Source organism: Thunnus albacares, chromosome 13, assembly GCF_914725855.1.
Source record: "Thunnus albacares chromosome 13, fThuAlb1.1, whole genome shotgun sequence".
Taxonomy (NCBI): domain Eukaryota; kingdom Metazoa; phylum Chordata; class Actinopteri; order Scombriformes; family Scombridae; genus Thunnus; species Thunnus albacares.
The window spans coordinates 15405741-15647369 of NC_058118.1; the positions used below are offsets into that span (position 1 = coordinate 15405741).

The 241629-nt window shown below is 40.7% G+C and overlaps 7 protein-coding genes across 28 annotated transcripts; 1 reads left to right on the plus strand and 6 right to left on the minus strand.

Annotated features, from left to right (window-relative positions):
- Positions 1-6458: 6458 nt before the first annotated feature.
- On the minus strand, positions 6459-54262 carry LOC122995548 (serine/threonine-protein kinase DCLK1-like). 5 transcript variants are annotated; one of them, XM_044370849.1, is made up of 17 exons: positions 53848-54262; positions 52895-53290; positions 51867-52216; positions 35820-35919; positions 31565-31672; positions 23491-23585; positions 15513-15594; positions 14371-14543; positions 14138-14257; positions 12697-12843; positions 11318-11451; positions 11135-11212; positions 10915-11011; positions 10705-10785; positions 10470-10583; positions 10136-10209; positions 8738-8902 (listed from the first exon to the last, which is right to left on the minus strand). In XM_044370849.1, exons 2-17 carry the CDS (start codon positions 53253-53255, stop codon positions 8845-8847), a joined length of 2172 nt encoding a protein of 723 aa, XP_044226784.1. In that variant the 5' UTR covers positions 53256-53290; positions 53848-54262; the 3' UTR covers positions 8738-8844. The 5 variants fall into 5 exon arrangements, with proteins under 5 accessions (XP_044226788.1, XP_044226784.1, XP_044226785.1 ...); XM_044370850.1 differs by lacking the exon at positions 53848-54262 and having other exon boundaries at positions 52895-53825; XM_044370853.1 differs by lacking the exons at positions 10136-10209; positions 53848-54262 and having other exon boundaries at positions 6459-8902; positions 52895-53826.
- A 3861-nt stretch (positions 54263-58123) lies between these two features.
- ccdc169 (coiled-coil domain containing 169) lies at positions 58124-63336 on the minus strand. Its single transcript, XM_044370753.1, has 8 exons — positions 62999-63336; positions 62829-62911; positions 62484-62594; positions 61947-61987; positions 60853-60951; positions 60251-60304; positions 59743-59816; positions 58124-58616 (listed from the first exon to the last, which is right to left on the minus strand). Exons 1-8 carry the CDS (start codon positions 63073-63075, stop codon positions 58421-58423), a joined length of 735 nt encoding a protein of 244 aa, XP_044226688.1. The 5' UTR covers positions 63076-63336; the 3' UTR covers positions 58124-58420.
- A 795-nt stretch (positions 63337-64131) lies between these two features.
- Positions 64132-71108, minus strand: sparta (spartin a). 2 transcript variants are annotated; one of them, XM_044369566.1, is made up of 8 exons: positions 70914-71108; positions 69257-70060; positions 67476-67670; positions 66850-67006; positions 66477-66671; positions 66135-66296; positions 65577-65667; positions 64132-64751 (listed from the first exon to the last, which is right to left on the minus strand). In XM_044369566.1, the coding sequence occupies exons 2-8, from the start codon at positions 70034-70036 to the stop codon at positions 64481-64483; spliced, it is 1851 nt and encodes a 616-aa protein (XP_044225501.1). In that variant the 5' UTR covers positions 70037-70060; positions 70914-71108; the 3' UTR covers positions 64132-64480. The 2 variants fall into 2 exon arrangements, with proteins under 2 accessions (XP_044225501.1, XP_044225502.1); XM_044369567.1 differs by lacking the exon at positions 64132-64751 and adding an exon at positions 64903-65351.
- A 717-nt stretch (positions 71109-71825) lies between these two features.
- ccna1 (cyclin A1) lies at positions 71826-75453 on the minus strand. Its single transcript, XM_044370628.1, has 9 exons — positions 75228-75453; positions 73902-74060; positions 73567-73786; positions 73350-73465; positions 72958-73184; positions 72596-72800; positions 72381-72494; positions 72135-72268; positions 71826-71935 (listed from the first exon to the last, which is right to left on the minus strand). The coding sequence occupies exons 1-9, from the start codon at positions 75228-75230 to the stop codon at positions 71884-71886; spliced, it is 1230 nt and encodes a 409-aa protein (XP_044226563.1). The 5' UTR covers positions 75231-75453; the 3' UTR covers positions 71826-71883.
- A 9392-nt stretch (positions 75454-84845) lies between these two features.
- Positions 84846-92534, plus strand: LOC122995891 (serine-rich and transmembrane domain-containing protein 1). The gene is made up of 2 exons (XM_044371276.1): positions 84846-84997; positions 91591-92534. Exon 2 carries the CDS (start codon positions 91596-91598, stop codon positions 91935-91937), a length of 342 nt encoding a protein of 113 aa, XP_044227211.1. The 5' UTR covers positions 84846-84997; positions 91591-91595; the 3' UTR covers positions 91938-92534.
- Positions 92535-94381: 1847 nt separating this feature from the next.
- On the minus strand, positions 94382-193953 carry nbeaa (neurobeachin a). Of its 15 annotated transcripts, none has more exons than XM_044370427.1 (61): positions 193254-193953; positions 162295-162526; positions 159617-159717; positions 156890-156985; positions 156495-156616; positions 152907-153033; positions 151422-151541; positions 149505-149651; positions 144282-144479; positions 143171-143304; positions 142311-142419; positions 140256-140408; positions 138256-138424; positions 133398-133477; positions 132939-133001; positions 132435-132532; positions 131461-131553; positions 129471-129579; positions 129242-129323; positions 128846-128969; positions 128528-128720; positions 125697-126383; positions 124994-125443; positions 124648-124865; positions 124230-124383; positions 123626-123649; positions 123100-123183; positions 122202-122382; positions 121295-121419; positions 121108-121173; positions 120814-120982; positions 120090-120475; positions 119423-119559; positions 117625-117779; positions 116536-116662; positions 115187-115306; positions 113576-113709; positions 112806-112867; positions 111112-111176; positions 110564-110672; positions 109931-110097; positions 108708-108832; positions 108464-108613; positions 107878-108014; positions 107542-107659; positions 106860-106962; positions 106654-106769; positions 105173-105285; positions 104739-104879; positions 104506-104625; positions 103777-103929; positions 103476-103640; positions 100767-100856; positions 99709-99901; positions 98526-98597; positions 97927-98082; positions 97500-97670; positions 97213-97314; positions 96632-96828; positions 96355-96506; positions 94382-96060 (listed from the first exon to the last, which is right to left on the minus strand). In XM_044370427.1, the coding sequence occupies exons 1-61, from the start codon at positions 193587-193589 to the stop codon at positions 95970-95972; spliced, it is 9171 nt and encodes a 3056-aa protein (XP_044226362.1). In that variant the 5' UTR covers positions 193590-193953; the 3' UTR covers positions 94382-95969. The 15 variants fall into 15 exon arrangements, with proteins under 15 accessions (XP_044226362.1, XP_044226363.1, XP_044226364.1 ...); XM_044370428.1 differs by having other exon boundaries at positions 113582-113709; positions 121108-121176; XM_044370429.1 differs by having other exon boundaries at positions 99709-99886; positions 121108-121176.
- An 8005-nt stretch (positions 193954-201958) lies between these two features.
- On the minus strand, positions 201959-229527 carry LOC122994902 (stAR-related lipid transfer protein 13-like). Of its 3 annotated transcripts, none has more exons than XM_044369667.1 (14): positions 228979-229527; positions 214190-214261; positions 213085-213166; positions 211352-211415; positions 209220-210538; positions 208463-208633; positions 207683-207842; positions 207280-207478; positions 206649-206862; positions 206081-206195; positions 205135-205386; positions 204539-204756; positions 204049-204225; positions 201959-203960 (listed from the first exon to the last, which is right to left on the minus strand). In XM_044369667.1, exons 1-14 carry the CDS (start codon positions 229100-229102, stop codon positions 203843-203845), a joined length of 3285 nt encoding a protein of 1094 aa, XP_044225602.1. In that variant the 5' UTR covers positions 229103-229527; the 3' UTR covers positions 201959-203842. The 3 variants fall into 3 exon arrangements, with proteins under 3 accessions (XP_044225602.1, XP_044225601.1, XP_044225603.1); XM_044369666.1 differs by lacking the exon at positions 228979-229527 and adding an exon at positions 223761-224570; XM_044369668.1 differs by lacking the exon at positions 228979-229527 and adding an exon at positions 216106-217040.
- Positions 229528-241629: the final 12102 nt, after the last annotated feature.

The window sequence follows — 241629 nt, forward strand, 5'->3', positions numbered from 1 at the left end:
ACTACTGTTTGGACTTCCCACCCATGCCTGTGAGCTTTTTAATCTTCTCTTTTGCCAATAAACTCACTGAACCATTCCTGCCTGCCCCTATTGTCTGCACCTGGGTCCACCTGCCTGCACTCCACCGTGACAGTCCTCCTCCTTTCTATTTCTATTGCTTCCTCTCATTTCTCCTACTCTTCCTTGGATGCTGTAGTAGTACTGGCCCTTATTTCTTCTATCCCACTCTTCCTGCCATTTCCTTTTCATTTCGGTTTTGATTATACTTTTAACCTCAGCCTTGCTATAATTTACAACCATACCTATTTCTCCTTTTCTCGTTGCCCCCTTTGCATATTTATCTGCCAGCTAATTTCCATCTACACCAATATGTGCAGGAATCCACATGAATTTAATTTCTATTCCTTAATTCTGAATATTGTTTAAGCTATGTCAAGGACTATGTCATGCCTTGTATCCGATTGCATGTATTTAATACTTGTTAGTGCACTACTGGAATCAGAACCCATCAAAACTATGATCGGTTTGACTCCTTGTATATACTGCTAAGTCATCACTAACCCTTCTACTTGATATTACATGTGATTTTTGAATGATAAATGCTATCCCTACTCTATTGTCCAATGTTTTAGACATCAACTATATATACTTTAACATATTCTGAATAATTTCCTTTGACGTATTTCCGAACTTCATTTTTGCCCGTATTTTTTTTCCTTTTTCCTTCTTTAACAGGTTTAAATCGACCTTTGCTGCTTCTAGGGTCCATGGTGGGACAATAGAGAATGGCACAGTGGGGCTTAACATTTTATCAGCTATTCTTATCTCATTGACCTTAACTACCAGGAGTAGTTTATATGGCCCCACAGCACAGTCTCAAAACTCAATACTGGATTGTGTCCAACTTTTTTTCAATAATGTCTTTGATGGTGATTCATAGATTATACATCCATAATCAAAAATTGACCTGATTAAACCAATATACACATAGGAGACCTTTTGCTCCCCACTCTCTGCTGCTCAAACATCTAATTATATTCAGTATGTTTTTACATTTTCCCACTATATTTTTCCAAGATGTGTTTTTCAAATGAGCTTCTTGTCAAACCAAATCCCCAAGTACTTAAAACAATCTACTCCTTCTAAGTTTTCTCCATATAGTTTAGGATTGATTCAATTATCAATTTTTGTTTTCGTAAAAAAAAATCTACTTTCCCATCATCTGAAAATGAGACCCCAACAGATCTATCTACATTACTAAACATTTCATTTATCTTAATTGAAAGCAATATTGGACTTATTATACTACCTTGAGGGGATCCATTTTCAACTAAATAATTCCCACTAAAATCTTCTCCTTCTTCTTACTGAGATCATCCTATCAGTTAAAAACTTTGATTCCATCTTTACATTTTTTCTCTTATTTCCAATTGATGCAACTTGACTATTAATCCCTCTTTCCACATCATGTCATATGACAAAAAAAACAGCCACTACATTCTTTGTTAACGAGCTTTCCTAATTTCGTGTTCTAAACACAGAGCAGGATCTATAGTGCTTCCTCCTTTCCTAAATCCACTTTGGTAACATTTTATTTCTACTTCAATTTCTAAACAATAAACTAACCTTTCAATAGTCATTTTTGGCCTACATGAGATGATAGAGCTATCGGTCCAAAACTTTCTGCCAAGCTTGGATCTTTACCTGGTTTACAGATAGTGGAAATAATCTATAATTATCCCTGAGTGGGGAAGGATCCCACTTCCCATATCTTATTATACAATTTTAATAATACTTCTTTACTCCTATCACTAAGATTATTTAACATAAAATGGCTTCTTTGATCTTTCCCTTGAGTTGTCTTTCCATATTTCTTTAACATATTATTCAATTCTGTCATTGAAAACATATTAATTGTATTTCCATATTGCTTTTCATCCTGCAGTGCTTCTATGTTTCTCTCTATTGTTCCTTCTCTCCCTCCTTTTTTCCTCATTATTCAAATTTTCTATACTATGTACTTTAACAAAAGTCTGTGCCACTAATTCTGCTTTGTTCTTATCATCTATTATCATATGTCCACCATCTTTCATTATAGGATATCCATATTCTTTCCTATTACCAGACATTCTTTTAATCATACCCCAAACTCTTTCTAATGGTGCATTTCTACCTAATGAATCACAATATTTCCTCCATTACTCTCTTTTAGCCCTCTTAATTATATTCCCCACTGCTGCCTGCTTTCTCTTTAAAATTAATCAAAATGTTTTGGGTTTTTTTTTTTTTTTTCAAAAACTTTGAAAGCCTTATTTCAATTTGTATTGCTTTAGTGTATTCTTGTGTCCACCATGGAACTAACTTTGACTTTGATCAACTCTTTCTGTGCTCCTAATATAATTCTACTGATTTCAGAATTCAAGTCATTAACTGACTAATTCATATTTACAACTTTCAATTTTCCCCTCACTTAATATTTTAAATTTGCTCCAATCTGCTTCCTGAATTTCCATCTCCCTTTTCTTTTATCCTGTTCCACATCACTTGCCATTCCTTTATTAACAGATATTGGATTGTGATGACTACCTGCAGTGCTTCCTTTCAATACCTTCCAACCACTTATTCCAGCCAAAGATTGTGATACCAATATGAGATCAACTGCTGATTCTCTACCCCTCACCAAATTCACCCTGGTATCTGAACCATCATTTAAACGCACCAACTCCTTTTCATACATTATATCTTCTATAGTTTCTCCATTTGAATCTTCTTGGTCCCGCCATGTGTGCAGTGACGTCTCCACACCAGATTACTTTCCCTCTACAATGTTCCGAAATTGATTCTAATTTTTCTTTCTCTAATTGTTTGCATGGGTTATAGAAATTTATTATTTTCTTTGGTCCATATGTCGATAACTATTCATTCTAACTCTTGTACTGTTAGTTGTCTATATTTTACTCCTTGTCTGATAAATATTACACACCGTCCGCCATTTCCACTGGTTCCATCTTTGCGTACGCTAGAATATCCTTGAATAATAAAATCTAGAGCTGGTTTGAGCCATGTTTCCTGTATGTATATAACATCTGGTTTTGTATTCAGTGTATTGATATATCCTTTAAACTCCTGTTCATTTGCAATCAGACTTCTAGCATTGCACTGAAGTATAAACATTATGGGATAATTTGAGGACTTCCCTCTGAGGTTCCTTCTCCTTGATTAAGATCTGCATGTATTTTTTTCTCAAGACAAGCCTTTCATGTTGTGACTGAAATGTTGACTTCTCACATATTTGACTTTATGTATGCAATATGTATTAATGTTTTAACATTAATATGTTTTAATGTAGATTTGTGAAACCACAGCAAGATTGCAGAAGTGAATTGTGTTCTGACCTTTTACTTTGCAGTATGGGTTTCATGTGATCAGCGCCTATGAGTCTGAGACAATGAACCTATAGATTAATTCTGCTTTCTGATAATCATGCTTTAACAGATGCATTCTTATATTCTACAATGTGTAAGTTGTTTTGAGAGTTTCCTATAGGAGATTCATTGTATAGAAGCCTCATATGTTTGTCATATGGTGAGGTTGCTTTAATAATGAGTATAGAGAAAACTCCGGCATACAGTAGGTAAACTGAAGCACGAGACTTGGGGCCCCTGGAGGAGTCCCCTGTCCAATGTGTCTTATGGCATCATGTGATATTCTCCTGATAGCTTTAACACAACGTCTGTTGTGCTATTCTTAACTGCTATTCTAGGATGTGAGTATGAAGCTATAAAACGGAGGTGCTCAGCTCTGTTCTCGGTCCATTAGCTCACAGTGGCTGGTGGTCCCACTTTGTGCACAAGGTGAGAATTAAAACTCTGAAAGAAGTATCTCTGTTTTATAATCCATACTTATTACAGAAATTTCCACAACAATGTTCAAGAACTTTGTTCCTGCCTTCACTATAATTTTGATTTTTTTCTGTTTTGGTATTTGCTTTCTCTGAGCAGTTGATAATAGGCTAGAAACAGGACTCATCAGTCCATTGTGATTCCTGTTTGGTAGTTATGTGACAGTCCTAACCCTGAGCTTGCTTCCTTACTTTGGATCATACTTCAATTTCTTTTTCCATTATCCACAATCTTCTGCCTGTTTTCTCACTGTGCATCCTCCTAGGCTGATGTGTGATTTCCCCCACAGTTGCAACATTTTACTGTACTATTACTCCAACATGCTCCATAAGCTTGTTCTCTTCCACATCTTCCACATATCTGCTTTCCCTTGCACACACTAGCAGTGTGGCCATATCTCTGACATTTAAAGCATCTGAGAGGAGGAGGAACATATGCTCTTACATTAAAGCTCATATATCTAACCATCACCTTTCCAGGAAGAACTTCATCTTTGAATTCCAGAAATACTGATGGACTGTCACCTTTTTCACCATTCCTGAATGCCTGCAGCTGTCTAATTCCTGTTATTGTTCCTCCTTTAAGCATTTCCACTTCCACGTTTTCTCCCAGGGAAAATCCCAATATCATTCCCCTAACTCTGCTTCTCTCACCAATTGTTGTTCTTTCTGCTATTTCTTTTTTACATACTGTTTGAAGTTTAAGCACATTATTTCTCTGTTCAGCATTTTTGCACTTCACCAACAAACTGCCATCTCTTAAAGGACCAGTGTGTAGGATTTAGTGACATCTAGCGGTGAGGTTGCAGATTGCATCCAACTGAATACCCCACCCCTCTCCTCCCCTTCCAAGTGTGTAGGGGAACCTACAGTGGCCACGAAACTTGCGAAAAACGCAGAAGGCCCTCTCTAGACCCAGTGTTTGGTTTGTCCATTCTGGGCTACTGTAGAAACATGGCGGTGCAACATGGCGGCCTCCATGGAAGAGGAACAGCTTCCTATGTAGATACAAAGGGTTCATCCTAAGGTAATGAAAACACAACTATTCTCTTTTTCAGGTGATTAAAAACTAATTAAAGCATACATAAGAATATTATATTCCATTCTGCTAGATGCCGCTAAATTCTACACACTGCACCTTTAACAACTTAGCCATTTCGATATCTCCAAGTGCTTTCCTCAATCCATTTGTTAAGGCATGGACTTACAGGCAATATTTCATGTACTGCTTTAAATTTAAGAATGATCTTAAACTCTTCCGTCATTAGTTTTTTTAATGTACATCACATCTTTCCTCAACATCTTAGAGTGCCCGTTTGCCTGACATCACCAGGTTACTGTTCTTTTCCTTCCTTCTTGCTCCTTTCCTATCACTCACAATTCTTGTTCATTGAAGATCCATATCTTCATCCTCAGACATCCCACCACTACTCCTTGCTATTCTGATCCAGTCACAATCCAGATTATGCCAAAACCACCAATTCAAAAATGAAGCTCAATAAACACCAACAAGGATTGTCTTTTCATTATTATTCATCATTATAGTGATAAATCTGAATTACTCTGTTATAACTTTGGACCAAAACGATCAATTATCAGCTAGGTGACCTATCTGCTGTTGTTCAGTAGTTATTCAGCCAACAGGCACAGGGCGTGCATGTTCTTTAGGCTGCCAGGCACCGGAAAGACGATACTCTTCAAAAATATTTGAGACGTACAGCATCTCAGAAAGTTGAAAGTTATGCAACATCTGAGAAAGTTGGACAGCTTTTCTACAGGCAGATATATTTTACAGTTACCAAAGTGTTCAGACCTAAGATATCTCCCGTTCCTGCAGGTAAGAATAGAAATAAACTGTCAAGGTCTGGGAATATGGCTGGTAAAATCACAAGGAAAGCACAGAGGCAGCTGTCTGAGATGCTGCATTTGCTCTGTAACAGGCAGAAACCTGTGAAGCACACTGTGAAGAGTTTTATATTCTTTTTTCATTGAACTTGCAAGCTCCCATCTGGAAGACCTTATAGGATATAGGGGGAGAAACATTGTTATTACTATTGTTGATGCCACATGTGACTTCCCAGTTTCTTCAGATATTACCTGTCCATCTTTTATAACTGATGTACTTGAAGCTGAACTGTACATTGTGCTGTCCTGATTTTATTTATTTATTTTTATGTCACTGTAAAGCCAAAAGTAAATTTGCTTGAATAAATTGGCCTGATAAAGTCCCTCTATTCTATCATCCCACCTGTGCACCTGCCATGTCAAGTACACAAAATACACATCTCTGACCACAACTGTTGTGGGATTCATAACAACATATCGAGTACTCTTCTAATCAAGTGTCACTCCAGCAGATAACAGTTAATAATAGCAAACAAAGCCTCATGTTTCACTGCATTTTTGGTAATCCAGTAATTCTGCAACTGGACTGCAAAGTCACTGAACTCTACAGGCTGAAGTTTCAAAATCTAACAGCGCACCCTCTGAATGTAATAGGAATGGGAACACAACATAGAAATCACACTTAAGCTCTATGAAAGACACAGACAATTAGTTTTTGAAACATATTTTAATTATTACTATTAGTATTGATAGACCATTGTTGAACAGAGGTACAGGTATTGGTATTGCAACAGATTGTAATATTGTGGTGCAGCTGTGAGAGCACTTTGGTAAACCACATGTGCCCATGTGCTGTAGTGTGTGGATTTCAGCAGCACGGCTAATTCATATTGATCAGGTCAATATGGCGGCACATTACTGTATGTGTGTGATAATGAGAATATGCTAAATACAGAAACTTACAGACACGTGTGACGACTGCAGGGAGATCATCTGCCAAAACTTGAAATTACTCTGCATTTCTGTCACTCCTCTGGCTTCTCCTGTTTTTTTTTTATCTTACATCAGTTACTGGAAACTGGTTGCTTTTGCAAAGGAAGTGACATCATTCCCAGTTTTCTAGCAAGAAGCAAAGGTGGCGTCTTCCTCTCTTCTGTCTGTGTAGATGCATCTCATTCATCCAGGTGCTTCAACAGCAGGTTGAAATAGTGACAGGTGAAACATCTTCAACAAAACTGTATTGTTTCATTTCGACCTGATGATCTCCTCTAGGTTATTATTTTTCTTTGCTGACTGATACACATGTAGGACTGATTGTTTTTTTTTAAGTTCTCATAGACTTACTACTAGTAAAGAAATATACTGTATTGTGAACTATCAAAATAAATAAAATTATGTTATTTACATAACATATAAACAATACTTCATCACTAAACTGTTTTTATAAGAATAGGCTACTGTATGTCTGTCATGCTTTCATCTGAGAAAATGAAGCTATGAATGAGGTTTCAGATAGACTTGTACAGAGCTGAAATAAATCCTCCTCCACTGTACTGCTGCTGGTTCTCCGATATCCATACTGTCTTCCTCTCAGACCTGTTTGACTGCACCTTAACTGCAGTACTTTGTGCAAATAGGCCACTCATAAGCTGTTAAATGTATACATTTACCATCTAAAATATTTCCCCAAACCCATACAAGTGGTACACCTGGGCTGCAACAATTATATATTTCTTTACTGCTGGAATATGTAGGTGAAATATGCCTTTAAAGTTGGAAAAAAAATGTAAACAAGGCTCCATGTGTGTACATGAGCATCACAAAATATCAAGAATGGTTGTAAAATGTTGAGGAAAAAATGAGTTGAGTTTGCTACACAAGCACCTGAATGCTGCAGAATTTTGTGTTTCAAGATCGAATGAAGCGGTTAACAAAATTACAAGGAGCAATCAAATGCACCATTATTGTCTAAATAGCAGTCTGTGTAAAGTGTAAACTGTAATACTGCAATCCAACATTACAGCAAGGCAATGCCCAAACTGTGTGGAGCACAGAATTATAGCACAAGTGCTTTCTTTGATCGATTTCTGTCAATTTTCTTTCCCCTTTTCAATGAACACACATTTTGTAAGAAAAAACTTTTCCTCTACATACTGTAGCTCTCATTTCCCCACTATTCATCAAGTCCACGGTAGCCTACTGCAAAGTTTCTGAGCTCTACTTCTACACACTTTTCCATTATTCTCATTACACCAAGCTCTTAGGACAAGTCAAACAAAAACATACCCTTTATGAAAAAGGGAAATACATATAAAAAATGCAGTGAATAAAGAATGAATAAATAAGGTTCAATAAAACATGAACATTGGTCCATATTCTCATATTGCCTTGTAGAGCTGTTCCACCATAAGGAAGTTTCCATGTCGAGCCCAGATCATCACTGAAGGGTGAACAACACTGTCGCCCCTTTTTTGCTCCTTGAGGTCTGCAACATGTGCTCAGATGAGAGAACGTTAAAAATAAACAAAAGTCTTTCACCTCATTCTGCCTTTTCCCTCTGCCTTGTGATCCCTGTTTCTTGTTGCCTCTGAAGTCTCTCTCCCAATCTCTCTACCCTCTTTGTCCTCTATCCACCCTTTGATCGATCTCTCCTCCTGGTTTGGAAAGATGGATTCAGGAGAGCAGAAAGTTCTCTCTGATTCAACTTTTTTGTTTTTCCCTTTACAGTTTTCCCCTGTAGACCCTAGACAGGAGAGTGTGGGGAAGCGTACGTCTCCTCCTCCTCCTCCTCCATATTGAGGGAGGAGCTGGATGAGGATTTTTTTCCCTCCTCACTTCCTCCTCCCCCTCCTCCCCTCCGCCTCCTTTCTAGAAGGGCGAGCTGGGGGAGCAGACGGTACTGGCTGAGCTGATGGAGATGTCATCAGAGTCAGATGGGAGGCTGGGGTTTGGGGAAGGGTCAGAGCAAGTGTCAGGGGTCAGAGAGGGAGGGGCCACGGGCAGGCTGGGGAGGCAACTGGGAGGCTCCGCCCAAAGTCTTTTTGTTGTTGATGATGTTAGCGTTGTCACTGTCTGCATCATCTGCAAAGGCAGCGGCTTCACATCCGGGTGGCGTCCTCGTCTGAGAACCTGCCCCTCCTTATCAAGAGGGGTGGCCTGAATGTGGGAGCAAGAGAACAACATTATTAAATCCTTTGATGCAGATATCCAGCAGCACAGCGGATCTAATCTAGCATGAAGGACCAGGAGAGCCCTGCACACATTTACTAAGTGATTCATTGATATTTAATTGGACAGTCAGAAGACGGATTAACAAACGTAAAAATGTAAATGAAGCAATTCAACATCAACGTTTTAAAATAATTTTTATATTTACATTTTTCATTCTGATCATAAATCTATTTTATTGTTTCTACCTCCAAACTTCTATTTTTTTATGGGAAAAATTTGAGTCATTTTGTTTGTTTGTTTGTTTCACCAAATGTTGGTATTCATTAATGTATTATTAATTATATTAAGTGCTTTATTTTATTATTCCTAGGTAGATAGATCTATTTACGACCTTTAAATGCTAGATTAATGCATTCAATTGTTGTGTTTATTCATGCATTATTTATTTGTTTGTTATTAATTTAATCAAGTCTCTTGTTAATCAATTCCTCTTGTCTGTGTCCAATTACTTTGAATATCAACCGATAAAAGGCTTTAACCTTTAAAACCATGAACCTCCTGGTCCTCCATGAATCATAATGGATCATAATCCATAATGGATAAAGTCACACAACAGGAGCTGAATAGCAAGCCGTGGTATTAGTAGAGGCAGCCAGGTGGGGAGCATCACATCAGGCAAATAAATAAATAAATAAATAAAAATCACTGAAAATCAATGCAACAAACACAGGAAGAGGGTTATTTCTTTGGGAAGGCAGCATTCACAAAGAAATCGTGTGAACAAACTGTTACTTTGTGAAAATCTCAATTTTTTTGCTTAGTTTTCAAAGAAATGGCTTTTATAGAAAATGGAGAAACATTTACAAGGGTAATTTTCAGGGTAACTTGCACTTCCTTATTCATACGCTCCAAAATCCAGGAGACAGTGATATACAGCGACACAACGTAGAGGACAAGGCTTTAGACAGATGACAAGAGATGCATGTGCTGTATGAAATCTGTGTTCACAGCGAGCGAGGGATGAAAGGAAAGAAGCAAAAAGCCAAAGAACAAAGACCACAGAGCAGGGACAACATAAAGCTGTCAAAGCAGCACAGCAGCAGCCAGTCAGCAGGGCGGTGCGAAGAGACGGGAGGAGGGGAGACATCAATGTCAGAGACACTATTTTGGATTGTTTTGATTTCTTGCGGGTTTGTGTCTCTATGGAAACCTGCGTACCTTATCCAGTACATGGCCGGGTGCTGGTAGAAATCCAACGACCCAGATCTCTGCATAGAAAAGCTGTCATCCAACTGAGCACAAAGAGAAACCAGCAAAATCAATCTAAACACCAGTTCAATTGAATAAAGAAATACCAAAAGACACAAACTTAATTGAAAAAGTTGTATCTGTCTGTCTGTCAGAGGCGGAGAACTGAAAAGAAAATTGCAGAAAACTATCGTAGACTTCTGTAAAAACCAGTTAAACAAAAAGCTACAGCTTCAGATGAATCAATCAATCCCTCAGACCAGTTGGTTTATGGGTACTGTAGTTTATAAAGGTAGTGACTTACAGAAATGACTGACACTCCTGCAGTGGTGTCGTTGACCTTCGGACTGGTGTTGAAGTGCTTCTTTATCTTCCCTGCTACTGACAACTGGTGATCATTTTCACATAGACCCTCATCCTGTATCGTGCATGGAAGAAGAGTGGAGGAGAGGAGGGTTAAAAATAGACATTTTCATGGGAAAATATTTCAACTGGAAACATACAGGAAGCTCAATAAGCTTAATTAACACTGTACTTACAGTGACCCAAGGGTGCTCTAGCACCTGGAGGGCAGTGTATCTCTGATCCACCTCCACCTCCAGCATGGATCGGATCAGCTCCTGCAGCAGCAAGTAAACATTGTTGAGTTTTTATCCCCTCCATATAAGGTGAACATAAAGAAATTCCCACCAACGTGTGACTGGATCCAGCTCACACTACAAACACAACAAACAGATGCTGATATTCACCTTGGCTGTATCTGACACATTGTCCCAGTACGGTAGAGGAAATTCTAGTTGTCCCATTAGTATCTGATCAAAAAGCACTTCTTGATCGTCACTGCTCCTGCAAAACAAAACATTTCCACATGAATGTGTCCATATAAATAAGACACTGATGCATTATTATTGACAACCATTAGGGGGACTCAGACAAACAAAAGTGATGGTGGGATTTCATGGAGCTTACCCTCGGAACGGTGGAAAACCACACAGCAGGATGTAGGTGATGACACCAGCTGCCCAGATGTCCACCTTAAGGCCGTACCTGCGCAAAGACAAAGAAATAAGATTAATTAAAGCAAAATATGGAGAAAAAGATGGTTATTGTAAACATACAGAGTAACCTAAAGTCAGCTACTGTTGCACTTACCCTGTTTCTGCAATGATTTCAGGTGCTACATATGTCGGGGTCCCGCAGACAGTGTAGAGGGGTCCGTCCACCACAGTTGCCAAACCAAAGTCTCCCAGCTTCAGGCTTTTGCTGCCGTCTGCATGCTCATACACCTATAGGCACATGAGAAAATACATACAGACACATACAACAAATGCTGTTGAGTGTTGGGTCTTAAAGAGCTGCAATGAGATGAGCATAATCAAGACTGTGTGTAGTATAAACAACTCCTCTGTCTGCAGCTGAATAAACAATGGTTGTAAATCTTGCCGCATTTGCGTGTGTGTAATGCAAAGTCTCCCATAAGGTGTGTGTGTGTGTGTGTGTAAATAATCTAAAGCCTCTATGTGTAGAATTGTATGTGATTATAGTATCTTTCAAATTATTCTGGTGGCATAAATTTTGTTGGGGAAGATTGATGCAGATTGATGCAGTTGGAAATGTTCAAATCCTACACATAGAGACTTTAATCTAATCCACACTTCAAGAGATTAACATTCACCAGTCTCACTGGTATGTGTATGCAACAGGCGGTGGGAAAAAATATTATGTAGCACTTTATAATATAACTTCAAAAAAATGATCTTAAAAATGACCATAAAGTTGCACAAATTCCTTTCTGACAATACTTCATGGAGGTCGTATTTATTGTTCAGCTATTGTATTTGCTTCCATACATAGTTCAGTAAAGATGCTCTTGTTATTTTGTCCACCTGCTACGTGTATTCATGCTAAATCTCCACATCAGGACATTTGACATTAAAGAAAGAGCACATCTTTGTGAAGATAGCTGACAAAGCAGCAGCACTTAGAAGTGTAAGCATCACTCTTTTGGCAGCCCACTCAACCTATTTAGCACTGCTTATTTAACTGAAACAGGTGGAAAGCAAAGACGTGGAGACGGAGTAACAGAAACACAGAAAAAAAGAAGCTGGGAACCCATCTGAGGTCAGCAGGGGTGAATGTGGAACAAGAGGCCACTCAACAATGTCTGGAGTGGTATATTTGTAAGTCTTGCCCCGACTATGGCTTGTACGGGGTTACTCAGGGTGGTAGAAAGGGCAAAGGAGGGGATTAAGAACAGCAGTTGGAGGAAGAGGACGAGGGGACAACTAGGAGGTCGACAGAAGGGAGAAAGAGAGAGAGAAAGCACGAACGAGGGAAGCTAGAGAAGGAGTGTGCAGGAGAAGTGAGGGCAGCAAGGATGAGTCATCTCTCTCTGTGAGAGTGATATTAGTTCACTGTTCATTCAGAAAGGAGGGAGGAAAAACGAGAGGAAGAGGGAGTCTACACTGCGGCAAGTTATATGACCATGTATACAGATGCATGCAGTAAAGACCCACTTTGTGTGAACTCACCAGCAGGTTTTCTGGTTTGATGTCTCTGTGCACAATGTTGAGGCTGTGGAGGTATTTGATGGCGTTGGCCAGATTGTAGAGCATGCCGCTGGCGTCTCTCTCAGTGTATCTGTTGGCAGAGGTGATGGCGTCGAACAGATCTCCGCCCTGTGGACAAATCATGATGGATGGGTGGGTTGTCACAGGAGTTAGTTTGGCGTTTTCTCACACATAACCTGACAGATTAATTTCCACAGTTGCTCATCTTTTTTCAGCTGAGAATAGTTTTCAGCTAAAAAAAAAAAAGTTGATTTAGTTGCGAGGGGTTTTCATCTATTCAGCAGCTGCGGGGGTATACTGTGTTCTCATTCCACATCTTGGTTGAAACATCTCCTCCCTCTGTCTTTAATATTTCCTTTTCATTTTAATTTTCCCTCCCTTTAATTCACCCTTTTCTCTTTTTCTCTCAGGCTTTTGTCTGTCTCGGTTTCTCGTATTTTTCATTCTGTCTGAATCTCACCCTCCTCTCACCTCTCTCTCTTCTCGCTCTCTCTCTGTGTCTCTCTCTCCCTGAGTGGACTAAGTGGGACATATAGGGCTGAATCTCTCTCTCTCTCTCTCTCTCTCTCTCTCTCCCTCTCTCTCTCTGCATAGACTCAAACACACTGTCAGCCTCCAACCTGCACAGCAGCAGTTATTTAAATATGAGAGCTGTCAGACACCACAGCTCATTAACCAATGCAAACATTTCATTATGGGTCTCATTCTGTCATTTTGATACAGGAAAGGACCTTCCGCAAAATGCCTTTCCTTGACTGGAGCTTCGGGACCAAAAACAGCACCAGGCAAAATAACATACAACTATATGGACACCATACTTGTGACTATATTGTGTATCATACTGCCTCCCCTTCCAATGCATTCATCTGTCTCTCCCTCTCTCAGTCCCTGTCATTCTTGAAGTGCCTCATTCATACACACAGCCTCCTCTCGATCCTCCTACTTTGGGCACGCTCACACGTACGTTTCTCCCACAGATTGCCTCTCATCTACATTCTGTAGTACTCTACGCCGCAACACGAACAGATGGATCACATTCCTGGCTCCTGAATTATGCACAAACATTTCTTGACTCAGAGAGCAAGAGAGAATGAAGAATGTGAACACACGAGCGCTCCAGGCCACAGACCGATTCTCTCCATCCTGCATTGTGTGACTGGTTGGAATTCATCATTTGCTTTACCGGTTGAATGGCGCTGCTCTGTGTCTGTCACAGTTTCTGCCTCCCTGCTCCTCTTTGGTGCTATCAAATTGGAGATAATGATGCCATCATACATAGAGAATATATCTATCTGTTATCTGAGTTTGGGAAAAATCTGTCAGCCTGTCCTTAAGCAGAGCAGATGACGCATAAACACATAAAATAAACCTATAATTACAGTATACAAACATGAACACACACCTTGACCAGCTCCATGACCAGATAGAGCTCATTGTAAGTGTCCACCTCCTCTATAAGCAGGACAATATTTGGATGTTTGACCCTGCGGAGGATGGCCACCTCGTTCTGGATCATGTGCTCCTGGAATAAGAATTGAATTAGATTTTAAAGCCAACAGAAACAGAATAATTAAAGAAGAAGTAATGTCATTTTTAAGTTGGGTATCTTCTTGCGGTACTCTTTTCACTGTTTACCTTGCCTCTGCATTTGCCCTTGTTGATGATCTTCAGAGCGTACTCCCGTCCTGTGGAGTGCTCCACACACTCCCGGACGACTGCAAAGTTCCCGTCACCCAACATGCGTCCCACCTTGTAGCGGTCCGATATGTAGGACGGCACAGCTGGAACCTCATCGACTAGAACCTCGGCTGCAGGGAGGAAGCATGACGTTTAGAGCCACTGAGAGACTCAAGAAGTTTATGCTTGTTCAGTTCAGTTCCATGTATACAGACAGGTAAGTACAGAGCCTTGAAAAGGGCTATAGCACAGGCTGAACAACTACAGTATAACAAAAAGGTGAGATTTATAAAACAATTAACAAATAAATAATACTTAAATGAATAATGAATAAATGAATAAAACTAGAAGCAATTGTAAAGGGACCAAAAAACTTCAATAAATACAGATACACAGATACTAAAACATCTAGATAATTAAAAACAGATTTAAATGTAGAACCATTATCATATATGAATCTTTTTTTAATTAAGTTTCAGTGCCAGTGAGGGCTCTTATTACATCCAATGGTTGACATTTTGTCACACTAAGGCTCTGCAGAGTGCTCTGTAAATGATACAGCTGGCAAATGGGAAAGTATATGTGAAACCAAGTGGTGAATCAAAATGCAAATAAATGTTCATTTTAATATTAATTCATTAATTGATTCATGACATTTGAGACTACCTGAGTAAATAAAATCAGTTGAAAATGTCAGATAATATTTCCCTGACTGATCTTAATAGAGATTTATAGGTATTTCTTTAGTTCAGATGAGTGGCTTTTTTTCCTTCATGATGTCACCAACTCATAGTTTGCCAACCTTCATAAGATTTACCAGCACATCAAAGTTTGTCGTGTTACTAAGTTTTATAGAGTCAGAGGTGTGAAATAAGACGCCCGGGGTGGGGAAAGGTGTGAGAAAACGAGGTGCTGAGAACAGGATGTACAAATCAGAGGAACTAGACAGAGACAGTCGAGATAGCAGCGAGAGAGAGAGAGAAAAGAGATGCATCAAAGGTCATGAACATGATTCAGACATGCATGATATTTGCAAGTACATCGCCTTTGCTCACTGACGGATCGGAGGGGACGTTCTTGTAAACGCTAACTTTCCTCACCTTCAGTAACCAGTCCGTTGCTATCTTCCACTGAGCTGGAAACTTTGGCGGAAGACAGAGAGGTGGAAGAACCCTGGGACCCCTGCAGAGAGGGAGAGAGGTACACAGAGAGCCAGATGTCAAGAGGGGAAAGGGTTATTTCAATCTGTAGTTTTACAGTATTACCTCAAATGCTTTGTAATCTGCTTCTCACTCAACATAATACAATGAAACAGCCCCATGAGCCACAAACCCAGCTGAAACAAATACACATGTCCAAAAATAGACAAAGGGACATTGTGCAATTCATCCTCAAAACATCCCTAAGTCTGTTTTTGTGTTTGGGTGCCTCTCTGTTGTATTGTGCTGGTACATCATGCTCACGAAAAGAGCCGCAGCAGATTTACTTAAGCCTGTGAGCTGAATATAGAGCGGTTACTTATTCACCAACCACCTGTGTGTGTGTGTTTCTGTGTGTGTGTCCACATTGGACAGACGCGCGCATCCCAATGAGCTCCTCTCCATTCACAGAGCTTGAAATAATTGCTGTTTCATTGCACCTTGCTTTCACTTCCCACTACTACCTTTAATAAAGCATGAAAACACAGGTTTTGGTGACACTAATAAAGGTGGATGAATACTGCCTTTCATCTGAATTGGTAAGTAGGAGGTCATTAAGGGGGAAGAGAGCAGCTGAGATGCAGCGTCTGCATCTATCTAAAGACAAAAACTCATTACGCCCTCCACCTTGTAACCTCCTGTCTGGTTGTCATGGAAGCAACAAGGACGGTGGAGCGAGGATCTAGATGGGACTGTAAATGAGAATCTGCTGCTCTCGTTTTTTTCTGCGCTTTCCCTACTCCAATCTGTCTCTCTGTTCTCATCCAAGATTATTTGTCGGCTTCAAATACTTGATTTGGACTTTTGGATTATACTTCCTTTGTTCTTATTCTGGCTTTCCACTTTCCTAAATCGTCTCCTCTCTCCATTTCTCTGTCCCTCTCCTCCTCTCAGCTCAAATCCCTCTATCAAAGACTCTCACAGTCACCTCTGAGGACACAGCAGTGACGGATCTTTGGGGGGTTTGGGGGGTTTCCAATGCTGGAATAAACCCCACAGATGCAACTGGCACATGCAGCCAGTAGCCAGTGATGGGAGTGGACCTTGTTACAATTTCTCTAAAATATAAGCGGAGCCCCCTGGCTGCTGTGAATTATTAACATGCAGTTTATACTGTGCTATGTCTGCGCTATGTGTGATGCATGAGCCCATTTCAGTGTGCAATCTGTTTGAAACGTTGAACCCAAATAGAGTTGGTGACCAGCTCTAATTGATGTCGGCTAGATGTTGGTTTTCCCTTTCATCTCTCAATTCAGCGCAGGTGTATTTTTGAAGTTCCCTCATATCACATAGTATAAATCACACATCAATTAGGCCTGACTGCTTGGCAGAGATGAGATCTAAACAGTCTTGATGAATTAATGGATGAGGGATTATGATAATAACCCAGCCAGCATTTGAAATAGGCTGCAAACAGAGTGAAACAAGTGTAGAAATTCAGCGATGCATTATTATTTCATGGTAAAAGTTCATGAAACAAAACTTCTTGAAACGGCATTTGAAGCTGTCACATTAAATCAGATGTTGTGTAACAAAGTGGGTTCTATTCAATGTAAAAAATATTTGCTGGGAACTTATCTTGGCTATAGTCTGAAGAAAAAGGTCTGTGCATGAAATAAAAGTATTTTTTTCATTCTCTGATTTCAACATCTCACCTCATGTGAACCACTAATTTGTGTGGTGTCCAGTCAGACTGTGACACTGTCTGGCAGAGAGAGAAAAGGCCACCCATCGTAAAGACTCAGATCTGAAAACTATTTACAGAGCTGAGCTGTCCTATATCTCTGCTCGAATAGCTGTCAGCTCTTTTACTCATCTCTTCTGCTGCGACCTGAAAGCCACCCAGGTGAATTTAGCTGTGAGTCAGGCTGAATTTGGTTTATGTAACATTGTTTTTGGTCGGGCACTCGTCCCAGAACAAGAAATCCTACTTAATACCCGTAAAACCAATGACCCTCCTGCGCTTTATCTGCAAAACATCCTTCTTCTGCTCTTTTTATTTTCTCATTGGTATATTTACCTCTCCTGTGCCCTTATCTCACATCTAGCTCTGTCCTCTGCTCGCTTTCTCATTTTGAACTCCTATCTCTCTTCCTGCCACCGAGGGAAACAAAATGCTGTTGCTATGGAAACTGCTCAGAGAGGAGAGAGGCAGCTTATGAGACTTCCAGTGTGGAGACAGAAGCCTATATATGGCCATTTCCTGTCTGCGGGCTGGGAGGTGGATTCAACCTTCTATGAACATTGTGTCTTTCTTTCCTGTGTGAAAAAAACTATCAGACAGATGGAGTGACAGACAGAGTGAGAAACAGAGAGAGAGAAAGAACGAGAGACGGAGAAAGCGAAATGAAGAGACAAGAAGAAAGACGTATGGAGTCTGGTCTGGTTGATATTGATCATTAGATTTGGCAAGAAAGGCAAGAACTGTCTTGTTATTGTTAGACCATCCAGCTTTCTCCCTATTGCACAACACAACGTCGACTATTCCTAACTCTACATCTCTATATTTTTTGCTCTGGCTATGACTCACAAGGCTAAAAAACACACTGACAAACCTTTTGCATCACGGCTGCAGCCACTGCTCTTCAAACCCGCAAGGGCAACACTCAGCATCTGAATACTGATCAGTACATGAATATGAATTAAACAGGATGTCCATGATTAACCTAAAACATAGAGTATCATCTCGAAGGCGGATGTGGAGCAGCGCAAATAATGCTTGACTCTATGGTTAAAAAGGAAGTCTGTCAGCTGTAGAATGCAGCATTAAAAATGCACTGTGCATTTACATAACCAACTTAAGTGTAATGCTAGGCTTGTCCTCAATGCCCCCTGTGTGAATCTGATTACAAGACACATCCTAAAGCCTTCTTCCTCTCTGTCCCTCAGGCTGGGAAGAGCTAAACCTCTTCTCCGGCAGCATTTCTTGTCACTTTGGCTGTCACGCAATATCCAGCAAAAAGGCAGGATTTATTAGTATTTGCTTTTGTGGGCAAAATCTAATATGACATGATAGAAACAGGATACTTTGTTTTGTCCCAAGTTGCTACTCTGCCTCTCATAAGAACACGAGGTACAGGAGATAATATTTCTTTGCTCATATTTTGGTGTCTAGACAGAGAGGAAACCTAATCTGTTTGACTCTCATCAGAAGAGATCAGCACTGTTTGGGGATTCAGTCTTTCTGCTCTGCCAGTTGGACACGGGGGGAAGTTTTCTAATCACCAATGTAATCATCAATCCTTATGGACTGCAATCCTGGGGAATCACAGGAATGTGATTAAATGCTTCAGGGAAAATTTAAAAATGCGAGGGTGACTTGGGCACTCCTAAAAAAAAACCCAATCCAGAATAGAAGCAACGGGACAGGGAGATTAACGCACCTGTGGGACTGCGTTTGTGTTGTAATCTCTCCTCTGCAGGATACAGAAGTAAGTTTAACAAAACAGCACCGTTGATAAGTAAGTATATGAAGACAATCATCACCATCATCATACTAATCCTCTCTGATCTCTGTATTTGTTGATACGTGAGGAACATGATGAACAGACACTTTGTTGAGATGAAATGAGGAGCATGAGGGGGGGAAAAAAAAGAACACAAAATGAAAATGAAATGACATTGAATTTAATGATGACATCAACAAATGGAAATTAATACATCAAGCAAAGAAAATACAAACAGAAATGAACGAGCCGAGAAGAGCTGGCAGCCTTACATGGGAAAAATCACAATATGCAGATGACTTGCCTGTGAGTCAAGCACACAGGCGATTATTTACATATCTTTTATGTATGTAAATGGGAGTGCAAGAAAAAAACTTAAAACACCCTGCAAAAATCTGATGTCACCAACGTTTAGATGCATTAAAGATATGTAAATACGAGCCGGATTTGAATTATCTGTGACCAATTTAAAGGATTTTTTTGTTGGGTAGGAAAGTGACTTCAACCAAACACCTGCAGTTTTCCCATGCGATGCCGCCAGTTTCTTTTGGCAGGTATAGAAACAGAAACTGGACAAGCCATTCTAATGACATCAACACAACATGAAATAAGAAATATAATACATCCAAATAACAAATACAATCTTAAGTTACAACACACTCACATGGATGAGATGAGACAATAATTAAGTTCAAAATACACACTTTTTTTCTTTAGTCTGCTCTCTGTGTGTCTCTCTCTCTCTCACACACACACACACACACACACACACACACACACACACACACTCATACACATAATTTAATTATGAATCACCCAACACAAAATATGGATAAGAATGAGAGATGGAGCATGCAATTCAATGGATGATGAACACAGATGAGTCAATGGTGAGAGGAGGATGTAGGTGACAATTAGCACTTTCTTCCTCTCGTACACTCACACAGTCAGCCACCTGACTGTATCACAGCTGTTGCATTGGCATCATAACCCCTCTGTTTGCCTCGTCTTCAATCTGTCTGTCACTACTCTCTGTGTATTGTCTGTTTTTTTTAGTGATTTATTTCCCTGTCTGTGTTTTTAACATCTAATGGCGTCAACATACAGAGAAAAGCAGTGACCTTGCTATCTCATTCAATTTATATTGACAGATATTAATAGAAAAGACTGTGTTTCTGCATGTGGTTGTAGGTTAAATATTAAACCGATATAAATTTAGAAAACTATGGTGCTCTTAGTGAGGCGGGTTGCCCTGAAAGGACTAAAAGGAGATGGATGACCTCATGAATGTAGACCACTCTTTCATGCTTCTGTTGTCAATTCATGAAAATGGGTCACTCTAGCGTGCACCAAACGTATAAAACATAACACGTGCAAGTCCGCATCGAGCTGCTGTCTACCGCCAGTGTGCAAATGGCGATTTCATGTATAAAAGTGTTTTTTTTTCTGAAGCATACATGAACGTGTAAGTGATTCTGTGCATATTTTCTGCGAAAATGTAATGTCTTTCTGCTTGCAGTCATGTATGTGTGAAAGCGAAAGGGAAAAAGGCATGGCGCAATACTATGTCTGTATATTCTGCTCGAGGAAATAGGTTATGATGGACTGAGCTGTGTGAGCAACCTACTTCAGGCAGCAAAGTGCCTTTAAGAGTTTAAATGTAGGGTCCAGCGAGGTGAATTGTTTAAACGCAGTCCTCGTAGTAGGTCACTAAGGCTCTGTGGATGCTTAGGAAAATAGATTCATGGCAACTTTCATGACTTTATTAGCTGAATTTTCATTTTAAACTGTGATTTTTTAAAAATATAGATGTATTTTAAGGAAAAGGGTCATTTCTGACACGAGTTATGTCTTTCAAGTGTGAGGATGATCGCCAAGGATTTGAATGTGTGTACGCCATACTTATGAATATTCAGGCATGTTTAGACAGAGGTGACACAAAAGGAGCAAAAATGTGCAAATATAGTGCTAGAAACTTGGCGCCCTCTCCTTAAAAGAAGCTTAGAATTGATCTACAAGGGAAATGATGGAATATAATTTCTCTCTGTGAAATTAATACCTTTTCATATGGGGAAGAAGGGGGGATGGGGATGGGTGGAAGATGAAGTGAGGGAAGGGACAGAGGGAGAATCGCTAGCAGGGCGGATAGAAAAAGTAAGAAGTGGGGGGGAGAGAATTACATTGTAATATAGCTGAAGAGTGTGAAGCTGCAGCGTGGAGAAGAGAGATAATGGGCTGTGAGGCTTCCTCCCTTCCTTCCAGCCAAGCCATTGCAGGCTTAGTATAGGGTGTCAAGATTTTTATTCCAGTGTCAAAGACTGGAATAATCCCTTGCCGTTCTGTGTTCTGTAAAACTAGAATTTAATCCCAAAAAAGTCAGTGTGAAGGCTAATGTTTGATGAGAATTTAGAAGCGAAATGACAGGCATTTTGGAGCAGATGGGGCAATAAATCTGTTTCTTTTTACATCTGGTTACTCCACCTTCACCTCTTTGACTTTTCAGGATCTCGTTCTGAAAATGCAGAAAAGATCTAGGAGGAAAGAACAGAGCAGCAGAAAGGGAGCACTGTAATTGTCTACGTTATCTGCCCCACATTTATTCATTCAGAGGGAAGTGGACAGAGAGAAAGAGGGAGTTTATAAATGTGTGTGCACTTCCCCACTTCTTTCCTTTTCAACACTGCAATCTACAGTGACCCACTTCCATTACCAATGACTGAAGAGGGTCTGATGCACCTTGTTCTGTTAACAACCCAAATCTGATCTGTTTCTGTTTCCCTGGCTGACCTTCATATCGCATCGATATAACCTCGTCACTGGGTCAGACCCTTCAACATCCATTTATTTTTCCTTGCACATTAAATGTAGCACAAGACCGAAGCTACTGAGCCCAAGAAATTAAATCTTGATTCTTGGTTTTTAGTGTATACAGCCACTCGTACACAAAGCCATACACGCCTATGTCCTATATTTGTGGTATTGACTCCAACCATGTGCCTTTTCTTCCTACAAAAAAAAAGCTTTGTGAATGCACCAATAAATAGCTAAATAATTACAAGATAAATCATAGCTGCACATGAGTGTATGAATATATGAATGCGTTAGATGCTGCAGGTTTCAGCGAGTATGTGTGACAAAACACAAGAGACATGCAAGAGGCAGCCCATATGAACACATGACAGGTTCAAATATACTGCTGTGTCTGCCTGTGACTGTAAGAAGCTTGAGGTGAGCTGAGCGTGTGAGTGTTTGTTTATGAGGGAAGTCAATCAGCAGCAGGCTTAGAGCTACAAATTAAAAAAGCTGCTTTGAGAAACGAGGGTCTGATTGGGATTGAGACCGATATTAAAAGCTCACCATCATCTCTGTCAAGGACTGGATTAACGAATACTTGATACTACTTGATCTTGAACACACACACACACACACACATACACACACACCGTACATGAACTCAGCCTCTCTAATGTGGAATTCAAGGTTTTCCATTTGAGTTGCATGCTCCCCCTCTGCACAGTAGTATTTTCTCTACAGTAACGAGCTTTACAGTGTACATAGTGAGTTTGCATCTCAGATCCTCTTTCTCCCCAGTTAGCTATAGAAAACAGATTATTATTCTTAGTTTGGGAGTTTGAATGGGATTTTTTTTATAACTCAGGCCAAGCACTGAATACTTGACAAAAAGAATAATGCCTGAAATAATCTGATTTGCTAGTATAAAACATATTTTCTGAATTGTTTGCACAAAAGTACATGTACAAAAAGACATGACTTGATAAATAAAAGCAATCTTAGATCAACAATAGGTTCTGATTGGGTCTCTTTTTTTGCAAAAAGATACTAAAATGCAACACACTGCTTGGTGGCTAACAGAGGATGCAGACCAATTTTAGCAGAATAAAAACCGCTTGGAAGATTGGAGCGGGCCGCTCACAAAGCCAATCATCAGTCTCATCTTTAAATCAGATATTGCACAAATTGACAGATCAGGTCATCTCTAAAAGTCAGTGATAGCTTAGCTACCAGAGACAGATAAGAGTTCTCCATGAGGATCAAGGAGCTATGGGTCAGCATATGTTGGAACATGACAAAGTATCAGCATGAAAGGAGGAAATGCCCTTGAAAACTATCAACACTGGATATAAGAGTTGTAACATTTAGAGGATCCTAACATGAGCCTGCAATTCTCAGAATCCCAGATCAGCACTGCGTGAGGTCAAAGGTCAACGCCCCGCCCCCCTCTGAGACACTAAAGATGTTGGGATGTTGTGGTTTCTTCGGTTTCTAGCGACTCTAAGATGTAGTCGGCCTATGCTCAGTCACGGCTTTGTCCTTTTCCTGAGAACATAGAAGGAATGTGTTATAGATTTAGTGTCACTAAATGTTTTGTGTGCGTGTGTGTGTGTATGTGTGTCTGTGTATTCTGGTCTTACCCGACGTTGGTTGAGGCTGCCCGGGCTGGTCGGGGAGGGACTGGGAGATTTTCCCGAATGAGGAGTGGACAGCTGACTGGCCGGTGTCCCATTCACTGGAGGAAGAAAAGAGATAGAAAATGGAGCAGGGTGGATGAGAGGAGTAAGACCGAAGAGGAGTGAAATATTGAAATAGACAATCCTTTAAATGTATGTTTTCTAAAACTGTTATATTTCTGAGTGTCTAGTAGCTGCCCACACTTCCGCCCTCAGCATCCATCCATTCACATGAATGAGGCAGAGGAGGAGGAGGAGAAGCGGAGGAGTAAGAGAAAATAGAAAAGAGCACTGAAGTCCACATTGCTCTTTTTTGCTTTTTACTTTAGCCAAAATACAAATCCTGTTCTCTCTGAAACAAGCCAGTTACACCTGAGCCCTTAAAACATATGTCCACCCAATAATTACATCATGTTCCATGTGCATGGCTGGAAGACAACATACACAACACCAGGCTGTCCTCATTTTCAACCAGATCCTCGAATTCAATGCACTTCTGACCTCAGCTCGGTCTACTTTTCCAGCTGCAGCACAGCAAAAACCCAGCGGCATAACCTCATTAAACAAGAACATTAGATTAACTAACACATGCACCCGGATCCTGTGTGCGGTCAAGCATCAAAAATACTGAAAACATGGATTATTGTCTCTTGGCTTCACCTCAAGTCAACTCAAGGTAGCCTTAAATGATCTATAAAACTGCAGTAATCATAAAATACAGCTGTTAGATGAATCAACTCCTTGACAGAGATTCAGCCAATGAGTAACTGGAGAAATATGGAGGTAGGCAGGAGGTAGATCAGCAGCTTCTTTTTAAATAAATAATGTGACTTCTAGGGTGGGGTAAGGTATTTAAAGTAACTCAGATATGGCCGAAAATGTGACTCCTCCTTAAGAATTTAGGGGGACAAATCCAAATTAAAAAATAATCCAGTGTAGAATTCAGAAAACATGTCATCAGATTCATTGTTTTCTGCCATTTCCTAGTCCTTTTTTTTTTTTTACCATAATCTTTGCCATTTCCCATCTTTTCTTGTATTAGCCTAAATAATTGCTGCATGTAAACAACATTTCATTTGTAGCCTCTAATTACATTTTCAGAGACTGTCCTGATGCAGCAGAGAAGTGAAACCTGTGGGAGTCGTCCAACCTTCACGTAATGTTTATTCCCCTGCTGAGATCAAAGAACTTTCTGAATTATTCAAGACAAGGAGATAAAGCCCACAGCGGACTAAAATAACACCGGCTGCCACATAATTCTTTTCATTGTTTCAAACGCGCCATGAAAAAAAAAAACGAAATACAGTAGAAGAAAGTGCCATTGTTTAAAGAATGCCTGAGCATCTTCATTGATGAAATTCAGCATCACCGTTACGCACACGGACAGACACTCCTCCCGGTTACACAACGACAAGCATTAACATCTCTCATTGACTTCACTCTACAAATCACAACACGGCAAAGTCGAGCAATATGGTGCTCAAAGATACATCCATGGCAACCGGCGAATCGGAAAGAAACCGCATACATCCCAAACATGATCTGGCTAGGCATAGATAAAAGTTGTCGAGGGGGGAAATGACAAATAAAGCCGAATAAAATGTCGTTTTAAGATCCTACCTTCCACTTCCAGCATGATGAAATACACAGTGATAATCCAAAAGCGGGGTAAAAGAAGAAGAAGAAGAAGAAGAAGAAGAAGAGGAGGAAGAAGAACAGCACCTCTGTACGCGCTCCGTCTGTGTGATAGTAAACTGTGGTGAATGGGAGAGACGGAGCAGCGCTGTAGTACACAGACGGCTCAGAGGCGGAGAGGCTGCTTGCGCACGCTCTGACGCGCACCGGGGACAGAGAGAGGAGGAGGAGGAGGAGAGAGAGAGAGATAGATAGACACAGGAGAGGGATAGAAAAGTAGAAGAGAAAAATACATTTTTATATCTGGCGACTTATGCCAGGAAATAACGCTGAGAGTAAATTACTTGAACTAGGAGAGAAACGGGGAGAAGGAGAGAAAATGAGATATATAGGCCTAAAAGTGGGGCGGTCAAAGGGGAGGCAGCCTGTCAATGGATTCTGAAGACTCTATTGTTTGTGGTCCAAACATCCTCAAGAATAACAACTGCTATTTTTGAACTGTAATCTCACCCAAAGCAGTAAGCTAGTGGCAGCATGCTCATGAAAGGCTCACGTCCTTTCTTATTCTTGCAATTAGCTGGCCAAACTAGAAGATGTTCAGTAATCTGAAACATCACTGGTGCATAATTAGTGTTATTTCCCCAAAAATCAAAGAACAGGTGAAGCAGGTCAGCCATCATTCATAGGCTCGGTGGTTATAGGTCAACTGCTCCTCCTGTCCTTATGTAGGTCCTGGGCTTCAGTGTCTTGCTCAAGACATCAAACCTGCTCCCAGTGTGTGTGTATGGGAGGTAAATTGCTTTGGACAAAAGCATCTGCCAATCTACCAATTAGACCAGAATCCAGTGCAGCCACAAGAGACGGTGTGTTTCAACTTCTTTCACACCTACTGAGTTAAACACTGTGGTTCTGCACAGCTGCGTGATCAACGATTCCATAAAGAAAAGAGATTTCCTCACAGAAAATTGTTGTTGATTGTGGAGTACTGAGTAGATATGAAGCAAAAATTACTCATGACCTGGCAGGCACATCTTTATTTTTATTTAGCCTGCAGTTAAAGTAAAGTAACACCTACCTGTCAATTCAAGCATTTTCAATGCAAAAGCAAAAAACAACAATACCAAGATACTAGCAACTCTGTGAGGCTGTGCTTTGGTACAGTGGTTGTCAGCACACTAACATGCTCACAATGATAATGATAACATGCTGATGTTTAGTAGGTGTAATGTTTACCATGTTGGTTCACCATCTTAGTTTAGCCTGTTAGCATGCTAACATGTACTAATTAACACTAAACACATAACAGCTGTGGCTGATGGGAATGTCATTAGTTTTGTAAATATTTAGTTATAAACTAAAGTATTAAACATATTTAAACTTTTATCTGGCGCTAGATGAAAGTTTAAGGGATCACCAAAATTATTACAATTCATCTTCTTGGGACAGTGGATATTTGTAACAAATTTCATAGCAATCCATCCAATAATTGATATCTCAATATATATCAACAATATTTCAGTCTGGACCAAAGTGGTGGACTGGCAGACCGAGAGTGCCACTCCTAGAACCACAGAGCTAATGTGGCTAAAAATCCAATATATGCAACACTAACATCAAAACACTAAATAGTGCCAACACAATTCTTTAATGCGGCAGCAATGTGTATTTTCATGGGAAACAAACAAAATGCTGTTGGCAAGCAACACATTCAACACTTCAGCTGTGAACAAAAATAAAATCTACAACACACATATGCAGAAGTTTCTATTTAATATTGTCAGAATGCAGTCTGTTGGTATTTTTTGTTCTTCTCCATCTTGATAAGACTTAATATGTAATCGCCCTAACGAGTCTAATGATCGGTCGAAATGATCTTATCACATGTGTTCAATATCACACATGTATATTATCACACGTTTATTTTAAGAGCAACACCTCATCATACATATACTGTATAATTGAAATGAAACGTGTCATGATACACAGATGGTTCTTAATATAAACATATATGGAAGTTCATGCATGTTTTCTGAGGGCTGTCAAAGGTAAAGGAATTTTACTTCATGACATACTGAGGGACAACTGCTACTACAAAACAGAAAAAACAGTGTCAGATATTACAAATATATGATGGTTGAAAGTATATGAGGGTGTAATTCAATGCACTAACACAAAGCTGCCTGGAGGCATGTCATTATATTGCTATTAGTGCAAATATCAATACTGCCTCGGTCATGAATTTATTTTTCTTCCACTCTCTGTTATTTGGTTTGGTCTCTGTTATTTGTTACACTGCCTGTGCTTATCATTTTTCAGAAACTACATTTGTACCCTTCATGAGTAGATTTTATAGAGCGGTAAAAGTGGCAAAGGCTTCAGATATCACACGATCACAGTTCAGAAAGTGTCACTGCCAGCAGCTGATCCACTGTGAGAAATACGGGATTGATTTGTGGGTTGGCTGCCCCACACACCGCAGCATAAAGTCTCTCCTGTCATAAGGAGTTACCCGTGACAGATATTGAAAGGTGAGACCTTCAAGTATCAGAGTGATGCTTGCTGACACCATCCGCAGTTCCCCGCAGTTAATTTTAGCTGACATGAGGCATCGGTGGAAACCGGAGAGACAGATGGTGAGACAGGGAGAGAAACTATGAGTGCAAATTGTTTTCTCACATTATTTTGGGTCTGTATGTGCAGACACTCAGTCAGGGTTGTGAGATCATCACAGAATGAAGCTCAAGTGATGACAATGTCAGGCTGACATGCAAGAGCCTTCATCGCCCCCCCCCAACACACACACACACACACACACACACACACACACACACACACACACACAAACAGACATATATCCAAAAGTGAGAGCGCCTAACGCCACATCACCCTCCACTTCTCATAATATACGGTGGTATTTCAATTAACAAGGAAACATTTCTTTCACATTACCTTGAAACTGTTAGGTGATTGCAATTGTACTGAAAAGTTGAAATTTCATCAGTTGTCGTAATCATCAATGGTCAGTCAGAAAGAGACGTGATTTGTATCTTAAGTTGTAGATGTAGTTAATTCTCTGATTGCAGCTTCTCAAATGTGAATATTTTCTGGATTCTTTATTCTTCTATGATTGTAAACTGAATATCTTCAGGGTGTGGACTGTTGATCAGGACAAAACAAAACTTTTGAAGATGTCATTGGCTTAGGGAAACAGCGATCAACATTTTTCACCATTTTCATTTACCACACAACTAATCGATTAATCAAGAAAATAATATCGATAAAGACAATTATCGTTTGTTACAGCCCTAGACTTAGATTCATAAACAAATGATTCATTTTAGTGTGACTTTTTCATTAGCAGGCAATTATTTGATACTTTTAATTTATAGCAAAATTATTATTTGATTAGTTCTTAGTGCTGAGAAGCACACATCAGATAAAAATGTATGATTCATGCAACATATACGTCTCTGAACAAGGAAGGAGAGGTAAACTCTATCTGTGCTGGGAAGCAGCCTGATAAGTTGTTTATTATTGCTGTGTTTCGGAATTGATTTGGCTTATTTCTCAGAAGGCTAATGTTCCTGAAACAGACAAGACGAGACAATGTTTTTGTCTAGTCTAGATGAAGCAACACTGAAGAAAAAACATTTGACCAAAAAGATTCTTAATCCTCTTTGTTCCACATCATTGGACACAAATTGCTTATGAAATGTTTTCCTATAATTTACACTTTTCCCCCTTGGTTTATGTAAAATACTTTATTACTGTATGTAATAGTTTACATGGAAACTTTTTACACATTTGTCACTGTGTGATACACTAATGGGCAGAAATACTAACAACACAACACATTAAATGTGTGATTGCTTAGTTTAATAAGCAATAATCTTTCACTTCTGTCAGATATTTATAGTTTTGCAAAGTTTCTTTTAGGTTAAATATCTTAATGATGTTTACTACATTCATATCTACTTTAGAATTCTGCATGAAACACAACAGAAATAGATGATCTGTACACTGAAAAAATGGCAATTTTTTCTGCTATTTCTCATATTTGGAACATGTTCGTTTAATTGTAATTGTACATGAACATATGTTGCAGTCTTACTGTTTAATCCAAGCATGAAAATCTAGTATAGTGGCAGAATTGATAAGTTAATACTTTCCTACAAGCAAAAATAATCTGTCTGAGCTATATGTTGGCAGTCCACTTAATTCTCTTTGAGACTAATTATATCAGTATGTTGTATTTATACCCTGTGGACAAAGTTTTTGAGACTTTCAGTGAAATTAATTAACTGTTTGTGATTTTCTATAATTGTCTGTTCTTCTAGAAACTACAAACATTTACCAAGTGTAAACTTGTACAGCCTTCAAGCCAAGTACTAAAAAACCTTTTGAGACATCTTCTTATGTATTCTGACAGATACACCTCAGTGATTAAAATACTCCACAACCAGTGATACTCACCATCCCAACACTGTCATAATATAAAATAATTTGCTCCAGCTTATTTTCATTTTCATTATCAGTGGTGAGACTGAACTGTTAGGCCTTCTTATTAACACATAATAACAGAATGGACGCCTACTGTATATAAGCCATGTGATACAGCACACAGAATCAATCAACTGCTGTTCACTATTAGCATAATTCTTGGACAAAATGTCCTCAAGGGAGGTGGGCATGGTGTGCTTTTAAAGTGGAAAAAAAAAAACCCTGAGTAAAAACAGTCAGTACAAGTTAGGGTCAAACAGCGGATCCATCAATTATTTGTCATGTCGCTCCACTCTTAACTCTGCTGGTAGAAATTGATGATGTTTTAGGGAATGAGTACAGTGCAGTACAAAACAGCAAAACAGTCAACAGCGATATGGGAACATTTGATGATGTTAAATGGCAGAAGCAGTGCCAGAAGGGGAACATTTCTCAGAAGTGAAAACGCCGAGATGGTCTGACTCAGGGTTCCAGCGAGGACCGAGCGTCAGTCAGCTCCACTGCAGGCCGTTTCACAGGAAGTTGGTGCCATATATGGGTGTCACAGGCTATTATGTCTGTAGCTACATGCTCCTACTGTGCTATGTCTCCATGGCAACCAAGACGAGTCAGTCTCCCCCCCCCCGTCTCAGTCTCTTGTTTTCTCTCTCTCTCACACACACACACACACACACTAGTACACATCTTCCTTTCCAGACTGCCTCAGCCAACAAGATCAGATAGTGTATGACTCACTCTCATAACCTTTTCCCCAAAGTTTCCTTGCCATTAGCATCCAGAACTTTCTCTGTTCACCCCAGCTGTTCCCCATCAGCTCAACACAAAGCATACGCCTATTAACAACAGCTGGTTTTCCATTCTGAAATGATACATAGCTGTTTTGAGATTAAAAACAATAAACATGTGTCCGTGCATTCTTCCGTGCTTCAACAGCAGGTAGAACCACTTCTTTCTGGGGAGTTTCTGTGTGTTGCATCATCCCGTCGAATCATCCCAAACCCAATAAGACAGCAAAATCACAAAATAATAACACCTAGGATGAAAAGTCAAGTGCGCTGTTACATAACTAGGTGTTTTACACACAGCCAAAGCTCACGCTGTGCAATCACGAAAAAGAACAACGTGACATTTGTTGAAGTTCCAAACTAATCACCAAGTCCTCAACAGCTTGGAGCCAGACTGAATGTTTGGCACACGCAAACTGGTGCACGCATTAATGAATGAATCTCAGTACATTCGGTTGTTAGAATTAATACTCATTTTTTGTGCTTTGTTGTAGCCTCAAAAGGGTTTTTTGAGACATTTATATGAGCATCATTATCAGGCACAAACAATGCGGCAGGTACCGGTGCAAGCTCTCACCATTTTATGACATTTCATTAGTATGTCAGGTGAAGAACGGCTTGTGTGGAGCTGCAGGATTGAGTCACCAATCCCCTTCCCTCTTTTTTCCCTCTCATCTTCACACCAGCTCCCCATTTTTTTCCTTTTTTTTTTACCTCTCTCATCCCCCCGTTTGCCTATTTCTCCACTCCCTTGTGAAATCATTCTCATTTGAATTCATACTCTGCATGCAACGAAACACAAATCGTACGCGGGTGCATGCGCATGCACGCACACACACACACACACACACGGTAAACACCACCAGACACTCCGCAGAGCTCTGATTTCATTGCAGTGTTTATTCATACTGTTTTCATTTGCTGCAACACTGATTGAGTAATGAGCTGGAAAATACTAAGCAATCATATGAGGAAGTATTAGGATACTGTGTCCATCAGGTGTGAGACACTGTGTGCACTCTTCATGCAAATACACACAAATGCAAGGATACACAGACAAACACAGTCACAAGGAGAAGGAGATGAGAAGAAAAAAGGAACTTCATTTATTGTCTTACCGGATGCTGGGGACTTGCTGCGCCGTGTTTGGATGATAGTCCTGGGGGAGCCTCGGTTCAGAGAGCCAGAAATCTTTCCATAGGTCACCGACTTCATCACACGACACTCTGCAAGCACAAAAACACAGAGAGGTATTCAGAAGTTATTTGGAAACCCATTTATTTATTCATCTACTTAAATAGTCTCCGAAACTTCAAGGGTGGGTTCAATGAACGTTGAAACAGTTTGTGTTTGCTGTAATTATTCCTCCTGCTCATACTGATCATTAGAAGATCCCCTCCAAATGTGCTTACAATGTAAGGGATGGGTATCTAAAAGTTTAGCTGCAGGTAAATAATGATATGTCAGCTGTCTGAGTTAATCAAGTAAAGTGGATATCTTACAGTCTTTTTCTCTTTGTGTTGCAACATGCAGCGTTCAACAAAAAGAGGGAATTTAGCAATAAAAGGAGTGTAACTTTGAAAGATATCGAATTGATTTTATTAGCTTCAAATAAACTTTTAAATACAGCTTTGCACAGAATGAGGGCTGTGGATTTTGTCCCCCATCACTTACATTAAAAGTGCATTATGAAGGAAATCTCTTATTGGTCAGTATGAACAGGAAGAAAAACATGTGTCAGTGTTTATTTGGGCACCTGACTGTTATTTTAGGACACTTGAAAAAATTGGAAAACCTATTGTTTAAGAGTTTTGGGAAAAGAGTGTTAAATCAAATAGTGTTTAAATCAAAATCCAAGCAACTAGACTGCTACAGCTGGTCAAATAAAGGAAGGGAAAACTGCTGCACTCAAACAATATGATGCACTGTAGTGGTGACGTGATATTGTGTTTTGTAATATAGCTTTAACGCAGTAGCATCTTAACAGATCAAAATTTAAATTGTATGGGTTCCTAAGCAACTATTGTTTTAATATTTTTGACTGACTTTGACCTCTTGTCATGCAAGAAAACAGCAAAGTACTAATGTATCAACAGCTGTAATTGGTTTTAGCCTCAGGTGACCTGCAAAAATGAGTTCTGACCTTCACTGGGCTCACTTTCATAAACACTATTGCTGTGATGTTTCAGGACACACACACAGTCCTGATAAATGAGCCATGTGATGGTACTCACACATCCTCCTTGCCTCATTCATCCCCAAAACATTGCTCCTCTCCTGTTCATTAACCCAGCCCCATTATAGCTCATTACCATTTTAGACCAGCGATGTGTGTGTGTGTGTTGCTGTCTGCACGTGTGTCTATCAGTGTGTGTGTGTGTGTGTGTGTTATTTGCTTGTGCGGCAGTCGTTGTTGCCCAGTGATTAATGTACAATGCAGAGTGTTAACATGATGACAGTGTGCCAGAGCTGAGGCAGAGGCGATAATTATAGTGATGCTGAGAGGAGGCGAAGTTGTCTGCAGCTCTGATTCCAACTGTCTCTCTGCTCGCTGTCTGTTTCGTTTCTCGATCTGCTTTCCCGCCTGACTATTTCTGCCTTGTGCTTTCTGCCCTCTGCCTTTTGCTCCATGCCTCCCTGGGCAAGAAGAGGTGTCAAATTGTGTTGTCTGTCTTCTGGAACAACGGAAAAAATGCATGTGTGTGTACTTGCACTGTATTTATCACATTGTGTGGGAACAAAAATGTGTTCTTAGACACATTTTGGGGATTTATTGTACCTCACATCTGAGGAAAAAAAATCTAGCATTTACCTTAGGGTTAAGGTTAAGACTTAGCTTTTGGTTAAGGTTGGGGCTAGACATTTAGAAGTTATGGTTAAGGTTAAAGTAAGCTTCCAGTGAAGGAATGTAAATCAGCATAATGTTCTCTCACAGGAACAAAAACAGAAAAAGAAGAAAGAAAATAAAGATATATGAGGAGACTAGCTGATACTTTCTTTAAATGTAAGACTAAACTGTTCTCAAACTGCTTATTTCAAAATAACACATTTTGCTGTTTAATTATTAAGTTAAAACAAAACAGATTTCTCCATAATATGCTATTAACAACTTATTAGATGTCTATTAAGGGGTCATATCTGTCACACATCAAGTCTAAATCATCCACTAAGAAATGCCTGAGCAACTAGACCAATGAGCAAACCATGAAGAGTGTTTAGAATACGTTGGTAACTCGCCACATCTCGAAATTTCTAAACCGACTTTTTTCAACTACATGTTACTAAGTCGACATGAAACACACTCCAGCAACTGCACGGCCTATTTTGAGTCTTAAAAACAGATTTCAGTGGAAGTAAAATTCAGCCCTGGAGCCAAAAACCAGGCAAATAAGACACAATCATGCAATGTTTTTCTTACTTAATGAGTTGGTGAGGAGCCCCTATTGACAAATGAACAGCATGCAATGATTAAAGTGGATTATGAGACACTGAGGGCCATAAAAGACACACTGGTTGTCTTCCCAAATTCAGCAAAAAAAAGAATGCCGAATGGCAGACGTGTTCATGTATAGTCTGTGCACACAGTCCTCGCAAACAAGACCAGATGATGATATTACATCATGCAGACCCTTACATGGATAAGGAAAGTATACTTTAAGCATAAATGGCTGACCATAAGAGGTGCTCCACTTCTTAGCTGTAGCTGGTTACTACGACAAACCTCTTATGAGGGACTATCATCAGTAACTAATAAAAATGCAGATACCCCGGAAACATGGTCTTTTAAACGCCTTGATACATGTACGAGCATCGTCTCTCTTTCAAGAGTAAAGAAGGTTACCAAAGGGGAACTGGCTAATGTAACAGATAGCCATTATATTTTTCAAATGAAAGGAGAGTAGGGTGGGAAGAGAGGGAGGAAAAAAGAGAAAGAGCGACAAAAGGGGGAAGGAGGTGGAGGTTGGCGACCCAGGTGGGATGGCTATTATGAAGGGATGAAGGGATACAAGGGAAACAAATGAATTTAATAAACCTTTGAACAAAAGCCAGCACACACTCATTCACGGGAGACAGGAAGATGAGAGGCTGCGAATGCAGATGAGTGCTAAATGGCAGGAGTCTTCAGACAGCAATGGAGAAGGGGGAGAGAGACAGCGAAACACAGATGGGTGAAGTGAGAACAGAAGTGCCAACGTATCCTCAGTAGACCGCAGAGGGGACAGGAAGAGAGGAGGAAGAGGAAGAATTGTACAATAGGTTAGACGATGGCTTAAGTGCAGGAGAGTCGTTCTGAGAGGAGGAGAGGAGAGGCAAGAAACCATGGAGCGTAATGAACTGGACAGCCTACACAATCCTTTGCCACCTGAGCCAAGGAAATGTGTTATACAGGGAAGACAGGGGGACACTGTGCAAAGTGCAAAGACATGATGAATGGGGGGAAAGTACAGAGAAAGACAGGAAACAAGTCAGACAGAAAATAAAGATTTTGTTTTACCAGTAAAAAAGGAAAGATCTATATTCTGACTAATGAACAGAAAGCTGATATGGACAAAATGAACACTGAATCTCAAGACATTCATTTGATTTTGACTATTTGGTAACATATTCATTCGAAACCATGGCTACTTTTCATACTGGTCTACTACTGGTCCATGTGTGAGGCAAATTCACAGATGTCATTTTGTGTTCTGCTTGTAGTCTGAAGAAAAAAGAGCAATATGAATTCAACTTAGTTCAATTCATGAAGTTTTCCTCAAACAGGATGTGGGTAAATAAAGTTTAACCATTGATGAGGGTTTAAAATATTTGCACACCAGCACCCTAGAAAAGCCTGAACTCCTTTTTCCAAAATGTGCGTAGTCATATTCATCAGCTGTAGCACATTGGTGCTTGTGCATGTAAACAGGAGGTAGAAAAGATGTCGGATATCATGTCTAAGTTAAGAGCGAAATTAGCAACCTTATAATTATGTCAATTACAAGAGGTGCTTTGCTTCAATTAAACTGTCCATTAACCTTTAGAGTGTTTTAGCAGTGTATTTCTCCAAATTAGCTCTTTTTGGACAACCTTTAAATAGCCAAATTGTTAAGCTAGTAATTAAAAACTAATCATTCCCTAATTTGTAGAATTATAGAGACAACAGATTTGTGTAGCTCCTATTTTATCACAGTGTGATTGATTTAAATGATAAGTTGCTCAGCCATAGCAAATAGAACATACAAAAAAAAACAACAACTTTTAAACGATCAGGAAACACAGCTGGGAGCAGGAATGAAAGGACGAAAGGAAAGGAAGAACATAAGAGGGTCAGACTGAACACTCTAATATGAAATGTCAGCATGGAAATGTCAGAGAATCTACTAGTCGCCTCACCACTCTCATCCAGCATCAAGTCATCTTGGTAGCGAAACTTCTCTGGTCCACACGCCACAAAAATGTCCTCGTCTCCAAAGAAGTCTTGCAGACATGCCACCTGGGGAAAAAAAAAGACACACACAGAGGAGTGAAACCTTTATTTATCCAGACATTGACCTCTGGGAGCTGCTAAGAGCAATGACAGCTTTTTGCTGTTAAGGGGCTAAATGTCTTACTCAAGGGCACCTTTTGTTTGGGGAAAAAAGAGAGATTTTTGCAACACCTGATTCCTAGCTGGTCTGTGGATTTTTAAATGAATTCTTTACTTCTAGGCAACCACATATACACAAAGCATCCTGTAGAAGACACCACACATACTCTGTTCTGCTATGCACTTCACAGTGTTCACAAAATTGACTTTCCCTTCCTGAGCTCAGGTGAAAAGGCACATACGCCGAGCCCCAGGAGACGGATCAGGACAACCAGGGATGTGTCTGTTTGTACGTGTTTTTGTTTGTTCATCAGTGTCTGTGAATATCTGTGCGCACGCCTGACAAGTCCCTGAGCTACAGCACTGTTTTGTTTCTGCAGTTAATCAGTATATCAGCGACTATAATGAGACCTCGCTGACTCACTAATTTTCTGAGGCGCTGCAGCACGTGCACCAGACTTCCAGAGAAGAAAGTGGGGAGGTTTGTCCCCACCCCCCCCCCCCCCCCAAAAGACCAGCATCCTATAAATAGCAATGAATAGCAGAAGAGATGAAACAAAGACAAAAGAGAGAGAGCGCATATATGACTTACAGGAGAGATAGCAAGTGTTATGAGAGAGAGGGAGGGAGGCAGAACATTGAAAGTAGAGATTAATGTAGAATAAGTAGAGCTGACTAAGTCTATATGTGACTCACAGAAAAACAGCCACTGTCTTAATGAGTCACTGTCATTCTTTTACAGATTATACTGTGAAGCTAATATCAAAGTGATTTTAAAAAATGCCATAATTTGAAAATTGAGTCACTAAAGGCAACGAAACTGGAACTAGAACATTAAAGAAGACAGGTTTTTGGTGAGAAGGTCTGCAGAATGTTAATTATTTTGTGTACAGGTACCAATTCACAAATCTTCAACTTATGGTCTTTTCATTCTGTCTACACAGGACAAGTTTTTTGATCTGTAAACTCACCCATACCTGTCTGGCAGGAAGAACTCTCAGCCATAGGGTGTTCATTGTGATGAATACGTTACTAAATACTCTGCTGTTCATTATTTTCTATTTGATTTAGTCGACAGCTAATTCTATATCTGATCTAAACTATCCATGATTTACTCAGACAACTTTCATTACACCCCACAGGCCGATATTTCAATCCCAAACCATCAATATTCCAAGTTATATTTCACTATAGGCAACGGTACAGTCAGAAAGGGATTTACGGGAAGACAATAGCTCATTCATCCACTATGACAAATCTCCCACCAAAAACCTATTAAGAGCTATTGCAATTTAGGCTGCACGCACGTCTAGCACCGCCTGGAGTTAACACATAAACACAAAGCTACCGTTATTGCATTTTCATGGCAATTAAGATCCAAGAATCCATTTAGATTCCTATTAGCTACCGATCAACAGCCCAAAAGAAAGTCACAGCTGATGTAACAGCATTATCGACAGCGAAGGGGCCATTCTGAGTGTGTGTGTGCGTGTGTGTGTATGTGTGTGTGCGTGTGTGTATGAGGGGAGATGGGAGCCACCCTATTTCACCCCCCATAGTCTCCAAATTTGCCAACGGGGAGACAAACAACAAGTTAAATCTGAGACAGACTCTCTGTGGTGTATGGATTGTTTTCCTTTTCAAATCAAGGCTCTGCATCTGTGTGTGTGTGTGTGTGTGTGTGTGTGTGTGTGTGTGTGCGTGCGCATTCAGCCACACATCACTCGAAGATACACGTGTCTGCACAGGCACACATGGATACTTTTGGGTGTGTGTATGTGTGTGTGAAGAAGTGATATTATTCTAGTTTCATAACAGGGTGCATATTGCTTTGTTCCCTAATATCCCCTGATAGTGTGTTGGTGATTATTTCAGGAGCGAGAACAAGATGGCTGTGATACAGATACTGGCGCCGTTAACATTTCCCCAGAGTGTCAGTGCTGACAGGTAGACATGACCTCTTTTACCTCTTTTCTTATTTCACTGTAATTTCACATTATTTTCATCTTTATATCATTTTTATATTACTTGCTACTGTATAATTATTGTGTCTGTTGTACTCTGTCCACTGAGTGCAGTCATTTTACTTGTCAAAGTGTAGAAAGTATTAGATTATGTTGTTGTTAGCTGTTCTTTTCTTCTAAATTCCACATATTCATATACAGGTTCCCCTTCAGTAAACCAGGCAATTTGAATATGTCACATTGTGTTGAGCATTTCTAACTATTCATGAATTCATTTATTAATAAAAGGAAAAAACCCACAGATGAATCGATATTTAAAACAACAGTTAGTTGAAGCCCCGGTAAAAGCCATAAATAGTTCATCATTCTTCCAATGGGAGTTTATTTATTTTCTCATTTAGGATTGAGGATTTGTTTGATACCAGCATGCCTTGCCAAACAAGTACAGTAACGATAGCTGTGAGATATCATTACTGTCTGAAATGTAGTGAATGGAGTAAAAGTCTATATTCTAAGTTTAAGGTGTCAGAAACTCAAAGTAGCTCTTTGATACACTGTAAAATGTAATTTGTTGTTTCAAATTAAAAATATGAGTGAAATGACTGCCTTAAAATTTTAGCTGAAGTACTGAATACCAATACTTCTTTTAACACCACCAAACATTTAAAAATATAGCATGTTGTATAAACCCTTGTCTTCTGTTAATTTATTGAACCGCTCAGGTTGTTGTTTGACATTGTAAATCTAATTCAGATTAAATTTAATTTCATTCAAACAAAGAACAAAGAGCTATAAATGCTACTGTTGCTCTGAGGCATCAGCACAAAGACAATGTGCAATACTGATCTTGGTGATGTTATTATTATGAGAGTGTACGGGGGTAGGCACTCAATTCAATGCTAACCTTCATCAGGGTTTGCATTGTTTTCATTATTATGAGAAGAAACAATCACTTACGTGTATTAAAGACACGCAGCAAGTTTCCATCATATATAGTTTTTCTTCAAACTACAAAAAAGAAAAGTCTTTGGAGAATTTTAATTCTCAAACAATACATGCTGGGAAATTTGCTAATATGCTGATAATTTTTCTTTAGAAACTTAATTTAATGAGTTGAGTGAATTAGCAGCTTCACATTCATTCAACTCATCATTTCAAGTCAAAGGACTTCAAGTCAAAGGAACTTATAAATATGAGTTCTGAAATGGTGCTGAAATAAAAACTAGAAATTTTAGGTTGAATTAACTTGAAATTATAAAATTTATATATTTAAGTTGTGTTACTGACAAAGTATTAGTTGATTCCACTGAATTCCTGTATGATGTTTTACAGTGTACAGTACATCTGTACGTCTACTTTTTAACCACAAAGACTGGTATAAACTTTTTAAAGAATGCTAACGTGTTAGCTAACAACATTATCACACTTTCATGAATTCATCAGATCACCAGAGAGTAAACAAAATAAATGGTTCATCTAACAATATGAAGAAATCTACTACATGTGGTCTTATATGGTGTTATCTAAACACCTCTCTGAGGCTTTACAAAAGACAACATTATCAATCGATCTATTATTTTTCAGTTCATCAGTTAACTGTTTATTCTATAAAATGTCAAACGGTTTTGACCAACCAACAGGCCAGCACTCATATTCATTAAATTTACAGTGATATAAAACAGAGCAAATAAGAAAATTCTCACATTTGAGAAGTTGGAGCTGGCAAATATTTTGTATTTTTGCTTGAGAAATATCAATTATCAAATTTGTTGTAATTTCTTGCTAGCCAACTAATCAATTAATCAAATAATCATCCTTGTAATGATACAATAAATCTACTTTATAGAAGTGTTGTTTTTGTCTGAAAGGCCCATGGGTTTTTGCTTCCAATAAATACATTTTTGGATGTTTTTTCTCGAGACACTCCTGTCAAAGAGGATTTCTGTTGGATGTGTGTTTGTTGGTCTGAGTCAGTCTGGCTATGCGTCCTCAGGCAAGGACTGCTGCAGCTGCTGCTGCTGCTGCTGCCGGAGTAAGAGGAGATTGCTAAAATGAGGCCCTTTGAAGCCGCTTATCCAGAGATAGAAACTGTAGCACACCAGAAATGTCAGGTAAAGAGGGAAGAAAGAACACATGCAGAGTATGAGAGTATGTGATGAGGACGGAAAAAGGAAACAGGAGGGAAAGAAGGGCAGTCTTCATGTAAGCCTTTGAGGGCACCTTTAAGCTGAGGGTAAACTACTATGGAGCAACCCACAAACACATACTGTACCGTATACTGAGAAGGGTGTGAAAAGTATGGTTGCCATGGTGATAATGCCCTCCAGGCATGGCTGGTGCGTGCCACTGACTCTCACTACCCCCCTGATAGCATGCCGTGCGCACTGTGATAGAGAGCTCGATCATTCATATTTTATCTACTATGGGCACGATACTCTGCAGAACTGTGTCATTCACGCAAATCCACGCACAAGCACACAAAAGTGGCACATGGTTTATACTGAAATACTCATATGACATCTCCTGTTCAAAAAAGATGATGTTAAGAAGAAGAGCTCTCCTGAAAGTCTCGGAAAAGACAGAAGGGCAAATACATGATGGAACGGAAAGGAAGGGAGCTGGTAAAGGTGAAAAAAAAAAAGTCACAGATGAAACCAGCTCACCATATCCTCCGACTTAGAGAGGAAGCTGACAGACAGAGGGAAAAGAGCAATAGAGGAGGAGATCTATTCCTGACTGCTGCTCTGAGCCCTTCTTCCCAGTGACAAAACCAGCTGCTTTGATGTCTCTGGCTCCACTCTCACATAGAACCAGTGCAGTTACACAACATCTACCGCTAAAACAAGCACAGGCAGAAACAAACAGAGGAAAAAGAGGGACTAAAATAAGATGATGAGGAAAGAGCAGAGGAGTGTGGAAATTGGCAAATTTCACAACCTCTCATGCATCTTTATTGATTACAGTGAGAAATGGGCTTTAAGACTGGGTGACAATGATTGAAGCGCTACCTCACATTAAACTGGATCTTTAAATTTCTGTAATCAAGTGTATTCAGGCATTATTTTTGGTTTAGAGCAAAACAAAACCAAGACTCCAGGAGTGAGGTAGAAGGTTAACAAGTGCACTGCTTGTGTCACATCTCACATATGTGACAAACATCAATCCCCTTCTCTTATTGTTCACTGCTACCATGACTGACAGGTCATGCAGACAGGAAACAGGACAGTTTATTATTTATCAAGGTACTAAACATAACAAAAAGGGGGAAAAGGACAGTGTTTGATATTTTCAAGAGGTTACAAAACAGTAAATCCAGAATTTCATAGAAAGGCTTTTACAAAAATACATTACTGCATGATGAGGTGTGACTCTTAGAAGAATCTCAATGCTACCATCATCCCCTCCTTATACAACAAATGATTGTTCCACATTAATATTTCTCAGTAAACTCATTCATGTTCTCACTACGCCACCTAGTGTAGATGCACCAAACACTGACTAGAGTGTCAGTTTCTCGCTTTCACATCAGCACTCCTCCTCTTCACACTTTCTTTGTACTTCTTCTCCTACTTTAAGGTTAAATACAAAACACATTCAGACCACCTGCTGGTTTCGGTCAGATACCATGTTTCAACTCATATAATCTCAGTTTGTGATCTACCTTTGCAGCAATGTAATGAGACAGACAAATCACTTACACCACAGGGTGGCACTGTTTAATAGCCTCATGATGTGGAGAGACTGATAAGCCATTCCTGGCAACAAGAATTCAACAAGCCTTGTTTTTATAACAGTATATACCAGGAAAGAAGGGTGATAGAGATACTAAATGTCCACTTTTCTGGAGTTGTAGACAGTCAGTTTGGCTTCAAAATGCAGCAGAAATTCCAGAAACTATAGTATTTGGATCCAACTCTATAGAAATACAGTGAGGCAGAGAGAGCTTTATGTAAAGAAAAGTAATGGTAAAGAGGTAAATATTTTGTCTTCAACCTAGATGCTCAATTACCAACACGTGGAACACGGAGGGACTTAAAAACTGTGTTGTTATTTGAGCAGAACAGCAGCAGGCAGATTTAAACATTTTAAATCTAGGTCTCTGCAGAGCAATACTTTTGGTCGATAATATCTGAGTGCCTCTTTGTTTGGGGCATGTCATGAGGGATGACTGTGGAGCTGCTGTGCAGATAATTAGTTCAGGACACATGGGGAAATGTGTTGAATGAAAGCAACAGCTGTAATAGTACAACAAGCCTACAGGGACACAATAAACATACTATCTGATCCCACTTTTTATGAGAGGACACACTGGCATATAATCATATACAATCTTAGTTATTATTTTGTAAGGACATGCACACACACACACATCACCTTCTGAGCAACCTGGTGGTGCAAAATCTTAGCTTTTTGTGTTCAAACAGTCTGTCTGGTTCTCACCAGCAGCTCCTGTGAATCAGCTGCTGGGAACAAATGACAGCGACAGTGACAACACCACTCACTCTGCTCATTTAGATCGGCTATTCCTGTCTCCCTGTCAGATTTCAGGTCTACTTGACGACTGAGCTGTCAGCTCATCGCTTTTTAGTGGGAGTTTATCCGCATTTACTGACAGCCACTCAGAGCTAACTGAAGTATAAGTGGGCACATGTAAGTGTATTTACATTTGGAGAATAAGCAACAGAGAATTTAAAATGCTGCAGTGGTTCAGTCTAACTGTTGTGTGTGTTTGGTATTTCTCTGATAAGAAACAGAGGGGCAATTCTCTGAGACTGAAACAAACAGACAGGGGGGAAAAAAAAACAGAAAAAGAGATTGGAGACTCAACCACTAATCTGCTGCACCACAATAGACTCACAGTGGTAACATAGAGGACACAGTGAGGTCAACATAATCCTGCCCACAGAAAGACCACATTTTGGAGAGACGAGCTGTCGCTGCACTCTGCCAGGGGAGCTTAGCTCAGTGGAGCTGTCCACGGTGCTGAATCAACTGCAGCTGGCCGATGGGGCCTGGTGTGCTAGCTCTGCAACACTTAACACAGAGAGACTGAAGAGACAGGCTGACAGAGGAACAGATGGATGTATTGATGCAAGATAAAGCGAGACAGAGACACAAAGGGCAAAGTATTTGTTGCAAATACACAGAGCAGGTGATGTGAATAAATAAAATTAGCAAAGGGATGAAAAAACTAAGAAACAGATTGGTAAAGCCTTAATATTTTAAAAGTAGCAACATGTTGAGGCTACAACACACATCATCAGGATTTCAGAATAGCATGCAGTATGTGGCCTAAGGGTGCGATCATAATCAATATAACTACATAGGTTTGACATTCATCTCAAAGAACATGACATTTTATATTAACTAAGAGTCATGTTGTAGTAAGTAGACCAATCAAACCTGGGCACAGGACTTAAAAAGGCTGTCACCTGGTACTGGGGGCATTACAGTTAAAATCCCAAAAGGCACAAAACCCCTTTCCGTCTCATTCTCGAAATGAAACAGCCAAAATGCATTTTCTTCCTCTCTAGGGGAATTTAAAATAAATCTCCCCTCTCCTCGAGACACAGAAATAGGCACTCAAAGAGCCACACCAGCTGACATGGGGAAAGGTGGACTGAAATCGATCTGAAAGAGGCAAGAGAGAAGGATAAAACCATCTGTGTCCCAAAGAAGAAGTCAGACACCGCATGACCTCACACTGCCTCAATCAGCACGCTGCGCACTGCCCAGTTTCATCAGACAGCTGACAGGGGATGGGAAATGACAGAGAGGACCGGGAAGTTAGAAAGATAAAAAAACAAATAGAGGGAAAGAGAGCAGCGGTGACATGAGGCCAATTAGCTGTGCAGCGGGCTGAGTTGGCACTGGTGTTACTGCGTTCACCTCAAACCGGTGCAGCAGACTGCCTGGCTGGCTGGCTGGCTGCTCTGTTGCATAACAACTTATGTAACAGCTTCTGCACTCCACAGGGGCATAGCAAACTTTCTTTTGGAACTCTATCTGTCTGTTTCTCTGAGTGTGAGTGCCTTTTCCTGTCCTTCATGTGTGTAAAGGGAACTGAATAAAAAATGACATAAGGACATATTCCCTGAAGGACATAAATCTGACACGATATAGCATCACAACACGCATTTCATTACCCTCAGCCTTTTCTCTCATCTCAACCTCATCTCTCTTGTCGCCATAAACATCTGATTTGTCAATTTATCTCATCCCATCTTGCTTTATCTGACTCCCCCTCTTTTCTCTTACCCAAATCACCCAGTCCTTCACTTGTTTCCTTTCATCTCCCCCTTATTGATCTCTTTCCCCCTTTAATCTGTAGGCTTAAATCAATTTTCAAGCATGAGTGTGCGTGCACTGGTGTGTGTGTGTGTGTGTGTGAGAGTGAGCCTAAGCATGCATACAAATGTATAAGGAGCGTGCTGAATTAAGGAGCCAAACATGTTAGTACACGTGTTTCTAGAGCGGGTATTGACAGACAATGTACACAGTGTAAGTGAGTGAGTGAGTAAGAGTGTTTATGACATACATGGGCAATTCTAGGATCTGTTAAATGGGCAAGAAGCAGCCAAAACTAACCTGAAGGGGTCCTAAGACCTACAGTAATTGGGTTTGAGAAATAAAACTAGAATTTGAAGTAGTCTGTATTAAAATAAATTGTGTGGGCCATGATTCACCTATGAAATGTGTACATGGCCAGAAACTTGCAATAAAAGATGTTATTATCCAGTAATGATTTAGGTGGTAAATATAGAGAGAATCAAAAATCAGGTAGTTGGTTGATTAGTGAGTGATTCAGTATACTTTTTAAGTTAGTTTGTTAGTTTACTTACTTCAATATAAGAATACAACAAAGGCCAGCTCTGAAATATGGTAAGATTTTAACTCTTGATGATTTTGGTCTATACATATAAAACTGATTCAACATGACTTGACTTAATCTGTGAATTACTTTTTGACAAACAAAGGAATATATATTTATATCATATATGTTTTATATTATATATATGCTGTATGTATAACATAGAAAACATGAAACATTACCTTATTTGGTGTAATAATGTTTTGTGGTCATTTTGTCTTTTGTTTTAATTTGTCATCTTCATCAAATGTGAAAGCCCAGTTTGTGGCAAAGTGAAGGATTACTACTTCAATACTTTCAAAACAGAGAATCTATACTCATATTTTGGAAAGTGGTTTGATGGCTCTGAGCTCAGAAAACAAGAAAACAATAAATCACTGGAAAAACAATGAAATGGCTCTTTGGGGTGCTTTTTAAATTTGATGATGCAGTTACTTTTGTTAGTTCAAAATGGCGCAGAGTACTTTGTATCAACACGGGACACAGTTTACATTAAATTTTAATTCTAAGATGGTGCCTCTAACGTATTTGTTAGCAATGCACAACAATCCTGCCTTCCAATCGGCTTGGGGACGTGTTGGTCCTTCTAATGTTTACAACCTGGCTTCTCAGTGACTCCCTTCACCCAGTCATGACTGAATAAAACCTCTGGCAGTTAAGAGATATGCTGCTGGTCCCACTCTTTAAGCAGCATGAAGCAGGGACAGAACCTTTCAAATGCAGATTTACTTGAGAGAGATTAGAGAGTGAGTAAGTCAGGAAGTGCATGAGTCAGACAGTGTGTGTGTGTGTGTATGTGTGTATGTGTGTGTGTGTGTGTGTGTGTGTGTGTGTGTGTGTGTGTGTGTGTGTGTGTGCATGTCTGTGTGTGTGTGTGTGTGATGAAGTTGGGGTGTGACTTTTCAACAGTCTGCCAGTGCTGGAAACGTCTGCCATCGATCCTAATTTGGCAGCAGATCCTCTGACAACAGACAGCCCTCCAATCTGCCACAATCACTCTCAGCCGGTAGACACAGTATCAAGCTAAATGACTGAGACACACACAGACAGAAAAATACAGTTAAACAAGCTGTTTCCACATAATAACAGCAGTTAAAGCATAAGATTTCTGCCGACGAATGCTCTACATGCCATTTACTGAAAATGTATTGTAACTGTATAGTAGCAAATACATATACAATACTGTATACTACTGCATGGCACACACTCACACACAAACCTACACACACACGCACACACACACACACACAGTGCTGTGCTGAGTAACTGTGACTCAGCAGATCAGCAGGAGGAAATGGACTTTGCTTCCCACAATCCTCCTATGCAGAACAAAAAGTGACATCATCGACATACAATCCATCAAATAAAGATTAAAAAACAGCCTAATGCTTTGCATATGAGCAGAGCATAATCCCTGCTCTTCATAATATGACATTTTTTTCAAGTGATGTTGCTGTTGGACCCTCTGTGCAGTCCCTGCAGAGCTGGATACAGACCAAAGAGAATAAAGAAAATTAAAAATTAAAAAATGAAGAAGGAGTGAGTGTAGAGGGATACACAGAGTAACAGAGAAAAGGGGGAGAGGGGGGAAGGAGGGAGAGACAGAGAGTGGGGACTGGGGGAGAGAGATGCCATATGTTACAGCTCTTGGATTTGGGGGTGCATGCCGAGTGTGCTAATTAAATGAGGACTAAACAGCCGTAAAAACAATGGCGTGTTGACAGAAACCACAAACAGACAGAGAAAAATGTCCAGGAAGGAGAGAAAGAGAAGATCAGAGGATGCAGGGATGAGTTGAGGATGCAAATGTGTTGACAGGAGGAAAAACAAACATTGTATAACAGGAGAAAGAATTATGCACAGAGAGAGAGAGAGAGAGAGAGAGAGAGAGAAGCAGAAACAGTATAGGTGGAGAGAAAAGTAAATGGGAGACAGAGAGAAGGCGGCTGCAGAGGAAGCAGAAGAGGGAGATAAAAGGATATTAAAAGCTCTTCAGCCTTGCCAACAAGGAGAAGAACAGGCCTACAATGCGGTTTGAGAAGTGAGAGCTGCACTGCAGATAGTGAACAAGTGGTTCATCCACACTCTTCTCCTACATGTAGCCTCTATTTAACATGTGCCATTGAATTATGAAAACATGCCACAGTACTATGAGTACTATGAGTGTCATATTGAAAAGAGGTAGACAAAGTCATGTAAATAATACAGAAAAGGACATGAACTCTGAGGTAACTTGTTTACAATTTGAAATGTTGTTATAAAGATCGTATTAAGCTGGATGCCAAGTAGCAGCATAATGACAATCAGTACTTCAGAGTTTGTCAAGCAACATGAGGCAAAAAAAACAACTCCAAAGAGGCTCAGTCATCTATGCCCATGTTATCAGGTGCATCAGACAAACAAAAAAAGTAAATTATTTGATATGTCGATAGGAGAAATCTCAAAAATCCAGATAATATAGCTAATACACAGACAAGCTGCACAACAGAACTAGAACAACAGTTGCAACAGGATAGGATAGTAACTGTGATGGCACGTGCTGTAATAAGTCCCACCTTTGTAGTCTTGATTGCAATGGTGATTCGGTTAACTCCAAAGTTAAAAGGTTCACCTAGATTATAAAAAAACCTGCATCTTTCAAAAAGCAATGTCTTCAGTTTCAATGAAAACTGCTTATAGCATGTTTCAACTGGTTGGACGTTGTTTTTGGAACAAGATTAAATATTTTTTCAAAGGGGTGCTACTCTGTGACAAAAGTTGTATGATGTCTTCTGTGTCCAAAGCTTCAGAAAATAAGCCTGATGATAGCTTTGAGATTTAAAGTGTGTGAGCTTTTAGGATGCAGAGGGAGGGGGGGTTTATAAAAAAAGCTGTTGAATTGCATTAAGGAAGTTTCGTGATGTTTTTCGAGCTTGACCCAGAGACTAAAAAGTCTCTAGTATGGGCCTCTGCTGCTTCAATTTGAATTTTAAATCACCAGAGTACCCCTTTAATGGTAATTTCTGATCAAAACTGGAGCAAATAAAACCAAAAGTGTGAAAATATGCTGTTGGTCATTTGGATGAACTGACCTTTCTTAACCCTTTTCATAAGTTTTTACATTGTTTTCTCTGAGCCCTGTATTTTTAGCATGGATGGTCAATGTGGGAATCAAACCTCTTGCCCTTGCTCGACCCACTGAGATACATACGAAAAGAGTTTATTAATGAGACACTCAAACACAGAACGCAACCAACCTTAGGGATGACTAAGTGGCATCGCTTCATGCACTGGTTGATAATTGCCTGCAGTTAATGGCTAGTGATGCATGAGCAGAAATCTAGATGAGTCCATTAAAAAGAGTGTGTGTCGCTATTGGTGCCTAAGTATGCGTGAGCCTTGCACAACTCAAGGCCGACAGCTGGGGTCCCACATAAAGGTGTGTGTGTGTGTGCATGTCTGTGTTTGTGTCTGTGTGTAAACAGAGCTTAGATGTATTAATAGGCCAGCCATGTCCGTGTCCTAAGCCACTTACGGGCCGTCTATCTTCTTGATCAGAACAATCCAGCCGCACCATCCCGCGCTGCGTTACTGTGGGACATCATCGTTCCGCTCGTTCCTAGGCAACTAGATCAAATCATCATAGAAACTGGACAAATTGAAGAGCTCGCTGAGAAATATGAAGTTGTGATAACCCCAAAGGAGAGGGGGGTGGAGCTAAAAATACCACCGATCACATACAGTGAGACCTGAGACAGTGGGACAAACAGTGTAGTGGTGGGGGTGGAACTTGATATATTCTTCCTCACTCAGTTGCTCGTATTACAGAAATATGATATCCGAAATGGTCACAGCAGAGTAAGCTCTCAGTGGGCAAACTGAGTATATGGGACATATCAGATGCTCAAAGAGACATGTTCACAGCCTTTTATATGTTGTATCTTCTCTATCACCATCTCATTAGCATCATCAGTTCCACAAACAGTATAGTTTTTGGTATCAAAACCAAAGATTAGTTATCAGCAATAGTGTTGAAAAGCCCGACCAAATACTGATACACATAAACACATACACATAAATGAAGAGGCGAAAAAAGAGGTCGGACAAGCAACTGTAGCTGAAAACAGACTCTCTGCAACTCTTAACCCAACTTCAGATGCCAAAAACATAATCCATTATTCATCTCAGCATACTTTTGCTGCAGTATTTTTAACTCAATTCTACTTTTGAAAAAAAAAAAAAGAGAGGAGCAATTCTGAAAAAGAAAATCAATGTAAACTGTCTTGTAGGCTGCTGCAATCCTCGAGAACGATTAGAGACAAAGAGAGAGAGAGAAGTAAGAAATGGGCTGTGGAGATGTAGGTATACATCCTGCCCCACTGTCTCTGGCCTCATTACAGGGGTTAATGAAGGCAAAGAGCCTGAGCTCCTGTTCTCAGATGCTCTCTCTCTCTGTAGGCTCTGCGGCTCTGCTGGGACTCAGAAAGGCCCAGAAACCTACTTCAGCCGAAGGCTCAATGACTGACACAACTCAGCTGACGGCAGCGGCCCACACACACACAAAACCATGTACGCACACAGTCACACACACACATACTCTACTTAACCCTTAAAGTAACTTTATCCTAGTGTGCACTCAGGTAATTACCTTTAGCATGCTCCCGATATTCAATAATGTATATTCAAGTGAACATACACTTTGTTCACTAGTCATCCTATCCTTCCTGCCTTCACTCATTCATACAATATTAATTTTTTTTTTCAAACATTCATTTGAATTATATCAGACATAGTTTACTTATTTGTTAGTTCATCTTAATTGATTTTGTTATTCTGTCTTACAGTTCTTTCTGTTATAAGAGTCCTCTTATAAGCCTGATTCTCTCTCTATATATAATAGTCAAGTGAACATGGATTAACCACATTTCATAGGGGGTTTACATTTGCTACAAGCTTATCTAGTGTTTTCTGGGACCTTTCACCTATTCAGAAACAGGAGACTATTCAGGTTTTGTACAGACGTGTCTCTAATGCGTGAAACACGTACAGACACACTCAGTCCTATATGCAAAGCTGCTCCGATCTAGTCTGCTACCTAGTTTCCCCATCATTAATTCCCATCTTGCTTTAGCATCCATCATTCTCCATTTTTCTGTTCTCTCCATTATCACCAACTCTCCCACACGCATTAACCCACGCCTGCACACACAATCACACATAAAAATGAGACAGAGTTGCTTCTGCACTCAGCTCAGCGCAGCCAATTTGGCAGTAAGCGTGTTACCATGCCTACAGGCCCCAATCAATACCATGTCTAAAAATAGCATAAACCATAATAGTCTTACTTCCAATCGCAGAGGGGTGAACCGGGCGAGAGCAGCATTTATTAAGTAATCTCCAAGATAACTGTAACCAATGGCGACCACAGAGTTAGTGGGCATTGTACAAAAGCGTGAGTTTAATCCCCAACAGGAGGTTTCTCAAGGAAAACCTGATCCTGGGATTTTATTGGCTGGTGCTGGGATCTAACAGCAGGTCAGATCAGGAAATCTGGAGTGACTTCCTGCTGGGCTAACAGTGGATCATTAAATAGACGGCATGGCTTCAGACACAGGACGGCTTGCCAGCGCCACTGCCACCACATGAAGATTACTGTGTAGTACTGGGATGAACGGTAACACAATAGTACTAAAATGGCAATTAAGAATGAAAAGCCCACAGGGCAAAGACCATATTCATAAGAATGAGTCACAAATTGGCCATTTAGGAAACGATTACTGTAGCATGACACAAAATGGCAGGACGCCCTTGACGTCAAACGCAATCTGTTTCAAAATAACGGTGTCATTCTGATGGTGCTGCCAGAGGAAGAGTGGTTCTGTGTCGCTACATTCAATAACTTGGAGCTACAACATGATCTAGCGAGAGGGGAGCAGACAGACAGAGAGAGACAGAAAAGACGATGATGTGGAATGACATGAGAGCTGGGTAGGTGACATGTAGGCAAACAGGAAGAGACTAGTAAGCTAAAGCACGTCACAAGTATAACCTGAAAACCCTGACATCCTGGCAGAGACGCCGACTTTCTCTTTGTGTCTTCCCCACACTGACAAATATACCCAAAAGTGAACATGTTTTAACACACCTCATGGCAGCAGTGAAGAATATATGCATGGATCTGTACATGTTTATGCGTGTGTGTGTGTGTGTAAGGTATAGCAGTTTTGTTTAGAGTGAGCAGGCACGTATGGTTTGAAGCTAGTTCTTTTTATAGTGTCTCCCTCCTCAGCTGAGAGAGGGAGCAGAATAGGTGGGTGGACTGTCAAGGGGGCCGTGACTCAGTTTATTTCTGTGTTCGAAGGCAAAGCACTGGCACGTATCGCTACAGCGTGGGTGAGAAACCCAGACTCCATTCATAGATTTGTTTAATCTTTACCTTCTCTTGACCTCTTTCTTGTCTCTGTGTGTCACTCTTTCTCTCTCTACAGCTCTGGCTGTGAGAAGGGGACACAAATGTTCTTCATTCATGAAAGCAAAATGAGAGTGTCGTCATTAAATATTTAGCTATTTTGATCCTTGTATCAGCCTGCTGATCTTTTTTCCCCTCTTCATGTAACACCAATACAAAAGCACCACAATGATGGCTTTTAATTGCTATGATTTTGAATCTTTCTATAAAACCATGACCAAACAGCAATAGAAAATGTGTCTCTTAGTTCAGCGTCTGGTCTACTTCCTTCAATGAAACCACTTATCATGTGCAACACTTGCAACAAAACATCTGTTTCCACTCACTGCATTGCCAGAGATTACATTTAGCCCACAAGCTTTAGAAACAACTTGAATGCAGGCAAACAACCAGCAATGGTAGCCATAATAAAATCAAGTTATAGACATGTTTGATGTCATTTTATACCACAAAAACTGTGCTTAGTGTTGCCCTCCCAAACACTACCAATGTTTATAAGATTTGTTGCTACGAAAACCATAAAAACGTGCAATCTCATGCTTTTGCTGAGAACCTGAGGAAGATTTCTCACCAGTTTGCCCTCCAGCGTGTAGATCTTCTTAACCACTCCAGAGTCGAGCTTGATGGCATCGGTGATGTCGGTCAGGACTTGTTCGTAGGAATGGGCCGTTTTCTTGTTCAGCAGGATCCTCACAGCTTTGCGGGGCTTCACTCCGCTCCGCACCACTGTCACAAGCTTTGGACGTATGAAGTCCTTGGTTTCGCGGCTCTCCGGGCCACCGGCTTTAGCGCTACCCAGGGAAGGAGGCCCACGGGAGGCCGCCGCCGCAGCCTTGACATTCACCGACCAATTGGGGTTCACGTTTTTTGTGTAATCCACCTTTTTGTAAGCTTCAATGGAGCTGCACACATAGCTCTCACCTGTTGGGGTTAGGGAGGTCAAGAAGAGGAAGGAGAGGAAAGCAACAAGAGATGACTGATAATATGTTGATATAGGATATTTTGCTGCTTGCTTTTCTTCCTTTTTTTGGTATATATCTTCTATATCTCAAAAATGATGTCAACAACGTATAGCTCTTTCCACGTCACTCTCATGACGTAATGATACTGGCATTTAGTAGAGTAAAACAGATCAAGAGAGAGCTAATCTGAGTTTAGACATATGTCTGTATCACCATATGGTCATCAAATGAGTGATATAATCTACATAATATTAATCTACAGTGTGTTTAATTGGATTAGCCAGTTTTATAGAGCAGCGCCCATAAAAATATCTTGTTGAGCCTTATTTCAAACCAGCCTGTATATATGTAAGTGGGTCTAATGTTGCTCATTTTTCAGAGTCTTTTGTAACAGGGATCATCAGGGAGAGATCACATAAAATGGCAGCTGACAGGCCATTAGGCCTGGCAGTGTTCTTGAAGACAGAGGAAGAGATGTACAGACACACAATTAGATTTTGGATAATATTATGGATGCTGGTGGATGAGAACAATAACTGTCTTGCAAAGCTTTCATGTCAAGCATTATGTGATCAAACATAGACCTGCAAACTTAAGTGAGGTACTCCAGGTGTGCTGTGTGTAACAGTTTACTCACCTTCTATCAGCTGGTCAATACTGGAGATCTTCTTGGAGCCATCCAGGGTGTAGATGGTGCGGACTCCCTGGGGCAGGTTGACGTTATCGGACAGGGAGCGGGTCAGGTCCGCCAGCAGGGCGTCAAAGGTTCGGAATCTATCTGTGGAAATGGCGTAAACAATCCCGTTGAAGTAGCGGTCTCCGTTGCGGTAGAAGCGTACTTTCTTGGCTCTCTTCTCCGCGCTCAGAGTCTTCAAGGTCCGGGTCCGGTACAGGCTGCAGTGGGCGCTGTGTGTGGGGCTCAGAACCCCGTTCATCTTGCCACTGGACCGGCCGTGCCTCTGACCTTTGTCCCGGTCGTCGAAATGTTCCATCTCCATCTCACTGCTCAGGCTCACAAGTACGGCTGTACTGTCTGCGACACACACACACACACACACAAAAAGTTTTCACTACCGGATAAGTAAACAAAAACAAAAGGTTGCAGACACCTCTCGAAAGGAAGAACCGAGGAGAGGTTTGGACGTCTGATACAAGGTAGCCAGTCGATGTCCGTCGCTAGTGCACGGTCTCAAAATAACCCCCTAATGACAGATTAAGTGCTCTTAAGCCGAGCAGCGGACAGCATGCTTCATGACGACCCACACTGTCTGTCAGAGTGCGGCTGACTTGTTCAGAAGCGCAGATGGATGGAGAGAGAGCGACAGTCACGAATCGATAATTTATTTCCCTCTTTATAAATATTCAGAAGCTCCGCGTGCACCCACACGAGCAAGTCTTCATGAGGAGTTGCCCAACACGAAAAAAAACCCGACCTAAAATAACGATCACTTAAAACAATTATTAAAAATGTGACAGATGTTTCTAGTCTTGAGATGAAGAGGCGTGAATCGTACGACCGAGAAGTGTTTTAAGACAATGGAGCGAATGAAAGACTTGTGCTGATGAAGAGGAGCACATTGACAGGCTTACCTACGTGAGCAATTAACGCTTCTGTGACGGTCACCTCCAGTATGACTGATTCTTTATTTCCCAATAGATGTGAAAATGGAGTTCAGTGAGCTTGTCGCTGAACCTTGGATGCTGGTAACGTGTGATGCTGTCCTGTGCGCCCCTTTGTTGTCCGGTTGTTGTGCTCCACCACCGACACCAGTGTGTGTTGGCTGTTTTCGTGTGTGTGTGTGTGTGTGTATGTGTGTGTGTGCGTGAGCAAGAAGCAGAGGCTGGACTAGAAATGAACTGGGTAGCAGCTGCTTCCCCTCCCATTCTCTCTTTTCACCCACCTCCTCTCTCCTCCTCCACGTCACTCTGTCGTGATTTTCATTCAGCGCCCCCCACCCCTCATTAGGATGCAGACCCACGCTTCCCACCCGCGCTGGGGATGCTTCTGGTCCTGCACCCCCAGCCCCGAGGACACCCGTCAACTAGAAAGGGGGTCGATCCTGGCCCCCCACTTTTGTGACCATTTAACAGCCTTTCTTTCAAAGCAACATCACTTGCTGCTTAATCAAAAGGAAGAAAATTTACTTTTTTTTTCTTTGATTTGTTTTAAACCTATAATGACAAAAATACATTTCTGGAATATTCACTGGTCATAGTGGTTACCAGACTCATCAATCATACCTAACTGATCTGGGATATATACTTATTTCATTCTCATACAGGCTAAACATACGGTTAATATTAACCACAGTGCAGAGTTATGTTTAACCCACAAGAATATTTGCATGTGGCATGTTATGTAATATACACTTACTCTATTGTATACACTAGGGGTCTCATGGAAACTGAAACCTACACTTTTGCATTCAAATTGCAGTGCAGCTCACAGTGATCAAAATGCTGTATGCAAGGCTTATTTTTTTCTTTTTTTTTTTTACCAAATCACATTTTTTTATATCTTGTATGAAGACTCAGTTGGGATTATATGTCTAAATTATTTAGACATATAACATAATACGTTGAGTTACACAGGACTCCATAAAGCGGCATAAAGGCAGAGAACTATGCTTCTTCTGCTCTTTTTCAAAACCTTGTTTCTTCCTTTAAGCTCTGAAGTTGTATGTGATGGCAGGAAATGGACTCTCCGAGCAATGGAAGCGATAAAGACTGACCCACATCCTGGCCCCCAGAGACCATCCAATTCCGCTCCATCATCCACTCCCTGGTGAACCATATGTGTGTGTGTGTGTGTGTGTGTGTTACCCAGCACTTATCTGTGCCAGTGCTGATGAAAGTTGCAGCCCCAGTCTCTTACAAAACTGCCATTCTATCATTGTATTAACAGTGTTTTAGGTGTTGAATGTGTAAAATGTTTACTGCTTGTTTTAAAAGGCCACATACCATCCATCCAGTTCATCTTATCCAGAACTTACATGACTATACAAGAAATTTTAACAGTCAAATACAGTATGTGATTGCATCTTTTATGGTGTTAAGTGCTTCCGTGAGGAGACCTGCATGCGTAAATATGCACATCAGAATATGTGAATTACAGGAAGACATTTTTTCCCCCCCTGTACAGACATTTCTATTTTGGGAGGACACACATAAGTACCCAGTGTGCGTCACAAACTGTGGGCTCACAACGTGTTCCTGTCTAAATAAATTCTAGGGAAACAGGGCAGATGTGGGGGTGAGTGTCTTTGGACCAGCGCAAGAAAGATGGAGGACAAGGCAGGACAAAGATTTAAAAAGCAGGGTCATGGTCTCATTTCCTTTTTTTAGGCCTAACAATTTGCAAGTCAGATCTGTTATTTGTCAATGTCCACATATATTTGCATCAATATAAGTAATAAAATGTGCACAATGCTTCATAGAGATCTTCTTTGCATGACAAGGCAATTTCCTGTAATTCAACTGACTTGTATATAGTGAGATGGAGAATTTTGGCAGTAAATTTTACATTTAAATTACAATATACAGAGTAAATTCCATGTGTATTGGACAAACACTAAACCGTCTCTCATAAAAAAGGACAGGGATTACTTCTTTATGCCATGACTCTCAGTTACTTATCCCCTATCAAGGGAGTTTAAGTTGCTCCCATCTGGCCGCAGATACAGTCTGCCTACATGCAGGACCAATAGGCTTATGCATTCTTTTGTTCCGGCTGCCATTGGCCTTTTAATACCCAACATGTTTTGTTGTATTTATTGTTTTGTCTGATGGTTGTGTGGTACTGCTGGCTGTACAACAAATTGCCCCCTGGGGATAAAAAAAAGATTTCCTTGACCTTGATCTATGACTGCCACTTTTTTGACTCTAACTTTAATAGTTCTTACAGAGACACTAAGCACACAAACAGGAGCGTAACTGAGTGCATCGGTGGTATTTCTGCGGAGTGAATGATAATAAACACACAAAGTTGAGGCTCATACAGATGTTGTAAGATGGTCTTATGCTCTGTATTGTGGTGAATCCCATCAGGAATCATTCTGAAAATTACATTCAGCTTAATTTCACAGCCCAGAGGAGAAATTTAAAGACCCACCTACTCATACTGTTGACAGATCCTACAGAGAGACTCTTTCCATTCATCCTCTTTATGCTAAAATCATTCGTTTATAATTTCACACAACATAGTATGGTGTGTGAACATAGTGATGGCCATGAAAGTCCTTGATTCTCTCAAATCTTGTAGGTGTTAAGGCAGAAGCTGACTCACATGAATGCATATGCATATTTAGCTCACGTGTATGCATGTGAATATTCGCATGCACACTTGCAAATGTGTCTCTTATACAAGCACGGACAGATATGCGCTTGGACGTACACTACATTGTTTGCAGCAGAAGTGTGATTCATGGTGTTTTGATAGATACTGTAGTGATTTGTCAGTGTGTTTCACCTGTCACCAGAAGTTGTCTAGGTGGTTACTCAGTGGCTGTGATTCATGGGCAGGATGCAGCGAACTGCACTAAAATGAGTTTGCGCACAAAAACAGAGAGAAAAAAAAGAGAGGAGATGGAGAGAGAGGCAGAGAGTGTGGTGCACTGTGAATGTGCTCACTCTTTCATAAGGCAACGTAGACTGGCTATCCTTAAATTAAGTCATTAATCTGAGACAAACAACCTGTCACTACAGCACATTTAGGACCGTACACCAAGTCAGCCAGCCATATCAGAAATATGAGAGGACCTGTAAAGGGAAAATGCACCTAAAACAGAATTCACTGTGCTGCTGTACCAATGATTTTAGACAGTAAAGTCAATACCAGCAACATGTCCCCCTCAGCTGGAAATTAGACCATTATAACCTGAATTAATGATGTCATCAGGTGATACTCTTTGTAGTAGTAGTACAATATCACAGCTCAATTAAATGTTTGCATGGACATTTTCTTTAACTGCAAAATCAGGTTGTTTCAAACCCAGATTTGTAAAAAAAAAATTAAATGTTTTCATTCATTCATGTAAGGACCATTGATTGTATATACATATCTTTATATACAGTCAATGGTAAGGACATTGTCTTCACAGCAAGGTGAAGATGATTGGCCTTCAGTGTTATGCTTAAGGACAGATCAGAAGGCCTGATGCTTGTTGACACCAGGGTGTACGACTTAAAAGCCAGTTCCCTTGTCACTACAACACGTTACCATGCCAGGCTTGGACACAAAGTCATGCATAATTCACCTTTATGAATTGCTCTTCGCCCCATAACCAAAGTTTGGGTCACAAGCCATCACAAGCATGAATTAATATGATGTCACCGCACTTACAGACCGAGCAGTGAACAAGGAAATTCACAAGATAAAGCCAAAGAGACAAGACAAAATTAAGAATTCATGCTGTTCTTGCCTTCAACACCACATCCTTTGTTATGGGATAATGTTTCAATTCAGTATTGTGAGGCTGACAAGAACTGAACCCATCCTCCACACTTCTTCACAATCACGAATGAAATAGCTTCTGGCAACTTTCATATTCACTACTGCGTGTCATGTGGATACAGATTTCTTACACCCACATTTCTAAAGGCGGTCAGTGGGTGGGATGGGGGTGATTGGTTGCTCATGTAGATGAACCACATACGGAGAAAGTGGTGGATTTACGTAAATGCGAGCCGTAGGAGGCGCTTCAAAAAAAAAATCGCAGTGACACTAGAAATGTCAGACTCAGCAGGCTCTGAAACATTAGGTGATGACCTCACTGCACTGAAAGCCTGTTATATTCCTCCCTCTTAAACTTCTCTCCTTATAGCTACGTTTTTTTGTTGAAACATGTAAGAAAACAATAATGCCAGATTTCATTATAAATGTAACATTTTATAACATGAGATTAGTGTAACACTGTATTTGCCATCAGTTGTAAAATAAACACTGGATTACAACACTGACTGTGGCACAGAAACGCTACAAAGGAACTGCACTGTTGCCTCACAACCAAGCTTTGAGGAATGTGAACAATAAAAAGCTGAAGGACATACTGTGTTCTTGTGCTGAAAATATAAATATATGTCAATTTTCAATCATTCCAGCATACCCAGAAGAGAGGAACATTACCACTTTATAAAAAAAAAGGGGCTAAAACACCAGGCTGAGTTAGGGGTTGTGTTTCAGGTAGTGCTTTAAGGTGGGCAACCTGCTTCCTTGTTGGGCTTTCTTCTCTTCTCTTCTCTCCGCTGTTGTTCCTTCACCACCACCACCACCTCCTCCTCCTTTCACACGTACTCCATCTTCTTCTCTCTCTTTTCCTTTCTTAGTATCAGCCTCCGACTTCCTGCTGGTCTGCTTCCCTCTATGCCAGAGATAACAGGGAATGATGATCATATGTGAATGATGATGAATGATGATCATATGAGTAATGAAAAAGTATTATTAGTTTAGCAGAAACATGCAGAAAATAAGTTTTCTATTAAAGTGCTTAACAATAGCTTGAGAGCTGAAATACCACTGAATCATTTCTCAGTTCAAATGTTGTAGCAATAATAGTCTTAGAAGATACATCTCAGAATTTATTCATTTATTAGTTCGGTGTTAATTTATCCACCACCAGCGGATGTCATCCGGTGTCACCACTTTATTAGCTACAAATCAAGAGCTTGTGCATGAAAATTAAGTCTGATCCCAAAGCAAATAAATTATGTCAAATGGTGAATGTAGTTTAAAAAAGTCTGGGGGGGGGGGGCTACAGTATAGACTGATTTTAGTCTGTTTTGTGCATAAAATTAAAATCAAACTATTACGGTTTCTCTTCTGTTTTGTGACTTTGTTTCCCTTCATTGTGAGGGAACTGTTCCCTTTTGTTTCACTGCACTTGGGGAGTCAACAGTGTTGCAGTTTTGACATTCAATTTAAAGCCAAATTAAAATTTGGTTCAAAGCAATAAAAAAAACTCTGCTTTCTACAGGATGTTTGCACTATATGCACATTTTCTGGTTTTTAACTTGGTTAATATCAGCTTCATGTTGCATTTGTAAGGGACGGAAGGGATATAACAGTTTACACAGCTTAGTATTATGTGTCCTGTATGGTTTTAGTCAAGCGTGTCATTAGTGTGTATATGTTTTATTGTGATCTGCCAATAGACAGCACATGAACATTATCTCTCTGCTCACTGTGTCTCTGCCTCACAAATACATTAGTTTGAAGCCTTTACTATATGTTGCATATCATATTGTACATGGCTCCTTTTAAATAAATCTAATAAAAAAATGAAAATAAATTTAATCTGGTACCAATATAAGGCATTCAAACACACTGAAACACTACCTATGCAGTTTAAAATGTTCTGTTTTTGAGATGTTAATACACCTTTAAGGTCATTTTTGAGGACATAGTTTGTTGTGTTGCACTGACTGCATTTATTGCACAGTTGTTCATATTTCTGTGTCCATCACCTGTAGGTGCTGTGTCACACTGACCTCTGTTTGCTCTCTATCCCCCTCTGTGGCTGAGTGGAGTACTGTCTTCTTTGGGCATCGAGCGTTGAGGACAGCTGTGGCAGTGATAATGCATGAGTAATTACAGTAAGTGTACTCCAGACACATAAACATTGTGTTTAGCTGAATGCACATGTATGTGTGTTTGTGTGTTCACAGCAGGCATAAATCAGTCACAAGCTGGAGAGAGCTACTTCAAATGTAGAGATTTGTTGCAGCAATGTTTCAAGAGAGAAATGTAGCTGAGTTTCCATGAGATTGCGTTTGTTTGAGCCCTGCAGGAACCAGAGTTGCTGCAGCATAAGCCAGAAAGTCCTTGACACACTTTTTGGTCAAGTTAACCTCTTATATAACAAGAGAGAACAGCACTAGATGATGAATGAGAAATCATAACTACGCCTGAAAGAGAAGAGATGGAGAGCACACTTATTTAACTTCCCAGTATTTATGAGAACTAGTGTCGACATGGATGATGAAAGTGAATGCTTACCTTAGCAATTTCTGAAAGATATGCCCGTCTCTCATCATTGGTTTTATGAAATGCCTGATATTTGAAAGAAACATAGGACTATGTTGTTACATTTTTCCATTCATGGACTATACTCATTCTGGCTGTCTGTGATAATCTGTCCACTCATGAGTGTAGTGCTTGTTGTGTGTTTGCTGCGTGTGTATTAGTGTATTTCAGCTGGTCTTCAGTGGTAATGAGCAACAGATTATAACAAGGATTACTGGCTGCACATGCTGCCTGTTAAACCTTTTTTCAACTAATATCTCTCTGTTGGCTGAGCAGAACAATAAACAAAGAACCAAGTTGCTAAACTAACAGCGCACTGGCCCACTCGCAGCAGTAGGGACAAAGGTTAGAGTTTGATTTTGCGTGTAAAAAATAAAAGAATGTGAGACAAAATCATCAGCCAAATCTTTTTCAATCCTTTGTTAATGGTGGTAATTTGTAACTGGAATATTTACAAACTGGAAAATATGTAAAGCTGCTTGTCTGAGAAATAATAAAACTAGACCAGCAGACATCGTGTCAACAAAATCCCTCTAACTGTGTGTTATATCAGCAGGAACGGCTGAGATCCACACCTTTCCTTCTTGTTCGATCCTTCGATGACAGTCCATCAGCTGACTCTGGAGGTCAGACTTCTCATCAGTAAGGAGCTTCAGACGCTGTCTCAGTGTATCCTGCAGCAAAGAGTTTCCATTAATCAGCTCATTATATAACAAAAAGTCCACAGAGTATAAAGATGTTGCACTGCTGATGTCTAATTACAAATCAATGTGTACTCAGATTGCACTCTGCTATTAGCCATGATCAAACGATTCCACAACAGTTCATGCTGGAACATGGATAAGATTCATAAATTATTCCGTTTCCACATAAACACATAGCAGCTGAGATGAGACATGAGATTTCTAATAAAGAGCTGAGTTTTGAGACTTAGTATATACTGTATCTGGGTTCGGAACAGTTTTATCCTTCCCAAAATAAGACATGTAGCCAGCTTTAGGCAGCGTGTTTGCATGTGTGGTGTTACATTTTGAGGAATTAGTCCGGCGCTAATGGATCACTGCGTCATTAGAGAAATGTTCAGGTCTTTCTTTGGAGATGTAAACACTGCGGCATGCTCTTGTTTTGTCACTGCGCTAATTAAAAATGATCTATATCCTTCTTACACACTCAGGCTATCTCAGCTTCACATTCGCAAATTGTCTAAAGATCTTCAGTCCAAAATCTCGCAGATCAAAGTCACTCCTCGGATACACTAATGAGCATCTGTTAGTTCTGTCTTAAGGCACATGAACACACACATATTTAGACTGTACGATGCAACATTTCAGCGTGTGTAGGAGTGTTAAAGCATTGTAATTAGAGTGCATTATTCTCCCATGGTTTGTAATCCCATGATTACAGTGCTGTGATTAAACTCTGGTTTATTTAGCCTGTATCAACGGGAGGATGGAGAGCAGCTGGCATCACAATCCTCTGCCCTACCCGCCGTCTCCTCCAGCTACTAATTCTGTGTCTCTGGCTCTCTCTGCTGGTATGTATGTATCTTGAATATACTTTTAGCTCTCCCTTAATCTGCACTTGCAAAAAAAAAAAAAACTCACTAGATAACACTAATACAACAAAAAATATTGAGACCTCAATAGAAAACGAACATGTTTGCACTCACTACTGGCATGTCGTCATATGATCGGATAGAGGCCAATCGATCTGTGAAGAACAATAGTGAAGAAGAGTCAGTGCGTGAGAGGGTTATGTGTGTGCTAGTTTGAGATGGGTGAATATATCACATTGTACATTTTGTCATTTTATTTTTTTAAGTTATGTTGTTATTATGTGCTAATACAGTTGAAAGGTGAGGTTGCTTTGAATAGCTCCGACATCCCCTACTTGTCTACAGGAAGTATGTGCCAAAAACAGAATAATTTATACAGTTTCTTTCAAAATAAATGGCCTGTTGGGCCATGCTACATTTGACTGTACAGCTTAGGTATTTATATACTTTTATATGACTCGCATAATATACATAGTTCTGTAGGAAAGCAGCAGCCTGTTCTAAACACTTTCTATCATATTTGCCTTTTACATGGAACAACCTCCAGCCAGAGAGGCCGAGCATCAGTCCTTAGCTGCGTCATGTAGGTCTTTAGCTTCAAATAAAACCCAGCAAATGTACTTAAAATCTGGCAAAAGCCTGTAAACCTACCCATGGGGTTTCCTCGTAGGTCCTCCAGTCTCTCATGAATGAGTGAGATCTGTCTTTCTAACTGTCCGTTCAGCTCTCTCTGTGTCTCAAATCTTGTCTTCCACTCATTTCCTGGTGCATCATAATAAAACAGGAGGACGATGTCAGACCATTTGTCAAATTTGGAGCAGGAGAAGATATTACAGACATCAAAACTACATATATATATATAGTGACTGGGCTGATAGAAACCAGTGGATACAACCTGTACTGGGTAACATGTTGCCACTGTGGGTCAACGTGACAGATTTTTCAGATATTTTCTGAAATCACTCAACATCTGTGCCAAATAAGACTTTGACTCACCTTCCCCATCAACACTGTGCAGTCTTTCTTGCAGTTCACACATGGTGCTCCGCAGATCAGACACAGACTCCTCCAGCATTTCTCTAGAATCAAGAGCCAAACAATGCTACGTTTGCTGTGGAAAATAACATTTAACTTTCAAAGTGTAAAGTCACTTCTACAATACTTACTTAAGTTCCCTTTCTTGCTCAAGTTCGGCCTGCAGTCGTGCCAAATCGTATTTGCTGTAGTCGCTGTCTCCTGTCATGTTTCTGAACAACTAGCATCAACTGGAAAAAAGTTTGTGCCTCAGCGTATCCATGGAGACCGCTGCTTCCTGCTTGTTCAAGAGGCGTCGGAAATGATGGCGCAGATAAGCGGGAGGTTTGAAAATAAAACCTCCTCCTCGAGGCGATATTTTTTTTCCTAGGATGGCGAAGTCATGACCAGCCCTTCTCTGCCTCTAATTGGCTTACCCGGATGTTTTTACCCTTACCCTAACCAATCTCACTCCTCATGCCTAAACCTAACCAACCCAACCAACGAAGGCAACGAGTGCTAGCCAATCAGAGACAGAGTAGGGCGGCCCTTGATTTCGCCATCCTAGGGGGAAAAAAATTGGCCTCCTCGATTTGCAAGGAAAGCGCAGGAACATCCGTAAATGAGACCATCTTCACATGTAGTAACTTTGTTGCAAGTAGCCATTTTATTAAGCTAATTTCGTGCTTAAAGGACCAGTGTGTAAGATTTAGTGGCATCTAGCAGTAAGGTTGCAGATTGCAACCAACTGAATACCGCCCTCACACACACACACACACACACACATAGACACACACCTTGCCATCCCCTTCCATGTGTGTAGAAGAACCGTGAAATTCGTGAAAAAAAATAGAGCCAGTGTTTGATTCTTCCATTCTGGGCTACTGTAGAAACATGGTGGTGCAACATGGCGGACTCCATGGAAGGGGACCTGCTCCCAGATATAAAGGGCTCATTTGAAGGTTACAAAAACACAATGATTCTTATTACTTCAGGTGATTATGCACTAATTAAAACATACTTATGAATATTATATTCCATTTGTGCCAAGTCCGTTCCACTAGATGCCACTAAATCTTACACACTGGTCCTTTAATTAGTTCTAAAAGTTAGCGTCCTCCATACCGAGTTCTTCTCATTGTGTGCATGTGTGAGAGCATTTGCAAAGGCCTATAATATGTTTTTTGTTCCCCCTCTAAGACCTTGTTCCCTCTCTAAGACCTTTCTTTTTTTTTGTATTTTTCTTATGGCCACTTTCATATAGATCTCAACATTATATCAGGCTATTGTCAACTCTGTTGTTTACTGGAATGTTTGGTCAAAGAATACAAATTATATTATATGTTAATATAGAGGCTATAAATATATAATGCTAGCATAAAAATAAAGTTATATGTGAAAGTGTATACAATCATGTACAAAAAGACAAAACATTGCCAACCTAGAGAGACTTGTGAAGTTACACTTTGACTTGGACTACTCCCAGTAATCAACAACTCCCATTACATCAACAATTAATACAACAAAAAATCTACTTCAGGAATGAGTGGCCTATATTTCCTTTCAAAAGGAAAGAAATAAAGAGGTGAGCCATCAATTTAACAGACAAAATTAGCTTAATGTACTGTGGAAACTTATTTTTGCTTCTCTTCCTCCTCTTTCTTCTGCACATTCATCCTCTCAGTCTCTGTTTCATCTTCTTGTTTCTGTGTCTCCTCCATGGATGTCTCCTCCCCCTGCGTTTCTGCTGGTTTTCCACTCTTCAACATAACCTTGGCTGCTTCCTTGCCTGTAGTCTTCAGGATGGCTCTGAAGCGCAGATTGTCAATGTTGTATGCAGTCAAACCAACATTGGCCACTGACTGGAGAGCAATGTCTGTGGCTTGGCCTGCATCACCACCATGCCTTTACCATGAATAATATGGTGGAGTTAGGGAGGAATTGGTGTGAGAAAATAAATGAAGATGTGTACAGAAGTGACATGCTGGAGCAAATATGTGATATTGATACTGTTGTTAACACACCAGAGGTCAAGAAAACACATTTCATAGTCATATTTCACTTCGTGGCATTTTTATTAGTAACAAACCAGGAAAAAGGGATACAGATCAGCATCAACAGCAAGACCACTACCACCCACCACAAGCAAGCATTTACATCTAGCTGCAGTCGACATGGACAGATCAAGAAAGACATACAACAGAGGTTTAAACTACACCAAGTCAAAAAACAACCCAAAATATTTTATTTGTCCAGTTATAAATTAATCACCAAAAGTCAGTATGATGAAACAAAATGTTTTAAAGATAATTATGTGCTAGCAGTTGCATTAGATTTGGAATAAATCTTATTTAGGGTTATTTTCTGATTTAATTAGAGTTAGTAAAAAGAGTGAACATGAAAGGGTTGAACAGGGTCAGTTGTTAGTTCACAGGTCTTTGCCTTTTCTCCCCATGCAGTCATATGTTGGTGGACATGTTTAATAGATTCTCTAAGCCCTTAAATCTGAAAAGACATAGGTGTGAAAACAGATCAGCTCCCCAGCGCACCAAGAAGAAGGCAACATTTAGGGAAGAGTCAGGCTAGTTTCTGAATCCAGCGTTCTACTGTGGTTTAAAGTGATCAAACAGATTCAGGAAATGGTTGGGATCAAGATATGGCAATGACATTAACGATCAGAAAATTTCTGTCAACTAAATAAAAACAGAAATGGGAAATGTCTGAACTTACTTGTACTTCACAGTTGTGACAGTCTCTGCTGCGACACTTTTGCCAATAAGTTTTGCTCCGGTCTCCAGACTGGACCAAACAGTAGAGAAACCTGGTTTGGATGAGAATGAAAAAATATTTTTTTAGTACTTTAAAAACACTTGGATCACCATCTTTAATCACACATTTCAAAAATATTTTTGACATTTTGTGTTAAGTTGGATCTATACTTCTGCATTGCAGCAATTTGCGTAGGCTCAGAGGTTGGTGGCGACGGATATACTACCACATGGGGATCACAAGAACTGTGATTGATCAACATGGGCTGCTTGTGTTTTTAAGATGAGTTATAAAGGAGTTAAAGACTCACAGTAGTCTTTTCCTTTTCAGTACTACAACAACTATAAATCAAAACCTATGCCACAGATATTTGCAGTGGTAACCCTTTGCACCAACTATAAATCCACCGTCAGATAGAGATAGCAAAAATATGAGAACAGCAAAAGGCAATGTACAAAAATATGTGTAATAATATAACTTTAAGCTTGATCCTGAAGTTTCCATTATACTGGTACATACCTTGTACACTGCTGGCTGCCACAAACTTGGCTCCATCCAGGTTTGAAGCGTGGCCGTCTTTGCTCGTCTTCATAGACTCCGGGATCAGCTTAGCGCCATGTTTCTTCACATGGGGCCCCAGCTTCTCTGCCACATGTCCTGCCACCATGCTCACACCATTGACTGTAAACATATACACAATTATACAGTTGAAGCATACACATAGGTACATGACCATATTAATATACAGTACAGGAAAATAATGGCATGCAGTTACATGAAAGAAAATCAAGGGTTTGTATGAATAATTACATCCTCTTTTGGCTTATGTCTAATCCTTCCCATATTGGTTTCAGTCCTTACCCAAGAACTGGCTGACTCGCATGGCACCACCGCTGGCCTGTTTAGCCACCTGCAGACCTTTGGTGACACGGGGGCTGACCTCTGCAGGGGTTTCCTCAGGCGAGATGTGGTCCCGCATCTTGGATGCTCCTTTATGGATGGCCCTACCAGTGACCTCTGCTCCTTTTGCAAACCCCTGACTCAACCGTGTAGCGCCTAAAGAGAGATAAAATATCAATTCCAGGAAAATGAAGAGGTGGTTGAACATTTTCCCTGCAGTACTGAATCCTGATACTTGATAAACAGCACTCTCTAGTGGTCCTTTTTGTAGAAAGAAGAACATTTACTGTATACATAGTCTGTGTACAACAGTAAGTCACACTAACAAACATACCTGACAAGATTCCTTGGGCCATCTTCTCACTCCATCCTGGAAGTGGTAGTTTTTCTTTCTCCTCTGTTGCCACTGTCAGTCCTGTTTGCTCCTTCGGGAGACCAAGGGCGACTTTCTCACTCAGGTTGATGACCTCTGACCCTGCCCCCTCTGAACCCTGTCAGAGAAATCATATGTAACACAGTTATTATGAGAGGACACACAGTAGGTGCTTTTAAAATATATATGCACCCAAACAGATAACATTCCTGTATGTCGCTCAGCTGGTTCAGAATGTTTTTACCCACAATATAAAAACTGTTTTGTTCCTCCTGAAGTGTGTGACAAGCACTGTGTGTCGAAAAACACCACTGCATCTAGTTTAACAGCTTTATCACACCACAACATGAGCTTTCGGAGTCAACAAAACAGCAGCATGGATATTTTTAAGACAGAAAAAGAAGGTTACGAAGCAAATGGAAGGCTATGTGGAGCAGTCAGGAAAATCATCAAATATTGTTAAATTTCAACCAACAACCCATGACTTCCTTTTTTCTCCAAACACAGAAAAATGCCCCAAACATTGTTCTAAAGCACATACATACGTTCATTCTTACATTTTTTCCATACTGACAGTTAAGACTGACCTGGATCCTGAGTTCAGCCAGCTGCAATATGAGGTCCTTAAATGTCTCACGGTGAGCAGCAGGCAGTTCGGAGGACAACACAATGCCCACGTAGGACCCTGGTGTCTCTGCCAAGGTGTCAGGGAACATGAAGATCCCAGAGTTAGCCAACAGCACTGGAGTGTCTGTTGTCAGCGGGTACAGCCAGTCACACACCTTGAAAGCACACAGACACAAAAAAAAATAATCCTTGATATGTGCCTTCATGTAAATCCCTCGACGGCAAGCGGGCAAGAAAGTGGGGGATGGTGAAGTGAGAGGTCATTGTTACCTAATTAAACTGATCATGGTGGTAGTTGGTTCGAATTCAAACTAATGGCAAACAAGTCAGATCTTTGAAATTAGAAAAGTAGGGCATGATGGCCTCTGTTGAGTCCTTCTTTGTTTCTCCGAACAGCAATTCATAAAATGGGAACTGAAAATCATCCCATGTACAATTAACTTACAATTCATTTCTTATGTAAGTTGTGGTTTCTTGTGTATTTCTCTTTTAAGGCACAAAAATTCATTGTCATTCCTCAGCAAGGACAGTGTCCCTTGTTCCTTTTGACCCAATGTTTTTCCAGTCAGACACATTATGGGATTTTAGCCCCATCAGGACTTATGTCAGTCATCCACACAGACATAATACAGATACAGATTTGCCGCTGCATCGTGCCCTGGTATGCCGCCTGACCGAATGACCCCTATGAGGGTGCAGGACACTGACCAGCAGCACAACAGAAGCGCAAAGTCATCTGTTAATGGGACCATTGTCTTGCTGGGAAACAAAGCAGGCCAGAATACAGGAGAGCAGCCAACCAGCCTGGACGGGTGGGAACAGTCATGGGTTGAACTCCAGTATACAGCACGGAATAATACGCGCTTTGTAGAGGCGCTAAAATACATTATTGTTGTTTGTAAGTTTTATATTGACTGAATACAAAAATTGTCACCAGCTTGTCAAAAGGCTCTCAATGAAAAGGTCACACCCAGGGTCAGAGCATGTAATGTCATGCTTTTGGATGTGAGTGTGTGCCATAAAAGTCATACAACTTTTTTTTTTTTTTTTCAAAAAACTATAATTGTTTTTTAGATAGGTATTAAGCAACTTATATCCATTTCCTTGAATATTGGCATAGTTTAGAGTAATATTGCTCAAACATAAATATAACAGATTTGCATCGAGACAGCTTAATGTCATCAATTTAAGCCTCAAACATGGCAAGTTTCATATCACTCAAATATATTTTAAACACTGTTAGAAAAAAAATAAATAGTGTTTTAGCATCTGGCCAAACAATTCTCTGGAGCTTAAATGCAATGAAGTCTCAAAATTCAGCACAAATAAATGCATTTCAAGAAAATAAATTAGAAAAACGATACATCCAAGTCAACTTTTAACACTCAGTTTTAACATATTTTATCGTAAGATGAGCATTTTGTCGTCAAACTCACATGATTCCATATAAGGATATATCACCAGGATAACATCATCATTTGTGGGCAGAACATTTGTTTGTGACTAGTACTCAATATACAGCAAAATAATGACCCATAGTTAGTTATAAAACTGGTCTGATGGTGGTGAAGTGGTTTCATCTGGCCTACTGTGATCACTGGAGACTGAAAACTATTCACATTCAAGTCTATGTTCATGTTAATAGAACACTTTGCCATTCACACCTACTCACCTCTAGCACACACACCCGACGATCACACGCTTAACATACCCACACTTGTTATACATACTCTATACTTACATGTAGAAAGGCTGAGGGACTTCCAGCAGCAGAATCCTTGCACTGACTATCAAAAGCAATGATGCGAAGGAACCCTGGATAAGACAGGGAGCTGACCTGCCCATTTGGTGCCACAAAAAACATCTGCACCCCTGAGGGGATGAAAAGCAGCTCGTTTCCATCTCCTCCTGCTGTTGCTGCTGCTGAACCGAAACCACCTCCAGCAAGACCATAAGATAGGCTGCGATGGCCGTCTGTGGGCTGTGGTGTGTAGGCTGGAGGCTGGTCCCCTGGGTTAGCCATGGCTATAGATCCTGGAGCCGCTGCAGGGAGCATTTGTGTGTGTGCAGCGGCAGGGAAAGCTGTATTTGAGGTTGGCCTTGTGTCCTGGGTGGTAGCAGGTAATGTGGGGTAGAGATGGTGGAGGGCGCTATGGGGTGGCTGACTGTTTGGCGCCAGGTCTGGATAGAGATTAGGAGGGAGATTCAACAGCAGTTGGCCTCTCTGGCCTCCTGTTGTCAGCTCAGAGGTCTCCAGGTCAGAGAGGTGGGTGCTGACAGTCCTCAGAGTGTCCCTCATCCTCTGCTGAAGCTGTCTGGCTGTGTCCCAACTAGTTCCCTGCTGCCTCTGCCCCCCAGTGGGCACTTCCAGTCCTTGCGTAAGGTGCTGTTGACCCTTCCTGTAATACTCCAGGGCCTCTGCTCTTTTACCAGCCTCCTCAGCAGCCAGCCCGCGGCTCAGAGAATGAAATGCTAACTCATACTGGTCCTTGATGAGCAGCAGCTCAGCAGGCTCAGCCATACTGAGGAGTTGATCAGATAGAGACTAGAAGGGAAAGAATAGAGGGAGAGAGGAAATTGTGCTATCTCCAAAGTGATACAAAGCTGCTGTTTCAAAGCTTTTACAACACAGTAATTAGATATTGAGTTACTGGGGGGCCTGTTTGCTTTTTGTCTTAATGGTTTTGAAAATGAACACTTCGGGTAGTTGGACAGGAAAAACGAAAAGGAAACTTAATTAGTAGCATTCTATAAACCAGTGGCTCTCAAACCTTTTCACATTAAGGACACCTAAACTGACACAAATTAGACCACTGACCACTATTTAATAAGATTTTGTCCCAGGGTCCCCCCCTTTGTGATTTCAGATGTTTTATTACAGAAAGTGTATGAAACCCATGTTCAAAGAAGTCATGCATTCTGTCATTGTGTTATTTATGGATGGAAATATAGTGAAAATAAATTATTCCCCTTTTTGCTGCAGACCCCCTGGAACACCCTCAAGGACCCCTGGGGGTCCTCGGACCCCGATTTGAGAACCATTGCTATAACCTAACTAAACTAACTAGACTAAAAAAATATATAACTTCTGCATTAATTCTCAACAGTAACATAAGACAGTGACGGAAGAGAAGATGAGTTAATGTGAGAAAAATCTCTGTAATGTCGGTCCAGTTGTTGGCGGCTGTAAACAAGTTGGGCGCAACAGGTTTAACCTGAATAACCAGACCAGGACCTGCGTATGAGCTTTAACAAGTCCTCTCTACACAGATTTATATTTAAAATATGGCTTATATATTTATTATTTATGTCAGAAACAAATGTATCAAACAACAAATGCGGGTTACTTTTTCAGATATTATGTCAGACCATTGAAAGAAAAAGTTAAACTGTCTTACCTTGACAGCCAAAATTTAATATTCCCGGGGGGCGGGGCGGAGACAACTAACAACAAAAAGCTGGTTTCAGTGTGTCCTTACTTCAGTTTCCTACAGTTGTCTACTTTCATTAATGTGAAAATGCTGTCTCATATAAATGTCTTCACTTCACTCTGCTTCAATGTGACGCACCTCAGCAGGGAAACACAGCGTCAACAAAACCAGTGACAACACTGGCTTCCGGCCAACACTTTCAAAATAAATCCCACAAACTACACGCGCTGATTTTTATAAACGTCATTTATCTCTCAGTAATCTGAGATAAATGAAAACATGTTTCCTCTTAACTCCAGTAATTTGATTTTATGGTGAGATCTTTTCCTTGTGTCAAACAAATTTCTTTTGAGATATTATCAGTGAAATTATGACATGAAAAATAAAGCACATAAAAATGCTTGAACATGTTTTTGAATGACCTTACAAGATATTGAGGATGTTGCAATTCATTATTTAAAGGCAACATCTGGACAAAATATAAGTATACTGTATAATACAACTGATGACTTACCAGTTTTAAAGGAGCAGTGTGTAGGATTTAGTGGCATCTAGTGGTGAGGTTGCAGATTGTAATTGAACAAAAACACGACTCTTATTTTCAGGTAATTATACACTAATTAAAACATACTTAGGAATATTATATTCCATTTCTGCCAAGTCTGTTCCGCAGGATGCCACTATTCTACACACTGCACGTTTAAAAAAAAACTTTTGCAGGAACACCTGCAAGTATTAAAATTCATAAGTCATTAAGTATGTTTTTTTAAAAATAATTTTATTGTATTTTCATACCATTAGAAGAAAATTTCAAGTTCATAAATTGTCCAGGGGGGTGTGGCACGTGCGGTACTGATAGTATGGCTGTTTTTTTAAAAAAAAAAAGAAATCTAATTATGTTCTGGCAGAAGCATGAGAAGAAGAGTGGAGCAGTGATTCATAGGGGTGGCAGAGCAGCAGGTGGAGTGAGCCAAGAAACACAGCAATATCTGTAAATGGAGAGATAAAAGACACTCATTTAGGGATATAAAATTATGTCCTGGAAGCATTTACAACCCGGAGAAACAGCACATGAAAGAACCCAAAAGGCCTGTAGTTTATGTAAGATATAAAAGCTGTTCATCTGTTAACTTGTCTCAATATATATTTAAAAAACACATTTAAAAAAACCTATAAGCTATGCCTTACTTTGAACTTTTATACTTTTCCCTGATGGCCTGTTGTGGGCGACTTTCTGCACTAATGTAAAGCTTGTGGAGGTCAGTCAGGCAGGGCGCAATTTCAGCCAGGGCATAACCAGTAAAGGTATGTAAGACTTCAGGCTACAATATGAAAAGATTGGGCTTGTTAAGTCTGATTTTGGCAAATTCTTTCAAATGAAATTGTCATAAGAGGATCTTTTATCACTCAGAACAAGGATCTGGACAAACTTACCCAGAGAGATTTGTTTACAGAATAGTTGGCTAGACAGAAAGCTCCAGCTGCAACTATAGATGGGCTGTATTGTAGGAAAGGATTGATTTCCAGCAGGCTCAACTCTGCTACATACTAGAAAAAGGAGAATAAAACACATCACCAAATCAAAATATGATCAAAGGACATGGAAAACTGTATTTTCAAAGGCAGTGGCCATGAGCTATTTTACTCACCAGGGCAAGGTTCTCTGTATTGGCACAGACAGAGTGGATGGACATGAAAAGGCGAAGGAAGTGGTTTGTAGTGGGTGCTGCCATCTTGAAGGCCAGCACTCTTAGGAAAACATGTTCCATCCGAACTAACTGCTTCTTAGTGTAGGTACTGTCTGTGATATACACAAACTCATTCAGCTCAGGAGGGAAGATCTCCTCATATTTTCTAAAAGGTGACAGATCAGGTTGTAAGTTGCTGTAAAACATCCAGTTGATGCTACTACATGAGGTAGATTCATAGAATGACCACAAAATGTTTTTGACAAATTACTGACAGGATTGGACAGGAACAGTATCAAGTCTTTTTCGACACATTTGCTTACGCAGCAATCAGTAATGCAGCTGTGCCAACCAGCTGCAGCTTGCCCCTTTTCACATATGCTGTGCAGGAGAGAAAGCGGTCCATGTAGTTGACAGCGAGGTGCAGGGTTTCAGAGCGAAGCTTGTATTCCTGGACAACCTCTACCAGCCAGTCCACCAGGATGACCCGCATGCCATTGGTGATCTCTGGGTGTTTCTCTAAGTAGCCTGGCCTTGACTTGAACTTCATCTGACATTAGAAACAAAAGCAGTTATCATGAGGTATTTGCAGCAAACTGAGCAACAATACGTCACAGCTACAGTTCATTTAATGCAGACAAAACACAGTAATATAGGCACAGGCAGAAATAGTAAAGTAAATTATTTAGTGGTTATAGTTTGGATAATTTCGCACTTCACTCTCCCTCAAGTGCCGGTAAATGTCCTCTGCATACTGTGACACACACAGCATGTCCTCTGACATCAGGGATTCATCTGGTTCAGACCTCATAGAAGCATCCTGGCATGAACCTACAAGTGTAAACAGCAGTTGGGTGAAGAATAATAAGGCATAAGAATAAGTAAAAGTAAAAGTCTTGCATGGTAGATGTTTTTGTGTAGGCCAAACTCACTTGAACTCAGCTGCAGCAGGAATCTGAGATCTTCATTTTGCAAGGCAGCAGCCTCATTATCTAGATAATAGCTGTCTGAAACCACTTCTTGACCAGAAGCTGCGAGAACAACTTCACAAGCCTCTTCGACATACACGTCGTAGCAGGAGCTGGATGGACAGCCAAGGAAGGTGAGCTGAGAGTTGTCTGAGACTGAACTGTGTTTGGAAAATTGGCTTCCCTGTAGAGAAAAATGAGTCAACATGATTGCCACATTAAGTTGAAACGTGAATGTTCTGTGAAGTGCAACTCAATTGAAAATCACTCAAAATCAATGTGGTGCCTCTCTCACCCACCTGGCTGAGGGATCGTCCCCGCTGCTCATTTTCTGACAACACGCCGAGCACTGTCCGCTGCTTGGCCCTCTGGACCTGCGATGCATCTACTTTGCTTGAAAGTGGAATATTGTCTTTGCCAGTGTGACTGCCACAATGGGCGTTGGCGCTGACGTTCATCTTTAAACAAGGAGAGAAGGTAAGATAAAGTAAAAAATTGGAAGAAAGCTGGCCAACATGGTATAAACGAAAGGCAAAATAACAGAAAAAATAACATTGAGGTACCTAAATCATTACATATGCACCTGAAAGATGGACTATAATAAGGTGCATTTGCAATGCTTGTCAGTCACTTATATGTATGTGTATGTAAGTAGGCCTTTGGTTTCCAATATGGGGGTCTGGACCATCCAAGGGGTCGCAAGATGATTGAAATGATAGTAAACAAGACAAAAAATTGATACAACACACAAATACAAAACTGATGCAACAAAATGTTTATTTTTTTCAAAATTTTCCATAATCTTTTTTGTGCTGTAAAACTGTTTTAACTCCCAATGCCCCTAAAACCTAAAAACTTTTGTTCCTCCTCTGCATATTGGCCCTGAAGAGATTCATTTATAATGTGATTCCAATGTAAGCCACAGGGAAGAAAAGCATAGAAGGACTTTTGACTGTTTTATACTAAAAAACAAAGCCACTTTGTTTGACTAACTAAGCTGAAGCCTCATTTTAGCTTCTACTGAATTTAAGATTGCATTTTTGTGCAGAATGAGGATTTTGGATTTTTTGGCCCATCTTACAGTTGTGTTAGAGAGCGATCTCTGCACAGCCAGAATGTACAGGAGGAGCAATTACAACTACCAAACACTGTTTCAATGTACATATGTGCGTGTGAGTATTATTTTACAACAGACTTGAAAAAATGTAAACCTATCCTTCAAAGGGTCATGAAACAAAAAGGTTGGGGAATACTGAAGCAACCAGTATAATTGATGTGGCTCATTACCACATCAATTATACTGGTTGGTTTCCCAGACACTGGTACAAAACCAAACCACAAAGAAACAAAACATATTTGTCAACTTAAATAGTTGTGAGGATCAACAGTGTGACTATCAAGCGTGCAAATAAAGTCTTAAAGTCTACATGAAGTCAGAGAAGAGTGAGAGAAACATCATCACCATGGTTACAAGAAGTCCCTCCATCACAAGCACACACAAACTCAGACAAACAAGGAAGAAAAACAAAAGGCTACAAATAAGAGCATCACTTCAGTGTATCACAGTGCACAGACCAACTGTGGTTTCCTGTCGGTTTCAAATGTGTTTCTACCTGCTAACTCACCATAATCTGGATCAGCGTAGTTAACTGTTTCACGTTAGCAGGTGGAATCGAGAAAATTGTACATTCCAAAAAACCACCTAACCGGATGAATTATCACCGACTTTGTTGCTTATTTGTAGACAAACAGCGACCTCTCGCTGCGTTCAAGCGACTCAAAGCAGCTTCTTGGATATTTGTCTAGCTGGGTAGTTTTCTTCAGGTTGCCTTGTAAACTAATCAGCTGTTTCCACCGAACGGCTCTCTGTCCAATCACGTGCCAGAACGTAATGGATGACAGCCGAAGACGTAATGCGTCACGAATCCCCAGATTCCTAGTGCTCCATTGGACTCCAATTTTAAATGAATAAATCTTCTGTTTGAGCATTTTTAACATGACCACCTCGAGTACACGTGGTATTTTTGCACTTATTGGAAGGAGGAACAATAACAATATTTGATAAGGGATTTAATGACAGGGTTGTAAGATAATAGCTGAAAAAGAAGCCTCTAGTCAACTATCAATTTTTCCTCATCATTCAAGCAAAAAAGTACTGAAGACAGATGCTGTAATGAAGTCCTCCCCAAATATAATCCTGATGTCAGAAGCAAGTTATTATCTAGAAAATGATTCCACAGAGCACATATTTATTAGCTGTCCACATACTGAGAAATTATGAAAAGCTACATGTCAGAGAAACTCAGTGTCAACATATAAGTTAATGTTGATATCTTATTCTACTGCTCTCTGAACAACTCCAGACTTCAATTCATAGTAAATATTTAAATAATTCTTAGCAAATTCTTCATTCATAACAATGAAAAGCCAAAAATAAATAAATACAACTATAAAAACTAAATGAAATACTATTTAACACATGAATATTTATCATAAGGTGGTAATCCTCTTCTGGATTGTATTTGAAGTATGTACCTCTGGCTAAATATAAAATATATTAAATTATTTTTTAAAATCTATTTATTTTCCCTTTTTGTGTCAGTATAATTTGTCTTTCTTGTACATATTTGTATGCCAGTACACAGTTCTTCCCCTCTACTCTCTGTTCTTGAGAATCCAATGATCACAGATTATTGGCCATACAGACCGTTGTCAGTTGACTCAAGAGTAGAGTCAGTATTGTCACTGCTGTCATCATAAACACTGGACCTGTTTATGATGACAGCAGTTGCTTTGTTGCTTTGTGCTCAGCCATTCTTCTCTTAGCCAATCCTGTCAGCACCTATTCCAGTTTTGACGCTGTCCTTCAAGCCTAACAAGTCATCCTCTGCCTACCAACAGTCTATATGTCATTTCATCACATGATGACAAATACTCTCCTCACATCAGTGTTTCTAAACAGACTCACCATCCACCGCCACACCCAAAAAACCTCCTTTCCCAGCTTTCATTCTCTCTGGCTCTACAATAGAACCACACTGTACACATTTCATCACAATCAATGATGGCGGCTCAGTTCTTGAGTAATTCTTTGCTGTACATTCATTAATTACAAAGTGGGAGACTTAATGATTATGCTTAAGCTTCTGCTGTAAATCTGCTGATTTCTGGTCACAGCAGAGTGAATGTTTCCTCTATTCAAAACCAAAAGAAAATCATCAATGACACCATTTTTTTTACTTCCTTCTTTTATGGCCAGAACAAGATCAGTTTTCACTGTATAAATACAACTTTGTAATATCGTGACAATTGTGAATGTTGTTGTTATTTAGACTTTCTGAGGCTATTGCATGGTGAAATCAGTTAATTTTATTTTATGAAAAAATTTGCCCCCTGGCATTTTTTACCAGCCCCATCAGTCACTTCATCCTGCCACCAGCTTGGTGAAGAGTAACCTGCTGACTGCCTGTAAGTTCTACATTGTCCATTAGATGGCAGACTTTCCCTTCAGTGATAATAGTCTGAAGTTTTTCAGACTAATTCAAGCAGACATGTTATTATGTCAAATGCACAATTTATCTAGAGCTTGTCAAGTTATGTAAACATATAGATGTAGAGTCTAATCATGTGGCTACAACCCCACCAAAAAACAAATACCAACAGGAATGTTTGAATGAAATTATAACTGACCATTTGACGCATATGCAAACCTGTTATGTGGATTCTTACAAATTACCAGACAGAACCTTTGCTCAGTCAGACTCCTCAGGGATCAAGATGGTGCAAAGCAGTGAAATGCTCTGCTGATTAAAATTCCAAAGTGACTCAAAGTAGTCAAACTAATATTTATTTTTACAGGCTGCACCAGGTTTAGATACATAGTGCATAGAATACATAGACTTATTATTATGATAATAATAACAATTATTATCATTATTTCTTAGTCACAGCAAGAACTACTGGAGATAAACTGAAGAGGCAGACATGTGAACATGGAGACATCCAGCAGCATTAACTGCAGTCTTGTCATGCTGCTGCTGCTGCTGCTGCTGATGCTGAGCAGCTCCAGCGGAGCAACCAGGGATTAAGGATTCCAATTTCCAACCTTTTGGTCACAAATGTTGCTTCTTGAACTTTCAACCAATCATCACTCCTAATACTTTCCTGATGTCTGTGTTTGATGGAAGATTATTTCACTTTTTGTACACATTTTTTTATTGGTGTTTTATCTTAATCTATCCAGTTTTATTTTAGTTTTATCTTAATTCTTGCCAAGATGTGTTGACTGAGTTTTTTAAACCCATCACTGAGGAAATCTCCCTGGTCAAACAACACATACTAATCTTAGGGAAGGAAATATAAAGAGGATATTCTTGTCTATGTGCTTTTGTACTTATGTACTTTAAAAAAAAAAAACCCATAGAGTATATCAGGTAGTAAATAAGTTACCCCCAAAACATTAAAACATTACACTTATACTTTGTATGAGAAACTATGTTTAGGTATTTACAAGGTCATGACTCAATAGAATGTTTCATTTTAGATCAGTTTCATTCAAGATTACATATGCCTTTATCTCGACAGGAGATACAGGCTGGAAGAGCCCTAAATGTAATTAAGAGAAAATTGTATAATTTACAAATTCCAATAAAAATCTGTCATCATAGCTCTACCTGTCGGGACAAACATCCAATAGAATCATGCTGAATTCTGCAGATACATTTTACACATATACAGAGAAACACCAGCAAATGCAGCAGAGCAGAGCCTGGAAAAGAGTCCCCTATGTCAGCTGGTCCTGAGACTCACTGCCCCCTCTCAGACACACTCTGAACAGTCTCACAGCAACACTGCTTTCCAAACACCAACCAGAGTAAACCAAATATAACAAAATGCAAAGAAACCAATTTGAAACATTGGAAAGAAGAAACCAAAAGCCAAAGTAGATTAGAATGTTATCTGGCCTCAAACAGAGATTATAAATTGGCAGAATATCTCTGTACTGTCAGAGATAGAAAGCAGAGACAGATCATCACCAAGTACAAGCTCAATGACCACAAACTGGCAAACGAAAAAGGACGACACAAAAAATCATGGCAACCAAAAGAAAACAGAATATGTTGTCACTGTTTGACAGGTGAGGCTGAGACAAAGATTCACTTCCTCCTACAATGGAAAGGAACATTTACTTTAACAAGTTCAACTCTAAAATGTCAGATTTCAAAGAGCTTAACAACCTCTTAAAATTAAAAAAAATACTCCTAGGAGAAGGAGACAGGGCAGATCTTGCTGCCCAATATGTATTGGCATGCCATGCTGAGGGACAGTGAATGACCTAGACACACACACACACACACAAATACCTGAATAGGATATACTGTATATATACAGTTTTGCACCCTACTATATACATAAATATATTGATATACTATATATAATTAATATATATCAGTCCTAATATTTTGTAAATGTTATTGCCAATCAAGCAAATTTGAATTTGATTTTAATTTCATGAATACAGATTAAGATAATGAAGTCATTTTTCTCAGTCCCACTGAATCTTTTTCTAACGCAGCTGCAGATGCAAATTTTCACTAACTTGTGTATTTATTCATCTGAATCATTCATGTAAAATTTCATAATTTGTAAAGCTGAGATAGATGTCCAAAAACTTTCCGGGGGCTGGGGAGAAACAAATACCCAAAAAAGGAAGGATGAAAAAAGACAAGTTACAGTGAAGAACAGGAGCAATTTTCTCTCTGACAGATAAGATGCATTGGATCTTTGTTCTACCACAGAAACAATGAAATATCCTCACCTATTTGGTCCAGTAGAGATAAGGGATAAGGTTGCCTGCTGTGGCTATTTTCTCCTCTCAAAACAAAATCGATATCAGTTCACACTGTGCTGAGAGGCATGAACACACACACGTGTTCATACTCACAGTCTGAGTATACACAGACACACACAAACACAAACATGGCACCTGCTCTCAGTCTCTCAGTCTTTTTTATATCTCTTTCTCATTTCCGTTCAGTCCCATAAGCAGATGCAGATCGCTTATGACAGATAGCATTGGGCTGGTGCCATTTCATTAGCATGATGTATTGCCGGTGACAGGCCCGGGCCAGATGGGCTGGCGGTTTAAGCTTCACCTCTAAAATACTCTTCCATCCAGCCAGGAAGAATCCTCCCAGCTGAGGATGGAGGCGTCTCATCTCTCAGCAGCACCCTCATCCAGCGGTGTTATCCCCTGATGGGAGGGATCACAGCTGAGATTGTCTCACACCCTGAGCACGGAGAGATAGGCCTTTCGGTGTTAATTCAAAAACTGCAGAAAAGCTGAAACAGGCTACTAACTAGGAGGATGAAGAGATGGGAGTAAGTAACATAATCTGCTGAAGGGTCACTCATGTTGAACAGACATTTTCCCATCACCAAATTTAAGTCAAATGAGTGTCTCAACTGGTGCTGTTGTGCAATATTTTATGGCAGATTTAAATGCCAGGAGAGTCACTGTGATATCCACTGATATATCACTGTTATCGCTTTTTCTTTTCAGTCTCCACTCCTCCACTTTATCATCCATAATTCCACTGACATGATGACTACTCAAAGCGAGAGTGAGTAATAACCAGCCAGGTTAGTAAATTGTTCAGGAAAACGCACCATCATAGGAGCTTACAGCTTTCAAACACCATCAGTGTACAGTTTAATTGGCTGATAGCAACTTTTATTGGCAACTCAGGCAGATTCCCATGAGGAGTCTGTTGTACACTGATTGGTTGATAAATCTGTAGTATGGTGCGTGTGTGTGTAGTCTAGACGAAATACTGCAAACACCCCATGAAAAATACTCTAAAGTTTGTTGCAATTACAAACACTGCGACATGGATGGTTCATATCAGGTTGAATGCCAATTAGTAGCATCTACTGGCTCTAAAAGACAGTTGGCAATCAGCACTTTGATGTCAAAGCTTTCAAAGCAACATGAGACAACTAACAGAAGCAGAGAAATCATCTGTGCAGAAAACAAGAACTACAAAATTATTTAAAATCTATTTTTCTCATTTTCTCTCGTATTACGGTCACATTTTTCACATAGTTTTTGTAATATAATAATGTCTTCTTTAATGACCCTCATTTGGATCAAAGGGCCTTTTATTAAGGAATATGATGTAAAAATTTGGTGCCAATCGACTCCATTAAAAGGCCCATCACTGTAATGAGCCAGGGGCATGAAAAGAAAATGAGCTCCGAGATGGAAGGAGGGGTTGGGTGGGTGGGGGGGTTGTGTCAAGACTGGAGCACTTATTGTTTGTTTCGTACGATGGTGGACTAATTATGCTGCTTAAATCGTAACACCACAACACACACACACACACACACACACACAGACACCCATACACACTGTTTAACCAATTTATAGCTATAGGGCAACACTTTATAGAATATCACAGCATGTGGCTCTAACCATAATGATGTGACAAACCTTTGATGAAAGTTTAATTGTTTACTTTTTTGGGGGTTGCTGCCTTTTTTCTTCTCTATTCATTAACTATTGAATCAGAGGGGAAGACAGTGAGAAAGAGAGAGAGAAGTAATATCCACTGACTGAAATGTAAAGACATACTGTAAACTGAAAGCCTCGCAGCTTTGTCCTTGTATCCTCCATGCATTCTGTGGTTAACTTGTGTATCAAATCTCTTCCCGTCTCTCCACGCCTGAACCATGGAATGTATGAATTATGAATGTGTGAAGAGTAAGGGCTTTTTTTTATTTGCAATTTAAGGGCCCCAAAATCTTTTGGTGCACTAAATTATTCATATATTCAAATGAATCTGACTTTGAGGACATTTTTTCCTTTCTTCTCCTCTTTCATGAATTTAGAGTATACCCTTCAGAGGGATAGGGCAAATTGCCAAGACTATTAGTGGTAAAGGTTTTAGTCGAACAGTGATTTCCAAAGATTTTAGTCCACTTTTGGGCGTCTCGCTCAGACATGTGTTCTTGTATATGGGTGCTGTCGTTTTTGCCTGTTTCTCCACTCGTGGGGATATTTTTGAGACAGTGCCAATATCGTGTTGCCATCTATCTCATTGTTATTCCAAACAAGTACGGGCCTGTCAGGCTTCTGTCCTGTGTGTGTATGTGTGTCTGTGAGTGTGTCACTGCTCTGCCTCAGTCTGTTTTCTTGGCTCCGTGCCCTCAGATCTGTGGAGATCATCTTGATTGGCATGACACTGCCATGAGACCAAAAGCTGGAGTGAAGCGCACATTTATTGGCCGATGTCTGATTTTCAAAATCTTTGAAACCGAACATCACAAATAATTCTGCGGAACATCTTGGAGATAAAATATATTATATTTTAACTGTCTCTCCAAGATTAGGGATGCAAAGATGGTCTCTCCTGCAATAAGGAGAAGAAAAGTGCAAACATCAGCTTTTCTGCGCTCATCAAAGTCTTAAAATTTGCTTTTGTGAGCCTTTCACTCGGTAGGGTGCTTGGCAAATTAGTTCACATTACCTTGGAGATATGAAGCATATCTGACAGTACATCTAAAATGCACTGCACATATTTGCAGCTCATATCTTGACACTTTCCCGTCATCTCAGAGTTTAAAGTTGTTCGCACGAGATTAGCACGATGAGATTGGCAAACAGGCACGCTCACTCTGGCCCAAAGTAATCCCCAAATGCAGTTGTAACCCCCCCCTCCCACCCACCCCACCCCACTCCCCATTGCTGCATGCCTCCCCCTCATTAACATGCAGTGCAGAGACTGGTGTTCTCACAAGGGCAGCGCCAGGATGGCATGGAGTCAGAAAAGGCTGGAATATCAGGGAATGACATGGAATCGGCGGCCACTTCTTCGCCTTCTGGGATTAGTGACAAAAAGCCAGCTGAGGCCAAAGCTCTTATCTCTATCCTTCAGTCCTCTCTCGCTCTCTCTCTCACAAACACACAAACACACACACACAAAGGGAACACAAAAGCACACAAGAATACTCAAGTTTGCACAGAGACAAGCACACACACTCACACAGGCCATTATTAGCTTTGCCAAACATATTTCCTCTTTTGGACAGTAAGGAATCATGTGAGTGTAACATTTATGTGATATGTTATGAAATGGTCCTGCAGAGTGATTATAAGAGTGTAGATTAAGGGAAGAATTAAATGATGTGCTAAATTGTTTCCCACTGTCCTTTGGTTCTCCCTCAGCAGAATCAACACAGATGAAACTGCCTACATCATCTAATTAAAATATTTATTTAACTTTTTTTTTTCATTTGGGTGATTCAGATTAAGAAAACATTCACAAACGGATATATGCTCATCACATCCATCCCAGACCACTTCATGGCCGTCAAATTTTTTTGTGTGAAGTACACATGAAAATCAGCCATACGATGTCAGTGAAGGCTGGATTTGGATGTGAAATAAAGTCATCTTCCTCTCATCTCTCCTCTCTCTGTTCTCCACTGCCGATATTTCCCCCTAGTGCCCATGTCAGCGGGCAGATGGTAGAAGATGGAGGCATCTGTGGAGGAGGAGGCGCCTTTTTCCCCTTCACAGATCAAGGACAGGTGTCATCTGCCATACAATTAACACCTTCATGAATACAATTAAGGTGCTAACAAGCTCATAGAGGAGATTCAGAATCAGGAACACATTTATTTTAGTGTTTCAAAATGAGCCATGTACTCTTACAAACATTTGCACCATTAAAGTTAAGCACTTTAAAGGGTTGGTTCACCCAAGTTACAAAATATATATATATATATATATATATATATATATATATATATATATATATATATTTTTTTTTTTTTTTTCTCAACTGGAACTACTTTTTACTAAAGAAATTATGCAACCTGTTGACAGCATGTTTTGTGGATTATAGAAAGAGATGTTGCTGTTACATTTTCTAAAATGTAATCAATGCTTTGAGCATCAGGAACAAATTCCACTTCCATTCACCTCCATTGCATTGGGCTGGAGGCAGAAGTTGCAGATGCATAAATCCAAAAGTATCTGCATGGCTGGATATTAAGATGTGAGAGAGAAAATATGTTTTTCTGGCTCTCTTGTTGTTGTTTTTTTGTAATTTGAGCAAACTGACCCTTTAATGACGACAGTAAAATGTTGAGTTACCGATGTTTCATGCTCACACGACAGTTTTTGAGTTCTGTTGACTGCTGAATTTCAGCCCCAGTTTCCTTCCCCAAAAGTATGCAAAACATTTAGTAAAAAAAAAACTGTTGTTTCATATGTAAGTATACTCTATAAAGGTTCAGTTCCTATAATGAGATTTGTGTACTTCTACAGAGCATTTGTGCTTAGCTGCTGTTAGCAGAAATGCAGTTTGGAAAGGGGATCAGAAGGAGAGAAAAAGAGGGAAGTGCAAAGACAAGATAACAGCTTTAAGATGAAGACAGGCGAGGAGAGCTGCGCAGAGAAATTGAGAGGTGTTAAAGGCTGTTTCTTTCTTCTCAGGCCGCCCTTTCTCATTTATCTGCCGGTTTGGGGTCTCATCTGAGCAGTTCAGTTCCGCCAGCACAATGGCAGCAGGTTATTGCTCACCACTGGATACTGCCGACTGACGCAGTTTGCAGAGAGCAGGGAGCAGAGAGCAGAGAGCGAGGCCGAGTCACTCACAGAAAACACAAGACAGATGAAAACCGAAGGAGTTGATTGTGTGTAGAGTGTGTGGGAGGGTGTGCACGTAATGACAAATATTGATTTATTGGTAAATTCATCAAACCAGTTATCTGACTGAATGTCTATGGATTTAACTATTTGTCTGCCCCTGTTAACTAAGTATTGAACTGCTCACTACAGTGCACTACTCACTACAGTGAAATTAGTGTATCAGAGAAAGAAGACAAAGAATAGATGTGACTGTGGACGTGATCATTATTGAAAGGTGATGAGCAACAGAGAGAAAAGTGGGAAGGCGGAGACAGAGGGGGTCACAGAGAGAAGGGATTAGAGTGAACTCTATCTCCTCTTCACTACTTCACTACTAAAAAAAAACATTCATTATCTACAGTCTCTCAGGTACAGGCTTTGTGTGTGTGTGTGTGTGTGTGTGTTCCCTTTTGAATGTGAGCTCATTCACAGGAAAGATCCACATCTGACAATGTCTACTCCAGCTGTAGTGCCTGTGGTGTGTGTGCCACACTGAATGACAGACAGGAGAGAGAGAGAGAGAGAGAGAGAGAGAGACAGAGAGGGAGGGAGAGAGAGGGAAAGAGAGAGAGAGAGCGGACAGGGAAGATCTCAGGGGCAACAGATCTGGTTTGCTCGGCTGAAAGACCAAACACAACAGGATGGATTTCTGCGCGACGTGAACGCAGTAGAGGAGCAGCTGCCTCACACATAAAAAAGGTCTGTAACTGTTCCTGTTTTCAACAGTTTCATGCTTCAGGCTCCTTTTTATAAAATTGTTTTGTTTTTTTTTTTTAAAAAAAAAAAAGGGGAGACAGAGTGAGGAAAAATGTTAATCTGATCTGTGAGAGGGGATTCTTTTTATTACTATTCACCTCTTTTTAGTTGCTGGCAACTTTATTCACTGCTTTATTGCTGCCTGCAGAGCAGTAGCGAGAGAACAAATACTGTTATACTTATGTCAGAGGGAAAAAAGATGGAAAGGGAGAAGTGAAAGGGGAGATGAAATAGTAAAATGTAAGAGAAAGACAAATGTGAGACTTTTCAACAGTGGCAGCATGCAGTAAACAAGGTTAATGGCGGAGGGATGAGAATTCATGTGTACATCCATCTACCAACTTGCTAAATGAGCGGGCTTCCTAAGTGGCAGTTGAGAAAAACAGGGAAGGAGGAAGTGATGAGTGGAGCAATTGTACCCCCAGATTGAGAGAAAAAGGAAGAGGACATAAAAGTGTCTTTTGAGGGCAATGAGAACAGGGGAAGGGTTTGTTTTCGCCTTAAAACGATGCATGACTCACCCTTTTCATCACAATAAACACATAGTGAGGGAAAATGAGCTGCACAGACACAGAGTCCGGATCAAATTTTTTGGCAACTGCGCGACCAGAAGTATCAGGAGTAATTCACAGATTTGAGAATGAGGTGTAGAAATACACTTACACCACAGGGATGAACCAACAGCCACACACACACACACACACACACAGAAAAACTAAGACATCAAAGCAAAAGAGCTCATTATCTACATTGGCCATTGACCAAAAAAATCTTCAATACATCTATTCATCACGATCACTATTTCTGACCGCCTGCTTGGGTTTTTAACTGAGGTTACCTTTCTTTCGGTCATAACAAGCTCTTTGTAACACTTTTGAGATCTCCCTCTTCCAATTTGGCCTTTTAAAATCCTCACTTTCATGTGCTGAATATCTGAGAGAATCAGATAACAGTTGAACAGCGGTGCTCGACCCCTGGCGTGGCTTCGAGTGCACTCAGGTGTGCCGTGGGATTTTGTCATTTAAATTTAAAAGCAATGAATAAAAACATTAGATTAGTGTGCTCAAGACTCATTCAAATGCCACCTCTTTTCCTAATTTGGTCATTATTTATTGTCATACGTTATCTGCACACAATCTTTTAAATGACATTGTTTTAAAAAACTAACCAAACTGGAGAGATCTACTGGGAATTGTTTTGTGTCTTGCTGAGAAACTGGCAAACTGGTTGAGAGCTTCTGACGCAGATTGAAACATCACTTTCTCTTTCTCATCACATACTTTCATCATTCCTGCATATCTTTGACCCATGCATGGGTTATCTGTAGTATTCGGGGTTACAGAGGCGATTTGGAATTCATGCAGTAGAGCCGCAGGTCTGTTTTCAGCTGATCTGGCTCAGAATATGAGATACTTAACATGTTTGAAATTCAGGATGATTTTATCTCCTGGAAGGCTGTTGTTTGAGCTTGAATTGTACGTGCTTGTGTGTGTGTGTGTGTGTGTATGTGAAAAATCCTTGGTGTGTAACGCATATGTGTATGTATGTGGAAGAATATCCTTGGTATTTAGCTCAGCATGTCTCAGCTTTGTCTATTCAAGTATGTGAGATGAACAGGCTACAGTATGAGAAATGTATGCACACACACACACACGCACACACACACACACACACACACACACACACACACACACACACAAGAATATAGCCCAAATGCCATGACATTTTGCCACATGTAGCTGTTGTCCATTATTCATGAGGTGAAGAGCTAAAACCGATGGGAATGTGTCTCTCTGGGAAGTTTTGGTCTTAGTAAATATTTGCATATGCTGCATGGGCCGTATAAAAAATATGATAATATTCAGGGCAAGAAACAGTAGAGAGTCCAAGGATAACCATGTTTGGCCAGTGAATGGACAAATTACTGTGAATCCCAGTCTTACAGTGCATAAATGATACATAAAAATGATACATAAATTTGAGACATAAAACCATACTCACAACAAGCTATATACAGAATCTATACATGAACTAATAGGGTAAATGTGTTTCAGCTGTGCAAAATTCAAGGAAATTTTGAAAACAAGCAACATTTGCTTTGTTTTCTGGTTTATTGTGGTATTATTATAGCTGAATGGCCATTTTCTAACACTAATAAATGTGAATTAAACAAATTTCAGAGTTTGAATTGAGTTTATTATCACAAACGTGCATGACATGCAGAAGAGAGTGAAAAACTATGTAATGTAATCCCTCAACAATGCAGTACAAAAACTCAATATGCAGATAAAAAATACACAGTGCACAAAAAACATACATACATACAAATACACATTAGGCAATAAAAAACTATGCAAAATATGCTCAGGACCTCCATGCTGTGCACATGATATCTTTGTGGACAATACACAATAGATGAGAAAAAATGTGCAAAATATACATGGATAGAGGTTGAGGAATAGATTGAAAAAGCGGAGCAGAGGAAGCTACACGGCACAGCAGTTTAGGAGGAGCTTGGCTGCACATACTCCCAACAGCAGAGCCTCCTCTGCTTGTTTGAGTAGTGACTTGCAGAGATTGTGCAGCTCAAGAAGGAGCTTCTGGAGTCGAAGCTCGCTGCCTATAGATACAGACTAGTGGTGGACAAAACACACGCTCGAGTCAAGACTGAACAAGCAAAGGTGGAGCAGGGAGAGAAGAAAGATATGAAACTCATGAAGAAAAATTTGCTCAAGGCGGCCCGGAGTGTGCCGTAGAGATAGCAGAGGCTATACAGAATACATTAAAAACTCTTGACATAGCCGAGAGGGCAATGCTGACGTTGAAAAAGCTGACAAAGATAATCAGGGGAAAAAAAAAATTCATGGCTGAGAGTGAAAAAGAAAGACACCTCTGCAAGACACCACTGATGGTGGGAGACTGAAGAGGTAACGGGAGAATGAGGAGACTGAAAGGCAGAACAGTCTCAGTGATTAAACTTCACATGGCCCTGAGAGTGAGAGGAGCATCTAAAATTCCTTTATCCAGGTCTGACAGTTTAACAGAGAAGCCGTTAGATTATTTCACGCTTTCAAAAGAGTAGCTGAGATCACATCTGAGTGAGTTCAAGAATAAACAAGACTTCTTTACCAAACAGAAGTAGTGTGTCATTGGTGTAGATCTCTGAAACACAGCATCCTTTCAGAATCAGGTTTGTAAGCAATTCTCATACAATCAGGAAAATTCATGAAGTATGCTGTTGGTAAAACATGTTAAGTATGTTTTTGGACCCTGAACAGAACATTGGGTTAAGCAACAGCTGAAGTCAAGCCACGCAAGCTCTAATTACAGAGTCTAAAGAACAGATGAGGCAAAAACAGCACGACAAGTGAAATCAAATTAGTCCATTTTCAATAGCCAGAACTTTATTCTCTCAGTCTCAGAACAGAAATGTTGGGAGGCTCTGGCTCAGCTGATCCATCTCAAGCCAAAGACCGGCTTTGAGATGGAGAGAGAAGCAGCATTGATTCCGAGGATGAGCGGAATGAGGAGCGAGACAAGCATGATGGTTTGAACTCCTCGAGAAAAAAAGTGACAGAAATAGACATCTTAGAGAAATGATCCACAGGAAATAAATAGCCAGGCGAAGATTGTTTAAAGAGTAACTAAACCCCTTCTGAAAATCTTGTTTTTGCTGACATCCAGGGTGTGTCAGTACATCATGGTATCACTGTTGGGCGTGGTTACAGGTGCGATAAAGCAGGTGAAACAGGCTTGAAACTGTCAAGCATCGAGGGAAACAATATTTTTAGCTTGTTAAGTTATTCTGTAAGATGGAAGCAAATGAGAAAGAACAGATCTGTGGTTTTTGTTGCTTGGCAGGAAACAGGATGCAGAAGCTTTCTGACCATTTAGAGGCAGGAATAAACTACTCAGAGCCAACATGTCTTACTACCTAAAAGTCAAGTGTCAACATTTATATAATTTTCCTCAATACAGAAGCACCATTTTCCCAATCAGCTTTTATTGTTCTCCATATTATTCTTGCATCATCTATGCCTACAAGAAAAACTACCCGTAACTACTGGTATTTATTATACGTAGGCGGGCATGTGTGTTTGTTTGTGTGTGTGTGTGTGTGTGTGTGTGTGCATGACTATGTCTGACCTCTTCAGCCTCAGCGGGACTGCATGGCCTGCCCTCTTAAAGTAGATTAGCTTGAAAAAGAACCGAACGTACCTTGTTGCCTGGATACAAAAAGCATCATTAAGCACAATTATCAGCCACTTCAGCTCACAATGAACAAGCTTGATCACAGATTTCAAAACAACATATCATTAACGACAGCAACCTATACCGAGCAGGAAAGAGTAGGAGGGAATGACAGGAGAGAGACAGCGGATAAGATGTGGAAAAGGTAGCGGAGGGAAAGTAGAGCAGAGATGTCGAATGAGCAAGCGGGTGAACGTTCAAGGTCATGTTCAAGGACATCTCAGAAAGATTGACACATTTTGAGCTGAAAACGCTTGAGGTGGAATTTGGGATTATAAAATTACAAGTAGATCTTGTTCTCACCATCAGCAATTTACACTTTTGCTAAAATCCAAATGATCAACTCATTTCAGGGAGGAAGGGAGGATGGCATAGAAAACAGGACAGATAAATTGTTAGAAGACAGCAGGATGAGGGAATGTCTGCGCAGTGAATATCAATTCTTCAACTCAGGAGAGTTGAGAAAAGTTGCAGGAGAGAAAGAGACAATATACAAGTCAGCAGATGTGGCGAGACACTTTTTCACTGGGCTGGCAAGACCGCTGGGAGTATTTGATAAAGAAAAGAGAGTTGGGGCAAGAGCGCATGCAATCACAGAAAGAGAGGAGCAAGTCGAACTCATCCCTCCTCATTATTGTATGCTGCGTATCTCCCTGAAGGTACAGTGTGGCTGTAAATTAAAGAGAGCAGAGTTCTTGTCAGCTGTACCATCCAGAGAGAGAAGGGGGGAAAGAGTATGAAAGGGAAGTGAATAAGCGGAGAAGAAAAGAGAAGGAGAAGATAAAGAAAAGTTTTGTACCAACAAGACTAATAGAAGAGGGTACAATGAATATTTTGTAGTTTTTAAATGGCCAGGCACACATATGGTGCATGGAGAAATGTATAAGCATGAAATGGGAAGAAAGGAGGTAGGGGGGGGAACTGGCAGATAAGACAGAAATGAGCACACACCACTGTGAGATGAAGAGTGTGTGCGCTGACCTCTTGCTTTCATTCTGGTCATGGTCAATTATTTCTTCCTTTGAAGTGTCTTTCTCCGCTGTCATAGATCAAGTCGAGACACAAGGCTGGCCTAACCCAAATACAAAAAAAAACAGCCTCACTCTCCCTTTCACTCTGTCCCTCAAAGACACAAAGACTGAGAACCTGTACCGCATTACAACGTTCAATCACGGCTTCCAGTCAGCTTTGTGCTATGCAGTAATTTGCTTTGGAGCATTATTAGCAGTATTAATATACAGTGGAGGAGGGTTGGCTCTGCGCTGTCTTTGTGATAGCTGATTATGAGGAGTTTAATTTCATCAGATAAGGATGCCTTCGTTTATGAGCATTTCCAGCTCCAGGCACCAAGCCTGACAGGCATTCAGTGAGACAAGCACTCCCCCTGCTGTTACTGTCCGTTACAGTCTGGTCAGTGCGTTTAATAACAGTCATGTTTGACGACCGCAGCAGACCGGGATCCATCGGATTTTTACATTTTTTTTATCAACCATAAATTCATCCTTATATATTATATATTTTCTCATTGCACTAACTTTTAGCGAATCACCCCCAACCCCAACATCCAATTATAAAGTCAACAAAAGTTACATTTTCCCTTTTATACTTTGTCTTACAGTGTTATTACACAACTATGACTATGTCATACAGATTTTATACATTATATTATACTTGTTGATTGTGCTGAAGCCTGTTTCTTTGCTGCAAACATCAAAGTCTTTTTTCAATGTATTATAATCTGCTTAACCCCCCAAAGAACCCAGAGTTTTCAGACGATGATTCGTATTTGAAGTGCCAGATGGGTAAGGTTAGGCATCTAGGGCAATGCATTAAAATGTTTTTTTTTGTCAATAATAGTTGAGTCTTTGTGAGTCAATTTTGTGGGCCGCAGTCTTCCTGAACTCTCCATCTGGTGCTCCAAGAGGGCTAAAAAGAAATTATTATTATTTAAAAGTCATCATTTGATAGAAGTCTGTTTCTGGGGCACTTGAAGTACAGTGCATGTTTGGCACTGAATCAGAATAGCTGTCTGTATTCCTTTTAAACTTAGCCAAAGCTGTTAGGAGGCTCTCTGAGGATGTGGGTGAAAGCTCTTGTGTCAGCAAGCATCTGCCATGTTGAAGTGTCCTGGAGGGAGATCAAATCCCTGGCAGCTCCAGCAGACAAAAGAGAAGTTCTGCAGCCTTTTAAATAATGAATGTTGAAGTTAAGTGTGTTTCTTTTGTCTTACAATAAATCTCACTCATCTTTCTTTTTCTCTTTTTGAAACCCATATGAAACACCAGCCAGGATGTCAGGGATGGACATCCCACTGGTGGACCACAACGAGACCGTAATCTCTCCAATAGACAACGGGACCTTCCTTCGTTTCTCCCCAACCTCTGCTTCCACATCCGCGGCTGCCTCGTCACCAGGACGACAGGGCAATGTTTATGTTTACGTGTGGCTCTTCCTCGGCCTGCTGGCGTTCCTGCTGACGCTGCTCATCATCTCCCTCCACAGGCTGAAGAACATCATCTCCTCCTCCTCCTCGGTCCCTGACTGCAGCAGCGAGGGAGGGAGCTCCTTCACCAACATGGAGATCTGTAGCATCTCGTCTCAGAGGTCCACCATCTCCTCACTGTCCACCTGAGGGAGATGGGACATGCAGACACATACAGTACCAGTCAAAAGTTTGGACACACGTTCTTATTCAAGAGAATGGGAAGGTGTGTCCAAACTTTTGACTGTATGTTCATGTGCATTTCCTTGTGCGTGCATGCTTACAGCACATGCAAACAACAGGCGAGCATGCACACACGCACACACACACAAAGCGCACAGAGGTCCAGCACTTCCTCACTGTGACATACAAACACAAAAACACACAATCAGCCATAAAGGAGCTGAGTGTGTGGCATTATTCTCCATGCATGCATATTCTAATCCCAATGGTCCAGCGAGTCAGGTGTGTCCATGCAATTTGCAAAGGCACATGGGAAACATATCTCACAATGTGATGAAAAGGTCTTGAGGGGTGAGAGTGACTGAGCCCTTCCTACCCTCATTTCAATGATTAAGACAAATGAACCTAAGAAACTGCCTTCCCTCTGCAGGACAAAGCATAATGAGGAACTATTATCTCTCCTCGTCTTTTTTGTATTAATTCATTTCTTGTACTGTACATGTCATATTTACAGTTGAACAAATGAGTGATGCTTTGTACATTATGTGTCATAATGTGTGTAGACTACACTGCAAATAAATATTAAAAATAGTATTGAAGAACATTACTTTGTGCAGAAATGCATGCTTGTGTCTCACTAAGGATTTGAGAGGCTTTCTTTTACCATAAAGGGTAAGATACCTTAAAAACGTCATGACTCCTCAAAGTCTGGAGAAAAGAAGATTGCACACAACGGGATAGCAGGCATTCTGTTGTAGATGTGAAGGTGAGAAATGAGGAAAAGACAAGGAGGTTGTATTTTCTCTTGACAGGAAGGCAGTTTCTGCCTGCAGCTACAGACAGTCCAGGTCAAAAGTGGCACAAACTACACGATGAAATTCTCGTCCGGAAAGACAGGTCTCCTGGCGTAACGGATTACCCTCTCTTGCGTGTCAGCTCATATGGTGTCTTATCGCAGTCTCCATAGTGATTGAAGCATGAGAGCCCTGTGCAGCTGTCAGTCTTGTCTGTATTCTAGGCTTTAACTACAGTGATGGTTGTTTCGGCGCAAAATACATCTTTTATGTTTTAATATTGGGAGATGTAGTTTCTTTGGCATGGCAACAAAAATCCACCACACATTCAGAACAAATTACTTGAAAAGGTGAATTCATCTTTGTTGTGCTTTTTCCACTGTTCTCGCAATAATCTGTGCATGTCAGGTGGTGGTTCTTGCTAGTATAATCTGCTGGAAAGCATAAATCATGAAATCCTCACAGTTTCTGTAAGGATTGGCACATAGGCTAAATCATAGTATCTGCTAGGCAGTAGATAAGGTTATAGTTTTGTTTATACTTTGCATTATAGATCAGATATTTTAATGGTTGTTTGTCATGTAAATTTAGTCAAACACCTTAAAGGATTAATGTGCTATAATCTATAAATTAAAGTATTGAATCACCGACTGCAAGTGTATACACACTGGATTTAATTATTAGTTATGTTTATGTTATGTTTGCAATTTCAGAAAATGGTTGTAATCCAAGATTTAAGCGAGTGACATTATGATCTTTTTCTGTTACCACTGACAACTGGTTCATTATTTCCGCTGAGGATGAATAGTCATATAATTACTGTTTTAGTTTCGTGATTTAAAAAAACAAACAGACTGAATCCCCCTGATTATATCGTTTTGCAACACAAACACAGATACGTTGTGCAGTGCAGAGAATGTTTTTCCATACAAAGATTAAAATTATTTTAATTTCCCTATTGGGTGAATTGTTTCTTTTGCCGTCTCTGCTCTTTAAGCATCAGCAGCTTTTATACTTACATGGACTGTTACCTCGGATGACTTACTGTACTCTATGGCTTGTGACTGAAAATCTAACTGTTGTCCACTAATGATTTCCTCCTCTCTTGCACACTGAACATGTATTTTAATGCTTGTAAGGTGAGTCTAGTTAATTACTGAATCTGTAATCAATATCTTGTTCTGAAACTTCCTGCAACAAGTTAACAACAACTTGTGACTTTACAGGCAATAAGCCACATTCATACCTGGAAGAGACACAGCTCAAGTACATTTTAAAAGTGTTTTCCACAAAAGTTTTATGGGTTTGATTTCGACAGGAGACAGTGCAGGACCAGACCCTACAGATGAAAAATTAGGATGCTGGTGCTGGAAATGGAAAGTGGAAATTTTGTCTCAGGAAGTGCTCCAGAATAAGACTAATAATAAACAGACATCTGAAATGAAAATTAATTGAGGAAGGAAGATTCCTTCCGAAGATGTCCTTGATGTCTCACACTCTCTCTCTCTCTCTCTCTCTCTGTGCAGCAGCGCTACTGCCATGAAGCAAAAAAAAGAAACCTTTAGTGAAACAGAATATGTGACCAATGAAAAGTCAAGTCATCAAATTCTTTGCATATTTTATTTTTCTTATGATTTTTTTTTCAACTCACACATGTCATATTTTACATCTTTGCAATAAAACATGAATACAATAGTTTTTAGGGTTTCATAGATCCAAAAATATTTAACCTTTTTTTTGGATACGTAAGTTGAACCTGTCGATAGAGTATGTGCATGTGCGCGTTTGATCAAGATGGCTTCACACATACAGTACATCTCACATCTCATCCTCTCTCCTCCCTCCTTCCCACCTCTATCAGCTACAGAATCATGATATTGCTTACAACTGTGAGGTTGTAAAACTTAATAATCACACATGAGCTCAACGTTTTAAATACAAACATCAATGCACAAATAATCCCGTAGGGAAAATGGACCTAAACAAAATGGCAGCCGACCAGAAAGAACCAAGCTAATAAATAATGATATGTGATTGGTGCAAAGTGCAAATACAAAACAAACTTTTACATTGATTTGATTCTCTTTTTTTAAATAATCAACAAATGTGGGTAAGTGAAGGTTTCCTTTGCGCTTTCAGTCTTAGTCAGCTGATTAAGTCTCCCACCAAGCCTGAACCAAGACTATATGTACATATTTGACAAAACAATCACCAAATATACAAAGGAAATCATGTTCGTCTTGTGGTTTTCATCCTTGGTGGCACTGGCAACATCTCTTTATCGTTACCATCTCCGGCAAAACAATCACCATCCTTGACACCGCCGTTATTACCATCAGTCTTGTCAACATTATAATAATTATTACACAATATTTTACATACAGCAAGTAAATTAAAGCATTAATAAATTAAAGGTGATAAGCGCAGTTCGTGTAGTGAAAGAACAAGTGTAGACTCCGAAGGAAGCAGAGCCTTATTTACATTAAAATTCAATTTAACCCTGCTGCGGGTAAAAGAAAGAATACAAATTATCTTTAAAATAAAATAAAATGAAGTCAAATAAAATAAAATAACAACCCCAGGCAATTTTTCAAAGGTAAATTTAAGATCAAGCCAATAGCACCGGTTTTTGAATAGTGGGTGGGGCTGGTTCATTTCTGACCATTTCTAATCAGTTTAGACACATTGAAGGAGTCTTAATTTATTTTCCACCCAAATAATTCTCCTCAAACCAAAAAAAGTACAGAATGAAACTGATAAAGAAGAGGAAGAAATTAAAAAACAAAATTTAGGTTCTTTGTCTGTGAAGCATTAAGCGTACCAGGAACAGCAACTGCGCCAGTCCTGTGAGTGGTACGGGTATGTTCGACCTCTACAAGGTCTGCTTGACTTTGCTCTTTTCTCCATTCTGCAGTCTGTCTATTTTATTAGCAGGTTTTGGTGTGTATCTTCGGGGTGTTATGTGTCTGTGGTTTACACACGTGTGTGTACGTACACGTGTGCACAGAGGAAGTATTTCCATCAGCGCTGCAGCAATCCTCAAATCATGTTAACATCCCCCTTGTACTGTAAGGTACTTGTTTTTCCTTCCTCTCGGTACCTGTAGTTTCCCCGTGTTGCAGATACACAGCAGAATGCATCACCTCCTCTCCCTCTTGTTCTTCTCTCCTCCTCACCAGCCCTCCTCTTCCTCACACGGTCCACCTCAGTACCTGTTCTGGTGTTCGTAGTGCCAGCGGTTAAAGTCTATGTTGAACGCCACGATGCTGCCGGACGCCATGCCAGTGATCAGAGTCCTGCAGGGAGAGAGAGCACACAGAGACTTCATCAGTAAACCCGACTATACACATACTCCATGAAAAACAAATCACAGTTTACTCATTACACATTTCCCCGGGCCTGGGACAACATTTGAGGTTTGGGTAAAATAACTTCATCATCCAGTATTCTCTGCAGAGGTGACCCAGTTTCTCTAACATCAGTAGTCCTCAAGAAGATGCCGCCCCAGTTTCGGCTGGCCTCTTACAAATAAATCGTCATACTGTCTGCATCTTTTTCTGTTTGTCAGAGTGGCGACCCGACTGTTTTACCTCTGGTCATGTGAGAGGTCCATGGCACGGATGCCGGCGTCACAGCCCGGGTAGATGTAAAGCTGTTTGAAGTCACATGCCTGCCACACCTCCACAACTCCGTTATCACCTCCTGTCACCAAGTTCTGTCCGTCACTACTCAACAGGATCGCCTGGAGAGAGAAGAGAGAGAGAGCTCCAGTATGTTGTATTGTTTAAGAGTAAATAAGTACAGTATTCATGCATAAATATCCATCAAAAAGAAGAGTGTAAAACAGTACAGAAACAGTACACATACCCGTGTGGAATCGTTGACCTCCATCTGGGCCAGCAGTTTTCCATTTATGCTGAAGTTGCAGAAGCGGCCTCTCTCATAGTAGATGATGCAGTGGCCCTCGCTGGACACGGAGATGAGGCGAGGCCGTTGGCACAGCTCTGGCCCCTCCAGAGCCCTGAGCAGGTCCCCTGTGATAGTATGGACCAGGCACGGGCCCTCTGAGGAACAAGACCAAAGCAAGACAGTGAAGAATGAATTCAGAAAACAAATTTTGTGGAAAAATGTGAGAAATGTATCATTTCCAGGATGATCTTGTTTTTGCAGTTTTTAATTTTGAGACAGACCAGTGACACGTTCATCCAATAAGGTTTTAAAAATGTATCAGGTGTGCAAGCAAAAGAGAGAATTTTTTTATTGTCATTCTATTTATTGTATAGTTAATATGAAATGATAACAGTCTTGAGAAAAAGGCATTTGAGGGTTTTACCATTTTAAGATTTTATCATTTAGTTTTTTTCTAATTTATAATATGTACTATCCAAATAATCTAATAAATCTAAAATGTCTCTAAGCCACAGACAGACATGTGAAGACACACTAACCTTTAGCTCCACTGATGACCAAGCCCAGTTCTGCACAGACGGACACACACACCACCTCGTGGTCATGTCCTGTCAGTACTGCCCTGGGAGCGGGATAATCACCTGGAGGAGAAAACACAGTAACAGAGACATCACCATAAACCTCCAGATTAATTCTATAAAGCTGTGCTGTTTTCTCAACTAGTGTTCAGTGGCTCACAGAAAGCGCACACACTGAGACACAACAAACAGACAGAGAGACAAGCAAACATTCACACACGCTGGTTCCACAACATGTCACCACTCACTGTTGTTTGGGTTGTCCCCTATAATGTGGTGTCGTCCGCTCCAGTACCACAGAAGTAGAGTAGCGTCTCTGGAGCCTGACACGATGTAGCAGTCTCCTCCGATGTAGGACTCTGATCGGGCCAGACATGTCACCACATCCCAGTGGCCAAAAACTATCTGGGTCAGCTTTCCTGTGGAGAGGAAGGAGGAAGATGGCAGCGTGTTCCCTCCACTCATACTTTTGAAGGCCATGGTTTCTTAACAACCAGGATAAAAATACACTTCACTGAACCCCCACAGGTTAAACAAACAGATTAAACTGTCTGGAAATGCATGACATGGTCCACATGCTAATTGAGGATTTAATCATTAAAACACTTGGCATCTAAATGTAAATCCCCACAGCACTTAATGCTCAACATGTCTGGTAAATAACACAAAACCTACCAGTTTCAGTGGAGTAGACACGGAAGCTTTTGTCCCAGAAGCCACAGACCAGGATATAGCGGTTGTCAGCGGTAACCACAAAACAGTGTGTGTTGATTTGGATACTCTGGTCCACCAGGTCAGTGATCTGACGCTTGTTCATGCCTGAGTTGTTCGCTAGATAAGAGCACAGAGATGTTAGTGAGTTCACGAGGGCATACAAATGCAATAAGGTTAACAAGCTGTCGGCTGAACTCTAACCTCTCTCAATCATTCATCACTTAGTGTTTTAAGTGTTGACAACAAAGCAGTCAACCCCAATATTGTACAGCCTGTGTCTCAGTAATATATATATAATCCCCAGTGTATCATGTTGTATATTGACTTCAGCCCCACCAGGCTACCCTCATTATTTGCTCTCATTATCTGCTAACAGAATAATTGTATCCTTAATACTATTATTGATGGCTGTTCGTAATGCTGTAGACAATTTAAGCTTTTTCTACAGTTGGACTTTATAAACACATGTGGGTGCATGTCCTGCATCATCCTGTATTATCTTAAGTTCCAAAAAAACATGAAACCAATACAATCTATTGTGGAGATGTCTGTGCACTGACCTATGAGAGGGTCCATCTCAATGGGCAGATGATGAGCCTGCTCTAGGGAGTATCCCGGAGCTCCACGGAGCCCTGAAAGGTTAAACATTACAGGCAGTCATACACACAGGTAAGAATGTACATACAAACATCGTAAAACATTAAGGGATAAATGTTAAACTGCACCCACTCACATAATCCCCTGGTTGAGTGCTCCATGATGAAAGCGCTGCCAGCATCACTCTGATGCAGGCTTATGTTCAAACATAAGAGCCCCATGTGGCAATCGATAACAAAAGGTCACTTGAGCCGCATCATGACCCACCCCCATAATCACATTAACACAATTAATTACACCTAGCTTGTTGTGGTAATGAGGTCATTAATGAGATTAATTGAGGCTTTAATTAACAAATATTTCTGTGTCGACATCCAGGGTGTGAACTAAATCAGAGCACTGATATGCAATCCAACACAACAAAACCACAAACAAAGGGTTTAATTACTACCACTGAGTTAAGCTGCCGTTTCACTGGCATTATAAGCATCACAGGCTTTTTACACTTAGTCTTTGTTGCGACGCTGCTCATAATATTTTCATTAACTGATTAATAAGAATATTTTTTCATTAATCATTGAGTCTGTAAAATGTAAAAAAAGTGAAAAATGCCAATGACAAGTTGCAAAGCGATAACTTCAAATTGCTTTTGTCCCACAAACTAACTAAAAAAACAAAAGTTATTCAATTTGGAAAACAGAGAAAAGCAAATCTTCACATTTGAGAAGCTAGAACCTCCAAGTGTATGTTTTTTTTTTTGATAAATGACTTAAACGACTAATTGATTATCAAAATTGCCTGATTAATTTTGATTGATTGATTCATCATTTCTGCCCTACTATGAACTGTATTTTACTAGTACAGTTTCAGAAAGGTGCTGGTCAGATCATCTCCTACACTGGGGAAAGTTATGGTGTTAAATGTTTGTAGTTAAAGAAGAATGCGTCTACAGACACAGATGCTCCATTTGCCAACTTTTTGGTGTATCTGAAGTTTTTTTTTACCATGTTTCAAGGGATTTCATGGAAGCTATGGGTGCAAGTTATATCAGAACACTCATCATATCGAAATGACAGGAGATGAAATGCCACGTCATGACAATAACAGGATCCCCACTGCGACACTTGCACACTGCATTCCACTCACCGACTGTGTTGTGCCAACGGTTGACGGCAAACAGCCGGCTACATGTGACGGTGACGGCTGCTGGTATGCTGAGGTGGGGGAGTGTGTTGGCTGCGACGTGTGTGACGGGGGAGTTGGAGGGGAACTTGAGCACCATGATGACATCCTGCTGCATCTGATCCTTAAACATCAGAGGGCTCTGGGGAAGGAAACACTGGTGAGACAGACAGAGAAAGAGAGAGAGAGAGGGACAGAGGAGGAGAGAAGAGAGAAGGGCAGAGCAAGGAGGGAAGGTCAGGTGGGGGGGAGAGAGGGAGGGAGGAGGGGGGGGGGGGGGGGAATGGAGACGGAGGAAGAGGGAGAGACAGAACAGATGGGACAGAGAAGGAAGCGGGAGAGAGGGGGGAGGGAAGGGAAAAGGTATATTAGTGGGAGAGCAGGGTCAGAGCAGGTACACACACTGAGGGTGGCTCTAGGCCTAGGAGAGGAGGTGGAGGCACTGATTGGTCGGGGTTCAGGACTGACAGGTTTGGGTTGACATGGATGGCTCTGATGTGGAGACACAGAGGCCTCGTTCTGCTGAGGGTAGCAGGGAGGACAGAGAGGCTAAAAAAATACATCATTACATACACTTGCATGTAATAAAATCTCACGAATCCATACACTTTGGTAATGGAATTCATTCATATCTGTGTGGGAATGACTAAAATGAATATATATATACATATATGGGACTGAAATGTGTTAAAATGTGAAAAATGCACACAATCCAGATTCTAAGCAAAAATATGTCACAGGAAATGTCTTCAAACCCCTAAACCTGTCTACAAAAAGAAAAAAAACATTGGAAAAACTATCTTTATGTTCCCAATGTGAACATTTTCTCAATGAAATAACTTAATGACTAATTTCTATTCTATATTTCACTGGCTCTGCAGCTGAGGTCTGAGATGTGAGCACAGTTGACTTGGTGATTCTCGCAGTAGTCTTAAGTGAGGAATTCTCTGCATATGTAAGCATATAATACTCTTATGAAAATTAAATCTAAAGATTTGATCAGTCTGTTGATGTAGTCTTACCAGGTGCATGGCAGAGGAGCGAGGTGGGTGTGGCTCAATCAGAAGCTGGGAGGGTATCTGTCCACAGACCTGAATCTGGGTCTCAATCACCTACAGTCAGAAAGACAGAGATGGGGTTAACTAAAGCCATATATTAGTCTTTTATTCAAATTCAAATAAGCTTTATTGGCATGGCAGATCAGAAATCTACATTGTCAAAGCAGTACAGAAAATTATAAACATTGACAGATGATTAATAATTATACAATAATATGTAAATATAAACAATATTAAATACAATATAATAAAAGGCATTTTTACAGATGTAATCATACAGAAACATTCACTACAGAGCTTATTTCTCTCAGATTATGACAAGACTTAATATATTTTGCTATTACTGTACATTGACTTTTCTCCCCACATAGATAGAGACAGTTTCTGAAGACCAGGGAGGTGGATAAATTCAGGATATATATGACTTATTTTTTCAAAGAAAACTTCTCTCAAATCTTTATATTTGTCACAGTATAATAGGAAGTGAGATTCTGTCTCAACTTCTCCTTTATGACAAAATGAACACAGCCTGGCCTCCCTGGGGAGCCTGTTCTGCCTGTGACGGCCTGTTTCTATGGCCAGGCTGTGTCCACTCAGTCTGTACATTGTCACTGTTTTTCTCACTTTTCTTTCAGTCACGGTGGTCAGGTGCTCTGCCACCGTGTACTCTCTATTTTTAGGGTCAAATACAATTCTAATTTACTTACCAATATTTGATATAATTTTCTTTTTGTTTTGAGATAATTTGGTTGGGCCAGATTGTTTTTGGTGTGTGTGGGCAGAGCTTCAGCAGCAGCTGGCAAAGGGGACTCTGATCTTTGTTCAACTCGTGGCACTGAAGGGCTTTGTAGTGGTAGGACTGGGGGTCGCTAGATTGGAGGTGTTTATAACATTTGATGGCTCGCTTCTGAATTTCGATTATTAAAGGGTATTGGCCAGAAAGCGCTTCTTGCCTTCTCCTTCAGCTCATTCACAGCCAGGCCAAAATGTTCAGTGGAACTGATATTCAAGCCTAGATATGTATAATGTTTTGTATGCTCAATTTCCTAATGTGAATATATTTTTCTGAGAGTTGGATTTTTTTTGGAAAGTCAATATTTTGGTCTTGTTCATATTTACAGTTAGGGCCCATGTTTGACTGAACTTGTGGAGGACATCCAGGCTCTGCTGTAAGCCCTCTATGGAGGGAGACAGGAGAACCAGGTCATCAGCAAACATCAGACATTTGACCTCTGTGTCCTGCAGGGTCACACCAGGAGCTGTGGATGTTTGCAGTTGTTCTGCAAATGTATTTATATATAGGTTTTACCCCCTATGCCACTCTCTAATAATCCATAAAGGAGCCCTTCATGCCAAATACAATCAAAGGCCTTTTTGAAATCTACAAAACATGAATAAATTTTATTTTTATTTTGGTGCACATGTGTGTTAATGAGAGTGGTGAGGGTAAAGATATGGTCAGATGTGCAATGGTTAGGCATGAATCCAATCTGACTTTTATGCAGGACATTGTGCTCATTGAGGAACTTAACTATACAGGGGTTGATGATGCTGCAGAGCAGCTTGCCCATACAGCTGCTGACACTTATCCATCTGTAATTTTGAGGGTCAAATCTGTCTCCACTTTTAAATATAGGTGTAATTAGACCATTATTCCAACTCTCAGGAAAATATCCCACACTCAGAATTAAGTTGAATAATTTTAGAATAGCCATTTGGAATTTTTCTGCACTGTATTTCAGCATTTCGTTTAGTATCCCATCAGGCCCACACGCTTTTTTGTTTTTGAGGGTCTTCAGTTTTGTTTTCAGATGGTTGATAGTAATGGGGAAATCTAGGGGGTTCTGGTGGTCTTTGAATATCAATTCCATATTTAGTATTTTTTCCAGTATTTGTTTGGTTTGTAAGTCAGTTCCTGGTGGTTTTGGTCCAAATAAGGTGTGAAAATGTTGAGTCCATATGTCTCCGTCTTGTATGGCCAGCTCCTCAGTTCCACTGGTCCCAGAAGGAGTTAGACTTTATACTCTCTTCAAGTAGGCACAGCTGTTTTTCACTATGCTTTATCTTTTTGCTTCTGATTGTATTTTTATATGTTTTAAGTGCTTCACAATACTGAAGACGTATATGATTATTTGTAGGAGCTCTTTGTTTCAGGTTAGATAATTTTCTAACTTGTTTTTTCAAGTTTTGACATTCTTTGTCAAACCAGTGGTTCTTTTTTTGTTTTTCTTTTATTTGTACGCAGTTTCAATTTAGCTTTATTTGCTGTTGTGTTGAAGATGTAATTTATATTGCGGACAGCCTCACATATGCCTTTAGTAGTGGGAGGGTAGGGGTATTCTATAAACTCTTCTAGTAATAATGTAATCTCCTCACTATTGCTGGCCTCTTGGTATTGCTCGGTGCTGTCTGGGGCCCATCTGTATGTCATCCCTAAGGAGAGCTATTTGAAAAGCAGAATACTTTTCTCAGCCATAAGGAGAGTTGTAATTATCTATAGTTGTAACTATTTATATCAGAGCTATAAGCGCTACATCAATCTGACGCAACCGTGTGACCTTGAAGAAAGCACTCACCATCACAGCATGAGAAACTCATGAAGGGAGTGAGCTCCGCACTGTAATAATCAATCTGTGAATCAAACAAGAGGGATGTGTTGTCATGGAAACCGACCTCACGTTGCGCAGCATCTAGAACGTCTAGGTTGACTGCTCCCTCATAGGACAAGAAGTTGAAGACGTTGAGAGCTCGGACTGCTTCGGGCCCTCGCTGCTTGTAGCCAAATATTAGATCGATCCACTGGTGAAGCTGGCATGACACAAACTCGCTCTCCAACGCCTGGACAGAGTAGCAGGTGCAGAGAGGAGAAAAGAAGTCAAGAATTTGTGATCTCTAGTGTCTCTCAAGGGGATTTAAAGGCGGAGAGAAAAGCTATCAATTTAGCTCTTTATATTTCAGCGTGTGTAACTCTCACCATCCGGTTAATGCGGACAAAGTCTTCGGGTTTCTTGGCCCAGGCAGGAAGCTCCACGTCACACACGGGAACTCCATCCTCACGCAACCCCAGCTCATACTCGTTGCTGTTGACAAACATCTCGGGCAAGTAGTAGAACTCTGGGATCAGCTCCTGATGGACATGGCAGCAACACAATGTTCATTATAACACCACTGTTATATCCTTTTATTTATGATTGATTTTTTTTTGTTTTTAATCTGTAAAGTCAACTTTTTGAAATTATGCCATTCAGTATGAGCTGACAATGTTTAGGGTACTTTAAATAACTTGTTCTGAATCTTTTTGAAACTAATACCTGCTCATTTACTCGCTGCCCTTATTTTTTATTTATTTCATTAAGCCATCAGAGAAGGCTTACAGCTAAAGCAAAATTTCAGTCTTTATAGTCTTTATGATACATTTTTATATCAGAAATGTGTTATTTATGATTGTGTGACCAAAAATTGTTGTATGTCACAGCCTGATGTGGAATTCTGACTCTTGGGTAGAAACTAGAAGGACTAGCAACATTAAGTTTGACATTAGGTCAAACTCTAAAACATTTTCAACCAGTTTAACTAGAAAAACACTATTTTCGTTGCTACTGTGCCTTCAGTTATGTGTCTCAATGCTGATCGATTTCAGGCTGACTCTATTGTTAACTAATCGCTTCAGTGGCTCATTTCTTCAGCCCACAGGAATAGTCACCTTGACATCGGCTGTGTCCCTCTGGCAGTTCCTCCAGGCGCGGCCGATGCCAGAGAAGGCTCTCTCTGGATGGTCAAACTTGCTATCGTTTGCGTTGAGGAAAAATGTGGTGAAGGGCTCCTACAGGCACAAGAACAGACAAAATTATTTCAAAAGAAGCCTTTGGTGTAAGGTCTGGCATGCGTTCAAAAGGCTGCTGAAGGTTTCTGTAAGTGTTTGAAGCAGGTGCTTACTATTCTGAGCATCCACATCAGTGTTGAATGAGCAGTGGAGTAAAGGGTTGTGTAGTGGTCAGGAGGCGTGCCGTCGTCATCCCATGTCTCGTAGCGCTCTGCGTAAAATGCTGCCCGCTTGGGATTCAGTGCACCGATTGGCTAGAAGAAAGCAGAGAGAAATAATCACAAATGATTACAAGAAAAAAACACACATGCAGTTTTCTGTTTTTCCTCAGAGAGCATAATACATGACGCTTTCAAATGGTTAATGTTAATAAAACTAAGAAGCTCATGTTCATTGTGATTCCTCTGATGGGAATGCAACGAGGAGAGAGAGGAACTGCATGACCTGTATTTTACCTTTCATTTGGGTTTATAGCATCTTCTTAATAGCATGCATAAAATTAATTGGAGAAAATATGTTACGTGTTTGTGTGTGTGAGTGGTCTCACCTTGGAGAGGTCTCTGAAGTTTCCAGGTAGAGTGAGATCGAGCTCCTCTGAATCGTAGTTGGTCAAGACCCAGGGGAAGATAGGGTACTGGTTCAAATCATTATAGGTCCTCCCTGCAGGGGGCAAAAAAGGACAAAGTGGATGTATAAATATGATGATATTCCATTATTTCTGACACCGGATGGTCCCGTAATGTGACAACATGCTACAGTGTTGGCCTGTCTCTGTGTTTGTTTTGCTATTTTAACAGATACTGAGCTGGACCATGATATATATATACAGCATGTTTACTTTTGCAACTTGACATAACAGTGTTCTGCTACATCACTTTGAGTTTTACATTATCAGGGTATAACATAGTAGCGTATTGTTTTCTAACTGTAAAAAAAATGTCAGTTACAGCACTATAATTTCCACACCTAATCAATCGGCTCTTGCTCTAATGTTTATTTAGTAAGAATACAGTAACTTCCTGATGTGAGTACAGATTACGTGCTAGATTGGTAGTAGAACTGATTAAATGAGGTTTTATGTTGCTGTGATTTTCAATTTATTATTTAAGAGGTGCAAAGATTAATTGATTGACAGAAAATTAATAAGTAACTATTTTGATAATTGAATAATCATTTTAGTCACTTTTTAAGCAAAAAAAAGCCAAATATTTGCTAGTTTCAACTTCTCAAACATGAGAATATGAAGCATTTCTTGATTCATGATTGTAAACTGAATCTGATCTTTGGGTTTTGGACTATTGGTTGGTCATTTAAAAATGTAATTTTTGGCTCTGGGGAAATTATGATCAGCATTTTTCACATTAACCGATTAACTGAAACCAATAATCGGCAGATTAATAGATAATGAAAATAATCCTTAGCTGCAACCCTACATTATTTGCATTACTTTGTACATAGTCCATTGTCATTCTGGCTGCATTTATTCATATATTTTTGGTTATATATTTACTAGTCACTGTTATTATGCAAACATCAGCTGAGCTGGCAGTGTGGCTGACAAATATTTATCTTAATTCAAATCTTCCAGGTTCTTTATCTAGTCTTTTCAATAAAGTCTCTTTATGCGTGGGCTTCTTTATTCATGTGCATGGAGAGAAATACAAACAAGGTGAGTCTGCAGTTTCTGGCAGTGCAGTTATTTTTGCACAACGCAGCACAATAGAAGCTGTCAGAGCAACCACATTCGTTCAGATCAGTAAAATTCTCACAACAACATGCTGGAAAATATCACTATCACACAGTTGAAAAGCAGTGATGAGGAGAAAGTAGCGCCAAGGTTATATGTGGTCACATAAAATCTCCCACACAGCAGAAGAGGGAAATGAAGGGAAACAGAAAGTATTATTTCAGCTCATTCAAATATTTGGTTTAAGAGCGAGACAGACCACATTAGACAAAGTTGTGTGTCTGACCACTAACCAGTCCATATATTATTATGAGGGTAACATCCATTATAACAGACTTTACCTGCAATAGTGTTGAGGAACATGAGGTACTCAAAGTTGGAGATCTCTCTCCTCTGCCAGCGCTGCGTCATGTTGGAGGACTTGAAGAGCTGACGAGGGGTAGCCAAGGAAATCCGCCTGGGACGCACACAGACACGTTGTAGGAAAATAATGTTCAAATTCTCAAACAGAACAGTGGCGTGGCAGCTGACTAAACCCTGCACCTACCTTGCCTGTGGCAGGCCGTAGCTCGTTCCTACCCCCACCCGTGGGAGGCTGTAGACCACCCTTTTGACTGTGGCCTGGTCAGGGAAGTTAAACATCACAGACGCTGTGGAGAGGAAGAGACAAGATATAGTCAACAGATATAAAACAGAAAGTCAGTCGCTCACTGGGACATTATATTGAGTGGTTGTAATGGGAATTAAACCTAGAGTCAGTGTTAGTGCTCTTTATTCTTAACTATAGTAGAAAATAACAAAGTACTCCACTGCAGAAGGAAAGAGATGAGACGAGTTTGATCATATTTGAGAGGCTATGAAGAGGCTATACTCCAATATGGATGCACTTCATTTTGCTTTTTGATTGTTCCCATTTCAACAATGTCATCATTGGCTCAGTGTGTTATATATGTTAGTGTCCTGTCCTTTCTTGTGATTATGCACCAAAACAAACTAAGAAACTGGTTAATTTTGGCAAAACAGTTTTGAACTTGAACTTAAAGTAGAAAGAAAACACAGATACAACTTGCCAAGCCACTCATTATATATTTAGAGGCTTGATGAGTTGGCCATATTGATGGAAAATATTCAGTAAACAAAATCAGTGGCTAGGATTTATGGTGATGGATTTTTGATAGTAGATGCATACAGTGTTGAGAAGTCAATAAATGTGAGATCTGCAGACTTACTTCTGTTGGCCATGAAGACCTCTAGTCCAGTATTCTGCAGCAGGTAGCGTCTGGAGAACACGGCTCGGATCTCACTGAACATCCACTTGCCGTGCAGACCCTCTGAGTAGGCCAGTACCTGTTGAAATTGGGGAATAAAAGGCATTTTGAAATGAGGAAACGTACTTTTTAAAGACCAACAAATTAATCACAAACTATTTGGATCGATAGGTGATGAGTGAAAATGTAAACTGTCATACCTATCTCCTTCAGAGAATGTCAGTCTGAATCTTTGTGGGTCTGGTGTGTGTGTGTGTGTGTAATGAACAATAATAAAGAAAGAGAGCATGCCCTTACTTCAGCATCAGTCTTCTTAAATGCAGGATCCTCTTCATCCACCTCAAAGTAGATCTCAGTCGTAGTGATGGACAGAGTGCCTCGAGCCACCACTACTGGAGCTACCAACTGAGCTGGAGTACTAAGCACAACAGGACCTGGGAGGGCAAATATATTCCTCAGGTATTACTACTTTTGATATTCATGGCACTGACAGGATCATAACATAACGGCTATAAGTAATCACACAAAACAGACACTTAAAACGGCACACATCATTTCATGTTAGTTAAGATTGATCATTTATTTGTTGACTACTGTAAACAACTTATCAGATGTGAGTCGGAGAGGAACCGTCGGAATAAATTAGGTATCTGGTTTGATTTGGATCACCATCAATTTTTAATAAGTTATGACTTCATATTCTTGAGTCAGATAAATCAGCTGGATGGTTAGTGTATCTGCAAAATGTTCAAACGACCAACTTGCCTCTGGAGGTAAAAAGTCGTGGACGGAAACGTACTAGAAACAAAAGTCATACACAGTTTACTGTTTAGTCGTACTGTAGCATAACGTGTGTGTGTGTGTGTATGTGTGTGTATCTTACCTGCAAGGTTATCAATCTCTTTTTCCTGCAGCAGGCTGACAGCATCATCGTCTCCCTCCAGCATTAACTCCGCCTCTGGGTTCTGAGCAACCACAGATTGGCTGCGGAAATTCTTCTTCGACTTAGGCCCCTCCTCCTCTTCCTCTGTACCTGTTTCAGCGGGTTTTTAAGTGAGTGTGAGAGTTATGTGCAAAAAAAAAAAAGAAAGGGCAAAAATGTGAATATGCAGCAGGTATGTACTGACCGTATTCCTCCAGAGCTTTGAGTGACACGTCGGCGTGAGTGGATCCGAAGGCATTTCGCACAAATCTCCGTCTCCTCCTCAGGTCGTCCTCCCAGTAGTCTAGACGCCAGAAGTCATGTAATTGGCTGAGGCAAAAAAGAAGAGGAGGAGCAAAGATAAGTCACTTCAGTGGTGTGCAGTTTGAATTTTAAGTGGTTGCAGGATTTCTCCTTCAGGGATTGAAAAGTTAAACAAGCTGAAGTTACAGGTGACAACTTGCTTCACTAACTCGCTGCAGTCTAAAGGTTCCTCCTTATTGGGATGAAGGGCGGTATTTGACTATAGGGATGTGTTTGATGAACCATTCTACCAATCAAACACTGATAAGCTGAGAGAAAAAAAAACATACAGAAGATTGACTTATGCACCCTATAGAGCCAATAAAGTTTAATGAAGCGAAGCAATGAAAAGTAGAGTTTAGTCAAGCAAGTCTGATTGTAATTTTCAATAAGCGTCATGCTAATGGCACCAACGTTAAAAATACAATCTAGGCCACAGCACTTCATTTCACTTGTCATTCTAATTTTTTTATCTGAGTGCAAAAAGTGTTTATTAACAGCCTGCATGTTGCGGTACACATTATACTTCATCACCGGTGATACGAGGAAGTCAGACTTCAGATGTTGCGTGTCACATGTCTTCAAATTAAATCACATGTCCTTGGAGTAGCTGCCAGCCTGGAGGCAGATCTGGATAACAAGCCGTCATTGATTTAATGTGTGTATGTGAGGGTGCTAAATAAGAAGATCGGTTTCAGCTACGAGACGACGTTAGGATTCAACTATCTGTGTGCGCCGTAGTTGATGTCCGGTAAATCCTGTTAAATAAGACTTGATTGTTTCATGCATCGGGCTTTACACGGATCATTTGCTCTTTTATAAATGTGTTTGCTGGTTTATTCTTCTATATTTCAGCACTGATCATATCAACAATTTAAATTGAAAACTTCAAATAGATTTTCAGATGTGAAGCTGATGATTCTCTACTGGCTTTATGTATTTATGGTGTAACTGATGTACAATAATACATGAACTGTAACCAAACATGGCACTGTTTTCTCATTATATATAAGAGGTGTTCTAGCTCTCAACCAGTGTAACATCTCCTGTCAAATGATATCCTGTGATATCGAAAAACGTCCCGGTGTATAAACTTATACGTAGCTCCCCGCATCGTCGGCTCACCTCTGTGACATTGTGCCCCATGCTCCGTGCTTATTGGTCAGGATGTTGAGGATCTTCTGTTTCAGCTGGTTAGCAGTCACATGATCTCTGTGCTTAGCGGCGCTGATGAGGTGATCGCACATTTTCTCTTCCTCTCTCCGGTCCGCAGCGTACTGGGCACAGTTAGACTAGAGGAGAGTGGGAGATAAAAGGGAATGGAAACAGTAAGAAAACAAAGAGCGTTACCATCAGAGATGAGGAGATACAGACAGTTGCTGTTAAGTATGTTCAATCTATCTATCTATCTAAACTTAAGTTTCTTTTTTATTCTATATTTCTTATTCATTTGAGATACTCAGCAGCTTGTTCGTGTTTTCTCCCCTTTTTATCCTTACTTTGTGTTATACAAAGCACAAGAGGAACCTGAACAGTGTCCCCCTGAAACACTGATGCATGAGAACATAAAATTCAGGTGAAAATCGGTTTAAATGTACTAATTTGATGCACTAGAGTAAGAAAAATTCAGGTATTTGTTCACAGAAATCTGACATCCCTGAGCCTCACATGTTGGCCACTTCGCATGGATTTTCACCTGCAGGCTTTAACGATTTCACACAACATGACAAACAGAGGTGGTTCTTATACAGCATGTACCTCGAATTCAGCATGCTTGTGTACATCCTCGGCCCTCTGTCTGTTCAGGATGAACTCTGCTTCGTTGGCAACACGCACGATGTGATCCTTCATGGCGTGGCATAGAAGTCTGGAGAGAGCATGAGATATAAACAAAGCGACAAAGATTACATGCAACTCTTAAGGAGACGGAATATAAGCAAGTTCTCATCAATATGGCAACCTTTTTTCTTTTGATGTATATTTATCTTTTTTAATGTATTGTACTCTAATAAGTTGTACTTAATTAAGCTAATAACTTAATTTTGTACCAATTAACGGTTTGGAGTAAAAAAAAACCAACAAGATTACAGGCATTGTAAATGGACCAGCACACATCAGCTGTAAATTGCACTTTAATGATTCGACTTCCTACTGAACCCACATGGCACTGTGCACTTATCCTGGCAAGGTTCTCATTAGGGCTGTGTCATACCATTGGCTGTTAAGCACTGATAACAGTGTTGGTGTTAATGTGTGAATCATGGGGAATTATGTGGGGTGATAATCAGTCAGTGTGAAGGATTTACCTTCCCTCATTGATGAGCTCAATGAAGGCCAGTCCAGCGTTCTTCTGAATGGAGTTCTGCCACTCCTAAGTGTAGAAGATAAAAAAAAAAAATTAATAAGCTGAACTATGGATAAAAGCTACCATGGTACATGTAACTTTCTGGAAATGTAATTGAAACCCTATTTATAGATAAAATAATCAGATTGGAATGTCTGTTTTTGGTTAATCCTGTGATTAAATTAGCTAAAAAAAAAATTAAGGTACTTTAATTTGCAACATTGTCCACAATGGCCTAATGTATATTGTGTATGGTTACCAGAACTGTTGGTTTAAATGGTACCGTAAAATATGCTATAGACAAATTTCTATTGTCTCACAGTATATATTGTCATATTATCCAAGAGATTACAGAGATAAAAATAGCTTTATTCAAGAGAAAATATACAGTTTCATCATATAAGACCACCAGTCACAAGGTACACTAGCACAAAATTGCTCCAAATAAGGATTAAGTAAAATCTTAAGAGCTTTGTAAGTGTCAATGAAAATGCACCCATCTAAGTGTATGTGAGTGTGTTTTGTGTTTGTGCATATGAGAGTGGAGACTTCTGAGCAGGATAAGAGTGTTGCTGAAAGCCCCAAACTATCAGGGCTCCATTAGCTCCACTGGCTCTTAGGGCTGTGAAGGACACGTGGGAGCTTCTCCTGTTACATCCCCCCCCATCCAGAGGATCAATATCTGGGCTAGGGTTCGCTCTCCTGAGCCTCTAATGGCAGATGAGGCCGGAGCCAGGGGTAATACTATACATGCTGACGAGCAGCCAGCCAGGAGAGTGGTGAGGAGAAAAAGGAAAAGGGAGTGGTGAGAGGAAAGAGCAGTGTGGAGAGTGCTAGAAGATGAAAGCAGTTGCGAATGAAACACTGAGTTCAAATGGACCAGAGAAGCAGAGGTGTCTGATGGTGCAGTTCGAGATGGAGCAGGAAATAAGGGAGAGAAGAAAGTATGGACTACGGTAGTAGAGTTCAAGAAAAAGACCGGCGAGAGGAAAGAACTGAGGGGCTCCTCCATGGACAAGAGCTCTTACAAGCGAGCAGAATCCAACAAAACAGAGATTAGTTGGGAGACAAAATTCTTAAATTTAGAGAAAATGAACACTGGTCACCTACGCCATCAGGGGAAAGCTCTGTAGTGGTAAGTGCCTCTCTGCTGTCACTCTGTCTTTTGAGTGTTGCTCAGGAAAATAGAGATATTGGCTTTGAATGCAAGTGACTCACATTGTACATGACCTCAATTCAATTCTGAATGAATGTGTGCTGTGCTGCCACTAATTTCATTTAGTAAAAATCCAGTAAAAGAAAAGTTTATGCATGTGATTGATATGGAAAATGCTTTTTATGGCCTTGATATTGATGTGGAGAAAACTATGGTGTGATGATGCATAGAAGTTGATATTATATTACATCTGCAATGCGCTCATTACATAGTCAACCCTGCCTCACTGGGTAGATCGATAACTCAACAGTTTCCTGTGTGCATCTGACTTAGACAGTTATTGTGGATCTTATGGGTCTAAAAAAACAAGAAGAAGAAGAAGAAAAAAAAAAGCTTTCAGAGTGAGTTAGAAATGTGACACATGAAGGGAGACTTTTTCAGGTTTCGACAAACTAAATCATACGTGTGAGGACAGAGAAGAGAGGTGAGGTGTTACCTACCTGAGAACAGAGCAGCATTACGAGCTCCACCACAGATGTACTTGACTTCATACACACCAGACCTGCAGCACAGAGACATACAGCAGAGTCAGGAGCCTCTCTTTCTTTTCTCTCTGACACACACACACACACACACACACACACACACACACCCTGCTGCGAGACAAAAAGATATCATCAAAGAAGACACTATAGTGTCAGTGGTTTGCTAATGTATTCAATGCAGTCATCGTAGTCAGGTTCATAATAAAACATGCCACAGAGAAGACAGGAACAAACAGTAGAGTGAGAGGCAAGGGCGGAGAGAGGAGGGGGAGAAAGGGGGAAGGAACAGGAAGTGAACATATAGACAGTGGATCACAAAAACAGGACGCCAGGAAGCAGGTGGGCGGAGGGAGGAATGCATCACATTTAGTACAATCTGTAATATCTAATACATAGTCATATTAATGCTAAAACTAAACATAATCTGATCTAAAAAATATCGTCATTATCTAGCTAGCTGAACGAAAACGGTGCAAAATACTGACTTCATACCTGCTTGACGAATGAGTGAAGCAGCCAGCTCAAAGACACTCACCGACTCATTCGCTCGCTCTCAACTACCCGCACACTTATACATCCACTTGTTCACACGTTCATTACTTTTTCCTCTCATTCTTTCTCTCTCTCTCTCTCACTCACGCACACACACATCGCAGTGAGGGACAGTGAATGGGGAGACTCCACAGAGAGACGCCAGTTAGAGAAAAAGGAGCCGTGTACAGCACCTGTACCTTCTATGAGCAGTTCCTGCCCATGGCTACCCAGCAGCGTCCTGGAAAGGAAGGGGGCAAAGTCCACAAAAATCTCCCTCAGCAGTGGTGCCACCTTCTCCAGAGCGCGCTCCAGCTTAGTGGTGATACTGCGGTGGAAATAAGTGAGAGAAAGATGAGGAGAATATAAAATAATATAAGCAACATAAAGATGAGGGTAGGAGAGTGTGTGTGAGGAAAAACTCAGGGGATTTTACAGTAGGTGAGAAAGAGAACAAGACAAGCATGCAAGAAAGAGATGAGAAAAGTACGCAAGTGAAAGATATGTGAGAAAAAGGCAGGAGAGAGGATTTCAAAGGACAAATTACACAGCAGAAGAGACAGGAAAAGGCAAGCTTAGAGAAGTAAAAGAGAAAGAAATAGAAAAATGTCTGAAATGTACACAGGAGACGCAAAAAATGTACAGTATGTAATGATGGGTTGGTATGAAAGCAATATGCCTGGGTTAGTATTGGTAAGGAAAGGTTGATGGCACTACAGTTTTAAAGCTCATTGTTGGCATTGTGGGATAAGTGAAGCTAGAAGTGCAATTAAAGCTAAACCTCAAAAAAAAAAAAAAAACTGTCCTCAGTCTAAGCTGCACTGAAAAGTATTGTATCTTGCCTTTGCTCAAGCCAAGTAAATGCTACATATCTTTATATTAGTGCTTTGTGTGTATATAGGTGTAGATCACGTGCAGAGTGAAATCTATTCTATGTTGAGTCAAGGAATGAAGACAGTGAGGCAGGTACAGCAAAGCAGACTTAAATATGGAGCCACAATGGCAGTGAAGTGCATATTCTAGGCTATATAAGCATGTGATTTCTGAAACAGACCTGGGTCACTAGAGTTTACAAATCTTTATTTTAACCTGCTCAGAGTGCCAAATGATTGACGTTTGCAAAAGTTACAGTGGAGGTTAAAACAAGTCTGTTTAAAGGACCAGTGTATACGGTTTAGTGGCATCTAGCAGTGAGGTTGCAGATTGCAACCAACTGAACATCCCTCCCTTCACCATCCCCTTCCAAGCGAGTAGGAGAACGTACAGTGGCTGCCAAACTCGTGAAAAACGTGAAAGGCTCTATTTTGAGCCAGTATTTGGTTTGTCCAATCTGGGCTATTGTAGAAACATGGCGGGCTCAGTGGAAGAGGTCCCGCCTCCCATGTAGATATAAAGGGCTCATTGTAAGGTAACGAAAACACAATGATTCTTAATTTCATGGGATTATACACTAATTAAAACATACTTATGAATATTATACTCCATTTTTACCATGTCCGTTCCACTAGATGCCACTAAATTCTACACACTGCACTTTTAAGCAAACTGATGCTATTTGCAAATACAATTTGACTCAGGTCTGATCTGGAGTTTGGGGTTAGTGTGAGAAGACATGCCAGAAGTGACAGAGTTGAGTGTGCTAAATATAAAAAATATGAGCTGCTAGCATAAACCAAAAGTGATGCTAAAAAGATCCTTTCTCGCATGGCACTCTGGGAACATTTAGTAGTGGTTGGGCGAAGCAGAGGGTGTGTGGTGGAGGTGGGGCAGAGGGGGGCATGGGGACAGGACGAGTATCTCCTTGCCTAAAACACTGTCCTGCATCTCGGGGGGCTGCCTGGAAGCCTGCCAGAGAGCTAAAAGACTTGAGCTCAGGGGGCGTCTGACCGCTGCGCAGCGCGCACTGCGCCACCTCACAATAGGCACTGCAATACAAACCACACACACACGCACACATATAGACACACACGTACAGACATGCACACTGATTAAGGAACACATGCACACACACCCATCTACCCACTCATGTGTGTGAGCTTTTAGAAACACACCGTAACTACACATATCATAACAAACTCTCTAACATGTCTAAGGAGAAAGTACATTGACAGAAATGTTACAGTACAAACTGCTACAAAAGAATTATATATTATTGCTTATTGTAATTCTATTTTCCTATTTATTAACATTTCTAAGAGACAGATCATCTTATATTTTATCAGTTTGTTTCAGACGCCTGCACAGAGTATGGAAACAAAAATAAAACACAGAATTATGTTTATAACCATTTTATTTACATTTTCAAATAAGGATTCTGAAATCAATAAAGACCTTACTTACTTATTATTGAGTTATGGAGTAATAAATTGTGATATTATCATATTCTATATTGTGATTGTGACATCAAAACACAGTTGCCATGTCAAGGATGAAGAGCACCATAGTGTAAACTGAGTGAGACATGTGTGGCGGTATGCGTGGATGTGAGGGAGCACAGAAAAAGTATTTTTACAATGCATCAGCAGACTATTATTATTGGCTGATATCAGTATATAAAAAGCAATATTGGTGTCAGTTTTATATCCTTTTTATAACTGATAATTCCATGTGGGACTGGCATTTTGTGACTTTTTGTGATTTTTTTTGTTGTTGTTTGTCCCCCAGCACAACTGTCAAATTAGCAAGAGAATGAATATTTGTGGTAATGTTGTAGTTTCTTTAAATGGTTAGTGGTTATTTCAAATTTTTTTGCATCTACATTGGTCCTGACATTCTTTTAAAAAAATAATATTGCTTAATATAGGTGGGAAAATGTCAGGTGTTGTTATGTAGACCTTAAAAAAAAGCATGTAGGTGCACCCCATATGTTCCCAATTCCAGACAAACTTATCTAACCCTAAAATATCAGTAATGACTGTGAGAGCGAACTGCTGGTGAGAATTCTTTGGGAAGGATGAAGACCTAAGAGTGAAGTGAAAGAGGGACAGGAATGAAGTGGAAAAGGGACAGGCACCCAAGGAAAACAGACAAATCAACATAAAAAAAAAAAAAAAAACAACAACCAAAAGCCAAAAGGAGGGAAAAAAAAGGAAAATGCGGGAGGAAAGTGAATGGCTGAAGCAGTTAAGAGCTTTGCGATGGTGAGAGCTCTGACCTCATATTCTCCATGGTGTCTTCTGGCATGGGTGCCACCGTCTGCACTGCTGGCAGATTCTTACTAGTGGCACCGTTGACAAACGACGAAGAGGAGGAAGAGGAAGAGGAGGCAGAGTCTGTGGCACCTAGGTGGGACGGAGAGATAGGAATAGGGCAGATGATGAAAAATAAGACAAGCGTTACAGTAACATGAATCAAGCATGACAAAGATTAGCGTGCAGGATAATAATACAGGAAATGTATTAATGTCGCTGATCAGTTGCGACCAAATTCAATTTGGGTATAATATCACCGGACATGCTGCTGCTAGTCTTCTGGTAATGGCCCCCGTTTGTGAAAATAGCTTAGCAATCAATACGCAGAATCCATTCCAGGGAACAAATCCTTTCCATGTCCATTATGCATGTATGATACAGTGCAATATGTCTGACAGGCTGACAAAGCCTTGAATACAAATCCACTCTGCTACAATGAATCCGATGATTATGATTCTGCATAGGAACAGCACTGATCTGCATGTCAGTTGATGTATATTTGGTTATTATCCTGTTAAACTACATGTATTTATATATTTAATCTGTCTTTTTTCCTGCATAGAGTAACAAATGTGAGCTGTATGAAAGGTACATTATCCAGCATAGGAGAGTTCACTGAATTCACTTTCTTGTTAATCGCTAAAATATTTCCCACTTTGCTGTGCTATCAGTAACTCCATTCATCTGGTCCCTAGGTAGGCTAAAACAAATCATGAAAGGAATAACTGGTACTGTTGGTTCAGTTGGTTTCTTTTTCAGCTTTTTAGGGAGCAGAGTAAAGCATCAAAGAGTTTTGTAACAAGAGAAGAAATTCATTCTTGCTTCATTGAGCAGCCTTTGAATTGCTGTCGGCCTTTTCACGCAAACACCTTCGTCATACTGCAGGTATGCTGCTGCTCCTTAAATGCCAGTTAACAGGTCCAGAGCAAAAACTTGGGGGCAAAAATATCCTAAGATATAGATTGAAGAATTAAATGAATTGCATGAGTAAGACATGGGTGTGAAGATGATGTGACTTTATAGGTGCGCTATTTCTGTACATTATCTCTCACCTGTAGTGTTGATCATGCTCTTGGGTGTTGCTGTCGCAGCAGCAAAAATGTTCGGTGTGCTGCCAGCGGTGGCGGCTCCACTGGTTGTCGGTGTGCCCACCGTATTGACTGACAGGCTGCCAGGTGGCGGCTTTTTGACTGGAACCACAACACTCCTGTAAGAGATGACACATCAGACGAACATACACACATAGTATCCTTTATTAAATGCTCCTCGGTGATATACAGATGTGTGTGAGAACATCTGTCATCTCTAGTAACAATGTCGAAAGCATATAAAAGTGTGACAGAATAGTTAAAACGTCTGCAGTCAGTTTTGGGATTTCAACCATAACCCTATAAAATTAATTAAGTTTTTGTATGCTAAATAAAAAACATTACCTCCGGTCCATGTCATCACTTACAACAGCTTTTCCATAAACCTTTTAGAAATACATTATTCATTCCTCATTTTGTTACATTTTCCAGTAGTGTCCCCAAATCATCTTTAATGTTTTGAAAATAAACAAAATTCAAAAGTTCAGGGAGCTGGAAGGATTTTTTTATGATTTGGGCACCATTGGAAGCTTCAGCATGAATAATACACAATGAATATTTAAGATGATAGTGTTGTTTCTAATTGGTGTGAAGGATTCAATATCCCCTCAAGTTTAAGTTTTATTCTGAAAAATATGTCAACAAGGTGCTCGCTAATTTAATCCATGAATGCCTTAATCGATATATAGAACAATAAATTAAGATTAATTTCTTAAATTTTCAACATTACAAGCTTGTAGCTAAAAGCTAAGAAGCAAATATATATATAAAGTTTAAATGTGCTATAAGTGTAATTAAGCCTTGACTCCTGGTTTAAAACACTATGAAAATACCATATATTTATCCCTATATAGCCCCCTTTATATGGGCTAATGATCTTTTTCAGATGTATCACGACTGTCTGCATGGATCAGACAGGCTTGATTCATTGGGGTGGACATTTCTAGAGATGGATAATGGAGCCATCCATGATCTATTATGCACACTGTCTTCAATCAATAACTTAGCTCTCAAGGACTGCCACAGAGCAGGTTCAAGGAGACTCAGTGATGCACAGGAGATATAAGCAGGTCGTCACTCATTATAGGGTCTACATGTTCACAGTCTGTACAAGAGAGGAAACCCTCTGTTCAGACTTTATGTACTATCATATCCAATGAGTTTAGTATTCAGCAATATTATCCCTATCTAAGTCTGATAGAGGCCAAAATCAATGTCAAAAATGGGAAGAAAATTAAATCAACTTTGTCTGAGTCATGTTTTCTTATCACGGTATCGCTGCTCCTAAAAAGAAATGATTGTTATTCTGTTTTTATGTTGAATTCTTAAATCAAATGTGTTTGCTCTCCTCAAATATGTGGTGCACAGTGAATATAAAAATCTAATAACAAGCCATTGTGCTGAATTGACTTTTTTTATGCTTCTCTTATCTGTACATTGTTGGTGGAACACAAGATGAGAGTTGGGAAAAAAAAAAAAATCAATGTGGCTGCTGGCAAGTAAAGAACATTATGTATGCTTGTAAATCCTACCACCCAAAGAGCTTTGTTCAAAGGGTTTCTAATACTAATCACTTTTCAGACCATTGTGTTTTCTGAAATTGATGTACAGCACTTTGACAAATGGCAGTATACTAATACACATCAGTAAAAGATCAGTATTGGCTGGAAGAATCAATTCATTGATGGATGTGTCAGACCGAATTGACTCTGACATCTTTGTCTGTCTTTTTCTATCCCTTGTAGGTCAAACTGTATCTGACCTGTCGAAGGAGTGGAACTGCATGGGCAGCATGGGGTGTGTCTTCAGGGCAGGGTCTGGGTGATAGGGCGTCGGTCCAGACTCCTGTCCCAACTCCCCACCATCGACCGGCGCCGCCACCAAGCTCTTCAGGATCTCCTGCATTTCAGAGAGAACAAACCGGTCTGCTTGTTTAATGGCTTGACTAATTCTTGGCTCTTTTTCAGCTTCTTTAAGGGGGCTTATCTGGAAGGTAGACTTCAATATTTCTTAAGTTGAAAAACATTATTGCTACTGAAGAAATCCAAAATGAGAAACTACACCTAAACATAACTTTTACTTATTTTTCCAACAGTAAATGACCACTGTATGTGCTGCTATTCAGACAAGGCATTAAAATTGGTCTCAGGTGATCAAATCACAACCTAACAGCTAAACATACAGATGCCGCTTGATCATCCAAACCACATTTGAAGGTGCTTTCAATAATGTAGTGTAAATGCATGCGCTTGTCCTGACCACATTCATCTATTGCATCAGTGGACATATGTATGCATTTAAATATAAAAACATACTACATACTGGATGCAGAAATTGAATCCTAAAGAAAGATTCTGAGATGCATGCTGACCTCAGAAGCTTATCTGGATATAAGCAGCCAGGTCTAAGTGGAGATCACACAGACCCACCTTCACATTGATGCCTTTGTTTGTTTGGCTGATGCTGGAGATGGATGAAGGTGGGGCTTGGCTGGAGTTGGGGGTGGAACCGGGGTTGTGGGGAGAATCCAGAAGGCTCTCCTGTGACCTCCTGACGTCAGACGACAGACTGCACAACAGATCTGTCCCACCTCCCCCGCCTCCTCCTCCTACATCTCTGTCTCTGTCTCTGTCTGTCTCTCTTCCCACCAGGCCAAGGCCGAGCCCCAAACCCATTTCTGAGCCATTCAGGGATCCGGCCACATGGCCCTCTTCTCCGATGCCTGAGTCCGTGTGGGGGAGGCCCGCCCGGGGAGAGTCATCCACAGGGGTGGGGGTCTGTTTGTCACGGTCAGAGAAGGTTGTGGATGGGTGCTCTGAGGAATTGAGTAAGAAATAAAAAGATGAAATGTGATCTTATATGGGTAACGGTGATATAACCGCACAGAAATAGAATATCTTGCAATGCATTATCAATATATTACATAACATATTGTCTGTTTTTAGTATTATCAGCTATTTCTCCTTGCTTGTAAGCTTTTATCTCTCTGCCAAGTAACACTCTTCTTTCCTCTAATTGTCTCATATTCTTGACAAAGGTTTTGTTGTTTGCCTGAAGCCTGTATTCACAACAACAACACTGAGTCATGGTCGGCTCATCCAAGATTCTCCTCTAATGTTGAGTATATTGCCGCAAAAGAAAAAGAAGAATCACCTGTACTGGTTGGGGAGTTGATCTCGTGGCGGATGCTTCTTCCTGAAAGGCTGGTGGACCTGCCGATCTCTCGCTGGGGTTCAAGAATGTCCCGGTACTTAGATACCATGAGAACGGAGATAAAGTAGACAACTGCCAGCGCCAGAAACTGAGCCTGCTTACTGTCATCCTACGGCAAAACAACACATTTTATTTAGCAAAAACATCACTCAAACAGCTATAAAGGCATTTTTTCTTTACAGTTGTTCACACACACACACACAGTATACACCAAAAACACAGACACACGCTTACCACATCTCTGAAAACCACAGCTCGAAGCCGATTGATGTCTACATCCTGCAGGAGTCTGTCTGGATCCTGCTAAATGTGGAAGGTAGAATGTCAAATGTGGTGTGTCATACATATCTGTGCATTTGTGTGTCAGATCTTAGGTGGTGTGTGTAGTATTGTGCATATGATTGATGCGTGTATGTGGTACCTTGCTGGCGGTGGAGGCACTGTGGAGGCTGTCCTGTGACTTGCTGCTGGTTAAAGAGGACTTGCAGCTTCGATCTCTCTGTCTCTGCCTGCACTCCAGACAGTTCCTCACTGCCACACAGCACACTGGTGGACAAAGAGAGGTGGAGAGGAAACCTGTAAGTATCACATACTGGAGAGGGTTTTTACATTTCATAGCATTTCTAAACAAAAAAAAAATAATGAAGTGGGTATGAATCCTGCAGTTTTTGGGTTTCTTTTATTTGACAGACCACAAAATGAACATGCATTATAAATTGATTACATCAAATCCCTGTTATAGACTGGCAGCTTGGACACAGTCTTCTACTGTTGCTCAGCACCTAAAAATATTTAATAATAAGCAGGTACACGAATTGGTCCAGGTTAGCCTCAGGGATGGAAAGATGCTAAATAAGGGAAATATTGACTGGATTTAAGCACCTCCATTGCAATGCATACACATTTTGGGTATCTACTATCAACAGCAGTGCTGAATCAAATAGTTCATTAACCCATTAGTCAACTGAAAGCAAATTCATCTATAACAATTTTCGAAGCTATTTATTTAGCAAAAGCTGTTTTACAGCTTGTAAATGTGAGGACCTGCTGTTTCTCTCAGTTTTATATGATTGTAATTTGAATATCTTTTGGCTTTGAACTGTTGGACAAAAGGGCAATTTGAATATGTCACTTAGGCTCTGGGAATTGTATTGTTTTGTTTTGTTTTTTTTACTATTTTCTGACATTTTAAATGATAACAGATTAATGGACACAATAATCAACAGATTCAGTTAATGAATCTGTAATGAAAATTGTTGTTAGTTGCAGGCGACTGTGTGTGAGTCTAATCCCATTGTCAAAATAGTTTTGGTCAAACTAGCACACACCCAGTCGGAGGCATTGCCTCATCAGCCCTCCTGACGACATGTTCTTCTCGGCTTCAATCTCGCTGAAGTTGAGGGAGCTGGCGAACACCAGCACATCAACCATGGCCATGAGACGAGACAGGAAGGTGACCGCCGTCTCGGAAGACATGCCCTGTGTCGCCTCGATGTTCTCCAGCTCCGTCTGGAGGAAAGGAGGAGGAAAAAACACACAAGCTCGCCAGTTATTCAGTGATAAAACTAGCATGTAAACACAGTGAAGTGGATGCTCTCTCACTGGTTTTAGGAAGGTGGTGAAATAGTATCTTTTTTTTTTTTTTTTTTTTAAACAACAGCAGCAACTTTTAGCAGACTGATGCAGCATGACCACAACCTTCAGTTTCATGCTGAAGTAAAATACATACTTAAATGATGAAGTCTTGCAACATGAGGTGTTCTACACAACATACAGGAAATACAGCCTGATGACACACAGGTAATGGTAACAGTGGGATAGTGACAGTAGCAGTGTGGCCTATTAGCAATAACAGTGCCAGTGTAGAGACAGGTGAAGTTAGCCTAGAATATATTCCAAAGAAAAATAAACAAAGTCCCCTTATGGTCACATCGACCTAAGTATTTGATTACCAAATTTTCAGCATATCTACACTGAAAATAAATCTGAAGGCAGCATGGCAGGGGTCAAAACAAACCAAGTGTTTGGTTTGCTGTGTCTCTGCTTCAGTAAGCAGCATGTGCAGGGCTGTGGAGAGTCGACAAAGTGCAAACATCTAGAGGCTCGTCAGAGCAAGTGAGCACAGACATTTGGGGAATAACAGACACACAAGGTGAGGACGAAAGGGCTTGGGTTGGTGCTCTTAGCTCTTCTGGTGATGGTGGGAGATTCAGGCTCTTTACGCACCTCTCCCCCTGCGCCTCCTCCCCCAGGAACAGGGGTCACCTCCTCTCCCTTTGACCCCCTCTGGGGTCCGGCTCCTCCTGCCTTCTTCAGTGTTGATACAAATGGGACAGGCTTAGCAGATGCAACCCCCAAGGACTTTTTGAAAACTCTCATGCTTTTTCTCTTATATACTCTATGCTCTATTTTCACCTCAAAATATACAGTATCTTCTCACTCTAAATTTCTCCTTATTATTGGTTCACCTCCTCACCTTTTAGTCTATTCTATCCCCCTTATTTGTATAATATTCTAACAGTGTTAGAATATTACAGTATATCTTTAAGAAATAGACTGAGGCAGAGAGATTAATGCACACTGACAATATATACAAACAGTATAAGGGGGAGTATTGATTAGCAGCAAAGGAGCACAACAAATAGAAACACTATGGATGTCAGACAGGCAAGGGTTAGTGTCAGTCACAATGGTAAATAAACCAGAACAATGTATTAGTAGAATAGAAAGAGAGGAAGAAACTGCAACTTACAGTGTTGGCACTACTCTTAGAACTCTGCACATGCAAAAAACAGACAAAAACAGAGACAAAAAAGACAAGAAAATACACAGAATACATAAAACACAGAGAGGAAAAGAAAAAAAGGAAGATAATTAAAATAAATAGTTTAGCAAACAATTAAATTAAATAGATTGTTAATTAAAAGTATTAGAATAAAGGTTAAATAAAGATTTAAATGCTATTCATGAAGTGTTAGATTGTTAGACAGTTAAATATATGGAGATACAGATGAGAGGAATCCAGAAAATGTTCTTGAAAGTTTAATTAGTTTACCCATTTTTTAAATTCATGGCCAAACTAAACAGAACTTTTTGCATGTAGAAAATTGGACCTTTAATGTTCTTCAAGTCATTTTTGATCTATCATGATTTTATAGATTAAAATGTATTAGATGCAGCAAATTCTTTAACCTATTCAATCATGCAATATCAGCTGCCCTGAGCATGGGTGTCATCAGGTTTATCAAGTTCTTCAACTCTCCCGTTTGGCCTTAAAACCCGTGTTGGGCCTTTGAAGCAGCTGTTGACCTGCAGTTTTCCCTCCTACCACAGAGGGGCGGAATAGAACCACTTACAGAAGGGGAGGTGGCAGCAGACAGGAGAGGCAGGATGCCTCCACAGGCGATGATGATGTTGTCCACCATCTGAGAAATGAGGTGGATGGTGTTGTGCACGAAGATGATGTTTTCATTGCTGTTCACAAAATCCATCACCGACTTGGTGGAGTGGCTGAAAGGAAGATAACTCATTGAGAGGTGGACTGATGTTGCAAAAATTCAGTTTGAAAAATGAGACATCAAAGGTATCACTTAGTTTTTTGAAAATCCTGACTTTGATGGCTCACTCATAAAAAGTAATATGTATGTATGTGAGCAAGATGCCTGGCAAAGAAGACATAAGTGCTTGTAGCATTAGCTTATAGCTTAAAGATCTCGCTAACCTCATTATGTGCCTGAATTGCATGAAAGAAACAACACGAGCCCTGTTTCTCACCTCCTCCACACGTGCACATCCGTCTCCAGGGCGAACAGCAGGTCAGTGAGCAACCTCTGGTGCATGGGAGACCACTTGAATTCTGGGATGCGGAACATTGTGGTGCGTGGGCCGGGGCTGAACTGCCTGCGCTGCTCCTCCGTCATGGGCATGCCTCTAAAACCCAGATCAACACGCAGGTCCCGCTCCAACTGGGCTGCACTACGACCATGAAGGGCCTGAAACAGGGAGGCGAAGAGCCAGTGAGCCAGCAGAGAGCTTTCAGTACATCTCTTACTATAATATAAAACTTAGGATACATTAACAATCAAACAACAAGATCAGACACACACTCGCATAAACACACCTGAGTAGTTGCAGTAGTTTGGATCTTCTTGGTGTCCTTGTCCTTCCCATCATCCGACCTCTCTGTATCAGAGGTCGTGCTGGCTGTGTCTCCCCCGGTCTTAAGCCCCGCAGCCTCTCCCTCTGCCCCGGTTGTGCCCTCTCCCTCTGAGAAATCTGGTCTAGAGGCTCCCTGGATCTGGGTTTGGCTCTCAGCCTCAGCAATTGAGCTGATGTCAGCAAGAGGGCTCTGGATCTTGAAGGGCCCGTCCTCTGGAAGTTCCCCGGAAGTGTGGCTCTGTGTCTGTGTTAAATCAGAGCTGCAGCTCGTCATGTGGGCCAGGAGGCTGAGGTCATCACTGGCGCTGGTGGTGGAGTGAGCAGGTACTGGGCCGGATGGAGCAGGCTGGTCTGGACTTGGTAGTACAAGGGGATCTGTAGCTGCTAGAGCTGGAAGCAGCTTCTCATCAACCTGGAAGAGATGAATGGGGTAGTAAAAAAATAGAGGAACATTAAGACATTAGGACAAGTCTGCAGTGAAAATAAATCTGAAGGCAACTTTTTTTTTCTTTATGGATGTAGAATGACTAAGAAGGACATAATGTATTAAGAGACAGAACAGTGATTGATTAGTGGGATTATTTTCTAGGTCAGCAGGGGAAGATGTGGCTCCACAGATAAGATTTTAATTAATCAGAGACAATAATTTTCATATGACATCCTACCTTGCTGAAGAGAAATCCATTGTTGCTCGGGACACTGTCTTTCTCATCAGCCAATGTGATGAGTGGCCCCATGTTCCCATCATCCTCAAGGTTGACTCCTGAAAGCCCCAGGCTTGACCCCATCCCAACCCCTGACCCCGGTGTGTCATCTTTAGGCGCCAGATTCCCATTTAGGTTCTGAACTACAGCGCAGTAAGCACTGTCTAGGAGAGAATCCACCTCCACCAGAGGTCCATTCTCCATTCCTCCTCCACTTCCTCCACCCACACTTCCACCAAGGCCTTCTGGAGACAAGTCCAGATCATCCAGCTTCACTTCCGTGGCCTCTACCTTCTCTGCTTTAATGTCCACCAGCAGGTCGTGGACCTCCACCCTCACCCCTGGACCAGCACTCTGCTCCCCGGGTGTCAAGGCTTCTCCGTTGGGTCGTTTCACTGTGCCTTCTGCAAGGAGGTTGCGTGAATCACTGCCAGCTCCCTCGCTGTACTCGGCCTCGCTCTCAGGTGTCTGTGTCTGGGAGTTGTCGTCAATCTCCAGGTTGCCATTGACGACAGGGGCAGGTGTAGCAGAAAGGCCAGAAATGGTGGAAACTGAGCCTTTCTTGCCTTTCTTCATGTTTTCCTCCTCCTGACGCTGGTACTCTTCATACATTTTAGCCAAGTACTCCTTGTGGGCTTCATAGGTCACCTGTGACAGATTTTAGGGATATAATTGGTTATGTGATCATAACATAAGCACTGACAATAGTGGAACTTCACATCAATAACTTCTCCACCAGGTAGTCTTTATGGAGCTCATAGATCATCTGCACCAAAGGCTGGATGGATAAAACTGGGACACCAGCCTAACAGGGCTATTAGACCATCATCCATAATGTCTTCTCAATTTTGTACAACTATGATAAAATGGGTGAGTTAAATATCCACCACTGAACAATGAACAGAGTGGTGATCAATTATTGAAAATAATATCTCTTATGAATTATATGACCTTGCAGGTCATTGAAATAAGAATCATGATTAACAATAGTCAATATGTACAAATCAATACTTTTGTCAGCCTTTAAAACAGCTTCAGTCAAAATATCAGTTCCTGCAAATCAATATCCTCAGTAATATATCTTCAATTGTAGTGCAAAAGATTTTAAGGCTGTTATGGTAAAGCAAATATTGATATTTTCAACATGAATCATACCAAACAAAAGAACATAATGACGTGCAGTATGACTAAAAGTGTCTAAAAGGAAAAGAATATTCCCCATCAAACTACACAAGCTTTCTCTACAATATATCATTTATTCATTTATGTGTGATCATCAGTGGAATTTAACTTGTTTTTGTGCTTTTTACTTGTACTTCTAGTCTGCTTCTACAGGATTTACAAATATCCCAAATTGCTTTTTAACAGCCTCCGAAAAACTGGCTGTGGTTTGCATCCAACTGTGAGCTTTGCACAATTTACAGTGACAGCGATTGCAACAGTGTGAGAATGTGGTTTTCTGGTTGAGAAAAAACTTTAGTCATGTAACATGTCATGTGGCTTCATGGTATTCTAGCCTATTGAGGCTCCCTTTGGTGGGGGAATTAGTATCACTGTTTCTACATAGATACTTTTTCTGTGTTTATTCAATATCAGAACCAAGTGGTGAGTCTAGAAAGAAGAATTTTTGGGTCATAAACGGAACTCGGATATTTGTCCGGCTATCGGACGAACCATAGCACTGAAACCGCTTCATAAGAGGTAGCAAATGACCTGAGAATTTAGACTGATTCAAACAATGTGGCTGTCCTCCTTTTGTTAGATTTGAGTGCTGCATTCAATACAATTGATTTTGACATTTTAATCAATCGACTTGAGAAATGGTTCCACTTGGCAACATAATTAGTCATCATAATGTCAAATATCACTGATATGCTGATGATACACAACTATATACAGTATCGCTCTTTCACCAGACAACCCCAGTTTTTTAAATGCTCTTTTACGTGTCTCACTGCTTAAACATTTGGATGAGTGAAAAAAAATTTGAAAAAAAAGAAAAAAAAACAGAAATTCCAGCAGAAAGGCAGAGACTAGAGTCAGTGTTTGCCAGCCTGTCCAAGCAAATTAAAACACACATTACAGATCTCTTAGGGATTTTAGACTCCGATCTTAATTTTATTAGCCATTTTAACAAGGTTGCAAAAACATCATTTTTTCATCTGAGGAACATTGCCAAAATTAGACCATTTTTAACTCAGAATGATGATGAAATGCTGATACATGCTTTTATTACAAGCCGCTTAGATTATTGCAGCTCTCTTTTTAATGGTCACCCTGAAAAGTCTTTAAGAAAATTACACTTAATTCAGAACGCTGCAGCCAGGATTTTGAGAATACAAAAAAAAAGAGATCACATTATCCCTCTGCTCACATCACTGCACCGGTGACCTGTATCTTTTAGATTTGATTTTAAAGTCCTTTTACTTACCTACAAAGCCTTATATAATCTAGCACCTTCATATGTCAGCGACTGCCTTTCATTTTATGTCCTAACAATAACTCAGATCTTCCACTGCTGTTCTTTTAGAAGTTCCTAAAGTGTCCCATAAGAAATCTAGTGAGGCTGCTTCCAGTTTTTATGGCCCTAAACTGTGGGACACCCTCCTCTGGGATCATAGAACAGCAAACTCCCTTAAAATTTTTAAAAGGAATTTTAATTTGGCTTTTAATTTAGGTTAACTCCCTCTGTCCCTTCATCCAGAAGAAGAAGAGAAACAGCAATGCAAAGAGCTGTTTAATAACAATGTGATTAAGACAGTTTTCCTGAAAAATGCATATCCAACTCTCACCTTGGAGTGTGCGATGGACAGTGTGTCAACCCACACCCTCCAGCCTCCCCATTCGTATTTGATCGCGTGGTAGAGCAGGATTCTAAAGATGTTGTAGACCATCTCGGTTATTTTCTGCTCCTCAGGGTTCTTAGGGTTGATGTATCCAAGGGAGAACATCCAGTCCTGCCACACGGAGCACTGCAGCAGGCAGCTGGTTCACAACACAAACACTCTATGTGAGTAGGGCTGCAGCATGAGCACAATATAGCAATCCCTCTAAGAGGCAAATTACATTTTGTTGAATAAATGCGAATTTAGTCATTTGTGTGCTCTTACCGCCGGTTTTCGCGGCTGTTACTGAAGAGTTTTATCATATCGGAAAGAAAGAGTCTCCTGACTTCCATCAGCTCAGCGCTGGGAGAGGAGTTCTTCAGCAGGGTGGCCACCACCTTTAGAATCACTGGGTGGGAGGTAAAATCAGGTAATAGGTTGAGAAAGAGTGTAGGAGAGAGTAGGAGAAGCAAATATATAGCAAAGTATATTGAATGAGAGAGAAAAATGTGAGGGAGAGGACAGTGTGAGGCAGATTAAAAAGTGAGAGATGGCAGTAGTGTGGTCTTCTGAATTCAGGCTTTGTTGTTTGTTTACTCGCATTAAAGCAACCCTGCATTATTGGCAGAACAAAGAATACAGACAGACAAAGAGATGTAGGCTTCACTGCTCTGAACTTACTGGGATTCTGGATCTTGATGGTGGAGTCCGGCTCAGGGTGGGGTTTGTGGACCACCTGAGTGCAGACCTGCTCTGTCAGAATCTGCACAGACAGAAGATTAACAGCAGTCAATTAAACGCCACAACAATCGCTTGAATCAACTCAAAAGAGGCTGAAAGGGCATCCCTTCATGTCATCGCTATAGTAACACAGCATGTGCCGCTTAGGCGCTGACAACCAATCACCTACCTCGTATAGAGTGTTGTAGGTGGTGATAGAGACGGTGTTGGTGTGCATCATCAGCCTCTCCCCCAGCAGTGTGAACAGACTGTGTGTGTGCATGATCTCTACCTTCCTCCTGCAGGGAAACACACACACACACACACACACACACGCACACACACACACACACACACACGCACACACACACACAGCTTGCCATTCATAACAGAACTAATGACAGTTGAAACTGACATTGATTGTCACCGGCCTGATGACTCTCTGATATTGGCAGGTGGCACCATGTGGCCCTGTCAGTTACGATGGGACCAAAGAGGACGAGAAATGAATATCAACAAGAGAAATTAACAAGAGACATTAACAGAACAGCAACACGGCAGGAGTCACTGCGGCAACGTTCATATGGCTGCAAATTATTAACTTTCATTATTAACCTTCCCAGTGGGCACAGATCGTGTCTCTAAGAGGCTTTTAACTTGAGATGCTCAGAAATCAGGGTTGACACTACTGCAGACTATGGCGTATTTAATTAATTACTAACTTTGAGTATTTTTTAAACTGAATTAAAAAGAATAATGGTCATAAGAAAGAAAAAATGAAGTTAGCACAGTATTTACTCATATATAATCCATGAAAGTAACAAATCATTTAGCTCCCATTATGGTTTTTTAAATTTGATTTAACAGATTTAATCAGTTACTAATTTTACTCCCTTTTAACAAGATAATTTCATTTTACATACAGCACAGTAACTGTCCGATTTGTCTGTTTGAACAAATTACATTTAAAATCAAACGGAAAATCTATAACTAAGGGCATGATGATATAATATACTTAACACAGAAATTACACAGAATTAAATGTCAGGGTAATTATCAGGGGGCGTTGTTAATGGAGTTGCCAAATTGTCAAATTAATTTGGTTTTCTTCTTTCACTTGCTAACACATCAGCGCAGGAGGCCTGCCAGGCCACTGTAGAAGACTTATGAGTATCTGCAGTTTGACTTGTAGTTTGAGTTGTTGTAAGCAACTGTCAGAAAGAGACTGATAAAAGTGTGTTTTTATGAGACTGACTATGAGACTCTCATCCACAACAGCTCATTTGTGGTCAAAGAGATTGATGAACCATTAATGCAGTTTCACTCTACTTTCAATCAGATATGAGAGGAGCTAAATGCAATCATGCATATACTGTATGTATATAAAGAAACATTAATATGAACAGCAACACTGTACACTCACAAAGCACAGTAATGTTTTATAATGTATGTGATCAACAATACCATAAAACAGTTGTTTGCTCTGAAATCACAACTGTAGCAGAAGTTATCATTAAATGACATGAAAATCGGTTGTGTTCAATAGATACAGTATAAACATTATCTAACACTATTATAAAGTATATTTAAATGTGTTTCAAAGTAGAAATGTTTGGCTGTATGTAGCATAGCGTCCACTGACTGGAGTTTTATTCACCATTTAATTACCACCGGGATCGATAATTCATTTCCGTAAGTGTTGAAGTGACATGTAAACATAAAAAGGCAGCCCTACAGGATGTTTAGCTGGAGCAGATGCTAAGTAGGTGGGGGACTGAAGGTGCAAGGCTCAGGTGCAACACTGCAGCCTGCTCCCATGTCGTGCAGCAAGAGGCGTGCAAGTCACATGGGATGAATAAATCCCACAGCATTCACTGCTGCTCATCAAGGTTCCTCCTCCCTGCCAGTGCACACTGTCAAAACGATTATTCTGCCTGGACATGATGATGAGAACATTACCTTTACGTAAACACAAACAGGCAGTCCCTCGAAGGCTCGCTAGAAACTACACTGCTGTAGATTTTCTGTTGTTTTCTTACTCTCAAACCTAAATGTTGTGAGAAGCAAAAGATTTCCCCATCTAGGAAAATTTGATTTCAGTGATTCACCATTTGCTGAGCACCTAACATCACTCAAAGGAATGTACCAGATAGAAAGCACAGAGACAAAGAGGTACTGACTTGTGACCTAGGTGCTTGAGGAAGTAGCCCAGGACTTTGAGGGCTTGGACCCGGATACTCTCGCTTTTAGAGGCCAGGAGCTTGCAGATCACCCTGTAAGACAAACACACAGCCAAACCAATGACATGTCAGTAAAGGAATTATAATACCCTAGATGTAGGCAAAATGTAAAAAATAAAATAAAATAAAATAAAGCAAGCAAACAAAAAACAAACAAACAAGAGTTTTCAGCCACAGTAAACATCCTCAAAGTTACATTAAGCAACACATGTGCTGACTGAAGCTTTTTTTTTTTTTTTCAAATGTGTGTACTCAGACATAGAAGACATAAAAGTAAAAAACTGAAGAAAACACCACAGTGCTAACTAGCTCTCCGGCAATAAAAGAATTACCATAGCAACCAAAAAGACATCCATGTGTACTTGTGCTTTTTAGGAATTACCAGCACTGTTTCAATCCATCTTTGAAAATTCAGGCTGCTTGGTAGAAGCTATCCTTCAAAAATATACTATCAATATTCTAATTGAACATAACATTTTTTTGCTCATGAGACAAATCAAATGATAAAGACAGAAGCCAAGAGTTTTATTTCTCACAATAAAAACCAGAAAAATACATTGTGTTTTATAAATTTCAAATCCATAAACTCTCTCCCTGCTTTTAAAATCTTCACTACTGAATTTATAAATTACTTTGAGTCTCTAAAGCATATCAATAATTGGAAATGTGCATATGTTTCAACTGCTTTGGGAATTATTTGGTGTTAATTATTATAGCTGTCAGGTATGCTCTAATTTATTTACTTTGTATCTCAATTTATTTTGTCTATTAATACTAAATAAATTTTTTTTTTACATATTGTAATTACCATTGTTTACTTGTTGTAATAAGAATACATAAACAAACAAAGGTATTAAAATCACATCTGGTGTTGCATCTTAATATGTGTGCTTGTATATGTGGGCAACATTCACCTTATTCCATTTCTCTGGTCAAATGCAGGGATCATGGACGCCGGGTGTTCAGACATGAGAGCAACCAACAGCTGGAGCACATCGTGGATATTCTCATCCTGCGGAGAAAAGAAAGCACAGTTGAACAGGTGAACAAAGGAGAAAGAGGAAGTCCGGTGAAACAGACGAATAGAGGGTTAAGAGGACAAAGAGAGTTGTAGGGGTGGACACGGAGGGGGGGGAGGGGGACTGCGGAGGAGCAGGTGCTATTTGAGAGCAAGAATAGATATAATTGTAACAGAGGAGTACATTCTGTTCAGTCCATTGTTGCACCATTTTTCATGCTGTCACAGCGCCGAAGCTGACTCACACTCTCTCTCTCGTTTAAGTGGACCGTAACTCCAGCCCACAAATTATAATGCACATTTTGCCACCAGCGCCACTGCGCCGCTCTCGCTATCTCTCCGTCTCCCCTCTTTTGCCCTCTCTCGCAGCGCCCATGTTAACACACAAGTTAGCATTTACCTCATGCATGGTCAATAGGTAGTTGAGAATGCTCTGCAGCTCGTCCTCCTTCACGCCCCGGTCCTGTGAATACCAGACACGGCATGTTTTACCAAAACATTCATGATCCATAGCTGTTTTTTTACATGTTATTAACCTCAGATGATTCATTAAAGTCGTTAATTCTGTCCTTGTTTGATGTGTAGGAGGAAGAACCTCACACACGTATAAGTAAATGCAGGAGCAAGCACGCACAAAACACAAAAGCTACTGTGCTACATTCAGTCTGCTCATCTATAATGTGATTCTCCACACACACACACACACACACACACACACACACACACATCTTAGATTAAGCCAGCGGTCACCAGGAGAGAGAAAAACAACACAGGAAATAATAGAAATAAGTGATTACTATTGTCTATCCCTGGAACTTAAATGTGATGAAAAAATGGTTATCAGCGTTTTCCAGTGTACCTTTAGTATGAGTTGTTTGAGGAAGAGCAGCATGAAGGCTCTGAGCGAGATGATCTCCTTCTGGGATGGCCGCGGTCCATCTAAACAAACACGCACAAACAAAATAATAATTTCCTGTTAAAAATCCATTCTTATACACGATAATGATCAACCAAATAAGTCTGTGGCTCAGTCTGAGTAAGCCCTACTGTTTACTGATATTAGAATTTATTAGGCTTCCTGGGGAGCAGAGAAAAACATGGGAACACACACACACACCAACACACACCAACACACACACACACACAGTATGATGGAACTGCAAACTGTAAATCACTGTCATTAACTCCAGAGGCAATTTGGCAATCTGGATACTTTATAGTTGCACTAATCTGACTGATTACAGCAAAGAAATGGCAATTTACTAAAAAATGATTGATGGTCCAAATGATCCAAACCAAACAACCAGTGTAATCCACTGTTTCTATTCTAAAGCTTTGGCACTTGATCAGTTGTTTGCTTTGGTGAGCTACGAAGACATAATCAAGTTAAAAACACAAAAGCATCTGACGCATAACGCAAGCGATTTTTCATGTGAGTCTGATGTCATTGCCGCTTTCTAAAGGGTCTGATGTCTTTTACCATTTTGGGGCATTTAGCTCCATTTTGCCGTGATTCATGACTGTAGACTTCCATTACCTTTAAGAGCCACAGGTTCATAAAATGTTGCTTTTTCCCACTGTTGCTTTTGGTCATTCTGACATTTTGGCTGCGTTTAGCAGAGGAACAGAAACTATGGTACAGTAGCACTTTTTTTTTCAGAGGAGAAATTACAACTCAGATGTTGGCATTGCATTCTCATTGATGTAGTTGTATTTCATTCTTTTTTGAGGTGTTTAATGTGTACGTCAGATACACTGGAAGCTTATGGCTCTGATGAATCGGCTCGAAACGGCTGCCAAATAACTTACTAATGGAATATAGTGCCAAAGAGTCTAAAAGATGCATCGATTTAGATCGAAGCAAGAATGATATAAGAGCCACCCTTTAAAAAAATAAGGGTGTTTTGCCTTTAGTGGTCCCAGTGGTGATTTCAGCCAGCAAAAGCTGACTTTATCCCTTTCAGAGTCATCCTCCATCTTCTCCAACTACTCTTCTGCAGATGTCATTATCAAACAAACGCTCAATACACAATAAAACTCGCGAGCTACCTGATCTCATCCAAATTCTACATTCCCAACAGAGGTTTCTTGCATTTACAAGGCACGCTCCGCTGTGTCAGGATGTTTGGGATCATTTTATGTGAGCTACAAATGGAGAATACTGCAAGTGCAAACAGTATTTATTGTAAGCTGAATAAAATGCACCTAATCCACTCTGAACATTTAAACTGATATCTGACTCGTGGCTGCTTAGCCAGCGGAAGTAAGCTAAGGGAAACATAAAAGACCGCGGGTGTGTAAAAGCGAAGAAGATATGAAGCTTCTCCCTCCAATTCTTTGTCACGCTCTGTTGGCCTTGAATCGTATGAGTACGTGCGTGACTCAGTCTGTTCACCTGCTCTTCACAAAGCCAAAAACATGACACTGAAGCGATCCCTTGTGATCAATCATCCTTATCTGTCAAGCTGGTACATGTTGGCGGAATGGTGACACTCGCCATCCATCACAATTGTGTGTCAGCTCTGTGTCAAACAAGTGCATGGGTGCACCAGGCGAGCGTGTGCAAGTGCAACCTCCCGTTTTAAGGGTCTTTTGTTAACAGAGGATTTGAATAAAGCTTACATTCATCTAAACCGCTTCTCATTCGCGGCTTTAATTATCGTCTTTTGCTCTATAAAAATTAATTTTCTTCCTCCTGCGCTCCTTTTCATCCTAATCTGACTCACCGGTTTTATCCTGTCGTTGTGAAAAAACAAGTGAGTGGCTCTGTTCTGCTAGATAGCAACAACCTGTGAGGAGTCAAAGAGGGTTTTTTTTTTTTTTTGTAATGAGCCTAAGCATTTCTTTATGCCATAAGAGATTACAGGGCATAACATAAAGAAGTAAAAATACATAATAATGATGCTATCACTGATGTTTTATTCCATTTAAAAAAAAAATATGATGAAACTCAGGCAGGAACCTTTATGTCATTCTTAATTTCTTTTAGCGACAATCTTGTTTCACTCAGCCTTTCTATCATTGTTTCCATTGTATTATAATGTAGTAGCAGAGTTCAAAAGCAATGCATCTGACTAGAAAAGACCTGAGGTGTTTTTTATTAGGTACAGAAGCTCTCTCTTTTTGTGATCCTGAAAGCAATTTTCCAGCAGCACAAACCAACAAAATGAACCAACATCAAATGGAGTTATTTGTAAAATAAATTGGAGGAGAACTGTGCATTTCTCACCAATTTCAAAGCAGGTGCAAAGAAAAAATACACTAATACAAAAAAATATATATCTGCAACCTGGATTCAGCCTTATTACTTCAGACGGGAGTACAATTGAATTCATTTTCATCCGCAAAGCTCATTGTGTGTGTTTGAAATATCTGTCCATTACTATGCAAATTAATTCCATCAATGCATATCACACTCTTACAGTATAGTCAAGTATACACACACACACACACGTGCACGCGTCCAAACCACAACTAGCACGTCCTTTAGCTTTGAAAGACCATTAAGTACGTGTCTGAGGCTAATTGCTCCTGTTATCAGCAGTTCTTTATGGGGCTAAATCCCAACAGTCAAACAGCAATATCGCCAAACAGAAAGGAAGCCGGGCAGCCACTTGATTGGAAATTCTAAAAGCTCCCTTGGATCTGCCAATCAAATCTGTCTGTTGCCATGGCGACATGGAATGCGTGCTCGGAGTCAGCGGAGGGTCCAGGGCATAAGAAGAGGTTGATTAAAGTGAAAGGCCTGCGCTGACATTTCTGAAGCCCAGATGTTTGCGGCCACAGCAGCTGCGTTGACACTGATCTCTGCTCGGTTACAAAGGCAGTGAAAATATGGTATCTGATTTGGCACCGTGTTATGGAATAAGAAGTGTTTTATAATTCGGAAAGATCTTTTATGGTTGTACACTGTATTCACTAGAAGCACAAAATAATGTGCGCGTATTTCGCTACAGAATAAAACATTAGATTCCTGTTGCGCAGACTTCACAGGAAACATGTTGTTTTTCTTCTAAAGAAGCAATGTCCAGTTGTTTAAAGGAAAAAAAAAAAAGTATGTGTTCCCTTTTTCTGCAATGACCTTATTCACTCCAAAATACACAGACACATTTGCTGCCCCATCCTTGCTCAAGAGCACCCACACAGAGAGTGATCAACTCACACCCACTGAATGCATGTGTGTGTGTGTGTGTGTGTGTGTGTGTGTGTGTGTGCGCAAGCGTAGTATAAATTACAATTCATCATCTCTGTGCTGAAAAGAAGATCAAATATGTGCATCTGTATTTCATGCAATTTAATGAAGCTGTAATTATTGGACATTAAATGAGATGTTTCTGCACATTTCCATAAGCATTCAAAGCCATTAAACATTCAGTTAACTACTCATTACTGCAGTTATTGACTTTAGGTCTTCATGGGGTTATTTTCAGCCGTAAGCTAAAACAAACTAGCGGAGCCTGACAATCTCTTAAAGCAGTCACGTTACGAATGAAAGCTCATATTTTCACAAAATAATCACTGTTGATAGAGAGACTGCACACAATTAAAAGCAATTCTTATTGCTTCATGTAAGTAGAGGTGAAATTAAGGCAAAAATCGCCCTCCTATTGAAAAATAAACACCATAATCAATCAGTATTGACTTACCTGTTAAAAAAAAGGAGAGCATCACGACTTGTTTTGCTGCTTTATGGTGTAATAGTGAATGTCACGGTGTCACAGTTTCATGGAAAGGAAACTCTTCTGCAGAGTAGCTAGCTAGAAATTACCTACTCTACATTTTCATGACAGGGGTGAAAAGTACTTGTTAGCTGACACAGCTCCACGGGAGAAAGTCTGTTTTAAAAGCAATTAAGGAAGGACAGAGCTCTTTAGCGAGTGCGTAAAGGTGACAATAATTGCGTGGAGTCAGAAATAATGTACATTTAGTTTCAATATATTACTGGTATTGACTTCTGTAGAGTTAAGATCCTCTTTAACACTTGCACATGGCATGACTGTGGCCAAGAAAATTAATATTTAAAGATCGAAAACTCACATGCTTTATATATTAATCAATGGAAGCCTTTATCTGGTAATGTCTTTGGCTTTAAAAAGGTCTGTTGCATCTGTAAATTGCACTAATGGAGAGACACAAGCTACCATTAAGAGAGCTGCTGATTTAATGAAATCCTATATCAAGTAGAGTCAGCTTGAGTGTTTTTGTATTGTCAGATATCACACACTCAGTATCAGTCTCAATAGTCTATATATATATATGTTCTGCCAGTATTTATCTGCCAGCTGCCTGTGTCCCTATACATGATAATCATAGAAGATGAACAAATGCATGATGTAAATACATATTCTATGTGTGCTAAAAATTGACCTTAACACTGTTTGTGGATAGATGCCTTGTTACAAAGAGATCTAGCCTAAAACACACAGACAGAGAACCAGGAAGGGAATAATGTGCAGAAGAGGAGATGGAGCATACAAAATGGGAGAAGGCAAAGAGACAGAATAAAACCAGAGTAATGTACTGTATAGACGGACTATGGTGCCGTTGCCGTTTATGTAATGTACAATAGATGAGAGGTCAGGAATAGCGTCTTCAAATCTCTAGTGGTGTTCATTAGGAGTGTGGAGGGGACTCTCATTGTTCTGTGCTCTATTTTTTTTTTCCTTTTCTTCTTACCTTCATGTGTGTTTGCAAATTGTGTGCGTATGTGAACATACCGAGACCTTTGGGGGTGATTCCACTGCACTCCAGAGGGTTGATGGCCCAGTAGTAGTACTTAAGAGTGTGCATCAGCTGCAGGACGGTGCCTACGCGGCGGATGGTGGTGTAGATGGTGGCGGTGCCGATGAACTCTGATGACAGGTAGGTGTAGAGGGAAAGCTGGACCTGTATATGCACATATATATATATATATAGAGTACATATAAGTGCATGTACCCACACACACACAGGTCAACGGACAAATACGAAACAGTCAAACGCCTGCTGGGGAGAAACAAATCATCTGTGTGTGTTTATGGTGTTCAAACAAAAAGGCAGTTTTATTGCAAGAAGGCAGCCACAAGGGGATGAGAGGAATCTTCCCTCCAGCAAACGCATCAATGTTCTCTGCTTTGTGTTATTTTTGATGTTTCTGCGCCTGAAGCCATCAAACCCCATCTGAGGAGCTCCTTACTGACATTTAAATAGGGCGCTCTCCGATTGCTCATTTTCTCCCTCCCTCCTGTTCCTCTCCCCACCTCCCCCCTTCTTAATTTCCCTCTAACCGATTCTCTCCATCGCCCCGGACAAAGATTCGACTCCGCTGCACGCTCGCAAATCTCTGAGCTCATTACAGTGACCACGACACTAAGGAGCAGCCTTAACGAGGTAGCTCTGTTTAAGCGGATGAAATTAGCGGAGCGCCGTGGCCTGACCGTACCACATCACAGCTCGTCTAGAATGGAGAGCGCGCTCAGCTGGCTGAAATGGCCTTCATTACATTACGTTTCACACGCTGAACGGATGTGTTTATCTGGTGCGGGTTCAGCCGCAGGAAAGCCTGAAATTCCTTGATCATGGAAGGCACAATAGTTTGGGCTGCACTGCTGCAACAGTAAGCTGTAACAAACATTCCTCCGTCTCTGGAAGGATTATGTTTACCAGAAGAGCTTGGTTAAGAAAACAGGCTCTTTATTTTTGGTGTTGAGCGGGGGAGACGTTATGAGAGATAGGAGATGATGTTCAGATTTCTTCAAGTGTTTCATTAAGTCCTGTATATGACCAAGGCTATTCTTGCCAATAATGAAGGTGATGATAATACACTGAGAAGTGGAAAATAATAAACCTCTGTGGGAGGCAGAATGGTACAGGGGAACTAAAGATTAAAGGATTAAAAGATTTTTTTTTGTGTGTTGCTGCTCAGTACATTTATTATGCTCGCCTTGTTCTCATTATGAACCTTCTGAATTGTGGTTAAGTTTACTGGTAATTCATTGTAATTTTCTGTATTGGCACTCAATTAAAGGTAAAAATCCGATAGGCAATCACAAAGTCTAGCCAGTTTAAACTGTTTGGTGGTGACGTGTCAAACTGAGGTCGATGTGTTTATTTTGTGTTGGATTCTTTCTTTCAATTTCACACGTCTTAACTCCGGCATGCCCCCGAAGACCGGTGCTGCTGCACCCAGGAGCCAATCACATCTCAGGGTCAGAGGGGAAAAGACAGGGAGTCAGGAAGTTCTGAAAATAATGGAGGGAAGAGCTGACTGGCCCCGCGGGAACGCCAGGAACACTCACATCTAGTTCAGAGTGAGAAGGAAAAGACGAACTGCACATCTCTCTCTTGTCCTGGGGTCTTTTCAAATGTCACTTTTTCTCTTTGTATCCTTTGCTTGTGTGTTCTGTCCTTTCCCTGTGTGATGTGCCGGCTCCTCCTTCCATGTCCTGCAACCTCCTTTGTTGTATTTCTGTAAAGGGCAATGGCCACTAAGATGTCAGTCCCTCCTTTTTCTTCCTTTTATGTCCTTCGCTTGTCTCAGTTTTCCTTGCCTACAGACAAAACCTCCTGTAAACTATAAGCAGGAAACATATTCTCTCTTGCTTTTTTATCCTGTCATGTCTGTTCTGAGTCTATTATCTGTTCATTACTGCATCTATCATCCTCTCTTTTTTGCAGCAAGGTCATGAAAAAAAAAAAAGCACACACACATTCAGTAGATACACACAAATAAACAGACCTTGGCAGGGGTGTGTATCCAGATGGCAGCATTGAAGAGGACATGGTCACAGAGCTGTTTGAGGAGTGGCGCTCCGTGAGGTAAACCATCCAGATACTTGGCGAAGGACAGGAACTGCTCCAGGACCGCCCTGGTGATGTGGACTCGTGACGACTGGACACAAGGTGGCAAATATCAGCAGGGATTTAAGCAGGCTGAATAATTATGCAAAATGACAAAGTCGTTTTCACTTTGAATTAAAACAGTGTCTTTATACAGCATATCCGAGCAAATGTATTAGTTGGCAGACTAAGCTGGAAACATTTTTTATCTTTCTCAGGTGTGTTAGAACTGGGCAGGAACTCTCAAATAAAGCACAAATAATGTCCACTTAAAGTCTACAGTAGATACGTAGTTGCCATGGCTGCTGACATTTTAGTGCCACCGAAGACACACAAACTGAAGAAGCAGGGAGACTGGCAGAGAACGCCATATAAAAGCGGTGTGGGTGCACATTTGAAGTGAGTGTGATCTTCTTCAAACTAACTCCACAAACAATTATCAGATTAGCAAACGTCTACAAATAGCTTTATCTTAATTAAATAGGTTTTATTTAGGTTACTTTGTCAGGAGATGCAAGATGTCAGCCTACAGCACTGCCATTGTAACCCTGGTTGCCAAAGGTGTCAAGTCATTAATTTACACCAGCAGCCAGGCCTGTGATGCTGGAAAATCTGTGTGATATGAAGTCATGTGATCTCTGTCTCTTCTTCTTTTTGCACATTTATGACAAAGTAGAGGGATCGAGCACTGTATTATTTCACGCTGTAAAAAAAAAAATCTTTAAAGTAATAATCTCAAAGATTTTCAGTCACTGTCTATCACTGAATGATGTAACAACAATGGTGAATGAGCCTATGGCCCACTGATGAAAGCCCTCGCATCTGCAGTGTTACGAACTGGGTGTTGGTATTGATGTTCCTGGGAAAAATCACAAGCGGCGTGCAGTTAGTGATGTGTTTTCCATCACCCAGCGGTGGTTGGTCCGCCAGAGAGGGTAGGTGGAGCTAACGTGACAGACTCGCTCTTCAACTCACTTGTGTGTGAAGCGGTGTGCTGCCAACTGACTGATGTCACACAGGCAACACTGTTTTGCATCTCTGGGAAGCGAGGTCCAAAAACACACCTGCTATTACCACTTATCGTCATAGGTGCCGCCAATGAGAATGAAACGGAGATCTTCGAGATTGTTACTTTAAACTTGTAAAACTCAGCACTTGTTCATATAAAGTAGAGAAACATGAGTATTAGGGTAATTAAAATATAATGCCCGATGTATAGAAGGTATACAATCACTGTTGTTGCTGTAGTTACATAACCATTATAAATCTGGTGGACTTATTAAGTAGAACTCAACCAATATATTGGTCAGCCAATATTATCGGCCAATATTAGCCTATCACATATATATCAGTATTGGTGTATATGTAGTCTGATATGCACCAATATTTTAAATTTTTTTTTAAGTTATATAGGCAGAATTTTATGTATATTTAATCCTTTTTCTTAATTCAAATTTAACATATACATATGTTTTTTGTTCTGTTTTTTTATTTATAGTTATTTATAATTATCAAATTTTAGGTGAAGTTTACTGTTTCAGTGCACCGATGTCATTTTATATTATACAGTTTATTATTTATATATATAAATTGTAAAATATGCCTTCATTACATATCTTTGTCACAAGTGTTTGATAACCACATTTGAGGGATCATTGCAAAAAAAAGTGTTTATATGTATACATATATATGTGTGTGTGTGTATGTATATATATACATACACATATATTCTGTACATATAAGATTATCAGCCAATATATTGATATCAGAATTTTTTTACTTCCTAATATCGGTATTGGCATCGGCCCCAAAAATCCAGTATCGGTCGGACTCTACTTATAAGCCTTGAAAATCTACAGGGACATCATGATAAGGTTACTCTCCCTTGCTCCTACAACAACAAATAAATATAACATGTATTACAAACTGTTCAGTATAGAGGCCTTTTACTGACCTTCTCCAGCAGGTATCCAATCACCAGAAAGCCCTTCCCTCCCAGCATTTGCTCCTGCATGGCCACCGAGCTCTTCAACAACTCCACCAGGAAAGCCAGCAGAGTAGCGCTGCAACATATACATTTCACACACTTATCGTTATTAGACTCCGTCAGTAGATGCTGGGTTGGCAAGAATTTCTGCTCCTTTTTGAAAGAATTCTGCAAGTTTTTCTCAGTTTTTATTTCCTGTCTGCCTCCTGAGTCCTGCATGAGTGAAAACCCACCTCACATTTGTGTCATCACACCACACACACATTCACCTTCCCCGTCATTTATTTTTAATGAGCAGTTGCATTTTCATTTCTTATCACAGTCTTCCTGATGGTGTTTGACAAACAGTCATGATGCGGAGATGCTTCCTGATACTGTATGTACTGTAACTGCATTAAGGCTGGTGTGACAGAGTGGTATCGGGACAACCTTGGAGCGAGAAGAACTCAGACTCAGACTTTCTAAAAGCCACTCATCACTCCAGGAAAAACCGCATAACTCTCCCTCCACTCACTCTTACATACCCTGCCCTCTATAATCAGTCATTTCTAACCTGCAGCGTAATTGTCTAAGGTTAGTCTTTCAGATTGAAGATAATTCTCACACATGGATGATTCATCTGTAACTAACGTCGCTCACAGTCTCCTTTTCACTTCTTTTCCCTTTCCCTTGTTGTTCCTCCAGGTCCATTCCAGGATCAGCTGCAGTAGATGTTGCACATTAAACAACAAAGCAGCGCATTTACTGTAATACAAATGATCTATGCTAACTAGATCACTACTTTCCAGGCAGCCGCTGGATTCCATTCATTTTTGTAGCCTACTCACCAGACTGTGGTGTCCACGGAGCTGTCGTTGAGCTGTTTGTAGTCCAGCTGAGCGAAGAGAGGGAACAGAACCTGGATGCCCCCTATAGAGTGGATGGCACTGTGGATGGAGTGGGTAACGATGGCCTTCACATCCTGTGGGACCGAGATGGACTGTTAGTGCTAACAGAGACACATACTCACTCACTGCCATAAGATTAGACAGTAGTTTCAACTTGAATATAGGATTTGATCCCCAGAAGAGATTAAATATTAGGACCATATTTGTCAGTGATACAACTGAGCCCTGATCTCACAATGGATGTACACATTGTTCTTTGTTGTTAATTGTCTATCAATTTGAAGTTAGTTTAATAGACTGATTAAAAAAACATAACATTTTATTTGAGCTGTAGTATAATAGAGCATCTCAGAGAGAAAGTTTCTATTTCCTTATCACTGCAGATGCATCCATGTACCTCTCTGTAAACTGCTTTAGCTCACTGAACTGAACTCATAAAAACATGATTGTGCGACCTCTACTAACTAAAATAACTATATGACTATAAGACAATATGACTCACCCCCGCCCCCCTTTGAAATGTGAATTATAATAATTGCTGCCTGAATTTCTGGATCATTTGTGGCACACTGTGCTGGAAATTCTTAGCAATCATGATGAGATAGAAAGGTAAACCACATTAGCAAAGTAGGGCCCCAACAACCTTGAATGAAGGACACTTGAAAAGAGAGTGTTAAATCAACTTTGAGAGTCTTGTGACCTTCAAAACACTGGTATTTACTGCAGGGTATGGTAACAGCTGTTTTCCATGAGGTGCATTTTATATTTTCCTTTCTTAAACTAACATCTACATTATTGTGTTATGCTAATACCCACATATACAGTCCACCGAGCAGAGTAAATACCACACATTTTTCACAAATGCTATTGAGCGGGATGTGAGTCAGCCTGTGACAAACCAGCCTGATAATCAGACTAAACTGCCACTTAATTTCCCTTCAATCCTTCATACTTGAATTGCTGAACAAATCAAGAGATGTGAATGTTGATTCAGGCATCTGGAGCCAGGCTAGCGAAGAAAAGCCACCCAGAGGAATCTAGCCAGACTGACCTGCAGCATGAGCGCGTGCGGTGAGTGGACGAAGATGGAGGGGTTTTCCCTGGGCGACGACTCCAGGCAGAGCTGGGCATCTGTGGCCTTGGCGTTGTAGGTGAAGGAGATGGAGCTGGCCAGCTTGCCATCGTACAACACCTGCTTGTGGTGCTCCGCCAGGTGGATGTCGCTCTCTGACTTAAATTTGAAAGTGCTCTGCGGAGACGGAGAAAGAAGGGTAGTGGGTTAGGGATGTCAGAGGTTGTGCGAGAAAGACTTTGAATCAAAAGGGACGAACGCCTCGTCTAGAAACAAAAGGAGTGTGAGGGCATTTGTTGTCTGTGTGTATGAGTTCAACACCCAAAATGGAGTCTGCTTAATTGCAGCATGAGCCGTGTGTAAACAACACAGCATTAGCTTAATGAACACAGCGCTAACCCGGGCACTAATTCAATTAGCCCAGAATAAAAGACAGAGAGGGGGAGCTGTTGTGTGGGAGAGATGCACTCAACACTCCAAATATATCTTCTCCCTTTGTAGTCTACCAACAAAAAAACACAAAAGAGAGCAGACACAAACTGACACAACGGTGTTATTCAATTTCTCTATATTAAGTTATATTATGTCCAGCAAACTTAAGTCTTCTCCAAAAGCTGCTAGACCTTTATGAAACCTAAAGTATCTTTCTGATGAACAATTTACTTTGTTATTTCCATCCTTAACAAGGGAAAACTGGGGCAAATATAAAGAATTGCGAAGCACGTTAAAACAAGGACAGACATCCTTTCTTCTCTGCTACCTTAAAGAAAATTGAGAAATATACACTACTTTGTTTTGTACATGCAGAAATTGCAATATAGTGTAGGTTGCACTTGTGTGTGCGTGTTCATCTATGTCTATATCCGTCTGTCTGCGCAGGTCTGTGGGTCCATGCGTATCCTGCGGCGCCGCTGATACACTGATGAAGCCCCGCAGATGAAAGGCCAGCCAGTTGCTCTGCTACCCTTTTAAAGCAGCTCCAGAGGAGGGGCGCTCTCCCCTCTGAGCATCTGGGTCCCCTAGGTGCCTTGCTCAGCCTGACTGCACAGGAAAGCCCCGGGCTGCTCACAGACCTGCAGGCCCGTCTTGTTCTAAACCTTTCATCTGAGGTCTGCTGTAGAAAATGTGCCCTGAGCAGTTCTAACCATGCAGCACAAAATTTCACACCGAAGCAAAGAGTGCCCTGCACAATGAAGACGTCTGACGGAAAACAGCCCCTCCGCAGTGTGTAACATCCTTATCTCGGTCCAAGGGCTGAATACATATCTGCTGTTTTCTACAGTACCACTCCCTTCACCATAACTTTCTCCTTGCTTCCGCTGAAGATCAGAATCACTTTAGACACGAGTTTGCTTGTATAAACCTATAGAAGAGGTGTTGATAGTAATTGTAAAAAAAACACTGAATGCTGATCTGCATTTGAAGCAAACGTGCACCACACGACTACACGCATCTTGCCAAAAAAACATTATTGGCGAGAGTAATTAGTAGTAATTACATGCTAGAACGGCATGTCTATTTTTTTTTTTTTTTACTTTAGACTATATTGCTTTAGCGAAAACAAGGTGTAAAAAGCTTATCTATTAAACAGCTGTGTTAATAAAGCTTATCTATTCAAATTAACCCAGAAAACTGCAGCCATGTGCAGGGATAATCAATCACAAACACAAATAAATTGCTCTTTGCTTTATTTTGAAGGTTAGTGGGCCCTCTGCGCAAAAAAAAAAAAAAATACTGAATAGCCTGAATGTGAAATTAATATACTTATTAAGATGCACATTTTTTGCAATGTAAGCCCATTTATTGTGGTGCAGTTATGAAGTGTGTGCATATGTATAAACGTACAGTAGGTGTGCGCATGTGAGCTTATATCCATGTTGCTGCGCTTAACGAGGGAGGATGGGAGATGAAAGCGTGGCAGAGCTTTGCTGACTCTTTAAAATATGAAGGGATGTACAGTACGGAGGCATTCGGAAGGTAGCGGGAGAAACATACGAGAGTGAAAGGAGAGTGAAAATGTTTACGTAGAAGCTTTACACAGCTGCGCTTGAACACGTATGTCCCTCACCTGGTTACATAACCACACACAGAGCAATGAAAGCGACAACTCCCGCCTGTGTCACACCTGTCAGCTGCAGATACAACACTGCCCTGCGGTGATAACAGCACACACACATACACACACACACACACACATCCGCTCCATTCAGTTCAGCCTTGGCCTCTTTGTATCTCCTGCTAAAAAAAGGACAATCCTCCAAAACGGGTTTTCTAGCACATGTTTGAGTAAAACCTATTTTGGCAAATGATTAAGGGTTAGGGATTAAGGTTAAGTAAATACCATACAAATCTATGGCTGGGTGTAATTTGAAATGGGTTAGGGTATTAATAATACTTCCGATTTGATACTTGAGTTGCAGTATATACGGTACCAAAGCACTTTTTAAAATTCCTTATATTGTGAAATATGAACTTGTATTTATACATAAAGCACAGCTACATTTAACAAAAGATGCCACACATCTGAATAAAATTGTCAGAATTGGCAAATTAGCACTTCACAGGTATGGATGACAGAAACATTTCATTTGGTAGAAAACCTAAACCTAAAGTGGTGGCGAGGTTTGATACCCAGCCCTATATAAATCAGAGTTTTAAGGAATAGAATTCTCTAAAAGTGCCATATTAAAATGCAGAAAAACAAAAAGACTTTCAATAACGCCGTTATGAATCCTGACAAATACACACAGAACGCATGTGCACGCAAAAACTCACACAGAGGCAAACAATACAGGTGCCCGGATAGACTCACACGGTTCATTAATTACGTTGTGGCCAGATTGTTGGCAGTGCTCTGCGATGAGGACATCTGGACTGCTGATGAAGAGTGCAACCAGCGACACACTCAACAACATGTGAGTGACAGCACATACACACACACACACACACACATACAAAAAAACACTAGTGCTTTCTTTTGACTTTATCCCGCACAGAAAAACAAGATGTTATGTTCCATCTTCTTCTGTCATTAGGAGAACATGGAAGCGCTGAACCACATGTGCGCACACACACACACACACACACACACACACACTCAGTACACGCAGCGTGTCGGCCATCACGAGCCGTGCCGAGTGAGAAGACCTTGAACACCCTCACTGTGCTGAAGGCTTGTTTAGCAGAGCGAGCAGAGTGTCTGTCTGCTCCTTGCTCCTCATTACTGAACAGTAACACTGACAGTGGCTGAGTCCAAGAGGCTACATACAGCTACACACACACACACACACACACACACACATACTGTATAATATACGTATATACAGTTCTCTTCCCCACCGATTAGGCAGTACCCCAGAAGCTTGTCATATACACACACATCATCATCTGCGTGAAGTCATGAGAACAAGGACTGGCCTATATTCACATTAAGACAGGAAGCTTTGTGACACAAGCTGAGTCCCAGTGGCGGTTCTCCTTTAGCCGACTGAAAAACTCGCGCACTCATCATTACAATACCAGTGCCGAGTCCTGCGGCTTCGAAACAACTGAGCCATTTAATGGTCTCTTCTGGGCATCTGAGAAGCCCATTCTGCGCCATGCAGAGATGCAATCATCTGGCTGATCAGCCTCAGGAAACTGTGGGCTGTGACGGAGAGAGGAATCAGTATTCATGACAGAGAAACAGCAAAACCCCAAGCATCTGATCATTAGGAGGAAGATGTGAGAACTCTTTTCTATACCGAGCCATATGTTATCGCATGTCAGATAAGAAAGTTTGTGAGAAAGAGGATGAGAAAGGTGTGAACTGTCACATGTATGATTCAGTGCTCCTATATAAGACAAAGCACCATGAGTCATGCGCAGTATGTGTGCTCAGCATGTTGACAACATGTATAATCTTAACAAGTCTTGCTAATTAAAGCAAATCTCTGATTCAGTACATAGTATTTCTAAGGAGTTGTTGAAATACCAGCAGCTTGGTACACATCAGCAGCCTCAGATATCCGTGCAGTCTCGTGTTGTTGAAATCTTGACAGCTTTGGACACCTTCATAAACAAGCTGTAAGTGGCCTGAGGCGTGCAAGTGTGCCAAAACAAGAAGCAGACAGCTGGCAAGGTTTTGCGGCACCTCTGCTGTCACCGTTAGCCAGGCCAAAAGGCAGTGATGGTGATTTCTAAAGCTATCAGTGCTCAACACTCAACATTGTGAAGCCTCATTAGAATAATTTTTATTACCAGAGGAACGTTAAGTACTGCGTCTAGACTCGGGGTTTGAAGGCAAACAGACTCATGGATACTTCTAAACTGCTGCACGTCATCGATTTGTTATGCCCCAGGAGGCGTTTGGTGATAGCGTTGTCATTTACTTTTACGTTGTGCTCCTTTTATCTCAATCTGCTTCGTCTATTTAAACTATGATTTCCCCCATTTCCAGCCTCGGATTTCTACACATTAGTGTGGAAACTTTACAAAAAGTTGGGATTACAGGCAGTAAAAACCGGGTTGTGATTGCAGCCTCGGCCCTCGCTCACATCACAACATGTCTCGCGGCAGCACAACATTATGATCTACTGCTGAGATTTGGAATATCTGCCTCTCCTTAAACAGAACTAGAAATGCATACGAGTGAGGTGATGTTCTGGCTGACAGGAAGAGAATTAATCAAAATGAAAAAACGTTCCTGCACTTATTAGATTACCCCGATGAAGACAGCTCCCCCTGTCAAAAGCTTGGTTTTGGGCAATAAAATTTGTTCCATAAATTTTGCATCAAGGTTATGAGTGTGAGGCTGTGTTTTACATTTTGATTACCTCTGCCTCTCATGCACAGAATTTCTCTCTGTTGAACTGTTGAAAAGGGGCACATACATGCAACAATAACTACTTTTTAGATATTTTGAAGTGTTTCAAAGTCCCATATGTATTAACTGACAACAAAAACCTCAACATATCAACCACAAGGGCACCCTGGCACCAATCTACAGGCTATTTTTTTGCGATTGACAGCACAAGAATGATTGATGGCCTCAACCACTTCTAGCTGACAAAGTGAACTGGCAAAGACGGCAGTAAGCAACACTGACAACGCAATCCTAGGGTTGCCAGGATATTCCACCTGCCAAATGGTGCATGACACTGATGTACTGTAAAAGCGTGCAGAGAATATACAGTATGTTGCGTGATAAGGTTGTACGTGTACCTTGTATCCTGGGCCAAGCTGATGAATGGCAAAGATCTGAGCAGGGTTGAGAGCTTCACTGAATACGTAAATGGCTCCCAGCTGACCGCAAAACACCCTGTTAGCATCTGCTGTCTCTGATGAACCCAGGAAACACTTGTCATAGCTCTGAAAAAGAACAGCACACATGAAAAAAAATTAGCTGTAACATTTCAAAATTTACTGCAAGAGTTTACTTGCAAAGGGGATCTGGGAACACATGGGACTAACATGGAAGGCAAATGTCTCCTTTTCTGTTGAGAGTCACTTTGGAAGATGGACATTTTTATTAATTATTACATAGTACAGTTTAAGTTAACACAATATAGTTTTGTTGAATTTGTAAACCACAGGTACACCAGACACAACTTCTCTCATGTACATTGTGTGTTTTTCAGTTTTAGTTATTTGAGCCTACTGGTTAAAGGGGATGTATCATGCACATTTCCAAGTCTATATTTCTATCCTGGGGCTCTACTGGAATATCTTTGCATGATTTACAGTTCAAGAAACTCCTCATTTATCCTACATTGGCTGAATATGCAGCCCCTCAATTCAGTCTCTGTCTGAAACAGGCCATTTTAGCTCCTGTCTCTTTAAGGCCCCCCTCCCGATGAACCCATTCTCTTATGATTGGTTTGCTCCCAGAGAGTTCCCCCTCGGCAGACTTCTGGTGGCTCGGGAGACTAAGTAAGCAAACAGTAGTAGTAGGATTTCACTTCTTTTTCTTGTTCTGTATTCAAAACGGAAACTTCTCAAGTACGAAATAAGCGAGTGGACAATGCTAACAAACAGCGGAATAACCTTAGCAACAACCTTAGCTACAAAGGCTACCAACAGATGGCTATTTGTGGACATGCGCCAATGATATGGTGTCATCACAAGGAGGAAGTAGAGATAAAGTTCCTCTTTAAGACATATACCACGTGTCCTCTGTGTTTTTTTTTACCCCCGTTTCCTCTCTCTCTGTGCTTCCAACTTTTAAATAAAGGCCAAAATGGCTTTCATTCATTTTCACTCATACATTCATGGCATTCTGTAGAAATGGGCACAGTAGATGGTGAAAAACAGATGAGCCTTTGATAGCTGCTCTTTTCTAATCACTCTGTTACAACATTCCCACCTGCTATTATATTTTCTCTGTCCACTCGCCTTTCATCTACTCCATCCCTCTGATACCCTTTATCACAATGAGATCTTTACTCTTCTGCTTCTTCAAAGTGATGAGATAAGTTTTTTCTTCAGCCTTCAGCCATTAACGCATTTTGAGACCCGTACTTTCACTTGTGTGCTGTATGCTTCTTTTCTTACAACTCTTTACGTGAACTATAAGACATTTTACCCCAAGGCCAAGACATTTCTTACAGAGAGTAACAACAGCCCTCGGTAATTGCAGCAATGTCAAGAGTCAACCAGGAAGGAAGTGTAATGAAGTTTCTGCTGCCACTGAGAGGTCAGGCTACCTGTCCCCTGTTAAATGGAAAAGTTGGAAGTTGGAGTTTGGGCAAGCTGTGCTGGAACGGGGCCCAAGGGCAACTCTGCCCCAGCTGATGAATGCAGAGGGCAAACCTCAAATGTTTGCCAATATCACGAAAGGAGGGAAGCGTGAAGTAGAGCCAGACCAATACTGGATTTCTGAGGCTATTACAAAAGTTTGGGAGCTGTTTGGGAGTAAAATTGCTGATAACAACATACAGTATGACATTAAAAAAATGGCAAAGATCAATGAATTTTGGCTTTTTTTTTTAAACTAGGAGAAGTTTAATAATAAACTCAATATTCATAATCAACTCTGCGCCATCATGTTCCAAACAGTTTCTTATTTACCTCAAGGGTGTTTTCCTGAAATACTTAATGTAATAGTTTTTCATAAAGGTCAATACAATGCGGTGCTCTTACGTCGTTCGTGTTGACGTGCCAGGCCATATCGCCATAGGAGACCAGTTGACCGTTGACATAGCAACGGATCTCAGAGTTCCTCCAGCGGTTGTAGATGTGGACGATGCTGATCATGTACCACTGAAAAATACACACACAAAAAAAAAAACACATTCAGGAAGAGATGATGAAACAAAACAAAAATCTAATTTATATGCAACAATTCACAAACTGAAGCTTGTTTCCCCTTGGGCTCCTTTATTTGAAAGTGGGAATTTCTGTTCAGAACTTTTGTGTTTTGTTGATTGAGAACTACAGTGTATTTTATTTTTTCTGGTATTATTTGGTGTAAACAGTACTGTATTTTCATTGGTTTTATTTTCCTATTTTAATTTTTCTTTTTATTGTGTTTTTAAATGTTCTACTGCTTTTATTCATCTTATGTAGAACACTTTAAATTGCCTCTGTGTTTGAAAGGTGCTATACAAATAAACTTGTCATGCATTGCCTCCCTTATAGCTCAAATCCATTATATTGACTAGAATACTGTAAAGCAAACCTGATTGAGCCTGTGGCGAGCAATGTATTCTCACTGTAGCATTTGTTATTCTATCAAAACAAACTATTTATAAGTGCATCCTGCTGCGTGATGATTCATTTTAGATTTTTTTTATAGATTACTGTGTGTTTGTGTTAAGATGTTTTTGTACGGCTTAGTCAAATTCATGTCTTAGCAATACTGAGAATGCTCCCTCTAACAGTATTAGCGCTTTGTAGGAAGGTTAGCTAACATGGAAGATTACCACGTGTTAAATTCCTTCACGTGCCAGAACTCTCTTATAAAGCTTTCCCTTCGCTCACCATAATACGCCATTAATAGTGTGCATGTATGTGTGTGTGTGTGTGTGATTAGAAAGCATCTTATGCCTGGTGACAATACATACAGATTCCCTGGAGAAAAGACTGAAATGGTGGCTGTGGTGGGGGGAGGAGGATAAGCAAGAATTTTGCTGGTGTATGCATAGCTGGCGAGTGGACAATACAACATGTGCATGAAAGCACACACACACACACACACACACACAAACACACACATGCATTAACACACAGTGGACAAAATGCTGTGAGACGTGGTGACTTATAAATTGATCAAATGGAACCACTGGGAACTTTGTTAGGCAGTACAACGATTTTACTGGGTCAGCAAATACGGCAGAAGGCCATCTCATCAAGTGAATGCGTGTGTGTGTGTTTATGTGCGCATGCGAGAGTGCGTGTTTGTGCGCAGGACAGCAGCAGAGTGCTGACAGTGCGGTAGAGGGGCGGTGTGCAGGTCTTAATTGACAGACCTTATCTACACTCATCAACACTCCTAGCGAGTGCGAGGAGAGGCAGAAAGAGAGAGCAGCAACACACTTTTGATGCTGTCATTTAACAAGTGGCACAGGATTACCAAACTCAGCACTGGCTAAACATGATTTGGAGTTATTTGGTTATGTGTCTTACCTTACGAGGCTGGAAATCATATTTCACACAGTGCTGAAAGCCTTTTCCTTTCGACTTCAACGATGTCACGATGAGACAGTTTCCCACAAAGTGAGCGGAGTAACCTATTCCTTTACTGGTGCGAAAACTGCAGGAGAATCAGAGAAAGTTTTTAATATTTCAGTCTTTTATCAATTTAATATAACACTTCTTGATAAATAGTGCAAATTCTAGCGTTCATTGAGGAGTTTCATTAGATTTTAGAGAAACTGAATGACTTGACATTTTTGGATGTATATTACAAAAAAAAAAAAAAAAAACTTTTCTAAAGTAAAGGCAAACATTTGTAAAATAAATCACATCTCAACTACAATATGTTGCCTGATTTAATTTGTCAAACAATATCATGTTTTTTGTTTCTGCAAGCTACCACTATAACTGCAGAAGATGATCCACATCAAAGAAAGTCAACCTCTTTTATAAAGTCTACCAAAAGAAATCCTGCCCACCAAAACAGAAGCAGGGAACCTTTTCACACACACATATCTCAACCAATACCAGTCACAAAAAGCAGGATTTTAATGTGTTTTCTTCACAGCAGCACCAGGTGTCCCAGATCACAGGTTTGTGGAGAAACATTGCTAATCCCCCTCTTTCTATTTTTCCCTCATAATGTTTCTCTTACCGCTCTCCTAACCTCCATGTAAAACCCAGCCTCACAGCTAAGCTTCTTCATGAAACAACAAGACACATTTAACTTCTATAATAAGCCTAAAAGGATCATACACATAGCGGGGCCAGAAAGCAGATATAAATCCCTCTCAAGTGAATCCCTGGTACATGTTAGGAGCGCGTTATCGTGGTCTTCAAGCAGCTGCAGAGGCCAGTATCAGACAGGCTGCTGGAGTAGCAGCTGCATCTGGGGGAGGATGATAAGACCTGGGCCAGAGGAGAGGAGGGCAGACTCCCTCTCGCTCCTCACTTACCATGACAACCTGACAAACGGTTACTAAGGAAACAGGATTACATCCTGACACTTTTCATGATCAGAGCTCATCTCTGCGATGGTATCTGGAGAATATAAGGATGCATGTCATCCTTCCTGTAGACGATGAGCTCCGCACTTTTCCGTTGGTAATGAATCACAGTTTGACTCTGTGAGGGTGAGGGTGGGGGGGGGGGGGGGGGGGTGCGGCGAGGACGCTAGTGGTTAGCCTCACAGAGTGAAGAGGTGGGGGAAGAAACCAAGCAGCGGAGTAAAGGAGTTCAATTAAATAAAAGGTCAGAGCTAATGAAGCTTCATGGTGGCTAACGGCTTGCACTTACAACACTAACAGTGAGGCCAGCGAGGTCCAGGGCTGAGCGACGAGCGGAGGCATCCACCCAGCACACTCATAATGGAGTGCCATGACATTTACAGTTATGTTCTAATTCATTATCTGTTTATCTATTAACTTCCTGTATGTGTCATTCAGTCTGATGAGTTAAATGTTTATCATCTGCTGTGCTTCATTAAAGAAACTCTTAGAAAATTCTGAATAAAAAGTTGTAGAAAAGTTTTGAACACTGAACAAGGTTTGCTTGCTGTAATCATTCCTCCTGTTCATACTGGATGTTAAAAGATCACTTCCAAATGCACTTAAAATGTAAGTGATGGAGGACAAAATCCACAGTCCTCATTTTGTGCAAAAATGTATTTAAAAGTTTATCTGAAGTTAATATTCAGCAGTCCGAGTGAGTCAAATCAAGTGGATATCTTCCAGAATTACAGTCTTTCTATTAAAAAAAAATCCCTCTTTGTGTTTCCATAACAAAAAGAGGGAATTTGGCTCTAAAAGACAGTAACTTTGAAAGATATCCACTTGATTCGACTAATTTGGAAGGCCGAAGCTTAATATTAGCTTCAGATAAATATTTGAATACATTTTTGTACGGGAGGAGGGCTGTGGATTTTGTCCCCCATCACTTACATTGTAAGCTCATTAGAAAGGGAATCTATTAATTGCCAGTATGAATGGGAGGAATGATTACAGCAAGAAAAAATCTGTTTCAATGTCCATTTGGGCATCTGAATATTGTTTTAAAAGAGATCCTTAATACTCTTAAAACAGAAAATCCTTTGAATTTTTGTAGTGTAGAAACAATTACATTAAAAAATTGGGACTATTAGTCAAATAAAACAAGCAGCTCTGAAAATTTGTTGATGCCTTTTTCACTATTTTTTGACATTTGATATATTAAACTATTAATAAACTAATCCAAAAAATTATTGGCAGATTATAGTTACCTTCCTAACCATCATGAGGAGAAACTTTAGTTACTTGTATGTGCTGTAAGTATTCATTTGCCTTCCCTGTAAAGTGTTGACAGCTTATGTGGGAGATTATTCGACCTGAGCGGCGGTCTATTGAGTGCATTCTCATGCTGTGTGTGCAGTGCGCTCTCCTTCAACCTGCGTCATTTATGTTCACTTCAGTTAGTTTCTTCTCACTTTAACCAGAATGCCTTTTGACACCCAGAGTGAAAAGGCCTGAACTAGCTATATTCAGCAGCCCGTCCTCAAAAGAAAAACGACAGGTTGAAAATTCAGGCAAAAACAACCTATAGTTACATTTAAGTGACAGACGCCATCTAGCAGCTGAAGTAATTATGACCCGGAGAAGTGATGCAGTTCAGATGACGCAAATGTAAGGTGACAAATTTCCATAATCGGAGGTGACAGGCTAGGTGGATGGCTAGATAGATAGATAGATAGATGGCAAAAGGTGGATTCAGACCGCCATTCGCTTCCCGTTTCCAACCACAAGAGTCATGTTTCCAACCTAGAGTCCTACAAATGTCGTGGTGTTTACTGTTACCATGACGACAAAGGTTGCCTAACTTTAAGGAAGTATAAACCAGGTTTCAAGGGATCATTTTAACCCAAACCACGATCCTTCCTAACCAACTGTTTTTTTGTGCCTAAACCTAACCAGACCTTAACCACAGTGTTGTCACATTATAAAACACCATTATTTTTTAACAGTGATTTGTCACAGTTTTGGAAAGCACCGATAGAGGTGGTATATTAGAAAACGCCCCTATGGGTTGTTCTGCAGTGCAGGATGTGTTGGTATTCAGCTGTTTGCTTCTTCTTTAGTTGGATTGATGGTGATAGCAGAAGTAAGAGAGTGAGTTTACACAGTTATCAATAAGTGCATCTCACCCCTTACACAGAAAGTAAAATCATTACTACTGTCAGTGAAGACACTGGTGTTTCTGCATTTCTTTATAATCTTTTTTTCTCTGTGCAATTGAAACTAGAAAATTGAGAGTCTAAAAAGAAAGCCTTACTCTGTCATTCTAAAGGACTGATAATAAAACCCGATGTTAACCATTGATGTTTTTGATTCCTTTTTTTCTTCTATTAAGCTCCTCTGTAACTGCACTGGCAAAAATATCAACTTGATGTTTTGGGTCAACAAAATGGGCAAAGAAATGACAGATTCATGGCCATTCTGACAGTGCTGTCATTTCTTTCAAGTTCACACAAAGTACTTTTAGATGTTTTCAGTCCCAATTAAAAGAATTTTATTATGTAATGGTCGAGATGAATGTTGTTCTACTTACCAATAGAGGTATGGTTTGTCTTTATCCACATTGATGTTGTTGAGTGGATCCTGCCTAAACCAAGTGTTGATAGTGAATCCATTCTGGTAAGGCCATTTGGCAATTGGTGGCAATGCTATAGCCTGGGAGAGGATACACACACATATCAGGACAGTTCTTGCCAATGGTTATAGTAATCAATACGTTACTCAGTCACTCATTACTTCCTTTTCACCATTCAAGTCATTGCACTGGTGGAGCAAAGTGGCAATTAAGATGTGCTGACTGATTGCAAATAAGAATGCCACTAGGGACTTTTTAGCAATTTGGGTGCACAAAGAATAAATTTGACTTATTTTTGTTAATTGGGCTCAGGTGTGTGTGTGTATTTATACATCTATATCGGTCAGTCTCACCGCTGCGCTGCGTCCTGGAAAGTTGAAGAAGGTATCAGGACCGTGTCTCTGAGGCATCTGGTTCAACACCGACAACAGCTTGATAGCATGTCTTGGCTAGAGGAGAAGAGAGGAGAGGAGAGGAAAGGAGAGGGGAGGAGAGGAGAGGATGATTGTCATTTAGTATGTGACAGATGTCGCCTATCAGAGGCACAGGGGAGAGAATCTGTTAAAAAAAATAAAACCATGGTGTGACATCACATCTCTACCACAACCCCACTGGATCAATAACTCTTCAATCACCTCCGCCCTCCCCCGACAACACCTCATCAATACCATGGCAACCCTTAATCGATCTGTCTCTGGAGAGGGTTGCTGGGGGAGGAGAAATTGGAAAAGACAGGGAAATAGAGGCAAGGTATATGGGGTGGGATTTGTTACTGGAGGTACGAAAAAGGAACCGAAGGGATGGATGATGGTTTAGCTGTGGACCACTGATCAGTGACCGGGGGTTGTTGATGGTGGTTGTCCTGGAGCCTGAGAAGAGCAGAGATTGACGAGAGGGAACGAGGGCATATTGACTCAACTAGCGGACTCCAGCAGCTGTTAAGGCATCACACGGTTTGAACGCCCCGCTGCTTCGCTAACCCCACAGTGAGCAGGGACAGTAGAGGAGAAGGTTGAGCCTGACAAAACCATCCTAAATCTCCCCAGTTCACTCTTAATACATCCACTCTGAATGAACTAAACCCAGCAGCTTGAAGCTGGACCAATCAGCAAACTACAGGGAGCAGTTAAGAAGACAAAAAGTAGCACTGTAGCTGGCGTTCGTACTAAGCGCTCCTGACTCTCAACTGCTGAATTAACCTTATTAACAGGTACTTAATGTAAACTTGGCATTGTAACACTCAGAGTAAGAATGAATTAGCAACTGCATGGCCTGTATTTACCCTCAATTTTCTTTCAATTTTACCAATTTCATTGGATAATTCAGGTGAAATTCTACAATGAACACTTTGGCACTATGTATTTTCAGTTTGAAAGACTGAGGCAGTCGGGTGTAAGATGGGTTCATGTTGATGTTTCAGTGAAGGAGAAAACATGTTAATCAAACCCTTTTTCATTCTACTGCAAAGTTATTCAGGCATACGCTCATCGGCAATAGACACAAACAAAGCAAATGCCTCTATGATTGGTGAAGAACCCTGGAAGAAGGAACTGAGGAAAACCCTTTGAGCAAGGCACTTAGCTGCTCAGTGGTTAGAAGATGGTGGTTATATGTACAGTATGTAGAGTGGGACCATTTCACAGGATTCACCAGGAGAAAAAACTCCTGTCACATCCTTCTTCATGTGTTTCTCCTTCACAGCTGATTAGGCTGTTGCTGATTTCACCATGCTTCTATCACTCTAACGACAACAACAACATAGTCAAACCTCTGTTGCATTAATAATGTCAATTATAAGAGAAAATACAAAACAAAACGTGCGCTAAATTGCCCTTGTCTCAACATACACTCACAAATCAATCCAAACGCAGGTTTCCACCAGTGTACTGCAAGCTCGGTGGCCCGTCAGTCCTAAGCATCAGGGATTTTTTATAAAAATGTATTTTAAGATGTTTTATGAGGTAAAATGTATTATATAAGTAGCGTAGCTCCTTTAAGGAATAGCTCAGTGCATAGCGAGCGTGTGGTCTAGAGAGAGAGAGAGAGAGAGAGAGAGAGAGAGCACGCGTGTGAAGGTGAGGCTGCAGTGACCGGAGCAGAGAGTATGAAGTTAGCAATATAGCATTGATTACTGCAGTGTGTGTACAGTTTAGGCTATTTGTCAGTGAATAAATGCTACAACTCCTCAAGATCCAAGCCAAGTTTCCGTGTCTTGTTTGCCATCCAGCTGAAGTGAAGGGGGTTAGCCCCAAAGCTAGCGACAACTTCAGCCTCGGCTCACTTTAAGTGGACCAGCTATTCTTATTTTAGAGACAATCTCAGCCACAACTTTTCTGGCAGAAACCCTGCAAACACACATAAATACACACCCATCCTCTATTATTCAAGTCTATTAGCACAACCATCACATTAACCGACATCCCGACTAATGACATATACAAACAAACTCATTGTGTATAATTAATCTTATATGAAATACATTTATCTCCTACAAATATTAATTGTAGAATACTAGCATATCAGAGCCAGTGATACATCTCATACATCTTTAGCAGCAAATACTTCATATGAGTCTCTTTTGTTGTTTAAACACACTGACATAATAATCACGAATTTCGGCATTTTTCCAGAATTAATCAAGAGTGAAATGGGGCTTTTACTTTAAGTGTAAAACTGGTTAAACTCACAAAGTCAAACCAGACTAGAGACAACAAACATTTAGGGGTTTTCTAGTTTCATCTTCTCTGTCACTCTGCTGCCATCAGAGCCACAAAAAGGAGTCTGGATTGGGGTAGGAGTATTTTTGAATGGAGACATCATCCCCTAAAGAAATGTCAATAGCAATTACTGATGTCAGGCATGCTCAAAATTTGAAATAAAAAAAGAATTCATAACTCAGTGCATCAACATGTGATTTTTCTTTTCTATTTTTTGCTATTTTTATGTTCGTTAACCTCGCAGCACCTATGACGTGCATGTGCCTTTTCAGCAAATATACTACTACGCTCATAACACTGTAGCCCTAACACAATACCTACTGATATACACACACACACACACATAAGTGTCCATCAGCTTACCCAGATGCCGTTGTCTCCTCTCAGCATGCTGAAGAGCAGCTTCAGCTCCTTGACTGTGATGCTGTAACTGGCCATGACTCCCAGCATGTCCACCAGGAGGTCTGAGAAGACAGACACAGATGTGGAACGTGAGCTCGAGAAACAGCACAAACCTGAATATGTGTGTCTTTGTGTGTGTTCTTATGGGTGTTTTTGTGAGTCAGCATTTGGAAGGCCCTCAACTGACACTACTCTGATGAAATATGGTGAGGTCATCAGAAAGAGACAGTTAGTATACTGTGTGAGTGTCGGGCAATTTATTATGCAGTGCAGTCAAAATTCAAGTGTGCTCAGAGCTTCTCTATTGTATCCAAAATACACACAACCTTGAACACTGTGCACAGCATTACTTCATGCAGTGAATTTGTACATCACGATGTAGAATCTTGTCATGTTAGCACATTATATCTTTTTCTTTTTTTTGGTGTAGTTGTGGCTTAGTTAGACTTTATTCTTAAACAACTCATTTATGCTAAGAAATGATAGTTTAGTGAATAATTATCTGTTTAAATACTTGAGTGTGAATGCTGACATGTTTTTCTCTCATCTGTCAGCTGTAAGGGTGGGAAGGTTTTGCCTGGGCTAATATCCAGAAAAATATGTCATCTCAAATGTGCAGGTTCAAAGATTTAGATCCAACAAAGACTCAAGGACAAAAGTGCACAAAGAGCAAAGACAATATTATATTACTGTTTTATTATCACCAATGTCTTAACATGTACGAAGCATTTTCCTTTTGTCTCATTAATATTTATCTTAATATATCAGGCTAGACACTAGATGTTTAGATGTGTGTAATGCTCTCAGCTATTAGCGTAACAAATACTTATACCGACAACCATAGCAGGCTTGTCAGTGGTCTCAATAGATCTTATTTTATAAATTTTAGAAAATGGTATAGAAAATGATCATGTTAACTTGATCAAATAGATCAATAAACAAACATTTGTATGTCAAGAATATAGCCAAATCTGAAAATACATTATATAAAATATACTGTATTTTACTTTTTTCTTTCTTTCTTTTATTAACTTTTTAGCAGGGAGTCTAACACCCTGTAACAACCTGTCAACAACATAACTAAGGCTGCAAAAGAGCTCTTATTTAATGACTACATGTCATGAAACTGACAAAAACAAGGCTTCAAACACATTTCCCTATGAATATTTAATCAGATAATTAAAAGGCACATTGTGTTAGAAGGCATTTGTTTGGTCAAAATGACCTTCCTGCCTCACTGACTTTCACTTCACACAGCCACAACAGATCAGTGAGGATATGGCAGAGGTACAGCACAGTGAGCCAATCTGCTTACAAAGGCTCTTCTCTCCCATTAGGCCTGCTAGATATGAATAGAGTGTTCCCACAATATTTCATTAGCCAGAGCCCAGCGATAGGGAATAAAGCAGAAGGCTAGCTCGCTGAGGTGCCTGGTATGAGAGGAAAACGCGATACACAATGTCCTAGATTCAAAACCCCTAAGCTCTGGTTTTTTTGCATGATCAATCCATGTAGGTCATTTTAAATAGTTTTTTAAAAAATCATGGTTAGAATCAGGGTTCAGAAAGGGAGTCTGTGGGAATTGGCATTAAATTGATTTAAGCGCCGTATACTCTGCTGTGGTGAGCAGTAATAACTCATAGAAGTTATAAAACACATTATCCTGCGGCGGTAGGGAGGACAGAGAGGACACTGGGGGGAGGGAGGGAAAGAAAGGAAGCGCACTCCGAGGCATCGTTAAAGGTAAACCAAGGTCAATATGATCATGTAAAGAGACGGCTGTGCATGTGCTGTTTTGCAATCAAGAATCTGTACAAATCGCAGCGCACACACACACACAAACATACTGAGGTCATTACTGTGCTCTTGCTGCACCAGCGCCGGCGGGTTGTTATAGAAGTCTGACTGCAGGGCAAATACACCTGCGCACATGAAATACTTCTGTTATGAACCGAACGTCTGAGGTGAGTGAAAGATATCTTCAACTGCTGGTTTTGAACTTAAGGAAATAATCCAACCTGAAATTCTTTTTAAACAAAGCTTATAAAGCGCTTGACGGTGTGCTGAAGCAATTTTATGATTTGGGGGGTATGATTTTGTTATTCCTAAAGATCCCAATGTTAACAGTGTGATGTAAGGAGACATGCTATGTGTTCAGTGTGACAAGTGGCTTTCTCTTTTTCCTTTCTATGGTATTACTTTTGGTTTTTTTACACCTACACATACAATCAACTGCTGGACGCAGGAGTTTAGGCTCTTGATTTGTGATTCTGAAAGGGTACTTTTGAGAAAATCACTACCTGTGAGAAATCACTACCTAGCCAAGGCAAGTTGAGGATAAGTGAGAGAAATTAAATAACACCATTGCAACACCAGTCTTTATCCTCACTTATCATACGATGATGATATAAGACAGTGTAAGGGTATCCACAGGCACCTTTAAAGCACTTCTCCTTTAAATCCTTAAGTGAATCTTTCTGTGCAGTTATGCTTTCAGTTGTTTTCACTTCTGACACACAAGCGATGAATTCAATTTTTGATTCAATAGTCACGTGTTTTTGTCATGTGTCTTCATGTGTATCGCCACATGCTCACAAATGCACAACAGTTAGTTATCCCTCCATGTGTGCGTTGCTCACCTGCGATCATGTCGTCCACGCTGCTCATCTTGAGCAGCACCTGCTGGATGAGGCCGACCTCGGTGCTGGTCTGTAAGTTGCGTACGCTCTTGCGGAGGATGGCGGTGAACATGCTCCAGATCTCGGCCTGACACGTCACCTCGCAGTGGGACAGAAGCTCCACCATGCAGCCGATGCTCTCCGCCTCCTGGATGATGAAGTTCATCTCCAGGTCAAACTCACCGCCCACCAGCTGGAGGAGGGAGGAGGGGCGTGGTTTGGTTGGGAGGTAGGAAAAGGGAAGGGGACCGATGTTAAGGAAGGCGGATGGTGGAAGTGTGAGGTTAGGGTGGGGGGGGGGTGGGTAGGTGGGGGAGGGTAATGAAGCAAGTGGGAGGAAAAAGAGAACAAAAAGAGAGAATGATTTAGTGAAGCATTTAACCTTTTGTCTGTAGGAGAGGTAAGCCTGGCTTCTGATGGATGCTGATTGTGGTTAGGAAAGCATTTCTTCTGCCGGGGGCTGCACATACTGCAACAAATAAACGTCCTTCATCTGTGTGCACGCACACACGCACACACAATCCCATCTCCTCTTCTTCTCTCCCCCTCTCCCTCTCTCTCTCTCTTTATAATGTGAGGAGCACAGCACACTTCTCTGTGAACCACAATTACTCGCAAAATACAGCAGGCATAAAAATGTCCCCCTCTACTGCCTCAGATACACACATGCCCCCCCCCCACATACACACACACGCACACACACACACACACACACTGATTAATACACATTTCAGTCCCCGTCCTCTCAGGTAGCATTAGTCAGAGGATACCGTACTTTTAAAAATCAAGTGCAAATGTTCTGTCTCATAATGGCTGATGCACTATAATTACTCGTGAAAAGTACAGCCTTCATATCACCGTGCCTGACACACACACACACACACACACTTGCACACTCACTCATGCATCACATGAACACGAGCATACCCACACAGTTCATCCTCAGCATACTACACTATCCAGGAAATGGTAGCTATGGCAACCAACAAGCTAAGAGAGCATCATTGAGGTTATTAACTCAGATGGAACAGAAACATGCAATAGATTATGGGGGGGGGCTATAGGAGACCAAAGATTACAAGCAGGAATAAAGACGCGGGAAAGGATAAACACGAGTGCGACTATAGTCTTTGCAGACAGAGAGAATGAAAACACTGGATACGTCAAGTATGTTTCTCAATGAGATGAAAAAAAAGAGAGAGTAGTAGCCTGCTATCTGCATTCTGAAGAGTGCAATATCTATCAGGGGAATGAAAGAAAGTGTTGGTGGCAATGAATAACAGGGTCAGGGTCTTTTTTGCATCCAGTCAAAAATGAAAACTGCACTGTGTTCAATAAGGGATTTTTTTCTTCATAATTCATTCTCCATGTGGCTAAACAACCTTTTAACCGAACAACGATTCAGAGCAGGGCTGGGAATGAATTCAATATTATCGTCTAGCTGCTTCCAGTAGAGTTATGTCTTGTGAGATGATCACCATCATCTCTTGTTTACACGGTTGTGTTGTTTAAATTAATCATTCCAAGTAAATTGTAATAAATAATAAAAACACACAGATAACATTTATTTAACATGTGTGTAGAGTTTTTTTTTCTGATTTATTGAACAAGAGTGGAACACTTTACCGGCTTGAATATCAATTCGTAGTACAACTGAGCAAACTCCGTCCACCGGTGAAGACAATGAGATGCAGTTGAAAGCTCTAGAAAAAGTCAATAAGTAGACATGGGGCACATCTTAAGTCTCTTAATTGGATCCATGTTTCCCTCATTTGAGTCTTTTCCTTGCTTCCGTCTTGGTCCCTCCCACCAAGGATACGTGGAGAGATGGAAGGAAACCATGCGAGGAAACAAGGAAGTTCGTTTTTAGAGAAATGAGACGTCCTTTCCTCTGAAGCATCATGTGAAGCTACGTCCGTTCCTGTTGACGGCTGCAGCTGATCACAGCTGGATCAGCTGTCAGTCGGCTTTAACAGCTGGAGCGACTTTTTGATTGAGTTTGTGTCTGCCCACATGTGCGCTGTGCTAATTCTAATAAAGGCTCACAGTTATCACTGCCAGAGCAGCTGTGTTTTCTCTCTGTTACCTGTTTAACAAACACCTGTACATGAATAAAAACCTGCGTTCTGTATTTATATGGTGTCCTGCTCAGAAACACATGAACCATTTCTACTAGCAGAATGTGTATTTATTAATTATTTGCATCTGGATTTATTAATAATCGGATTGTAAATTCATTGTTTAATAACCCAGAATATGCTCAGGGTGTCTTTTGAACACTGGAAATTATTTATTAGGCTAAATGTTTCAAATGTTCAGATGTGACTGAATGGAAATGACAATAAATGATGTAAAATATAAATGTGTTTAAAATGTGTTTGACAGACAGACTCTCCATGACTTTAATTTCATCCCTAGTAATAGTTAATGGGGGAAATAATAGCTCATGAACAGATCGTATTTCTAATAAATGAAGTTATCGTTCTTTTGTTGATCAGACCGACAATTAACAGATGATTGACTAGATGGTGAATCATAAAACAAATAAAATATCAATCTTGGGAGTGATACACTTGAGTCTAGTCTGTTTAATCTGTCCTGTATAATTGCAGTGATGTTGTGATGTATCAGATCAGTCCAATCAGCTGCAGCGTCCAATCAATGACTGCTTTCCGATAAAGGGGCGTGTCAGTCGGTAAAGGCTTCCATGAAGGCTGCTCTCGTGCGTCCTCGCTCCTCAGAGCAGGAATAAAAGCTTTGAGACAGCCTTCAAAATGGTAGACCAAAGTGACTTCCAATGATCACATCTAGATCACATCTAGATATAGAGAAACATAAGCATTCATTTAGCATCATGTGTCCACCTGACAAATATAAGTAAACTTTCCTTTTAGCTGATTTTGGTCTCCACCTACTCCTGAGGGAAAAATCTGTTTTTTTAGCTACTAAATGCTCCACTTTGTTCACCAGCTAGTCACTAACTTGATCTGTCTGCAGTGTGCTGCTGGTCGGATAGTGTACAGTGAGTTTTTTGGGCTTTTTCACTTGAACTGTCTGCTGCTTGTGAAAATAACACTGATCCCAGTGGTGAGAATGAACCAAAACAGTAAAATTGAGGGCCATACAACTAAAACAATGAGCTGAGAGACGGAGGGAACTACAGTCGGGTAATTATAAGCAACCTCTTTCACATCATTTGATCCATTTTTAATATAAAAAATATTGATTTTAGCAGCTTTAATAACATTTTAACAAATTAATTTTACAATTGTATATGTTAATTAACCCTTATCATAATATGCACAATATATACAAAAAAATTAAATTAATATCAAGAAAGAAAACTGACCCCGACCCTGATTCATGCTGTTGCACCTCACAAAGAAACAAAGAAGACAGCGGTTCATCTCTCCTACGCCGCCATATACAATATCGACATATAATGGAACATTAGCCGCTGCAATCATTAGTAACAGCAGCATTCATTACATGTTGTTGGCCCATCGACAGACTTGGTCTCAGCCCCAGTGAGGCCTTTAACATTAAGGGTTAGACCTTCTAAGCCGTGGCTGCTGTCTTGCCTTAAGGTTTGCTAATGTCACCTTGTGATTGATCAGGTTTTTAGATTTTGAGCTTGGTCAATACAACAACAACAACAACAACAACAAGTGCACAATGTCCGTGCTCTTCTTCCTTCTTTCCTCTCTTCGGACCGACTCGCTCCCTCTCATTTCTCACTCTCATTCCGTCTTTCTCTGTCTCTCTGTGTTGTGAAGTGATCCAGTGCACTCTGCCACCGCATTAGCACAGATTAGAGAGGACCACTGAATGAGGAATGGAATAAAAGGAGAAAGAATTAATTCATCCTACATCGAATTTTCCCCTCTCCTCTGAGGTTCCCAATTATAGATCTCACAGGGGACTGCTGTGTCCTACAACATCTATACAAACCTGCTAGTCTGAAGACGCTCGATATACCACGCAACAGAAGCTTAAAGGGAGACGGCGCAGATAGTCTTTGTAGAAAACTCGCGTGCAGATACACAGCAACTTGAACACGGAAACACACACATCCCCAGGGCATACCTACATGTGTACAGCGCAGGCATAATCTCTCTCTGCTTACACTTCCCACCAGTGTACAGAACACGATGAGAGGGGGTGATGCAAACGATGGTAACAAATTGGGTCTCGTGACCAACAATACAGAGAATAGGGAGGGGAGGAAGGGGGGGGGAGAAAAAAAAGAGGCAAGTATTAATATTGTAATAATTATATCTCTCCTCCACCAGGAGCAACATCTGGAGAGGCAACTAAAACCTGGGCGGCGCTGCCAAGAGCAGCCTGGACCAAGAACATCAAGGAACACGGAGAGGGAAGGACAGTCAGACAGAGAGAGATGGAAATATAAAAAGGGAGGATGGAGGGATGTGGGAGGAAATATTCTTCAAGATGAAAACACTCACATCAAATATATGTTTTCCATTTCATTTGGCTTCCATAAAAATGATAAATGCTCGAGCATTTCCGTGCCCATTATTTGCCCGAGTGAAGCTTTTAATTGATGTATAAATAAACATGCTGCCTGGATGGCAATAAGGTCGATCACAGTGTGAGCACACTTGAGCGTACTCAAGCACCATCACGGTTGCCACCACATACAAGGACAAAGACTAACTAATTAGTTTTAAGAGGGAACATGCTTCTTTTGCATAACCTTCATTCTTTCCCTTCACTCTGTGTGTCCATGATGTCAGCTCCCACCCTTCGTCTTACTGGAAAACATCTCACCAAGGGACAAGTAATCACATCAGTGGGGACGCACAAGAGGCCTTTACTACCCTGACATGTATCCTGGTGGTTAAAGGACACACACACACATACACAGGGACCCGCATTATGCCACCCGCCGCAAGGAAAAAAAAAAAAAAGGGGGGGGGGGGGTTTGGCAGTGCCACCCACTCTCTCCTCCGAGGCAATGTGAGCGCTGACCTCACTGTCTTCTTGGCAACTGGTCGAAGACGTTTGTTTTGGCAGCATCATGACAATGATTGCTCCCCGACGTCCTGCTCATGTCTGTGTGTTCCATTCACAAAAAAAAAAAAAAAAAAAAAAACTGCAAGGAAACCAGCGGGTGACTCAAACAGCCTGTCGTCAAGCAGTTGCTAAGGAAGTGACAACCTCTTCCCCACAATCGACATCCACGGGGTTTTATGAGCATTTGACAGGTAAACACTTGAGGCAGTGTTTGTGTTTGTGCTGGTGCGTATGAATGTGTGTCTGCATGTTATATGCCTACTGCATATGAAATACGCTCACGCTGGAAATAAACAAAACACATTCAAGGTCTGCGGAATATTGAAATCGAATATTCACCATGAGTTATGACTAGAAAGAAAATTTCCTGCTTCAGAGCGTTGAGTATGTTTTGCTTAACCTTGAAACACTTTCAGAAGCAGAAATGTAAAAATATCTCCCGCTGGACTTATAACTGATGACTAATCTTTATATTGTCGAGTATTTATGGACTTGAGAGAAGTCTGTCTGCCAGACAACACGCTTTCTCACCTTTTTCACTCTGATTGTTTAAAAAAAAAAAAAACCTCAATTGTGATATGTCTTTATTTCATGTATCAGCTCTATGCTTTATGTTTTACCTTTCCTCCCTGTTCCTCCATTTCTAATTCTGTCCTGACCATTCAGGCCCTGAAGGAGGCTGGCATTCAGCTTGGCATCGTTCTAGCAGTGTCGGGGATGTGGGAGTTTGAGGAGGTAGGGAGGGAGGGAGGGAGGGGAGGTGGGGGGAGAGGTAGGGGGAGGGGGGGGGGGGGGGGGGGGGGGCTGCCAGGACCGTTTCACACCACAAAGAGCTTATATGAGCAGGCACCTCGACCAGCCAAAACCAGCTCTCATAAGAGGTTGGTAAAACAAACACTGCCTCTGTCCATCTGACCCTTTCTCACCAGCCACACTGCTCAGAAACAGTCCTGAGTTGCTCCGAGGGTAATAATGCAGGCCTTTTTTTTTTCACAGAGGACGTTTTTGACGGCAGGAAAAGCACGTTTGTAAATAAGAAAAATAATAATGGCTAAATTACATATAGCTGCTTCGCTTTTGGAGTCTTGTTGTGCATACTGGCTCACTGTCACAATGTCTTGCTGAGATACCTAAACAGAGCAGAGCCATCATAGTTATTATTATTTATAACACCTGTGCTTTACCTATTATGACAAGTCAAAATATCCAATTCTGCATTTTGTAAGCCTGATAAGTCTTCTAAATAACAAAACAGCTAATTTGTCATTGCCTTCAAAAATGACCCATAAAACTGTTACAAAACCGGTTTTATAATCCGCCACCTCAAACGTATTTAAGGTTTAAGCAACTAAAACTAATTGGCTAATGTTAGGTAAACTGTTGGCTGGTGACGAGTCTTCTCCCTGAGGGGTTTTTGCAGTTCTATAGAGTTGCAATGTCACGCTCCTTCTGCTTTTGCTTCTGGAAGAGAACATCCATTATCTGTATGACCACAGGATGCCGCTTGTCAGGAAAACATAAACACTGGTCATTTAAAGCGCTTGAACGAACATCCACTGCTTTCATTTTCTAGTTGAGGACATTCTCTGTTATCCTGTAGGGCTGAAAAAGTAGAGCAATTCACTGGGACTGTTAGAGATGAGTTCCCCTCGGGTCTGCCAATAGTAAAAATATAGCCATGTAGATGTATTTTTGCAAATACTCATGTTTATTTTTTTTCTGATGGAGTAGTAGAGAAAGAGGCTGTTCACCAGGTAATTTGTCAAGTTATATAAACATTTGAAACCGTAAAAAAAAAAAAAAAAAAAAAAAAACCTCAGGCGGCTTTTAAAAGTTCTCCTTTGTGAGTTTTGTGTAATCCAGCGTGATAATCCCGACCCATCTGAGACTTAAAAAACTGGAACTAGAACATACCAGAACCCTGAAACAGCCATTATTCATGTTATTATTTACACCTGCATTTCTTCCATCTGTAACACATCGTGATGTTTGACATGAACATTCTCCTTTTTTTTGGTTTTCTAGAACATATGAAGAGGAAAAAAAGGCCATCAATGCTCTCACATTTCAAAATGACCCAGCTATTTATCAATGGTTTTTTTTTTTGGTTGCTAATTTCATCAGTTAAACACCACTTTTGTAGGTGCATTCAGAAAGCTGCTACATTAATTAAAATTATTATTATTTAATTGAAAACGATCTCATCCAGACCCACCACAGCCACCATTATGAAGTGCTGCGATGGCACATCAAACGAGCCATTACGCTAGCTGATTACTATGACTGACTGTTGAATATTGGATGACTATCAAGGCCGAAGCTGGCAAAAGAGGCACCTGTTGCTCATTACGGCCATCAGAGATGACAGGTCAGAGAGGCGAGTGGATGGTCAATAGCCGCCTCCTCTGCCTCTGTGCATTCAATTGAGCCTTTGGAGCTGGCATCATCAATATGCAACTTCAAAGCCCCTGGGAGTGCACTGGAGAGGTGTGAGCATGTGTATGTGTTTGTTTTCTGTGTATGTGTGTGTGTGTGTGTGTGTGGCTCATTACTCATTTGTGTCCCCTGAGTGAGCCGCAGCCATTCAGTCCCTTTGTGCGCGGAGTGGGAGAGGAGACGAGAGGCCCATCTAGACATGAGATCACAGATTATACACTTAACGCTTCGCCAAGAGGGCTCAACAGAGCGCAGGAGAGCAAAATTGTAGGAGAGTGAGGGGAAAAAAAAAGAACGGGAGCAGGAGAGCGACCCGAAAGGGGAGAAAAACAAACAAGAGAATGAACAGTGAACTGCAAAGGGGGCGGGAGAAAGAAGGTTGGACAGAGGAGAAAAACGTTGGCGAGAAAATGTGTGTGTGTGTGTGTGTGTGTGTTTGAGAGAGCGAATAGGATTGATGGAGCGAAATAGAAAATGGGGGCTGAATGCTATTGTGCTTTCTTATCAGGACGGCAGAGCGATTTTATTGCCCACAGCCTTACAATGTGCGGTGGAGGGTTTAGCGCTCCGATGATGACCGTGGCAAATCTCTAAAAAGATATGGATTACACTGGAGCTAAACTGGCCACTAAACACTCAATAATCCACACTCTGCATGACCTCATTTTTGCTAAACAGCATCGATAAGAACAGCAGTTAACTTTATCATCGGCTCAGATTCATATTCAGGATAAACTTCTCTTATGCTTGGCTTTCCAGAACTTTAGGTTGAGGATGTATGTGAGCTTTAAAAACGAGGGTGATGAGAATATTTAGAGCAAAAGAATATGTTTGGGTTGTGGATCAACGAATAATGGAAAGGGTTAATTGAAGCCCTGGGTTAATAACCAGAGTTACAATGGAAAAGGCGGTCTAGGTGTTTCTTCCTCTATGATCGTGATCAACAATGACATGTTGACTGGCTCCTCCCAGACGCAGAGGGAGGAGCCCCCCTGGACTGCATTTCCCATGGGCCTTTGTACCGGTGTCCGCACAGATGGCAGATGGGATGAAAGACACCCCCCCACCCCCCCGACTCATATTCAGAGCAACAACAACATCACAATCACACAGTCATCACACACACACGCACGAGTCAGCGAAATAAAGGTATCAGCCGTGAGTGTATGGAATATCTAAGAGCTGTTATGCATGAAGTGTGGAGCTTAGACTTTCCAAAAGTCAAGTACACTGCAGAAATCACAGCAGAGCAGCTTTAGCAAATATGCAGTGGAGAGCAAGGTTTCAACACACACACACACACACACATCAGACACAGCAAAAATACACCAGTGATTACATAAATCCACACTGGGGGATATATGGGTTGGTTTAGGCCAGCACAAGCCAGGAAGGTTTTTGTATGTGCGTGCGAGAGTGTGTGTGTGAGTGTTGTGTGGTAGCAGTGAAGGCCAATAACAGGTAAAAAAAAAAAGTATCAGAAGTTTATAAGTAATGTTTGATGTAGACTGCAAATGTTTCTCGCCGCCATAAAAAATGCAAAAGGGCAGAGAGTAGCATTTCCAGCTTATGTAGCATTATGGGAGGACATGTACTGCATGCTAAGTTAGTTACATTACAGATGGATGATGTATTAGTTAGATTCAATTATAAATACTATTTCTGAACCATGTTCAAATGTTTATGAGTGACTGAATCTACTGTAGATTTTATGTCACTATGTGAATGTGTCATCTCAATTCTCTCAAACATTTACTCTATCCGTCCTGTGACGTTACTATAGTAACATAAAGCGTAGCATAGACACATGTGCAGTCTGGGTATCTGGACAGTGTTTGTGTCTTGAGTCTGTCAGAGACATTATAAAGCAACAGAGATGATACAGGTCTCAAAAAGGGTAATAAAGTCTCCTCAGTGATATAAAAGTCATTTGATTCAGCAAAATCAGATACTAAACAAACCGTTGTTTAAGGTTTGCAGAAAGTCTGTCATAACTATGTCTGTTCTTATACATGTAAAGTATGTCTGCTTGATGCAGAATATATCATAGAGGTTAGTATTATATTAGTTCTATTAGTATTTGTTTATTAGTCATGCCAGTGGTGGGGCTGAATCTGGAAATGGCGATTGAAATTTCGGTTGATTCTTCCACCACTTTGGTCCAGACTGAAATATCTTGACAACTATTGGATGGGTTGCCATGAAATGTGGTACAACTATTCATTGTCCCAAGAGAATGAATTATACTGACTTTGGTGACACTTTAATTTGTCCTCTCTAGCTCAACCAACATGCTGGCCTTTTTTGTTTCAAAGTTAAATGTATTGATAGGTACCAGAAATTGAAATTAGATACAGACATTCGTGTTTCCCAAAGGATGAATTGTATTTATTTATCCAGCACCATCATTGAGTCATAGTTCCAACTTGTCCAGAGCTTTGATTTAAGACTAAATACCTGTAAAACATCAGCATGTTAGCATTGTAATTGTAAGCATGTTAGCATACTGAAATGAGCATTTAGCTAAAACCAGAGCCACTAGCATAGCTAAGTCCCTTGTTTGGGGTTTTCCATTTTGTGAGCGAGACAAAATATTTACAATACCTTTTAGGCCAAATGTATAACCCTTGCCCTTGGTTGCATTACATGTGCCTGTGAGATGTGTGTAGGAAAAAGCTAATGGCTCATGGAGAACTGACAGAACTTCATCTAGCCACTCTCAATGATTGGACTGAGACCGATGGGTCTGTATAGTACCTCCTTTCATCTTCCCCTTGCACAACACTGGTATGTATACTAGTCTTTTATTAACCACCATCGGAAGCCCAAAACCATCCAGAGAGTTTCAAACAGCCAACAGAAACTAGAATAAGCCATACACACGCGCGCACGTTGCATTTTTTTATACACACATTGCATTTTCCCTGCAGGAGAGTGCAGATGGCTGTTCATTACAAGCTGATACGTCAGCCACAAACAGCAGCTCTATGCAGCAACCACACTTCCTTTTTTGACATCAACACTGTTCTCATCCCTTTCACTTCTTTGTCAAGTATAAGCCATCCAATCACAATGCCAATACAGAGAAAATTAGAGAAAATAAGCTGGGATGAAGGTCTGGTTTAGAGCTTATCCGCTGTACTCTTGGAACCGGATTTGCATTTTTCCCCCCATACGATTTATTTGTTTGTTAGTTATCATGTGGCTTCCCTTAATAAGTATAGGCCAAATTTTGGTTTGCAACCATGGCGCAAAGCAAACCCAAAGCAATGGATGCCATGAATATTTTGCATTAAGACATACAATAAAAGATCAAAGGAAAAAAATACAGCAAATGTGCAAATAAATGACATACTTGCAGTTGGCAACCAGAAATTTCTTAATACATTTTTGAATGTAGCTCTTGGGAGACATTTAAGTAGGAATTGAAATGCAGATGGTAGGGTATCAGTGAAAAATTCTAAATTGAATGTTCTTGAGAATAGAGCCAGATGATGTGCTAAGAATATACATTTTATGTATGAGTCATAATGCTATGACTGAATAGAAATTAGCTATTCGGTCCTTGCACCATTTCAGAGCTTAATTTGGTATATGGGAAAAGTCATGTATGCATAAACATTGAGGCCTATGGGTATAAAAGGCTTGTTTCCAATCAGCTGGTGTGATCCTGTCAAGGGCACTGCCCAGCAAAGGTGACAAATTCCAATCAAGCTACTGCTACCTCCAATTTAGTAAATTAGTGTACACTCTACAGTTTCATTAGATTCAAAACACTGACATTTGTGTTCTCGGTGCCAAGAGCTGTACCCTGGGCGCATTTTCCACAAAAATAACCGTGAATGTGCGTCTGTACATACATCAAAGAAAAGCAAAGCTATTGAGTGTTCCCATGTATTGGCTTGTCAGTTTCTATTAACTGCCAGAAACCAAAGAGGGAAAGCGGGATAAAAGAGAAGTAAGAGAAGGCGAGATAAGACAGTAATACCTGCTGAGATCTGTCTTTATGAAAGCCTCTAGAAAGTCTCCAGTTCACCGCAGACCAGTTCAATGTGCCTTTTCCCGCCTCCAACATCTGACTCAAAGCCTTGTCAAGTGCAAGCTTAAAACATACTCTACACATACAGACGAGTGCGCATCAACACTAGCACAAACTCAGCCAAATCACACACGTACTAAGCATTCAAAGGGCAACAGCCTTTTAAACAATTCATTGCAAAAAGTCTTGTAGGTCTTAGTCATTCGCACATACACTCTCACACAGTTCGTCACTAACACACACATACATGCTCACAACAACAGCAGCGGCAGCGACTGACATGAATGACAGCTAAAAGAGAAAAGTGGTGGCGATAGAGGAAGAGCAAGAGAACTGGTGGGATACAGGCAATCATCCCAAAATAATCCAATAATAATGAGGGGCCATTTCATTAGCATATGAGCAGCTTGTGACAAAATGTTTTCAAAAGACTGCTTACTGAAGTGGAAGGTTAAGGAGCAAAAAAAAAAAAAAAAAAAGAACAGAGAAGAAGAAGAGGACAGAGCAAGGAGGGAGAGCTCAAGAGAGGAAAGGCAAACTGCAAGAGGTCAGACATTACCAACAGGGCAGAAAGGAAATGCGCAGTAACTGTAATGGTGTGAATATTTGCTTGGGAAAAGCAGAGAGAGAGTCGTGGAGAGAAATGACAGATAAACAGAGCAGACAGGCAAATACAGCAGCCTCTTTTCAGCACAACGGACAGCTCCTGCTCTCTCTGCTGACAGATACACTGACAAGAAAGAAGCTTAAGTAGAAATCCTTCACCGGGGCTGCGAATTTCATTGACAAAGAGCTGAAACTGCAACTGCACTAATTGCTGTATTAATACCATACTTTTTTTTTCCAAGGACTGAAAGTCTGTGACAGCAAAATATGACTCTGACATGAAAAAACCAAAGCTGTAAGAGCTCTACTGTTTGTAGGCGCTGCAGCAAAACAGAACCATACTGTTCACGGCTGATATTCTCAGAGAAAAAAATCCAGGTCAGGAACTCATGCATGCACACACACACACACACACACACACACACACACACACACACTACAGGGATTGAGGATTGCAGCCAAGTGATCACAACTCTGACTTCATCCAACAGCAGTTTAAAATGTCTGCCACCTGATTGGCCAAAGAGGCTTAGTAACGGATCTAGCAATAAGCCTTGTCACATGCTATTAGGCAACAAAACATTTTTTCCTTTTTGTCTTACAGAACACTACACATGATAAGCACATAGTCAAACACACAGATTCACACAGCCTTCACAATTACCAAACCAGATCAACGGCAGCAGAATATCTGCATAAAATCCATATTTCATGATGATTTTATCTGGCATAACAATGGATAACTGGACAGAAAATACTCAAGTTGAGAGTAGCTCAAACGTATGACAGAAAATAATGGACTGTAATCTTATCTGGAGTGTCATGAATGAGCATATCAGTCAACTACAAATGCAAAAAGATTCATGTTTAGGATGCCTAAACAAAAAAAACAAATATAACTATGTACAGCCAGCTCATTATAAGTTTATAAGTCATATGAGCCACTAAAATATATTAGATTTTGGTGATGATGATCACGTTTTGGAATTTCTGCTATTAAAAAGCCATTTACTGCCATTTTTAACCACGACCACAAGGGAGTTAGGGAGTTAAATTTAAATCCCAAGTATATTCCTAGCAACAAAAAAAAAAAGAAAAACACTTTAACATTTAAATTTAGTGACAGAAAGTATGTGCATGTTTGAGACTACCAGTGTTGAAGAATTGCTTAGTATCATGCCTTCCGGCTAAAATAATAATCCACTGCACTTTCTCATGAATAAATTTACATCCCTCTTGATACAACAAAATACCAATTCCAACCGTAGCCTTTTCAATAGAGTGTTTGCAGTTCATCTCGTGTCACGCAGTGTTGGTTAGGTCCTTCCCAGGAAAAGAAGACAATTGGATGGAATAAATAGGACGGAAAGGCTGGAATTATCAGTGATAGCTGATCAGACAATACAAACACTGAAAACCTGCACAAAAACAAACACCATCAGCTGAAAATGAACAGAAAACACAATTCACAGTTATGACAACAGTGTTAGCTTTGTCATTTCTGGAAAATACAATACGGTAAAATACTCCAGCATCACCACTTGTTACCAAGGATGTCACCAAATTAACAAACTTTGTTGATCTTTGTCAAACTGGTAGCTACACAAATCACTGCCTGAGCACAAATCCATCCTCTTCATAGACTCAACCTCACAGATTTAAAGAAAATCTAAAATATGTGTAAACTTGAAATGCCTGGGCTTTACCAGACCAGAAACTGTTATGAAGTATGTGTTAAGACCTCAAGACTTATGGTTTAATATAGAAGAACCAAAGGCAAGGGAAAAGAAAGAAGAATGAGCGGAGAGAAAAACTAAGAGGCAGGGAGAAAAATAGCATCAAAGAGAGGTGGTGATTGAGAGGGCACCATTGAAAGGACGGCATGAAACAAATGAGACAAGCTACTGAATTCTACAACACAGAGCGAGCAGACACAAAGCATAAGTTAGACTCTTGAGGTGTAGGGAGGAGGGGGATGGGGAGGGGTTGTCAAGGTGTTGTCTTATGGGGCTTTTTTCCCCCTCTTCCACCCAGAAAAAGCTGATTCTGTCAGGGACAAGAGGCAACTCAATTTCCTCTCTTTTCATTTTTTTTCTCTCATGACAGGCAGTAACGAGGGCATCCTTGTGTGTTATGTCACAGGAGCCTTAGAAGGAAGGACTCAAGGCTGGGATTCAGTACTTTAACAAGGCCTTCGCGCCTCGTCTCCTAACTCAACTCTGATGTGCTCATTTCAAAGAAGCTGACAGGAAGTGAAGTCCTACAGGGCATCCTGTATGTTGCTTACACCTCATCGGGCTTATCGCAGATAAAAATATAGACAAGACAGGATAACTGAGAATTACATGTCACTATGAACTATTCTTCTTGTGTGCCTACAAGGATAGAATATTGTACTATATTAAATGTCTGGTGTGTCAAGTGTGTGTTAATGGATCAACATTTGTTCGACTGGATGAAAATATAAATGTATTCCTCTTAAATGTTTCATATTCTATCATGAATATCTATTGCCTTTGCAATGAATGTGAATGAAATGTGTGTGTGTGTGTGTGTCTGAATGTGAGATGAGGCAGGTGTAGACTAGCTGATGTTAAGTTCAAAGGTCAGCAGATAAGCCTTGCAGACCTGTCTCAGGCCAGGCTGGTGGCAATTCAGGATCACTAATCTGTTTGTTTGGTTTGGTTTTGCGTGTGTGTGTGTATGTGTGTGCCGCAGCAGATAGGACGTGTGCATGCATGTGTGTAAGTACACGCACACACAAACACACACACACGCACGCACGTCCGTGTGCGCGTTCACCATCCACTGAAACAATGGAGAGTACTGTTCCATTGAGCCAGAGCTGATGGAGGATAAGTGAGGCTGCAAGCAGCTCCAATGACTCTCAGTAATCCATCATCATAAGACAGGGTTGGGAATGACACACACACACACACACACACACACACACACATGTGCACTGCACACACATAAAAAGTAAGGGTTGGAAGGGTTAGTGGAGCATGATGTACTGTATGTTGTTGAGAAAAAAGACCACACACAGTGCACAAACATACTGTACACACAAGATAATCATAAGTCAAGTTAGACAGCCAGAGAATGTAATCACACAGAAACCCATGATGCCTTGGCCATGCTTTGCACTCAATACTCTATTATTTTAAACACTGTTTTCTATGAAAAGTTTGGTCCAAAGAGTGCAAGCAAACCTTCAGCTGCTTCTCTGTCAAGGTGCTCTTGTGCTACTGGCTTGTCACTACATCAGACTTGTCCTCAACACTGGCCAGTGGTGAAGACATGCTCTTTGTAGTTCATGTCGTTTGAAGTGCAGCAGACGCAGCAGTAACAGTGTAGCAGTTGTCAGAGAGCTTGTGCTTTGGAAGTAAAACATCGAAAGGGAACCATCTGAAGCTTGCATTTGTGGTGATCAACTGAGATTCATGTCTTTTGCATATTTTGACCAATGCTGAGTTTTTACATAAACCACCTCCTCCTTTTTTTACACTGGGAAGTTTGCCTCATTTGCATGGCCTTAGGGGATCTAATACATTAATACTTTATCACACAGCTTCCATTACGGTGGAATAATTTACAAACAGTGCCATCATCCTGGAGGATATTTTCATGGATACTAATGGATAACTAATGGGTATGAATAAGCTAAGAAAGACTTTAACTTTAAGACGTAAACAGCTGCAACTGCAAGGAAGAACGAGTCTTTGAATGATGAAAATGAGTTACGTTTCAAGTGCTTCACATCTGCAATATCTAATATTCAGAAGGTAGATGTAATTCTAAAATTCATCTTACTGATTACTAGTGTCTAATTTTAAGCTAAGAGTGCTAATGAAGACATCACAGATAAATGACCCAATGCAGCTACCATTCAGTTGGTTTTCAGTGGCCAGTATGGTAAACCAACTCCTGGTCCAGTCTAACTGCATTGAAATAATATTAAACTTCTAACATGATACAATACTACAACAATAGTCCAACTATTATATACAGCAGTATTAAGTATTACTGTACTAACACTCACACAAACACGGTGTATGCGTAGAATGTTATCATACCGCTTCCTTAAAAAGAAAATCAGGTTCCCCGGATGAGGATGTCAAATGTCAAATTCAATCACAAAAAACAATTTCATATCAAAAGGTCATATCAACACAAAATCCATTCTCAAATATCACAGCCCATTGCCAGCACGCACTCACATTCTTGAGAGCCAACACTCTCGTCATCAAGAAGGCCAAACGTGGAAAAGAAAATAAACATTTGATTTCAAAAAGATTGCAAGATTAAGATTAAAAAAAACAAACCTGAAGTGCTTTTGCAAAATCTAAAATAACATCAGGAGGAGAAATAACTCAAGGGATGGGGGCGGAGGGTGAGTGAGTCAATTCTGAAAACCAAATACAGACACTTCATAAATCATAAAGCATCAATTATTAAGTTTGAAGGAAAAAAAAATCCCTCTGCAAATCCAGTCCTTCACTGAGGCAGCACGAAAATGTCTAAAGCCGTTGGTTTAAAAAAAAAAGAGAAGAAAGAACACTTTCATTATCTGACTGAGATTGTACTAAAATGTCTATACATGAACAAACAGAGACAGAGCAAGAGTCTTTGGGATCCATACATTAGCTCGATTATAAGAGTACGCCTCTCTGCATTCACATTCTGTATTCCAACCTAATGGTTTTCCTGGAACCACAGCCTGAGCATAGCGGTGGCAGGGCGGGGGCAGAGGAAGGGAGTGTAATGGAGGGGGCGAGTGGATGAGGCGGTAGAGAAGGCGGGAGGGTAATTCAATGAGTCACCACTGCCAGGTTTTGGCTGCGAAGCCTCTTCCTCCACCTCCATCTACCAGTGTTTGTGAGTGTGAAAGTGCTTGCAGGAAGGGGTGAGTTAAAACCTGACAAGACGCTGTATACTGCGACAGTGGATAGCCGAACACCTTCCTGTCATAATATAATGGATCAGATCTATACTGGAATTCACACCAATGGAGGCCTTAAGCTTTTTTTTTTTGAAGGACAAGCCACTTCAGTTCTACAAAATATGAGATCCTTTACTTTCCTATTTGACATACGACAAGACCCAGACTCTAAAAAATGGATTTTGTGGACTTGCATGGGAATGATAAATTGGAGTAGATTGCCATGGACTGATAACCTGTAACCTAATTTTGTGTTAGTTATTATCTTTTACTCCGTAAGACTTAAGGATCTCTGTGACCAGCAATAGTCTTTCTTATGTAACCCCCAGTTTGTCTGTTCTCTTGTTTATGGATTAATAAAAATAAATAAAGAAATAAACCTGACCAGTACAGATAACTTAATCATATGATTATCTGCTTTATGTCATTTTGCTCACAGCGTTTGTGAATAATGGTATAAACCTGCAGTTCCTTTATTTGTAAGTCTCACTACTAATCATTATTAGCCACACTAGCAGCATGACTAGAGATAGCAATGTCAGACTGTTGGTTTGTCAGGAACAGGATGAATTTCCACCAAGTGCCACCAGCAGGTCAAAGTTTTTACTTATACGATAAAATATCTCAACATCTACCAATGTATTGGCACAAAATCATTTATGATTCCCACACAATGAATTGCAACGACTCGATACCCTTATTTTGATATTTTGATATTGATCCCCTGTTTTTTCTCTAGTGCCACCATGAGGTTGACATTTGTAGTTTTGACTGAAATGTCTCAACAACTGTTGGACGGACTGCTATGGTGCTAATTAGTAATTGTTAGCATGCTAACACTAAACTAAGATGGTGAACATGATAAACATTACACCTGCTAAAAATCTGCATGTTAACATCGTCATTGACCTTTAGCTCAAAGCACCACTGCGCCCAAGTACAGCCTCACAGAGCTGCTAGCATCACCGTAGACTCTCAGTCTTGTTGAAATATAAAACTAGGAGCACCTCCCATGTATCTTCAAAGTCGGAACAAAACTGTAATTGTTAATGGCATTGGTTCCCAACCTGTAGTCCACGCTCCCCTCGGGGGGGGGGGCAAAGATCACAGGGAGTGCATGAGACTTTGTCTGCTCTGACAGGATACAGGTCTCAGCCAGAATGTGTAATTTGTGGCGAGAAGCTAGCTAATGACAGCATGACACCAAGCAAAATGAAACTATACCAGAAAACAAAACACTAGGAGGCTATTGGTGAAGGTCAGGAAATTTTTGAGAGGAAAAAGCAGTTGGCACTATCAAAAAGATCCACAGATATCAGAAAAGCATTTGAAAGAGCAGGCAGTGATTTACACAGAGCCACGGAGGCGTCATTTGAGTGTTCGCTAACAACTGCCAAGGCTAAAAAGCCGTACAACATTGGAGAGCAGCTAATCAAACCCGCCTGCCTGAAAAGTGTAAAGAGGCTGTGTGGCCCACAGGTGGAGGATAAAGTAAAAACTGTCCCATTCTCTGACAACACTGTCAAAGACAGAGTTGATAAATTGGCTGGAGATTGTCAAAACCAGCAGCAGGAGAAGCTTAGAAAACTTCCCTTTGCCATTCAGTTGGATGAAACAACATCAGTGTCAGACGAGTCCATGATCATCGTGTATGTGCTATATATTCATGGTGATGACTTGAAACAAGACATTTTTATGTCTACCAATCTAGCCATAACAACAACAGGCCAAGATATTTTTATGGCTGTGGACTCTTACCTCTCATCCAACAATCTACCCTACGAGAATCTTGTTGCATGCTGCGCTGACAGGGCTGCAGCGATGATGGGCAAAAACAAGGGATTTTACAGCCGATTGAAAAAGGCCCGGGGTGCACAATTTTCCACTGACATGCTACATCGCCAAGCATTGGCCAGGGAAAAACTTTCGGAAGACCTTAGTAACACCCTAGCAACATTGTAAACTTCATCAAGGCTCACCCTACTAACAAGAAACTGTTTGTCCATCTATGTGAGGATGAAGCACATCAAACACTGCTGTTACAAACAGAGGTACGCTGGTTGATGCTTGGACAAGTGCTTGTGTATTTTATGGAACTGCAGGAAAAAATGAAGGAACTCTTGCAAGATCACATCTGACCACTGTGCGAACAGCTGACTGATGCATTTCGGTTCCAAAAGACATAACTAGCAGACACATTCACTCTCTACAATGAGACAAACAAGCAGATGCAGAGCCCTGAATCAAACGTCATGCAGTGCAAAGACGCTCTTGCATTTTGGGACGCAAACTGGAGTACAGAGTAGGGAAAATGTCAAAAGGGGAATTTCCACAGCTGATGAAACAGACTGGTGGCACTGTGCATGCGTCTTTACACACTGAGTTTACCCGCCACATGAACTTGCTGGGGAGGAAATTAAGTCCCGTTTTGCCCATGTTAATAAGTACTTATCAAAGGAATCATGGGTGATGGTCCCCTACATTTCCAGCTTTGAGGACGTGGAATACCTCGGCTGTGAAGATGAGTTTGCTGACCTTCGAGCTGATTTGGTGTCAAAGAAATATTTCCATGAGAACAGATACAAAATGTTTTTGATAGTCAAAGGACACGCTGTTGTACTCAGACTGGCAGAACATGCAGTTACAACGTACCTGTCTGAGACAGCCTTCAGCGCCCTTATAACAATAAAAACAAAGGCCCGTGACAGGCTCAGTGTTCACCGGGACTTTAGGCTGGCCATCACTAGCATCACACCTGATATTCTATTCCTGGTCAGAGGTATACACGCCCAAGGTGGCCATTAGTTTATGAAAGAACAGGATGACACAGAGTAAAAAAACAAGGAAGAAGTTATTGATTCTTATTGTTACTGTTAGAGCCAAATTAGCACATACTCTATGTTGCTGTGTCGAAACCAGTGTTCACATAATGTGCATGTGGATATGCAAGAAACTGCCCCTGTTTCAGTTAACTGGTCTGAGGGAGATCTAGGACAGAGCTATATGTATAGGTGCTGATTAATCACTTATTACGCTGATAATGAATCATTCTTATTCTTTTGGTAAGGATGTGTGTGTATAGGCCTACTCTGTTGGGTTGTTAAAAGAAAAAAATGTTTAGCTTATACTAGAAAAGAGACATTATTCAAAGGTAAAGGTTCTAAGATTGGAAACCACTATGATTGATGTTAATTTTTGCCAATAAAGATTTGGAATGAATCACTTTATTCTTTTGGTGTGTGTATGTGGGCTCGGGGGGCTGAGCTTTTCTTAGATACAAGTAAGGAGGCTCCAAGGAAAAAGGTTGGGAACCACTGGTTTATGGAATACCCTGCTTGTTTTCCTACCATTTTTCCAAATAAAAACAAATTTTCACCTCATAAGTGTGAAATGTTTACGTATTCATTTTATTTATTTGGTTTAAAACTGAATAAAACTGGCCTTCTTGATCAAACTATTTCAAAGCTGCTATTTGAAAAGCTATTTTTGATATTTAAACAGTACAAATACTTTTTTCCTTTACATGATGCAATTATGTGCTTTATTGGTTTCAGCATCGTGCCACTGGCATAGCTCTGCGTGCTGTCACTGTCGCTTTTAGTGAATCTGGAACGTTTCACTGACATTTTTCTTTAATTCCTGAGATTTAAATGTGTAGTGACTTGTGAACACGTTAACACGTTTGTCAATCAGCAGTCGCTTTGGATTATTATAACATGTGGTTACTCTGAGGTAGACTATGTAAGATTTATCATGAAGCCAAACAATTACATAAAATGCTTTAATTTGAGTTGTCAACACTACTGAATGAAGCTAGCCCTCATACAGAATGTTATTGTCAAATAAGACCTCAGTACTCCACAGTAGATTAGGACACTTCTTATTTCCCTCGCTGACATGAACAAGAGCACACGGACCCAACTTTATTGTGTGTGCGCTAAAAACCGACGCTGCTGCAGTGCGAGCCAGGCAGCCATAACATCCAAAGAAAAGGAACACAATAAAAAGGAGCATATTGTGTCACTGTCTCGTCTGTTCGGCTGCTTCATCTCATGAAAAATAACTGAATCCTCTGAAAGCTTAAAAATCCTTGTTTAACCCTCCTCTTCCTCTACAGCTCTCCACCATTACCGAAGTGGATTTATTAGATGAGATCCTTTAGGGACTGTAGCTCTCATCTGCATTCACCAGTTGAAGTCTATTTCATGACAAGAACATGCAGTCCTGATACACTGTTCACTCGGTGCGGAATACAGATGCAGAAAGTGAGTGTGAATCTACTAACCAGTCTAATGTGGTGTTAAATGACTTGTTGCAACTGCTGACACTGACACAGTCTGTTATTCATGCTGCAGGGGATGGATGAGTCAAACGGGGAGATTTTAGATGTCTAACTATAAAATAACATTAAGGGTTGTTGTTGAATACTGAAGTTACACACGCGCGAACACACACACACACACACAACAAAGTTTTCTATAATCAACCCTCGGCCACTGCAGTATGCAGCATGATGAATAGCTACACAGTTAGCTATACTTCACAGTAAAGCAGATGTGTGTGTGTGTGTGTGTGTTTGTGTGAGTGTGTGTGTGTGTGTGTGTGTGAGGAGCCAAGGGAGAGAGGCGAAGTAGGCCAGCATGAATATAAAATCACCCCTGCCAGGCAATGATGTGGGCTACAAGAAGGAAGGGAGCAGTGTGTGTGTGTGTGCGTGTGTGTGTGTTACCAAAATGTACAGATGAAGGTGTAGGAGACTAAAGCAAGGGTTTGTAGGAACATTCATTTATCAACTCTCGGGGATGTTGGGGGCAAACATACGACCAACCACACACACACACACACACACACACACACACAAACGCCAGCGCAGTGCACAAACACCAGGTGATTCAAACAAAGCAGCTTGTTATAAGATGAAGATTGGTGCATTGAAGGGGTGCCAGACTGAAACACACAAACAGATACACACACGGTAACAATGCGATGTGTCAACAATGTTTTTGATCCAAATGTGCTGTATGAAGATTCCATAGAAATGACAACCACCCCTCCCACCCCACAACAAACACACACACACACACAAACACACATGCTGCGCACATTTTAGAGAGAAAAAAAAAACACAAAAGAGACACAATAGCATGTACCAGCCAGACTCAATAGTGTGGAAACAAGGAGCGCAGGGGAAGACAAGAGGAAAAATTATGAATACAAGCTTCTGTAGCCTTTATATGAACATTATTGCTGAAATACATAATTTATTTGTCCTTGTAAAATAACAGAAAATGAATTAAATAACACTTACAATAATCAATTTGTAGTTTTAGTTATTCATTGAGTAGAAATAATGATTACAGTTTTGAAAAACACAAAGAGACACTTACAGAGGTTCATTTCATGTTAAAATTAATGTTTTGTGTTTCTCACCGATAGGAAAACATTTACAGACGTCAATATGGGCTCTAGTCACATGTGATGCTGAGGTGTAAATTTTAAATTATTTTGCTAATTGGAATCAATTTGGAAGATTTGTAGACGCTCACTATGTAGATTATTAATTTTTTTCTAAGCTAAGAGATCACGTCAATGTTCTACTGACTTCAGTACGTACAACAGTAAGTGAACGCATCACATTCACACTGTTCAGCATTGATTCTGACTGTCTTCAGTTCAGTAGTACGTTCAGTATGTTGCTACTTCAAGCTGTTATGTTCAGTTCAGTACATAACAAGGCATTTACAGTACTCTTTATAATGTAGATATATACAGTACCAGCTGAAGGTTTGGACACACTTCCCCATTCAAGGGAATGGGAATGGGAAGGACTGGAATATGGAATATCTCAGCAGCCTTCAATAAGCTTTTAAAGAGGATGTAACATACAGTACTGTGTATCATGGCTGAGCTGACAACCGTGCTCTAAGTCAACAGTGAGGGGAGCTCGGCTGCTAAAAGCTATTGATTTGGTCCTTGACGATGATGATTCACTATTGTCGGTTTAGTTTAAAGATTCAGTGTGAAGCTTTTTTTGATGGGCTTTTTCATTTCTTTATACATTCCATAGAAAAAATAATTATCAGGGTTCATTATTTTAGATTTTTATTTCAAAGATAAATCTAAGAATGTGTCAGTTTACACTTAATCTAGACTTCTCATATAAACATTTCCAGGTATTTTTCTGTGAAAATCAATAATCCAATCAGTATACAGTAATTCTTAAGAATTCAATCAAAAAATAACTGAGATTTATAATGACATCCGTTAGATTGAAATTGAAAACACAAGCGTGAACGTTTGGTTTGAAATTTAAAGTTCAGTAGTCGGTAATGAGCGTGTGCCTTGTATGTGAAGTTCATGTTTAATTCATAATATCTATTCATCTAGCAGATCAATTGGAATTCATTCGAAAATAGATTTGACTGGTGCGTCAATACAAGCTGGATTGTTACAGACTAATTAACAGACCCTGCATGTCAAAAATACAGTACAGTATATGTGACATATGACAACTAAGAGCTTCAAAAAGCCACTGCAACTCAGTTCTACGGTTTAGGTCTGTGCATGTCTTCAGAAATGAGAAATAAGGAGGAATACTGGAAATAAAATATTTGATGATATCAAAGAATTACATAGAAAAAGTTCCGTCCTCATCTCCACTTCCTCTACTCTGCTACTCCTTGCCTCAATGGGCCAACGTTTCTTTTGTCATCTCCCTCCCTCCTTCTCTTCAACTCCACATCCATACATAGATACTTACAAAAGCATAGCTAGGTGAGAAGAAATCACATACACGTGGTTAACAGCAAATAGTTTCCCCTCCGGGCTCGAAATGTGGCAAAGATGAGTGGAAGGAGAATGTGAGTGGAGAAAAGAACAGGAGAGGAATGGCAGTGCAGACAGCTCCATTACCTCCTCACAATAGGGATCATCCACATTCATCCACCAGCCTCTTCACACAACCAGGAGGAGTCAGGGAGCTAGGGACGAGATTACGCGGAGGGGTTAGGGAGATGGATGTGCTTAGAGGAGATAAAGAATGGCAAGATGGAAGGAGCGACGGAGAAGTAACAAAAGGTGTCGTTAAGCAAAGATGGGACTTTTTTTTTTCTGTCTTCTCCCCAATCCCAGAAGCTTCCCTAACCCAAAAATCTGACATGGCTTATCCTCGGAAAAAAAAAATCCCAGCATCTGGAAATAGCAGCTAACTGTGGATGAGGCGGAATTCAGAAAAGTGGAGCAGAATTGAGGCGCTCTATACGGAGAGGTGAACGGTTTAGCCCGGATGCTTAACACCTCTAACACTCACACACATACAAATCAGAGCGGTAAGCGTTTAACACAAATCGTGTTTTGATTCGAGCCACAAAGACTGAAACAGAAATTATAATGAAACCAGGAATTACACCTTAAAAAGATTAATTTGGCACTGAAGCAGATCATTATAGAGGTTTGCTAGTAAGAGGATTTGGGAGTGCCGGGGTGCGTCATTTAGGGGACAACTTGACATTTAGATTTTAATTGGTTATTTTTCTTTCCCCAGATATTTGCCACATGGTGGAAAAAGGTTTTTAGATTTGTCCGGCATGCCCCAGAGCGTGGAAGCCGCAGCACTCACTTTCAACCAAGAGCGCTAACCATAACAAGCCGGTAGAGGCTAATCCCACAGTGTGACAAGTGACTGATGAAGAAAAATGGCCAATTAAAACTCAAAATGTCAAAGAATCACGACCAGGCTTTTGTGTTTTATTAAAAAAAAAGTGTGCAAACTCTCCCGTGTACTCAGACTGTTTCCTCACTCCTCACTGTCGGCAGGAGCGGAGAAGGGGGGGGGGGGGGGGGGGGGGGCGGTGATACACACAGTGTGATGAGGCTCAACAGGGGGGCCAGAACTCATCAGACCCCCACAGAACACCATACAGCTGGACCTATGTTACACTCAAGAAGAAAAGAGTACCTGAAGGACAATCACACACTTTTCAATTTTCCCTCTGAAACTCTCTGAATCCTTCTCATCATTTCACTCCCTTTAGTTTACAATCTCTCATCTCTCTACCGCTCTTTCTACAGTAAAGATGAGCATCCTCCTCGCATCATCTTTTTCTTTCTCTCTGGCTCGAGCTGGGGTCAGGACTACCCAACTATGTGATAGATAGCAAAGTCATTCATGACCTTGCAGTGGAAGCCACACCCTCTATCCTGTGTGTGTGTGTGCAAGAGAGGGAGAAACAGGCATGGAGTATGTGTGTGTTCATGCAGTTGAAGTGGCAGTTCGCCCCATGTAATAACATTTCGAGCTGGGTTTTTTTTTGTTCCTTGGGTCAGTACCAGGACTGTTGTCACAGTTAGCTAACATTGCTCACTGGCTGTAGCCCCCAGGCACCAACTGACTAAGCTTCTCTGCAGCATTACAGCAGCTAATCTTTCCCCAAAATAACCCCCAACATCATCTCGCAGAGGCCTAGAAAACACTTGGTGAAGATGAACAAAATTTGCATCCTATTTCAGGGACACTTTTGTGTTGAAATTTTCTTCAGACACTTTCTTCTCATTGCTGCAGCAAAAGCCTGAGGCTAATGTTAGCCCCTCCTCCATGAAGACAGGATACACCAGCAGTTCAGTCCGACTGAAACACAAGCGATCTCATCTTGGTAGGCCCTATATACTATAAAGCCGTCACCACAATTCATTTGACATTGTATAAAACAGAGATGTAACATGATTTTTTGTGATTTCCTGTCATTTGTATACTGTTACAATGTCGGGGTCAGGGGCCAGGGCTTGAGCCTGCTCTGAAGGCCCCGTTTGCAATGTTACATTTACTTACTCCTCGTGATGATGTCAGATTGTTTGCACATGCCCACAAACGGCCGTCCATTCTGTAGTTTTTCTTGCTAAGGTTGTTCCATGTGTTGTTCGTGTTGGCCACTCGCATATCTTGGATCACATTCAGGCTCAAATATGTACAGATGTATTCGAAAAGTTTATATTTTGAGTAAAGAACAGGAAAAAGAAGCGAAATCCGACTACTACTGCTTGTTTATGTAGCTTCCACAGCCGGCAGAAGTCTATCGAGGAGCAGCTTCCAGAAGCTAACTAATCAGAACAGAGTGAGCTCATCAGAGGGGGCCTTAAAGAGACGGGAGCTAAAACAACCTGTTTCAGACAGAGGCTGAACTGAGAGGCTGCATAAAGGGCCAGCAGAAAATAAATAGGGAGTTTTTTTAACTATAAATTATGCAAAGATATTCCAGTAGAGCCCCAGAATAAAAATATAGACCTGGAAATATGCATGTTATGTCCTCTTTAACAATGCTGCATCTAGCACCTTTAAGTGTTTACTAGAGCTACAGTACAAATATTGTAGCGCATTAAAAGTATTCTATATACACAAATCTTTATACACTATAATTTTTGTCCAATACCTGGAAAATCTGAAAAGAATATGTTATAAAACTGCTCATTTCAAATGACAGGTCCTGCATTTATGCACGAGTATATCTGATATAAGTATATCTAATGGTTTTCAACACACACCAGCATGGCCACATATTATTCCTTAGAATATTTAAGTCTATTAGTGGGATGTTATGAGAGTCATCTGCATGGCTGTGCGAGCACATGATGACGCATTGTTATTCCCTTGCATGGCCATGCAAGGGGATTAGAGTGCTGCAGGGAAATAGTTAGCCTATGCACCGAGCCTGCAGCCACAGGGCAAACTTAGAAAACAGCAAAATTAAATTCAAACCAGCCCAGGGCAAAAATAACATGTCACAAAATACATTTTGAATTTGGGTGACCATTTCCTTTAGAAATCTTAGAGGTATTCATCAGCACCCTGGTGTCACTGCAATGTTGAACACATGACAAAACACAGACACACTCTCTTTCCAAATACTGTCCCTGTTCTTCCTTCCCTCCTATTACTATTTTCAGTGGTATCCTCCAGAAAAGAGAAACATCGATAGGTTACGAATGACTGCATGTGTATGTGTGTTTTTGTGTCCAATTGCCAATATATGACAATCCAAGTGAGTGTGTGTGTGTGTCAGACTGAATGTGTTGTGCTGACTCTGACTCTGCTGGCTGTGGGATCGGTATCAGGTGACCTTGGTGATTGTGGAGTGTGTGGACAGGAATAATGAGATGTTTGCTAACAGAGACTCAGTGGGACCCCTAAGGGGGCTCAGGTGGGGATCAACACTGCCAGAAGATATTGCATCTAACCAAGAAGGAAGGTAAAGAGAGAATGAAAAGCAAAGAACGGGCATGGAGACCAAGAGTGTGCCAGAGTGTGTCACCAATCATCTTCTATCCCAGACAAACACGCGGTTTTGATCCCCCCCAAAAAAAGCATTACAACTAGATAAAGCTGTCTATAAATAAGCACAGCTGGTGCTGTACTTAGGCAGAGGGTCTGACAGTAGTGCCTGCAGATGCATTTGAAATATATATTCAAGTCTTCAAATAAAGAATAGAAATGGCAGAACAGTTCATTTAGATAGATCAGATGTCAAACATTCCTCCTCAACTTGCTCCCTTCCTCCAACATCACCAGATGTCAAAGCAAATAGCCCGAAGTAGAAGTGGCTGACCATTAACTAGAAACCCATAGAACCACCAGGGCAGTAAGGGAAAAGAAAGTACTGTCTTCTGAAAGGATGACACAATCAGTAGATGGAACAATCACAACACCATCAAATACAATGTCCTCAGTGTCATTTATAACAATATAGACATTTTATAACCTTTTTGGCTTGTGAGCACAAAGCAAAGTCTACAGAGTCTACACTGTCGATTTGAGCTTTAGGCAATTGGAACAGGCATTTTTCTCCATTTTCTGACATTTGACAAAACGACTCATCAAGAAAATGATTCGGCAGATTGAGCGATAATGAAAATAATTGTTAATTGCAGCCGTAATTGTGTTAGACAGTGCTCTGCAACATCATCTTCAAAACCCCCAAATGAGGGAATATCTTTTGTAAGATTGTGTACTCTGTCTCCAGCAGAGTTCAGAGACTTGGAGTATGGCACGGAGTACAAACACCCAGACATCAGGTATTGCTTTTTCCTTTAATATGTCACCTATGTGTATCCAAAATTAGCTTATCCACTGATGACATCACTCATTTCTAGCTGTATCAGTGTGCACCCTCTTCAGTTATTCAGCACTGGTGTTGTTGCCAATTTAGTACAGAATTCCTCACCATAATAGCACAGAATAAGGAGACAGACAAAGAAAGCGTGTTATCAGAGAAACGATGTGGCAGAGTACTGTGACAGAAGTCCGGAAGTGGAAAGCAACACCAGGTGGTCGAGCGTCTGGAAGCAGGCAGTCAAAGAGCAGTGTTGCCTTGACAACTGTGATGCCTTGTTAATGATAATAGCTGGAGCAACTCGCCACCAGCACCCCCACAAACAAAATGTATGTGTTTCTGTATGTTCTGTATCTGCATGTTCGCTTTTTTTGTTTAAGCGGTGTTATCACATGATCAGAGGCAATAACATACCCTATATTAGTGGCTGCGGTTCAGAAAAACACTGTATCAGGCGTCAGTGCAGCCAACATTCTGGCCCGAGTTGATTTTTATTGTCTTTTCTGTCCTTTTCTTCTCTTCCTTTCTAGAGACTCAACAGTTCATCACTAGCCAACGGCCAGAATCACGCCGTATAGAACAGGGAGCATATTTGATCCAGCGGACAAGCCGTCTGTTCACCCAAGCCGCAGTGGGGTCTGATCAATACAGCCGTGGTGGACAGAGAATGTGGCTGCTGTGGTCTCCCACATTGACTGGAATAATGGATCAGCTTTTGGGTCACAGTGGACTCATTGTACCAGTAGCACTGAGGTTTCCTGCCTCCACACCTCTTTGTTTCAACTCTTTTAATTAAGGAGCTGGGCAACAGAATTCCCTAACAGGCTTAGCTATTGGCAGCTTCGCAACCAGAACTGATTGTTCAATTCAGGATTTAGAAAGTAAAGCTTTGTTTGGCCAACGCATACTGCTTTAATTTGTTAGGTTGACTGTCCTTTGTGTGTTAAAGCAACAGACCACGAAAAAACATGTAGACCTAAAAGCAGGTATTTATGTTAAATAGGGTACATTTCAGTTGAATGCTCTGATGAGCTTTCACTGATCTGATGTGGACCAATCCAGAACCCCTTTCCTCTTCCGCTGCATCAGCTGGTGATTTCTGAGCACATAGCCACTGCAGCATCCTACCACCTCATCCTCCTCCTCCTCCTCCTCCTCCACTCTCTCTCTTCTCCTCCCCCACCCTCCCTCTCAACCCCCTATCCTCCTCCTCCTCCTCTCCACCTGCTTTTAAATGCATGGCGCTGCCCAGCCAGGCCAGTCTATGCAGGCAGCATCACTCCTCTCAGCCCCTCCAGAGTGAAGGGGGGGAGGCCGTGGAACAGGATGGATGGTTATCAGCCTGTGCAGCGAGGAAGGGGAAGGGAGGGGAGGGGGGGTTGTGAGGAAAGGAGGCAAGGTCAGGATGAGCCAGCAAAGCCCCCTCTGCTCTACCGTGTAGTACCAATAATCGATTGGGAGATGAGAGTCGACCTGAATCCGGACGGCTCACCAGTCTGACTGAGAGGAAAATGGTTTAGCCCAGCTGTTGGCTGTCCTGCTCCAAGCATCCAGTGAGTAAATAGGCCACTGGCTACATGAAACCCTGAAATAGTCAACCTCCACTGCACTGGAGTCAGCTTATAAATTACGTCTACATTATTCTACTTCTTCCTCACAAGAAAATTAATAATGATCAGAGCAACCCCTTTTCATGGCACATATGTAATATCATGCAGTAGACGCCATCGCCTGATGCATGGAGGAGTGAAAACAGCCTGGCAGCATCCAACACGCTCGTCCTATATCCTCCTAATGCATTAGTCTTCCAGACCCACGTCTGCTGTACATTTTGCTCATCTGTTTCGTAACGGGAAACACCAGTCATGTCAAAAAAAAACACAAAAAAAAAAACACCCAGCTGGATTAAATCCACTGATGTGTTGTGTAGGGTAGGCCCAGCATCGCACACATAAACCTCGGATGGAGGGGTAAAGATGGAAGGGGGGTAAGTAAAGTATATCTGATCTTCAAATAAAACCATCGCTGGTTGAACTACAGCAACATAAACCGCTTCACAGCTACCTATACATCACTCCTCTGCGCACAGGATGCAGGGCCCTGCCTTCAACAATAGGCCTATGCATAATTTTGAGCCATACACACACATATGTCGATGGATAGCATAATGCTAGTCGGCCTTTGTCCGTGCTGGATTAATTTTTGTTTCCGTGCTCGACAGACTTGCATACCTGCATGATTTCGCTCATTAGGAAAACAAATCAATTCCGTTTGGGTCTCGGTGCTGTGCGCAACATTGTAACCACTCGCCGTTTGTTACAACCTGACTATGCATCAATTCAGGGTACATAACGGGGTCAGGAGAATAGCCTGCATAGAGTACAGTTTGACTGGAAATGTCTTTTCGTTGTTGCACCGCAAACGGGTCATTTAGTCAACAATGGCTGGTGATTAGACTACCCCTCCATGCCTTGGTGGGGTCACATGCTTCATTCAGCTCCTCTAAGCTTTACAATAATACAGCTTTGATTTGTCCCCATCATACAACCTCCTAAGTGCTCCTTTTTATCTGCAGAAAAGCAAAAAAGCCTACATCCATCCTCCGAACAAACAAATGACATCATCCTCTGAAAGCCACACAACCAGGGGAGTGAGGCATCGTAAATAAAACATAGCGGGTTAGGGCGCAGTGATTCTACTGTCTTCTATGGCTGCCTTTCTGTGTTTTCTAACACTGCTCGGTCCTGCTTCCACTCACCAGGTTCAGCACCGTCTCCACGATGTCCCTGTTGCTAACCTCCCCGACTTGGATCAGGCCCACCAACACGGCGAATTTCATCTGGATATTCCTGATCGGGACAGCGGGGTTGATCACCCCGGCCGGGAGGACCATAGAGCCGGCTGCAGACACCATCCTTTCCCCGGTGGCGCCGGAGCCAGCGCCCGCGGCGACCTGCTGCGGCGGCGTCGGCTGCTGCTGTTGCTGCTGCTGCTGCTGCACAGAGGAGCCCGGCGGAGGATGAGAGTCTCGGTCTGTGTCCGTGAGCGAAGAAGCAGAGCCCGGTGGTGCTGAAACCGGCTTCTCGCTCGACATTTCCCCTTGGAAACAGGGAGGAGAGGAGCGGTCGCCGCTGTCTCTCACACCTGCTCTACAAGCTCGGGCGTCTGCTGCCGCTGCCGCACAAAAACCATCCACTGCGCAGGAAAAACAAGGGAGAGCGGTGTTTTAAAAAAAAAAAATCTTCTGAAATCACCCTATCCTCCTGGAAATGTGTAGGGATTCATAGGGCTGGAAAAAAGGATGGAGGCTTGACAGAATGGTAACCTACGCTTCTCTCCCCTCTCTCTCTCTCTGTCTCTCTCTCTCTCTCTCTCTGTCTCTTGCTCATTGGCAGGTTGCAGTCAGTGCGGTCGTCGAGGAGAGAACGCCATGTTGACGCCCCCTGTCTGCGGTAGCGCGCTCTAGCCACGCATGCGCACTTGGAAGACTTTCTGGAAGGGTGCTGAAGCAGAATAACATGGAGCCATCCATGCATGGGTTCATACAGAGCAAATTTAATTTATTTGTGTGTATGTGTGTGTGTGTGTGTGTGTGTGTGTTGTGTGTTGTGTGTTGTTTTGTTTTTGTTTTTAATAGTGGAAAACCCTTGAGGTGCAAATGTGGAAAAACTGAAGAAGAGCTGAATACAGAGATAAAACAAGATAAAGCAAAAAACTAAAATCCCGGTGGGCATATTTTGGGTGCAGTGCAGGGGCAATTCAGATGGAGTTCATGCAGTTTAGCGAGTCTGGCTTCCAGACAGATGCTGTTTATATATTCAGAAGCCATCCATCTGCCCCACTTATCCCTGTCCCCCAGTTTAACTCTGGTAGGCTACCTTTGTTTCCTCATTAAGCACCACAGGACTGCTCTCCTGACAGTCATCTCTTCTCGCATGCTTTTCTCACTTCTCTTCCCCTCCCTCCAGTGTCCTCACCTCTTCTCTCCTCTCCTGCAATCATTTTCACTTTTTGCACACACCTTCATACCTCATCACCTACAGTATGTTCTTCATACTGCTTGTGCCTTCTCTTCTACTCTATCCTTCCTTTTTCCTACAGGCCCTAACGTAGAATATATTATATTAGCCTCACATTATACAGTATGCCTTTGTATGGCAGGAGAACGGATGGCACTTTTCCAAAACAACTCCCTCATACTTTTTTTGTTTCCCTCAGGCTGATAACCAGTGGCACACATGCGCATATAGTACGTATGCAAATGTTTTCTGTATATTTAAATATCTGTTTACAAGTAGCTTCCTTAATTCAGTCTGCCTGGTGCCGCAATGTTTAGCTGTTTATATTTCATTCAAATTTATTAATGTCACGCACTCATTTGAGTGTCTTAGTATTGACTCACAGGTCCAGCAGGCATCTCTTAAACACACAAACTCACTTACAAACCTATCCTCTGGTGGTTGCGCGATACTAGTGGCTACTGGTTCAGTACCTGTATGCATACATAAGCCTGTTTCACACTCCATGTGCTCCTCCAACAGGACACATCTGCTGGGTAGGATTTCCATTAGCAAGGCGGCTATAGAGGCTGATTCGTCACTCTGTCTGTGCATGTCTGTTTGTGTGTGTGTGTGTGTCTGAGTGTATTTTCATATAGGCAGTGATGGCAGTCTTTCTGATGTCTCGCTCCTCATTTTTTTTCTCGAGATGCTGACCGTTGACAGGGGTGACAAGTTGGGGGTGACATGGGAGTGACATTTTCTGGCTGTGTGCGCTTCACATTTGGTGCACGTGCATGCCCGCACGTGAGATCATTAGAGAATTTTACAGCTGAGCAGAGGCCATCTCGTTTTTTTTCCTCAACCCAATCTTCGGCACAAAGGAAATGAAGGAGACAATCACACACGCACACACTCCGTCAACTCGCAACGCATGCATCTGTTACACACTTCCCACACACTCAGAGAAGCAATTTCTCAAACCAACACATGCTACCTTGCTCTCAGATGTGCACACACTTGGGTTCATGCACACGCACACACACATACATACACACACACACACACACACAACTACAATGGCAGGCTCTCTCTCGCACACAAACACACTCCTCTTTGTTTTCAGACAAAGGCTTGCTTCTGCAGCTTTGTCATGATTCCACAAAAGACTTCTTTAGCAGAAAGAGAGGTCTTAACCGGGATCTGGTTGGTGATTGGGTAAAAGCACTAACATTGTTCTCCTTCCCTCATTCTTTCTCTCCTTCATCCCTCCTTCACCCCATCTCTCTCTTTCCCCTCCCTCACCTCCAATAGAGTCTCAGTACTTGCGGGCAGGCAGTCATTTTCCTCTCTGCTCCGGTGTACCTTGGTAGAGATGTATGGAGGTATTGCCACTGCTTTGAGTGGGCTGATGATCACAGTGCCGGAGTTTCAGAGGGGACCAGAACTGGGTGAGGATCAGACAGAGAGAGTGCAGCAGAGGTGACATCTGTCAGAGAGGGTTTGATCAGTGCGTACTGGAAAAAAATGCAGTTTATTTCTTGGTGATTTTTTTTTTTTCTGTGTAGTGGTTGTGGTTAGATTTGGTTTGACAAGGAACTACAATCAGCTGTTATCATTTCAGTGACTGATAATTCAGAAAAGGCCTGGGCAAACGTGACACCATGATTTTAAGAGTTAGACAAGCAGGAAAGATGTCATAAGGTTGGAATTTACGATGTTACTTTGAATGTCTCTATTCTGCTGCCAAAGCTCTGTATCTGCTATTAGGGGCAATTGAAAAGCAGACTTGTTGATGTATAAAGGGCTGACCTCAGACGGGGCTGACCTCAGACAGTGATAGAAACACAGGTAACAACTTCCTGTTTTCACAGATGGATGTGAGTCATCATCAAGATGGCTGTGCGTAAGTGTGTGTCCACGTGCACTCTGTCCGTGAGCGCGCGCGTGTGTGTGTGTGTATGAGAGAGAGTTTGATCGAGATAGCAGATGGAAAGAAACTGATTACAGAGCAGACACAACACAGCAGCCTTCTGTCTCTTTACATGCAATTCATCAATTAAGCAATTTCATATTATGTCAGTAAACAGATCAAATTTCATCTTCCAACATTTACTGGGAAGAAACTTTTGATGAAAGTGTGAATGAACCAACGGCTTTTCTTTTCTACAGTTAACTCTGTCAGTTTCTGAATAGCCTTTTTTTCAAATAGAGACATTAGTTCTACAGACATCTACATCTTATTATAAGACATCTTATTTTTTATATTTTTTATATTGTTTTCTTTTGCTTTGCAATAAAAACTTCCATTATTTATTCATATTCAAAAAAAAAATGAAATGAAAGATTGAATAAAGCTGATCTCTGCACAGGTTTCAAGAAAAGGACATCCTTGAAAACAACTGAAATATTATTTTATGAAAAAAGGGAAAAGTCTCTCCCTACTGTCAATTTTTTCACTAGTTTGAGGAATATAAGACTCAGTAATAGACTAAAACAATTCTAAGTCCACACTCTCAAGGCATTGGACAAGATTTTCTTATTGGCTGCTTTATTTAGATCCTCTGCAATCTTGAACTGAATAGTTTCAAAAAGCAGGTCAAATTCCCTGCCGCTGTAACTCTGCAACTCTAATACTGGTGGAATTTCAGAAGACATTCCTCAAAGGACGCCACAAAGTAGCTTATTAAAGTTTTATAGATAAAAAGAGCATCCGCGAATCAGTCTAAGGGAAAGATCACATGAGAAAAAAAAGATGTCATCCTGCAAAAATCTCATAAACTCAATATTGGTCATTCTCATCTTTTAGCTCCAATTTAAGGATTACATGCTCCTCTGTTGGTTAAGAAGATTAGACAATCTTTGCTCTTATGAATCCCTTTTAAAATCCCTCTGGATGAACTCAGAAGTGTGCAGTGATGAAGATTTAAACAAGGCTGTTTGCTTTAGTCAAAGAAAAAATGTCATTGGAGATGAAGGTGTTTTAGTGGACAGGAACGAAATGTTCCAATAGCAAACATTAAAAATTAGATTCTACAATGCAAGCTGTGACACAGTTTGTCATTTTCATTATCCAAATGGTGAGAGGTATGGGTTAGTAACACTCCCTTTGGTCTAGAAAGCTGTCACCAGGGATGAAGGGGCCAGTTCTTTGACAGGGGTCACGACCAGGGATGAAGGACTTGGCTCTTTGACTGGGATAGAACGTGGGGCTCTTGAACTGTAGTAGTGGCCATGAATAACCCAGCTGAGATGAAACAGGCACTTCAGCTTGATGGAAAAGCCTATGTACAGTATATAACCCTGAAGGCTATTGAGTTAGCAAGGCCAGCTCTGAAAATGTGTAGCCACACTAGAGAGAATACCGTACAAACATGTCTGCTTGCTACCGGCATGTTTTCAGTACACATGACAACGATCGAATATGGCTCAATCTCTTCAGCCCCATGGTCCCTCAAACCCCTGATGAGTCAATTATTATGTGGGCAAGCACTGTTCAGACCTTCAGAACTTTATTAAAAATTCTACTCAAGCTCTTGAGTTTTCCAAAGATATAAAATCTGTCATAGTGAATTACTGGGGAATGTGCATAACAAGATACAAGGTACAGCCAGTATTTACTGTGTGATGGTACAGCCTTAAAATGAAGGCTATTAAGTTTTGACAATTGACACAAAAGTGCAATATAAAAAGGAGGCAGTTGAATAAAATCATACTTAACAGCTTGAATTTATTTTCACAGTGTAAAATATTTGCTCTCCATTTGAGAGAAATTGGTGAATTTAAGGGAAAGAGTGAAAGCCCCCACACACCTGTGGCACACCCACACAGGTGTTTTCGACCATGTGGCCTGATTACGTGACCCACTATCAGGACAGTCTGTCAATGCTTTACTTATCAAAAGTTTTACTTATACAGGCATAGCTCCAGCACCCTCTCACATAACGGTTTTATCATACCAATACTGGGTTTGGAAAAACATGGAAGACAAACTGTACATTGTGATATTTTTTATGATTTAATGTGATATTTGATCATAAAAATAAACAAATAAACTAAATAAGTAAAATAAGATAAATACATTTTATTAAAATATCTTTATATAACATAAGTTTCATTCATTTCCACTTATTAAAATCTTAAAACAGCATTCAGTTCCACATGTGGGACCTACCAGCAACCAGATTATCTGAGACAAGTTCTGCTCTTAAGTGTTCCTTCCACTAACGAATAGGTGTAACATTAATGAAATAAGAATTAGTGAAATAAATGGCTTTGTTTCTATTGGCTGTTCCAGTTGTCCTGATATTGTACATGCTCACTGGTATGAAATGGTATGCTCATATTTATCTGTTGGGTACTTCAGATAAAAGTGTCCACTACATTGTATACAATATGTTCTATATCTGCAGTAGTGTATGTTTAGCTCACCTGCTCGGTGCTGTAGCTTTGTCATCATCTTTTCTATAGAACTCAACTCCAACCAAAAACATGAGTCATGCTTTATTGAACTTGTCAAACTGGAAAAGTATAACAAAAACAGACATTAAACTTTGCACAATAATAGAATTCACATGTGCTATGGAGGACTCTACACAATAGACAATTTTCATGGCAGACCTTTTGACTGGAAAAAGCAAAGGTGCAATTAATATCATTAAAGAAGGTTTTATTCCATTTAAGTGAACCAGTTCCAGCGCTCTGGTATCATGCATGCTCACTCATTAACTTGGCTTACTGGGGCAATTAATGGAATGGAGCCATCATTAATGTGATTATTTATACCTCTGCTTTTCCTGCTTTTTACTTTGTCGAGTCATTAGAGATTGTACAGTATGTTACAATTCACAAGTGATATTACCAGTGTTGTTGATGTCATTATTTCTAATGATAACCCTGAAACTTGACATACATATCCAGGTCTTCTTGCTCTGAAAGCTTCCATTCTGATGGAAATAAAAAATAGTAACATATCAAAATTTGACAGGCTTGACAGCAACGATCCTTAACTGCACCTATGAATGAATACTGCTACAGTCTAATGGATTCTCATACTCAACTTTTTTGCGTTGGAAGTAACAAATATTATCAGGGAACTCAGTAAGTGAAATACATTTAAAATAGTGCAAACAAAATACTAACTGCATCACACATCTGCTTTGATATTAGAGCTTATTATGGCAGAAAATTTGATCAGGTTTGTTTTTTTTTTTAAATCTGGTGCAGTCGTACAGCAGTGGTGAATTACATTTGCTGGACTTAACTACCAGAATAAATTCCACTTGTTGTCATTTTGCACTTAAATAAATTGACATATTTATGAAGACTCCTTATTTTGAGGCTTTTAACACATACTTCACTATTTTCATTAATTGTGCATAGCTTTGGTTCTAGTATGCCAATACCAAGCCCCACACTTAAGAATACTGTACACACAACTGCCAACATGGTCTCATCAATAATTCATTCATTAGATAATTTATTCATTAATGACCTTATCGTGGTTGTCTGGAAGAAGACAGTGGATTAACCAGTCTCAGAGGAGATACATCTGTTTCCCCCTTGTCTTTCTCTTTCCCTGTTCTATTTTCATAATGTGAGCACAGTCCCGATAAAAAACAACAAAATAATTCATATCCAAAGTCCATCACTGTAAACATCGACAAGTTCTTCAGAAGGTGTGAATGATATTGGTCTCTTTAATGTTTGGAGATGAGATATTTTTTCAAATCCTGTTATTACGGACTATCAATGTGGGAGTTACATAAGTGAGTTAAAATGAGCCCGACTCAATCAGTCGGCTATTTTTCTGTAATTGTGATTGAGAAGAGAACACTAAGGAAAATGAAAGGAAAGCAATCATTACTTTTGTGATATCTCAAGTGATTTCATTTTAAGGTATTGCTGTATATCAGGGTTTTTTTTAAGAAGTATATTACTTAGTACTTAGTAGCATTAAGCATAACACATAGGTCACAGGCCCTATTTTCTATTCAAAAATCACATATTAAAATGACAGATTAAATACTTTTTGTGCATTTTTGGGTATGTTAGGTAACCAAAATATGTGTACATAATAGACATATGTACAAAGATTGTACAGAAACAAGCATGGACAAACTTACAAATGCATAAAAGTTTAATATAACAGAAAAACAGAATATGGCACATTACCGTGACCATTACCATTACCTCATCTTTATTTAATTTAATCAACTGATATTGGACTAAAGTCGTTATCTACAGTAGTAGTCTGTAGATTCTTTAACTAGCACTGACATGATGTTATTAGAACTTGAATCTTCAAAGTCACATCTTACCAATATGACTTTATTATGTTGTCATCACTATCATGGTGTCATCTTTTGCTTTTGCTTTCAGATGTTTTTTAGGAATGAGAAATCATCAATGACTAGACAGTAGATATATGGTTTCCTATGCCATGAAATATAAAATAAAACTATTATTACATACCATTACCAGCAGGACATGCACCTCCAGTTTTCTCCAGAAGAGGTCACTCTCAATTCCTTTTGCAGGGTCACCATGAATAAAAGAACATGACAATCTTTTCACATTTAATGTATAAATTGGGAGCCAGCACTGTCATATATTTTGCACAGTGTGTTTCTCCATCATTTCAACATCTGCTTCGACCTCTGTGACTCCACTAAAAAAAATCAATCCACTCCTCTGGAGTAAAGTGGATTCAATTGGGAATCCATGCTTGATTCACCTTGTCAGTAATCCTTTTTTTTTTTTCCTCATAGTGTAATTTGCAACATCATGTTCCTCATTTGTCAGATCCCATGGAGTAGTGGAGCTGAAGTACACCCACAGTGCAGAGGAGCATTAACATTCAGGAGCTGTAACTGTGTGCCCTACTTTCTAGATAAAATCACTGACATGTTAAATGAGGTAGAAGTTAGAGCAACATTTCAGTCATTTCTGTGTTGTCACAGAGCTAACAGACACCCCCTGGCTTACAGGGACGCGCTGGAGATCAGCGTCTCTACTCAGACACCTTTATTGTCCTCTGCAAGAGTCCCCATCTAACACGGCTAAGTAGGTAAATGTGATTGAGTATTGATCCGAGCTGTGGACGTTTTAGTTTCCGACATCCATCCTTTGAAAGGACACAGAGAGAGAACAGTGAAAATGTCCTAAGGGAGAAGCCCCTGATGCTTGGATGACTCTTCATTCACTTAGTTATCTAAAAATATTTTCCATGGCATACTTTCCAAATTCATTCATGACCTTCAGACTTGAGCGGGGCAACAGCACCACTCAATGGACACAAGAGCACAAACAGTAGCAAATGAAAACATTATTTACTAGATATCTGGATGTATTTAGTGTGACTTTCAGGCTATTATGCACAATAATACTGAAAATTATTTAATTTCAGACAAACAGAAGACAATGCTTTTGTTGAATTCTTTTGATTTTTTTTTTTTTTATTCTCTTGTTTAGAAACAATGATTCTGTTTTCTGTCACTTTGTCAGAAATAACCAAGCATGAATCAGCTACTCAGCTAGGTTTGGAGCCTCTCCCCACACAGCAGAGGGCTCACGTCACTCACTCACTCTTTTTGTCTCTCTCATACACACATATTCTCACAAACACACACACACACACACACACGCCACACTGTTCCCCAGCAAACAGCATCCACGCAGGGTTTTGGTGGCACTGTAGAGATATTGTATCATAGCAACACCATAGCAACGCTGCCTACAGCCGAAACAAAAAAGAAGCCAAGGCAGTGCCAGAGCAAGCTTTAGATTGCTATTGCTTTAGTAAGGTGAGTGGAAAGTTCACATTTCAGCATATCAATATGATAGGAAGACCCTGAAAAGCTATGATGTTTAATCTGCTGGCACAGAAAGCGTCATACAGTATATTTACAATACAGGCTGTACGTATATCTAAAATGCAGATACACACACACACACGCGCACACACACGCACAATTTCGAACATGCTTCCCAGAAGCAGTGAAATGGTCACATGTCTTAGACATTGTATAGCATGACAGCAACAATACCATATACAGAGATATAATGACAATAACTTTAAAATAACATTTCATTTCGATAAGATTAACACTGAAAATAGTGACAGAGAACTAAATCAACAGTGATATCCAACACAATTCATGGACACGATGAGTGTTTTCCTCTCTGTGATCCAAATCCCTCATGTACTTGTTCTTCCTGAACTAGTGCACTTTTCACAATGTAGCGCTGACATGTACCCATCTTGTACTGGTCCTGGTCATTGATAGAGATATGTTAAAGCACAGGAAATGATTCATCTTCATCTGTAGAAGGTTCTATTATAATCAAGTGCATTTTATTAATGAGGATATGTTAGTAATAGGTTACCAGCTTTGTAGAAGAGGTAAAAAGGCTGATGTAGTAGTTCATATATAGATGGATTAATTATAAATTGTGGTTATTAGAGACATAAAATGTAATTTCTGATTGACGGTAATAAAAGCAGGTGATGGGTGAATGTGTCCTGCTCTTTTCATGTCTATTCAGTTATACATCTAATAAGCAAAATGCACAAATGCACAGTTTCAATCAAATTAGTTGAGAGTATTTCACTGGCAGGCCATGTGTCATTTTAGAAAGATGGAGTTCACATAGATTTCTCAAAATATTCAATATAAATATGGGTATTCTACTTTTAGTCGTAGATTTTATGCTATTTTTGATCATACATACAACAAAATCAGTTACTGCTATGTGTAAACTTCAGGTAAGGGTGATAGGCATGATAAAAGGATAGGGATGATATAAAATAAACACTATAGCAACCATTTCATGATCATGGCTGCTAGTGCTGGCTGTTTTATTAGGTGATCTTCTGCAAGATATCGGATTAGTTCAGATGAGGATTTGGAAGAATGACCTAAAGCAATAAATACTGAAACAATACTCTCTGTTTACACAACCTCATCCTTCTGATAATGCAAATAGTTATGAACTAATTATATAAAACATCAAATTAGCTGTTATATGTTTGGAATCAGAAACAAATGATGTGTTCTTTGAAGATGCCGGTGCAGAACTCATTCTAGTGCTGCCATGTGGACTCGTGTGCCGTTAGTGGAATACATGACAAAAATCACTCTTCCCTTCCTTTCTCTGTGTGTGAATGATTGTAACTCAGTACAGCATGGTACAGTAAAGCCAAGTGTGGCACAGCAGCGTGAAAAGACACCTAGATCAAAGTCTATTTCTAAAGTCCACTGCCTGGATGATTCCCCTCCTGGGTCACTAGTTCTCAGGCCCAGCTGCTTCGGCAGTGTCCCCCAAGATAAAGCTTGATTCCTGATGTTCATATCTTGGCCTCAGTGCTTGTCTGATCTTGCGGGAGAAAAGAGGAGCGGATCCTTTGAGCTTTATTAATACACAGATGACCAAATGCCTTGTTGTACCATTCTGGAGATTTTCCCCTGCAACAAGAATAGCAAATAACACACATTAATGATCGCAATGTTGATTAAAACCTTGACTATGAGAACACTTGAAAACCGCCCACACCTGAGGTCCACTCTGGAGATATGTATGAGCCTGGTCCTCCCCGTCCCACAGGGCTCGAGGAGGTACTGTGACTCCAGCACGACCCCCCTCACTGCTCCCACGCGTGGGCTGTCGTCGTGTTCAATGGACGCGCACACCAGCGCACAGGAGCCTTTACACATGTCTGTGCGCCATGATCTGAGGGGGTGAAGAGACAAAAAGCAAAAAAACTGTGGGTGAAGTGATGCATTTGATGTGGGAATGTGAGATATTGTTAGGTAACCTTTTTATAGAGTATGATATTTTAGAAATGTGAGTGTTTGAGCAGTTTGAGACTTAAAATACATGTTGCAACTATAGCTGTTCATTTTCAGATTTTTCTGTTGGTATTGACACTGTAACACAGATTGCTCACAGTACGTGAGATGCACAGTTCAATTATGAATAATTCTTTAAAATAATATCTTCCAAAACATGCCCATTTAGAAACATTAAAGTCAGTTATTCTGACCTTAGTACCACGTAGTCACAGCTGGGTTGAGGTGCCATGTTGTGGCAGGAGTAATGGTACACATCTGTTTGTTTATCCAGCGTCTCCAGAACCTTCTCCTGCTGTAGTTCGATCTGCCACAGGGGGCGCTCTCTCAGCAGCCGCTGCAGCACGTCGTTGGGAGTTGCTGACACCTCAACACACACTCGCCAACGCCTTAGAGGGTTACCATCTCCCACCTTACACACAGACACATCACGAGTATTAGATAAATTGTGACGGTGTGTAAAAGAGAGGAAATAAATTTGAACATTGAACAATTGAACAAATTTGTGTGTATTTGGGTTTAGACCTTTAAACCTCTAGAGTTAAACAGCCTGTTTTTTGTGCTTCAGTATGGAGACACTAAGAACTAAAAATGACTGTGTAATGCAAAGTATGTATTAAACAAGTTGTATAACAATTTTGTTTCTGGTGTATATTTATAAAGACCATGAAATTCCCTGAATTCTTTTCTTTCTTTCTGTGCCGCCCCTTACAAAGTTCCACAATATTCAAGAAATTCAAGGCCACAGAGAGAGAGAGAATAACGGTTCATCTCACTAATACAAACATACCTTTTTAAATGCCAGTTCTGTATGGTCAGTAGTCGAACGAGACACCCAGCCTTTGCTCTTATCTTTGGCCTCTTTCAGCAGGTTCTGGACCAGCCTTTCTAGGTGTGCATGATAGGATCCTTCTTCGTCCTCTTCTTCCTCGTCCTCTTCCACTTCCTCCTCGTGAGCCTTGCACAGCTCGTCCAGTGGCGGCACCATCAGCTCAGCCTCCATGTAGGAGTTGCGAGACTGGGTCACCATCTCCTCTGGGATCTGGGGAACAGCCGGAGGACGTGCAACAAATCACATAACATCAGCTCAGGCCTAAAACTAACATGTCTAAAGCTGAAAAGAAGACTTAAAAGCCCAATATGGCTGTCTTGTCCATTCTCCATTTAAAATACTGCATTTGAACTGAAATTTATCCAAAAATAAAATGGCATAGTAATGAAAATACGTGGCACTAACTCCATAACATTTTAATATCCAGTGTCCTCTGCCTTTCAAATATTGTCATCCTGCCAAACCCTCTAACTCCAACATTGGTCATTTTCATGTTTTGGAGGAGGAATTAAACAATTTTCTGTGGGTTAAAAAGATCCAACTAAACTCCTCAAACCACATTAGACTGAAAATGCATGGTAATCAAGCCTGTTTTCAGCCTCAAGGTAATGATGATATACAGTTTTAGAAATGAGCTCATTAAACACAATTATACCGTGGCCTTGGATAATGACAACTCAGCAGGGGAAACGTCACTCTGCTTTACATAGATAGTTATTTTGTCTGTTCATTTTGTATATAAAGACAAGATTGTGCATTATTTCTTTGTAAACAATTGTACAGTTTCTGTCAGTCAGTCATCATTTTTGCTGTTATGCAACCCTAGAAATAGCAGTCAAGCTGTCATATAGGGTATATACAACATAAAAGTAATCAATTACTGTCGTAAATCATAAATCCTGACCTGAAAGAGACGCTGGCACTCAGTGATCATGTGTGCCAGACCCTGGGTGGCAGCCAGGTTCTCGTTCAGGTCTTTCTGATCGGGGCGGCCGGTAGTGTACTTCCTCTGGATTGACCTTGAGGAATAACATAAATCATGTGAGCATTTACACAGAGAGAGAAAAGAAAGCACTCCATGATTGTTGAGGTAAAAGAACTTCTATCATAAGGAGTTCCCATATGAGTTCATAGGAGTTCCTGATTTTAAGGTAGAAAATTACATTATCATTATACTGCTTCTGTGAAACCCACAGAGCTGTTCAACTTTATAAAATATATAAATCAATTATCATATTAATGTAGTTTGTGATAATAAGAGCAAATGTAAAAAAAAGAAGAAGTTTAACATAAATAAAGTGGCATTAAACTGATTCGAAATTGAACCTAACATCATGTAATCAGGACATAAATTTCTCTTGGATCCCATGTAGTAATTTATTTCCCATGGAAAAATGCAATACAATGCATCATTAATTCAGTCCTTGCAGATTGGTGTATTCATTAGCCTGTTCACGAGTCCATATGCGCACCTCGGTGACAGCGTCTCGTTCTTCAGTATGCTGAGGTGGAAGAGCGAAGGTCCCAGACAAACAGCCAGGTTCATCGGTGTCATCTGGTTCTCCTCCACCAAGGAAGTGACATCTCGCAGGAAGAAGAGCAACGTCTGCAGGACCTCCCTGTTTTCATCCGGCATTAACAAAATAGCCGCTCTGACGGCCTGCAACCTCTGCTCCTTCGGGACATCTAAAGAAAAGAGGAAGTGAGGAATTTATATCAAAACACTGTTTCTGTGAGTTTTGGCTAATAAGGTCCAGAACTGATCAAAACACACTCAGTTGCAGCATTTTGGACACAGTTACAAATATTAGTATGTCATACATGAAAAGGTTGACAAAAAAGCATCAAGGGATTATTGCCAATGAGACATTAAAGCTGTTAGTTCCTCACTCATTTTGACTGTGTGCTATGTACACTCCCTGAAAACTCATGAATTTGAAACTCTGAAGAAAAGAACAAACAGACTGCTGACTGAATTTTTACAAAGGCCAGCTAACCAATTAAAACTATTTACAATCACATCATTTGAGGCAGATGACCTTCACTTTGTTGTCGCTGTCAGTATTTGACACACACTGGATTCTTAGCTCCGAGGCGACTTACACTGATAAATATGCAGGAAGGTTTCCCCCAGCTTGCTGGTTAGCAGAGGTTCAGGCAAGTCTCTGAAAAACTGTTTGACCATATCAGCCACATCGTAAGCTGACTGATCCTCATAGCTTACAGAGTCAGGGGACAGCTCGCACTGCTGCCTCAAAGCCTGAATACGTGACTTCACGCCAGACTTGCGGAACAACCCCACCTGAGAGAAGAACGAATGAGGTGAAGACAGAAACATGAAATCAGACAAAGCCGATGGGGGAAGATGGTAAAGATGAGACAGGAAATGAAAAAAAGGCACGTATTTGTGTTATGTCCACTGTCTCATGTTTGAAATAAAAATAACCAACAATAGCACTACATTAGACTATAATTCAGTCTTGCGAAAGCTGTTTTCCTGTCTAACCTGGTCCAGACAGTGTGTTCTGAGGTGGCTGAGGGCCTGCTGTAAACACAGAGGGAGCGGAAAACCACAGCGCTGGACATGGACGATGAGGGGAACACCAAACACACTCTTCTCTTTGTAGTCTGGCACCTTCATGCGCTTCATAAACTTGGGCACAGACCTGGGAGCGATAGACAGAAAACAATTAGGGAGGTGCGTGGGAGAAAGAGCGGTCCATGCTTTCATTATCTTTCTCTTCATGTAGATGTATGGTCAACAGAATTTCCCTCTTGGGGATAATAAAAATGAACAGGACTGGTCGTTAACAACATAAGGATGTGTCTGTGTTTGTTGGTCATGGCGACTGGTGGTTTGTGATGTGCAGCAAAGGATCTGAGGCCAGTTTTTGACCGACGCTGGCAGCATGAATGAACCCTGTTGTAACTGCCAGTGTAGTGTAGTAGATGAGGTGGATGTGGATGGCTTTTAAACCTGTGTGTGAAGGTGTTAATTGTGTGTTTTTCAGCTCCGACAGATTAAGCTGTGGAGAAGCTGAACAGAGGAAATACAGCAGCAAAAATAATAAAGACACAGTTCCATAGAGGATACAGCAAAACCTGACACACATACAGAACATATCTTCCTCTGTTGGCATGGAACATTTAAATAATATGGCTATTAGAATACAATGAACAGATTGCTCATTCAAAATGAACAAAAGCATGAAGACTTCTAGTACTTTACGTAAGGGACTGATCACATTCGGCTCTTATGTGCGTGTTTGCATGTGTGTATACGCACCACGTCCAGCCATGTTTGTTGGACATTGAGTATTTCTCCATGATGGCGGTGAGGCGGAGCAAAGAGAACTTCTGCAGCAAGCTGAGTTGACCTGCTGATTGGCTACTGATCTGCAGCGAAGATGCTGGCTGGTTGAGATGATCAGATGTCCTGAAACTGGGCCATCGCAGGCTGGGACGGGGGGGAGACAATACCGATAAGGAACGAGAGGCGCAGAGTGATGCAGTCAATGCAAAAGTCTTATCTGGTCAATTTAAAGGATCATTCTGGTTTGTTACAACTTGGGTCTTTTTATCATAGTTTTTTTTATCATATTTCCTGAGATGTGTTAATGCAGTTAGCCATGTTAGCCAAACTAGTTTTGATGAGAAAACAAAGGCCAACAGTAAACATCTATCACTATTTATAGACTGTTTTAGCTTTCACCTGACTAACTTACCGCACATAGTTTTTTGTGTGCAATGAGGAATTACTTCTGACAGTTCGGATGTCGTCACTTTTGGTTTTAGTGCTAAATAAAGTTGTTTAGATAATCTGCTGAACTTGCTTGTTTACAACCTGTCTGATTGTCCGAACACTAATTTGTTCCCTTGTTGGACTTCATTGTGGTGATGTTGCAGTGTTCCCAGATCTTACCAATTGCTTTGTTGAGGACAATGTTATCATTATCAATAGAAATGAGGGTCAAAACTGCAAAAATTAGACTTTATTTATAATAAACCAGAATTATCCTTTAAATGCCTGAACAGCTACTCACCGTGGTCTTGTCAGTGACGCCCCAACTCCAGAATCCCGCCTCTCACGACTGGTCCCTGTGGAATCAGTGTCATTCAACGAGACGCCGTCTCTCTCGCCTTCACTGGGGGTGGTCCTGCCCTCCCCTTCCTCCTCTCCCTCCCCTGTCTCACCCTCGGGCAGCACACTGCGGCTCCAGTGGTCCACTATCTGCTGCAAACCGCTGACGTGCTGGATGATGTCATCTAGGTGAGGGAACAGATTGTCCTCTTTCTCCAGGTCCAGCAGGTCTCCCGTGCTGGCGTACAGGTGGGAGCCCGGCACGTTGTCATAAACACTCACCCTGCTGCCACGTGGAGCTCCCGGACAAGGCTGTTTGGACAGAGGTTTACCAGACCAGGGCCCACCCAGGCCATTGTTGGGTGGAGAAGTTTGGGACTGTGTCTGGGGGGCATCGTTCCTGTCGCCAGGAGAAGGTGCCAGGCTCTCTATGGACAGAGCTTTTGGAAAGGTTCCTGGCTTATGGTCTTTGGGGATGTGTATGAGGAGGTTTTCATATGAGTGAAACTGGTTTCTGCCAAACTGGCTCTGTCCTTCAGTCCTCTTACCCTGAGAAGGCAACTCCATATCCTCCAGGTACATGCTGCTTCTCTTGTTGGCAGTTCGGGGTTTTGTACATACATGCTCTTTCACATTGGGCGCCACTGTCTCAGTTGCGGGGCTTACACTCACCATGGATTGGTCTTTACAATCGTTGCTAAGGCCGACAGAGGATATGTCACCATCGGTTTGGTGGCTGTGTTTAGGGCTGTTTTCTAATTGGCTAATGGGAGTACACTGGAGCATCTGCAGCGCTTGAGGCTCCTCCCCCTGCAACACTGGTCCACTGATGACCAGCGGCGGCCTGCGATTTGAGCTTTTCCGCCTTGTCGACGGCCCCCATGTGCGCATCGCTTCCATTCGACGCAAAAACTCTTTGGCTTTACTCCGCCCTCCTTGCCCATGACGGCTGCTCTTGATTGGCAGCGAGTTGTAGTGTGGAAGCTCCCTGGGTGGTTGGTAGGAAGCGGAGAGGGATGCCATAGATATAGAGTCAGGCATGGCAGAGGCGGAGTCCTCACTGTGGAGCGAGGAGATTTCTGTGATCTCCTGCTCACTCAGGTCTGTCAGCACACTCTCACTGCTCACCGTGCTGTGCAGACCCTCCCCCTGACCTGTTGGGCTGCCTTCATTGGTGTTGTCCAACAGGAAGTCTTGTAGACGAGACCAACGTCGGCTGCTCCACTCGAATGTCCACCGTTTACTAATAGCCAACGGGTCATCTTCATCAGAGTCATCACCCTAAGGAAAGATAGATATTAAATGAGAGGAGCTAGATCCCTTTAAGCTGTGTTCATATAGTTAGGTTCCTTTGGTGTGAACCACAGAAAAATCATGAATGAATATTTTATGTTACTTACTAATCCATTTAGGATTTACTACAAATAAATCAAGAGTTGTAAGCACAGTGCCACATGGAATGACATTCATTGGATTTATCCTGCATCATCAGCGCTACTTATGCTGCATTTCACTGCGCTTGGAGGTTTTATCCTCTCTGGAGCTCATAAAGAGCCCACACAGAAATATCTGAATATGAGCATTAGTTGAGATCACAACTGGATTTTATCAAATGTCATAAATACCAATGCTGCACCATGAAGGGGGAAATGGCTGAGACGTGGTCAACATTCAAATTGGGTAAACTGGTTTTGTTTAGCTTCTGCTACCAGAGTTCCTAAGTAGCAGACAAAGACCCACCTTATAGAAGGTCTGACTGCAGTTGTTTGATCCAGTTTGAATGACATACAAGTAAGTCTCATCATCCTTAAATCAACTGGACCAAATGCAAATGCACTAGAATGTGAACACAGTCTGAATAGCATAAATTACATCACTGAGGAACATGGCATCACGTTTTCGGATGTACATTGTCAGAGACAAAGACCTAATCAGCTACACAATGAACAAAAATGAAACTGTATAGTCCTCCACAAAGAAGAAATACAAATCTATTCATGACACATTATGACAAGCACTTTTTTACCAGCAAAACAACAACAGAGAGTTAATTAAGATGATAATGGCTTACAGTATAAATAATAATTGTCTTACTTTCTTCTTGGGGTGGCTGACATCCAGCTTCATGGAGGCACACTTGTTCAGAGTATTTAGACGTCTAAAATACGCACAAACACACACGGTCAGTCAAATATTCTAGAGCTGGTAGGTTGGATATGTCACTTTCACTGTATTATCTCTCACTCCTCACTGCCACTGTCTCCCTTTCCTTCTGAGTCTGATCATTCACTCTCTGACATGCCTCGCCTCTCCATTTTCCTCTTTGATCTTCTTTTCTGACTCTGTCCATCCCTCTGTCCCACAACGCCTTTCTTCCCCCCCCACCCCCCCGCCTTTTTCTCCCCTTATTCTCCTCCCTCTCCTCTGGAATCACTCCCACTGGGAGTGATCATCACCCTTGATGAGTCCATCTTCCCTGAATCAAACACTGTTCCTCCCTTCTGCTTCCCTCCCTCCATCCCTACCCCTGTCTCCCCTCCATCCCTCCATCCCCACCCCTCTTTCTCTTCCATACTCATGAATGCTGGGGGCAACCTCCTCACCAAAAAGTCTCTCTCAGTCTGCACCCATTCTTCCCGCCTTCCAATGCCCCCCCCCTCTACCCTACGGCAAATCAGGGAATGTGAACAGTAGCTGGTTAGGAGGGTGGTGTCGGTGTTTGTGCCTTTCAAGATGGGATCATTAAAAACATGTTTTGGGGCTCGTGACCTCTGTTATTTGAAAGATTTCAGCCTCTAATATCACAGTAGGAAATCCCCCTTTGTACACTGTTTACTTTCTCTGTTCTCTCATACAAACTGGCAGACAAGGGATTGCTTGTTGCTACATAAAAACCAGAAAAATACCAATAGGAAGAAGCAAGCTGTCATATCAACCGTCTTTCTTGCTGGAAGTAAACATTCACATTGGAAAAGTATACAGAGGGTGCCATTGTAGGAGTCTCCACACCCTGTATTTCTGCTGCAGGATGGTACAAACAACTCTTCCTGGTTGAAGGCGCATATATACAGATTTTGAATTCTATGACAGCTCTATGCTTTGTACAGTGCTTTCTTGCAAGTATATAATCTAAAATTTAAACAGTTCTGTGAGGAGCAATGCCACGAACAAGAGAGAGGTCATTACGAGTGTGTTTTACAGCTCCTGAGACAGTTCTCAGGGGGTCTGATGTGTTTTCTCTCATAATATAGCTGTCAGGAATTACTAACACTATAATTACCACACCCTCCTCTCCCATAGACATTTGAGAGGCAGAGGTCAACAGAGAAAAGAGAAAAATGGGGGATGTATGTGGGTAGGTATGCTGGTGCAAGCAGGGAAAACTTCAATGAGAAGAGAATAAGGGATGTGTAAGAAAGATCATAGTTGAGATGCGCAAAGGGACTTAAAAACATACACTCAAAGCCATCTGGTAGACTTTGTTGGCATCCCCTCAGTCCTTCCCCATTACCCCTCAGACCCCCACCCCTGTTTTGCCCCCTGAGGGTCTCTGCTCTTTGAATGGGAGATCAGAGCGTGGCAAAGGGGAGGGGAGGTGACCAGATCAAAGCCTGGATGTCTGAGGGGGAGACAGGGATGGGGAGTTCATTATGAGTTGGGGTCAGACATCTAATGATTAGCGGTTAGCACCAGGCCACAGGGAAAAGTCAGGGTACAGAACGATGGGGAAGAGAAGAGGAATGTGTGATTTTACTGGTGTTAAATGTGCAATTAAAAAGATGGAGACAGAAAAAGCGGTTTGTGTGTGTGTGTGCAGGTATCCTTACCGACATAGAGGCTCCACCAGGTCCCGATCCAAGAAGTCGTGGTCCCTTTTCACTGAGGAAATATCAATTGGAAACTGGGAATCTGTGAGAGAAAGAAGGGAGAAAGAAAGTTTTGTTAGTTAATGATTGACAGGAGACAGCAGTTTTCTAACTGTTCATGAAGTATGGCACAACTGCAGCTACTACAGTAAACACCTGTCATCTGCATTTATAGTTTACAGAGCACACACACACACATTTTCGAACCCCAAAATAACTTGGTTTCAACACAATGCCAATGCCAAAATGACTCAAGCCGTTTATTTTGGTGATTCTCTGTGTGTGGTGGCAGTCTGCAGGCCTCATGTGTGCCGGGAGCAGCCACAGAGTCCAAGAGGCCGGCATCCATAACCCCACATTACTGGAGCTCACAACATTTGTCAGAGAAGCGCAGTGTGTGTGTGTGTGTTTGTGTGTGTGCTGCCTAAGAAGGACTGCTGGATTTTAAAAAGCTACTTCTTAGATTACTGGGGCCATTTCCTGTTTGTGCCTCAGCTGTATGAGACCCAATGATCGTCACATGAATGAGTGACTGTAGGTTTTCAAGAAAGGTGGGAAAGCAAGAAGGAAGGAGGAAAGATTTGAATGAAAAGTGAAAAAAAGAGAAAGAAAGATGGATCAAAAGTAAGAAAATGTACACTGAGAGAGCGAAGACTGGAAGAAGAGTGGTGAGTGAGTTGAGGCCGAAAGGTGGAAGAAAGAAGAGAGAAAAAGAAGCTGTGAGAGTCCCAGTAGTGATAACAAGGCCTTTCCCATGACCCCTCCCTCTGGACAGGAACTGAAGACTGGAAATAGAACGCAGCGGCCCAGAAGATGGGGATACAGAGATGGAGGGATGGCGGAAAGAGAGAGAGAGAGAGAGAGAGAGAGAGAGAAACAGAGATGATGGAAAAAAATAAGACCGCGTCAGAGAGAACGAAAATCAGAAGGAGTGAGCGAAGATATTTGAAGGGGCAAGGCTTTGTGTGAAACGACGCAGCTGGGTAAATGCTGGCTCCTCTGAGTGTGCATGTGTTTGTCTGTCTGAATGTGTGTGTGTGTGTGTGTGTGTGTGTGTGTGTGTGACCTTCATAGAGCTGGGCATACTGTGGAAATCCCGCTGCTCGGAGCCAATCACAAGCCTCCTTAGCCTCAATCTCTGTAAAGCAAAAGAAACAGTAGAGGCACACATGAACATAATGATTTTTTTAAAAAATATTTTTGGTTCTATATTATCATAAAAAGCATCTGTGTCCAAAACCATCATATGATAGCTCATCATTTTTGTGGAGGAAAGTCCCTACATGATTGAATTTTCCTCTCAGAACTGCAGTGGAATGATGTATTTTCCATTCTCAACTTTATGTAGAGTCTGAACTATTTGCTCTCTAAAAATATATAAGATGAACATAGAAAAAAAAAAAGAGATAAAATATAGACAGAAATAAAATGAGAAATAAAGAGCATGACATTGTATTTATCTGGTATTCCTATCCCAGCATTTTTAGCATACGGGGGAGGAACATCTCAGAGAATTAAATTTTCCTCTGGGAATTCATTGGAATGATGAGATTGGAAAAGCTGGAAGTGAGCCAGTGAGGGACGTACGTTATCTTGAGAGGACAAAGGAAACATTTTACACACTTTATATATCCTGTACTTTCAGATAAAACCCGCCCAGATATACAGTACTAGCAGTTAGATGTCAGCTGTTAATGCATAAAGGGCTTACAGGGCTTACACATGGCACCACACCCCATTAGGTGCTGCTGCCAGCACCACGAGACGCTTTACAGGCATTTTGTTTTACTGCTTTTTTCCGCTAGCATATGTATTGCTCACACTGCTAAACTGCTTGTGTGTGTGTGTGTGTGTGTGTGTGTGTACATTTTCTTTATGAGCAGAGCTGATTAAACCACTCTGCAGAGTTTTGTGCTGACAAAGAAATTTGCTTGATTTTGGTGCCAGCGATCCCACAAGTTTTCAAAAAATTATTTGCTTGCAGATTCAGAAGTACAGCAACTTAAAAGATATAATATATACACTGAGACATTCACATATTTACGCACAAACACATTTACACCGACACATATACACATATACAATAAAAAAACTGTGCAGAAGAGCTGGGAATAAAGTAAGACCGCTCTTAAACTGTTAATTATAGAGAATTAGGGATGGAAAGTCCATTACAGAACAAAATAAGAACAGAAGAAATGAATAAATGAGGAGTTCAAAACAAATATTAACTTCTAGGGCTTCTAGGGCTAAATTGTCAACTGTTTTTTTCCAATTAATAGTATGTAAAATATCAGAAAACAGTGAAAAATGCACATCATTAGTTCTAAGAGCCCAAGATGACATCTTCATATCGCTTGCTTTGTCCAACCAACAATCCAACACCCAAAGATATTACACTTATTCTCATGTAAGACAGAAAAGCAGCAAATTCTCAGATTTGAGAAGCTGGAACCAGATGATGTTTGTTTGGGCTCAAAAAAAGTAATGTTCGGTCAGTCAATAAACTTCCACACACTGTTAAAAAACGTACTACAATACTCTATGTCATTCTCATCGAACGAAACACCAACAGCAACTTTATTCCTGCATCGCTCTACATTCTGCAGTCACTTCTTTCAAAACCCCACTCATTCACATTCACTTGTCTCTTTCACTTATTCAGACATGCTGGCAGTGAACGGGTGAGGCACCGCAGAAACACAGGGGACAAAGTTCCAGCAGGGCGATAAAAAGCCTCCATCCTCACCATCACAGATGAGAACGGTCAGAGGAAATGATCCTCTCACCGCAATCCAGCAATTACATCCCTCTCCCAACATTCTCAGCATAACTCTTCTCTCTAAATCACACACGAAGCAACACGAGGCTAGTGAAAAATCTCCTGAAAATAAACTTGGAAGAGAGAGAAATTCCAGTGAGCGGCATTTGACCAGCATTCCCAGTCTGTTTGGGTGAGAAATCCGAAAAAATACAGAAACTTACTTGAAGCCCTCATGGTTCAGGTGATGACATGCTTCTATATCTTTGCTCAGAGTGACGTTTCCTCTCCATCCCATGGCAAATCTATCCGCTACTATCCAGCTTTCCATCAAGCGATTTCTTCCTTGCTGTCTTTCCAACCCTTATGTTTACAAGTCTTCCTCCTTCTTCCAGCCTGCCCCATGCAGGTTTTCTCTTCCCTCTAATTTTCTCCTCAACCTCCTCTCTCGCACTTTCTACTTTGTTAGGATCCACATACAATATCTCTATTTTTACGGCTCTCCCTGCCGTATGCTGCACTTTCTTCCCCTCGCTCTTTTTACGCGTCTGCTCTTTTTTTCCTTCCCTTTAAGTTCAACTTGAAATTTTGCTTTTTTCCTCTTTCTTGCTCTCAACCATATCTTATCCCCTCAAAATCTTTCTCTAAACAAAAATACTCCCTTGTGTGTTTTCCTTTATCCATCTGTCCACTTTGCTTCTTTCACTGAAACCTCCTCATCCTATCTTCCACTTTGCTCCTATAAAAACCCACTCGAAGCCACCGACTCCCCATCTTCTTTGTCATTTCCAGAGCTGCTGTTGCTCCATCACTTTCACGCAGGAAATGGCTAATTTCAGCTGGCGTTTGCATCAGCCGGCCCCTGAGGTCACAGACTGACGACTGGTGGACGCTAACTTCACATGTCAGCTGAACCTACTGGCAAGCTAGCAAGGAGACTCTGACCTCGGCCTCTGTGCAATACTGCAGACAAGAACAATGTGTGAGAGAAATGCAGTGTGTACACACACATACATTACACACACCAGCGCAGACATTTAGCACAGTCCAGATGTTGCCCCCAGTGAGTCAGAGAATGCAAAAAGGATGAGACAGGCAGACAGCTGGGGTGGGGAGGGCAGCCGAGATGGACAGACCCTGTGGGAAAACCACAGGGAGGAAGACATACCACACCAGCTGCTTATTTACTGAATGTGAGATTCGAACGATTATCGACTCTTTTTATAGAAGCCACTAACCAGGTGATATTCTACATTTTCCTATTGTCAATCCTATGAAAAGATCAAAACCAACAATGTAAAATCCTAAAAAACATGTATTGTCTGTGCATGTGGTTGAGATTTCCTCTGTGCCATAAACCTTCACTGTTTAAAAATGATTAAAAACACATTTAATGACACACAGTCGCAGCCGGTGGCACGTTTCTTTACAAGGAGATGGACGCTGTATTCCATTTGGAGTTGATCCCACATACTCCGTCCTGCTGCCATAAATACTCACTAGTGCACGAAATCTGCGGCTGACAAGCAAATGCACTATTTATTCCTTTCTGAGTAACATTGGCTAAGAAACTACAGCACCCAGCTGTTTTAGGAAGTTACGAAGCATTTAAAAAATGAAACTAAATATTCATGAGCCATTTTTGAATATTCCAGTGAGAGCCAGTGGGCTGGGGAAAGGAAAAAGTCTCTAGAAACACATTGTTGATTTTGTTTTCTTTCATTGGGTTTGTTGACAGTAACAAAAATCCTTTGTTACTGTCCCAGCCTTATCCTTTCAGCCCTTATTATACCATAAGGTGATTATTTAACGTGTATAGTCACAGCAGGTTTTGGTGCAGAATAATTAAAACCAACAAATTACCTCCTCAAGTGATATTACAGCTAAAGTTTGAGTTCTTTTTTCAAGAGCTAAAATATATTTTGGTAAATGCTGCTGTAAGTCTGTGCAGATGTTCAGTTGTGGTTGTTAGCTTCTCCACAACCAAAAATAGACTTGCTTTTGCACCAAATATGCTGCAATCTGTTGCATAAGAAATACAAAATTTAGTACATGGGACATACTGTAAATAAAGGAAATACTGTATAGTTGTTAACTCTATGGGTTTTTTTTTTTATTTTGTTTTTTTCCACCCTGATTATAATACTGATGTTTAAAAGTGTTTCAAATGTTTTAATTCACCACAACTGTTATCTTTTACTTCAGCAACTTGTGCATCACTGGTTGCCTCTGTAACTACAGATGGAAATGAGCTTTTCGCTGTATCTGGTACAATAAATGTATTGTGCATAATCCCTGTTAAATAAACAACAAATAATAATAATCCCCCTGTTTCACCTAAACCTAATTCTACATAGGATCTCAAAACACTCAATCTACACATTGTATTTACCCTGATTTTCCTCATATTGCATTCCAAAGGAATCAACAGTTATGAAGCCATTGTTGTCCCCTGATAAAGTTTTTTCAAAAAGCACAACATGGCGCATTTCACTACAGTGTTTGTGCCTGTGTAATTAGCTACATGTCTTTGTGTTTGTGCACAAAGGTACCAAGTGGCAAAGCTCCTGTCAGTGTGGGAACAAAGCACTGCCATTCATCTGTGCAGAATTTAATCAAGAGATTAATTAGTACACAAACATGTTATTAGTGGACCGCAAAACACACAAACGCACACAGTCAGACAGAACTAATCCAAGCTGCCTACCGTGCTTTTCCTTCAGTCTATTGCATGTCCCTGCATTCCTGCTGCGTAGAATATATGACAAGAGGCAGCAAGCCACTAGAACAACAGCAGGGAAGGTGGACAGATGGTATGTGTTTGAGTGTATGTGTGTGTCCGACTGTGTGTGGGTGTGTGAATATGGGCATCCATGTGTGGGACAAAGGGGCTGTAAGGTAATTCCTTACATAACAAGGGTGGCAGCTATGTTACATAATACACATAACACAAGCACCCTGATGTCTTCGCAGCTTTTCCTCTGAAAGTGTGCCTTTCTTTCCTCTACCTTTCATTTCCCCTCCTTTTATCCAACGCCTCCTTCATAAGCAAGACGACAATAACCTTGACATTCTGACAGCCTTTTCTCAGTATATTATGTCTGACTCTTACTGGGTCTCAAGGACCCTAAAGTGCCTTGCATGACATCATTTCCTGCCCTGGATTTCCCATGCGTCCAGAGTGGCATGTGAGCCAAGAACAGCAACAGGAAGTTCCTGTACTTAATATGTGAGTGGTACTCAGCTGGGATAATTGTTAGACAGACTGAGGCACACTAATGGATAATAAGCAGTAACAGAGCGTAGAACTAGAGAGTGATGGGCTGATTTTACACATTTAAATGCTGTTTATTTAAATGTGTCCTTTCAGTCAAAATCAATTAAATATCTCAAAGAGATAAACAGCTCAGAAAACAGGCAGAGGAGAGAAAATGACAGTTTGAAAAGGCTGAACAGGCATGAACTGAGCAGCAATAGTCTTTCTACTAGGCTACACACTCACATACACACACACAGACACACACACACACATACACACACACACACAAACACACACAGGATGCCTGGAAAGCTGCCATATTCCCACATAAGCTAAAGCACTTAGTCCGTCATGTTTAAAGGTCAAAAAGAAAAAAAAAAAGTAGTGAAGAAGGCAGAGGAGGAGTGATGGGAGAGAGGGAGGAAGGAAGGAAGGGAGGGACGTTAAAGACGCATATGTCTGTCCTGTCCCGTATGGTTCATCCGTGATGATGTCGAGCTCTCAGGAATGTACTGTAAAACAGAATCAGAACTGGCATGAAATCAGTGCAGGTTCAGGCACAGAGTCGCGTGTGCGTCACTGACTGAAGCCAGCGGAGGTTGAACAGTAAGAGAGAAATGTCAAGGCTGCTGTAAGTTAGCAGGTGATCATTATTAATAGCACAAGGGTTATGATAAGTGTTAACGGATTAGATTAATCAGAGTGTGAAAACAAACGGCTGTGAAGGCTGTGAAAAATAGGATGCGGCAAGAAGACTGAAGGTGATGAAGAAGTGTTGGTTATGCCACCTTTTCTCCAACAGAGGGTGATAAAGCAATGCATTTAAACTTTTGGCCATTTCTTATAGGAGCTTCAGGCTACGGTTACAGGTGTGCCACATCTTATCCAAACTATTATTCACAACTTATTTATTTGTAAGTTGGCTGAATAGAGCTAGTTTAGAGCTCAGCTTGGGCTGATAGTAAGTACAGCATCGTGGTGATTGATAGACAGTGAACATTTAGTTTGACAGGTACATTCAGTGAGAGTTGCCTGAGAAACAGCTCCCATTGAATGCTTAACAGAAAATACAGACTGGTAAACCTGAATAAGTGAGTGGAGAAACATAACAAATGATGCTTTCATACATGGAACTCTGGGTCACTGAATGGTTTGATGAGTATGAAAATGAGGCGAATCATGTGCTATGGCCTTCACAGTCACCAGATTTCAACCCAACTGAAAATTTATGAGAGATTTTGGACTGAGTTAGACAGCACTCTATGCTACCATCATCAAATAGCCTAATGATGGAATATCTTTGGGAAGAGTGGTATATATCTTGGAGAATCTATGCCAAGAAGCATTAAAACTGTTCTGATAGCTGGTGGGGAAACATCTTCAGACAAGACTTGTGTCCTAATTCCATTCTACATACTAGCTATACTATTTTTGAAGTTATTATACAAAAAACAAACGTAAACTAACAGGAAATTATACAGTCCACTTCCTTTGCGCATTGCATCATGGGAGAATGATGTCCATCAACAGCACCTTCAGAAATCAGGGATTTTTAAATAAGCAATGTATACACAGTGTTTTGCCACTTTTCTAATGTGAACCGACTACATACTGAAGACAAGCTTAGATTTAGTACTCAGTAAGGATTTGATACAGCTACTGTGTTGGTTTTTCATTTAACCTTGCAAAAACAGATTTTTTGTCCACTTGGGGGCAGCAGAAACAAGCTATGTTTTCAAATAGTTGCCTATTTACACAGGAGGCAGACGGAGCAACATTCGTACTTACTTGGAGTTGTGTTTCTGGCCACCTGGCCCATGTAAATCCAATATTCAATCTCGTATTAGCTCTGTTTTGGTCTCCACCAACATTAAGAGAAATATCTGGCTCTTTAGATGCTAAATGCACCACTTTGTTCACCACCTATACGACTGGTAACAAATGGCAATGCAGATTTCAGTGCCACTTAAATGCCTGAGCTGTCAATTGAAATATTCACCCTCTGGTGCTCTGAAATGGACCTTAAAGGCAACAGTTATCACCACACGTGCCTTCGCTAGCTAATATTACACTTGTTCTGATGGCAGCAGGCAGTCTACCGTTAGCTAGTAGCTACCATAAACATGGTTTAAATGGCTATAGCTAAACAGTCTATGTTGTGGCAGTATTTCACTCAAAAGGAGCCTGAATGTGCAACATCAAATTTAATGAAGCATCGTGTTGTACTGCTTGCGTGACCCAATACCAAGCGCCAAGCACATCAGCTGGCAACGTGGGCATCCCTGGCTTTGGCGTTAGGGAGACAATTATCAATCCCAACTCAAAATTTATTTTGCTGTTATTAGTACTGTAACTGTTATTTGGTGTTAAATTATTGTAGTCAGGTTATGCTTTATTTATGATGTGAATTTGTTATGTAAATTTGTTAATAGTGTTTTGTACTCATTTATATTTATTTATATTTAAGTATACTTTAAACTGTTAAGAGTTAGTATATTATTCAAGTTCAAATTTGCCTTTCAATAAAAAAAAAGCTGTTCTTTACTGTCGCCGACTGTTGTTTTGTGCTTTATTTTTTTAAAGTATCAGTTCAGGCACTGGTACTGTTTTAAAAGTATCCTTTTAGCACCTGTAACGTAAAAAAACCCAAATGATACCAAACCCTACCAGCTACTCACTAACTAATCTGTCTGCCATTTGGTGCTGAGCAGGTAATATACAGTGTAACGTTATGTGGGATTCATTTGGGAGTCATTTGAGCCATTGTTGTTATAAAAATATGAACTATTGTTGCTTTAAAATGTCACCCATCAGTATGTAGGCCATGTGCATATATAAATGTAAATGATGGGAGGGTCTACTGTAGATACAAATCAAAAACTTTTACTTTTGAGAAGTATCAGATACAGGTTTGGTTAGGTCACTGAGTTCTTTCTTATTTAAGTCTGTCTCAGAGTCTACCAGCTGCTGAGGAGTGGAATGCATCTGGGGCGTGTGTGTTTGTGTGCGTGTGTGCGTGTGTGTGTGCGCGTGTGTGAGGGACAGAGAAAGAGGGAAAAAAAGTGTATTAGTGCAAGACACAGGGAGCAAAAGTTTGATAAGTCATACCATCACCCAAAACCTGCACAGGCAGAAACTTGCTTCTCTATCTACATTCCTCACCTGCTACAGCTGTCATCTCTTGCTCTCTTCCCTACACAAACAGTATAATTTTTCTAGACATTTCATACATGATCCGGCTCGAAGAGACAAATTCATCAGCAGGGGGAAAAAGAAAACAACATACACAAGACCTGACACGTCTCTGCTCCTTCTACATACCATAATGTGTCATGGTAAATCTGACCAAAAAATACAACACAAACACAATATCTGATCTGTTGTACATGTACCAAAACATCCAAATAACAGCTGAAACAATTAGTGGATTAAACAATTAGTCGATTGATAGAACACTAATTGGCATCAATTAATTGTTTCTAGCAAACATACCAAACCATCTCTGATTCTAGCTTCTCAGTTGAGAGGAATTTTCTATTTTATATAGATATATTTTCAATATTTTTAGGTTTTGGATTGTTGCTTGGACAAAATAAGCAATCTGAAGATGTCACCTTGGGCTGTGGTAAAGTGTGTCTACTTTATGAGATTTCAGAGACTAAACGATGAATCGATTAATCAAGAAAATAAAAAAACAATAAAAAAACAATAAATAAACTCAATACACACTGAGAGAAGTCACTGGAACAACCTAAAGTCTTTGCTTTTGGCTTTATTACTTCTATGAACACTGGGATGTTCTGTTTACTCCCCGGGAAACATGAATCATGTGACAGGAAGTTGAGGAAGTTACCATGGAATACAAAGCTGACGAGTCGGTCAGGGAGGACATAGACAAAAACAATAACACTACAGTCCTTTAGGGTTTGTTATGACTTCTTTCAGATTTATGAAAGACATTTTTGGAGGAGAAGTGGCTCCATGTGTCAACGGAGTAAAGCCAGAGAGTGGGAGGATTGGCAACCTGTAGTGTGTAGGCTCTTGCCAATAAAGCATACTTAAAAAGCATGATGAAACAACAGAAGGACTGGCTACTTCTAAAAGTCGTGTCTGTTAATTTTCGGTGCAAACCCTCAAGTCAAGTCAAATATTGAAAATTTTCTCAGCGAGGATGACAGAATCTCACATGAAAAGGCTGCAATAAGAATCTCTCTTGATCAAAGCTTACACGGTTTGAATATGAACCCAGTTCTCTTCTACCTCTGAATGGACAAACAGATGAAAAGTCTTGAGTTCATCTACAGGGGAAAGGAAAACTAAACGGAAACTTTCACGATGTACGCTTCAAAAAAACAAACGGCAGCTCTATAAAGTTTAGAATCTATTTCATCTCTCTCTTGTAAAAACGGCAAATCTGGAGGATAAAATTCAAATTAAATTTACATATAAATACATTTCTTAAGAGAACATCCATCTCTCCAAGTCAGATATGATCAGGCCACACATACTGTGAAACTACCCAAATATCTTTTCCTCGGAGACACAAATCTAACCACACTGAAATTCTGACAATAAATGACAGACAAATTAAAACTCTGTCATAACTCTCTCCATTTCTACCTTGTGCCACCCTCCGGAGCAGTTGCTGGCGGGCAATGATGCGCGAGAGGCGCAGGGCAGACCGCCGCCGAGGAGTGTCGCCCAGCCTCAGGTAATATTCTTGTCCGTCAGGTGTCATGACCTCCAGACAGGAACTCTCGCTGGTGCTGTCGTTGTCGCTCTCGCAGTCGTTACTGTCACCTTTGGCACTTTGATCCACGCTGTCCACACTGTCATCGATTTCTATACTCCGATTGTCTGTAGGATCAGCACTGTCAGCGCTGTGGACTGTGTCAGCGTTCTCACTGTCCACACTGTCAGCGACGGTTATACTCGGAGGGTATGTAAGTTTTCTCATAACGACACCAACAGTAATATCTCCATCTTTGGTAGTTTCTATTGCATTGTCCGCATTGTTCAGATTGTTTACTATCTCCTCCCTCCCTGCAAGATTTGATCTGTCTGCACTTTCTTCTGCAGCCACACTGTCCGCGCTCGCTGCAGCGTCCACATCCATAATGGTCGTGTTGCCGTCCGCAGCCTCCATAACGTCACAATCTAATCCTCACTAACCTACAAGTCTTCCTCACTCTCGCCCTGATGAGTTGTTGTGTGAGCACTCCCTCTGAATTCCTGCCTCTAACATGCCCTCACTGGAAGCCCGAATCGGCTCCCCACCCGCCCGTCTCCTCCCTTCAACTTGCCACAGTCGAACAAACACACAAGATTCATCACACCACCTGACTCAGCTGAAAGCCCGTGTTCTATCCTCACACACACACACACACACACACACAAAATACACACATGCTGAGTTCTCAGCTGAGATGGGAGAAAGACTCTCAAACTCTTGCTTCCACAAGGACTTTGGTCACATGACCGGGAACCAATGGCCTGAGAGCTGAGGGAACACTGCCCTGCTTCCTGAAGATGTGCCAAAGACACAATTGCCTCAGGCATATGCGCATGTGTGTGTGTGTGTGTGTGTGTGTCTTTGTGTGTGTGCGTGTGTGTGTTTGTGTGTGTGAAGGGCATATCTGGGATGAGAGATGTGATCAGAGAGGGGATAGGCCTGGAAAAAAAACACTTTCCCAATGACCACATCCTAATGCGAAATGGGAAGGGGCAGAACAATAGAGAGTATGTGGGTGTGTGATTCTGTGCTGAGGAATGTATGTAGGAGCAAAACTGTTGTTACTAATGCTGAGTAGGACTGTATGCCATTGACGAATGTTCTATAAATCCAAAACCATCAAACCACATGACATTTAACATAATTGATCCAACAGATATACGCTATCCTCATTCCTTCCTTATCCCCCCCAAAAATCTGTTTTGTAGCTGTTGTAGTAAGCAATGCTAATGTCTGAAATGTGTGACTGAATGTTGCCATACAGTAACTGAGTTAGCAGATAAATGTATGGAATGCAGCAAGAGGAGGACGGAGGAGGGAAGTTCGATACTTTGACCTAGTTTGGTAGAATAGTGACTTGCCAAGACTAGAGGATACAGGGTCATTTTAATTCATTTTGGGGAGGTACAGTAATAGGCAGGGGGTAAGAGTGGGATTGGGGAGCACGTGAAAAGTAGGTCATAGCAAAGTCAGTTTCAGGTCAGCAGTCTCACACACACACACACACACACCTAATCTCAGAGTAGAGGGGTATTATAGCAACTTTTTAGTCAGAAAGGTGAGTGAAAAGTCTGAAATCCTACAGATGTGCATTCACCACATATCCAAACTCATGCTCAGTCAAATGAAGTCAGTGAAGTTGTGAAATATTAAATCTGTGATTTGATTTGATTAGACTGCCCTCTTGAGGCAATCTGGGAGAAAATTAACACAACTTTAATGTTTCTCAATGCAAGAGGGGAAGCATGAATTGACTTTGATGACTTTTCATGTCAGTCTGTACAGTGTATCGGTCCAACTTAAATAAAAATAAACTCAAAATATAATGCAGTGCAAACTTAATGACTGATGCAGGGCCCAGCAGGCTGGCAGACACAGTAACATGAGAGTGAACTAAATAGATGTGTGTAAATGGATTGGCACAGGGCAGGGCTGTAGTAAGTGGTCAGTAACACAATATGCATCGCTCTGTCTCAGTTACAGACAGGGTAGAAATCAAACAGGCAAACTAAAGAGGAGAATGAAACATCAGCTACAGTCATGTGACTGTAAAGATGAATAAAATATGCAGGTGGTGGTGACACAACCAAAAGCAGCTGTGAAAATTCAATATGATAGTTCTCTGTGAAGCTAGAAACAGCTCTAACAATTCATAATTCTACTCTGTGATACCCTCTGAAGCTTTTTAATGAATGCTTGTACTAAATACAAAGGATGTCGTTCATTTGATACCCAGCTTACAAAGATATAACAAGTTAATGATATCACTAATCATTATGCATAAATAGCGCCTTAGAAACTGACAGTATCAAGAGACAAAAGCTGTGCGTCACATTATAAAAAAAAACCCTCATGAGGTTTTAAGTCATTTAAATGACACTAATTTAACCAATCTGAATCAGACTGTTCAGTCACCATCATCTTTAACCAACAGTATAGACTCAGATACAACCAAGGACGCCTTAACATGTAAGGCTGCACTTGGGCTCAAAAGAAATATAAAATGATCTGAAATGTGACTGTGAGCAAAATAAACTAAAACTGTATTAATAAAAATTTGAAACCAAACAGAAAACTGACACGTTGAAATGTGAGTCACTTCTCTTAATTGTGGAAAAAAACATTCAGTAGCCTCTTGCATATTCTAGGGCTGTGGGCTTAAAGGAAGAATGACTTATAAACAAGATTTTCTTGGGCAAAACGTAAGAAAACATACCTTCTTGAAATGTTTCTCAAGGCTTGAACCAAAGATTACACCTAAATTTGTTGATGCAGATTTGAGATAATCTATTAAAGCACAAAGAGGCTAATGATTTTTTTTTTCTTCAAACACATTCAGGGCCACCAACATAAAATTCACTTTGATCAGCAGGAGGCCCTGAGACACCCAGTGCTGAACATAAGCCCCATAATTCAGCTAACCTACTGCGATCATTGGGTTTTACTCACAGCTAGCTGAGTATTTTCAGTATAGCAGTGAAACTAGTGGATGAAGTGGCAAACTGATAGCATATACAGTACATGAAGAATAGTTGGAAAGAGATTATTCAATATAAACATAATCTGTATACATTGATTTATCTCTGTCCATGTTTTCTAAAAAAAAAAAAAAAAAACACCTCCACACACACACCAACACTCACACCCAAGGAATTAAGACCCACAAATCCCACACGCATAGGGAGATCCGACCCCCACCGCTAACCTAAAAATCTGTGGGATTACAACTAAACCCAGGTGCTATTATGTGCTCTCATTTTTCACGCACGCACACAACCATACAGATGACTAAATGGAATCATAAACACTATGAACTTTACTTTAAAATCCAGTCAGTTTCGGCACTCATCCTCGCGACTCTGATCTGTACTTTTCTTATGATCACAGTGCAAATATGTGTTTTTTCATTGCATCTCTGACTCTAAAACATGGCTTCATCTGTGTGATATTTGGACTGCACTGCACATTTGACAACTAATTATTTATTTGGTACATCGGTACATGTGCTCTGCCTCGTGTGCTTATTTTTAAGTTGCATGTTACAAATGCCACTGTATTTGATTTGAGAGTGTTGCAGGGACAATAAAATAAAATTAACCTTGTAGGTGAACTCTCACCCATCTGCAGTTTTTTCTGTTGTACATGTGGCCACCGTTCCTGACAAATAAAATAATAAACTACACTGTTTCAAATTTAAAAACACTTTACCAGCTCTCGACATGGACTTCCTTACGTGATGTTCCATTCCTCTGACTAATTCACTGAGTGGAAAATGCACTGCTGAACACCAGCATAACGGTAAGGCCAGATGTGCACATTTTAAGGATTCCCCCCCATCTCCAAATCTGATCCAGACAGATGTGAACTGTGTGCCTTGTGAGCTGATGGGTTAAGCAGTGGGGTGAGGGGGGGAGGGTCAGGGGGGTTGGGGGATGGGGTGGGCTTTGGGCCATGGCTAGAGGACAGGATGAAGGGGTGAGAAATAAGAGGGAAGAGGATTACTGGGGCAGCAGGTGTTCTCTGACGCCTCATTTCACTATCACTGACTGGTGTTATTCTCCTATAGACATCATTATTCCACACAGTTAATTAAACATCATGCAATACTGAAAATGATCGTTAACAATGCCTGAGTAGCTTTATACTGCTTCTACATGCAATTAATCACTGCTATGCACTTGAATGCGCCTGACAGGCACTATGGCTTTGACCAACATGGTGGTCTGTGGTGGTTTGTGGCGCTGTGAATGTGGGAATGTTCATCGTTTAATTTGCTTAAGAGGCGCACATCTCAGTAATTACATTAAACCGAGGAGACAGCTGCAGCTCTCTGCATCTCTCTCTCTCTCTCTCACTTTTCTCCTTCCTCTCTCTCTCTCTCTCTCTCGTTCTCTGGCGCACAGTTAAGAGAGCAAGACATCTAAAACTCTGCGCATCCAGGCCACACTGTAAATATAGAGCAAACCGGCTGACCCCCCCAAACTTGGTGCATTGGCGCGTACGCAGAATATTTGACTTCATGCTGATAGGTACGAAATCTGAAATATCCGAAACGTTAAATCCCAACAGTTCTCCGGAAATAAGAAAGATAAGCCATTCTCCAGACCAGAACAACAAGCTGAAAGATTGGCATCTGAAACCCCGGCTGGACTCCTGTCCACAGCACATGCCTGTGCTGTTTTGAGCACTAAATTTGACAATGACCTTCCCAAAATATCAGAGAGCGCGCTGCGCATGACGATACAGGCATTACACAGAGGATATATGCAGCAAGATAAACTTTTGTCTACTATATCTGAATATGATTCAGTTGTTTCAATGGAGTAGCCAATACCTTGTAACCTAAATAAAAATACGGGCAAATTATGACCTCCTCCAGGAGAACACAAATATTCATCCATGTATTCAGAAATCTATTTTCAGCTCAGATGTATCTGTTAATTTTTTAAAAAAAAAAACACACCAGGGGTGCCTTCAGGTAAACCACTACTCATACTGCTGTTACAGTATGGATCTATTTGACAGACTTGAGTCAATCAAAATGAGGACAAACTGTACTCCGCATATGAACATAAGTTTCACTTCCACTGGTGTTGGCTCTCTGACCTGCCAGCCGTCTCTCCCGGACATTCCTCCACAGTAGATCCCAAGCCTTGGACGTGGAGTCCCGCAGCTGCTCGCTGATCGACCGCCGCAGCTGTAGCTTGGCAGACTTTCGCTGGGTTGTCATTGCGGTGCAGCCGGACGCATATTCCCGGACTGAAACCAGCGGACACCCGTTAATTCCTCAAGCCCCTTATGGAACGGCACCGGCTGACTGGGTTAAAAAAAAAAAAAAAAAAAAAAAAAGCAGAGAAAGTGCGCCCCGGCTGCGTCTGGCTGCCGCAATGGTCGTCACCGCTTCACCTGGTATACAGCTCCTCTCTCGCTGCGTCACCTTCCTGCACCAGCGGAGGCGGATCAGGTCCTATTCGCAGGATTCATCCAGCATCTCTGCTATCCTCAGCCCCCTGCCCGACTCATCTACAGTCGTTTGTAGGGCGAAGGTGCAGCAATGTTTCAACATAACTTCTGCATGTGAGGCTGGACGTCTGACAAGGCGAGCCAGATGTGAGAGGCGGTTTCCCCCCTCCCCAGGACTCTCTCTCTCTCCCTCCCTCTCTCTCTCTCTTTCACACACACTCACTCACACACACACACACACACACACACACACACACCAAGCCTACATGTTCTCTAAGACCCCAAACCACCCTCTCACCCAAACAAGGATCCCTTTCAATCCCCTTGATACACACTAATAACACACAGTCATGCCGCACACACATAAATGCACACAATTTGCAACTGAGTTGTGTTGCCAGGAAAAGCATTCCTTAGCATCTCTGGTCATTCAGTCACATATCTGACCTCAGGGGACAGCTGTACTACAAATTGTAGCAACAAACATGTTGGGCTTAATTAGGGACTGACTGACTGACTAATATCTCTGAAATAATCTGAACAAGTTCCCAAAAACTCAAACTGATGTCTCGAAATAGCTAATTTTGTCTTATCAAAAGCCAAAGATCAAAAGGTTTACAATTTACATTGAAGGAAACAGAGAGCAGCAGTAAATCCTCACATTAAAGAAGCTGGATTCAGTGAATATTTGAAAATTTAAATTAGTTACATTGGACATTTCTTGCTGTGCATCTAGGCTGCTTAAAACACAACAAAATGGACAAAGAATCACACATTTTGCAAAGACTTCTTTAACAGCGCAAGTAGGTGATTGCATCACAATATGAGTAACTGAATGTGACTAACTGAGATAAAAATGAGTGTACACGACAGCAGATATGCTCCAGTCAGCCTGACTAATTCAAGTGAAAGTGCAAAAACATCAACCGTCTGAGCTGTCTCTCTTTGTGAGTCACATTCACCCCATCTGACAGGTCAAGAGTTTTGGGAATTTCTCTCTGAGCTCGGAGTTATTCCCGTGTCATCCCAGGAATGCCAGACGGAGTGATCAGGCCGGCCCAGGACGCTCCTCAGCTGCCATCTGCATGACACCGTTGCTCTGCCATCGGATGTCCTGTTTGCGGTGTTGAGTTGCAGGTCAGCTTGGATCCATAAGCAGAGACCTGGTTCGACATTTCGACCTGTCGAAACACTCTTGACATCTCGACTAGTCAGCAGAATACAGCAGTTATCCGGACACCGAACACCGCTACGCTAGCTGGTACGGTTGACTGTCATGAAGCTATAAATAACGAATGTTGTCTTCATCCAAAAATGTGACTGTTGAATGATGTAGTTGGATTGGTTCCCTATCAAACATACAGCACACATGTTGGAGAGGTTAAGGCTGGAGTTCATGGCCCAACTTACCCTGCCCTACCCTGCTATGGCCCGATGTGGCCTGACAGTACTGTGGAAAGACCCAGTGATTTATATGACCGTCTTGCACTGCTGAGACAACGAGATTAATGGCTGGCGCTAGCAGTCAGCGGTGATGAGAGAGAAAGTGTTTTAGAAGGAAAGAACGATGAACAACGAGTAGCTGAATGAAGCGAGGAGCTGAGGGGAGACAAAAGTCGATTGTCGGGCGTACCAACACACAGAACATCCGGTATGGGATAAGAGAGAGCAGGAAAATATAAATGACACACTTCAGAGAATAAAATTTGCGATGGTATTTAGATTGCCTCGTAATGGGATTCACGAGCATTATATTTGCAAATAGAGGACGAGACAAATTTCAAAGTCACACGGCATGTTTCAGATGCATCTTCCACATCTGATCATACTCAAATGGTAAAAAAAAATGAAAGGGAGTAGACTTGGAATGGTAGGACAGTATTTTTTAGTGTTTTGGAGAATAACATTGCAAGGATCACTTGCTGCTCTCAAGTGAAAACAAGATGTTGAGGAGAAAAGGAAATTTCATAATTAGGAGACTTCTTTAGTCTCAAACTACAACTGGAAGGCTATTTGGAGCTAAAACATACCCACCAACGTCAGGTTCAACAATTTTGTGATTGAAGGTTTGCGTGCAGACATTTCTCATACAAATCCCAAATATTAGACATGTTTTCTCAAGGTTAAGCATCTCCTTTATAGCTGGCTAACTATTGATTAGACGATAGTGACAGATGCAAGCATCTGAAACTGTTGAATCAGCTCAGTTTATGGGTTTAGAGCCCAAGCTGGCAAGAGACCACAGCATATGCAGGCGTATGGCATTGATTTGTGCACCGTGATACTAAGGATCCCTTGAAAGTAGATGTGGGTATTGGATGCAGTTGTGCAAGCTTGAATTCTGAGTGGGAGAGCACTAATCATCCTGAGAACAGGACTGAAAAAGCAGACGGGAGAGGAGGCGGTGAACCTGTGTGTGTGCCATCGCAAGAAATAGAGAACTGGAGAAAAGAGAGAATGTTGAAAAGATGATGATGAGAGCATACGAGGGGAAAAGACTAGGTGAACAAAAGCATCTATATATGAGCTTTTAAAATGGATGCGAGATGAACCACCAACTGGCTTGAATGAAGTAACGAAATACACACTCATGCTATAGACATCCAAAGTCTCCTGTAATGTCTGTGAGCTTCCTGCAAATGAAGCATCTCACAGATCCATGCAGCATGATTATGTTTACATAGACATTTAAAGGGCTTCTGTCTGCAGGTTACAGCCAAACAAATATATTCAGATATCAGATATTCAAGGAGAGGACAATTAGCTAATGATTCTGGCTGTTAAATCAATTTGTAGGCTGCTGACAGAATCTAACTGGATTGAGTACTTAACAAAAATTACATTATCTTCTGTGTCAGGCTTAAAATGCTCTGATGGTTTGTTTAGATCAAAGTTGAGATGCCAGGAATATTCAAGTAGAGGTTGCTAAAAAGGTTGGATGGGTTATTACACAGCTTGTTGCTAAATAGTTGATACCTTTCCTGTGTATTTCTATTCTAATGTTTAAAATATGGATATGATGATGCGATTTAGCTTTGAATGATCATGTATTTGATATATCATCAAACTGTGTAAATACAGCATATACAGTACATTTGTGTTGTAATGAATCTGTTACTAGAACTGAAGCAGGTTTCTCAGTGTTGTTAGGTTTTGGAGCAAAGGAGATGGAAGCAAATCATCTGCTGGATGTGATTCTAAATAAATATTAGTCTTTAAAAGTGCATTTGCGGAAATCTTCTCAAGGAATATCAAGCATGATTGAGCAATACAGATAGAAATACAGTCTGTGCGTCAGATTGTTTGAGCACTTTTTTTTAAATATTTGAGATGTTGTTTGTACATTCACATGCATGTGGTAGAAGTTATGTCATATATCTGATACAGACGTATGCCATAATAGGTTACTCTACAACCATGAAACACAGCATAACACCGAAGTGTAACATAAACCCTAAAGGCACCAGACAGAGAGACGGCACGACGACAAGTTTTCTTGACACTCAAAGACACACAAACATTATGTACAGGCATGACTGGCAAATGTATGTAAATAAAGTTAAACCCACACAAATAGAAATAATGCATGAACTATTGTTTAAGTGTATAAGTGGATGCATATGTATTCAGTTTGCACACACACAACATTGTGACCTCTGTTCCCTGTGCAAATGCTGTCATGTGTGGGCTGCAGGATTGCAGGATTAAGGGATTTTAGCACATTATCACAGGCAACTACAGGCACAACTGGCTTATAATCAGAACACTGTGCCATAATTCGGGGGAGTAGGAGATTAAATGCCACCGACATTTTCTTTGTTTCCCTTTTAATCATTGAAAAACAGGAGAGGGGCTGCTAGGATGATATCTGGAGAGTGGGGATAAGTGTCAAAATGAGACACAAAGCTGTTAAACTTTTAAATTAATGTAAAATCTGAGAGCAAGACTTGAGAAGAACCGAAATCTGCATTTATTTTACAATCATGGCCCCAGTCTTTTCTCCTTATCCTATATTTTTACAAGAAAATTGCCTATTTTAAGGCAAAATAGGTCATGTGAGACTTATACAACCTCTGTCAGTGAGCAAGGACTCATCACCACATCTAGCAAAGCCAATAGTGAGCTTCATTGACTCAAACATTGGCCACATTTTCAGAAAAGACAGGAGTAAACTAGCTAATTGGATAAAGAAAACATCTCAGTCTCAATGATTTTTCATTTGCTTTTAATTAGGCTTGAGAAAGCAAAGTCTACTAGCACTGGTCAATAAGTTGTAGCACTATCTGTATTGATAAGCAGTTGGAAACATAATCAAACTGAGTGGTGGAGATTAGAAAAACATAAATTTTCGAAATTTCGTAATTTTGACCCCTGCTATCTCTTTTGTACGATAAATCAGCACCTCGCAAGGTAATTGTGCTAATGTGGGATACAAAAAATCATATTTGAGTGTTAAAAAATACTAATTGGACCATAGCAGAAACAAGTATGTGTTCTAAAGAAATTGTAGAAATGGAGTGGTTGTGGATTGAGGCTGAGAGACAGAACAAGTGGAGAAAAAAAAGAGGCTGCAGGTCAGAAATTAAACACTTCTGTGGGAAAAAACTACAAAACTTCCAGTGACTTTGATCCAGGGTCAGTTTTGTGTTTCTCCTCTGTGATGTTGAAGGCTATGATATGTGGAGGGTAAGCTGGTCCTTGAGGTCAACCTTTACTCTCGGGCAGAGAGAGAACACCACAAAAACACTGTCTCACAGCAGTAGCCAATCAAAACACCAACCTAACACATTCCAGGGCTCAAACAGCCAATCAAAGCAGCACTATGGACATGTTCGGGACAGACCCGGGATCTGACTTTGAGGAGAGAAAATACACAGCAGAGCATGGGCGTCTCCGTCGGGAGAGCAATCAGATCTTGCAGTGGTTACACAAATGGACAGGACTGTTTGGGAGAGTGCTGCTGTCTTCTAGAGGCACAAAATGAGCAAAAGGAGGAGGTCAAATTTCTCCCTCTTCTTCCTGTCTCCAACACTAGGTCATCTGAGGTTAGGAAATTGTATCAAACAGGCCAATATGATGAGCTAGAGTCAGAAATATTGCACAAACATCTTTCTTTTATGTTTTGTTAGTCTCTCTCCTGTGAAGAGATAACTTTATAATACTGTTATATTTTCAGGAGCATAATTCTTACCCACTGCAACTTAAGTATTTCTAAATCACAAAACTGAGAATCACACATTTCCGGACAGATTTTTGAATACATTTGGCTGTTTTTATTGAACATGTTTCCAGTTTCCAGGGGTTATCTATCCCTGAATTTCTCCTGCGCTGATGCACTGTGATCATGCTACTGTAAAAAGTTCATCGCTGCACATGCACACAGTGTAGGTTAGCGAGTTCAAACTAATCAATGATTCAACAGATCACGTGATCAAAAGACTGTGACGAAGCATCTTGTCCAACCCCATTCCCCTCTCTGCAGCGTCCTTAACTTTGCATGTCCGCTCGCTGCCATGTACCCTCTTTCCCTCCCTACTCCTCCTCCTCCTCCTCCTCTTGCTCATTTTTTCTCCTCCTCATCCCTGTCATTCTCTCCCTGGTCTCTGTCTTCTATTTTCAGCAACACTCAGTCATTCAGGCCGAGCTGCTCAGCTTGAAGCTTGAGCTTGAAACACACATGCATACATAACCCCCCACACTTTTCACTGCATCTCGCCGCATCAAACGCTTATTTAAAAGGTGTGCCGCAATTAACGTTAAACAAATGAAGAATCCAGACGCAGATTCATCTTCATATAACAAAACAATCCAGGAGTATGTCTCATTCTGTGAAAGCAATTTTCAGTAGCTTGTTACCTGCAGTGAACACTCCGCCAGTCTGCTTAAAGTGGAAAACCTCCAGATTAAATGAAACCATTGAACAGATGGCACTGCGTGACCTTGACCTAAATTCCTAGCACATGCTATCTGTTTTTAGTGATCCCTGAGAGCACACAGATACACATTCATGCACACACACACACACACACACACACACACACACCTAATCATCTTACTATGAATCACATAGTAATTCCATATGTTGCTCCCTTCCTCAAAAGGCAACGCTGCAGAATTCACATCGCAACATCTGTTTATGTGTTCACTCAACATCAACTGGAAACTGTATATTTAGCGAGAAGGAGTATCCTTGCAGGCAAAATAATGTTGCTTCTAAATAATTCTACTCTCGTATGGAGAGATAAAAAAAGAGCTAAGAGAAGTAAAGCAGTAAAAAATGTAAACCAAAAGACAGAGAATATATGTCCTTACACATAGATCCATGCTTTCAATGTGAAAGTATGTAAAATCATTGCTACGCTCAGTATTCAGAAGTGATATTGCTAACTTGACCCTTGACCTTGACACATCAGAGTGACGCTGTGATTGACAGGTGCTCCCTGCAACAGCAGCGCATGCAGTTGGCAGCGAAGACTCAGCAAGAGAGGAAATGTGGAGAGAGACAGAAAATAGAAGACCTAAAATGAAGACAAAAAATAAAAGAGTCAAGAAGTCGTTTTCATTTCAAGCTTGAACGCATTCGATTTTCCAGGGGAAGAAGAAGAATGTCTGAGTGGAAACGATTCAGATTTTCCTGCCTGACATTTAAGTTTGATGAGCAGGCTTTACTAAAATACAGTACATACAGTGGAATGAGGAAATAATGCATTTTTTTTTATTATTATTTTAGGATCTATATCCTTATGAGAGTCTAAAATGTGTCTCACTGTGTCAATATTTCTGCACCAGCCGTGAAGGAATGCTGCTCTGGTCAATTCCTTCAGGAAAAATGGGCCAGTAGGAAAGTGGGTCAGGAGCTAATGCAGAGTGTATGTTTTCCATACGACAACAACAACAACAACAACTTCCCTTGTCCAGCCTGTGAGGATAAGTCTGTTGACATCGTCTACCTCCTATTCAGGAGACTGGCTCACCTACAGCTGGAGATGGCTATCACTGTGGTCTGCCTGAAGCCGGGGGGACACAAAAGCAAGGTCCCAGCCAAAGGACCAAAGAGGAGAGATGATACAGATGGGAAATAGGGGAAACCAGGGCTGGGATATGGGAAGCAGACGCAGCCTGAGGTATAAAGTATGGAACTGGATGGGGAGGGGGAGACGCTGATCTGAGGCTGGTATTTGGAGACAGACGTGGGGGTTTGAAAGCCGAGCGCGGAGGGCTATGGGGTGCAGACTGTGGTATGGAAGTAGCAGGACCTGGGGCAGGACTACGAGGGGGAACAATAGCTAATGGACACAGAGGAAACTCTACAGGTCATGAGAGTGCAGATCACATGCTGATAAGAGGCCTTGTTGCTGAGTGTCTCATTTTAAAGGCACTTAGGAGCAGTACACATGAAGCGAGGTTTTTAGCTGTTAAAATAAGCATTTTAGCAGGAAAATCCTCAAAGACCAACTTCCTTGCTCAAGCTTTTTCTCCGTGCTAGTATAGGGTTGCGAGACCACACACAAAACACGCAAGTGTGTACCAGCAACACACAAATATGCACTCATACGCATGTGCCGCCAAACGCACATGCCAACACACACAAATACACAAGTAGTAGAGTTTCATGTGCACATTAGAGGTGCTTAAAAGCTGCCAAACATAATGTTATTTTTTGCTACAATCAAACCATCATCCCAATGCTCTCATATACTGATTAACTGAACATGGCACCCATCATCACAAACATTATGAGTGCATGATTATAGTGAAACATTAAGACTGAAGAGTAAATTATTGTACCAAACTGGAGCTCCATATGAGACAGAATCCATGCATGTTTACTTTGTAAGTGCATGGTCTTCCTCATTCATAATTCTAATTGTTATGGCCTTCATTCCTATTGGTTATAATGATACTGTAGCAATCAGAGCTTAGATCTGGGAACGCTGTGACATCGCAACAGCAAAATCGAATCAGGCAACAAACACGAGTGGTCAGACAAATAGTCAAGTTGTAAAAAAAAAGCCAACAGCTTAACCAAACTTATCTAAATGGGGAAAATAAAGCAAATGATAAGATTAGATTAGATTAACCACTTTATTTGGAAATAAAGAAAAGTCAGCATGTCTGTAATCTCAGTTTATAGTTGGTCTGTAAACTGTGATAGATGTTTACAACAGACCGTTTGGGTAATAATATTACTATTCACCTTTGCTTTCTCTTCCAAATAAGTTTATAGCTCACGTTTCATTCAGTTAATAAGTAGAATGATGGTCAAAACTACAAAAGCATGACCAAAGTTATAAACACCTTCAAACTCTTCGCCACTGTTCAGCAGTAAAAAGTTGTACAAGGAGACTCAGTTGCTTGTTGGTGGATTAACTCATCTGATCTTAATTGATAATGAATTCATTTGATCATTAGTTTACTTTTAACATATGTGACACTCAGTCTTTTTTTAAATTTAATGTGCAAATTCAAAATAGGGCAAAGAAACAGATATATGTAAATGTATGGATAGAGTACCTACAAGGTTCCTGTTATTCCATGTTTTGTGGCAGTAATTATTCCTCAGCTCTACTATTTGTGGGTTTGAACTTTAATGTAAGTTAGAGTAAAGACAAATTAATGTTAGAATTAAGACTAGGGAGAGGGTCATGGTTAGATAGGGGTTCAGAATCGTATAATAATACAGATGAACAGTCAATGTTTGTGTTTTTTTGTGTGTGTGTGTTAACGCATTTGCAAGTATTGTCACATGTGTGTTCTTAGACATGAAGAAAAGCACAGGATTCATGCAGGAAACACAGCAGTTACAGTAAAACAAATCAAGATGTCATATAGACATAGAAAATGAAACAAAAAAAGTCATATTGTGGGTCAAGTTACAGTTTGAACGGTCAGAAGAGACAGCAGAGGGCAGAGAGACAGAGGAAAATGAAAAGGGAGTGGTGAAGAAAGAAACAAAGGGAGAGGCTGGGACTACAGCCAAATCCACTTCCAGACATCTTAAAGCACTGCTGCACACTCCTGCAATATTTACCACACACGCACACACGCACACGCACACACACACACGTGCACACACTCAGGCTCACTTACTAAGCACCGACTTAATAAGGGACCTCCTATCATCACAAACCTCTGCACCATGGTGGGTCTTCACATCACAGCTTCTAACACACGCGCGCACACACACGTTAAGACCACAAGAATCCTCTGTCATTAAGTTACGAAGGTTTATTGCAAGTTAATTGCTGAGCCAACTTATTTTCTGTGTGAGCTATCTTGTGCAAGCAGTAGTGGTTTTCATATATGCACACACACCTGACAGGCTGAACTCTCTGACAAACTGTACGTAAACATTAAAGCACTTTTACACAGGTGTACAACTTTAGAGAGAAAGAAACATTTGGGTTAAATACCACTATGGCATTGCCTGTAAGAAAATGTTTGAGTGTGTCAGAAGTCGTCTGGAGCCATAGATCAGCTGAATCCCTCCAGTCAGACATATTAAAAACATATTACAGACATGCAAGGGACACGCTAAAAGGATTGACGGGCCATAGGTCGAGATTACCCACAGCCTCCCTGAGCGCTTTCCAATAACATGAAAATTCTGATGGATTATATGTTTTTTTTATAATCCTCAACTGCAGTGAAAATGTAGAGAATGTGTGTCAGCGTGTATCTGGTTCAGACCAAGGTCATTTGTAGTTTATCAGCTGCTTTTAAAATAGCAACGCACATCTAGAATATCTTTAAGTGGTAATTTCAACCAGAGCAGTAGTAGTGTAGTACTGTATACTCATCCAGCTTGTCTGAAAGAAATGCAGAGCAGCTGGGATAAAATTACATTCATATGCTGGATTCAAATTCCAAAGAGCGAAATGTAGGCAAGTGTTCAGCAAGAGAAGCAAATGCATACACCGCTAAGCATTTAGCAGAATCTTGTCTTGTATAGCTTCCTGGTCATGACAAAAGTCTTAATATTTGCAATTGTCTTAATTAGTCCATTTCAGTCAAGTCAGTTTTTATATACGTATATAGCCCAATATCACAAAAAACAACATTTTCCTCAGGGGGCTTTACAGTCTCCCCCACTTTGTCTTTCTTCTCTACCACTCCCTCTTTCTCTCTCAACCCAACCGGTCAAGGCAAATAGCCGCCCACCTAGATCCTGGTTCTGCTCAGTGTTTCTTCTCGATAAAGGGGATTTTTTTCCTTGCCGCTGTCGCCAAGTGCTTGCTCATGGGGGAATGTTTGGTCTCTGTAAATTAAAGGGTACAGTCTAGACCTGCCCTATGTGAAAAATGCCCTAAGATAACTTCTGTTGTGATTTGGCGATATATAAATAAAACTGACTTGACTTGACAATCTGTGCAGCTTAAACCATCATCTATCCTTTACACCATCAGTTTGGATGAGGAAAAACTCCCCCCAAGTATTCTTACTTTTTCACAAACCAAGTGTATACAGGCCAGTTATTTACTTAAGTTTCACAAAATGCAAGAAGACTTCCCCCTAACTATTTGAGATGACATTAGTCCAACAGAATGCGGACACCACAAATTGATAATATGGTTAAGAAAAGATATGTTGGAAAAAATAATGCAAATTCTGATCCATGAAAAGATGAAAGATTCACTTCTATATGTTCGCCAGAAGCACCTGCTGCTTGTAAGTTCAAACTTAGCCTAGCCTAGACAAAGCTAACGTTAGCTTGCTAATATCTGACCCGTTTAGATGAGTAAAACACATGTGGTTGACATATCTGACCTGAAACTTTAAATTTCACAGAAAAATACACTAAACTTCAAATTACAAACATTATGACAGTGACATTAAATTAAATGACCAAATGACATTGGTTAGCTTAGCATAATTGGATATTTCGCTCTCACTGAATACCACTAATTGGACCTGTCAACTCTCCCGTTTTTCCTGGGTTTCTCCCATATTTTCACCCCCTCTCCTATTGTGCTCCCATTTCCTAATTTCCTCTGTAAATGTCCCATATTTCCCTTTTTTATTTTTACAGTTACACACAGGCATAAATACTGTTTACCCACTTCCCAAATTCTGAAATAGCATTTATGCAAACTTTCATCATTTTACAGCCATTAGTGGCTCAGACTGGCTTTCTACTGCAGTTTCTGTTGTAGCTTCTAGGAGCGCTTGTTTTGTTTTCCATTTGAACATTACATCCTTGTATGAGACACTGTGAGACAGCTGTTACTGTTAACATGGAGTGACCAACAAACCACCGCCCACCTGTGCCACACGGATGTTTAAAACAAACGAACTGTGCTAAAGCTAGCAGGCAGGCGAGCTGTTTTCAGAGTTCAGAGGCTGATATATGACATTAACAGACATGTGCGGCATCAAATATAATAATAATATAATAATAATAATGTCAGACAAAAGACAATCAAGTAAGTAACTAGCAAAAACTCAACGCAAATTTTTTAAAATTGACATTGTGCTGTGCTGTTTTTACAGTAATGTTAATGTAGCTTGATAGTTTGGATAACTTGGCTGCTGATGCATTCCCACTTTTTGGTGTTTGTCCACAATTACTGTAATTAACACCATACAAATTAAAGTTCTGCTTCATGCTCCGTCAGACTTTTAAAAAGAAAGCTTTTCTCATTTTCAGAATGAGTAAAGGAATCAGGAGAAAGGAGACAGAAGTGAGTAATTGCAGGATGTAATGCTGTTGAAAGAAAAACAAGGAAGTAAAGAACTGATTCACGAAGGAAGAAGATACAACTGATTCAACATTTAAAGAAAAGTTTAAGTAGGCAAGGGAAACAAATAGAAGCAGCCCAAGCTTTCAGGTGATGGAGAGACATGAACACATTCAAAGCAAGAAAAGCGGTAAGGAACTTACAGCTGTATCTAGATGGTAAATATGTTTAAAAGCACAATATATTACCCAAATGTAAACTAAAGGACATCCTAACAAACAAAAGTTAAAGAACAAGTTGAAACCTGCTATGAAAGGACTTACAGATCTTTTAATACAGGCACTAACACTACACAACAACTCTGTTAAAAGGTTGTTGACCTCAGTAACTGTATCTTAACGAAGCAGGTGAAACACCAGCAAAAAAAAAAAAAAAAAAAAAAAATCTCTGTGTAAATATTTATATACTTGGTAGACTATTTTCCCATTCCTGACAAAAAGCATGTTTGGAAACAACTGTGGCTTTTGCAAGGTGTGTAGGGTGGACTTTAGTGTTGGTCATGGTGGGAAAAATGATATTAACCAGCAGGCTAGGTCTGTTAAACATAAGCGCGCCC

What these genes read in the sequence shown, in the direction of transcription:
- ccna1 (XM_044370628.1), bottom strand. An exon ending in CCTGCTGCAGCTGAGTTCAA is followed by an intron (nt 73,466 to 73,566) that starts GTGAGTTTGGCC and finishes TTACACTTGTAG; the next exon opens with GTTCATGCCAGGATGCTTCT. An exon ending in GCTGCATTACTGATTGCTGC is followed by an intron (nt 72,801 to 72,957) that starts GTAAGCAAATGT and finishes GTCACCTTTTAG; the next exon opens with AAAATATGAGGAGATCTTCC.
- sparta (XM_044369566.1), bottom strand. Translation starts at nt 70,036, where the DNA reads ATGGCTGAGCCTGCTGAGCTGCTGCTCATCAAGGACCAGTATGAGTTA. An exon ending in GCGAGTCAGCCAGTTCTTGG is followed by an intron (nt 66,297 to 66,476) that starts GTAAGGACTGAA and finishes ATATGTTTACAG; the next exon opens with TCAATGGTGTGAGCATGGTG. An exon ending in GGCAGCCAGCAGTGTACAAG is followed by an intron (nt 65,668 to 66,134) that starts GTATGTACCAGT and finishes CATCCAAACCAG; the next exon opens with GTTTCTCTACTGTTTGGTCC.
- LOC122995891 (XM_044371276.1), top strand. Translation starts at nt 91,596, where the DNA reads ATGTCAGGGATGGACATCCCACTGGTGGACCACAACGAGACCGTAATC.
- ccdc169 (XM_044370753.1), bottom strand. Translation starts at nt 63,075, where the DNA reads ATGACAGGAGACAGCGACTACAGCAAATACGATTTGGCACGACTGCAG. An exon ending in CCTACGAGGAAACCCCATGG is followed by an intron (nt 61,988 to 62,483) that starts GTAGGTTTACAG and finishes TGTTCTTCACAG; the next exon opens with ATCGATTGGCCTCTATCCGA. An exon ending in ATCTTTCAGAAATTGCTAAG is followed by an intron (nt 59,817 to 60,250) that starts GTAAGCATTCAC and finishes TCACTGCCACAG; the next exon opens with CTGTCCTCAACGCTCGATGC.
- nbeaa (XM_044370426.1), bottom strand. Translation starts at nt 193,589, where the DNA reads ATGTCGAGCGAGAAGCCGGTTTCAGCACCACCGGGCTCTGCTTCTTCG. An exon ending in ACAAAGGCATCAATGTGAAG is followed by an intron (nt 119,560 to 120,089) that starts GTGGGTCTGTGT and finishes TCTGAAATGCAG; the next exon opens with GAGATCCTGAAGAGCTTGGT. An exon ending in GACACCATGGAGAATATGAG is followed by an intron (nt 115,307 to 116,535) that starts GTCAGAGCTCTC and finishes TTTGTATTGCAG; the next exon opens with TGCCTATTGTGAGGTGGCGC.
- LOC122994902 (XM_044369666.1), bottom strand. Translation starts at nt 224,286, where the DNA reads ATGGAGGCTGCGGACGGCAACACGACCATTATGGATGTGGACGCTGCA. An exon ending in GCTCCGGAGGGTGGCACAAG is followed by an intron (nt 214,262 to 223,760) that starts GTAGAAATGGAG and finishes TTTGCTTTACAG; the next exon opens with AGATTGAGGCTAAGGAGGCT. An exon ending in GTATGCCCAGCTCTATGAAG is followed by an intron (nt 213,167 to 214,189) that starts GTCACACACACA and finishes TTTCTCTCACAG; the next exon opens with ATTCCCAGTTTCCAATTGAT.
- LOC122995548 (XM_044370853.1), bottom strand. Translation starts at nt 53,255, where the DNA reads ATGGAGATGGAACATTTCGACGACCGGGACAAAGGTCAGAGGCACGGC. An exon ending in ACACGCTGGAGGGCAAACTG is followed by an intron (nt 35,920 to 51,866) that starts GTGAGAAATCTT and finishes TTTTTTCCCCAG; the next exon opens with GTGGCATGTCTGCAAGACTT. An exon ending in CAGCAAGTCCCCAGCATCCG is followed by an intron (nt 23,586 to 31,564) that starts GTAAGACAATAA and finishes TTCTTCCTCCAG; the next exon opens with TGAATGGGACACCGGCCAGT.